We start from the raw sequence: 288358 nt of genomic DNA on the forward strand, positions 1-288358 counted from the left end.
TATTTTCTGTCACTTTTTTTCCAATTTTTCAACAAACTCCCCACTTGCATCAGCAGCAGCAAAAAGTTTTTCACTTGAAATAGCAACTTGCCTAATGCTGTGAGTATTCTCCACTGGTGAAGCCAACCTTCACTTCCTTGGAATCCGTCTTCTTCTCCCTCCCCCCCCCCCCCCCAACCTCAGTTTTTAATGCAACTAAATAGCTTCCTCTTTTACCATAGTGCCTGAACATGGGGCCCTTATGTCTTTTCTGAAAAAGCAAACCCACATAATGTCATCCAAGAACTCAAGCTCTGGTTTTCTTCAATGCTTTTCTTGTTTATAAAGCATTTTTACCATCTACAGTTAACAAAAAGCTTCAAGAGCATTTTTGGTTCTTTTTGCAGTCTTTAATGGTTGTCACTCCAAAATCCGTTTCAGAGCCTAAATTAGTAACTGCCTCACCTCTCTCAAGTCTTCACAGAACACTTAGTTTCTGTTTGACTGTGGACAAAACTTATTTCCTTTACCAATTTGTAGCAATTTTTAGTCTTTCAGAATCCCTTATACTCCTTAATCACAACTTACACTTTAATCTTGAAGCTTAAGAGGAATACAGTAATAAACTTAAAAATGCATAAATATAGCAGAAGATTAAAGAGTACTGTAGTCTTGTCAACTGAGCATGCATGAGCAGCTCGACACAGATGACACCAGTCGTGACAAGTGTAAAACCGATTGATAATGCTGACATGCTGTTTGGTGCAGATTACAGACAGATGGTTGGACACATGGCAGGATAATATTAGAGGTCAGTTAATCAAAAGTCAGCTAATCGAGGTTCTATTTTAGTAAGTATACATGCATAGCCCTGTTCGTATAGGCTGTCATGAAATTCCCCAACCATAGTGCTCACTTATGTTGTTCTCCTTACATCAAGTACATTACGTTAACCTTGGTAGTACCAGTATGTTGGGTTGTTGCTCTTGCACAACAAGTTTGGCTGTTTCTAGGCATTACTGCATGATTAGTTTCCTCGTGGTGTTCGATCACTCATGCTTGCAAACAGGCAGCAGTGACACTGTGGGTGATTCATGTCATGGTATTTACTTTGCTACAAATCAGCCATTACATGCAGTCTCATCACTTTGTAAAAGATTGCTTTCTGTACCAACATACAAGAAGATGTTCCAAAGAGGTAAAAGTTTGTCCGATATTCGGACACAATTGGTAAGTAAAGTTATATAAATGTTTCAAACAATGGAAAATTCATGATGGAATCTAACAATATAATGAAAAGGATAATTGCTGCTCTCACCATGTAACAGAGATGCTGAGACGCAGAAAGGCACAACAAAAAGGCTGCCAGAACATTAGCTTTCAGCCAACGAGATCTTTGTCAAGAATAGACTCCCCCCCCCCCCCCACACACACACAAATGCAACTCATACACACATGACCACAGTCTCTGGCAGCTGGAGCCAGACTGCATGTAGCAGTGCACCATGGGAGAGGCAACTGGGTGGGGGCAAAGAAGGAGGCTGGGGCAGGGAGAGCAAGGGATAGCAGGGTAAGGGTGAGATATGGTAAAGTGCTGCTGGGACCGTGCAGGAGCGAGGTGGAGAGTAGGGCAGTTAGGTGCAGTCGGAAGGTTAGACGGAGGGTCAGGGTTAGCGGAAAAGGAAAGAAGTAAAAAGACTGGGAGCGATGGTGGAATAGAGGGCTGTGTAGTGCTGGAATGGAAATAGGGAAGGGGGTAGGTGGGTAAGGACAATGACTAATGAAAGGTGATTCCAGAAGGGTTATGGAATCGTAGGCTATATTGCAGGGAGAGAGTATAGTTGTGCAATTCAGAGAAGCTGGCGTTGGCGGGAAGGATCCAGAGGGCACAGGCGGTGAAGCAGTCATTGAAATTAGGAATGTCATGCTGGGCGGCATGCTCAGCGACAGGGTGGTCTGCTTGTTTCTTGGCCATTCATGTGGACAGACAGCTTGTCAGTTATCATGCCCACAAAGAATGCAGCACAGTGGTTGCAGCTTAGCTTGTAGATCACAGGTACCCCTGCCTTTGATGGGATAGGTGATGTTTGTGACTGGGCTGGAGTAGGTGGTGGTGGTGGTGGTGGTGGGAGAACGTATGGGACTAGTCTTGCATCTAAGTCTATTACAGGGATGCGAACCATGAGGCAAGGGGTTGGGAGCATGGGTTGTATAGTGATGGAAGCGGATATTGTTCAGGTTCGGTGGGTGGTGGAATACCACTGTTGGAAGGAATGGAAGGATAGTGGGTGGGCATTACTGATTCAGGACATGGCGGGAGGTAGTTGAAACCCTGGCAGAGAATGTAATTCAGTTGCTCCAGTCATGGGTGGTAATGAGGGGAATTCTCCCGTGACCGGACAGTGGGATTTTGGGAGGTGATGCGGGACTGGAAAGATAAGGCACGTGAGATCTGTTTTTGTACAAGGTTGGGAGGGTAATTATGATCTGTAAAGGCCTCAGTGAGACCCTCATTACATTTCGAGAGAGACCACTCATCACTACAGAGCCAATGGCTACAGGCGGCTAAGCTGTGTGGAAGAGACTTCTTGTGTGGCAGCTGTCAAAGTGGAGATCTTGCTGGTGGTCAGTAGGTTTGATATGGACAGAGGTACTGACATAGCCATCTTTGAGATGGAGGTCAACATCGAGGAAGGTGGCTTGATGGGTTGAGTAGGATCAGGTGATGCAAACTGGGGAGACAGTGTTGAGGTTCTGGAGGAATGTGGGTAGGGTGTCCTCACCATCAATCCAGATTATGAAGATGTCATCAATGAATCTGAACCAGATGAGGAGTTTGGGATTCTGGGTGTTTAGGAAGGATTACTCTAGATGGCAAAGATTGGCACAGGATGGTGCCATATGGGTGCCCACAGCCGTACCCCGGATTTGTTTGCAGGTAATGCCTTCAAAGGATAAGTAATTGTGAGTGAGGATATAGTTGGTCATGGTGAGTAGGAAGGAGGTGGGTGGTTTGGAACCTGTTGAGCATTGGGAAAGGTAGTGTTCAATAGTGGTAAGGCCAAGGGCATTAGGGATGTTAGTGTAAAGGGACATGGCATCAATAGTGACAAGAGCAGGGCACCGTATGGTAAAGGGACAGGAACTGTGGAGAGTCAGTGCAGGAAATGGTTGGTATCTTTTATACAGGAGGGTAGGTTCCAGGTAGTTGAAGGTGGTGGTCTACGAGAGAAGAGATTCTCTTTGTGGGGCCACAGTAACCAGCCACAATGGAGTGTCCTGGGTGCTTGGGTTTATGGACTTTAGGAAGCATGTAGAAAGTGGTAGTGCGGGGTGTGGCAGGGGTAAGGAGAGAAGAGTTAAGTTTAACACTGTTAACTTTACCTATTATGTCTCTCACATGCTCCTCATACTTAAGAAAAAGGTTCATATTATATTTCAAGATTTAGGGCCCTCGCTGGTTTTAATTTGTTTGTGGGTTTAATTTATCCTTGTCTTACTTACCTGTCATGGGGTTTCCCAACAGGCTGCAACAAGACATTATAAAAATGGTGCATTTTAAGACCCTTCAAATATATATGCTGTAATGTGTACCGGGAATTGACAAAGTTTGCACTCTTTTGATTTATTAGTAATGTTATGAGATGTCTGTCTCTTATTAAAAAGGACAAATGATGCCCAAAATTGGTCCAGCATAGAAGTTCCAATAAATAACAGAAAACATATGCAAGCAATTTTTATCGACATTTATGTGTGAAAAATGACCTTTGTAGCCGTACGAAATCCAAGCTTCAAAAATGAACAAGATTATATGGTATATATTGAACATTAATTCATAAGGCAGAGACCTAAACTATAACAATAGTGAAAGAACATGATATTAGGATATTGTTCAAGTAAATGTTTGGCCAATCTCCTTCTGTATATCTCAGATATAAAGCACAAGCTACTACATCACAGTGCTATTTTGAAATACCCATGGAGATTCATAACACATACATCAAAAAGAAACACATCAATCAGTTGCTAGAAGTTTCCAACAAATCTTACAAGTTTTCAACATGACTGACCTATGTGATACAATCATCAATGCAGTATTCCTAATCTTGCCACACACACTTTGAAATGTCATGTTGGTGAATAGTAATTGCATTTACAATACTTCCTTGCAGTTAATACACATTTTGTGGTATTTCTTGATGCAATCTTGACAGAGAGAGAAGGGGGGGGGGGGGGGGGGAGAGGGAGAGAGAGAGAGAGAGAGAGAGAGAGAGAGAGAGAGAGAGAGAGAAGAAGAAGGAGGTGGAGAAGTTAGAACAAAAATCAGTGATGAAGATGATGAGAGTCAGGGTGGGAAACATGTTCTATCCAACATCTTGCAGCACATCCTTCATTCCCATAATCCTCCTGCAGTTGAGGTACTGTGTATTCATCTGGCAAAATGTAATTGTACAGTGTGTGTGTGTGTGTGTGTGTGTGTGTGTGTGTGTGTGTGTGTGTGTGTATTCCTTCTAGCTTGAAAAAGTTTCCCAGTTTTCTGTGTTGTTTATTAGCCTGTCGACGACCCAGGGCGTCATTTACATTCTGCCAGAACTTCCAATTATCAAACTTAACTAATTTTGCGCTATGGTGAGCATTACAGGAATCCAAATACAAAGGTGGCAGCAAACCATCATGTCATAAAATGAAATTGTCACATTATTCCAGTTATTGTTGGATCTATTCCAGGTGCATGTTTCTTGCACAGCACAAGAAGGAAATTTCATTGATTCTCTTGTACTACTTATGTTTTGATTCTACATATTTCTGCATGGTATTAGGCACACATTTAACAAATTCAAATACAGACAATGCACACAGTCTTCTCCCATATCCACCATCATCTGAGATGACTGGCTCATTGTGCTGCAGTCTGTAACTATGCCACTGCAACAATTACAATCAAAACTTGGATAACTTCACTTCCTCTTGTGCATATTTTTTCCTGTTCTCTCTCACCCCCCCCCCCTTTTTCCACAGCCTCTGATACCTGGAGGTATTTATGACCCCATACAGAAATTTAAAAAAAATGATTACATGAATCAAGTCAAATGAGGTTACAAATCCCTCCTCATCTAACTATGAGGAGCTGTTATGAAAATTATCCAACTACAGATACAAATCCCAAATACATAATGAGTAAACACTCTTCAAATAATTAATGTGACCACCCCCAGTCCACTATGAGACAGCCACAATTTTTGGATCTCAGTCCTAAATTTTTCAAAGGTAATTCTGGACACCTATTTGTCCTGAGTTTAATTATTACAAAATGCTTTATGCTGAGTTAGATATTAATTTAATCTCTGTTGACATATTTTATTATTAGTTGGTGAAACTGTTTGAGAAAGAGGTTCTACTCTTACCAGAATTCCCATTTGCATTGCAATAGCCAATCTTCTTTGTTTTGGTGTCACCAATACTGTGTATGTTGGTTACAATGCATAAAGCTGGTTTCCACTACTGTGACATCTGTGTGCGCAAAATTATATCAGATTTGTATTATGTGCTACTTAGTGTTACACTGTATTACACTGGTTAATTTTAGTTGTTTTTCTTTAAAATAGCAATACTTCCTGGCAAGAATGACCTCACAGAAGTGCAAGTGTTATTTCAATGAACGATTTCAAAAAGAATCTCCATTCATCAGTGAAATTATTTCTTAGGGCTCAAAAGGAAAAAAATCATATGTGCCTTTCTAGAGGGTGTCCAGGAAGTAGGGACGGATATTAAACGCTGTACAACATACAAAATTTATTGAAAATGTAATTTTTTTTACAAACACATTAAGTAACTACTCTCATTTATGTAAGAAAAATTATATTCTCAATATGACCACCAAGGCTGTGCGGCAATGAGCAATGCATTCATTGAAGTTCTCAATGACGCATTAACAAGCATCTGATGAGATGCCATTAATAACTCTCTTAATTTCATCCTTCAATTGGTGTATTGTTTGCAGTTTGTTCACGTCCACTTTTGATTTCACAAATACCCACAAAAAAAAGTCACAAGGCGTAATATCACATGATCTGTCAGGCCATTCCTGGTTGCCATGCAAAGGGATAGTTTTTTGAGGAAACTTTTCATTAAGCAGAGCAATTGTTTCACAGGATGTGTGACATGTCACACCATATTATTGAAACCAAAAATCTTCATTTTCACCAATAAGAGAGAAAAACCAATCAGAAAGCAAGTTTCGGTAATGGTCACGATTCACAGTGATGGCAACTCCCTCACCATTAAAAAAAAAAAAAAGAAGAAGAAGAAGAAGAAGAAGAAGAAGAAGAAGTATGGGCCGATCACTGCTCCTGTCCAGAACCCACACCACACAGTCATGCATTGTGGATGCATCTCATCTTCCACAGTCACTCGCAGATTTTTGATTCCCCAAATTCTGCACTTCTACTTATTGACGTTACCATTGAGGAGGAAGTGTGCCTCATCTGAGAAAATTTTTTTTTGTGAAGTTCTCATTCTCTGCTTGTCGAGCCAAGGCCCTTGAGCAAATTGATGTTTCTTTCCGTGATCTGCAAGCTTCAACTCTTGTGTAAGTCAAATATTGTAAGCATGCATTTTCAGATCATTTGAAAGGATTTCATATAGTAAACTTAGTGATAAATTCAATTGTTGAGTTTGTCAGCAAACAGATTTTCTGGTGCTTAAGGTCACGTTATCACACACGACAGCAATGTCTTCTGGTGTTCGAACAAAATGCAGTCATCCTGTTTTCTTAACATTTGAAACAGACCCCATGGTCTCAAACTTCCGGATCAACTTCCAAATTGATGATTCGGTTACAGCAGCATTACATCCAAGTGTCACAAGCAATTCACAAACAGCTGCCATGGGACTTTCATTGTTTTTGTAATAACGTTTTTTTCACTTAGATACGTTGGTCAGTTATCATCTGCTCCATGACGAAAATAAACATCAGGCAACAATGGTCACCACACAAAGGCGGCTACTAATTAGAAGGGTGGCAGATAACAAACATGAAAAAAAAAACCATGGCTACCTCATATGACGAAATGGCGCAAAATTCAAATTTGTCCCTACTTCCCAGGCACCCATTAGTTTCTCAATAAGTCACAGTGGACATGGTTATATACGACTCCACTTACAAAATGAAAAACATAAAACAAAATCTTTGCAGCAGTGTCTACTGCAACTTTAAATTCAGAAAAAATGGTCTAGGATAAAAGTTGTTGGACTGTGTGCAGATAATGCTAATTGCAATTTTTGAGGTGCTGTAAGAGAAGCTCAGAACAATGTTTTTTATCATACTACAAGTGCAACTCGGCCATGGACTGATATGGGTTGGGTGTGCTGCTGCTTTATTACATAGTACTGTTCAAGCAGCTACTGATATTTTGCCTGTAGGTGTATAGATGTTATTTTCCAAAATATTTCTGTATTAAAAAACATACACTTTGAGAGATGAAACTCTGAAGGACTTGGGTAGCTATGTGGAAACAGATTTTGCAATAAATTTGGGTTATGCCCAAAAAAGGTGGTTAGCTCTACTGCCTGCTATTGAGTCAGTCATTAAGATGTTTAACCATCATAATCATACTTCCAATTTGAAAAGAAATGCCCACTGTTCATTTGAAGCTTTCAGAGCCTCTTTTCTGAAGGATGGTTATACTTTCTTCACAGCCAGGCTTCACCGATTCATGAAGCAGTGAAAATTGTTGAAGGATAGACAGTCACTCTACTAAAGTGGTTAATTGTGTTAGTAAGTCTGTTTCCAGCAGAGGTAAAAAGATTTCATAGTGCTGTAATATTTTTCTACTAAACTGCTCTAGCCTACTTAAAAAATGTGGACTGAAGAATATTTCCAGAATTTGGAATCCTACAGTTGATTACGGTAAATCAAATACCTTTATGGGATCATCTGAAAGAACTTCTCTAGTGATCAAAACTGTCCCACGTGTTCAGTTTGCAGAAATTGAAATATATGATGTGTATGCCTTTGTCAAACAGTTCGTAACTGATGAGCAAATCAGTGAATGGACTGCTAATAACACTTTGCCAACTCAAAAATGTGCCTCGCTCTCAAATTTACTCAAGTTACTGTAGCTTCTCTTTTGCCTCCCTTGCACTAAAGGTATTTTTCCACGTGAATAATATATAGCTCAGTTAGCAAACACGGCATGCTATAGAAACTATGAAAGCAAAGATAGAATTCATCATCACCACTAACTGTATACAGCACAAGTGACAAATGACTTTGTGCCTTGGTTTTATTCACAAAGTATAACAGAGATGAATAAAAGCTATGGTAAAACTCTGTGTCATAATAAAAAATCTGCAATTTCCTTTCTCATATTTCTGAAACTAAGCTGATTTCGGATCTTAGTTTGGACTTCTTGTGGTAGAACCTCTACAGAGCCCTGTAAAAATAAAAAAATAAAATAAAAGGGAGGGATAAGATTATTAGGCACTCACTTTACAGAAATACTGCATACCAGTACTTCAACTGAAAAAATAATTAAATTGCAGTAGAAATAACTTGAACATAAGAAAAAAGAAAAGAAAGATGTAACAGAGAGGAAAATGCTACTACCAGACATAAAATATGCACACAGATATGTAAAGAGAATATGCCAAAATAATACTTACTAGTTCTTTCAAAATAATTCGACAGCTATAGCAAAAGCATTTTTCAGCATCAGAAATACATATTTTCATGTCAGGACTACACTTATGCTGACAATCACAACCATCTGTGAACGAACTGCAGTCCACTTTATAGGCACTTTCTGACTGACATTCTTCTTTCATTTCACTTGGGAAATTGTTTTTCACTGAATAAGGGTCACTCATAATGCTGTCAGAACTGAATCCAGAAGGTCCTAGATGGGAAGCTAGACGTGAAAATTCAGTAGCTTGAAGAGAAGATGATTTCATATTTCTGTCATCTAGTGGTGCCTGGAAAAAAAAAAAAAAAATTTCTGTTAATCAGAAGTTAGTAACATAACACAATGCATACGACCCACCCATGCTTAAATATGAAGCTGTGACCTCACTGGCCACGCAATGCCAAGCACAAATGTGGCACACAGCTGTGCATAACAGCACAGAAATGCACAGACTGAAGCAGTGTTCATATATGCACAGCAATGTTCCAGTGTGTGCACAGGTGTGCGTTCTATGTTGTTGAAGTGGTGGTGGTGGTCTAGTTTGACAAAAAATTCGAGACGAATCACAAGTGTTGCTTTCAGAGTTGTTCACCATAAGGTGAAAAAGGGGGGGGGGGACTTAGAGAACATCATTGATGGGTGACACCAGAACCAATAAGTCGAAAGCTATGTTGGGAAATTAAGCTTTTAAGTGATTTTTGTATCAGAAGTGATCAATAGGATGCCAATTATAAGATTCGGTGATGACAGGCTAGCCTAAGTGAAAGCAGAGAACACTTACAGGACATACTGAAAGAAATGAATCAGTCCTTGAAAATGGAGTTGTAGCTCCAAATCACATTGTGCAACAATTAGTAAAAAAATTTGTGTATCTTAAAACAGTATATTATTAATTAATACACCTCTAACATAGAAGTTACAGTCTTGGACAGCCCGCAGAATTTACACACTTCCTGTTGATACACTTCAGCTCAGTAGCGAGAAACTCTGTGTAAACAGAGTGTGCATGAACAAACATTCATTTGATGTATCGGCACTGCACAGAACTTGTTCATTGTTGTGCAGTGTGGCACAGTTTGCCATCAAGGCTGGATGCACCATGCTGCACCAAAACCTTTTTCTTCATTGAACTTGGTGCTGTGCATCAGATATGCATGCAGCTTGAGGATCAAACAGTGTGCCCACCAACTCACCAACTGCAGTTACAAAGTGAAACATAGTTCACCGTATAATCTAGTGTGAAATGATCCAAAAATAACTTATACAACATGTTGGGTCTTCATCATTTGCTGCAATTTTCAGAAGTCTTGAGCAAGTTTTTCTCAGTAAGTACCCATCAGTTCACTGAGAACAGGCCGTGGCATGGGTTAAAGGCATAATTAAAGGGTTTCAATAAAGATGCCTCCCATCATTCGTGCAGCATTGTGCTTCAAATGAGAGTTTGATACATCAATATGAGCCTGATACAAGTCAGTCAGCTGTAAGGCTCTTTCCAAATGACTCTCCACTGAGGAAGTGAAATTTTCCAAAATCATTGAGTAAAAAGATGATGGTCATATGGCCATGTTGTTCTTTTGCTGAACAAAAGAAGGGGGGGGGGGGGACCAGGGGGCATTGCTGAGATATTAGTAGTAGAGTGTCTGTGCCTCTGCTTCCACCACCACCTCAAGAATCAATCATTCAACCATTCCTCATAATATATCCAACTGCTTCTATATATAATTTCTGTTCCGAAAACTTGTGTGGGCATTGTCTTTAATGGTCATCCTCCTCTAACATTACTTTTCTTTTTTTTTCTTCTTCTTCTTTTTATAGAAATGACCGATAGCTTGTATACTATCGATTCTTGTGATATGTGATATGTGGTTTATTCATCTCATTACGTACAATTTTCAAATCATTTGATTTTATGTACAGGAGACATGTCAAAGTTTACTAAAGAAACTTTTTTCACTTTTTTAAAGAGAAATACAAAAGTTTACATTATATTTTTCATTTCTAAGTTACAGCTACACATGTACATAAAGTAATACATGTAATACAATCCCTGTGTTCAGACCATGAAGCTGTCCTCAATGAATTCATCGACAGAATAACAACACTTTTCCACCAGAAGAGTAAAGAGCAATCTTTTCACTGAACCAAGCTCCATTTTAAATATATTACTACCTTTTATTTTATTGAAAATTTTTAACCCCATATACTCTGGCATTTGGGCATAAAGTTTTAAACAATGTGTTGGAAGTTTGAAGTTATCTCTGTGGCGAGTGCTGTAGTTGTGATCAAAACGGAAAGTGTCTAGTGTATGTTAATTTTTTTTTTTTTTTTTTTATATAGGAACACCACCATCTCATACATGTAAAGTGAGGGGATAGACACACGTTTCTAATTACTTTCTTTTGTAATACTAGGAGCCTGACATTTGCTGTATTTCCCCAGAAGATTATGCCATAACAAATAACTGACTCAAAGTAGTAGTGATAAACCATTTTTCTGGTATCCATGTTTGTGGCACCTGACAAAATACACATTGCAAATGCTAAGTTGTTCAGTTTATTTGCTAAGTAACCTATGGGTACCTTCCAATTTAAATTTTGTCAAGATTTAGGCCTAAGAACTTCACGTGGTTTGCTTCTGTGATATCCTGATCATTGCAAGTTATCTTTATTTCAGTCCTTTCAACTGATTTAGCTTCAAATTGCATCATTTTGGTTTTAGTTACATTTAGTTTTAGTCCACTTTGATAGAACCAAGATTCAAGTTTTTCTAAAGTATTTTTGGCTTTTTCTGGAATATTTTCAGATACCTCATTTTCAATTAGAACTGATGTATCATCAGCAAATAAGACTGAATGAACATCAATAGCAAGTGGTAGGTCATTTACTTAAAAAAGAAACAGATAGGGACCCAATATCGAACCTTGTGGGGAACTGTTTTCCAGTCTGAGGAATAATTGGTTCCATTTGAAGTTAAAATTACTCTTTGTTTCCTCCCTGACAGGTAAGAGCTAAACAATTTTAAAGCAGTGTCCCTGATTCCATACATCTGTAATTTGTGGAGGAGTAATGCATGGTCCACTGAATCGAAAGCTTTAGTTAGATCACAGAATATTCCTGTGACCTTTCTACCTTTATCTAACGTGGAGCATATTTTTTGGATAAACTCATTTATAGCATTCACAGTGCTTTTACCCTGATGGGATTCGAACTGGTTTTTAAAAATTATACCATTTACAGTAAGAAATTTACTAATTTGTTTTGCTGCAATCTTTTCAAACACTTTAGAGAAGACCAGCAAGAGAGAGATAGGGTGGTAATTCCCCATATCTTCTGTCGATCCTTCTTTGAATAGAGGTCTGATCTCAGCATATTTCAATACATTTGGAAAGCATCCTTGTTCAAAAGATTGATTTATAATAGTTGACAGTGGTTGAGTAATAGTATCGTACACATACTTGATTACAGATGTTGTTACTTCATCCCACTCATGTGAGGTTTTGTTTTTTAGAGACAATATTTCCTTTTCCACATCCCTTTGGGTGATTTTTTCAAATTGTTTAAAAGATGTGTTCTAGCTGTTTTCCACATTTTTGTGATGCCCTGACAGAATGTCATATCCACATCCGATCTTACTACATTTAGGAAGAATTCATTGAAACAACTTGACATCTGAGCAGGGTTTACTATAATTTCATTTTCATGTCTAATTTTCAAAATCTCATGAATTTTTACTTTGGCTCCTAATTCAGACTGAACAACTGACCACACTGCTTTTGTTTTATTTCTGTGTTCTCGTATGAATTTATTATTTGCCATTTTTTTAGCTGCCACTACAACTTTCCTAAATACAGCTTTATACTGTTTGACATAAGTAACAAAATCCGGATTTCTGTTTGATTTTAACTCATTGTAGAGCTCTCTCTTTCTGGCACTAGAAATTTTTATTCCTGTTGTAATCCATTTGAGTTTACCAATTACCTTCTTTTGCTTGTATCTACGAGGAAATGATTCATTAAATACCTCTAAGAAACAATTTAAGAATTTGTCATAGTTTATCGAGCTTGAACTATTGTGGTCTACAGGCCAGCTTATTATACTTAATTTACTGTGGAATAAATCCATTTTACTTTTACTGAGATCCCTTTTTATATACACTTCTGGAGGCTTTAGGTTATTTGCTTTTGGGAGCTCAATAAACAGAGCTGAGTGATCTGAAATACCCAAGTCTAAGCAGTATTTGTGCTTATTTCCACTGTCAAATTTGTAGTTAGTAATAATATTGTCAATGCAGGTCACTGATCTGCTGTTTTCCCTAGCGCCTTCAGAAAAATTTAGCTGGAAACCAGATTTCTGAATTAAGTCACAAAATTCTGTGGAATCATTGCTTTCAACTAAGACATTTAAGTTGAAGTCTGCTGCTATAACAACTTTTTTCTTACTTTCTTTATGGAGTTTTTCTAGGAGGCATGCGAATTTGGCTAAAAACACTTTAGTTACCGCACATCCAGGAATTCTGTAGATTGCTATAACCAGTGTGTTCAGATCACCTAGTTCTACAGAGCAACTTTCAAACACGCTCTCTTCATTTAAATAATTAAAATTATCTCTTACTGTATAACTTACAGAAGAATTGACAAGAATGCAGGAGCCTCCACGAGATCTGCTTATTCTACAAAAGCTAGCAGCTACCTTAAAATTATTAATACTATTTGATAGTTTTATACTATCTCCTGTTAACCAGTGTTCATTTAGGATGATTATTTTAAAATTTATGGATTCTGAAAGCAGAATTTTTAGTTCGTCGATTTTTGAGTATTTACGATTTGGTAGTTCTGCCCCTCAGCCATTTATATTCCAGTGCATCAACAGATCATTTTGGCTTTTAGTTATTTCACGTACACATCCTTTGTTTGGTACCTAAACTTTTTTTTTCAGTTTGAGTTTTTTCTTTGTCACCCCTATCAGAATGAGTTAGATTCCCTTGCTTCTTAGGATTTTACACATATCTATGAATGTTTTACTAAGGCTCACAGAGCCTAATCTATTCAAGTGCAGGCCATCTTTTCCCAGACACTTATAGTTTAAGAACTTGTTTGTGTCAATAATACTGCACCGAGTCTGTTGCACTGTTCCCAATGCCGGTATTTATCCTGTTGATGTAAGTATCACTTACCGATCTTCGGTGAATAATTCCACTAATTACCAGCCTGGATGTTGGGTATACAGTTTTCGCCGATCTAATCAGATAAACCCCCCCCCCCCCATGAACCATGGACCTTGCCGCTGGTGGGGAGGCTTGTGTGCCTCAGCGATACAGATGGCCGTACCGTAGGTGCAACCACAACGGAGGGGTATCTGTTGAGAGGCCAGACAAACATGTGGTTCCTGAAGAGGGGCAGCAGCCTTTTCAGTAGTTGCAGGGGCAACAGTCTGGATGATTGACTGATCTGGCCTTGTAACATTAACCAAAACAGCCCTGCTGTGCTGGTACTGCGAACGGCTAAAAGCAAGGGGAAACTACAGCTGTAATTTTTCCCGAGGACATGCAGCTTTACTGTATGAACGCCATGTATGGAAGTGAAACATGGACGATAACTAGTATGGACAAGAAGAGAATAGAAGCTTTCGAAATGTGGTGCTACTGAAGAATGCTGAAGATAAGGTGGGTAGATCACATAACTAATGAGGAGGTATTGAATAGGATTGGGGAGAAGAGAAGTTTGTGGCACAACTTGACTAGAAGAAGGGGTCGGTTGGTAGGACATGTTTTGAAGCATCAAGGGATCACAAATTTAGCATTGGAGGGCAGCGTGGAGAGTAAAAATCGTAGAGGGAGACCAACAGATGAATACACTAAGCAGATTCAGAAGGATGTAGGTTGCAGTAGGTACTGGGAGATGAAGAAGCTTGCACAGGATAGAGTAGCATGGAGAGCTGCATCAAACCAGTCTCAGGACTGAAGACCACAACAACAACAATCAGATAACGTGTTTCATTCACGATTTCTTCCTCACTGTTACTGTGGATGGAGTTTGTGCCCACGTGGAATAAGACACCTCTGTAATCGTTGGTACTTAAAGTTTTGTTACCAGTTTTGCCTAGGTTTCTTTTCATAGACAATACATTCTTAAAATGTTTGTTGAGTTGATGCGATCGAATTCCAGGTCAAACATTGTATAGGTGAACATAATATCAGCTGTCTAACTGAATGAATTTCATATGATTTTGTATGTGATGTGTTATGCTTTGGTCTAAAATGTATCAAGAGAAATTAATTTGTTACAATCGATATGCACTAATCGTTAAAATTACTCTTCTTTTAAAAATATCTGAAATAACGAAAATATCTGGCATATTATAATTCATATTATTAATTGCCCAATCTAACACTAATTATTACATTTATGTCTGGACTAATTTATAAAATAATTATATAATTTAACGAAGATTCTTCTTGCGCCAAGAAAGTTTGTAAACTCTTTTGCTTTGTAAACTCTTTGGAATATGATGAGTACCGCAGAATATTAGGTAGTGGTGGGCATGCCTCTGATAGAATCAGACACGTTTTTGATTGTGTCACCAATAACGTACTCTTTGGTGTGATAGAAACGAAAATTGTAAAGTGGGTGTGACTTAGAAGAATGGGATAAAATAAAAAGATATTCATAGCAACAGGCAAATCTTCATCAGTTATTTAGTCATCAAGAACCCACAATGTAATTACAGACTCAAGAATGTATCCCTAGACACAACAACAACAACTAGAGAAAATCAAGATAAGCAAAAAGTTCTTCTTTTGTAAATCTTACACATCTCAAAGCTTTCTAAACTTTTCACACAGACACAGAACTTTAATAGTGATGTGTGGGAGGCTAAGATTAGAATATGATACAACAAGTACTTGCCAAAGGTAAAGGGGTACTATGGTAAATGTATAAAAGAGTTACAGTTTCTCTCCCTCTTTCTCTGTTCACTCATATCAGCTTCTATGGCATAAGTATTTACGGACAAATTTCTGTATATTTTCTGTCTTGTACACTTATTAATTAATCTTGTCTCAATGTTATGTTCTGTTGTCACTAAATATTTCAACAGCAGGTCACACAGCCATGAAATATAAGGCAGAAGTGTTACAGACAACTAAAAATTTCACAACACTGCTATAATGTTTGTGATAAATACCCATAGCGGACATCTGTTAATTTTTGTTCCACTTCTCACGGGCTACATTTTCCCTATAGTTCAGGGCACTTACCATACTTATATAACAGTAATAAAGAATTCTGAGTTGCTGAAGGAATTTTTACAATACTGAGAAACAAAAGAAATGAACATGTAATTCTCTGCTGTTGTGTCAATTTTTCTTAATACTAAAACAATAATAACTGGAATATTTGTGGCAGTAACAATGTTTTCCCAGACATGGGAACAAAAGAATGGTACAGCACTTTGACATTGAAGGCTGTGCCACTTATTTGCTTTTTTTATTTACAAATACGGCGTCATTATAATCTTGTCTGTAAAAGTAAGCTAAGGCAACAATCTTGGTGGGCGAAGTAAGCTATCTTATTAGATACACTGATGAGCCAAAACATTATGACCACCTGTTTAATAGTATGTTGATCCATCCCTGGACTAAAATACAGCAGTGATTGTGCACAGCATGGATTTAACAAGCCCTTTGTAGGTTTCCAGAGGTATATAGCACCAGACTCCTACACACACTTCACACAATTCCTGTAAATTACAGGCTGGGGGTTTGTGAGCACGAAGCTGGCACTCAATAGTATCCAATATGTCCTCCATGGGATTCAGAACAAGTGAACTTGGTAGCCAAGACATCAATGTGAGTTCACTATCATGCTCCTCAAATCACAGGGGGAGTCATTCAGTTAGAAGGAGCCGTCATCACTGCAGAAGATGTTAAGTATGAAGGGATGTAGATGGTCCATAATGACGATCATGACATTCACAACTGTCATGGTGTCTTTGACTACTATCACACGTACCACAGGAGCCCAAGCCCATGGGATAACAAAATGCTCGCCAACGGTCTGTGTCCATGGTGCAGTCTCAAGCACCCATACATGACAGTTTATCCAGGCATGGCTATCAACCTGGTTCAACATTAAACATGACACTTATATTAATCCATGGTCTGCTCTCAATGATCCCATGCCCACTGCAGTTGAATGTTGTTGGGCCAACATATGAACACGTATGGTTCATATGTTGTCCAGTCGTATGTTCAGCAACGTGCACCGAGTACTGTGCTCCAAAGTATCTCTGCCTGCAGCAGCAATGTACTCTGTCGACAGATCTGCCACAGATTACCACCTATCCTCTTTACAGAATGGACAAGCCATGAACCTCCACATTCTCCAATGTGATGTGGATGTCCAACACCTTGTCATCTACTCATGGTTTCACTGTTCTTCATGAATTTAGCATGCAAACAGCTCACCATTTTTTTATTTCCGAGCTGCTCTTTCCTAGGTACTGGGCCACAGCAATCTGTACCTTGTCAATGTGTGGATTTCCCACTCATCCTTGGTTCACTTCACATGCTCTCAACACCAACAGGTGGCATTCAATCTCGCAGTGGGCAGTGGTTATAATGTTTTGGCTCATAAGTGTAGAATCAAAGAGAAGTGGTCAGAAAAGGCAGCACTGTGCCTGTAAGCTGACGGACCATAGGAGGTTGTGGTGGACTGTAAACAGGTACGTTCAGAGCAGTGCAGCTACCAGCAACCTTGGAACTAGCATGGGCAGTTGCAAGAAGAGTGTGAAAATTCACAAAGGCTGTAACATAGAAATCAGAAACCACTACAAAATACACATCATCATCATCCAAACTAGAATAGCCAAGGAGCAAGTCAAAAGCAAGACAGTGAGAAGTAGTCAGGTTGGTGGTGAGATACTGAATGGCGTGTGATGTATAGTTTCATACTATACAGTGACTGTCAGGCTGCTGTGCTCATGTACTTAATGGCATTACTCGGAGACGTCATGTGATGACTTCTCCTGGTGCAAGTGTAATTTACTGAGGAAGGAAATATCTGCATTGTGCAATATTAAAGGAAGCTGGTTTCTGCAAGAAAATGCTATAGCTGCCATGCACAAACTTAGTTTTTACTCTGTTTACCAGTGTAGTGCAGTATGTAGAGATTTGTGTCACTTTTTGTTTTTCTTAACTTAGTTTAGATTAGTTATTAGCCCTACAATGTTTCTATTTACATATTCTAAGTTCTTTAATTAGTGAATTATATTCTGATTAAAATTACTTTGTGACTGATGTTTCAGTGAGTCTACTGGAAGAGGCCAGCTGCTATCCAATTGTAGTTCTTTCTTGAGCAACATATGCTAGCTGTGTAGCCTGTTTTGTAAGTGATTGCAGTGCCATGTGTCCTGTGCCTGGCTGCATGTGACTTTGTCAAGGATGGGGAAGGAAATCAGCTATTCCTTTTCAAAGGAACCGTACCGGCATATGCCTGGAGTGACTTACGGAAATCACAGAAAACATAAATTAGCGTGGCTAGACATGGGTTTGAACCATCGTCCTCCCAAATATGAGTGCAGTGTGCTAACCCCGTGTGACCTGTTTGAGAGGAGACTGTGGACTACATGCATTCAGACAGGCAAGCGTTGCGTTATGTTTGCAGGCAACATATTAATTGCTTTTAAAATTTTGTTAGTATTATTATTTTCATACCTGTATTTTAAGACATGTACTACATAATAATGGGATTTGCGATAAGGTGTATACTATAATTTGTTTGCTCTTAATACATTTAGTAAAAATATAAATACTACCCTGGATGCTTTCCTATCTCCAAACTCTGCATGCATTGTGTCACCCAATTTAACAAGTCCACTGTGTAAGAGTGGGACATTTTGTTCATGCTATTGTGATATATCTGGATAAGGAGAGTTGGGGGCTCATATTCTTGTTATTTAGTAATTGTTATAAAACATACATAATGCAGAAACTGCATGTACTGTTACTGCTGACACCTATGCAGAGTCATTATTTATTGTGGTAAAAGGAGGCTTGCAAATATGAAGATTTCATGTCTGCTAGACTAGTGTAACTAAATCAGTGGCATAAACATATAGTCGGAAGACAGCTTGGACAATTTAACAGAGAAATATACAAGAAAACACACTGCTTGACAAAAAAAACACAGTGAGGCACCCACAAGACATGGTTTTTGATGTCAAGGTGACTTTGTACATATACACACCATTGGCGAATTTGTAAAAGTTTAAAGTTCTCTGTGACACATAATGGCCACCAGACTGCATTAGTGCTGTTACCATGACTGTTAGGGTATATAAGGGACAGGAACAGCGAGAGATGTAGAGTGATCACAGTGAAAGACACTGAGATGCAACAGACACATGTGACACAGTGCTATCAGCACCTGATAGAGTTTGGAAGAGACCTCATTGTGGTTCACCATTTGGCCAGCTGGTTGAATCAAACAATATCCAAATTTGTGAAGCATTTGGATGTGACAGCGGCCCAATGTTTTACATGGAAATGTGACAGCAGGTATGCTTGTCGTCAAGGTTCTAGTCGGTCAGATCTGCCAACACAAGAGAGCATCATCATATTGTGCACCCAGCACATTATAACCCCTTCACATTTGTGCCTGGCATCCAGGGACAAGTAGTGGACTCGTTGCAACATTACGTGCCATCCTGCAGCGTTGGTCGGAGATTTGCAGCAGCCAGACTAGGGAATTACTGTCCCCTGCTTAGGCCGCTGTTAGCAACACAAGATAAAAGGCTATGTTTAGATTGGTGCCATGGCTGGGAAGCACAGACGGCTGATGAATGGCATCACAGTGTGTTCAGTGTGAATCACAGTTCTTCATTACACCAGATAATCATCATCGGCAAGGACGGCAGCAATGTGGATAGGGATTCCATTCTTCCAATGTTTCTGAGATGCACATTAGTGTCACTGCTGGTGCCATGGTGTGGGGAGCCATTGGGTATTGCGAGGGTAGTTTGAAAAGTTCTTGGAATCACCATGAGAGATCAGCACTAGTGCAATGAGTTGTTCACGTGATATTCATGGGACTGTTGCCTATAAACACGAGCCACATCAGTACGCAGTGATTAAATACTTCGTAAAGAAAGGTATGAAAGAAAAAGGACATTCACATTGATTTCCAGAATACACAGGGGGACTCTGCTCCTTCATATTCAACTGTTGCAAATCGGACAAATGAATTTAAATTTGGTCGGAAGAGCTTAGATGTTGATCTGCACAGTGGTCGGCCAAGATGTTACTACTCCAGAAATCATTGCAAAAGTGCACAAAATGGTCATGGAGGATCGCTGATTGAAAGTGCGTGAAACTGTTCGTGCTTGCCAGATGTCATCAAAAAGAGTATATCATATTTTAACTGAAGAATTAGAAATGAAAAAATTATCTGCAAGATGGGTGCCGCGACTCTTGACGTTGGATCAAAAACTTGCCATCACCACGGCAAAATTACACAAACTAAGGTATGAATTGTTGCCACACCCACCTTATCCACCTGATATGACTCTGTAAGACTTCCATCTCTTCCCAAAACTGAAAATTTTAGTTGGTAGATGAAGATTCATTTCAAACAAAGAATTGATAGCTGGAGTTGACAACTATTTTGCAGACCTAGAGGAAACTCATTTTTGAGATGGGATCAAGGCACTGGTACATTGTTGGATCAAGTGCATTAATCTACAAGGAGACTACATTGAAAAATAAAAAAAGTTTCAGTGATATAAGTATTTTTTTTCTATTCCGGTCCGAGAACTTTTCAAACCACCCTCGTACTTCAGGTCATAGCTTGTAGTAATTGATGGAACTCCGGTAACGCAATGGCAAGCACTGTACTTTCTGTGTCCTCACGTGTTACCTTTCACATGACAGTATCTTGGTACCAGTTCTCAACAGGACAAGGCTCATCCATGCACAGTACATACCTCTATGAACTGACTGCATGATGCTGAGGTACTCGCATGCACAGTATGATGCCCAGATTTGTTCCCATTAGAACACGTGTAGACCAGCTCGGTTAACTCCACCTCAGTGCCAGTGTATCAAGGACCAGTTACAACAGTTGTGAAGCCAGATTGCCTTAGGAGGGGGCTTTATGACATCCATCTCAATCGAATCAGTGCATGCAGTGCCAGAGGGGATGCAATGTAATACTGATAAGTGGGCTCATACTGCCAAGTTCTTTGTAAAAATGATTTGAATTCGTAATCACTAAAGTAATAGCCCATACCCTTCCAAGCGAAGAAGTTCCATTTCATTTCCTCCTCCCCTTCTACGTGCTTCACTTTTTTTTCTGGCAGTGTATTTTTTCAGAGGGGATGATTCATGACTCCCTGCACATTTATCACAGGTAATTTGCAAAACTGAAAAGTTTAGCACTGTGTTCAGTGTTTGCTGACAATAGAAAAAAAGAAACTATTATAAGAGCTTTAGGAATTGCTCCGGAAGCATTTAACCAAGGTCCACTGAGTCATATCATTAGTATAACATTATGGCCAATGAATTTCCCATAGCTGAATCCAACTGAAAATCAACAGAATTTACTTGAAACCCATATTAAAAATGGCCAGCATCTGCCATGACTGTTACTGTGCAGCAAATTGAACCTTTTGAGGATGAAGAATTTGTCACTCAGAAACTCGCTGATAATCTCGTTAAATCTGTGCTACACAGGTACAATGGACTCTTTGCACCTTGGAGTTACTTCCCACCATACAGCTGTCTGATGTTTTTAGGAGCTTTGTCAATTGTGCAGTAATTGTCCTCTCATTACTTGAGTCACAAACTACTGCTCCTGTAAATGACGCTATAGCTGAAAGTACACCTTCCTATTTGCACAATGTTAAGGCTCTCTCATCCTCCAATTGTTTTACCAGTATGTTCTAGCATTGTGTGAATTTATTTCTTCTCATTTATCCATAGTAAACACATACTTTGAATAATTCCTCCTCTTGTAAAGACGCACATTAAGTGTTTCATTGCCTAATAACAACACACTTAAAGTAAATTCAAACTCTAAGAAAATATAATTTCTATACCTCACAGAGGGAACAAGTCTCATTTGAAAGCTTGATGTCCCTTGGCATACTAAGCTTTTCTCCAGTACGGAACACTACAGATGCAGTAGATGGATAGTCCTGCTGAAGCTCCATTACAAATTTTTCAGTTAGCTTCTGAATGCTCTGGTTGCAGCTAACCTAAAACAGTATGTATAAAAATCATCTGTAAGACAACTGAGAAACCCAAGTGGAGCAATTGCAAACACATATTTCTGCTGTCTTTAAATAAACAATATATAGTGAAATAACACTTCATACACCAGAAAAGTATGATTTTGAAAAATTGCAACCCCAGCACAAAGTTAAATTTGGATAGCTTTCAGGGTGACAGAGTAATAATTGAAACAATGGGAAGATCGTGAAAAATAAACAGTGTGAAGCATCATACTGATTACAGTTCTTTATTTTATGATAGTCCTGTAAAATACGTGAATACCAAGTAAATAGAATACTGAATGCTTAGCAGCTTTCAAATGTAGCACAAATGCTTGGTAGTCACAATCAAATACTGCTGATCTTGCTGACAACAAATATTGTCTGAACAACAAAATGTGACTGAATTTCGAAAAACATGGGAAGCTGAGTAAGGACAATTTTCTTCCCAATTTCAGTTGATGTAAGCTGGCCAGTCTAAAAAAAGCAATTTATTCTACTCTGATACACCCAACAAGGTAGCTTCACATACCAGATAATTCACCGAGAGATATTTTGCCAATAAGTTCTCAACGAAGTTTTCTGTACTCACAGTTTTCTTCACATGGGAAAGTGCCCCCATTGCACCCCACTCAGATTTAGTGCTAAGATGGCCCAGTGGATAGCCTGTCAAAAACTGAATACAGATCAAGCATAAAAACAGGAAGAAGGTGAACTGAACTGCGAAGAAATAAATAAATAAATAAATAAATAATTTAAAAAAAGCGAAGTAGAAACGGTGAATGGTCCAATCTCACAAAGTGCAATAAAGAGCAGCCAGCAAAAACAACAGTGTCGTGAGTTAGCGATCATAGTGTTGGACTGCCAAGCAGGTGAGCTGTGTTCAAAACTCCCTAGTGCCATTCCTTCTTTCTTTTTTTTCACAGCATTATGAACTGTCCATCTGGTCACTGAAAGGTTTGTGCTCTTTCTACAGCCTTGGCAGTTATCATTCTATACATTGGTTATAGAATATGAGTCACATGGTAAGAATACATTACCATCGCAAGTAAATGTGATGAATAGTCTGGTATTGCACGCCATGGAATTTGAATCCCGGCCAGACGTCATGGACGTCGAAGACCCCTAGAGGTCTCTGCACCATGTGGTGGCGCGCAAATTCTGGCCCGCATTTAGTGTGAGGGCGCCACAGTGGAACATGTGGTTCCAGAGGCCAATAGTGGCACCCCCGATAGAGTATTTAAGCGCCTGCCTCTCGCTCAGCCAGCGAGTCTAATCGTTGCGTGAGTCTTGACATCTCGCCTCGACAACAGACAGCATGTTTACCGTTCTTTGTTTTTATTACTAGTGGATGTCTTGGATTCATTTGGTTGTCTCTGTCACTCCGTTGCTTCTTGCGTGTTATCGTCGTACTGTCTCTCTCAATCGTCCGTCGTCGTTTTGTGTCTGTCCTTTCCATTTGTTTGTTCGCGGGCCACTCTCCGTTTGGTCCCACCATGTTTTCTCGGCCACCCTGTGACTGTTCCGGTCGTGGTTACAACAGGTTACAACATCTTTGGCGATGAGGTAAATGGCAGTAGTTGCTTCCATGGAGGCAAAGTTGGTCTGTCTTCTGGGGCAACAGCAGCAGCAGCAGCTCCAGTTAGACATCTTACAACAGTCGCTGCAGTTGCTAATAGACAAAGTCGATGCTCGTGACGCCTTACCACAACAGCTTCCGAGTCCTCGTGTGTCCGATGCTTTCCCACGTCCACCGTCGTTTCCACCCTTTAATGACACTAAAGAGGACTGCAAAACCTACTTACATCAGCTGAAAGAACATTTCACGGCTTTTCAAGTCACGGACGACTCCTTACAGCTGTCCTTGTTTTTGTCTTTGGCCTCCCCGGGCATGTTCTTTCTTCTCCGCAAGTTGGCACCATTGTCCGATCCTGTGGCTCTCTCTTTCCAGGAGATATGCCTTTTGCTGACAAACTATTATCCCCAACGCTACCATGTGGTCACCTCTCTGCTGGAGTTCCACCATAAACAGCCTGATCAATCGTATCATTCCTGGGTCAAAGACTTACAGGGTCTCAGCCATCGATGCGATTTTATGTGCACCAATTAGCAGTGCAAGGCTTCGTATGTGGACTCCCTGATCAGGGATGTGGTGGTTCAGCTGGCTCCCAATCCTGAGGTCCGCACTGCGGCACTGAAACTCGACAACCCCTCCCTGGAAGAGATTCTCCGCATTGCGCACTCCTTTGAAATTGCTCAAGCGGCTAACGAGCATCTTATGGCGTGACCGCAGGTGGTGGCAATCGCGGCATCATTGGGGGGTCCGCCCTCGCGACTTTGATGTGGCCCGGCCAACAGAGGCCGGCGCCGTCGGGACTCCTCGTTGTCCAACGTCTCTATGGCATTGGCGCCTCCGGTCGTGTTGCCCACTTCCATCTTGCCCACAGTGCTTTACTGCGCATTCAAGGGCTGATTGTCCCCACGGCTGGAAAACGTGCACGCTGTGTAACAAGGAGGGCCACATCCGATCAGTTTGTCGTAGTCACTCGACTCGCTCCAGTCCTGCCCCTCCTGGGTCTCAAGAATCAGTCCATGCTCTGCAATCGGTTGTCCCACAGGATGACCCGTCAGCATGGAAGCTTTTCCTCACGCTCTGCCTTTTCACAGAGGATGTCAGTTTTCAGGTTGACACTGGGTCACCGTCTCCCTGACTAATATGGCGACATATACCCAGCTGGGCTCTCCTGAGTTGTCACCTCCCTCTCGCTGTTTGGTCACCTACGGAGACAGTTCCATTCCCCTTCGTGGGCAGTTCGTCGTCCAGGTGACGTACAAGCGTGTTCCCTGGTTCCTTACCCTCTTTGTTGTCGATCATCAGTCAGCTTCGAATAGGCTTTTTAATTTCCGACGAAGTTAAGGTCGTTTCCGCGGCACACCGCCACACACCGTCAGGTGGCTTGCGGAGGGAGTATGGATGTAGATGTAGATGTTTCTTTTCAGGACTTGGACAATCTATGCTCCGCTTTTGTGTCATTTGCAACGGGTCTCAGATGTGCTTCTGGTTTTCAGGCCCACATTACCCTACGGCCGGATGCAGAGCCTCGCTTTTTCTGGGCTGGGCCTCTTTCGGTGGCCTTATGGCTGGCGGTCAAGCAGGAACTTGATCGGCCCCAGGCCGCTGGCATTCTGGAGCCTGTAACTTACAGTGCCTGGGCAACGCCACTGGTGGTCATATGTAACTTACAGTGCCTGGGCAACGCCATTGGTGGTCATATGGAAACCCAATGGGTCCCTTCGGCTGTGTGGGGACTTTGGTGCTACAGTCAATGCTCAGTCCCTTGTTGACACTTACCCCATTCCCCGACAGGAAGACCTTCTCACTAAGCTTGCCAGGGGAGAGTATTTTTCAAGGAACGACCTGGCTGAGGCATACCACCAGTTGTCCTTGGATGCCAAATCTCAGAACATCGTGGTTATCAACATGCCTTTTGGATTGTATAAGAACAAGTGCCTTCCCTTTGGTGTCTCTTCAGCGCCGGCCATTTTCCAGTGATTCCTGGAGCAGCTTACACAGCCTATCCCCACCTGTGTAGGAACATTTCCAAAACCTCAGTGCCTTATTTCACGCTCTGCTATCTGCTGGTTTACATTGTTGGCTGGATAAGTGTTTTTTTTTTTCCTCCAACCGGAAGTGGAATACTTACGCTACTGGCTTAGCAAAGATGGCATTCGCCCTTCAGGTCATAATGTTGCAGCCATTGAGGCCCTTTCTCGTCCCAAGGACTTATCTGAACTCCAGGTGTTTTTGGGCAAGGTTACTTATTACTTAAAGTTCTTGCCCCAGGCTGCCTCTATTGCTCAATCCCTCAATCACTTGCGTTGCAAAGGGGTACCTTTTGATTGGACTCCTGCCTGTAACCAGGCTTTTCTCCATTTAAAGGTGATGCTGAAGTCCGCCCCTTGCCTTACTCCCTTCTCTCCAGACCACTCCATGGTTGTGGTGGCTGATGTGTCGGCATACGGCATTGGGGCCGTCCTCACACACCAGGATGCCGATGGCTCCGAACAGCCGATCGCTTATGCCTCAAAGACGTTGACCCCAGCACAACGGAACTACTCCCAGATTGAAAAGGAGGTCCGGGCGATTATGTTTGCCGTCCAAAAATTTCACACCTATCTCTTTGGGGCAAAGTTCACCCTCCTGACGAACCATAAACCCTTAATTACACTTTCTGGACCCCACTCTCACCTTCCAGAGCAGACGGCTCAACGTCTCCAAAGCTGGGCCTTGTTTTCACATAATTACGCTTACACTATCCGGTATAAGCCCACAGCCCACCATGCTAACGTGGACACTTTGTCACGTCTCCCAGCAGGCCCTGATCCTGCCTTTGACCAACAGGAGGTCCTCTGCTTTCACATTGATTCCGCTCGCCGGGATGCGCTGGACGGTCTGCCTCTTATGGCTGCTCACATTGCTGAGACCACTCCCCGTGACCCTGTCTTGCAGCAGGTTCTCCACTATGTAGTCCACGGGTGGCCCTCCTATGTTATTCGTCGGATGCAGATTTCAGCCCCTGGCACCACCTGTCCCACAGGCTCCCCGTGGTCGATGATGTCCTCCTGTTGGTCACGGAGTCGAATGCCTATCGGGTGGTCATCCCTCCAGCATTGCGGCTTCAGATACTCAGTTTGTGACACTGCGGGTGCTGGGGTATGTCCTGTATGAACGTTTTGGCTCACCGGCACGTGTATTGGTCCGGCATCAACGGCGATGTTGAGCATCTGGTCCGTGGGTGCAATGTCTGTGCGCGTCACCAGGCAAGCCCCCCCTCAGTCGTTTGCACCCTGGCCTATGCCTCGCCGGCCCTCGGATCGCATCCATATCAATTTTGCAGGCCCGTTTTTGGGGTCCATGTGGTTACTCATCATTGATGCCTACTCCAAATACCCATATGTTGTCCGCTTGGCATCCACCACCAGGGAGGCTACACTCACAGCCCTGGCTCAGGTTCTCGCCATTGACGGCCATGGCTCAGGTTCTCGCCATTGAGGGCGATCCGTAGCCCCCCTTTGTCCAATGGCACAGCGGAAGGGCTTGGCCGCACTTTTAAACACCAGTTGACAAAGGCGGTCGACACATCTCCAACCAATCAGCCCTCACCCTGTTTTTGAGCACCTATCACACTATGCCAATTGACGGACGCAGTCCGGCAAAGCTCCTTCATGGGTGATAGCCGCGGACCCTGCTCCATTTGCTGACACCATCCCCCTCCTGCCCCCACGCCTGGCCCTCACAGTGGCATGCCCCTGGCACAGCCGTGTGGGCCCGCGAGTATGGGCGCAAGGCGGGTTGGACACCCGCCATGGTCGCCGCGGCCCATGGGCGGCGTGTGACGTCGGAGCACACCTTGAAAGGGTTGGAGCACTGCCATCAGAATCAGCTCTGCCCGCGTGTCCCCGCAGAACTCGTGCCGCCGCCTCTTCCCCTACCTCCTTCGGGTGCAGACGTGGTCCTCGAGTCACTGTCCCTGCCGCCGGTTGCCATCTCCCTGCGGGCCTGCTGCCGGCCCTCTCTGCCCCCGGGTGAATCGGCAGCTCCCTCACCCGACCTGGACTCTGGATCAGCTGTCATGGATACCTCGTGTGTCCCTTCCTCCCCGCCAATAGCAGTTGATGAGCCCCGCTCCTCTCCCCACTGCCGCCCACCTCGGCACTGTCCGGGGCATTTCCGTCCCTAGTCGCAAGTTTCACGGGGGAGGGATCTGCTACCATGCGCCACAGAATTTGAATCCCCGCAAGACATCATGGAAGTTGAAGACCCCTAGAGGTCTCTGCACCATCACACCATAAGCTGTGGCGGCTCACCCCTCTTGGCCCGTATTTAATGTGAGGGCGCCACAGTGGAACACGTGGTTCCAGTGGCCAATAGCGGCGCCCCCAATAGAGCATTTAAGTGCCTGCCTCTCGCTCATCCAGCGAGTCTAATCATTGTGTGAGTCTTGACATCTCGCCTCGACAACGGACAGTGTGTTTACCGTTCTTTGTTTTTATTACTGGTGGTGGACGTCTTGGATTCATTTGGTTGTCTCTGTCACTCCATTGCTTCTTGCATGTTGTCGTCGTGAGGTCTCTCTATATCGTCCGTCGTTGTTTCGTGTCCATCCCTTCCGTTTGTTTGTTTGTTCGTGGGCCACTCTATGTTTGGTCCTGCTGCACTTTCTCGGCCACCCTGTGACCGTTCCGGTTGCGGTTACAACAAATTGTGGGAGCAGGTAAAATACCACATAGACGTCTCACAGAAATGAAAACAACAAATAAACGGGTGTGAACTACATTACAATAAAGAAACTTTGAGAGTCTAGACTTCTAAAACGGAACGCAACTTCAAAAATGTTAAAAACATGTTTTGACAGAGCACAGAGAAACTGAGTGATTGTGAAACTGATACCTTCATTTGTTGCAGTTTATATGACGAACTATTACATTTTGATCATTTCCCTGGGAGTGATCACATTTACATTCATACAAACACCTATATCGGACAAGGAGGCATATCTCACTCACTCACCAGCCATACAAATTAGGTACATCAATAAGAGATTCCTGTCATATGACACATGTATGTCACTAATGCTGTGTAAGACACAGAGCAGGCGTGCTTTTTGGTGGGGGATTCCATTGACTTGTTGCTTTTTTTTTAATTTTTTTTAACTTGGGGTTTTTTAACATGGCTCATCCGCTTGGTAGTCCAATACTGTAACTGCTTAACCACACCACAATTCCATTTCTCTTCGCGAATACTCTATATTGCACTTCTTTTCTTGACCCCTTCATTGTTACCTCCCCCCCCCCCCCCCCTCCCCACCTTCTTACTGTTTCCATGCTTGATCTGTGTTCTGTTTCTGAAGGGCTGTCTACTGGGTCCTCTTACTACTAAATTTGACGGGGGTGCGAGGGGGAGTTTCCCCTGTTAGTAAGTAGAACTGTCTACAAAATACATACACATCCAACATACATGTCCAAGTTCTGTATAAAATTTTTCACCAATTATACTGTGCTGTTCACTTTCTGTGATGCCTCTGAAGATAAATACTCCCATTAACCACTGCTCATTTTCATGCATGATTCTACATTTGCACACCAAACGGCTGAGCTGTGTATTGCCCCACTAGTAAGTATTCAACATTGTAAAAACCAATATTGTACTTATTTAGATATTTATTATACATGAACTGATGTGTGTGAGATCTGTACTTTCTGAAGACTAGAACAGACAATAACTCTGATAAGCAAACATTCTGATGCTACTTAATTTTAAAAATTCCATATTTTCCGTGGTACTGAAAATGAAAGATTATCAACGATGCAAACAAGATTGTATATTATACAACATGTCTATACTAACATGAGACAAGTTAGTTAATCAAATTTCATATTAAGATGGGACCCAAACAGATCACAAAAAATCAAAATTAATTCCAAATGGCACTTGGAGCAGCAATAACAGCTACTGGAAACAATATCCATTTGACATGTGAACTGAAGCTGAAACACGGATGAAAACAAATAAAAGTGTATCACTGTCTTAATTCCAAAACTGTTCCTCCAGCCCCCCCAATTTCAGTTCTTACCTTTGTAACAATTGATGGTATGTGAACTCCACTGACTTTGTTGAAAACATTGTAAAAGATAATTTCCTTCTTCATGAAATCACGCATGGGGCGAAGTATTAACAGATTGTTATCAGTATCATCGCAAAATCCCTAGATACAAAAAAACAAATTTATAAAAGAAATGTAAAAATTTTTCTTCCACACTAGCCTTTTAAGATATAAATTTATTAAAATAATATAATTAAAATTAATTATTTGAAAATGAGTGATGGTATAGGATGAAACCATATTCAAAAGATGAGAAGATGATTTAATGGCCACAAACATTAGAGTTCAAGTACCCAGAATATTTTCTACAGCTAACAGCACTGGTGTGTGTGTGTGTGTGTGTGTGTGTGTGTGTGTGTGTGTGTGTGTGTGTGTGTGCGGGCATGCCTTGTGCAGATAATTGTCTCAAAAAAATGTGGAGATGCTCATTAAAATAACAGCAACTTCTGAGGATGCAGACAGTATTTGAGACATATTTCTTTATCTTTTTCTTTTGGAAGACAGAGTCAATGCTGATTTCACCTGCCAACCATCACCGGTTGAGTCCAAGTTTGGTCACAGACTTTGAGAGCGTCAGTACTGAGTATTAGGAAGACAGTACTTAGCTTGTGTTCTGTGAGTAGTAATAGTGAACAGTAATTGCTTGTAGAAGGCACAAGCAGCACCTCAAATTAACATGTATTTACTTTGTGATTCTTGAGTTTCTCCCGGCGTATTTGATAATCAAAATATCCACGGGTGTATTGCCGGTCTACAGTGTCCAACGGGCACAATATTTCGGTGATCATACATGTCGCCATCATCAGGTGAACTGACGGACTGAGCTCCTGTGAACGTGCCAGCACGGAGATCCGTATGCTATGGCTGCTCAGAGGGAATTGGATTCGGTCGCGGCGGCGGCCGATTTAAATACCCTCTGCCCGCAGCGCACTCCCTCCGCTGTCCGCACCCCGTGCCACAGTCGAGCGTTGGAACAGATTGCGACAGCGTTTGAGATGACGTCAGTGTGATGGCTCTGTCTGCCGTGGTCACCACAACTATACGTTTGCTCAATTTACTCTTGATTAACCCAATCGCTGGTTCCCAAACCTTGCTAAGATTATAGCCACAGTCATGGTTTATGAGGTCGTCATTGGTGCGGACGGAGGGTATTTAAATCGGCCACCACCGCGACCGAACCCAGTTCCCCCTGAGCAGCCATAGTGTACGGATCTCCGTGCCAGCACGTTCACAGGAGCTCAGTCCGTCAGTTCACCTGGTGATGGCGACATGTACGATCACCGAAATATTGTGCCCGTTGGACACTGTAGACCGGCAGTACACCCGTGGATATTTCGATTATGTATTTACTTTGTTTCTAAACAGAAAGTATTTGAAAGTTTAGTGTACAGATCATTTCGGATTCCTCCTACCGGCCACTGCAACTTCTCTCCTCTCTTGTTTGTGTCGGTGCTGACTCCCACAGTAGCCAACACAACATCTAGTGATGAGAATTACAGAAACAATGCTGCCTTTGCTCTCTGTCACTCCGTCATAGCACACCACTAATATTTCTCCCTTTTCTTTCAGAGGTGCATTGCTACTAATTGTTCTTTCTTTTGCCTTGCATCTGCTTATAATTTGTTGCAGCACTCCTCTCAATAAAATTGCCTCTAAGACGCCTCTCCTACTCCATCTGCGCCTACGGCTCCAGTTGCTGCTGGCTTTGATCTAATGCAGTTAATTCAGTTTCAGAACTAACAAAAAGTCACTTTGATGACAGTCGAACAGCTCATTAACTCACAAACCACTGCTGCATCAACTCTGCCACAACAGGCAGCCCCATCCATGGACCACCTCTGTGCATTCCACCGTTCCGAGCTTCCGATGCATAACAAGAGGAATGGAATGAGTACTATGCTTAGTTCCATGCTCATTGTGCTACACATCAAGTGAAATTTGCTGTGAAACTTTCTTATTTCTTGTCAACGCCCAGCACAGGAGTTTACCACCTTGTTCAGGAGTTATTCCTGACTAGTAGACCAGAGTTGCTAGTTCTCGAAGATTTATTTTGTGCCCTCACTATATATTATGATGATCAAGTAGAGGTTGCTGCAGCTCATTATACATTCTTTTGATTGCGGAAAGAACCAGAGTACACATAATGCCAAAGAGTCCCTGAACCTCAAGGTTTGACACAACTGTGTCATTTTCAATGTAGCTGTTGACAGTACTGTAGTGACACAATGATCCATGATGCAATTACGTACAATATGCCAAACAGTAGTATTCATGAACAAATTCTCAAACATTCTAAACCTACTTTGAAAAAAAGTATTACACATTATTGAACATCAGCACTCGTGTGATAGTGCCTTAGAAAACTTTGAGGACGCTCCCATTTGCAGTGTAATGCAAAGTGACTGCGTGCAAGTAGGCCACAAAGCCACAGTGAGAGTAAACAAGTGTTAATGCACGTATCTGCTGTGAAATCATGTCCCCGTTGCTTTTCCATGCATAAAAGACAAAACTATACTTCGCAGAACGTGACTTGCTTTGCCAAGCCAAGTCATGTACAGTCTACAAGCTTGCAGCAGAAAACCAACTCCATCCACATTTGCTCTCGTAAGTGCAGAGTACCTTCTCACTCAGTGAATGTAGTTTTTTTCTGAACCTTCAACCAGTACTAGTAATTACCAAACTCAAGATGAGCCTTCACTCTGCCCAAGTGCTGTGCAACGACAATCAATCAAACTGTTTGTGAACTTCATCACTGCCAGACGCTTTGTGCGACTTCAGTTAGACACTGGCACTTCCGTTACATCACTTAATCGTGCCACTTATGAACAGTTAGGCTCACAACAGTTGACAAAATCTTGCATGCAACTTACTGCATATAATGGGCAGGACATTCCAGAGCTTCATACATGTAGTCTGCCTGTCACATTCCTGCCTCACACCAGAACAGTGACCTGTACAATTTTGCATTCGCAAGACTGAAAATATTTTTGGGTTACATTTTTTTGTCTTTGTATTCAGGACAATGTACTTTCCGTTTCTACTTGCAACCCAAAAGACAGTGTAACTTGATTGACTGAAGAGTTTCCTGATTTATATTCTGCAGGAATTGGCAGAACAAATAATTTTGTGCCACATGTTACACTAAAGGATAATGGCGCAACCTGTCCCTCAGGGCACTTAGAGATAAAGTTGCAAGTGAACTTAAAGACTGACAAGTCAATGGTGTTATTGCTCCTATCCAGACTGGTCAATGGGCTTCTCCCTTAGTAATCTTACTAAAGCCTTCTGGAAGGCTCTGAATGGCTCTGAGCACTATGGGACTTAACATCTATGGTCATCAGTCCCCTAGAACTTAGAACTACTTAAACTTAACTAACCTAAGGACATCACACAACACCCAGTCATCACGAGGCAGAGAAAATCCCTGACCCCGCTGGGAATCGAACCCGTGCGTGGGAAGCGAGAACGCTACCGCACGACCACGAGATGCGGACTTTCTGGAAGGCTTTGTCTTTGTATTGACTATAAATCCACTGTGAATCCACAAACAATAATTAATACTATCCATTGCCTCACCCTTAGGAATTAAGGAACAGGCTTGGTTCAGGCAGCTATTTTTCAAAAACTGACTTATGCGATGCATGTTTACAAATTCTGCTACATGAGGAGTCTCAGAAAGTGTTTGTGGTCAACACACATTTACTGTTGTTCAAATTTTTGCACTTACTCTTTGGCAGCACTTTCGCACCTGCCATAATCCAATGCTACTTAGAACAGCTTACTGCAAACGTTCCACTCTGTTCAGATTACTTGGATGATGTTGTGGTGTCAGGACATACACCGGAGGAATGTATCGGTAACCTCTGTACGCTGTTTCAAGTGCTACAAGTTGCAGGTTTGAAGTATCGCCTGGACAAATGTGCCTTTTTTCAGTCTGAACTTAGGCCATGTTCTTAATATCAAAGGTGTTCATCCCCTTGAAAAAACACCTGCTGGCTATCCAGGACCTCCCTGCCCCACAGAATGTGATGGAATTGCAGTCAGTTTGTGACTCCGTTACACACTTTGCACTGGAAGAATGTGCGTTTTGCTTGGACCAAAGACTGTCAGTATGCTTTCCAGAAACTTAACTTTGTTGAGTGAAAGATGCCTTGTTCATTTTGATCCCGCTTAAGCCTGTGGCTTTGACAGTGGATGCTTCTTTATACACAATGTGATCAAAAGTATCCGGACACCTGGCTGAAAATGACTTGCAAGTTTGCGGCGCCCTCCATCGGTAATGCTGGAATTCAATATGGTGCTGGCCCACCCTTAGCCTTGATGACAGCTTCCACTCCTGCAGGCATAAGTTCAGTCAGGTGCTGAAAGGTTTCTTGGGGAATGGCAGCCCATTCTTCAAGAAGTGCTGCACTGAGGAGAGGTATCGATGTCGGTCAGTGAGGCCTGGCACGAAGTCGGCGTTCCAAAACATCCCAAAGGTGTTCTATAGGATTCAGGTTAGGCCTCTGTGCAGGCCAATCGATTACAGGGACATTATTGTGTGTGAACACTCCACCACAGGCCGTGCATTATGAACAGGAGCTCGATTGCGTTGAAAGATGCACTCGACTTCCTCGAATTGCTCTTCAAGAGTGGGAAGCAAGAAGGTGCTTAAAACGTCAATGTAGGCGTTTTCTGAGATAGTGCCATGCAAAACAAGGGGTGCAAGCCCCCTACATGAAAAACAAGACCACATCATAACACCAGTCTCCAAATTTTAGTGCTGGCACTTCACACATTGGCAGATGGCATTCACCGGGCATTCGCCATACCAACACCCTGCCATCGGATCGCCACATTGTGTACTGTGATTCGTCACTCCACACAACATTTCCCCACTGTGCAACTGCCCAATGTTTACGCTCCTTACACCAAGTGAGGAGTCGTTTGGCATTTACTGGCGAGATGTGCGGCTTATAAGCAGAAGCTCAACCATGAAATCAAAGTTTTCTCACCTCCCGCCTAACTATCATAGTACTTGCAGTGGATCCTGATGCAGTCTGGAATTCCTGTGTGATGGTCTGGATAGATGTCTGCCTATTACATATTGCAACCCTCTTCAACTGTCAGCAGTCTCGGTCAGTCAACAGACGAGATTGGCCTGTACGCTTTTGTGCTGTATGTGTCCCTTAACGTTTCCACTTCACTTTCACATCGGAAACAGTGGACCTAGGGATTTTTAGGAGTATGGAACTCCCATGTACAGACTATGACAGAAGTGACAGCCAATCACCTGACCACGTTCAAAGTCCGTGAGTTCCGCGGAGCACCCCATTCTGCTCTTCCATTATGTCTAATGACTACTGAGGTTGCTGATATGGAGTACCTGGAAGTAGATGGCAGCACAATGCACCTAATATGAAAAACATATGTTTTGGGGAGTGTCCGGATACTTTTGATCACATAGCGTAAGGAATTAAAGGTGTGCTCTTGCACAGATTTGGTTCACAGGACAGGCCAATTGTTATTATCTATCGTGTGACAAAGTTTCAACATATCTGTTTGGTCCGAAGTTTTACCTAATGATGGACAATAAGCCACTTCAATACTTGTATCATCCATCCTAACATGTTCCGCTACACGTGGCTCAGAGGCTGCAATGTTGGGCTTTGTTACTGTCACAGTATCAGTAGAAAATATCGTACCAGCCCATGCCGAAGCATGCAAATCTTGATGTCCTTTCTTGCCTTACTGTTGGTCCTGGATCTGAGTTCGATGCTACTGCTGTTCTCATTGTCAGATCGATGTGCAGGACACTGAACTTCAGGGATTTCTCCTCTGTGCTATAGGAAAATTGCACAGGCCACAGAAGCAGACCCTGATTTGAACCTTTGTTGCACTACATCCATAATGCTTGGGCCTTGTTTAGTGAAAAACATTCAGAATTTTTATATGTGTTGATATTTTGCTCCTGGCACAGCCTCTTTGTCCAGCACAGTGTGATTTTATTGCAATATGACTATGAACAATAGCATGAGCTTATTTCTAAAGTGTTGCAAAAATGATGTGATTGCTCCACCAAGGGCACTAGGGAATTGTACGCACAAAAGAGTTGCTGTACCTCTTCCTTGCAACCTTCCGTTCCCAACCCCATGACAGTCCGTCACCAGCGGAGCTTCTACATAGTCAGTGCCACCACACGCTGCTCCAGATGCTGCACCCACCAAAGTGCACGGCACCTCACATGCTCTGCAAGTATCGCTTTGTGCCTAATGACTCTATTCTTTTCAGGGTTTTTTATTGCACCAGGCTCTGGAGGAGAGGAACGAGTCTTCAAAATTTGGGTGCTTGCACATACTTAATTTAAGGTCCTGCTGGGTTGCTGCATCACCATCAGAACCAGATTTGCACTTGTTGAGTACAAGATTCTTCTGCAGATTTTCTTTTACCAGATTTGCATCCTACTGGGATCTTGCAGCCGGCACAGCTGCCCCCAGGTGCCTCTTTGGCACCACCTGCAGAACCAATGGAACTGCACCCATCTCCTGCGGAACCAACGGAATTGCAACCATCGCCTTAGCCACTGCAGCATCTCAACTCCCCAGCACTCATCCTGGCACCTGCCATAGTCAACATTGCCATCACCGCCCTTTTTGTTTTTTGTCAGACTGGCTCACGAATACGGTGGGCATCTTTCCAGGGGTTTTCCAACCAACATTCCCCTCGGAGCACAGGACAGAAGTAAGTGCATGGCTGGGGGCTTGGCTTCAGTCCCTGCTGCGACTCCCACCTCCTCACGCCACCCAGCTTCCTGACTCCCCCCCCCCCTCCCAATTGTTGTAAGATGGCTCCCTATAAGACAACAGTGTGGCATTGGGGGGGGGGGGGGGGAGGGGGGCCTGCCTGCAGTCCTAAGGCATCGACTGCACATGGACCGGTGCAGCACTGCAAAATGGCACCAAGGAGGTGCTAACACGTGAGCCAATGGAAAGAGTGGGCAGCACCACACCTCGAGGAAGACAATGTTCAGGACCCTCTGTCTATGCTGCCCACCGCTGGTTGTGCCCCAGTTCAGTTGAACACTTTGAGAGCCTCACTAATGAGTGTTAGGAAGATGATACTTAGCTTGGGTTCTGCGAGCAGTAATAGTAATTGCTTGTAGGAGGCACAAGTAGCAGTTCAAGTTAAGTTCTATTTATTTCCTTTTTAGAAATAAAGTATTGTAATCATTTGAAAGTTTAATGTACAGATCATTTTGGATTCCTGTTACCGGCCATTGCAATTTCTCTCCTTCCATGTTTGTGCAGTGCTGACTCCCACCATAGTCGAAACAACAAAGACAAATTTGCATTAAAAAAGAACAACAGTATGTATTATTTGAAACGGGCAGCATTAATTAGGAAAATATAATAGAGCTGATAAAACCAAGAGAAAGAGGGATAGTTGTTTCTGATAAAAAGCTTACAAAATAAGAGTCTAAAGTTTTAGGAAAAAAAAGACAAAAAAAAACAAAACTAAAAAAGATATCAGTTCCAAGATCAAGTGAACACGAATAAAAGAAATATGTTACAAATTATTGTATTCGAGTAAAATAAAAAAAATTAGATGCTTTAGTGTAGGAAGTCCCAGGAAGAATAAAGAATAACATGAAAGAAAAGCTTGACTTAAAATGAAAGAAAAGAACACGTGTCAAAACTGACATAAAACTCAATAAATACCACATAAATACGACCTACTAAGCAGCATCAGCTGACTCATACAAAATTACAAAAGGTGTCAGAAACATTAGTCTCATTGAGAAAAGAGACGACAAGTTTGAAGGCAAAGGTCCTATTGCTTGTACTGAGCTGAGACTCAAGGAGAGACTGCACAACAGAATGAGATGTAAATCAATTATGTAATAAATTATTTTACTTGAAATACAGTCAATACTACAATTTTTAAATTAATCAAGTCATGCACAGGCATTTGCTTCATCACTTATGTCATTTATTACAAGCAGCATCTATTCTCCAGATGGCAATCACACATGATGTGCTTCCAGCAACTGCTGCAGTAGTATACAAACCCAATAATAATAAGTATCTAGTAGGTGACAACACCGTGGATGGTGGATACATGGAAAACAGATCAGATCAGATATAAACAAAATACATCATTTACGTCTAAAATTATTCAGTTATAATATCAAATAAAACCAGAAATATAATTGGTAGACAGAACAAATGGCAAGTTGAATTTTGGGAGAAAAGTGTGGGGGTGGGAGAAGACATACGGTTCAGGTAAATATGGAAAGCAACAGAGTGCGGTAAAAATGTAAATAGTAGATGAGACAAACAGAAGGTGTAAAGCATAAATGGGATAAATAAGTAACATACCATGAATAATAAGACAATGGCAATAATGATGCAAGGAATGACTACGGCTGCAGTGAAAAAAACAGGGAACAGAATGAAGGATACTAAAAGAAGTGCACAAAACAAATAAACATTAGTGGCGTTCAGTTGCAATCTGGAGAAACTGTGATGAACTGAACGAGAAAATCAAGAAGGCATGCAAAACACACAGACATAGGTTTGCCAAAATACACAACACAGCAGTACAAGTGCCATCAGCATGTCTTTAAACTGTCCATTTCTATAAGTAAGTTTTATCTGAGGAACTGGTAGTTAATGGCATGGAAAGTGGAGGAAGAAGAGGTCAGGAAATAACATGTTGTTGATGGTACACAATTAAAAGCATCCATAGCGAATGTGAACCCAGAAAAAATCATGCCCTAAGTTAAGTTACAAGACGCTTCCACAAAGAAGGCAAAGATAGGAGAAATACACAGTAATGTACAAAAAGAATAACAGAATTAAAAAGAACCACTAACAAGGAAAACTCTCAATTGCAATCCCCCTGAGATTTAGTGGTAAGAGGGCCCAGTGGACAGACTGTAAAAAACTGAACATAGATTAGGCATGAAAATAGGAAGAAGGTGTACTGGACTATGAAAAAAAGAGAAAAATAGAAACAGTGAACGGTCCAAGGAAAATAAGTGCAAAACAGAGCAGCCTTGAATATAAATCGCATTGTGGTTAAGTGGTTATGGTGTTGGACTGCTGTGTAGGTGAGCCATGTTCAAACCTCCCTCGGGCCAATTCTTCCCCCCCCCCCCCCCCCCCCAAATTTGTATCTGTGTTTCGGTATAATGTCTGTCTGCAACAGCAAAATGTAAGGTAGGGACTTTTAATGCCAGATGATTCTACTACTCTATCAGGCAGCTGAAAGCAAGTAACTTTCGAATGGGAACCACAAACTTTTGATGACAAAGCAACAAGTCAGACGAATCCTCCACCAGAAAACACGTCTGGTGTTTCATACATGGAATTAGTGACAGTATGTGTGTCATATGATAGGAATCTCTTATAAATGCACCTAACTTGTACAACTGGTAAGCAAGTGAGACATGCCACCTTACCAGATATAGGTGTTTGTATGAATGTGAATGTGATAACTCCCAAAGAAATGATGAAAACATAATAGTTTGTCACATAAGCTGCAATAAATGAAGGCAACAATTTCTGTGTGTTCTATCAAAACATATGTTTTTAACATTTTGAAGTTGTGCTCCATTTTGAAAGTCTTGAATTTTGAATTCTTTTGTTGTAACATAGTTCCCACACATTTGTTTGTTGTTTTCATTTCTGTGAGACGTGTATGTGGCATCTCGCCTGATCTCACTATTCATAGCATTTTCTTGTGACAGTAACATATTCTCACCAGGTGACTCATATTCTGTAACCAGTGTGAAACTGCCATACAGAAAAAGAACAAATATTTCAATGATTAGACAGACAGTTCACAATGTTGTGTGTGTGATATATTTCCCACAATATTGTGAACTGTCCATTCGGTCACTGAAATGTTTGTTCTCTTTCTGTAGTCTTGGCAGTTGCCATATTATACACTGGTTATAGAATGTGAGTCATGTAGTATACATGGCATGAGGGTGTTTTGCACACGGCTTGCCCATTTGGGAGTCCAACACCATGACCACTTACCCATGATGCCACTGCTCGTTCGGGCTGCTATTTATTACACTTCTTGTTCTTCGACCATTCACTGTTTCTATTTTGCTTGTATTTTTTTGTTTTACAGTTCAGTACATCTTCTCCCTATTTTCATGCCTGATTGGTGTTCAGTTTTTGACAGGCAATCCACTGGGCCCTATTACCACTAAATCTGAGGGGGCTGCATTGGGGAATTTCCCATGTAAGATATATGGAAGCTGATCTGGTGCAAGTATTCTAGGAATATGCAGCAGTGTTTTCATTAAAACTGTGGATTTATGCTGAAAGTAAGAGGCCATGTACCCTCCTTCAGTAAACATTACCCCATTTTCCTTGTGAAGAGAAATGCTGAAAAGTGAAAATATAACAAAGAAGTAATGAGAAGTTTGGAGCATTCAGGTAGCTGCTACAAGAGCCCATTGCATACAGGCAATAAAAAAAGGCAGATGACTACAAATCAAATGATTGACACTCTAGCAACAGAGAAAGAGAATCATATTATTCCAACAAGATCAGCCAGAAAATATGTAAAAGTTGTTCCATAAGTTTTTATGCAATGAACAACTTAACCTGCTGTAATTTCACAGTTACTGGCCAGTATGTTTCACATAGGAAACATTAGCGCATTATTCCATGATGTTTGATGTTAATCAGCTTAAGCATAGTCATTTGATTTTAATGGGTGTATTTTGGCAATCACGTAGCTGGTACAACATGCATTATAACACAAATGACTGAAATAGGTAACAAGCTACACAGATGATATTCTACGGAAGAACACACAAAATATTGCACACGTGTAAAATATGAGCATACAGTTAAAAAAAGGTGGAGGGGAATATTACAAGGACACAGATGTTATTTCTCTGAGTGGCATGACTATTGTGTAATTTGAAGGAAAGACACCACCATAATTGTGAATATAAACATTATTTTCAGATGAAATAACACACACAATGATATTTTCACTCTGCAGTGGAGGGTAAGGTATAATGAAAGTTTCTGACAGATAAAAACTCTGTTGTGGCAGACCAGACCTTAAAACATTTAACTTTTCTCTTTGTGTGCAACCTTAGATATATCCAGAGAGAGAGAGAGAGAGAGAGAGAGAGAGAGAGAGAGAGAGAATGGAATTTCATTTATCATTATTCAAAATCCATAATTAGTAGAATTGAGCACTTACAACATCAAGAGGTAAATGAACACCTCTCCCCAACGACACGTTGGTCAATAAAGTTGTGGCTAATCCTGTTGCAGTATCTGCAACGAATATTTTTGAGCAGTTCAGAGACTTTGCTGCTCTACGGAGTATCTTAAATCTGAAATAAAAGATCAAAATCCCATGATAATTATCAATTACAAACAAAGATATGCGTAATATTTGCAACACTTTAAAGGTGTAAGCATACAATAAGGTACATCTAATACAGCATTGCACAATTACCTTAAAATTTTCAAAAGCTCTTCTTTTGAAGTTAAACTTTTTACTTGATTGAACAACTTATGGAGTCTTTCTTCATTCTCAACAGAAAGTGGCATTTCTGTGCCAAGTTTACAGCAATTCAGTTCTTGAGTATTAAAAAATGCTTCCAAAGAAGTCATATATGTAGGTAACCTATATGTTTCCAAACTTCTGTTGATAGCATCAGATATATTTTTTCGTTCATCCTGTGACAGACCTAATATGCAGCCCTCTGTATGAACATTGAAACACAATTGTCTACATAATGTTCAAAACAATGTAAACTTTTTCACAACTTATTATTAGTCATAAAATTGTTGCTGTTTGTACACTAATATACTAAAAACCAAAACTATGTAATTCTTCCAGTAACAAAGAGAGAATATCCATCTACTATAACATCATGTAGCAGGATTCCTTACACTATGATGCTGAAATCTCCCCTGCTTATCTTTTGCAACAGATAAATGTGATGTGTGCCTTAAATTAATATCGTGTTAAAAGCAAGTGATAATTGGAGTGGCTGTCTGCAGATACAGAGGGCTATTTTTTATTTTATTTTATTTATTTATTTATTCCCAACCTCTGATAGATGCAATTGAAACCACAGTGAACAATCCTTGTAGCTCTGCACAGATGTGTTATATGCCCATCTGTCACAACATGTCACACTTTTCAGTTCTGATCATGCAGTGGGGGAAGTCACCTTCCTCAGAAAAACACAACAACTGCCGTACACATTGACTAAGAATCAGTTTCCTAAGAGTGTAGAACAGTGTACAGAGAGATGTAAGTAGAATCTGTCTATATCTGCTTCTGCATTAGTATTATTAGCAGCTCATATAGCTATTCCACTTAATGTTAATGCACTTTGTGGAAAAGCAACACACTCCAGGCACATATGTGCACGGTGTCACTAATGATTCATATGGCAAACTGCAGAAAGATCAGTATAACTTTGTGAAACACCTTACAGTTGCTTTTTGTGATGTAATGGTGGTAGAGAGAGTGAGGACTTACAAGCTCACTCTTCATTTTGCAGATCTATGAAGGAGAGAAGAGCATGAACACAATCCAGTGACCTACCTCTGCTCACATATGTACCTTCTACCTCATCCTCCACAACCACCACCATTACCACCACCACCACCACCACCACCACCACCACAACTCCTCCACACTCTTACACTGCAAGAACACAATTTATCCCTTAATGCAGCTCTACTGCACTTAGGTGTGTTATACATATGTAGTATTTGTTCTTAAACCACTTCATTTAACAATAAACGTTAATCTTATATCATTAAAAGCTATTTTTAATTATCTGTGATTTTTCCACCCCTTGCAATATGAAAACTGTTTTAACAGGAAATGTAATGTAGTTTGATTTTGTACTGGGAAACATTTTCACTAGAAACCACTGTTTTCGAGTTATCAAAGAAAAACATAAAAAAGTTAACTTTAATGTCCCTCCCCCTCCCTCGGCCACATACTCACTCCCCACCGGTTAAGATTTTTAGCATACTATTCATGGAATTGTTCCTACTGCTGTACAAAATCTTGTGACTTCATGATTTTTCCCCCTATTTGACCTTATTTTTGTATTTGCTGACTGGGCTATCCAGGGCAGGATAGTATAGAATGAAAGTTGCAAAGTATGTTAGTGATCCTGTCTGCAGGTCAGTCTAATGACAGAGATTTCTATGTGAAAAGCAGGCAAAATGGAGTTCTTTGGTTCACTTTCCACATGCTGGTTGGTGTCACTTCAATTTGTTACACATTCAAATGCATAAGAGCTTCACAGATGGTGCCTCATCCAGTGTGGGCCCACTGACACCTACTTAAACTACAAGTTATTTTTATATGTTTGATACTGCATAATATGATATGGGGTTAATCTGTTTACTGTGGGTCAGTTGTAATCCTTTTGCCATTATTCTCCAGTAACTGTCTAGTGTAGATGTGTTGGGGCTCTTTATGAGTATACTTGTGTCTTCAGCAACATCACAGTCTTTTTTTTTTTTTTTAAGAGTCCTCCAACATCCCTCGTAAATCATTTACATACATCAATAATAGGAGTGGGTCCAGTGCAAAACTTTGCAGAATGTCATACTTAATGTTTCCCTATTGAAAATCTAGTTTTACTCCTGTGATATAATTGGTTTTTGCGACACTATGTTTTCTATTGTTAAGATATGACTCCACGCATACACAGATAATGCATTTAATGCCATAATATTTTAGTTTTCTTTGTAAAATTTTATGAAATTTATAAATTTGTGGTAAATTCCTATGGAACCAAACTGCTAAGGTCATCAGTCCCTAGGCTTACACACTACTTAATCTAACTTGAACTAACTTACACTAATGACAACACATACACCCTTGCCCGAGGGAGGACTCAAACCTCCAATGGGGGAGGCGCATGGACCGTGGCAAGACGCCTCAGACTGTGCGGCAAAATTTTATAAACTATGCAATCAGAGGCCTTGGCAAATCACAGAAAATGTCAGCACGATAATTTTCCTTGTTTAGTTCTACCAGAACTGAACTCATTTCATTATACACTCCTGGAAATGGAAAAAAGAACACATTGACACCGGTGTGTCAGACCCACCATACTTGCTCCGGACACTGCGAGAGGGCTGCACAAGCAATGATCACACGCACGGCACAGTGGACACACCAGGAACCGCGGTGTTGGCCGTCGAATGGCGCTAGCTGCGCAGCATTTATGCACCGCCGCCGTCAGTGTCAGCCAGTTTGCCGTGGCATACGGAGCTCCATCGCAGTCTTTAACACTGGTAGCATGCAGCGACAGCGTGGACGTGAACCGTATGTGCAGTTGACGGACTTTGAGCGAGGGCGTATAGTGAGCATGCGGGAGACCGGGTGGACGTACCGCCGAATTGCTCAACACGTGGGGCGTGAGGTCTCCACAGTACATCGATGTTGTCGCCAGTGGTCGGCGGAAGGTGCACGTGCTCGTCGACCTGGGACCGGACCGCAGCAATGCACGGATGCACGCCAAGACCATAGGATCCTACGCAGTGCCGTAGGGGACCGTACCGCCACTTCCCAGCAAATTAGGGACACTGTTGCTCCTGGGGTATCGGCGAGGACCATTCGCAACCGTCTCCATGAAGCTGGGCTACGGTCCCGCACACCGTTAGGCCGTCTTCCGCTCACGCCCCAACATCGTGCAGCCCGCCTCCAGTGGTGTCGCAACAGGCGTGAATGGAGGGACGAATGGAGACGTGTCGTCTTCAGCGATGAGAGTCGCTTCTGCCTTGGTACCAATGATGGTTGTATGCGTGTTTGGCGCCGTGCAGGTGAGCGCCACAATCAGGACTGCATACGACCGAGGCACACAGGGCCAACACCCGGCATCATGGTGTGGGGAGCGATCTCCTACACTGGCCGTACACCACTGGTGATCGTCGAGGGGACACTGAATAGTGCACGGTACATCCAAACTGTCATCGAACCCATCGTTCTACCATTCCTAGACCGGCAAGGGAACTTGCTGTTCCAACAGGACAATGCACGTCCGCATGTATCCCGTGCCACCCAACATGCTCTAGAAGGTGTAAGTCAACTACCCTGGCCAGCAAGATCTCCGGATCTGTCCCCCATTGAGCATGTTTGGGACTGGATGAAGCGTCGTCTCACGCGGTCTGCACGTCCAGCACGAACGCTGCTCCAACTGAGGTGCCAGGTGGAAATGGAATGGCAAGCCGTTCCACAGGACTACATCCAGCATCTCTACGATCGTCTCCATGGGAGAATAGCAGCCTGCATTGCTGCGAAAGGTGGATATACACTGTACTAGTGCCGACATTGTGCATGCTCTGTTGCCTGTGTCTATGTGCCTGTGGTTCTGTCAGTGTGATCATGTGATGTATCTGACCCCAGGAATGTGTCAATAAAGTTTCCCCTTCCTGGGACAATGAATTCACGGTGTTCTTATTTCAATTTCCAGGAGTGTATATTGCTTTCTCCATGTAGAAACTTTTATAGGCTCAAGCCAAACTAAATTACTGTTCATATTTTCAGAAATATTGGTTCATTATCCTTCTGTAAGTTACCCTCTCAAACATTTTTGAGGACATGGAAGAGTGAGAGATGGACTAATGATTAGAGATCACTTGCTAACCTTCACTTTCGTAAATATGTGTTACTATTACATATCTCAGTCTTTCAGCAAATACATGTCCTCTTCCATTTACATAATGTTGCCCTCAAGTACCCTCTTTATACTCCTTCCACCTTTCTGCTTTCCCTTCTTTGCTCAGAACTGGTTTTCCATCCGAGCTCTAGATATTCATACAAGAGATTCTCTTTTCTCCAAAGGTCTCTTTAATTTTTCTGTAAGCAGTATCTATCTTACGCCTAGTGATATATGCCAATACGTCCTTACATTTGTCCTCTAGCCATCCCTGCTTCGCCATTTTGCATTTCCTGTTGATCTCATTTTTGAGATGTTTGTATTCCTTTTTGCCTGCTTCATTTACTGCATTTTTATATTTTCTCCTTTCATCAATTAAATTCAATATCTCTTCTGTTACCCAAGGATTTCTACTAGGACTTGTCTTTTTACCTACTTTATCCTCTGCTGTCTTAAATGTTTCATCTCTCAAAGCTACCCATTCTTCTTCTACTGTATTTCTTTCCCCTGTTTCTGTCATTTGTTCCCTGATGCTCTCTCTGAAACACTCTAGAACCTGTTCCTTCAGTTTATACAAGTCCCATCTCCTTAAATTCCTACCTTTTTGCAGTTTCTTCAGTTTTAATTTACAGTTCATAACCAATAAATTGTGGTCAGAGTCCACATCTGCACCTGGAAATGTCTTACAATTTAAAATATGGTTCCTAAATCTCTGTCTTACCATTATATAATCTATCTGAAACCTTCCAGTGTCTCCAGGACTCTTCCCTGTATAAAACCTTTTTTCATGATTCATAAACCAAGTGTTAGCTATGATTAAGTTACGCTCTGTGCAAAATTCTACCAGGTGGCGTCCTCTTTCATCCTTACCCCCAAACTCCATATTCACCTACTACTTTTCCTTCTCTCTCTTTTCCTACTATCAAGTTCCAGTCCCCCATGACTATTAAATTTTCATCCCCCTTCACTATCTGAATAATTTCTTTAATCTCATCATACATTTCTTCAATCTCTTCGTCACCTGTGGAGCTAGTTGTCATATAAACTTGCACTACTGTGGTAGGCATGGGCTTTGTGTCTATCTTTGCTACAATAATGCATTCACTATGCTGTTCGTAATAGCTGACTCAAGCTCCAATTTTTTTATTCATGATTAAACCTACTCCTGCATTACCCCTATTTGATTTTGTATTTATAACCCTATATTCACCTGACTGGAAGTCTTGTTCCTCCTGCCACTTAATTTCACCAATTCCCACTATATCTAATGTAAAACTATCCATTTCCCTTTTCAAATTTTCTAACCTACCAGCCCCAATTAAGGGCTCTGACATTCCACGCTCTCACCCATAGAATGCCAGTTTTCTTTCTCTTGATAACGACATCCACCTGAGTAGTCCCCGTCCGGAGATACAAATGGGGGACTATTTTACCTCCGGAATACTTTACCCAAGAGGACGCCATCATCATTTAACCATACAGTAAAGCTGCATGCCCTCGGGAAAAAATACGGCTGTAGTTTCCTCTTGCTTTCATCCATTCACAGTACCAGCACAGCAAGACCATTTTCGTTAATGTTACAAGGCCAGATCAATCATGCAGATTGTTGCCCCTGTAACTACTGAAAAGGCTGCTGCCCCTCTTCAAGAACCATATGTTTGTCTGGCCTCTCAACAGATATCCCTCTGTTGTGGTTGCACCTATGGTATGGCTATCTGTATTGCTCGGGCACAGAAGCCTTCCTACCCACCCTACCAACGGCAAGGTCCATGATTCAAGGAGGGGAGGGGGGGGGGGGGGGGGGGGGGAACCCATCCTTACACCAAAGGAAAACTGGATTCAAAGTGTTGTTTAACACAGAAATTCATTTTTATATGTCCATGTTGTTACGATTCTGCAGAAAGTACCAGCAACTGGACAGAATTTTCAGCATCATTACATACTTGCGATTCTCAGAGCAATTTAAGCTGAAGACATAACTACAAATAGCTTTTTGATATCAGTGTAGTTACAAATTGACACAATATGGGCATTTCTTTGAACTGTGGTTTGGACACGCCCGAATTATAGAAAAATGTACAGTTTGTACAGGTACAAAGCGCCAGCAGTAGTAAAACAGCCTTCATATGTAAAACACTAACCATACATATGATTTCTTGAGTCACTATCCTTTTTTCTCAACACATACTAATTGTAGGTTCTTTAACAGGCAGATGCTGCATACAGATTTTGTGCTAAAATTTACTATTTGTGGAAAACTTGTTTTACTTTTTTTAAAGCACTTATTAACTGGACAATTTGTGTACAGCATTGTCAAAGGTAATAACCCTGAACACAGCGGAAGCCCATTAACTCTGCCTGTTGTACAAGCTGACTTTTCTAAATGAATATCCTTTCTGAAACAATGAGCATATTTGTCACTGTCACCTATTGTTACTGCAGCCTATCATGTGTACATAAAGTAAGAAGTTGCAGTTAGAGGTTCTTGTGGCTTTAGTGATATACAACTAATAAGTGAACACTATGTCCTAACCTACACACTTCGCATTTATTTACTTCTTTATATATTCATATTTCTCATAAAACTTCCATTCAAATACGTGTAAATGTAGATATTATGGACAAAAGTTAGAAATTACAAGCAATAATGCATGGAATGTATATACAAGAAGGTATCATAAATTAATGATTACTATTTCATGTTGTTCGGTTCATTTTTAAAGAGTTTTTCTTTTCATTCTCACAACTGCCCTCAACCCAACGACTACACTTATTTCAAATCTACTATTATTTAAAACTATAAAAGTATGAAAGTTCCACACAAGTCCCCTAGCACAGAATAATTTCAGAGATGTGTAAATTCTCAGCACTGTAAATGGTTCAAAACACTTAGATTTATATCTTGAAGATATCACTTGAAAGAAATTTACCTACATTCACATGAAACAGGTATTACTCATGCTTGGATTTGTTATCAACTCACACACACGTAGATATTGGTTGGTGAGAGGGGCGCTCCTTTGAAGTCAACTCTTGGGGGGTTCTGGGAGAGGTAGGGATGTGTGATGATGTGGCAAAGGAACTCTGTTTGCAGACTACGTTTGGGAGGGGTGTCTGTCTGTGAAGGTACTCGTGAGAACCTGCAGCATACTGGACAAGAGACTTCTTGTCATTCCCGATATGCTGTCTCTGGGTGGCAGGCTATACGGGAAGGAGTTTTTGATGTGGAAGGGATGTCAGCCATTGATATGCTGATATTGTTAGTGATTGTGGATTTGATATTGACAGAGGTATGGCTGGAGCCATCTGAGAGGTGAAGGTCAACATTCAGGAAGGTGGCAGGTTGGGTTGAGGAGGACCAGGTGAAGCAGACAGGAGAGAAGGTGTTGAAGTTGTGCAGGAATAAGGATAGGATGTTCATCTTGTGAGTAATCCATGAGGAAATCCTTGTTTTACAATTGCATCTAGAACAACCACCCTTCGAGATGATGAGAGAAGAAGATTGGTACTTCTGCAATAGTACTGAAAAACAGTTTCATTTGTTTATTTTGACTTTTAGCTTGACCAAGAATTAAGTTCAGTTGGTGTGCAGAACAGTGCACATAATATTTGAAATGATACTGTTCTCTTACATTTGTTCAGACCCCTGCATGTTGGCTGTACGTGTTGTAAGCACTATCATAACTTAGTAAAGTTACTTTTTCTTTCTGTTCTTGGACATTAGTTGGGATTTTTTAATACAAACTGCTGAGGAGGAAGCATGATTACCAGATCGATTTAAAAATGTCCAAAATCTTTCAAAAAGCTCTCCAGTAGGTAACAGATACAAAATAATACAACTAACTGAAATTTAGAAAATACACCAGGAGTTTCACCTGCTGTCACAGATGATTTTAGAAATTCTAATGGAATGTTATCTGTCCTTTCTCCTTATTTGATCTTAAGACTCCCATAGCTCTGTTAAATTCTGACTAACAGTGGATCCCTATCTCTTCCTCTATTCCCCATCATGTGATCAGACAAGTTCCCCCCTCCTGCAAAGACCTTCAGTGTACTCTTTCCATCTATCTACTCTCTCCGCTGCATTTCAAAATGGAATCCCAACAGCACTCTTAATGTTACTATCCTTGTTTTTGATTTCACTACATGTTGGTTTGACTTTCCTGTACGCTGAGGCAGCCCTTCCGGTAATCATTTCTGTTTCAATTTCTTCATGTTTTTCTCGCAGCCATTTTGCCTTAGCTTCCCCATACCTCCAGTTTATTTCATCCATAATATTTCCATATTCCTGATTTTCCCTGATTATTTTTGTACTTCTTTTTTTTTCACTGTTCAACTGCAGTATTTCTTCCATCACACATGGTTTCTTCATAATTACCTTCTTTGAACCTATGTTTTTCTTTCCAACTTCTGTGACTCACCATTTGAGAGACGTCCACTCCTCTTCAACAGAAATGCCTACCGGGCTTCTTATTATCACAGTATCTAGAACCTCAGAGAACTTTCAGCATATCTCTTCATTCCTTAATACTTCCGTATCCCACTTCTTTCTGCACTGATTCTTCCTGATTAGTCACTTAAACTTCAGCCCACGCTTCATCATTGGCCTCATAGTAAATGAAAATAAAACAAAATATGTGGTAACATCACACTCTGAGACCAGAAGAACCCTTTAAGAGGCAAATATGGGAAAAGTTTGAAAGAAGTGTCCTCTTTTAGTTACTTGGCAGCATTAATATCAGATGATAATACAATTGGAAAGGCTGTAAGGGAAAGTATACAACTAGGGAACACAGCTTACTTTGCACATTTACAACTCTTCAGAAACAGGCTCGTTACAAGAACAACAAAACTTCTGAAACATAACTCCCTAGTTCACCCTGTTGTCACATATGGGTCAGAGGTAAGGACACTGACAGATGATAACACTTTAAGAATCTTTGATTTTAGAGTAATACATAAAATTTATGGCCCAAAGATGGAGGAAGAAGCCTAGAGGATATGCTACAACACCGAGCTACAAGCATTAATGCAAGGAAGGTATATTGTAAAATTTGTCCAGTCACAACGAATACAATGACTTGGACATATGAAGAGAATGGTGTAGGAAAGAATAAAACAAAACTGGTTAAATATATGATCCATGCTGCTAGATGAAAAGGGAGACCAAGAAGAAAGTCGATTGATGATGTGATAGAAGAGCTAACCCGCATGGGAGTCCGGGAATGGAAAAGAGTTGCAAAATACTGAGAAGCATGGAGGAAAATAGTTGAAGAAGCCAAGGTTCACCAAGGGCTGTAGTGCTACAGAAGAAGAAGAAGAAGAAATGACTGCTTTGGAATGTCAGAAACAACAACATCAATCAATGCACACACGTTGTAAGTTCGGCAAAGGTAATGTACTGTTTCCTCAACAATGAATATTAAGATGGTGTTCAAAATGGCTGTCACCACATTCAATACAGCCATACCAATTCGGGCGCACTTTACCAAGCACATCACACATCCAACGAACCTCATCAGACACGGCAGGTTACCCGATGACAAGTGTTTCATCATCAGGAACTGGTGTTATTTCTACAAGGCTTCTGATATGCTTCAACAGAAATACAAAATGAAGAGGTGTCAAATCAGGGAAGTGAGGTGGCCACACAATTGGATGTCCTTTTCTGGGCCAAGACATGGATATGTGACATTGAGTATGTCACTTACTTGCGTAGAAAAGTGTGCTATATCTAATTGTATACATATAAGATGATGCATGTGATGTAGTAAAGCCTCTAATCGTTTCGGAAGCACCTGTTCAATGAAGATCTCATATCTCACTCCATTCCCACGTCTGATTACGTATGTTAAGTGATAAAGCCTTGGAAGAACTTGTTCAATGAAGACCTTGAATTTGATTCCATTTAAACACAACTGCAGTTCATTTGGTCCATGCTGACTCGGACAGTGAGATGGAGTTATCACAAACATCTGGAATCAATTCATACTTGCGGCCTGCCCTGCCAATGGCAATGCGAGTTGCGAGTGGGTGCCACAAGACAAATGCAGGAAAGAAGATTTGTCCTTGAAGCGATCACCGTGTCACATGGCGGGATCCTGTGGCCGACTTGCCTGATATTATTGGGTGCTCTGCTAGGAATGCCAGCTATTGTTGCTGCTCCATATGATCCGCATATTATGCTGGCTACTATGTGATGACAATTATTGCCTCAGATGCATGCTATTCTTGGACTGTGTGACTTCTTGTTCACTGTATGGGTGTACAGAGAATGTGGAATAAAGAGTGTTAGTTAGTTAAGTGTAAACTCAACAGTCTAATCACATGACTGTTGTTAATACTGGCTCAAAACATTAACGGTATGACAACAAATGGAATGATCTTGAGTGACAGGCAGTTAATGTATGCATAAACAGCAGATTATCTTAGCTGAACTCATGGTACATATGCATTGATTGTCCTTGTTGTTTCTGATATGCAAAAGCTTTCACTAGCTAATGATTACTTCCAAAACAATAAGTTCCTGTCCTAAAGTTGTATTTCAACATCACTATCAGTCCTTCAATCTGTGCATAACCTTTTGAATCACCCAGCATACAACCATCAAAGTGATGAGATACATTACAGAACAATTAGAACCTAATCTCTTCACTGTTTTAGTACATAATTAAGAAACAAATTTGTTGCTGGTGATTAAAATTCTTCTGGGTATTATGTCACATCATTGCTAAAAACTAACAATAATAAACTAAAACTGACGTTTCGGCCAAATTGCAACGGCCTTCCTCAGGGGCACGACTGGTTTTGCATGGGGATAGGTGCTGATATTTATTACAGACTATTGATGTCTGACGTCACTGTTGCAAAACTTTTAATTGGCCCTCTAATATGATTGGCCAGTCATGACGTATGGGAAGATGGAAGGAAAGAGGCTATTCATGGATGTCCATGACGTCAACGATTGGTAGCTGTCCGCGAATCAGCGTTTGGCTTCTGGTCGGCAAGTTTTCCTCCTGGCGTGCGCGGAAGTGGACTGACAGTTGCTCTACAGCTGTTTGTGCAGATACGTTCGTGTCCCGCATAGCTTCTGCCCCGCGAGCGCTCGCAGCTCGTTGAACTGGGATGGCCGGCAGCCAGGACGCCGGGAGTTTGTAGCCATCTTCTCTGATGATGTTGTCAGGCTACTTAATAATTTCGATTGCCTCCCGTATTTTGCATTCTCGCATCCATGATTCTCCACGATTCTTTCGCCAGTACTCGGGCTTCCTGGAACCTGATAGGTTGTCCACAGTCACAGTGGTGTTCCGCTATCGCCAATTTATTATGTTGTTGTAATCGTACATAGCGTTCGTGTTCTGCTACTTGTAAGCTGACAGGTCTCCCTGTTTCTCCTATGTAGGCAGCTCCGCACTCACACTGTAGTTCGTAAACAACTGCAGTGTTAAGATTGTTGACTACTTCCTTGGTGGAACCTATCATTTCGTGGACCATGTGACTGCTTCGAAAAATCGGTTTGAAACCTCGGCGGCGGAGGATGTCGCCTAGCCATTCACTGACACCTTTTACATATGGCAAGTGTACCAGTGGAAGCTTCTCTTCTTTGCCTTCTTCTCATGTTTTGCTCCCTTTGGTTTTAACTACCTTACTTATGATGTTGTCATCATAACCATTGGCACTAAACGTGTGTTGTAACTCCTTTAATTCTTCTTTGATGTTATTTTCATCGCTTATCCGGTAGGCTTGGGCAGTTAACGTATGCAGAACAGAATACTTTTGAGCTGGGTGGTGGTGGCTCTCTGCGTGCAGGTACCGATTAGTGTGCGTTGGTTTCTGGTACATTTTGTGTCCTCGTTTACCTTCGGCCACTCTGTATACTTCCACATCCAGAAATGGCAAGGTACCATTGTTTTCAGTCTCATGTATGAACTTTATATTTTTGTGCAGGCTACTTAAGTGCTGGAGGAAGTTTCCCAATTCCGCTTCACCGTGAGGCCAGATAACGAATGTGTCGTCCACATATCGTAGCCAACAACTGGAACGTAACGAAGCAGAAGCTAGGGCTGTTTGCTCAAAGGCTTCCATGAATATGTCCGCAGCTACAGGGGAGAGGGAGGAACCCATTGCCACTCCATCTAACTGTTCGTAATATTTTCCCCACCAGGTGAAGTACATAGATGACAGGCATAAGCGCACCAAATCGCATATATCTGGTGGGATCCAATCCTGTAGAATGCACATAGTCTCCTCAATAGGTACGTTAGTGAAGAGAGACTTGATGTCAAAACTGACCATAATGTCTGATGGCTTTATTCGCTGTTCCCTAATCAGTTGTATGAAGTGGGAAGAGTCTTTTGTGTAGGAGTCTGTTTGTCCCACAAGATGGCATAACTTAGGTGCCAGATCTTTCGCAACATAATACACAGGTGAATCTATTCCGTTCTCTATGGGCCTCAGCGGATAACCCTCCTTATGAAGCTTAGGTACTCCGTAAATTCTAGGAGGAACAGGCACCTTGGTGATTAGTCTCTTGGCTGTGTAAGGATCAATTCTAGAGTCCTTTACGAGGGCCTTCGTATTTCTGCCTATCCTCGCTGTCGGGTCACTCTTTAGTATTCTGTAAATGAGATCGCTTAGCAGTTCATCAATCTTCTTTTCATATTCAGAAACGTCCATCAGAACCGTAGCGTTTCCCTTTGTCCGCATGTAGGACCACAATATCCTTGTTATTCCTGAACTGCTTTATGGCCTGTCTTTCTTCATGTGTGATATTGGCTCTGGGTGGTTTTGCTGTTTGTAAAATTCTTACAGTTTCCTGTCTTATCTTTTCTGCTTCGACACGTGGTACTTGGTGGAGAATCTTTGTGAGCGTAACTGCGAAATTTAACCCTGTGGACAGGAGTGATGCCGCTGCCTCACTGATGGTCTGTGATGAGATGTTAACCACAGTACGAGCTGTATCCAGACTTAGCTGTGAGTGGTGTTTGTTTCCCGTTAGCTCCTCAAATTTCTTTTTCTGTCGACTGCTGACCAAATCCTCCTCCATGCAGGCCTGGTTGTGGGTTATTCAGTTGATGTTATCCCAGTCCTTTGCTGATAACGCAGTGGGCAGCCATAAATGCATGCTGTACATCCATTAATAGCCTCTTTCCTTCCATCTTCCCTTATGTCATGACTAGCCAATCATATTAGAGGGCCAATTAAAAATTTTACAACAGTGACGTCAGACATCGATAGTCTGTAATAAATAGAAGCACCTATCCCCATGAAAAACAAATCGTGCCCCTTAGGAAGGCCGTTGCAATTCGGCCGAAACATCGGTTTTAGTTTATTATTGTTAGTTTTTATCAATGATGTGGTATAATACGCAGAAGAATTTTAATCATTATGACACCGGCCACGGAAGCCTATGTTCTTATAAATTTGTTGCTGCATTATATTATCTACATTCTGTGTATTGTATACTACTTTAGAATTAACTTGTTCATATCAATGTACGAAATGACTAAAGAATGAACACATTATTATTATTATTATTATTATTATTATTACTTGTGAATAATATTTATCTTCTACACAAATGTCCAGTATGTGCCTCCATAAAATGAACTACTGTTAACAACATGCCTACTTACCATCGACATACAAAATAATGGGATTAAAACAGAGTCGTTTGTGATTTCCTTCATTTAAGCCAACTGATACCAATTGAACAAGTGCAGCTGAAGCTTCACTGCCTGAAAAAGCTATCATTACATTATCACCTGCTCTAATGATCTTTGATTTCCCAAGAGTTGCTCTGAATTTATGAGTTGCTGCTTGCACAAAACAGAGTCTGAAACAGAACAAGACAAATAATTTGTACAATGCATCAAAAACTAATAAATTCAAAGAAACTATAGGATAGATAAATACCTGCAATAGGGATGTTTCTTTCGAAGAACCACCTCTGCACGATTTTCATTACATTTTCTACAGATGTTACTGACACTGTAAATGGGAAAAAGGATTATAAGCAAGCAAAATTTTTAATCAATGAAATAATCACAAACATCAATTGATCTATTTGTACATAAATTTTTCCTGCATATCTTCCTGCCATCAAAATTATGTCAAAATTCATGCAGCTTTTCACTATTACAATACAATTGCACAGAACTTGAGAGTAACATTCTCTTAAATGGAATCATTAGTACGCAGATGCACTGTAATAAATAGATTTGAGATAGGCATGCACAGAATCACAGTTTTGAGGGGCATCTTGATGCGCAGTTCCTCTTTGAACTATGGACGTACAGTAAAAAGTTTTTGGTTTCGCCTGGATCAGTAGTCTTCTGCATAGCCATACGAATATATCATTCTGCATCTATGTTACAGTATATTAAGCAAGATTTGAATAACAAAAAGAGTTGGTACCCAGGCAAGTTGAGCTATTGCAAAAGATGTTAACTGGGCTGAAATTAATGCTAATCTAATAGCACCATTTGTATGCACACCTTTCAGATTTTACATGCAATAAACATGTTTTTCTGGGAGGTTTATGATGCGGGCCATATCTATACTTTGGACTTGTATAGATCGGTTCAAATTTTGCACAATGGTACATAAATGGACCGTATCAAAATGATTTTTTTTTCATCCAATAATTTTTTAGTGTGTTGAGAGACAATAGTTTAAAGTCATGCTAAACGTACCACGTAAAATTAATTCTTAAGTAAATTTAATGTGCAGAAACACTTTGAAGTGATTCAAATAAATAAAAGATTCACTCTTAACATAAAATTGAAAACTCACTTAAAAAATCTAGCTTCATTTGGATTTTACATGCAAAAAACATGTTTGCTCTGAGTTTTTTTAAGCACACCATTTCTATGTCTCAAACTTCTGTGAATCAGTTCAAATTTTGTAAGATGGTAGATAAATACTTATAATTAATGGTCACCCTGTTGTTTTGTGAAAGCTTTATTCATTGTCATGATATAAGCAAAGTAGTTCAAAAGGCAATAAAAATACCTACACCAGATTAGTTGTCACCCTAGTTAACTAAAACGTACAACAGTTGCCAAGCTATGGCAGTCTAATATCAAAATTATGGTAGAGTGAATGTTGGGAATCAGAATGAAAAAAGCTCCTATCATAGAACTCAAAAAGACAAATATGTCATGGGCACAGTTACAGATGTAAAACAAGGAAACTAGCTTTTTGACTTAGCTGTAAGCTTCAAATATATTTAAATGAAAATATCTTGACATATTCATGCTTTTTTACAAGTTAACCCTGCTTGGTTGGTAGGGTGATTAAGGGGACCAAACTATGAGGTCATCAGTCCATTTTTCCTTCAGACAGACAGATCACAGATAGCCTACTGTGCAAAACCCAGGGGTAGAAAACCCCAAGGTCTATGAAAGGTCAAAAAAGGCAAGGTAAGTAACCCTTCTTCCCCAGCTCAGTGAGCTCTCTTAGGTACAAGGTACACCTGCATCTTATAATTTATAGGCTAAAATCTCTGAGCTTGTGCTCAAAATCCAGAACATTCATCAGATATAGTCTATAGAGTCGAAATACATTGGTTCCCCAGTATGACAAAAATTCAAAATGATTCAATCTGCTACGAAAGTGCTTGTGACAATATCCTGGCATATGCATGGTGTGTTATTGGTGGAATTTGCTGAAAACGACCTCTGTGAGTGCTGCAACCTACATTAAAACTTTGGTTAAGTTGAGTCACACCCTTTGTGACAAACACCATAACATTAATGTTCTTTATGACAATGCTCGCCCCCATGTTGCTGCTCTAGTTCATGAGAAAATCCATTATGGGAGAAATGTATTGAGAATGTTGGTGACTATGTAGAAAAGTAGGTAAAAGCTGTAAGTTCATTTGTGTTTTTTTTTCTGTTACCTTCTTAACCTTTTGATAGTAAAATTATTGTGTGTTACTTTCCAGTCTTCCCTTGTACAATTCAGCTGCCTCTTCTGCATATCTCACTTAGAAATCATGAAAACGATACAAGAGGGATTAGCAGACATATTGAGGGGTACAACAGTCATTTTGCCCTCACCCCGTACACAAATGTAATAGCAGATTATGACTAATATTAGCATGTGTACTGTACAGTGGATTGGGTGGCACATATACACATACATTATATGAACATGCCAAATCCATAAGATATTGAGAGAGGGGGTGGGGGACTTGCTTTAGGAATAACACCTTTTTATGTGCATTAAGAGAGAGACTCATCTTGTGCCTGTTAATATTTTGTTTCATAAGTATGTGTACAGGAGAAAGACAACCATCTGCCAATCTTACTTGGCTTCCAACCAACTATAGCATTCTGTCCTCAACTAGTCCTCGAGTGACGGTACAGATCCATCTGTCCCTAAACCAAGATTTTGAGGAGTGAACTATCACATTTGAATGAAATAATTTTACATCACATTTGAATGAAATAATTTTACAAGGATTTCTGTTTCTGTTTCCACATGATCTAAATATGTCTAGTCTACAACATGCTGAATTGAACAGGGGAAGACTCTACCATTAATAGATCACCATCTTCACTACACATACAGGCTTCTAGTTCTAACAAACAACATGGTACAAGCCAAAGACCTTCAATGAATCATGCTCACCACTAGACCAATACACCAATAGACAAATAAGTAGATAGTAGATACACTTTTTTCTGTGGATCCACAGTGAAGACATCTTCAAGGATGTCAAAAAAAGAAAGATTACAAATGGGATTTGCGTAATGTACAGTGCCACACTGCAAAGAATATATTTATGTATTGTGTTGTTCACTAGACCTATTGTTCTGTCCTTTATAAGGGACAGTCCTCATTTAGGGGCACCATAGGAAATAAAATATGCAGATGGTAGGAGATGGAGATTAGTATCTGTCAACTCTCTCCATTTGCACAAAATCACTCAGTACTGGACAAAGTGAATGGCTATGCCTTCATCTTAAATGGTCATTATCTTGTGTTTTACTGTATATGGTGCATTTGTTGGTCATCAACAGACTTCAAAGCTCTCCCACATTCTCCAATATTGAGATAATGCTATCGACCAATCAGAACATCTGAAACAAGGTAATGTCATGGACAGAGGAAGAAGGTTTAATAGCCAGCAATAATAACCCAGAAAGTGCAAAGAATGGTAACGGACCTTAAACAGTTTAGTTATGGAGATCTAAAGGGAGTGGGGAGCAGCTATGTGCAAAAACTAAGAAGAAAAACAAAATACAGAAAATTGTACCAGAAAGAATTATATACCGAAGAGTGTGAGAAACAACTACGAATTTACAGGAACACCAAACAGAAATACGAATAACTACACCTTAACAATAATGTCTGTGGAATACTGTATAAACTACTGATAGAAAATATAATCACACGTGTCCACTATAGGAAGAGGAGATAGTGACATGATAAGAACTTGTAAGAATTCAATAGAACTATTAATGGGGGTCATGGTTCTAGACAACAACTGTAAAGATGACACAGGATAACAAAAACAGCCAATAGGAAAGATAAACTTGTTCTACAATAATGTATATGTACTAATTCATTTTCCTGAAGAAGTCCATTCTAATGTTGAAGAAGACTAAGAGCCTTTTGGAATAAAATCCACAATTCTGCAGGCTATACAACAAATGCATTTTTCAAGAAAAAATACCAAATGTTTGAGAGGCAGGGGAAATCATCTTACTGGAAAGGGGAGGGACAAATACTCAAAAGCAGTGCAGGCATATCGGTCAATATGTCTCATAAATGGAATGGAAAGCAATCAGGAAAAATGTTTCTGTCGCCAATTATAAACACACGGAAGTCTTGCAGGTGTAAACCCTAACCAGTATGGGTTTAAGAGTTGTAAATCAATAGAGGATGCCACAAAAAGCAAGTGATGTCAGTAGCATTGCTACATGGGAAGCTGTCAAATAGCAGAAATTTTTCAGTAAAAGAAGTGAAGAACAGCTAAAAAACTAAAAAACACCAGATATCTGGGGTTGCTGTTAGCCAAGAGATAATACTTGTCCTCCCACACTCAAAATGAACTATGCAAAAATGGACATCACATAATGAACAATTTAGTAAACACACAAAAGAAGATGTTTGGACACCAGTTACAAACTATCAGAATATATCACGAGACCATTTTGGTAGCAATTGTAGGTTACAGAAACAGTGTTTGGGCACAGGCTGCATGTTGTGAAACCAAGAAAACCCCTGTACTATATGCAACAAAGCATGATTCTTTGTTTTACAAAAGCATATAGGATGATACCAACTGGAGCCATCCAAGTTATTCTGGGAATCTGACCAACAGAGCTGCAAGTTGCAAAGAAGGATGCAGAGTACCAGCACTGGCTGAAGAAGGGAACTGTACAAGGAACAAAGGAAAACATGAAACAGTTTGTAACAATTAAACAGGAAATAAAAGTGTGGATCCTACAGTAATGGTCATATTTCCAGGATAAGCAACAGCAGAAAGACATGTTTACAGTTTATTCTGAAATGTAAAGGGGAGGCTTAGTTTAAGATACATGAAATCGTCAGAGGGAATGATGTACTACTTGACACAGAACATATCCCAGCTAACTGTAAAGGATGCAGCAATTCATGTGAGTATAGTGGTAAAGGAGCACCAGGTCATGTGACATGGAAGTGCAACAGGCAGTCAGCAGTGACAGACGATAAAAGGAAATTCTTCTAGAATAAAACAGTGTTTATAACACTTCAAGAAGAAAGGCTGCTGCACATCGGCAAAATCTCATGAAAGTGTTGTTATAGTTGATGCTATTGGTAGGTGGGGATGCACTACACATGGCCTGCACCTAAATAGGAAGAGAAAAGATAATTTAGCTTCTCTATTAGCAGGTGCTGTAAAGCGGGGCACAGTCACACAAGGGATGACCTGTGGTTAATAGGACCAGGTAAAAGTTAAAGTCGAAGTCCAGACAGACAACAACCAAAAAAAGCAGAATAAAAGAAGCTTCATGTATAGTCAATAGGGATACAGCTAAGTGTAGTATCAATTTACTTCATCAAAATATCAGGGGAATAATTAATGAAGTAGATGAGCTGTCAGTGTGTTTCAATGACCCCAAAAATAAGAATGAGATTGATATCCTTTGTCTGTCTGAACACCATGAAACTGTGGGGATGGAAAGTGTCAGTATAAATGGGTATAATTTAGTGTCTTACATTTGCAAATCTAGCATGGATAGAGAAGGAGCTGCCATTTACACAAAAGAAGGGTATAAATATAAAACTGTACAAATAAGCAAGTTTTGTGTCAATCAGCGCTTTGAAGTTTGTGGATGTGAACTACAGCTAGATAATGTAGTGTTGATATTATCAACTGTGTATGGGTCCCCATTAGGATATTGGGAGCTATTCATAAAAAGGTTTGCTCCATATTATGCTGTCTACCAGACAAAAAGAAGAAATTATTAATCTGTGGTGATTTCAATATAAATTTTCTAAGCAACTGTGATAGGAAAAGTGAACTAGAAGTGTTATTAATGACATATAACTTAGAATCAGTGATCAATTTCCCTACATGAATAGCTCAAGACAGTAGCACTATAATAGATAATGTATTTGTACAGGTTCCCTTTGATAAATGGATTATCAGACCATGACATACAATTGATTAACTTACAAAATCTAACTTCAGAGGAAGTTTAAGAAATGTCAATTGGGGAGATGTATAGAATGAGCCAAATGTTAATGATAAATGCAACAATTCTCGATAAATTTATATCTCTTTTTGAACAATATTGCCCAAAAAAATTACTAAATGTAACACCAAACAGTGTAGAAAGAAACTTTGGACTGCTAAGGTATTAAAGTGTCTACAGAAAGAAAAAGAAATAAGCCTAAACACCTCGCCTGGTTCAGATTCACTGATGACATCCTTGCGATTTGGACTGAGGGTGAGCACACCCTATCCACATTCCTCCACAACCTCAACAACTTCCCCATTTGCTTCACCTAGTCCTACGCAATCCAAGAAGCCACCTTCCTAGATGTTGACCTCCACCTCAAAGATGGCTAACATCAGTACCTCTGTCCATATCAAACCTACAAACCACCAGCAATACCACCACTTTGACAGCTGTGACCTGTTCCATACTAAGAAGTCCCTTCCATACAGCCTAGCCAACAGTTGTTGTCGCGTCCGCAGTGACGGGCAGTCCCTCTTGAAATATACCGAGGGTCTCACTGAAGCCTTCACAAACTGTAATTATCCTTCCAACCGTGTGCAAAAACATATTTCCCATGCTTTATCTTTCCTGTCTCCCACCACCTCACGAAGTCCCACTGTTCGGCCACAGAGAAGCATTCCTCTCGTAACTCAGTACCACACAGCACTGGAACAACTGAATTACATTCTCTGCCAGGGTTTCGACTGCCTCTCATCAAGCCCTGAAATGAAGAATGTCCTGCCTACTGTCCTTCCCCCTCCTCCCACAGTGGTATTCCACCGTACACCAAACCTACACAATATACTCGTACATCCCTGCCAACCCCTGCTCCCAACCCCTTACCTCATGACTCATACCCATGTAATAGACCTAGATGCAAGACCTGTCCTCTACATCCTCCCACCACCACCTACTCTAGTCCAGTCACAAACATCACCTATCCCATCAAAGGCAGGGCTACCTGTGAAACCAGTCATGTGATATACAAGCTAAGCTGCAACCACTGTGCTGCATTCTATGTGGGCAGGACAACTAACAAGCTGTCTGTCCGCATGAATGGACACCGACAAATTGTGGCCAAGAAACAAGTGGACCACCCTGTTGCTGAGGACGCTGCCAAACATGACATCCTTCATTTCAACGACTGCTTCACAGCCTGTGCCATATGGATCCTTCCCACCAATATCAGCTTTTCTCAAATGCTGAAGGTGGGAACTTCCCCTGCAATACATCCAACGTTCCCGTAACCCTCCTAGCCATAACCTTCGTTGTCCACCCCCATCCAGCCCCCTATCTGTTCCCATTCCAGCACTACACAGTCCTCATTCCTCCATTGCACCCAATCTTTTTACTTCTCTCCTTTTCTGCTATCCCCCCCTCCTTCCCCACCTCCCTGTCTAACCTCCCAACTGCACATAGCTGCCCTACCCTCTTTCCACCTCGTCCCTGCGCACTCCCCAACAGCATGTCACTGTCCGCCACACCTACCCTATTGTGTCTTCCCCTCCCCAACCCAGCCTACTCCTTACCCCCATCCAGTCCCCATTCCCATCAAGCACTGGTGCTGCTGTTCGCAAAGTGGCCTCAGTTGCCTGAGACTGCAGTCATGAGTGTGTGAGCTGCATTTGCGTGTGTGTGTATGTGTGTTTCTGTCGTCTAATTTTGAGAAATGCCTTACTGGCCGAAAACTATATTTGTGACAGACTTTTTGTTGTGCCTATCTGTGACAGCATCTCTGCTACATGGTGAGTAGCAACTTTTCTTTTCATAATATTTTTACATTCCATCCTAGATTTTCCATTGTTCAAAACAAAAAGAAAACTGTATGAGACAGCAAGAATTAGTAAAGACTCAGAAGTAATTTTACACTACAAAAATTATTGTAATATATTGAGAAAAGTTGTCAGAAAATCAAAAATATCTATGTTAGAGTTGAAATTAAAATTCGCGCAATAAAATCAAATCAATAAAGAATGTTGTTAGAAGGGAGGCAGGAAAAGTTGCCACTGAGGTACATAGTATTACTATTAAAGAGAATGAGACCATCTTACCAACAGTACATAATCAGCTAATGTATTTAACAACCATTTCTTAAGTGTAGGTGTAAAAATTTGATGAGAATAGTTCAAAAGAAAAAGCCAAGCAGTATGTGGAAGACTCAACTTTGAGAGGTCTTAGATTTATTTTCATTAGTTTACTCATGCTGAGTATGAAGTGGCAATCTGTATTTGCTTTCTTAGGAGAAGAAAAACTTCTTAGCCAAGATCGCAATAAAACACTGGTTTCGGTAAACTATGTTACCAACACCAGATCTTTGTACAAGTTATTATAAACATCTTATGCCCGATGCACTACCCCAGGTGGTCTGAGGCACCTTGCCATGGTTCGAGTCCTCCCTCAGGCATGGGTGTAAGTTGGCGTAAGTTGGTTTCAGTTAGATTAAGCCTAGGGACGGATGACCTTAGCAGTCTGGTCCCATAGGAACTAACTCAAGGTATTTTCCCAGGCAGTTTAAAATATGCCATTGTCAAGCCTCTCCACAAAATAGGAGACAGCACTGATGTCAATAATTACTAGCCAGTATCCTTGCTTACACCATTTTCAAAAATTGTTGAGAAAGTAATGTACTCAAGTAGTTAGCCATCTCAACAGTAATGAGATACTTAGTAAATCACAGTTCGGATTTCAAAAATGCTTTTCCACTGAGTCAGCAATATACAATTTCACTGCCCACATAATAGAGTCTTTAAATAGGAAAAGTCACCAATAGGAATTTTCTGAGACTAATCCAAAGCACTTAATTGTGTGAACTATGACTTTATGTTACAGAAATTACATTATATGGTAGAAATGGAACAGCATATGAGCAGTTTAAGCCATATATACAGAACAGGAAGCAAAAAGTTTCTTTATATGGTTTGGGTAATTTAAGGAAATTTGCTACTTCATCTAACTGGGATGAAATTACTTTGTGTGTTCCACAGGGTTTGATCATGGGTCCCCTTCTGTTCTTGATATATGTGAATGACCTCTCTTCTTATCTGAAACAAGAAGCTAAACTGACAGCCTCATAACAAAGTTACTCAGTAATAACATTTGTTCTCAACAATGTGGACCAGTTTAAAAACAACAGTGACATTCTTGATTATAATATCAGAAGAAAGAAATGCTTACACTATCCTCTACTTAACCTATCTTCGGCACAGAAGGGCGTAAAATATGCTGCTGTAAAACTTCCCGATACATTTCCAGATGAAATAAAATGTCCGACAGACAGCAGTAATAGTTCCAAAAATAAATTGAAATCATATCTCCTTGACAACTCCTTCTATATCATAGATGAATTCTTGAGGGGTGTAAGGCTAGTTCGCGTCCCTAGTAGAATACTACACGTGCACCCTGAATAGCATCTAATTATAGATGTGAACAAAAAGAACTAGCACTAACTGGCAGCCAGACAATCATATTGATCTCCTGGCTATTTAATAGCACATCCTAATCACAATGGCACAGAGGAAACCCATCGGTCATTCTCATTGCCCGCTGACATGAAAACTTGGACCTTGCCTCAGGATTTACCAGCTAAATATAGAAGGAATAAGCAGAGCAAAGAGTGATGTCCTGCAAAAGGTTATAAACGATAATGACATTGACATTGCTGCCATTCAGAAAACACACACAGAGAAAGAAGAACAACTAAGAAAAAGGGGTAAAATATAAGACTACGACTTAGTTGGTGCCATATATCACCATGCTTACGGTGTGGCAACTTAAGTGAGATCCAATATCGAAAATGTTCAATTGCATTCAACATCTACCAACAACAACATATATGAAGTGGTTATTCAAATCGGAGGGTACACCATAAGTAACACATACTAACCTCCTGCAGTCCCATGCCCTCCACAAGTCCTACCACTACTGCAACATCCATCTGTCTATGAAGGCGACTACAACAGTCATCACACCCAATGGAAATACAAAGAGAATGATGACAATGGTGAGGCAGTTGCAAACTGGGCAGATGAAAACAATACGTACCTTGTATTTGACGTAAAGGATAGAGATTCCTTCTATTCGGCAGCATGGAGATGAGGATATAACTTGGATCTATGCTTCATGACCACAGACAAGGGAAACATACTGCTGAGAATCTCTCATAATATTCTACCAGACTTCCCATACAGCCAACATCCACCCTCTCTAAAAGAGATTGGAATAACTATTACTCTGGTTACTTCCCTTCCTCGCTCGCGGTGGAGTTTCCAGAAAGCAAACTGGGAAATTTTTTCTAACAACCTGGATAAGTGCCTGAGGAGGATACCTCCTAAACTAAAGAACTACAAGCGGTTTGTTGGAGCAGTCACAAGCTCCGCAAAAATGGAAATACCTAAAGGGTACCAAAAACAATATATCCCAGGATGGAACAAAGAACGTGAAAAACAATACCAGGCATTCCCCAACACCAACGACCAGGAAATTGCTGATGACCTACTACACAATCTTAACGTCACTCGAAAAGAACAATGGATGAAAACCGTTCAAGAACTAGACTTCAAAATGTCTAACAGAAAAGCATGGTCCCTTTTAAGAAAAATAAATGACGGCAATAAAAGCATCCACAAAGAAACACCGATACATCAAGACAATGAAAACTTGTGTTGGAACAGGAATCAAACCAGGATTTCCTGCTTTTCACGAGTGGTTGCTTACCATTTGCCTGTTTATGCACGAATCACAGCCATACTCGAACTTCCATATGTCATCAACCATGCATCTACAACTTGTACTCGTAGATCCATTATATATATATATTCCGGCACACGTGCATGTTCAGAGGAACTATGCATTGTAATCGGAATAACGCTGGCACTGCAATCATGATTCCAAAATACTGATGCAGGTTACTTACAGAGGATTGGAAAAACAAATGTAGTAATATGTGAGGCTGACCCTAAGACAGCTACATTTATGGCATTTGTAGATTTGGAGAAAGTGTTTGACAATGCTGACTAAAATACAGTCTTCAAATCCTCTGAAGCCTAATAGCAGTGAAATTTGGGAAACGAAGTGTTATGTAACAACTTGTACAGAAACAAGACTGCAATTATAAAGGTCAAAGAGTATGAAAGGGAAGTAGCAACTGAGAAGTGAAATATAGTACTTGTCTCTCCCAGTGTTATTCAGTAGGGCCTATACTGAGCAAGTAGTGAAAGATGTTATTCATCCTGCATATTGAGGAAATGGTAAACAAAAACCAAAAGGAATCTGAAAAGAGAATTAAAGGGCAGGGTGAAGAAACAAAACTTAAAGGCTTGCCGATGAAAATGTATTGTGTCAGAGATGGCAAAGGACTTGGAAGAGTGGTTGAATGGAAAAGAGGTTATACAATGGATATCAAGAACAGTGAAACAAAGGTAAAGCAGTGATTCAAATTAAATCGATGGTGATGGAATTTGATTAGGAAATGAAACACTAAAACTAGTTTGTTATGTCATTTGGACAGCAAAATGACTGACAATGGTCAATGCAGGGAGCTTATAAAATGCAGACTGGCAAAAGCAAGAAAAGTGTATCTGTTAAAACTGAATATACATTTAAGCATTAAGAAGGCTTTTCCGAAGGCAATTGTACGGAGAGAAAATTTGTATGTAAGTGAAATGTGGATAATATTCAGTTCAGAGGAGAAGAGATTTGACGCTTTTACAATATGGCATTATAGATGAATACATTGAGTAACTAATGAGGAGGTACCGCACAGAAATGAGAAGAAATGTGCTTTATGCTACAACTTGACAGGACATGACATTGCCTGAGGCATTAAGGAATAGCCGGAATAGTTAATTTGATGATGGAAGTTCTAACCAGTCTTTGGAATGAAGACAACAACAACTGCTAATGATTAATATACCCCAATCCTTTCGCACCTGCCTCCCCTTGACATGGGATACTGCAGGCTTCCCAACACATCAAACCAACAACCAGTATTTTATATCAATACAGTTGTTGAAGGACACTCTCTCTCTCTCTTTCTCTCTCTCTTCTTGTCGAGTTAATAGTAATTTATAAACTCTCACACAGCAAGTCATTTACACACCTTTCTCTGAAAAATTTGAGTCCCCTAATAAACAGTGAAGACGACATTTTGTGGTGAGAAACCATAATCACCATCATTCAGTTTGCTATTATAATCTTTATATACAGGGCTATTACAAATAATTGAAGCGATTTCATAAATTCACTGTAGCTCCATTCATTGACATATGGTCACGACACACTACAGATACGTAGAAAAACTCATAAAGTTTTGTTCGGCTGAAGCCGCACTTCAGGTTTCTGCCGCCAGAGCGCTCGAGAGCGCAGTGAGACAAAATGGCGACAGGAGCCGAGAAAGCGTATGTCGTGCTTGAAATGTACTCACATCAGTCAGTCATAACAGTGCAACGACACTTCAGGACGAAGTTCAACAAAGATCCACCAACTGCTAACTCCATTTGGCGATGGTATGCGCAGTATAAAGCTTCTGGATGCCTCTGTAAGGGGAAATCAACGGGCCAGCCTGCAGTGAGCGAAGAAATGGTTGAACGCGTGCGGGCAAGTCTCACGCGTAGCCCGCGGAAGTCGACGAATAAAGCAAGCAGGGAGCTAAACGTACCACAGCCGACGGTTTGGAAAATCTTACGGAAAAGGCTAAAGCAGAAGCCTTACCGTTTACAATTGCTACAAACCCTGACACCCGATGACAAAGTCAAATGCTTTGAATTTTCGGCACGGTTGCAACAGCTCATGGAAGAGGATGCGTTCATTGCGAAACTTGTTTTCAGTGATGAAGCAACATTTTTTCTTAATGGTGAAATGAACAGACACAATGTGCGAATCTGGGCGGTAGAGAATCCTCACGCATTCGTGCAGCAAATTCGCAATTCACCAAAAGTTAATGTGTTTTGTGCAATCTCACAGTTTAAAGTTTACGGCCCCTTTTTCTTCTGCGAAAAAAACGTTACAGGACAGGTGTTTCTGGACATGCTGGAAATTGGCTCATGCCACAACTGGAGACCGACAGCGCCGACTTCATCTTTCAACAGGATGGTGCTCCACCGCACTTCCATCATGATGTTCGGCATTTCTTAAACAGGAGGTTGCAAAACCGATGGATCGGTTGTGGTGGAGATCAAGATCAGCAACTCATGTCATGGCCTCCACGCTCTCCCGAATTAACCCCATGCGATTTCTTTCTGTGGGGTTATGTGAAAGATTCAGTGTTTAAACCTTCTCTACCAAGAAACGTGCCAGAACTGCGAGCTTGCATCAACGATGCTTTCGAACTCATTGATGGGGACATGCTGCGCAGAGTGTGGGAGGAACTTGATTATCTGCTTGATGTCTGCCGAATCACTAAAGGGGCACATATCAAACATTTGTGAATGCCTAAAAAAACTTTTTGAGTTTTTGTATGTGTGTGCAAAGTATTGTGAAAATATCTCAAATAATAAAGTTATTGTAGAGCTGTGAAATCGCTTCAATCATTTGTAATAACCCTGTATTTCATACTAAATTCTCTATCCATTGGCAGGCTAGAGACAATTTGTCACACCTATAACAGTTTACAGCCTACTGCCATCTAACAGTCACAGAGTAGAATGAAGAAGGATGAGTGGAAAGAACTGCTCATGTCCATTCCAGATGGAATTACTACTCTGTGGTTGTACAAGAATTCCAACTTAACACCTTCAGAGTAAAAGTCCAATGTGCTGCCTTTGCTCGGTTTTTAAAGTTAAAAGAATGAGATTGAATATTGAGCAGATTGCTTTTCACCAGCACTGGAGGACACAACACAGAAAGCAGAGGGCATCTCACTGGCAAAAGAAAACCTCACAAGCAGTGCAGGACAGCTCACCAGCAGGGGTGAAGGAACCTTCAAGGCAGTGGAAGACTTTGCTGGAGCTCAGAGAACAGCAGTAGTAGGAGACCCTTTGCTGGCAGCTGTATAGTCAGCCTCACCAGTAAAATGCAGCCAAAAGGAAGAGCTGCAAGGGACAGAAAACCCGTACCACTTAAGGACTTTTGGTATCTCACCTCTAAACAGCATCTGCTATGACATGGCAAAGTGTGAGTACATCTGTCACCAGACTCTATTCCAGAGGTTTTCATATTTTAAGCTATGATATCCAGAGTCTGAGAAATGGATCTTTTGAACCTGAAGTTGCTGTTAAGGATAACAATATTGACTGTATGTGTATCATGGAGCACTGATGCTGGGATTTAGAATTGCATTTTGTTAATATTAAACATTACAAGTTTGGTAGACAGTTTTGTAGGAAGAATGTCAAAGTGGTGGGGTTTATATTTTCCTATGTTTCTAATGTTGAGTATAAAAGGAGAAGTGAGGCAGCAGCTTTGAGTATCGAGAAACATTTTGAAGCTGCTTTTCAACTGCATAGGGACCTGAGTAACACGATAATTACAGCAGTTTACAGAGCACATAGTGGTGACATAGACACGTTCACTAATTGGAGTCTCCACTGGACATTATGTTTACTGAAAAAGTCACTATAATAACCTGTGCAGACTTCAATATAGACTTTATGCATGGATCTGCATCTATGAAGCTGTTTCTCAGTGTGCTGCATAGCTTTAACATGTTTCCTCTTACAAATAGCCCCACAAAAATAACAAATGGAACGGAAAGCACTATACAGAATATGCTTTCAAATATTGATACCACATAGATAGACACAAATTATTAACACTGATTTACCTAAGGCTATCTGATCATAATGCCCTCATCCTTACAATGCCAGCTTTATCTGTAAAAGAGAGGAATGCATTTTTTTTCTTACAAAAGAAATTTATCTGGAGAAAATTGTGGTAGTTTTGTTGGTAGTCTCAGTAATGAATCCTGGTCAGAAATGCTTTCACAGTCAAGTGCTAACAATGCTTATGTCCAATTCTGAAATGTATTTTCCTGCAAAATTGATAGCTAAATCACACTGGATCACTAAATACAGTTCTTGGAATACATCAGGTTTTAAGATTGCCAGATTTAGATCCACAGATCACTAATTTATAAAATATGCATAGACTTATAGGAAAATATGTCAACAAGTAATTGCCAAGGCAGGAGAGATACATGAAACACAGGAAATTGCTGATGATACAATATTGACAAAAAGACCTGCCTAATTACATAAATGAGTACTTTATACACTCCTGGAAATTGAAATAAGAACACCGTGAATTCATTGTCCCAGGAAGGGGAAACTTTATTGACACATTCCTGGGGTCAGATACATCACATGATCACACTGACAGAACCACAGGCACATAGACACAGGCAACAGAGCATGCACAATGTCGGCACTAGTACAGTGTATATCCACCTTTCGCAGCAATGCAGGCTGCTATTCTCCCATGGAGACGATCGTAGAGATGCTGGATGTAGTCCTGTGGAACGGCTTGCCATGCCATTTCCACCTGGCGCCTCAGTTGGACCAGCGTTCGTGCTGGACGTGCAGACCGCGTGAGACGACGCTTCATCCAGTCCCAAACATGCTCAATGGGGGACAGATTCGGAGATCTTGCTGGCCAGGGTAGTTGACTTACACCTTCTAGAGCACGTTGGGTGGCACGGGATACATGCGGACGTGCATTGTCCTGTTGGAACAGCAAGTTCCCTTGCCGGTCTAGGAATGGTAGAACGATGGGTTCGATGACGGTTTGGATGTACCGTGCACTATTCAGTGTCCCCTCGACGATCGCCAGTGCTGTACGGCCAGTGTAGGAGATCGCTCCCCACATCATGATGCCGGGTGTTGGCCCTGTGTGCCTCGGTCGTATGCAGTCCTGATTGTGGCGCTCACCTGCACGGCGCCAAACACGCATACGACCATCATTGGTACCAAGGCAGAAGCGACTCTCATCGCTGAAGACGACACGTCTCCATTCGTCCCTCCATTCACGCCTGTCGCGACACCACTGGAGGCGGGGTGCACGATGTTGGGGCGTGAGCGGAAGACGGGCTAACGGTGTGCGGGACCGTAGCCCAGCTTCATGGAGACGGTTGCGAATGGTCCTCGCCGATACCCCAGGAGCAACAGTGTCCCTAATTTGCTGGGAAGTGGCGGTGCGGTCCCCTACGGCACTGCGTAGGATCCTACGGTCTTGGCGTGCATCCGTGCGTCGCTGCAGTCCGGTCCCAGGTCTACGGGCACGTGCACCTTCCGCCGACCACTGGCGACAACATCGATGTACTGTGGAGACCTCACGCCCCACGTGTTGAGCAATTCGGCGGTATGTCCACCCGGCCTCCCGCATGCCCACTATTCGCCCTCGCTCAAAGTCCGTCAACTGCACATACGGTTCACGTCCACGCTGTCGCGGCATGCTACCAGTGTTAAAGACTGCGATGGAGCTCCGTATGCCACGGCAAACTGGCTGACACTGACGGCGGCGGTGCACAAATGCTGCGCAGCTAGCGCCATTCGACGGCCAACACCGCGGTTCCTGGTGTGTCCGCTGTGCCGTGCGTGTGATCATTGCTTGTACAGCCCTCTCGCAGTGTCCGGAGCAAGTATGGTGGGTCTGACACACCGGTGTCAATGTGTTCTTTTTTCCATTTCCAGGAGTGTAGATGCTTCCCTCAACACTTAGCTTAAATCACAAATATGAATAAACTTAGGTTTTTCGCAGCTTGAGGTTAGTTCCAACTAATAAGCATGCATTAGTAAATGTGAGAAAAGCCTCAAATGCAAAATGTCAGCTGGTGTAGATGATGTTCCAGTGTGACACATAATCCACATTACTTCACAAATTCTAAAGCCGTCGGCTCACATTATTAATTTATCATTCACTGAGGATGAGTTCCCCGAAAGATCAAATTTATTGATAGTGGTACATCTATTCAATTGTGGAAATAGGCATAAAGTTGAAAATTACTGACCCATTTCACTCATGGATTTTAATAGGGAGAGGCACAAAAACAATGATAAATGATTACACCTATGAAACATTTAGTAATTAGGATATATGTCATGACAATAGTCTTGTAGGAGTTAATTTAGATCTTTTTAAAGTTTTTAACACAGTTTGTCATTAAAGCCTCTTAGCTATATTGAATGAAATGGGAATAAAATGAATAGAAAATATGTGGCTTCAATCAAATTTGCAAAAAAAGATTAGAAGTTGTGGAACTTACATCAGCTCATGTTAATCATGAAATCAGATTAGTATCTGATGCAAAGAAAGTCCAGGATAGTGTGTTAGGCCCCCGCTTGTTCTTTATTACACAAAAGATATGCACCCACCAGACACTGCAGTCGAGATCTTGTTGCTTAGAGATGACACTAGTGTAATAGTAAGTGACATTAAGGAATCTCATCCCACTACAACTGATACAGTCCTTACATTCTTAGTTCGATGCCAGCAGCTGACCCTAAATGTGAAGAGAACAAATTACATACAATTTGAGAAGATGAGACAAAACCAAGATCTCCATCTGGTATTGGTTAGAAATGAGTTAGAAAGAGTACGATGTACAAAACTTTTTGGAATGTATGTTGGCCAAGACCGGAAAGACCATGTAACTACTCTCTCCCAGAAAGTCTGTCCTGTGTGTTTTGCTCTGAGAATTATTCCTTAACTTTGCTCCCCAAATGGAGCTAGAATGGATTATTTTGTTTATTGCTGCAGTCCCTTGCAGCTTATGAAATAGTTTTCTAGAGTAAAATTAACATTCAATTAAATAAAAGTTTTTCATTACAGGAAAGGGCTATTTGAATCTTGATACACAGTTCAGCTAGGGCTCACTGCAAGCATTTATTAGAAAAGTTGGATTGCTTACTGTGCCCCCCCCCCCCCCCCCTGAATCATGGACCTTGCTGTCTGTGGGGTGGCCTGCGTGCCTCAACAACACAGATAGCCATGATGTAAGTACAATCACAATGGAGGGGTATTTGTTGAGAGGCCAAACAAACATGTGGTTTCTCAGCAGCCTTTTCAGTAGTTGCAGAGGCAATAGTCTGGATGATTGTCTGACCTGGCCATGTAACATCAAATATGGTCTTGCTGTGCTGATAGTACAAAGCACTGAAAGCAAGGGGAAACTACATACATAACTTTTCCCAAGGACATGCAGCTGTGCTGTCTGGTTAAATGATGATGGCATCCTCTTGGGTAAAATATTCCGGAGTTAAAACAAATCACCCATTGGAATCTCTGGGCAGAAACTACTCAGGAGGATATCATCATCAGGAGAAACAAAACTGGCATTCTACAGATTGGAACATGGAATGTTAGATTCCTTAACTGCACAGATAGGTTAGAAAATTTAAAATGAGAAATGGATAGGATGAAGTTAAAATTGAAGAAATTGGGAAAATGCAGGAAATTAAAGAGATGGGACCTGGATACGTTGAAAGAACCAGTGGATGCTGAGAGCTTTAGGGGGAGCATCTGGCAATGGTTGAGTAGAAAAGGGGAAAGAAATACAGTAGAAGAATGGGTAGATTTAAGAGGAACAAATAGACCGTAAAAAGACAAGGCATAGTAGGAATTCTTAGATAACACAAGAGATATTGAATTTAATTGATGAAAAGAGAAAATTTAAAAATGAAGCAGGTGAAAGGGAACATGAACTTCTAAAATATGAGATTGACAGGAAGTGCAAAATTGCTAAGCAGGAATGGCTAAAGTACAGATGTATGGATTTAGAAGCATATTTTGCTAGAGGAAAGACAGGTACTGCCTACAGGAAAAATAAAGAGGTTTTGGGGAAAAAGAGAAGGAGCTGTATGAATATCAAAGAGCTGAGATGGTAAACCAGTCCTAAGCAAAGAAGGGAAAGCTGAAAGGTGGAAGGAATATTTTGATTGTCTATACAAGGGAGATGAACTTGGAAGCAATATTATAGAGAGGGAAGCAGAGGTAGATGAAGATGAGATGGGAGATACACTAGAAGAATCTGGCAGAAGTCTGAATGATCTATGTCAAAATAAGGCCCCAGGAGCAGATGACACTCTATCAGAACTACTGATAGGCTAGGGAGAGCCAGCCATGACACAACTCTTCCTTGTGGTGTGAAAGATGTACGAGGCAGGAGAAACACTCTCAGACATTAAGAAGAATGTGATAATTCCTATTCCAAAGAAAGCAGTTGCTGTCACATGTGAAAATTACCGAAGTATCAGTTCGGTAAGTGATTGTTGCAAGTTGTTAACACAAATTCTTTATAGAAGAATGGAAAAAACTTGTAGAAGAAGCCAACCTCGGGAAAGATCTGTTTGATATTCCAGAGACATGTAGGAATGCCCAGGCAATACTGACCCTACTGCTTATCTTAGAGGATAGGTTAAGGAAAGGCAAACCTACATTTGCAGCATTTCTAGACTTAAAGAAAGCTTTTGATAATGTTGATTGGAATACTCTGAAATTCTAAATATAGCAGGGTAAAATACAGGGAGTGAAAGGCTATTTACAACTTGTACAGAAACCGGATGGCAGTAATAAGAGTCCGGCATATGAAAAGGAAGCATTGGTTGGGAAGTGAGTGAGAAAGGGTTGTAGCCTCTCTCTCATGTTATTAAATCTGTACATTGAACAAGCAGTAAGGCAAACCAAAGAAAATTTTGGAGTAGGAATTAAAACTGAGGGAAATGAAATAAAAATTTTGAGGTTTGCCGATGACATTATAATTGTCAGAAACAGTTGCGAATGTGGAAGAGCAGTTGGAAAGTGGCCCTTTGAGAAGAGGATACAACATGAACATCAACAAAAGCAAAACAAAGATAGTAGAATGTAGTCAAATTAAATCAAACGAGTCAGGGAATTAGATTAGAAAAAGGGATACTTGAAGCAACAGATGAGTTTTTCTATTTGGGCAGCAAAATTACTACTGATGGCCGCAGTAGAGATGATATAAAATGTAGTTTGGCAATAGCAAGAAAAGCATTTCTGAAGAGGAGAAATCTGTTAACATCAAATATAGATTTAGATGTTAGGAAGTCTATTCTGAAGGTATGTGTCTGGAATTTAGCCACAGACAGAAGTGAAACATAGACAAAAAACAGTTTGGATAAAAAAAGAGAATAGAGGGTTTTGAAATGTGGTGCTACAAAATAACACTGAAGATTAGATGGGTCAATCGTGTAACTAATGAGGAAGTACTGAATAAAATATGAGAGACAAGAGACTTATGGCACTACTTGACCAAAAGAAGGGACTGGCTGATAGACCATATTCTGAGACATCTAGGGATCACCAGTTTAGTGTGTGTGTGTGTGTGTGTGTGTGTGTGTGTGTGTGTGTGTAAACATGTGAACCACCCAGGTGCCATTCTTTATAATGCACTGCCAACATCTATGAGAAGGACATGGAAACGGTTTTTAGATCAGGGTTAAAATCATTTGCTGTTGAATAAGTTAGCTAATAAGATTACTAGACCCTCATTCATTGTTGGGTTCTTTTGATTCTCTGCTGCTGTGTTTGTCTTTGCAAAGAACGTTTCTGCTGTTGGTTTTCTGTTTCAAATGCAGTGTGATACACCTCTGCTGAGAAGGGATCTGGTGCTAGCATAATTGTGATGGTTAAAGTATCGGCAGGTTTTCTGGGTGTTCATACTTTATGCTTTTTAGCAATGTTACATAATATGCTGGTGTGTTTTATTTTTTGATTGGTATTTTAAATCAAAGTTTCATGTTTCACCTACATCAATAACTGACTTAATGTGCCTTTGTACTTTTCTGCAATGTTATGTAATTTGTGCATGTGTTTTCACTTTTCAGTAGTGTTTTTACTTTCAGAATTTATTTTTCATTTATTTAATTATTGTGCATATCGTGCGCACAGTGCAGGCGATATATTTTGTGACTGCCCTACCAATCACGTACCGACTCCTTGCCCGGCTATCCTGGCTTGGATTTTCCTTCGTTTCCCCTTTGTCGCTAAGATGAATGATGGGATGACTACTTTGAATAGGTCATTTCCTGCGCTATTCTCATCCAATCATATTTTTGTTAATATTTTAGATGTATATATTATTTCTGTCGTTTCCGAGATGTGCGATATTATCGTAGCAAATGATTTGTGGACGAATGAATGAATAAAATAAATAAATAATCTAACAAGTCTTCTGCTCTCATTCTTAATACAAGAAGCTTGAGACATTTTTCTTGATGTCACTAGCTGGATAGCAATTCATCATAGACACTACAGTACGTACGGTGATTTGGTCTTCGGCTGCATGTAAGAATTCTCTCCCACATCTTCATCACCCACAGTGCACATTTTTAAGCTAAACACCTTCGAGGTACACTTAACACGCGGTCAAAAGTAAATGTTAATATACTTGACAACACGTATACAAACTTTTCATTTGCACCACGCAAATCTACACATTCAACATGTAAACACAGCATACATCATAACCTAGCTGCCTCGGATAATCACCGATGAAGATGTTGCACTTTGACCGGTAATTGCAGCTATTCTGAAAGATATCTCAGTTATTCTCACAGTGTCACCAACAACATGATGGCAAAAAGCGGATTGTTTTAAGTGAAAAAGAAAGTCTATTGAAGCAATAACACTGCAAGGCTGCTTCTTGACATATTTCTGTTCACTAGACCGAGCTATGTCTTTTGTAACTGCATTTAAAGGTAAGTGTGATATCTAATTTACGATATATGTTGTTGAAACACACGTTAAGCGCTGCTAATGATGTGTTACCAACGACGCTCAAACATTTAGTCAATTTATTATCTTTGTATGCATGTGTTTGTGAATTTGCGAGCGTTGGTCAGGTTTTTGTGATAATGGTTCGCTAATTTTGTAAAACTACATACTTCTGCCATAATTATTTTGTTGGCTGTCGACGGTGGCGTTATTTATTATGGGTTCGAAGAAACACAAGAAACATAAATCGGAAAAACGGGAGCGTTACGAAGGTAATAGAGTGTACACAAACAAGCCCGCGTATTTTGTTGCTGTCAGATGTTGCATTCTGTGGATTGTTTTCTGTTAGACTACTGGTGCACTATCTTGCCTTTGAGTATTTTGCATGCGTAGTATTGACATTGTTTTCGTGCGTAGCCGATAGTGTGGTATTGATTAAATCCAAAACTGATTGAAGTGGTATGACCCTACCAATGCTGAGACTGTAGACGAATGGCTTCAAACGTCAAAATCTCCATGACATTTTAGTTCAAGCTACGATTATAACCAGGCTGATTTGTAGAACAGCATATTTAATTTTCTTTGTGCTAATAAATGTGGGCAACTTATTGAAGGTCATCGACAGCAAAACTATGGACTGTGTGGTTTTTAATGAAATCAGAGTAAACATGATTGTATTGCATTTTCGACAGGAGTGAGGATAACGAGACTAGTAAAGCAGTGCGTTGTCACGTTAACGGCATTGGTGTGCAAGGGAAAGTGGGTGCATCTTGATACCATCGTTTCATATGTAAAGGTGCTATCTGTTGGTGTAGCAGCTAAGTGTTGCCGCAGATAAATGCTTGCAAAACTGACTTTAATGTAATATCCCGATATTAAGTGTTTGGTTGCCCTAGAGCGATATAATTATTCTGCGTATTGTAATTTGTAATGCGCACTACTGTTATTGTTGTAATCGTGAACTGAAGATAGTAACTTAATGGCCAAAAAAGGTATGTAACCAACAGCAGTATGGCATAAAGTGCATTATTTTCCTAGGGAAATGATTGTGTATTAGTAAATATTTAAAAACAGCAGTGTTTCACTTTTGCATGGCGGGAATCTTTTTGTGTGCGTTTATTCAGCCCCTCGCCTCTTGATTCTAATGTAACAGCATTCGCATTATCTATACTGCGCGTGTATTGCAATATTTAGAAATAATCAAGGACAGTGCAAAAAATATTAGCGACAGAAATATGCTTGATAGCCTACACGCTTTTGAACGGAACTCTAGTCAGGTAACAATGAACCTACAAAAAGTCTTTGATCTTAAACTGTATATAGTCATCTAATAAATAGAATGAAAGGCCAACTTATTTTTAATCCATCAGTCTTTGTACTCTACACTTAATATAGCTTGCATAAAATAACTTTGTGTTTGACATGTTACTTAATCTTTTTTTTGAGGGGGGGGGGGGGCATTGTAGCCAGAGATGCTTGCGAGATCTTACACACAATAGGCCTATGTTTCATATCCAGTTTTGACCAAACACTGGAAGCAAATTGTCAATGGTGTGTAAGGAACCAAGTGTTATTAGTTCGTATTCATACAGGCCCACTGGGTGCAGAGTGCTTGATTATTACAAAATGCACCTGTGTTTTGAATACACATCTGTAATTGAATGGCACATTTCCCTTGTATGTTTAACCAAACATATAGTAACCCATAATAGTTCCGTATCGTACTGTACCAGTTGTACTTCAAGTGATTTATGGTCTGTGATGAGCAGTACCAGCTGTCCTACGGAAGTAGATAAGTTTTTATAAATTTTCTGCAGGTATCCTGTCAATTTGTTACTCATCTGTAACAGTGTTATGTTTTTCTTTTTTAGACATTATTACAAATATATTAATAAGAATTAGATTAACCTAGACAAATTCAGGCCTGATCTTGTGTCCAAGACTGTGGATGTTACCTTCCCAAATCCACACATACTCCACAGGCCACCATATGGTATGTGGCAGAGGGTACCTTGTACCACACTAGCTATTTCCTTTCCTGTTTCACTTGCAAATAGAACAAGGGAAAAACAGTTGGCTATATCCCTGTGTACAAGCTCTAATCTGTCTAATTTTATCTTACGTGGCCCTTATGTGAAACGTATAATGGTGCCAGTAGAATCATTCTGCAGTCAGCTGCAAATGCTGGTTCTCTAAATTTTCTCAGAAGTGTTGCTCAAAAAGAACTTCGCCTTCCCTCCTGCCATTTCCATTGGAGGTCCTGAAGCCTCTCCTTAATGCTTGTATGTTGGTCGAACTTATCGGTAGCAAATGTAGCAGATTTCCTCTGCATTGCTTCATTGTCTTCCTTTAAGCTGACCTAGCGTGGATCCCAAACACACAAACTTCCAAGTGAACCACACTTCCCAAAAATTCTCCCAGTAAACTAAGTCAACCATTCATCTTCACTACTACAATCCTTATGGTCTCAGTGCATTTCATATTGCTTCACAACTTTATGCCTAGATATTTAATTGGCTTAACTGTGTCAAGCACACATTACTAATGCTGTAACCAAATGTTAAGAGTTCATTTTTCCTACTTTCCCACATTAAGTTAAATTTTGCTATATTTAGAGCTAGTTGCCATTCATCACACCAACTAGAAATTTTGTATGCGTCCTCTTGTATCCTCCTACAATTACTCAATGATGACACTTTCCCATCCACCACAGCATCACCAGCAAACAGCTGCAGACTGCTGCTTAGCCCGTCTGTCAGATCATTTACATATATAGAAAATAACAGCAGTCCTATCTCACTTCCCAGGGGCGTGATGATACCCTTGTCTCTGATAAACACTTGCCATCGAGGTCAACATATTCAAGCCACTCACATATCTGGGAAACTGTTCCATATGCTTATATCTTCATTAACATTTGGCAGTTGGGAACTGCCTGTTGCCCATTATCCATTGTTCCCAGGATATCATGAGCGGAGGACAAGCTGAGTTTCGCACAAGTCACACTTTCTAAAACTGCACTGAATTGTGGATGGAAGCTTTTCACTGTCAAGGAAATTTGTTCTATTTGAACTGCGAATATGTAATTTTATAGGTCCATTCTTGTACCCTTCTTATATACAAGAGTCACCTACCCTTTTTTCCGACTGCTTGGGACATTGCGTTGGGTGAGATATTTGCTATAAATGCAAGCCAAGTTAGTGGCCAGTGCTGCAGATTACACTTTATAAAGCGGAATTGTGATTCTTTCAGGACCTGCCAACTTATTTGCTTTCAACTATTTCAGTTGTTTTCTCCAACCACAGATACTTTACTTACTATGTCCTCCATACAGGAGTCGGTAGGATGGTGAAACGACAGTATGTTTGTGCGATTCTCTTGCATGAACAATTTCTTACGTGCAAAATTGTTAGCTTTGGCTTTCCCTGTTCCATCTTCTACTGTCACACAAGACTGGTTATGAGTGACTGGATGGGAGTCTTAGACCCATTTGCAATTTCACCTAGGACCAGAATATTCTTGGTAAAATCTGTTGCTAAGTAATGACGATGGTAATTGTAAGTTTCGTGCATTGATCTTTTTACAGACGCACGAATTTCTATTAACTTTTGCCTATTGGCATTTCACACCCATTTTTGAACCGAGAGTGCAACAACTTTTGCTTCCTCTGCATTTTTCTAATTTCATTGTTAAATCATAGTGGGTCTTCTGCATCCTCAGTCCACTCACTTGATGCATGCTTCTCCAGAGTATTGAGAGTCTTGTAAAGCAATTAAAATACACAGTGAATGCTTCTGTCTGCAGCAAGTGCCTCATAGGCATGTATTTTTACTGCATATTGTGCCCCACCTCCATTTTTCTTCTCACCTCATATTGTGGTTTCCTTGCGAGTTTCATCTGCTGATATTACGTAAATCCTACTTCATGTGCACCATTGTTGTATTTGTCCAAACCATAGTAACTCAACCTAAAGTTAGTTACTTATTTTTTGCTGTTACACTGTGGTGATTTCATTTCAAATCTCTTATTCCACGTAGGAAAAATATATCTAAAAACAAAGATGATGTGACTTAACAAATGAAAGTGCTGGCAGGTCGACAGACACACAAACATACACACAAAATTCCAGCTTTCGCAACAAACTGTTGCCTCATCAGGAAAGAGGGAAGGAGAGGGAAAGACGAAAGGATGTGGGTTTTAAGGGAGAGGGTAAGGAGTCATTCCAATCCCGGGAGTGGAAAGACTTACCTTAGGGGGAAAAAAGGACGGGTATATATATACACACACACACACACACACACACACACACATATATCCATCCACACATATACAGACACAAGCAGACATGTCATCTTTGTTTTTAGATATCATAAGTGTTAAGAAATAAAGTATTTTCATTTTATCTTAATTTTGTAAAGGGTACGGCCCTTTGAAAAATGTGTATTTCGTAAATAACTCTTTGAAACACCAGAGGGGGGGAAAAATATGTATATGTAAAGCTAACTAACCAAAGTACTGGAGACCTGTCATATAAATGCATTAAAGCTCCCTCTTAGAGTATTGAAATTTAGTTGACACCCGCACACATATGGGCTTCCTTTAACTTACATGTTTAAAATGAGAATACAAAATTTAAGTTAATTTTGTCGCTTTTTAAATTTTTTTCGTTATTTGGAAAGTCACGGAATGCCATCTTTTCTGTCATGTTACCAGATACTACTGATGTAATTATAAACATTATCTTATCAGTTGCAGCTATCTGTATTATGTAAATATTTATTACTAAAAATGTAAATTGCATTTTTATGAGATTTTAAAAATTATTTACTCAAAAACTCCCATCCAGAAACTTTAGAGAATTATACAAAATATTGTTTGGATAATATGTTAGTAGTCAATGCAAGCATAATGGGCACTATTTTTCTGTGTAAAATGTTAAAAAAATTTCAAATTCTGCATATTTCCAATCATTGAATTCCTATTGTAAAATATACTTGTTGGCAACACTGTTTCCAGCACTCTGCTGTTTATAATAAACGAGTGAGAACTTGCACATAAAACATTCTGCATTGAGTTGTGTGTTTGGTTTGAACTTTTTGTTAGATACAATGTCAGTGAGGAAATACAATACTGAGAGTGAAGTGTGTGAACTATGAAGAAAAACACAAGAAACTGGTGTTTAAAAAAATGAAAAACACTTCACAGTTGTTAGAAATCTGTCAGAGTATTGCAGAAATATCTTGGTCCTCAATTAACGATATTAGCATCACATCCTTTATGCAGGAATTGTTACTCTCACTATAGAAAGAAATTTAGCGACACTCTACCTGAATGATCCCCATCAGCTGAATGTGAAACTGATGAAGACAGTGCAAATGTTTATATTCCTGATGCATTGAATGTTAGCATTTCTACTATAGCCCCTACTTTAACCCCCTTAAATGCCCAGAAAAGGTAAGAAACACAAGAATACAGTGTGTAAAAAGAAAAGTGGAAGAAATTGAAATTTACACAAGCAACATCTTCAAAGCTTTGTGAAGTGTATAATACAGAAGCGCTTGGTGCAGAACCTGAAGATAGTGATATGTTGTTGTTGTTGTGGTCTTCAGTCCTGAGACTGGTTTGATGCAGCTCTCCATGCTACTCTATCCTGTGCAAGCTTTTTCATCTCCCAGTACCTACTGCAACCTACATCCTTCTGAATCTGCTTAGTGTATTCATCTCTTGGTCTCCCTCTACGATTTTTACCCTCCACGCTGCCCTCCAATACTAAATTGGTGATCCCTTGATGCCTCAGAACATGTCCTACCAACCGATCCCTTCTTCTGGTCAAGTTGTGCCACAAACTTCTCTTCTCCCCAATCCTATTCAATACGTCCTCATTAGTTATGTGATCTACCCATCTAATCTTCAGCGTTCTTCTGTAGCACCACATTTCGAAAGCTTCTATTCTCTTCTTGTCCAAACTATTTATCGTCCATGTTTCACTTCCATACATGGCTACACTCCATACGAATACTTTCAGAAATGACTTCCTGACACTTAAATCTATACTCGATGTTAACAAATTTCTCTTCTTCAGAAACGCTTTCCTTGCCATTGCCAGCCTACATTTTATATCCTCTCTACTTCGACCATCATCAGTTATTTTGCTCCCCAAATAGCAAAACTCCTTTACTACTTTAAGTGCCTCATTTCCTAATCTAATTCCCTCAGCATCACCCGACTTGATTAGACTACATTCCATTATCCTTGTTTTGCTTTTGTTGATGTTCATCTTATATCCTCCTTTCAAGACACTGTCCATTCCATTCAACTGCTCTTCCAAGTCCTTTGCTGTCTCTGACAGAATTACAATGTCATCGGCGAACCTCAAAGTTTTTATTTCTTCTCCATGAATTTTAATACCTACTCCGAATTTTTCTTTTGTTTCCTTTACTGCTTGCTCAATATACAGATTGAACAACATCGGGGAGAGGCTACAACCCTGTCTTACTCCCTTCCCAACCACTGCTTCCCTTTCATGTCCCTCGACTCTTATAACTGCCATCTGGTTTCTGTACAAATTGTAAATAGCCTTTTGCTCCCTGTATTTTACCCCTGCCACCTTTAGAATTTGAAAGAGAGTATTCCAGTCAACATTGTCAAAAGCTTTCTCTAAGTCTACAAATGCTAGAAACGTAGGTTTGCCTTTCCTTAATCTTTCTTCTAAGATAAGTCGTAAGGTCAGTATTGCCTCACGTGTTCCAGTGTTTCTACGGAATCCAAACTGATCTTCCCCGAGGTTGGCTTTTACTGGTTTTTCCATTTGTCTGTAAAGAATTCGTGTTAGTATTTTGCAGCTGTGACTTATTAAGCTGATAGTTCGGTAATTTTCACATCTGTCAACACCTGCTTTCTTTGGGATTGGAATTATTATATTCTTCTTGAAGTCTGAGGGTATTTCGCCTGTTTCATACATCTTGCTCACCAGATGGTAGAGTTTTGTCAGGACTGGCTCTCCCACGGCCGTCAGTAGTTCCAATGGAATATTGTCTACTCCGGGGGCCTTGTTTCGACTCAGGTCTTTCAGTGCTCTGTCAAACTCTTCACGCAGTATCATATCTCCCATTTCATCTTCATCTACATCCTCTTCCATTTCCATAATATTGTCCTCAAGTACATCGCCCTTGTATAGACCCTCTATATACTCCTTCCACCTTTCTGCTTTCCCTTCTTTGCTTAGAACTGGGTTTCCATCTGAGCTCTTGATATTCATACAAGTCGTTCTCTATCTCCAAAGGTCTCTTTAATTTTCCTGTAGGCGGTATCTATCTTACCCCTAGTGAGATAGGCCTCTACATCCTTACATTTGTCCTCTAGCCATCCCTGCTTAGCCATTTTGCACTTCCTGTCGATCTCATTTTTGAGACGTTTGTATTCCTTTTTGCCTGTTTCACTTACTGCATTTTTATATTTTCTCCTTTCATCAATTAAATTCAATATTTCTTCTGTTACCCAAGGATTTCTACTAGCCCTAGTCTTTTTACCTACTTGATCCTCTGCTGCCTTCACTACTTCATCACTCAAAGCTACCCATTCTTCTTCTACTGTATTTATTTCCCCCATTCCTGTCAATTGCTCCCTTATGCTCTCCCTGAATCTCTGTACAACCTCTGGTTCTTTTAGTTTATCCAGGTCCCATCTCCTTAAATTCCCACCTTTTTGCAGTTTCTTCAGTTTTAATCTACAGGTCATAACCAATAGATTGTGGTCATAGTCCACATCTGCCCCTGGAAATGTCTTACAATTTAAAACCTGGTTCCTAAATCTCTGTCTTACCATTATATAATCTATCTGATACCTTTTAGTATCTCCAGGGTTCTTCCATGTATACAACCTTCTTTCATGATTCTTAAACCAAGTGTTAGTTATGATTATGTTGTGCTCTGTGCAAAATTCGACCAGGCGGCCTCCTCTTTCATTTCTGTCCCCCAATCCATATTCGCCTACTACGTTTCCTTCTCTCCCTTTTCCTACACTCAAATTCCAGTCACCCATGACTATTAAATTTTCGTCTCCCTTCACAATCTGAATAATTTCTTTTATTTCATCATACATTTCTTCAATTTCTTCGTCATCTGCAGAGCTAGTTGGCTTATAAACTTGTACTACTGTAGTAGGCGTGGGCTTCGTATCTATCTTGGCCACAATAATGCGTTCACTATGCTGTTTGTAGTAGCTTACCCGCATTCCTATTTTCCTATTCATTATTAAACCTACTCCTGCATTACCCCTATTTGATTTTGTGTTTATAACCCTGTAGTCACCTGACCAGAAGTCTTGTTCCTCCTGCCACCGAACTTCACTAATTCCCACTGTATCTAACTTCAACCTATCCATTTCCCTTTTTAAATTTTCTAACCTACCTGCCCGATTAAGGGATCTGACATTCCACGCTCCGATCTGTAGAACGCCAGTTTTCTAGATCCGAGATCTGTAGAACGCCAGTTTTCTAGATCCGAATGGGGGACTATTTTACCTCCGGAATATTTTACCCAAGAGGACGCCATCATCATGTAATCATACAGTAAAGCTGCATGCCCTCGGGAAAAATTACGGCTGTAGTTTCCCCTTGCTTTCAGCCGTTCGCAGTACCAGCACAGCAAGGCCGTTTTGGTTATTGTTACAAGGCCAGATCAGTCAATCATCCAGACTGTTGCCCTTGCAACTACTGAAAAGGCTGCTGCCCCTGTTCAGGAACCACACGTTTGTCTGGCCTCTCAACAGATACCCCTCCGTTGTGGTTGCACCTACGGTACGGCTATCTGTATCGCTGAGGCACGCAAGCCTCCCCACCAACGGCAAGGTCCATGGTTCATGGGGGGAGATAGTGATAAGTGCACAAAATTTTATGTGTGGCTTCAAGACCTAAATACTGCTATCTCAGCAGCCAGCTATACTGAGAAGGTACAGTTACTGACACTGAAACAAGGTAGCTACTCTAAGCAGCAGATACAGAAATATGTACCCAATTCCTCACATTATTTGATTTCAGAAGCTTGTAAAATAAAGATTGAGAAAGGTATTTGGGCATGCCCTGTTGCTTACTGTAGGCATCTGTTTCAAGATGATACACTTATTATTGCTCTGTAATATTACCTAAGTTATGACAAAGCTTGCAGCGAGCAAAGTCCTAACAAGTCTAATGTTATCTCTGTTAGTGAAAATGGTGGAAAAGGTAAAATGATACATGAAAAGATCAATAAGAGAAGCATATCTCCCAATGAAAAAGGAGAACCCGAATTTAAAAATTGGTCTCACAAAATTCTACTCCTTGTGACCAAAATGGGTAAAATGAACTTGTTTGTTTCACCATAAGCAGTGTCACAGGAAAGAAGGAAACAGAGCTGGACCTTATGTTTTCTTGTATATATTGAGAGCTGCAAGATAAATGTTGGTTGCAGGAGTGTGCACTGTGCCTTGGTGCTGTTGAAGCATTACTCCTACAGGATACTGACTGTGACATACCCTATGCATTTTGGGAGGAAGGAGAGTTGGTGAACAAGACAGTAGAGCCAGACAAGTTTGTTACAGAGGTTAAGCATTGGATCGTGAAAGGAGTAGCTCATATCATATCTAGAGGATTGAGAGAAAGGCCATAGCATAAGTAAAATCAGCCACATCCCAGAATACTGACACACAATAGTTCCTCATTTTAACTTTGCTGAGAACTGGTCAGTTGCTTCACAGAACAAAATTCAAAGTTACCACTGGCATGCATCACAGGTATTAATATTCACTTGCGTTGCTCACTTTCTTAGAACATCACACTATTTTGTTGTTGTCAGTGATTATCTCGTTCATGACAGTGGACTTGCATGCTATGCTGTCAGCATGATAATTGATGACATAGCATCTAGAGACCATGCATTTCCTAAACGTGTGTGTGACTGATGGCGCAGCACCTCATTTTAAACACCGTTTTCAACTGTATGAGCTTGGTCAACATTGTAGCACAGGATATTTTCAGTAACAGGTCAAGGAAAAAGGGCATGTGACGGGGTTGGAGGTCTCTGAAAATGTCTTACAAGATTTAATATCCAGCATTAAGCTGTTGATGCTATAAGAGATGCTACTGGGTTTTGTACGCCAACATTAATAACAAACATGAAACTCTTAATTCTAAATAAAAGTGTGTTAAGGGAATTCTGTTTAAAAAAGAGAGAAGAGTGGTTTGCTATGAAGCCTGTGCTAGGAATTCAATCAAGTCTCTACTGGGTTGCATCCTGGAGTGGCACATACATTTGCAAGAATGGTTCTCCATGAAAGGCAACTTGGTACTGTGTGTGAAATGCAGAGGCTGCAGTATACATTAGAAGACTTTGTAGTGAGCCACTTCATTTCTTCTATGCATAACAATCAGTGGTGGCTGCAAGATATAACCGTCTCCTTTCTGGCACCTCATGGTCCTGCTAATGCTTTCAAATGGCCATCATCAAAAGATCAGTGTGCAGTTCCCATTTCCCAAGTACTGTTCTTGTTGGATCATCGTTGTTTATGTTCAAAAGTAAGCTTAGCTATACAAGTTAAATGAGAAACAGATGGGGAAAAAAACCTCTTTTTAACTGTGCAGTGTTGATTGTCATATTGTAGACAGTTTTAATTCATGGAAAGTCATGAAAAAGTAAAATCATAACAGAAGACAATAATAATTTGTGAATAATATCATAAAAAAAAATGGGTATAAATATTTTATAAATCTCATTTTTGTTGTAAAATTATGAATTGTTTTCCATTCACTTATAATCGTGTAGAGTAGTTATTTTGATTCAGAAATACCAGTTTTGCATGACATTTAATTAAAATCGGGAATCAATTTCATTATTCAAGTGTCCGTGATTTTTTGGACTTGACAGTAGAGTTAGATCAACCTAAAAAATTCCTCACATTTTGTGCAGACAAGTATTGCCCACTCTGATTGTACATTTCCGAAGAACAATATCCATCTGGTTAGCTGGGTGGTAATGTGTTTGCCTACAACACAGTAGGCCCAGGTTCAATTCCCGGCTGGGATGGAGATTTTCTCCGTCCATGGACTGGGTGTTGTGTTGCCCTCATAATCCTTTCATCATCATCATCATCATCATCAACAACAACAACACACAAGTTGCCCAGTGTGGCATCCCCTGAAATAAGATTTGCAACCCCACAGCAGGAATTCCTGCAAGGAGCCTCCTGGCCAACAATGCCACACAGTCATTTTGTACAATAAACAACTAATGTATCATGAAACTTGTAGAACATTTAGGATGAGGGTTTTGGAGAAAAATAATTTCTGAATAACCAAAAAGTTTTAGATTCTTTCTCTTTACATACGAATTTTTTCACAGTTTAAGAATGTCATAGCTGACACTTAACAGTCCTTCCACTTTATTATATGAAATGTAATAGTCAGCAAAGCAGTTGCACATAATTTTTTTAAAAACCACATTAACCAGATTGTGATAGTTCTAAGACTGCCCTCATCAGAATGGTAAAAGTTACATGAAATCACATAACAACTTCAAAATTTCAGCAACAATGTCGTCAAATGACAAGTCCATATTCCACGAACCAAGAGTAAAAATCAATAAAAAAGACAGACAGTTATTACAGAATGATAAAACCATGGTTGCAAGTGGGGGCACAAGTTAACTGCTGTAACTGGCTGAGACTGGCACATACACAGTGTAAGAGGCATCAGAGTATAGCAGTTACCTTGTGTCGCCACTTGCAACCATGGTTTTATCGTTTTGTGATAACTGTCATTTATATCATCATTTCTATTATCATTTTTATTCTTGACTCATAGCACACAAACATGTCATTTATGCTGAAATTTTAAAGTTATGTGATTTCATGTAACTTTTAGCAATCTGATGAAAACAGTCTTGGAACTATTGAAATCTGGTTAATGTGGTTTTTTAATTGTGTGCAACCGGTTGGCTGGCTATTACATTTTATATAATTGAATATATGGTTGCTGAACTCACAGCCACAAAATGTTTAAAAACTTACTCTTTATCTGTTCTCAAGACAGTTAACGTCCTGTGACTATTCATATTTTCAAAACATAATTTTGAATTTTACAAATTTTTATAGTTTATTTTTCCAAAAAAGGGGAAAAATAGAAAAAGAAAAAAAGCCCAGAAGTGTGTGTGTGTGTGTGTGTGTGTGTGTGTGTGTGTGCATTAATCATGTCTCATACTACTGGGAACAAAAATTTATTGAAAATAAATTGAGATCTCTATCACTCACTTGATGTTTCTTTATTACAATTTTTTGATTTTCTCTTTTGTTATGGCGTTTTCACAAGTACTCTCATTTAGAGACGTCCGTAGTGTTTTAAGTATTCATCACAAAATCAAAATATTGTAGTTTTGGAGAGGTTTCATGTGTAACTTAGCATACATTTTTTTCAGTAAACTTCAAAATAGTGATGTCACACATTCACTCTTGACCTGTATGCAGAAATACTGTTTACATTTGTAATCAGTTATCAATTGAGATGGAATATTGGTTATCACAGTACACTCACATTTGGAAGGAGCAAGGTTCAAATCACCATCTAGTGATCCAGATTTAGGTCTTCCGTGCTTTCACTAAGTAGTTCAAGGCAAATTCGACAATGATTCAAAAGTATATGTCACACTCCCTTCCCTATTTTCACCCTATCTAAGTCTGTTGACCATCTTTAAGGACTATGTTGGTGTTGGAACATTGAACCTAATTTTTCTTCCTCCTGTTTGTATTTAATTATATAGAGCAAACATTGTTTATGTAGTATTGTCCTTTACCACTGTTCCTTGTTTCATTTGTGCAGAGCACCAGTGGCACACTATTGATAATATGTTGGTGAAAATGTTTACATTACTCCTAAGAAAAACTTTAAACATACAAGACTTAAATGTCAACCAGGCCAATTCATCAGTAGCCTCCAATATTTTAGTAGTGAACTGAGTGACTTCTGGCTGCTCAAATGTGGCTGCCACAGTTAGTTGATGACAGTGCTTTCTTCCTGCAATAAAATTCTAGAAAAAAACATTAGGTTTTGTGTATGCTTTTCTTTTCCCATAGGTTCCAATTGACAAAATTGAAGGTTGCAGCTCCACCAGCTTAACTTGATCCATGAAATCATGTGAACAAACAGATATAATATGAAAATTTATTTAATTGCTGTAATAATGTAATACTAACAGGGCAACTGTGGAAATTTGTGGTTTTTGGGTGTTGTTGTTGTTGTGGTCTTCAGTCCTGAGACTGGTTTGATGCAGCTCTCCATGCTACTCTATCCTGTGCAAGCTTCTTCATCTCCCAGTACCTACTGCAACCTACATCCTTCTGAATCTGCTTAGTGTATTCATCTCTTGGTCTCCCTCTACGATTTTTACCCTCCACGCTGCCCTCCAATGCTAAATTTGTGATCCCTTGATGCCTCAAAACATGTCCTACCAACCGATCCCTTCTTCTAGTCAAGTTGTGCCACAAACTTCTCTTCTCCCCAATCCTATTCAATACCTCCTCATTAGTTACGTGATCTACCCACCTTATCTTCAGCATTCTTCTGTAGCACCACATTTCGAAAGCTTCTATTCTCTTCTTGTCCAAACTGGTTATCGTCCATGTTTCACTTCCATGCATGGCTACACTCCATACAAATACTTTCAGAAACGACTTCCTGACACTTAAATCTATACTCGATGTTAACAAATTTCTCTTCTTCAGAAACGATTTCCTTGCCATTGCCAGTCTACATTTTATATCCTCTCTACTTCGACCATCTTCAGTTATTTTACTCCCTAAATAGCAAAACTCCTTTACTACTTTAAGTGTCTCATTTCCTAATCTAATCCCCTCAGCATCACCCGATTTAATTTGACTACATTCCATTAACCTCGTTTTGCTTTTGTTGATGTTCATCTTATATCCTCCTTTCAGGACACTGTCCATTCCGTTCAACTGCTCTTCCAAGTCCTTTGCTGTCTCGGACAGAATTACAATGTCATCGGCGAACCTCAAAGTTTTTACTTCTTCACCATGAATTTTAATACCTACCCCGAATTTTTCTTTTGTTTCCTTTACTGCTTGCTCAATATACAGATTGAATAACATCGGGGAGAGGCTACAACCCTGTCTCACTCCTTTCCCAACCACTGCTTCCCTTTCATGCCCCTCGACTCTTATAACTGCCATCTGGTTTCTGTACAAATTGTAAATAGCCTTTCGCTCCCTGTATTTTACCCCTGCCACCTTCAGAATTTGAAAGAGAGTATTCCAGTTAACGTTGTCAAAAGCTTTCTCTAAGTCTACAAATGCTAGAAACGTAGGTTTGCCTTTTCTTAATCTTTTTTCTAAGATAAGTCTTAAGGTTAGTATTGCCTCACGTGTTCCAACATTTCTACGGAATCCAAACTGATCTTCCCCGAGGTCCGCTTCTACCAGTTTTTCCATTCGTCTATAAAGAATTCACGTTAGTATTTTGCAGCTGTGACTTATTATACTGATAGTTCGGTAATTTTCACATCTGTCAACACCTGCTTTCTTTGGGATTGGAATTATTATATTCTTCTTGAAGTTTGAGGGTATTTCGCCTGTCTCATACATCTTGCTCACCAGATGGTAGAGTTTTGTCATGACTGGCTCTCCCAAGGCCATTAGTAGTTCTAATGGAATGTTGTCTACTCCCGGGGCCTTGTTTCGACTCAGGTCTTTCAGTGCTCTGTCAAACTCTTCACGCAGTATCTTATCTCCCATTTCATCTTCATCTACATCCTCTTCCATTTCCATAATATTGTCCTCAAGTACATCGCCCTTGTATAAACCCTCTATATACTCCTTCCACCTTTCTGCTTTCCCTTCTTTGCTTAGAACTGGGTTGCCATCTGAGCTCTTGATATTCATGCAAGTGGTTCTCTTCTCTCCAAAGGTCTCTTTAATTTTCCTGTAGGCAGTATCTATCTTACCCCTAGTGAGACAAGCCTCTACATCCTTACATTTGTCCTCTAGCCATCCCTGCTTAGCCATTTTGCACTTCCTGTCGATCTCATTTTTGAGACGTTTGTATCCCCTTTTGCCTGCTTCATTTACTGCATTTTTATATTTTCTCCTTTCATCAATTAAATTCAATATTTCTTCTGTTACCCAAGGATTTCTATTAGCCCTCGTCTTTTTACGTACTTGATCCTCTGCTGCCTTCACTACTTCATCCCTCAGAGCTACCCATTCTTCTTCTACTGTATTTCTTTCCCCCATTCCTGTCAATTGTTCCCTTATGCTCTCCCTGAATCTCTGTACAACCTCTGGTTCTTTCAGTTTATCCAGGTCCCATCTCCTTAAATTCCCACCTTTTTGCAGTTTCTTCAGTTTCAATCTGCAGTTCATAACCAATAGATTGTGGTCAGAATCCACATCTGCCCCTGGAAATGACCTACAATGTAAAACCTGGTTCCTAAATCTCTGTCTTACCATTATATAATCTATCTATCTATCTTTTTGGGTGGGGACAAACTTAAGTTTACTACTATGATCCTAATAATGAAAACAACCAAAACAAATATTAACCCAAAGATCAAGCAAACTAAATCCTCAACAATCAACAAAACAACAATAAGGGGGAAAAACTGGTATTCAAATTCCACTTTACCTATCCAGCTCAAATGAAGTCCATTGGACCACAAATCTACTCATAGCTTCATAACCTGATACACAATACCATGGACCCATACATACATCCAAACCCAGTGGTGAAAATGTCACGAGGCCACATAGCTCAAACGAAATCCATGATACCACAACTTAACAAGTCCCATTTCTTACACATTATTTGACCCATATAGCTAAAATGAAGTAAACACTAGCACAAAACCAAAACTGTTATACAGTGTGCAATGGATGTATGTTCAGATACTTTTATATGTGGTACTGTAATATCCACACATTATGTTGGTTCTTTTTTTCCTCTGCTTCGAACAGTATTCTCACAAACTTTACAACCTGATGTTTTCGGCATGAACGTAACTGCACCACTAAGTGGGCTATGCCGGTCGCTATAGACTAACCAGTTTACAACCGCACTTCAGCAACTGACCTACTGTTCAGGGGGAAATAATCATTAATAGCTTGCTCTTGTCAGATGTACTTGGAGGTAACACCCAACCTAAAAACATACAACTTGTAATCCCTACAATTATTAGTCTGCATATGCCATAAATACTGATGAAATTTAGTTCAATATGCCGTTCTCAGTCACCAGGAGAAATATCTGTACTTATACCTGTCACACCCTGCATAACTAATATGGAAAACCTTACCTGACCAATGTGGATAAATCACATTCCAAAATACCTGCTAATCACAGTACAACATAATTACCGACAACTAACAACACAAGCCAAAAATTAATAAAAAATTGCATTAACATCAATTTTGATTTACAAGAACCATACAATTATGCGTAAAAACTCTCATAGCCCACATACTTAAAAAAATAGCAAAAATCATATGTCATCAGCACAGTCTCTCAAATGTCTGCCATGGGCTACTCAAGCCAAGACCACCCTGTGCTTAGAATGCCATGTTTTGTCCTGCTGGCAAAATGCACATTGTCCAAGATGCAGTAACTTTGGTCACTCTCATATGTTCTCTACAAATGTAACATTTAAAATATTCGAAAATTAAACAGAATTACTGTATGAATTTAGTTAAGGTCAACCTGTTGTCACTCATTGTGGCATGCAGAGACCTACTCGTGAACTTTGTTGTCATCCATAACCAACAAAAAATTAAAATTTACAAATGTAAACAACACCACATCCACAATTTCAAATGTGAAAACCAATCTTAGTATCCATTTCTGCCAAAACCAAAATAATGTGCTAACAGACTGCCATTAACTCTTTCAGTATTATTCTTACAAACAGCACTCAGGAAGTTCAATGACTCACCAACATTAGACACAAACAATTTAAAAACATAAAAATCCGACACTAGAGAGTGGCATCATATACTGCAATATGCCATCCACAAACACTATCAATTTCAAATACACAGCACCACCATGATGTAACACAACACTGTTACCTTTTGGGTCAAAGCAGATGGGTTACCAAAACTTAAGTTGACCCATTCTAATCGTACAAGCTCATTGGAAAGCCTTTGCTGAATTATGAACTGTATGATAAAACCAAAATTCCTCCCTCTTTGTTCAGATGCACCATCACCTTGTCTATGTGACTACCTTTTCAATCTTACGTTGAACTGCAACCTTATTTCTCTTTTACTCGTGTAATTTGTATTTTATCTTTTTTCGCTGGAACAGTTTGAAAATAGCAGAATCATGAGCCATCATTTCAGTTTTCACAGAAGATAACAGCTGCTCATATATCATAATTTCAAAGAAAATGAAATGGGACTTTTACTGCAGGCAGGTGAAATTGTCCATGGTCCTTCAGTGACAGCACACATTGGGACCTGTGGAAGTGTGGATGAAATGTCCTAGAAAATAATTACACCACCTCCTCCGTGCGAAGCACTACTAGGAACGATCTGTGATCATTGTCAGTTTGGCCAAAACTGAAAGATTATCAGGGTATGTCCATTGGCTTTGCTGGTTGACAACAAAATACTACAGTATATTCCAACCTAAGCCAGAGCCCGGTCTGTAACACATATCTGGGTGACACCACAACAACAATAAATAAAATGTTGTCACCACTGGTCAAAACAGTATGACAGTATTACAGTGTTCAATACACTACCCTCATTTACAATAAATTATTGTGCCTCTGAATGCTGGTAGCTAATCTCCACACTTTTTTCCTCACTTGAAGGTTTTTTGACATGCTGGTAACATTCTGTTATCTCTTATTCAGAATACCAAAGCTACCTTTGCTGTGTTGTCATTATGATTGGAAGCGCATGTAATATAACAACTTATTAACACGTGTTCAAATATTTTGCAGAATAATTTTGAGGGGTTTGGCAATGACAGATGTTACCTTGATTGAGAAGTCAATGTAAATGAGGTCGTACATTGAAATTGACACATGACATTACAAAGTACCCACGTTGGCAGTAGGGAAGTGGTATTTTACTGCAGCTGCTTGAAAAGCAACAGCATGCAGCATTAGTATTATGCTCATCTAATAAGTGTTTGATTGTGTTGGGATATTGAAATGTACAATTCAGAGTAATTGATTTCTCACACTCTTAACTGTGCCCTGTATAGTTTTCTGGGTACGTCTTCAAGTTGTGTTGCACACAGGTTTCAGTAATTGTTTATTTTACTCCAACTATTTCACAAAAATATTCTTACTTTATAATGACAATATTGCAAAAGAAAAGTTATGTATAGTTACAATAAATGGAAGCATAAAATAGTAGTGATGCCTCTTACACATTACTACTCTTTTTGTTATTATTATTAGTGACTATTTTGTATAACTGAGCAAAGACTTCAGATTAAAAATCAGATTTTAAGACCTTTCAAACATTTGTTGATAGTTAATTTCTTTGTTTGTACATTGGTTTCCGTAAATCAAGGAAAAAATCACAAAAATGATATCAACGAAAAAGTTTCATGATGAAACTTGGCTAAAGCGTAACAAACTTAAAACTTCATAAGTAAAGAAGACAATTTGTGTTTTGAAATCCATGTAAAATGAACAGAGTGAAGGTGTCAATTTGGTACCACACCATTGGGTGTCAACACAGAATATGATTATCATGAATATCAATGTAACATATCCAATTTAACACTCAACACCATTCTTCTTACAAAACTGCTCTCCGTGCAGCATAGGTTCGGAGGTGAATATTTTAGTCAACAAAATCCCATACAAATGCATCTCATAGAGGTCCTGTCTGTATATTCAATCCAGAACAAGTTGGCCGAAAAATGTGCTGATAGCTCATGGATTCCCCTCCTTCCCCACCTCCAGTTAAAGATATATGTCCTTGGAGTAAGCATTGTTTGATCCATCATTATCTGTCTCTTTTAGAATGAAACCATAATCTTATTGCATCAAGATGAGAACATCCATTAGCAATAAGGGTGCCATTTCTATAAGCCTGTGCAAGTACAGTTCTATGTGGAAAGACATGGAGCCCCAACAAATTCAGCTATAAAGATGCGTTAATTTTCTCTTCACAGATATCTGGTTCTGAAAGCAAACTTCTACTCCATATATATATGGTTATAATAGAGGGAAACATTCCACATAGGAAATATATATCTAAAAACAAAGATGATGTGACTTACCAAATGAAAGTGCTGGCAGGTTGACAGACACACAAACAACCACAAACATATACACGAAATTCAAGCTTTCGCAACAAACTGTTGCCTCATCAGGAAAGAGGGAAGGAGAGGGAAAGACGAAAGGATGTGGGTTTTAAGGGAGAGGGTAAGGAGTCATTCCAATCCCAGGAGCGGAAAGACTTACCTTAGGGGGAAAAAAGGACGGGTATACACTCGTGCACACACACACATATCCATCCACACATATACAGACACAAGCAGACATATTTTAGTCACTCACCTTTCACAACCTTTCCAGCAAACCTCAACCACCTCTCATTGCACACAAACCCAGTCTCTCCCATCTACTCAATCTCCCACTTCCAGCTCCACTCCCTCCAAAACCTCAAAATTCCAATCAACACAATCTGGTACCACAACACCCTAATTCAGTAGTTAAACTTTCCTCCAAACCTCTCTCCCAATCCGAAACCTCTGTCGTATCCAAAGGCCTCACCTTCAGCCCCACTCCCAGATTCAACCAAACAGCCCTCATCAAAGATTTACTGTCCTACACTCGTACTCTCTGCTGGAAGTATCACTTTGCCACGAAGAAAAATGATCCTATTCCTACCCCTAATGATCCAACTCCCCAAGACACTATCCAAATTGAACCCTGCCTGGAACAGTTCCGTCCTCCGTCACAGCGGGACCCACCTCCTCTTCCTCAAAATCACCCTCTCCAAACCTTCCAGGAATTTCTGACTTCCAGCCTTGCCTCTCAATCCTTCTTAAAAAACCTTAATCCTACTCCCAACATCACCACTGCTGAAGCCCAGGCTATCCGTGATCTGAAGGCTGACCGGTCCATCGTCATTCTTCCGGCGGACAAGGGTTCCACGACCGTGGTACTTGATCGTCGGGAGTATGTGGCTGAGGGACTGCATCAGCTTTCAGACAACACCACATACAACGTTTGCCAAGGTAATCCCATTCCTGATGTCCAGGCGGAGCTTCAAGGAGTCCTCAGAACCTTAGGCCCCCTACAAAACCTTTCACCTGACTCCATCAACCTCCTGACCCCACCAACACCCCGCACCCCTACCTTCTACCTTCTTCCTAAAATTCACAAACCCAATCATCCTGGTCGCCCCATTGTAGCTGGTTACCAAGCCCCCACAGAACGTATCTCTGCCTACGTAGATCAACACCTTCAACTCATTACGTGCAGTCTCCCATCCTTCATCAAAGACACCAACCACTTTCTCGAACGCCTGGAATCCTTACCCAATCCGTTACCCCCAGAAACCATCCTTGTAACCATTGATGCCACTTCCTTATACACAAATATCCCGCACGTTCAGGGCCTCACTGCGATGGAGCACTTCCTTTCACGCCGATCACCTGCCACCCTACCTAAAACCTCTTTCCTCATTACCTTAGCCAGCTTCATCCTGACCCACAACTTCTTCACTTTTGAAGGCCAGACATACCAACAATTAAAGGAAACAGCCATGGGTACCAGGATGGCCCCCTCGTACGCCAACCTATTCATGGGTCGCTTAGAGGAAGCCTTCTTGGTTACCCAGGCCTGCCAACCCAAAGTTTGGTACAGATTTATTGATGACATCTTCATGATCTGGACTCACACTGAAGAAGAACCCCAGAATTTCCTCTCCAACCTCAACTCCTTTGGTTCCATCAGATTCACCTGGTCCTACTCCAAATCCCATGCCACTTTCCTTGATGTTAACCTCCACCTGTCCAATGGCCAGCTTCACACGTCCGTCCACATCAAACCCACCAACAAGCAACAGTACCTCCATTACGACAGCTGCCACCCATTCCACATCAAACGGTCCCTTCCCTACAGCCTAGGTCTTCGTGGCAAACGAATCTGCTCCAGTCCGGAATCCCTGAAGCATTACACCAACAACCTGACAACAGCTTTCGCATCCCGCAACTACCCTCCCGACCTAGTACAGAAGCAAATAACCAGAGCCACTTCCTCATCCTCTCAAACCCAGAACCTCCCACAGAAGAACCACAAAAGTGCCCCACTTGTGACAGGATACTTTCCGGGACTCGATCAGATTCTGAATGTGGTTCTCCAGCAGGGATACGACTTCCTCAAATCATGCCCTGAAATGAGATCCATCCTTCACGAAATCCTCCTCACTCCACCAAGAGTGTCTTTCCGCCGTCCACCTAACCTTCGTAACCTCTTAGTTCATCCCTATGAAATCCCCAAACCACCTTCCCTACCCTCTGGCTCCTACCCTTGTAACCGCCCCCGGTGTAAAACCTGTCCCATGCACCCTCCCACCACCACCTACTCCAGTCCTGTAACCCGGAAGGTGTACACGATCAAAGGCAGAGCCACGTGTGAAAGCAGCCACGTGATTTACCAACTGACCTGCCTACACTATGTGGGAATGACCAGCAACAAACTGTCCATTCGCATGAATGGACACAGGCAGTCAGTGTTTGTTGGTAATGAGGATCACCCTGTGGCTAAAGATGCCTTGGTGCATGGCCAGCACATCTTGGCGCAGTGTTACACCGTCTGGGTTATCTGGATACTTCCCACTAACATCAACCTATCTGAACTCCGGAGATGGGAACTTGCTCTTCAATATATCCTCTCTTCCCATTATCCACCAGGCCTCAATCTCCGCTAATTTCAAGTTGCCGCCACTCATACCTCACCTGTCATTCAACAACATCTTTGCCTCTGCACTTCTGCCTCAACTGACATCTCTGCCCAAACTCTTTGTCTTTAAATATGTCTGCTTGTGTCTGTATATGTGTGGATGGATATGTGTGTGTGTGCGAGTGTATACCCGTCCTTTTTTCCCCCTAAGGTAAGTCTTTCTGCTCCCGGGATTGGAATGACTCCTTACCCTCTCCCTTAAAACCCACATCCTTCCGTCTTTCCCTCTCCTTCCCTCTTTCCTGATGAGGCAACAGTTTGTTACGAAAGCTTGAATTTTGTGTGTATGTTTGTGTTTGTGTGTGTGTGTCTGTCGACCTGCCAGCACTTTCATTTGATAAGTCACATCATCTTTATTTTTATGCAAAGATGTTGTTGAATGACAGGTGAGGTATGAGTGGCGGTAACTTGAAATTAGCGGAGATTGAGGCCTGGTGGGTAACGGGAAGAGAGGATATATTGAAGAGCAAGTTCCCATCTCCGGAGTTCGGATAGGTTGGTGTTAGTGGGAAGTATCCAGATAACCCGGACGGTGTAGCACTGTGCCAAGATGTGCTGGCCGTGCACCAAGGCATGTTTAGCCACAGGGTGATCTTCATTACCAACAAACACTGTCTGCCTGTGTCCATTCATGTGAATGGACAGTTTGTTGCTGGTCATTCCCACATAGAATGCGTCACAGTGTAGGCAGGTCAGTTGGTAAATCACGTGGGTGCTTTCACACGTGGCTCTGCCTTTGATCGTGTACACCTTCCGGGTTACAGGACTGGAGTAGGTGGTGGTGGGAGGGTGCATGGGACAGGTTTTACACCGGGGGCGGTTACAAGGGTAACAGTGTTACCCGTCCGGGTTATCTGGATACTTCCCACTAACACCAACCTATCCGAACTCCGGAGATGGGAACTTGCTCTTCAATATACCCTCTCTTCCCGTTACCCACCAGGCCTCAATCTCCGCTAATTTCAAGTTGCCGCCACTCATACCTCACCTGTCATTCAACAACATCTTTGCCTCTGCACTTCTGCCTCGGCTGACATCTCTGCCCAAACTCAGTGTCTTTGAATATGTCTGCTTGTGTCTGTATATGTGTGGATGGATATGTGTGTGTGTGCGAGTGTGTACCCGTCCTTTTTCCCCCCTAAGGTAAGTCTTTCCGCTCCCGGGATTGGGATGACTCCTTACCCTCTCCCTTAAAACCCACATCCTTTCCTTCCCTCTTTCCTGACGAAGCAACCATTGGTTGCGAAAGCTAGAATTTTGTGTGTATGTTTGTGTTTGTTTGTGTGTCTATCAACCTGCCATCACTTTCGTTTGGTAAGTCACATCATCTTTGTTTTTAGATATATTTTTCCCACGTGGAATGTTTATCTAAACCAGAATTCATCCAAGAAGTGATTAATCCTTACTTATTCTGCAGTCCAATAAATATACAAATATGCTGCCATGCCCTGTGTAAATGCCCTTTATCGTAACAAATGTTACACACTTGCCAAGTTGTCATTTAGGATTATTCTACAAACAGTACTAAATGATATGATCTTCCAATGTCTAAAAAATGGACAACTGCACTTAGAATGGAGTGTTGGTCCTGTTTCTTCCAATGTGTAACAGTAAATATTTGTAAGTTGCATATGTTTAAGCTCTTGACCTTCTTGAGTGAACGTTGTGGCTACCTAACTTGTAATTAGAAATTATTGAGATAACTATGATCAGCAGAAAAATCAACATTTAATCCCCTGGCCATATCTATTTGAGTTCGACCTACCTCAAATCTGACAGTTTCCCATCACTTGAATTCTTTCAATAAATGATGCAACAATGTTATTAGACCATTGGCTACCTACCTGTCTGTTCTTACCCTCAAAACAGAGACTCCTTACTCCCAGATACACTGCTGTGTGCTGTGTCCATATGACACAGCCAATTTGTAGCACTTGGTGGTTATGTCCAACATCATAGCTTCTTAAAAACATACAGTTAGAACAACTTTACCTCACAAACATAAGACATATCATTACAACATGTGAATAGTAATTCACACATTTAACAGTAATATTTATTGTCAAAATATTGAATATGTTAATTCCAAATTATTATAATTAACATGGATTGCAACATCTGATAGCCATGACCTACTGCAAGAAAGTTTCCAGTTCAAAAGAAACAGTTTCCAGTTCATGTAGAATGATAATGAAAATTGCCAACCTGAAATGATTGCAGATGTCTTTTTCTGATTTTCGCTTATTTGTGAAAACTAATGTATGTTGCATCAAAATCAAAATTATATATTCAGTCAAAGTGAGAAATATAGTATAATTTCGTTGCCAGCAAACCTTTATAGTAATAGTGAATTTAGTAATTGTTGTCATATTATATTCAGGGATATGTTGTTCTTGCAGTGTACACATTTTATTATGAGTGTGTAGTTGCGTGAAGAATGCATCGGAAAATTTTTTGCGGCATTTTGTGTGGAACCAACATATGTTGTTTGACATAAATGCAGATACTGAATTGGAAGTATCTTCTGAGAACTATGCTGTTCATGAACATGATGTGCTGTTCATGCAGAGTGTTTAGTACCATTTATAAAGTATAAGTTGAAGAGCAGTCTAAATTTAAATTCTCCTGGCATCTATCAAAACATGACAACAGCATCAGAGAAAAGAGGTACATATAACAACAAAAAACTATAGTTTGATAAAAATAACTTGTGAATTTTGACAGTTTAGTGTCCGACTGGAGAGTTGCAGTTTTTCCAGCATATGTCAAATGTGCTACTCACAAGCCACTGATTCTCAGCACGGTACACTACTGTTAACTGATGCGGTAACAGGGAGCATTGTAGCAACTAAACTGTTGGTGGTGTAGCAGAGGAAGCTGACATTTCATTGGTGTTGGTGGAGCAGTGGTGTCACTTCTTTTTCTGTGAGCTAAACTTCAAAAGTCACAAGCTGTTTTAGTCACATTACAAATATTAAATCCAGTCTTGCTCTTATGACTTCAGTCATATAAAACTGTGGATATTAATTTAAAAATATAGTAGAAGTTAAGTCAGTGGCAGGTCAATATAGTGGTTTATTAGGAATTTTTCTTTAGTTCTTCAGTATGACTACATGAAAACATTCATTGAATGGATACAGTGGCCTTATGATAATTTTTATTAGTACATGTTTTAAGTTGTCATTTGTTTGAAATGTTATATTGATTTTTAAAAAGCTTCTGCACGTTTCCTAATGAATGCTTGGCTTGGTGATGTTTTCTTACCCATGAATTTACCAGTTAAAATATCATTAATGTCTTTAAAACTTGTATTTAGATGATAAAAGTTTCCTTTTTTTCTTTCATTGTAATGAAGATTGATTTTAAAATGATCCAAGTTATTAATTACCATTAAAGTTGGCTAAATCTTCAAGATAAGGTATTTTATTAGTTCCCATGCCTATAGTTATTATTTAAAATCAAGAGATTGAACTACCTATAAACATTTAGAAATAAATATTTAGAGTGAACCTGATTTGAAGCAGTAAGATTGTTCATAAATGACACATTTGATCAGCTCTATGTTTGGAAAAACTAAATTTATAATTGAATAGTGTTAGATCTTAATTACAGTTAAAGGTCACTTTCAGTAATCATTTTTCTGGCAACTTGCGTTTTTCTTGAGTTCACTTAGTTTATCCAGCCCCTAAGAGCTGTTTAGTATATGCGAACTACTCTCTACTATTCATGGAAAATTAGAAATATTTATATTGTTTTGGATTTAAATTCATTTTTATTCTGTACTTTTAAGTATTATTTGCAGCTGTCCATCTGTTTCATTGAGGGAAAATTTTCCACGATACTCAGTTCTAACTGATGTCAAGTTCTTGTTACTCATATCTTTTTTAAAGATGAGAAATGGCCTACTTCACATTATTTTCCTAAATCACTTGTGACAGAGGTACAATGGCCAGTAATAATTTCTTTCCTCGTGGTTTTTATCTAATTTGCAATCGAGACTAATTTCAACCCTTCTGGAACCATTTCATATTTCTCTGCTGTTGCCTCGTACTATGCAAGCACAGTTGTATAACTGATTACAAGTTCTCAAACTGTTGTGGAGGCAGCAGAACATTAGGGACAACAGTTAAAATGGGAGCAAAGTGAACTTTTTTCCCTAATCACAAGTGTGTAAAATAACACGCCTCAGGCAAAACATGATGCTGTTAAGTATATCTCAAGAAGGACAAAATGCTATTTCATTCAGCCATGGACTAGATATGACATATGAAACAATACACTGTCATGATACAGATCCAAATACCTAGCGAGCTGAGATGAGATTTATATTATTTGGATTTTGCTTCAGTTTTATTATGAGAGTTTTAGGTGTAAGGAAATTAAATGATTATCTTGTGGCAATAGAACTTCAGGTCCTCTCTTCCACCCCACTCCTTTCTTCTCCACACAATCTCACAATATTAATAAAGTTTTCATCACCCAGGAACTCAATTTTTTTGGTGTTTCTTTCCCCATTCCGTCTCCAGTCTCTAACTGGTTGATGCAGCTTATCATATGTATTTGGTGTTACATTTTGGCTTGCATTCACCTTGTGATCTCAATTTTCATTGATACCAATATCATGACCAACTTTCTGAAGAATAGTGTGATTGTTTTTCGTTACATTTGTGTAAGATTTCCAACCATTTCTATGATGTATCTTGTTAATTATCTTCTGAAACACAGTGCACTTTGTGCTGCTGGTGTGACTGTGTTAGATCATTTGTACCACAGCTTGTAGCAATATCTATGCTTCATACAATTTACGAGGGTGGTTCATTAAGTAATGCCCCACATTTTTTTCTCAGGACATATTTATTGTTAAGAGTCAGAATTTGGTGACAGTATACATCAACATGTCTTGTCCATGTCCTTGTTGGTGCTTGTTGGCATGTTCTATGGCCATACGCCAACGTTGTGGAAGAACGTGTATTCCCTGCTGGTAAAAGCTCTTGTCCTGTAGGCATAGCCATGTTTTCACTGCGTGACTGACACTCTCATCATTTTTCAAGTGTGTCCCCCATAGAGAATCTTTAAGCAGCCCAAAGATATGGAAGTCTGAGGGTGCCAGGTCGGGACTGTAGGGTGAATGAGTCCATGACGTCCAACCCAAATTAGTGGCTCTGCAATCTGCCAGAACAGTTTGGAACTTCACCAGCGCACAGAACAAATATCAGATGTGAAGCATCAACAAGGAAGTTTGTGTATGTACATTAATGGCTCTTAAAAAAATAAAAATGTGGGGCATTACTTATTGAACGACCCTCACAGTAATTTGGCCGTTATTTACCTCTAGAAGACGAAATTCCAAATACTGTTGACATCCTAGTATTAAGAACTTTAACTTGAGGTGGGGGGGAATCTGGTGCTAAAGGTTGGAAAGACATTGTAGATCATTCAGGTCCAGATTGAGGGTAGGCCCACCTGTTTTGTGGACAAAGGGAGACAGATTATTTTGCTTGTAAGGGCTTAAGAATTCTTCTTCTTCTCCTCCTCCTCCTCCTCCTCCTCCTCCTTCTTGTACCTATCAATGAATGGATGCTAACAATCACATGATGCATCTGTTTTCTATGAACAGCAGTATGTAGTTGTTAATCTGCTCTTGGTGATTAGCTTCATGTTATGTAACCAATATATTGCTCTTTTACCTTGATCTTCCCTTCTGTTGTCAGCCGTAGAACTTTATGTATGGTGTTGTGTAAGATGTATCTTAGGTACGCAATTTTTCTTCTTTTAAAGATTGTAAAGCTATCTAGCTGTTCGTGTATTTGTTGCAATACATTGGTATTTGTTATTCTCGCTGTCAACATTCTATTGTAAGTTTGTTTAAAACCATAGTAAGTTAAGTACATTATTCTGTAAATATCAATAATTCATTTCTGAATGTAACCCTAATTGATTGCACTGTATTTGGTTTAGTAAAACTCCATTTTTTGTCCCCGTGATCCATTAGAAACTGTTGCATCATGGTGATACTGCATGGATCAGCTTCCGTGGCGTAACTCTGAAATGTATGACATATGTAGCTTATCTGTAAAACAGTTGTTTAGTGTGCCTGTTGCAATCCGTGTGGGCAGAGGTTTTGGCTAGTGTGTGTGTGTGTGTGTGTGTGTGTGTGTGTGTGTGTGTGTGTGTGTGTGTGTTGTATACCTTTGGTCACACAGAATTAGTCATGGAGAAGCTGTGTCCACAGCAAACTCTTTTATATCATTATCACATGCTGCCAGGTCATTTGCTGATCTGTCGTCAACCACAGTATGAGACGTGCTGTGAGTTGTAAGCATAACATAGGACCATTTCACAGTTGTAGAGAAAACTGGAGGAAAAACGAAATATTCTGTGGCATTATGATTGAGGTTGCTGATGTGTTACAACCCAGCAACAGCATTGTTCTCTTGCCGAAGATGTCCAACCAACACAGTGTATATACATGTCATTGATAGAGATGTCTTGGCAGCCTCTGGGTAGTTGCTGCATGTAGCCTGTTTCAGGGGGTTGCTTCTTGAGCTTGGTGACCTACCTGGTAAACTCCTGCAACGCAAAGATACTATGTGGCTCAACAAATGTAGTGTCACCAGGAACACTGTGGTAATGTTCCGTTCATGGAATGTAAGATTCTTGTCTTTGTGGCATTTTATAAAGGGGCTGATTAAGTGATGCTTGTGACATGGCAATGGTGGCACCATGTTAATAGCACATATACCACCGCATTTTTCTTACCAAGAGTTACTGTGATGGAAGCAGTCTATAAGTGTGTTGTCATGCATCAGTATGCATTCTTCTGTCCCGTAATTTTAGTGTCACAAGAAGTCTTGGTGAATGGCTTATCCCATGACCAATATTCTGGTATAAGTGAATCTTTTAGTTTTATGGATATGAGTGTGGCAGACATACACCCTTGGCCCCCCTCCTCCTGTTTATCCTCTTCCACATCCTCATCGTATCTCATCTTGCCTCTTCGCTTTCTTTTTGTGTGAGCTCTGGTTAGGTACAATTTGCAAGATTTTGTGACTCTTTCTGAAATGCAGACATCCAGTTTTCTGAATGTTTGAAGTAATGTTAACTTTAATCGTAATTAACTTTTGACTTTTATTTTGATTATATTTATGTTGTTCTTAATGTCACATATGATTTTGATCATGTTATGCTGTTTTGATCATCCTGTATTATTTTTATAAGACACTAGTTATATTAAACAATATCATACCAAACACATGTATTTTGGTGTTATCCTTTTGTATTTGCAGTACAGGTGACCCTTCTTCAGTTTACAAATATATTTCAAATGAGCATGTATAAAACAGCTATATTTCCATGTTTGTTTGTAAACTTGTTTGCTATTCATTACTGTTTGGCTGTTGTAGAGAAGCAGTTTGGAGTTGACAAGCCCGCACTGAAATTGATCCTAAAGGTTAATAACGCATCAACACCTGAACATAGCAATGATGCTTCTGGCCCGGCTCTTGCTGTACCACAAACTTTAGGACATGCTGGCCCTGGTATTGGATCTGTACCTGCAGATGAAGAATCTCGACATTCAGCAGCATCTGTACAAATAAAGGAAGAGTCCTACATTGAAAAACAACATAAGAAAGCAAAAAAGAAAAAGAAGAAGAAGGAAAAGGACAAAGACAGGGAGAAGCATGAGAAAAAACATAAACATCACCATAAGGTAAAGAACAACAGCTCATAATAGATGGACATTGCAATTCTTCCTGTAGTACAAAATACACCATAAATGTTTTTAGGATACTCATATAGACAAGTAAAAATAACTTGTTGGAGATACATTTACTGCAAAGCTGTTATGTTCAGTGATAGATGTTCATGTGTACTTGAAAACCATCTTAAGCATGTGGCACTGAATGGGATGATGCAGTGGTTAGCACATTGGACTCACACTCAGGAGGACAACAGCTCAAACCTGCTTCTGGCCATCATGTTTTGGGGTTTTTGTGATTTGCCTAAATTGCTCCAGACAAATGCCGGGATGGTTGCTTTGAAAGGGTATGGACAATGGTCTTCCCTGTCATTAAAACGTTCCATGCTTGTGCTCCATCTTTAATGATCTCAATGTTGACAGGATATTAAACCCTAATCTTCCTTAAAAGTGATTTAGGGCACTCCTAATACCACTATTATTTCCCCCCTTACCCTATTCGATTTACAAGTGATGCATGAAAGGAATACGTTTCGATAGCCTCTGTTTGAACATTAACTCTTTCATGGCTGCGAAGGCCGAGCTCCCTGCCTGCCAAGCCCGTTAACGGGGGCCAATGTATTGTGCACGTGACTGCGGGGCAGCTGACTCAGCAAGACGACCACTGCAGGTAATGGTCACTGTAGGCTAATCGCATGTTCCAGCATTCATCGAACTGCTCTTCATAAAATCAGTACACTACATTGATTGCAGTTTCTGATAACCATGGAAGAGAGCTTCAGAGCTAATCCAAGATTTCTGTTATAAGTTTATCTTGGACCGAGAAAAAAAAGGGATAAATTTTTATTTGTTATTGGAAAACTTTGTAACTTTTGATTTAAACTCCAAAAATGTTTACCCATACGTCATTAAAATTTCATTAACATTGAATTAACACATTTCAAGATACAGTATATAGTTTTAAAATAAGCACTTCCTACCGAAGACACCTGAAACGCGTACTGTCTTCTGCTCTGCACATCAGCTGAGAAACCACATTTATTTATTTATTTGTTTACTTATTTATTTATTTTACAGTGTTTGCCTTTTGCTTCATGTGATACATAAATTCTGTAGAATAACACACGACCGCAGTCTCAGGCAACTGATGCCACACGCAGTTGCCTTAGACTGCATTTGTGTGTGTGAATTGCTTTTGCGTGTGTGTGCATGCGCGTGTGTGTGTATGTGAGTGTGTGTGTGTCATCTATTTTTGATGAAGATCTTACTGGTGGAAAGCTTTATTTGTGATAGTCTTTATGTTGTGCCTATCTGCGAATCAGCATCTTCACTATATGTGATTGGCAACTTTCCTTTTCATAATATTGTTACATTCCATCCTGGATTTCCATTGTTTGACTTAAGTGTTAATTTTACAGTTATCCTGAAGATGATATATACAATATAAAATCCCATCTGAGGCCTGTGATCATTTTTTATGTTAATAATTTGCAACCAGTGCTGTACAATCACAATAAAGACATGAGATTCTCAATTGACTCTTTTTATTAGAACATGTTACGCGTTTCAGGATTACACTCATCTTCAGACAACACAAACTTCAACTCCTTCCTAACTTTTTCTTTGAGTTGTCAAGGCTGTATGCCTGGTTGGTTAGGAAGGAGTTGAAGTTTGTGATGTCTGAAGGTGGGTGTAATCCTGAAATGCGGAACTTGTTCTAATAAAAGAGTCAATTGAACATCTCATGACTTTATTCGCGATTGTACAGCATTGGTTGCCAATTATTATCCTGAAGATATAGAAGAAGAACCTGTGGCTTTTCCCAGTTGTTTGGAATCCTTCAATTCTGCACCAACATATGAGAAACTGGTGGTAGAAGGAGTCAGTTTCTTTTGTGTAAGAAGTATAAAATTGTACAGGCTTCTGTTAAATACAGTTTGCTTTGCCATGTTGAGCAGTTTTAATTGACTTTCTGCTCTGCAGTCAATTATCTTGATATCCATCATTTTGATATGCATACATTGATCTTCCACACTGTAACAATTTCAGATCCTTCTCTGTGTCAATTTCACTTATGATCAATGTGGTACCATGTAGATGACTTTGACCTTCCTTTCTTTCTTTCCAGATCAGTAGACAAAATTTAACTTCAAATTCATGAATGCCTGTCACATTATTCTAACATTCCTTCTGGCTTTGGCTATTGTTAATATTATACTATTCTAGAAATTGTGTACCATCAGGTGATAGATACTAGTATTCTAGTACTTAACAGCAGGTACAGATAAAGAAAGGAAAACCTGCAGTCAAGTTTTTAAATTTGACAACTTGACATGACATCTCATACGTGACCATCAATTGATTCTCACATACAAATTTTGTTGAGAATATTATTGTTATTGTCTCTGTTTTCAGTGATTTATCATTATTGTAAGCTATCAGTTATGATGGTATATGTTGGCCATCAAATTTCTCATTTCATTGTGTTTAATTGTAAATGAATTAATTTATTTCCATAGGAGAAACGTAAAAGACCCCGTGATGAGTCTAGTCAAGAGGATGTCAGTATGGGTGAGGAGTCTCTTTCAGAACCTCCATCAAATAAGAGGACGTTATTGGAAGGCAATGTACCTATTCCAAAATCCATTGGTGAAGTTCAACATTCAGGTCAGGGGTTGGGAAGTGAGCAATCTGGACAAGGTACTAATGAAAAAAATGTAATATTATTCTATTATTCAGCACTACTTACAGTTTTCCATTATGGTATTGAGAAATGCAAAAATTCAAATGTGTTTTCTAGTTTTTTTTAATTGTGGGTGAAAGTATTTTTCAAATTTTTGGAAAGGCATTGCTTGAAATTCGGTTGTTAGACCTTCATATTGTGCTTTATGATGCTCACCGAGCTGTTATTTCTGAGATTACCTTTGACATTCACTGGCGTAGGACTGACACACTGGGTTAGCAACTTTAAATTTTAAGTCGAAGATAAATTCTGAGTAATTTTTTTACAGTATTTTAATTTGTACACTTTACCTTCAGCTTGATACAGAGTAACTAGAGGATTTTCAAAGGTTCGGGATTCTATATTTTCACAAGACTCATTCCACATCATTTTGATAAAAGAGTCATTCAAAAGATCTAAGGAACATATAACTAAGAAACTAACTAAGGAGTAAACAGTGTTTAATGTACTGTGGGTATTTTATTTACTAGAACTTCTTTTTTTTCAGGTAGTCTTTTATTTTCCTTATGGAAGTTGCCTTTAAAAAAGCCTTTGCAAGTAGTTGGCTGTCAAAGCTAAAAATTGGTTATGTCATTTTTCTATTTCCAGTTAGGATACAGACACCCGCTGTGTCCCGGGAACCCCGATCTTGCGTTCTGCGACAGAGGCAGGAGAGAAGTGCATTACAGAAGTTACTCGATTATCTGCTTAAAGGCCTTGAGAAGAGAGATCCTCAACAGTTTTTTGCATGGCCTGTCACAGATCATATTGCTCCTGGTTATTCCCAGATAATTCAGAATCCAATGGATTTCAGTACAATGAAACAGAAAATAGATGACAATCTATACTCTACACTTCATGAGTTCATCGTAAGTATTCTTTTTTAAATGCAGCAGTTATTCATATAAAAACATTATGTGCTAATTACTAATTGTGTAAATTTTCTTTGGTCCGGGATCCACGGTTGTTACTTTTTTTTTTGAATGGTCTGTTGATGTGCTAAGCTGCTCTGAATTAAAGAAACATTATAATTATGTGGTAGTTTAAAAAAATAATAGATTTAAAAATCAGCAGAGATTTTACAGAACTTAATTCATATAGCGGAAGATGCATCAGATTTGTTGCTACAGTAAAATCTGACTTAACAAACCCACTTTTAGCGAAATCTGTTTAACAAATATTGCTATTGGTCCTGGCAAAACTTCCATAAGAGCAGTGCTGTTCCTCCTTGCTTTTAACGAACCCCACTTCGAGAAAAAGTCTACATTTAAGGAATAAACAAGAAACATTGTGTAGATTAAAATCCAGTTTTACGCAGTTCCCGACATAACGGAGGTTTCTTTCAGTTTCACACAGACTGTATACTTTGTTGTGTTTTGTTGTGCAGTAAATAGTAATTGATTCAGTCAGTCAAAATGTACTGAGATTATAGTCAGTAACTCTACTTCCCTTGCAGCAGTGCCGGCAGGTGCATTGAACGAATCAGAAATAGATTGCTGCTCAGTCTAGTATGGAACCTGTGGTATGTGATCTGATGTCACTGTAACTACTGTATTTACTCGAATCTAAGCCGCACTTTTTTTCCGATTTTTGTAATCCAAAAAACCGCCTGCGGCTTAGAATCGAGTGCAAAGCAAGCGGAAGTTCTTAAAAATGTCGGTGGGTGCCGCCACAACTTAGTTCTGCCGTCGAATATATGTAGCGCTACACAAGCATGCTTTGTAGGCACAAAGATAAATACTGGCGTCAAAACCTCTGCGTCAGTAAATAAATTAAAAAAAAAAAAAAAAGTGGAAGACAAGCTTTTTTTCTCCGCGCTGAGTTTTGACCACTGCATTTTCATACATTATCCAACGAAGTAAATACTAATTCCGTATTGTTCATCTTCGAATGTAGCAGCATTTCAATGTACTACGAAAACCCGACTGGCAAGAATGTTTAGGATGTTTGTCAATATGGCCAACTCTACGTTCTGAATTTTTTCCTATCTGTGAGAAGAGATGGTTGCTAATACGAACTTTTATAAATTGTGAATCACATGCAGTATTCTCGTCACCATAAGAATGATACGAATGTAAGCATTTTGCCATGTATTGTTTCGTGTTTGCTACTATCTCATTTAAATCCTGTCTGCGTAATAAACCACAAAACTAGAGTGAGACAACAGCAAACGCGGAAGAATGTACATATCATGTCATGTTTATATTCGTATTATTATTATGCTAAACAGTGATACAGTCAGAAATGAAGCGAGGCAATTGGCAAGATTTTTAAATCTAAGATGACTCTAATTTCTGTGCAGAATGCAATGTACTAAAGAGGCGCCTGCAAAGATTTTCAAACGGAGAAAAATTTTCGCTAAACTCTCGTTCAGAACATCTTCTATCATACACAGTCTATTATTTGGTTCTTGTTAATCATTATCAAAGAAAGCAGCAGTGTGAGTAACAACAAGTAGCAGTCTCTTGCCATTGTTTCGCTAATGAGACGATTCCTCTCTCTCTCTCTCTCTCTCTCTCTCTCTCTCTCTTTTTCTTTTTTTTATTTGTAAGCGGCGGTAGCGTGCTCAAAAGCAAGCCATGCCGCGATCGGCGACAGGCCGTAAATACGCAGTATCAGAGTACGACAAACAATGCATGACACAGTAGAGTAATGAATTTTCAGCGTAGAGTGATGTTAACACCTATAACAAAGAAAACTGCGCTTATCAGATCAAAGAAAAATAAGCAATCAATTCAAACCAGACGAAGCACGTGAAAAAGGAAGGGTACCCGTATAAATACGGACGGAGCGCCTGATGCATAGCAATGGCTACCTGGTAAAGCTTAACTGCTAAGCTTAAGACTCGAACCAAACTACTGTAGCTGTATCGTCATTCATTCGACCTAAATTGTCTCATATTACAGTGGACCAACTTTGTTTCGATTTGGAGATGCTGCCTAAAGCTTTTCTCTCCCCTTGAATTTCGAGTGTTCAGGTGTGGCTTAGATTCGGGAAATTTTTTTTTCCTTGATTTCGAGTCTCATTTTTCAGGTGCGGCTTAGATTCGAGTGCGGCTTAGACTCGAGTAAATACGGTAAGCATATGAACTGCAAAAACTTTTTTATTGAAACATCAAAGTTATTAATTGTACTTTTATGGAGTTATGGCCTGCGAACATAGAAAGCTTACAATTCTGCAAAAGCTGACAATTGCTTGCACTCTCAATGGTAGTCGTAACCCAAAACTTTTTGACATGCAAAAGTAAAAAAAATTTGCGCCGCCTATGTGTGCAGCTTACTCAAAAACAAAGAAGCATTCTTAACTGTTGAAACAAAGTATTCCTGTATATCCGTCAAAAAGAACATTCATATGTACGCATTTGATGATATTGAAAATATTCTGTTAAAGTGATTTCAAGGAATGAGACATGGCAGCATTCCTAGAAGCATAAACACACTGCAAGAGAAAACTAATGAAATTGCCCTTAACATCGGTGTTGAAAATTTCAGTACATTGAACGGCTGGTTGTATCGTTTTACGAAACATCATTGTAGTAACTCACATGTTATTACACCACCTCCACTACAGCCATGGTACTCATCTCGTTCAAGTAGTGCACCATTCAGCTGCTCCAGATATTTGCACCAGATGCCGCTGACCATGGACAGTACCTCAGTCACCCGCAGCAGGAAGCTGGTGGTCCCTGGCAGGCAAATACTCTATATATCGTCTTGCACCAGTCTTGGCCGGTCTCCTTTGTACAAGTCACTAAAGAATTATGTACTGTCTTTGTTATGCTGTCACACTGTGACTCAAATAAAGATCGTTGGTTTCTTATTGTCTTCTGAATTAGACCACAAGTGTCGACAAGTAGAATTGTGTGTGCTCAACTTCAGTGACAGTTTTTTCTTGTAACTTCTGTATGGAACTTGTCCGTCAATATGTTCACAACTAGCAACAACTTATTATGACAACTTTGGAAAAAAATGGGCTACGTTGTCTGTTCAGGATCCACTGTCTCCGGTGAGTCCACTGCCATTTCTGCCGTACGACAACTGCTAAAGATTGGGAAGCCTATGGAATACAGCTCCACCAGCATTGAATTCCTTCTCGCATGTATCAGTTATTGTGACATTTGGGACCCTTGCAGGAATGGCCACAATTTTCTGTGATGAAATGTGTAGTTTGTTGTCTTCATATCTTCGTAAATGCATCCGTGTTATTGCCATTCACGTAGAGCCTTCCCAGTACCACTAGCAACATCAGTCATATTGACCTTGGGTGGAGGAGCTGCGGGGTCTAAGCTGTTAAGTGTCGCTTTATTGCTAAAAACTATAGAATCTTATGCTGACTGACTCCATGGTTCACAACACAATCACCCATCTCATACCTGACAAGGAAGTTCATCAGAGGTCCCTTCAATGCAAAGATATGTCCTTGGATGAATTGTTAAACATTACTCAAAAACTTGAGGTCACCCACACAGATGTTCACCAAATTGAGGTCACCTGCACAGCGGGTCACCAAATTGAAGCATGGAGGAATGTCGCCATCATTATAGTGAACCACCGTGGCAAATAGCAACAGGCTTACCAAATGAAGAGGAAGTAAATGCCATGCAAACCAGGAAACTTGATCGCGGTGGACAAACCTGGTGGCAGACACAACGACAAGGACAACATGCAGCACTTCCATTCTGCCCCTCTTGCTTTGTGCAGCATGAGAGATCAGCATGCCCAGGCAGTGGGCAACATGTCACAGGTATCACAAAAAAGGCCACATTGAGTCAGTTTGTCATTCTCAGCTTTCCTCTAAACAAATGGACATGGACATTCATTCTGTTTCAGTTTCGTCCATAGGTCAGAATAAGCCTTTTATTGAAGTGTGTGTACTACACAAAATATTATCATTGCAAGTGGTCATCAAACCAGCTGTTTAACTCCTCAGCTCTCAAACATGCACGTGACTGGGCTCCCCATCGTTGGCTCCTGTCAACTGCTGTCTGGTAAACTACAGTAAACAGCATGTTCCTGTCCTTGGTTGATTTACGGATGCAACAGCTTACAAATCTGTTGTCCGTCCTATCACATATTTGGATGTTAATCACCTGCATATTGAGAATTTGTTTGTAATAGATGCTTTTGTTGATTTGGAATTTTCTATTACTAATTCTAACCTATTGTGTTGATTCAAATTCCTTATCAAGCCGTGGATTCATTGTGTTCTGAATTTTCGGATTTGTTTCCTGAGGGTTTAGGGCTTGCGACCAATTTCACGGCACATATCACACTTAAACCTTCAGCTCGGCTGCATTTTTTCAATGCGCAGGTCAGATCCGACTTTGTGGCAACTTTATAAAGTTACCATAAATGTTCAGTTTGTTGTTGACACATACACTCTGCGTCAACTTGGTGAGTTACTTGTGAAATTGGCCAGGTGCTAATTCTTTTCCGAGGTTGACTTGTCTTACCTGATTGTTCCCTTAGGATGACGCCTCAGAACAAATGCTTGCTGTGATCGTGCCTTTTGGTCCTTATCAGTATTAATGTTTAATGTTTGGGGTGACTAGTGCCCGGCTATATTACATAGCTTTTTAGAACAATTTGTGGCTGATGTTCTGTGCTGCATTAACTGTCATGATGATGTTGTTGTCATTGGTACTGTAAGAGTATCTCGATTATGAACTTTCCCAGCAGGGTGTTCAATCCCTGGAACAGTTTTGCCTCGTCCATTCAATTTGTGGGAATGGCAGGCATTTCTTGGTAAGGCAGTTTACTGTCACTGGTTTCTCATGGGTGCAGCCAATGTGGTTCATTCTCTGCACCAGTTGCTTCGTACAAATGTTCCTGTCAGGTGATTGTCAACTTGTGAGAACTCAGAAATAATTTACACTTCGTGCCTTGCCTTGCATTGTTCCCAACTGGTAACGACCGCTCCGGTCGCAGGTTTGAATCCTGCCTTGGGCATGGATGTGTGTGATGTCCTTAGGTTAGTTAGGTTTAAGTAGTTCTAAGTTCTATGGGACTGATGACCTCAGAAGTTAAGTCCCATAGTGCTCAGAGCCATTTGAATCATTTTTTTAAAGTCAGTACCGCCATTAGACTTGTTTATATACAGTGTTACATTTACACTTACACAATCATGATTTCGGCTTCAAAGTGCCATTATCAAATGTTTTCTGAAAGCAAGTTAGACATTACAAGTGATATAAGCATGTAACAATCCATATTTCTAATGCTTACAAGCGTTGTAAGTTGCCTAGGAAGGCATACTGTCATATTAAAATACACTATTACACACAATGTCTAAGAGTTGATATTTCTGGCAGAGCTTACTGCTTTGTTTCATTACAGAGTACACCATCTTGACTGAATGACAGTTGGCTAAGTGTCAAATTGTCTTGGTCGAAGAAATTCCTGTTACAAGCAGGTGACCTTTTTTAGTCTCTGGACTCTTGCAGTACCTGTTTATCTTAGTATACAATGAAGTTGTCTGCTCATAAACATAAACAGTAACAAACCTCTCGATAATATTCACTGCATCCATAAATATAAAAGCCCAGCTAGTCATTGACGTTGTTTCAAGTACATTTTAGTAGGTAAATATACAGCTTTGTATGTGAAATTAACACATGGCCAACTCTAAGTTGTGTATTTTGTCTCATTTCAGAATTAATAAATACAGTGCAATTACTTATTCTACTAACTCATTAATTAACCAGTGAGGGTTGAAGTGATATTTATGATGTATGTATCATCAGGTATGTAAATCCTGTTACATGTGTTGGAATATTACTTAGGATTAAGTGCAAGTAACAGAGGTGTGTGAAATATGTATGTACATATAAGCATTTAACCACATAAAAGAATCAACAGATTTTATATTGAACAGTACATTTAAATTTAATTTAATGTAAAGAGTAGGGATACCCTAGTATTTGTTAATGGTTGATGAGATACAATTACAAACATGAGTGCATTGTGGTATTGATACATATTTCTGTAATCTTAGTGCTATAAATTTTATTAACATGTTACAGTAGTGACATGTTATTTATATGACGTAAAGATGACATAGTAATGTTAACAACTCAATCAGCTACCACATATGAAAGCCCCAAGCATGTTAATTCCTATTTCTTAGCAACTAAGATAAATGCAACATTATTGATCATAGTTACTTCTTAGAGAGGTAATAAACAAATGAGAAGATACACAAGGTCTAAAATACTATAAATCATTCATTGTCGACTGTAGGCATGTGGAATGTTAAGTGTAAAGGGGGGGGGGGGGGGCAGAAGGATGGAGGAGGGGTTATAAGATGACTTTTATAGTGGGATGTGGGCATGGCAATACAGGGAGCGAAAGGCTATTTACAATTTGTACAGAAACCAGATGGCAGTTATAAGAGTCGCGGGACATGAAAGGGAAGTAGTGGTTGGGAAGGGAGTGAGACAGGGTTGTAGCCTCTCCCCAATGCTATTCAATCTGTATATTGAGCAAGCAGTAAAGGAAACAAAAGAGAAGTTCGGAGTAGGTATTAAAATCCATGGAGAAGAAATAAAATCTTTGAGGTTTGCCGATGACATTGTAATTCTGTCAGAGACAGCAAAGGACTTGGAAGAGCAGTTGAACGGAATGGACAGTGTCTTGAAAGGAGGGTATAAGATGAACATTAACAAAAACATAATGAGGATAATGGAATGTAGTCGAGTTAACTCGGGTGATGCTGAGGGAATTAGATTAGGAAATGAGACACTTAAAGTAGTAAAGGAGTTTTGCTATTTGGGGAGCAAAATAACTGATGATGGTCGAAGTAGAGACGATATAAAATGTAGACTGGCAATGGCAAGGAAAGCGTTTCTGAAGAAGAGAAATTTTTTAACATCGAGTACTGATTTAAGTGTTAGGAAGTCGTTTCTGAAAGTATTTGTCTGGAGTGTAGCCATGTATGGAAGTGAAACATGGACGATAAATAGTTTAGACAAGAAGAGAATAGAAGCTTTCGAAATGTGGTGCTACAGAAGAATGCTGAAGATTAGATGAGTAGATCACATAACTAATGAGGAGGTGTTGAATAGGATTGGGGAGAAGAGGAGTTTGTGGCACAACTTGACCAGAAGAAGGGATCGGTTGGTAGGACATGTTCTGAGGCATCAAGGGATCACCAATTTGGTACTGCAGGGCAGCGTGGAGGTTAAAAATCGTAGAGGGAGACCAAGAGATGAATACACTAAGCAGATTCAGAAGGATGTAGGCTGCAGTACGTACTGGGAGATGAAGAAGCTTGCACAGGATAGAGTAGCATGGAGAGCTGCATCAAACCAGTCTCAGGACTGTAGACCACAACAACAACGTGTGCATGGTGGGGGACAAAACGGTAACTGGGCACTTTTAAATTTTAAATCTATTACCAAATATAGCATATGTTAGGACATTGTGTGGGAATGATGTGTCCAAAGTGAAGGTATGGCTTAAGTGTGTATCAGTATATTCTCTGTCTGGATTCCATATATCCTAGTATTTTATGTATTAAGTAGTTGTGATACTGAAATTTACTCCATAAATTTAATAAAATAAAACGTTTTATTGAGACTTACTCAGTTTGTCCTTTGGTTAGTGATAGAAGGTCGGGGTGAGGTATGAAGAGGGATATTAATTCCTCATAAAAGTTGTATGTCTCAGAGGGAGGAAGGGGTTAGTGAATCAGAGGTTGGCAATAATCCCTGATGGGGGTTATGGGCATGTTAACAATACATCCAGGGAAGGGGGGGGGGGATGCTGAAGTAGAGGAATCATGCATAACAATGTTTGTAATTGTATCTCATCAACCATTAACAAATACTAGGATATCCCTACTCTTTATATTATGTTAAATTTAAATGTGCTGTTCAACATAGCCTATGCTATGATTCTTTTATGTGGTTAAATGCTTTTATGTACATGACATGTTTCACATACCTCTGGTATTTGCACTTATTCCTAAGTAATGTTCCAACACATGTAACAGGATTTACATACCTGATGATACATACATCATAAATATCACTTCAACCCTCACTGGTTAATTAATGAGTTAGTAGAATAAGTAATTGCACTGTATTTATTAATTCTGAAATGAGACAAAATACACAACTTAGAGTTGGCCATGTGTTAATTTCACATACAAAGCTGTATATTTACCTACTAAAATGTACTTCAAACAACGTCAATGACTAACTGGGCTTTTATATTTATGGCTGCAGCAAATATTATTGAGAGGTTTGTTACTGTTTATGTTTATGAGCAGGCAACTTCATTGTATACTAAGATAAACAGGTACTGCAAAGATGTACCAACTACCAAAGAAAATAAATTGCTCCGAACTTTTCCTAACCTACCAGACACTGAGTCCAAAGACTAAAAAAAAAGGCCACCTGCTTGTAATACGAATTTCTTTGACCAAGACAATTTGACACTTAGCCAACTGTCATTCAGTCAAGATGGTGCACTCTGTAATGAAACAAAGCAGTAGGCTCTGGCAGAAATTTCGACTCTTAGACATTGTGTCTAATAGTGTATTTTAATACGACAATATGTCACCTTAGGCAATTTATAACACTTGTAAGTAAGCATTACAAATATGGATTGTTACACGCTTATATCACTTGTTACGTATTTCACTGATACTGTCTAACTTGCTTTTAGAAAACACTTGATAATGGCATTTTGAAGCCGAAATCATGATTGTGTAAGTGTAAATGTAACACTGTAAATAAACAACTGTGTAATGGCGGTACTGAATTAAAAGAAATATATTTTGACTGTTGCCCCACATTATGAAAAAATTATTTTATGAATCAGAATACTTCATGTATTCGTATGTAGAAGAAGGTGTAATTAGATGAATGACAAACACTAACTTCACTTAACGAAGATATATTCAGCACTTGCACATACAAGAGCGCGGAGCGAACTGCCTCCGGCTAGAACACATACAGTGTATATACAGCTACAGAACATTCCAGTTCAATGATTCTTGACATTTGTGGGTACTTCTAGAATATACTTGAACTGAATATAGAACTTAAAATTGTACAGTCCAGGTGAGTTTTGAACTCACGAACCTCCATACAACAGTTTAGTATCATAACCGCTACACCATGGTGCTACTCGGCTTCTAATGCGACATTGCTCCCTCCTTAAAGAGAACAGCGTCTTGGTGTTACATCCTCCTAGTCCGGGAACAAGTCATCGATCCTGCATACTCCGACTCCTGATGACTGATTCTCGCCCCGGTGGTGATCTTCTGAGAACTTCTTTTGCCACTATGCTCTTCGTCACCTTTTCGCTTGTTGCCTGTCGCTGGAGCTTCGAATTTACCCTGGGTGGCAGGATCCTTGGAGGGCTTCATTCGAAGGACGTGGACCGTATCTCTGAACTTTCATCGTCTTGCGTCAGGGTCGAAATCTTCAACCTCATAAGTAACATCAGACAACTGTCTTACAACCTTATATGGTCCAAAGTACCGCCTGAGGAGCTTCTCAAAGAGACCAACCTTCCGAACAGGAGTGAAGATCCAGACAAGGTCAGCGGGCTGGTAGACAACACGGCAGTGGCTCGCATCATACCTTCGGCAATCGTTTTCTTGAGTCTGTAGCATGCGGAGTTGAGCTAACTGCCGAGCTTCCTCAGCGCTGGTTAACACCTAGCCGATGTAGTCATCATCCACGTCATCAGGATGTAGCGGAAACACAGTGTCCATGGTCATAGTCGCCACATGCCCATGCACCAGGAAAAATGGCGTAAATCCTGTGTTGTCTTGTTTGGCAATGTTGTAGGCAAATGCCACGAAATGTAGCACCTCATCCCAGTTCCTGTGCTCAACATTGACGAACATTGATAGCCTGTCGGCCAAGAAGGCGTTCAGCAAGCCCGTTAGTTTGCAGATGGTACGTATTCATCATGTGATGAGTAATGTTGCACTGACGTTTTAGCTATGTCAAAAGATTAGATTGAAAAACTTCCCTTGATCTGTAATTAACGGCTTTGGGGCACCGTGTTTTTATACAGTGTCTTCCACGATGAGTTTGGCTACTTCAGATGCTTTGGCTGTTTTCATGGCTTTTGTAATGACATAGCATGTCAATTAATAAGTGCAAACAATAATCCATCTATTGCCAATAGCAGTAGTTGGAAATCATCCGAGGAGGTCAATCCCAACACGATGGAAAGGCTTTTCGGCTGGTGGAATTGATATGAGTCGGCCAGGTAGTTTCTGAGGAACTGTCTTTCTCCTCTGGCACTCTACAGTGCGGCACATAGCGACAGACACTCCTAAACAAAACCTGGCCAGTAAAATCTCTTGCGGATTCTATCATAGGTCTTAATAAATCCTAAATGTCCGACCTCAGGTGTGTCATGGAATTTTTGTAGAACATCTAAGCACACATGTTTAGGAATCACTGGTAGCCACCTCTTTCCAAACAGATCAAAGATTTTCTTGCAAAGTAATCCATTAACTACCTTAAATTGTCCTTTCACATCCTCTGACCAATTTAAGGCAAGCATAATTTGAGATAACCTGGAGTCCTTCTGCTTAGCAGAGAGATCCTGGAGTGCAGCGAGACACTGTTTTCATCAAAGTCTTGATGGTCTTGCGCTGGGATTCTTGAGAGAGAGAGAGTCGGCATCTTCGTGTTTTCTTCCACTTTTGTGCACTATGGTAATGTCATACTCTTGAAGACGTAGTGTCCACCTGCGAGTCGTCCTGTTGAATGCTTAAGACCCATCAGCCAACAAAGTGAATGATGGTCTGTAACAACTGTGAATGGCCTTCCATAGAGATACTGTTGAAATTTGCACATGGCGCAGATCACAGCAAGACATTCTCTTTGTGTAGTTGAGTAGTTTCTCTTGGCTTTTGTAAGTGTCCTAGAAGCATAGGCCATAACCTTCTCCTTTCCATCCAATATTTGCACCAGAACAACACCGATCCCATACCCATGGGCATCTGTGTGTAGTTCTGTAGGTGCTCACACCTCATACACACGAAGTACGGGGTCAGTCGTCAGAGTTTTTTGCAGCACATCGAAAGAATCTCGTTGAGCACCACCCCAGATAAATTTAGTATCAGCTTTTAACCACTCTTGGAGTGCCCTGACTTTGATACAAAAGGACGGTAATAAGAACATAATCTGAGGTAGCTTCTCACATCCCTAGTACTTTTAGGAATAAGGAATTCCGTTATAGATCTTACCTTTTCTGGGTCTGGCCTCACACCTTCGTTTGACACAAGGTGTCCGAGTATTTTGATTTCTTTTGCTCCATAGAGACACTTTCTTGGATTAAGTTTCAGTCCGCCTTGTTGGAGACACTTAAGAGCGGCCCTCAGTCTTTTTATATGTTCATCAGATGTCTCTGAGAACACTATAATGTTATCTAAATAATAAAGTCACATTCTCTACTTCAGGTGCCTTAGAAGATCATCCATCATCCGTTCAAAAGTTGCTGGTGCATTACACAAACCAAATGGCATTACCTTAAACTCATACAGGCCCTCAGGGGTGATGAATGCAGTTTTCTCAAGATCAGCCTCATCTTCTTCGATTTGCTAGTATCCCAAGTACATGTACATGATGAGAAAAACTTTGTCTGAAGGGGCCTATCTAGTGTATCGTCAATTCGTGGGAGAGGGTAAATGTTCTTTATAGTTGCCTTGTTAAGTTTCCTGTAATCAACACAAAAGCACCAACTGTCATCCTTCTTCCTGACAAGGACCACTGGTGAGGACCATGGGCTCTGCATAGGGTGAATGATGTCATTCTTCATCATTTTCTCTACTTCGTCATGAATTATTCAACGCTCCGTTGCTGACACCCAAAAAACTCTCTGGCTTATTGGTTGATGGTCTCCAGTGCTAATCCGGTGCTTCACCATCAGTTTGTCTAATTTGCTCTTCACCTATGGATTGAAGCATTTGGAGAACTCTTGAAGAATGGCAAGTAGCTTCTTCTGTTGTTCCTTAGTGAGATCTGGTGATAGTCGAGCTAGAAGATCTTGTCTCATAGTGGTAATGTTAATTGAATCCACAGACTCGGCATGGGAGGTTTCTATGATGCTCAGCTGTTCTTCAATTAACGGCTCAATGTTTGCTACGCACGTGCGTCTTGGAAGGATCTGCGGTTCTCAGCGACAGTTAACTATCCACAATTCAGCGAATCTGTTCTTAAATGAGACAAAAGAGGCTGGGATGACCAAGTTATTCTTCAGTGGTATGCTTCTCTTACATTCCACTACAAGATCCATGGGTTGATGCATAGTATGGCACGTGACAGTTACCTTTGTAGCGCTGATTGCAGGAATGATCACTTCATCCAGCACACATAGCCTCCACACACTCGGATGGGCATCTTCCTGTCTACAGTATCTCATCTCATCTGACAGAATCTTCGAGTGACCACAAACCTGAGAAGCTTTCAAAAAGTCCCATCCGAGAATGATGTCATGACTACGCTCTTGTAAGATGATGAATTGTAAGGGCTGTGTATGGCCACTTATACCCACACGAATGACACATCTTCCTGTAGGTTTTACATATTTCCCATTAGCCACCTTCAGCAGAGATGTTTTGTTGTTGACGAATACGGTTTTCTGCAGCTGGCGACGGTACTTCTCCAAAATGACTGAATATGATGCTCCAGAGTCCACAAGAGCTTGGGCTGGTCAGCCATCCATGAGATCGACGTAGCTTCCTATCATTTTTGTAGTGATAGACGGCAGAGGATTTTTCTCTTCGGCTGCCTCACCTCCAAGGAAGGTCGCACCCTTTAGTTTTCCAGGTTGTGTCAGCTAGTTGATCGGCTGGAGCGTCTAAACGGCGCTGGAGACCTTGATCGGCGTGTTGGGGAGCGTCTTCTCCTGTGGCTAGCTTGCGGCGATGTTGACCTACGTTGCCCTCCACCCACCATACCAGTGCCTCTTCTGTTGGCATAGCCGTTCACTGTGGGCAGCATACTGCCCACACCATGCCCACCCACCTTCCTGATTTGATCTCCTGCTGGCTGTCTAGACACTTATGGGCACCTTCTACACCAATAAGGGCACCTTCTCCACTGACTCGGCACTGGCTTTCCTGCTTACCCCTGCCGACCCCTTCGACATTGTCTCTGGGCATCGCAGCTCCTAGCCTCCGCCACCATATCTGACGCCACCACGTCCACCGCCTATAAGGAGGGAGAGTCCTCTGCCTGCTCTCCAGGAGGGAAAGGAAGACATGCATGCCCACACACACTAATGCTGCTCCTAAAGCACATTCACGTGGTGGGGAGCTGTTCATGTCCAGGACAATAGCATACAACACCGTGGACATATCAACCATCAGAGCATTGCAGAAGAGCCAGCATGTGGGCACTCTTCACCTCAAGGAGGGAGGAGTGTAGTCTCATACATTACTACACCTCTGCCACTACGGGTGTGGCGCACGCCTCATTCAAGTAGCTCAATGTTCAGCAGCTTCAGGCATTCCATCGGAGGTTGCCGACCATGGACAGCGCCTCATTCACCTGCAGCTGGAAGACAGTGGTCCCTCGCAGGGGGATACCATTTACATTGTCTTGTACCAGATCTGGCCTGTCTCCATTGTACAAGTTACTAAAGGATTAGGTTCTGTCTTTGTTATGCTGTCACACCATGACTCAAAGGTTGTTAGTTTCTTATAGCCATGTTTCTTATTGTGTATGGAGTTAGAATAGTCATAATATGTCATTTCAAACTGTAAGAGGAAACGTAAGGCTGTGCTCATAGAAAGTGTAAATTACTGGAAGAACATTGCATCACCATAACTGATACAGGATTACTAGCCCAGAGACATTTTCAATTTTGGTTAAACTGATGTCTTTTTATAATTTACTTCCTGCAATATCATATTCCATGAAGAGAGAAAAATGCCACAGAGATTAAAAAAAAAAAAAGTAAAGAAAATAAGATGACACTGTTGTGTGTTAATAATGATAGAAGTGAAAGTTTCCCTCAACTAATAATAGGAAATTTTAAAATTCCCACGTGTTTGAAAAACATAAAAACCTAGTTTGCACTTACGACAGCAGTGCCTGGATGATGTCATAAACCTTTACGATATTTTTCAGGCATTTAAATGCCAAAATGGGTGTAGCAGGCATGAAACTTCTTTCTTATTGCCTGATGCTTTGTACATCCCAAGGAAACCTATCTGAATGTAAATGTTGAGTTCCTTCCTCCGAACTGCACAAATTATGTGCAGTAATTGGAATTGGGCATAAAATACTGTATTGAAGCCAAATACATAGTAGCAGTGCAGTTAGGCAGATTTCAATTTTATACACTGTGTGATCAAAAGTATTCGGACACCTGGCTGAAAAGGACTTAAAATTTCGTGGCACCCTCCATCGGTAATGCTGGAATTCAGTATGGCCCACCCATAGCCTTGATGACAGCTTCCACTCTCAATCAGGTGCTGGAAGGTTTCTTAGGGAATGGCAGCCCATTCTTAACTGTGTCCTGCACTGAGGAGAAGTATCGATGTCGGTCGGTGAGGCCTGGCTCGAAGTCGGCGTTCCGAAACATCCCAAAGATGTTCTATAGGATTCAGGTCAGGACTGTGTGCAGGTCAGTCCATTACAGGGATGTTATTGTCGTGTAACCGCTCCACCACAGGCTGTGCATTATGAACAATTGCTCGATCGTGTTGAAAGATGCAGTCGCCATCCCCGAATTGCTTTTCAATGGTGGGAAGCAAGAAGATCCTTAATACCTCAATGTAGACCTGTACTGTGATTAGTGCCACACAAAACAACATGGGGAGCAAGCCCCTTCCATGAAAAACACGACCACATCATAAGACAACTGCCTCCGAATTTTACTGTTGGCACTATACACACTAGCAGATGACGTTTACCGGGCATTTGCCATACCCATACCCTGCCATCGGATCACCACATTGCGTACTGTGATTCGTCACTCCACACTACGTTTTTCCACTGTTAAGTTGTCCAATATTTACGCTCCTTACATCAAAAGAGGTGTCATTTGGCATTTATTAGCATGATGTGTGGCTTATGAGCAAAAGCTTGACCTTCAGTCCAAGTTTTCTCAGCTTCCGCTTAACTGTCATAGTACTTGCAGTGGATCCTGATGCAGTTTGGAATTCTTGTGTGATGGTCTGGATAGAAGTCTTGCATATTACACATTACGACCCTCTTCAACTGTCAGCGGTCTCTATCAGTCACCAGATGAGGTCGGCCTGTACGCTTCTGTGCTGCTCATGTCCCTTCACGTTTCCACTTCACTATCACATGGGACACAGTGGACCGAGGGATGTTCAGGAGTGTGTAAATCTTGGATACAGACTTATGACACAAGTGACACCCAATCACCTGACCACGTTTGAAGTCTGTGAGTTCCACGGAGTGCCCCATTCTGCTCCCTCACGATATCTAATGACCACTGAGGTCACTGATGTGGGGTACCTAGCAGTAGGTGGCAGCACAATGCACCTGATATGAAAAATGGTTTTGGGGGTGTCCAGATACTTTTGATCACATAGTGTAGCTTGAGAAGAATGAAATGATGAGACTTAGCTATCTACAGGCTATGTATGTATTTGTTGCTGCCTGGAATTCTGTGACACAACAGACTGTATTACACACACTGTTTCACGAAGACTGGCTGTGGTGCATCAGTTGGTGTTGGAGATGCCACTGTTTCAGAAGATGAGTGAAGGAGGCTCTCTATTATTTCTAAAAATACGACATTCCAGAACTTCATTGTGATGATAACACTGTGAATTCGTACACAAGGTTATACGAAATCGTTGTGAAGAACATTGAAGTTCTAATTTATATCAACCAACTTCTTTCACTAAAGTATGCTCGAAGAACGAAACAAATGATCCTTCTTGAATTTTTTTAAATAGCTGAGGGATCTGTTCTAATGTGAAGATTATGTGTTTATGTATTTAAATTTGTAGCACAGCATATTGATAATTTTGTAATGACATCACCTAAATGTACTTGAATTATGGTTCTGGTCACTTCTTCCATGTACTCTGTCAAAGCCCCCAATTCAATTTCCCCCTGTTCAGATCCAATCTTATGATTTTTTCCCCCTTCACAGAAGTATGTGACATCAATATGTTTTTGTGACATTGTGAAATACAGTGGAATCATTGTCAAAAGAAATAAACAATTCAAATATTGTTTTGATAGGTTTTATCTTTTATCATTACAAATTTTATATAATTCACAATAACTGAAAATGAAAAACGTAAATTTTACCATTTCAAGTTTTGCTTTGGTTTTTGGTTTTATATGTGGAGAGAACCAGTTTATACTGCAAGATGATATTTGTCAGAAAAACATTGAAAGCATAAAAATTTGGAGCACAAGTAACGTGCAAAATGCCGTAGTTACATCTTTAGTGTGAATATCTTTAGGAAAAGCAATCTTGTTAAGTTACTAATTACAGTGTGATCTGGTGTTAATTTTGTGGCGAAACACACATATCAAAGTAGATCCTTGAAATCTGAAACCAGCAGCTGATTATGGATCAAGGCCCGTATTTTAATTATATTCCTCAACTTGTGGTTTCCTGTTTCTGTGCCTGGAGAATCCGGTACTTCTGCAGTCAGGATTTGTAGTTCTTTGCCTGTCTGTAAAAGTATATGTTGCAGAGTTGACAGGACGGCATACGCTTTGGTGAAGTTACTTTTAATGAACAATATATTTCTTTCAGTTTCAACTGCTGTTAGATTTGTATTGTTTTGAAGTGTGTTTTTTCTGTCAGTAATGCCATTGTGTTTAAAATATTGATGTCATGTATTTGCACAAAAACAAAGTAAAAAACATGAGATAGGATTTGAACACAGGGCGCAAAAATTCAGTACTGCAATCTTAGTCACTGCACTATAAGCTCGCTCCTTTCTTTTTCCTGCACGCTTAGATTATCATTTACTTGGAACTATTGTGTGTTGGCACCTAAGGCAAAATGGGTACCCCATTATTTTCTACATCCTTTTATTCTGCAAATTTTCAACTTTATCAGAGAGCTACCTTCCTCATGTAAGTATTCATTGTCCTCTACTGAAATAGAAAATAGTGGCCCAACGAAAAAAGTCAGGTGCAGTCATGATGATGAAAGTATGTTTTGGTTTTAATGGGTGCAGCCTTGCTTTCTTCCACTCCTCATTGAAGAATTCAAGTAAATTAAACCAGGAAGTAACCTGTGCACCCCATGCTAACTGTGTAGATCAATAAATTGTCTTTCCAGTGTATTTTAGTTGCATCAAAAATTGAACTGGCTGTTAAAAGAAACTTTATGTGAAGAAAACAATTATCATTACTTCAGATATGTACGTACAGACTTCAGAAAGTAAGTTACAGTTCACCCCACACTAAGACCATTGTGCAAGAATGGTAATGTATTGTTAGAAGAGAGTACTTTTTCAGGCTTCCTGCAGAGACAGTTGCCCTGTGATATTGATGACAACTGGAAACATATTCCAAAATTTAAGTACACGGGATAATAAGATTTCAAATTTCTAAATTGCACATAGAGTCACTGTTAAATTCTGGTGGTATATGGATCAAATGCAGTGTGTGTTCAGCCGTAGCGGAATGGTGCCTACGGTTTGAACAAGGACGCACAGATGTGGGACATGCTGGTTGGAAACTCAAGATCGTGCACCATGTGATTTCCAACCTTTCAGCAAGTTGAAAGAACATATGAGAGGGAAAGTGCTTTTCCAACAATGGGGACGTTCACACAGCAGTTCTCGAATTGCTTTGTGACCAAGGAGCAGATTTCTATCGTCGAGGTATTGAAGAGTTGTAGAATGCTCTGATCATTGTTTACAGAGACTTCATGACTTTATTGAAAAATAGTGATATGTATGTGTGTCACTTTGACATATAGTGCAGTATTCAACAAAAGTTATTTGACTCACCATAACAATGTGTAACTTAATCTTTGAAATCCCCACGTAGTGTACTTTTAATCAACTAAAAATTCTCAATTACAGTATAAATCAACTTTTTCAGTCCCGGAACTAATGTTTTCCTACCGTTCACAACATTTTTTTATCAGTCCCGTCAAATTTCCTATGCCCACAGTGTTAATTTGCACCTGATTTTTTGTTGACACACTTATAATTTTTCTGCAGTTTATGCATTACGAAAAAATGTTTGCGGAGAAGAAAATTAAGCTGGCATGATGTTCGCTGTCCAGTAGCATTTATTTACAAATATTACATGGTTAAGTTTCTTGACACCAGGGCACTCTACTCAGTGGATTTGAACCGGTAAAGGTGTAAAAGTTGGAACAATTCATGCCGCATCTCCCATCGTTTCCAAGCTCTACTTTGTGTGGTGGCTGATATGAGTAGCTAGGTTCGTTTGAATGAAGATATCATGAAAAATCACAACCATTTCCAAACTATCTCTACTGCGCAAATGCAGTTTCGTGATTGTTGTGATCATCATGACACCTTTGTCGAACCATATTTAGCGTGTTTCGGCGTATGGCCACTTGGAGCACTAATTGACAGCGTCATTCAATTTTCTTTGATCAAATGCTTTTAGTTCAAACACAGTGCCAGTTACATATTTTATTCATGCCGAGCAAAACGTATTTCGAGAATTTATTCTCGTTGTCAAGTGCAATATTTACATATGTTTTTTTTTGTGATGTTACACAAACAAACAATGTGAGTGCTAATTTGCGTGTATGTGTAGTTTTGTACATAATAGATGAGGCACAGTACGTGATAACCTCAAAAAGATGACTGCAGTGCAAGAGACGCAGAATAACACATATTCAACCACCATACAAAATACTTATTTTACACATTTTCCCATGTTTTACACAATTTTTTTTTGAAGTCCCTTGAAAAGTGTAAAAGTGAGGTTTCACTGTATATATACGGACGAGCCAAAACAATATTATCTCAGCCCAACATGAGATTGAATGCACCTGGTGGCATTGTGGGAACGTGGATAGTAAGGGAAGTATGTGTAAGGAGAGCAGATATTAATGGGCAATCATTCTAGCGACAATACAGGCCGCTGACATACGCGCCTTGAGCAGCAGGTGGTTTGTTTTCAGTTGTTTCTGTTAGTTTCAAAGTGTTTGTGACCTGCCCTTCAACCTGAGGAGGAGTGCGCTGCCAACTCATTTGGGCTAAATTGTATCATCCCTCAGTCCGTATCCCAATTCCATTCATAAACTGTGTCAGGAATCAACTCATAGACTGCATATGTAGCCTGATATTTTCAATTATGAATTGTACTGTAATAGAACAGACTTAAGAGGTTACATGTGCAAGAAACAAATTCATAGACATTATTGCCTATAGCAGTGGTCTTCTTGATTCTTCAACAGTGTACTTGGTCATCTATGTATCACTGCTTTTTGTATTTTTGAAGATTGATAGATATCAACTTAGTGGATTTTCAGTCATCAGATTCAAAGGAAAAGCAGCTGCCACCATCTTATTATGGAAAGATGTTCCTCTTTGAAACTGCAAGTTACACTGCTCACCACATGCTCACAAATAGTAGTAATGCAAGTTATATTATGAACAGTGCCATTCCCTCTAGTATTGGCATATTGTCCATCTAAAAATGCAATAACTGGTAGCAGTTACTTCTGTAAAATATCTGGGAGTATGCGTGCGGAACAATTTGAAGTGGAATGATCACATAAAATTAATTGTTGGTAAGGCGGGTACCAGGTTGAGATTCATTGGGGGAGTCCTTAGAAAATGTAGTCCATCAACAAAGGAGGTGGCTTACAAAACACTCATTCGACCTATACTTGGGTATTGCTCATCAGTGTGGGATCCGTACCAGATCAGGTTGACGGAGGAGATAGAGAAGATCCAAAGAAGAGCGGCGTGTTTCGTCACAGGGTTATTTGGTAACCGTGATAGCGTTACGGAGATGTTTAGCAAACTCAAGTGGCAGACTCTGCAAGAGAGGCGCTCTGCATCGCGGTGTAGCTTGGTCGCCAGGTTTCTAGAGGGTGCGTTTCTGGATGAGGTATTGAATATATTGCTTCCCCCTACTTTATACCTCCTGAGGAGATCACAAATGTAAAATTAGAGAGATTTGATTGCGCACGGAGGCTTTCAGACAGTCGTTCTTCGCGCGAACCATACGCGACTGGAACAGAAAAGGGAGGTAATGACAGTGGCACGTAAAGTGCCCTCCGCCACACACTGTTGGGTGGCTTGCGGAGTATAAATGTAGATGTAGATGAAGTAGCATGGAAAGCTCTGTTGTCACAGCTGGTAATGTATGATGGTTTCAGCAAAACAGGGGAGAACAGAGGGAGACAGTTTGGGACAAAGTGTATCTAATGTAATAGAGAGTGTTCAATTATGTGAGAGCATTCTGAAAAATAATGCCTCCAAATGTTTTTATTTGAAATCTGTTAAAGCTTTTGAAGTAAAATAGATATTATTAACAGTCTACATATGTTTATTTACTCTTCATGTCTACTTATTTATTTCTCAACATAATCACTCTGGCGATAAACAGATTCCTCCCACTGAGAGACCAGTTCGTTGATACTGTCACTATAGAATCATTGACATTGTTGACGGATTCACAACCTTGCCCCTGCTTGCATCACCTTATCAAAATCAAAGTGAAGTCTTTGAAGGTATTCTTTAAGTTTTGGAAACAAGAAAATTGGATGACAAACTCTCTAGAACTCTAAACTCAATTGTAGCATGTCGTTTCCCACAAGCCGACATAGCTATGTTACACACAGCCATATTACGCACTACAATTCAGAGCCCTCTAGTGACAGAGGATGCAAATATATACACGGTGGTCCATTGATCGTGACCAGTCCAAATATCACTCGAAATAAGCGTCAAACGAAAAAACTACAAAGAATGAAACTTGTCTAACATGAAGGGGGAAACCAGGTGGCGCTATGGTTGACCCGCTAGGTGGTGTTGCCATAGGTCAAATGGATAACAACTGCATTTTTAAAAATAGGAACCTCCTTTTTTTTTATTACATATTCGTGTAGTACATAAGGAAATATGAATGTTTTAGTTGGACCACTTTTTTCGCTTTGTTATAGATGGCTCTGTAATAGTCACAAACATATGACTCACAATTTTAGACGAACAGTTGTTAACAGGTAGGTTTTTTAAATTAAAATACAGAACGTAGGCACGTTTGAACATTTTATTTCGGTTGTTCCAATGTGATACATGTACCTTTGTGAGCTTATCATTACTAAGAACGCATGCTGTTACAGCGTGATTACCTGTAAATACCACATTAATGCATTAAATGCTCAAAATGATGCCCATCAACCTCAGTGCATTTGGCAGTATGTGTAACGACATTCGTCTCAACAGCAAGTAGTTCACCTTCATGTTCGCACATGCATTGACAATGCGCTTTCACATGTTGTCCCAGGCGTTGTCGGTGGATCACGATAGCAAATGTCCTTCAACTTTCCCCACAGAAAGAAATCCGGGGACGTCAGATCCAGTGAACGTGCGGGCCATGGTATGGTGCTTCGACGATCAATCCACCTGTCATGAAATATGCTATTCAATACTGCTTCAACCGCACGCGAGCTATGTGCAGGACATCCATCATGTTGGAAGTACATCGCCATTCTGTCATGCAGTTAAACATCTTGTGGTAACATCGGTAGAACATTACGTAGGAAATCAGCATACATTGCACCACTTTGATTGCCATCGATAAAATGGAGGCCAATTATCCTTCCTCCCATAATGCTGCACCATACATTAACCTGCCAAGGTCGCTGATGTTCCACTTTGGTTTACATTACCGCTGTTGGTGAATAACACTTGGTCGCTAAATAGAATGCGTAAATAAAATCTGTCTTCGTCCCATAATTTCTCTTGTGCCCAGTGGCAGAACTGTACACGACATTCAAAGTCGTCACCATGCAATTTCTGGTGCATAGAAATATGGTACTGGTGCAATCGATGTTGATGTAGCATTCTCAACACCACAGTTTTTGAGATTCCCGATTCTTGTTCAATTTGTCCGCTACTGATGTGCGGGTGAGCCGCAACAGCAGCTAAAACACCTACTTGGTCATGGATGATGTCGTCCAGAATACCAAGCAGCATACATAGCACATGCCCGTTGGGCATATTGATCACAATAGCCATACATCATCGTCATATTGACCTTTTTCGCAATTGGTAAATGGTCCATTTTAACATGGGTAATGTATCACGAAGCAAATACCATCCGCACTGGCGGAATGTTACGTGATACCACGTACTTTTGTGACTATTACAGCGCCATCTGTCACAAAGTGAAAAAAGTGGTCCAACTAAAACATTCATATTTCCTTACGTACTACACGAATATGTAATAAAAAATGGGGGTCCTTATTTAAAAAAAAACACAGTTGATATCCTTTTGACCTATGGCAGCACCATCTAGCGGGCCAACCATAGTGCCATCTGGTTTCCCCCTTCAAGCTAGGTGATTTTCGTTCTTTGTAGGTTTTTCGTTTGATGCTTATTTTGTGAGATATTTGGCCCGGTCACTATCAATGGACCACCCTGTAGACATGTAGAATAAAGATGTAGAACATTAATTTTTTTTGTTTTATGTATAAAGCCCCAACAATTTTCACGTAAAAAATTTGGATGCATTACTTTTTAGCATGCACTCGTAGTTTAAAAATGTAATTAAGAATGCTATACAAAGTCAGATTGTTAATGTCTTTAACATAGTTTATTGTTTTGCTTCTTGAGTGTGCTGCTGTTCTCAAGACGCAGGACTGAATTCTCACATAAAGGAGTGAGCTGCAAAATTTTATTCTATTCTGATTTTATATTAAGCAAAATGACTTCATGATCTCGATGTACCATACACAGAGGACTGCACCTCCTCATGTGCATCCCTCCACTCGTTTAAGAATCCTGCCATTATATTCCATGTACATTATTGATTTTTGTATGCTGTACACAGCACATAAAACTGACGGCTGTTTTGTGAACATGATGAATCTGAAGATTTAGATAAGAATGAATGTGGAGATCAATGTAAAAATAAGTGTGACGGTGGACTGCGTTAAAAGATATTAGAAAGATGATATATTTATCAACTGAAATTGTCAAAACTCAATGTGACCTAGTGTAGCTTGTAATGAAGTAGGTCATGTAATAACCATAACTTTTTAATTTTACTAGGCATTTTTTAAAATGTTTCTTTCCTTGTTTGGTTGATCTGTGTTTTGTTTTATTAAATAGGTAGGGTAGAACAGTCACAGTAATTCAAAGTAGTAATTTTTTGTGTGTGTGTGTGTGTGTATTGAAATTCTGATATGTGATACTAATTGCTGTAACATATTTTACGTATTTTAAGTACTTTTTTTAAAGGAATCTCAGAAATTAAAGTAATGTTGGTATTATAAAACAGGTAGATTGCTACTCACCGTATAGTGGAGATGCTAAATCACAGACAGGCACAACAGAGAATGCTAACAAATTACGCTTTTGGCCAGAAAGCCTTTTTCTACATTAGACAAATAAGACACACGTTCTCACAAATGCAACTCACACTCATAATGACCACTGTTAGTGACAGCTCAGGCCAGACTGTGAACCGCAGTGCGTGATCGGAGAACCCTTGTGGAGGATGGGAATAAGGAGGAGGCTGGGACAGGGAAGGAAAGGGATAGCAGGGTATGGGTGGGGGAGGGTAAGTGCTGTTTGTTGGAGTATACAAGGACGAGGTGGGGAGAGGTAGGGCAGCTAGATGCAGTCAGGAGGTTAGACCGAGGGAGGGCGAAGATGGTGAGGAAAAGGCCTTGTCTTCTTTACTGCGCCCCCCCCCCCCCTCCTCTGCCCTCTGTGTAACCTTCAGACTGCACCTAACGGCCCTACCCTCTCCCCACCTTGACCCTGTACGCTCCCACAATCTGCACTTTACCATCCCCCACCCCTACTCTGCTATCCCTCCCCCTCCCCACCACAGCCTCCTTGTTAGCCCCACCACCCAGATTGTTTCTCTCATTGAATGTGTGTGTTATTTGTCTAAAGCAGAAAAAGGTGTTTTAGCCAAAAGGATAACTTGATAGCAATCTTTTTCTTGTGCCTGCCTGCGACTCAGCACCTCCACTATACAGTGAGTAGTAGTCATATATTTTTCATAATATTGTCATTATTCCATCCTGGATTTTCCATTGTTTGAAATTATAGTAATAATCTCCTTTATTTGCAGGAGGACTTCAAACTAATGTGCAATAATGCTATGATTTACAACCACCCAGATACTATATATTATAAAGCTGCAAAAAAATTATTGCATGTTGGTGTAAAAATGATGAGCCCTGATAAGTTAAAGCCTCTTAGAAGTGTCCTGGTTTATATGTCGGAGCTGTCTCGAGAAGAACTTGGTTTTGATCTGGGCTTTGATGAATCTTCTATGTCTGCATGTGCACAAAATACAACATTAGAAAGCAGTGAAAATGGAATTTGTGTGAATGATGATGACTCAGATGCCAGTAAAGAAAATAAACGTAAAATGAAGGAAAATAACAGGCCATTGTGAGTATTCCTTTGGATCATTTTTTTCTATAAAGGTGTAACAACCTGGATATAAGTTTTTTTGTGTCTCCTTATGTTGTGACATGTCTGAGGTTAGGCTTAATGCAGAATATCCATTCAGCGTAATGTAATCACAATGGTCATTATATATTTGTAGCATAAAATTAATTATGTAGTTCAAACTGACCTACCATTTGACATAACAAGCTCTGATATTGTAAAGTTAATGGTAAAATATCATTAAACTGCAACTACACTGAAGAGCCAAAGAAACTGCTACACCTGCCTAATATCGTGTAGGGCCACTGCAAGCACGCAGAAGTACTGCAACATGACGTGGCATAGACTCGACTAATGTCTGAAGTAGTGCTGGAGGGAATTCACACAATGGATCCTGCAGGGCTGGCCATAAATCTGTTAGAGTACAAGGGAGTGAAGATTTCTTCTGAACAGCATGTTGCAAGCCATCTCTGATATGCTCAATAATGTTCATGTCTGGGGAGTTGGGTGGCCAGCGAAAATGTTTAAACTCAGAAGAGTGTTCCTGGAGCCACTCTGTATCAATTCTGGATGTGTGGGGTGTCGCATTGTCCTGCTGGAATTCCCCAAGTCCGTCGGAATGCACAATGGACATGAATGGATGCAGGTGATCAGACAGGACTCTTATGTAGGTCAGACAGGACTCTTATGTAGGTGTCGCCTGTCGGAGTAATTTCTAGATGTATCAGGGGTTCCATATCATTCCACTGCACACGCTCCACACCATTAAAGTGCCTCCACTAGCTTGAACAGTCCCCTGCTATCTCTACACCCATGCACATCCATATCCATACATGTCCGTCCGCTTGACACAGCTTGAAATGAGACTCGTCTGACCAGGCAACATATTTCCAGTCATAAACAATCCAATGTTGGGTTGACGAGCCCAGGTGAGGCGTAAAGATTTGTGTAGTGCAGTCATCAATGGCACACAAGTTGGCTTTCAGCTGATATCAATGATGTTTTCTCGAATGGTTCGCAAACTGAGACTTGTTGATGGCCCGGCATTGAAAACTGCAGCAATTTGCAGAAGTGTTGCACTTGCATCACGTTGAATGATTCTCTTAAGTCATTGTTGGTCCCGTTATTGCAGGATCTTTTTCTGGCCGTTGTGATGTCAGAGATTTGATGTTTTACTGGATTCCGGATATTCACAGTACGCTCCCCATTTCATCGCTACCTCAGAGATGATGTGTCACATCGCTCGTGTGCTGACTATAACGCCACGTTCAAACTCACTTTAATCTTGATAAACTGCCATTGTAGCAGCAGTAATCGAACCAACAACTGCACCAGACACTTGTTGCCTTACATAGGCATTGCCGACCACAGTGCCGTATTCTGCCTGTTTACTTATCTGTGTATTTGGATACGCATGCCTATACCAGTTTCTTTGGCGCTTCAGCATGTATTAAGATACACAGCCATCGAACACGAAACTGAACTTCAGTGTAGTTACTTCCAGAATGAAATTTGAAAGTGACAAGTTCTAAATTAACTAACTATGGGAAGCAGTAGTCCCTACCTTTATATCAATACCAGATCTCTTTCATTGGCTAAGCATCAACATACCAATAAAATGACAGAATTAGTTCAAAATTTCTATCTAAATCAGTCGTGAAGTAGTAACAAATAGGAACATTTCTTTTACTAAGGCAGTCAAGATAATACTACTGTTGTTTGTGGCTCTCATTATTTAATTTTAATTCAGGGTGTATACGACCTGGGACAACCGGGAGATCCGGGAAAAACCCGGGAACATTTTCATCCGGGAGAAAACCGGGAAAAACCCGGGATATTTTTAGAATTCCGGGAATTTTTCATTGTTTTAGTTTTCAGTTAAATTTTTGTAATTTTGACTTGTAAGAACCGATACTCTAACAAAGGATATTACTGTATCCCGCTAGTGCAGAATAATACTTCAACAATATAACATAAACGAGAGAAAAAAACGAAAATAACTTAAATTGCAAAGGAAATGTGCCATATATGACAACGACACACAGTGCTCATGCAAGTGTCTGCCAACACCAAAATGTGTCAAAGGCTTTAGGAAGATTATGCAGTGCTTCGTAACAACAAATTGCCTCCAATGAGCGTGAAGTCGCAATTGTTTACATACCATTTGTTTTAGCAGTTACGCGCGGGCTCATGCGCATGCACAGTTGTCACGTTTGAGTAGTAGATTCTCCCGCTTCTGGCTACAGGCATGTGGCTGTTGGCTGTGCAGGCAGTCGCAGCAAGCAGCTAGATGCTACCGGGGAAAGGGGGCGCCAAATTCATATTCTGAGGGAAAAAACTTGTTTCACAAAGCACCTAGCATCCAGGGCATGTTTGTCTATCGATTATTCATGTGATTTTGAAACGCTTCCCTGTTGATTTATGAACATTTTTGAACACATTTTAAGTTGATTTCTGAATGAATCATAAGTTGACTTTTGAATGAATGCATGCATAGTGTACGTGATCTCTCTGTCAGGAGAATCCTCGTCGCATCTAGAAATAAACTTTCCGCAGACAAAAGGGGACGGGGCTATACGAGCTTGAGGGAGTAAAACCAAACGGATGAATACCAATCGCTGTCTGATTATGTAGTTGATTGGGTTCGCGAATGATCAGCATTGTTATAATTACTAGCGAAATCCATAGATGCAGACTACCAGAATGGAACTAAATGACTGACAGAAATAACAAGTGAGCAAGATTACTTATTATCTTCTCGGTGTATCCGAGAAAATGAGATTTTGACAAAATTTTTGGCCAGATCGCTACACTTGTGAGGACCAGTAGTACAGTCCCCGACCAGCAGCCGCGTAAGTTCTATTCTGGAAGTAACATGGAAAACGTGTTGTTCGAACACATAATAACACCTAACCAGAAAATAATCTTGGGATAACTAAACTTGTGATTCTGGCAGGGTTAGTGAAGTTAATCGGTGAACAAATTTTGACAGTGGCAGCAATAGCTACAGAATTGGTGATGACAATATTGTTTGTTTGACAAAATTGTTTGTTAGAACGAGGAAGGAGAAGAAATGGGGACATCACACAAATTATGGAAGAATAAGACGATTCCAAATTTATATAAAAAATTTGTAATACTACTTTTCGATCTCATGCTTGAGAAGCTGGCGCATATGAATGAAATGTAAAACTATTTCCTAACACAAAGCTTTTTGCTTGTAGTAGGCCTAAAACGCATTTGATATTGGTACTTTGTGGATTATATTCTGTCGTGTTATAAAAATGGCCATTTGTGCCAAAACAGTCTCTCTTATTTGGTGTGTTACAAAATTGCTGCGGTATTAGAAAGGCCTATTTTGTTTTATCCAGCAGACTGTGATAAAATAGACGTTATCAGATCGAGAAACCACACCAGTATTATTTGTATTAACAGCTTTTTCAGTATTAGATAGCGACATTTCGATTTTTCATGTGGCAAAACGTTTGACGAACTTTGATGAGGTAATAGATTCTTTCGCAGAAATGAAAGCACGCCTTTTAAAGCTTTAGCAAGATTAGAGAGAAAAAAATGCTAGGAGTGAATGTTTGACGAAATGTGTAATTTCTTGATTATCTCTTGTCAGTATTGGTTTTATACATCCTTTATTTAATTTTATGTCACACAAAACAGCAAGTTATTAACTAATAGGCAATAAAGAGTTCAGATTTTCTAAAGAGTTCTTGTTCTCTCGATTACAAATAATCCCATCCACTATTAATTGCGAGATTTTTTTAAAAGGGGGGCAGGTTGTCAAAGCGGCCAACTGGCAGCAGGAGAAGCACCATAGGACATTTCAGTTTCCATTCTCCTGAATATAGTTTGGACGTGCGGCAGAAAAATGCTTTATGAAGAGGTGTGGCACTGCACTTTGTCATACTTAAGGCCAAATAATATGTCTTACATTTCCTCGAATACAAATGTTTTATGTTCCAGACTTTCAGAAAGATGTGCGCTACAAGATGAACATATTTTGAAAATTCGATTTTTTTTTTTTTTTTTTTTTTTTTTTTTTTTTTTTACCCGGTTCGCAAATGTCATAGATCCGGGGCTGATGTGCAGAGCAGTCTTGAGCTATAGTGCATAGTCTCCATGTGACCTATGTTTACATTTAGTGATTTTGCTGTTTCCCCTTCGTTTACTCTCATGTCAAATGAAAATAATACTGATATCTGTGGCCAGGAGCTATCAAGTAAATTAAAACACATTCACATAATTACGGAAGGCTAAAATATGTCATTAGTTCAGATTTTATTTTATTTCCACCTTTCTGACAGTCAAGCATTAATCGCCTTGCGGAACAATGAAGCTATTTTTGTCTGTTTGCTATAGAAATTTGACTTTTGTTAACCTTTTCCGCAGAGGTAGTCAATGTATTTGAAACAAAATGTTTAATTCCACAGTACTGGCTAGTTTCAACTGTTCGCTGCATTTCAAGTGCACGTTTTCATTTTCTAGCACGTATGGCATTATGCCATAATAAAGAACCAAACATGATATAATACATTACTGGTGCTCCAAGAAAATTTACATCCCGAAAACCACACTGAAAAGCTTAACAACAGGTCGGGGTCTACTTCATTTGAAATCTGGACTTACGAATGTGCCCTTTAAGTATGCACTTTAAATGTGCACATATATGATTCATGAAATTCGGATGCTCTTGCAGTATCCTGTGATGTCTTGTTTCTTTTGTGACATAATGTATGATCATTCAATCTTTTACACGTACGTACATACAGGCTTCCTACGTCATGATTGCTACCAAAGCGCGGTGTCGCCTGTTATCTGAGCTCTCTGGCAACTGCTGAAACAAACCTATTTCTAACAGGTCACAGGAAAATATTGCGAGTAGTGGTTTGAAAAGCGTTACTTTCAAAGTAAATATCCTTTTACGTAAGTTGAACTATGTGCAAGAATGTAACATGAATTTATTAAATCACAGAGCGTTTGACTCTCATTTAAAAATCAACTCTTTGGTGACGAGCCATTTAGAAGAATTTTGAACCCTGAAGATCAGACATTTATGTCATTATTAAAAATTTTACTGGCAAATTTGTGGATATTTCTTAAAGTGTAACACACGCAAGAAAGATCAACAGTACATGCTGAAGCTTAGCTTCTCTTGCAGCTTGAGACCAATATTATATGTGAAAGCTTTGCTTTTCTTGTAGCAATACTATGTATATTAATTTAAACTATTAACTTTCCCTGTTTGTGTGTTCGTGATGTGATGTTGCTGTTGTCTGACTACATCACATGTCCTTTGCTCTGAATATCCGCTGTCATTGGCTGGCGAGATCACGTGACATGAGCTCCGAACAGCTTACAAAAGCGCATTGAAATCTCGATTTCAATAATTCGGAAAGTAACATGTGGTGTTTGGTGGAATTCCAATGTATACTTTCGTAATGCAAAAATACACAGCATACATGTTGCTTCACATCAAAGATATTTCCAAAACTTGTCTTTTTCCTTGAGTTTTGTTTTCTTTTTCCTTGAGTTTCGTTTTCTAAAGTGCCGGGAAATTGTACGCCCGTGTATAAAACCTTAACTGTTCAAAGGATTGATATGGGTAAATATAGTGTCACCCGGTAGAAAGTGTATTTTTAACCGGGAAAAATCTGGGCAATTTTTTCCCTTGTCCACGTATACACCCTGTAATTGCATACTAACTAGCAAAGCTAATTTTTACACTAGTTGTAACATAGAAATTGCATATTGTATCACTTTAGACAAAAAGTTTCAAAGGAAACCTGTGACCATATTGGCACTAAATGGAAAAACACTAGCCTGGATCACAAAATAATTGTATTTATTATCGTATGACATGTTTTCGGACTCTTTCATCAGATCTGTGGCACGAAATGTAAGATATAAGACAAAACATTAAAAAATAATTTGCAGCAACATAGCAACAGTGAAAACATACCTGCTGAAATCAAAAATGTTCAAATGTGTGTGAAATCTTATGGGACTTAACTGCTAAGGTCATCAGTCCCAAAGCTTACACACTACTTAACCTATATTATCCTAAGGACAAATACACACACCCATGCCCAAGGGAAGACTCGAACCCCCGCCGCGACCAGCCGTTTGTTTAAAGATTTTTCTGACATTTCCCCAGCACGAGTGGCTAGCATTGTCAAAGGTTCACCTTCTATTGCTGTCAGGACATCGTTAAAAATGCGTTGGCCAAAGAACCCAAATAGAAGCCATTAGAGATTACGTGATTACAATAATTACATAGTTTTTTGCGTGTTGACCAACTTTTGTTCTTGTATTTCTTTCTTTGTTTGCTAATTTTTTTCTTTCTTTAATGATCATTTGTTTCCAGCAAGCAAACCCCGCCCTCCCTCCTCCCCTCCAGTGTTAAGTTGATTTATATTTTGTTTGATTATATCTTTTCGTTGTTTCACAGTCTGGTTTCAATTTTGGCTAGTCGTTTCCAGACCATGTAGTTTTTCACAGCAACATTCTTGATGAATTCCTCACTGAGTTGGTGCCTTGTCATATTTGTCAGTCTTGAGCTTGAGACTGACAAATCTGACACAGTAAGAATTTCGTGATGGATTTATTCATTCACTTCCGTTGTTGAAAGGGCTTCTCTCTCTGTTCTGCAATAATTTTTTACTTCTTGATGACCAGTTTGTCTTATTTGACGATCTTTTTTACATCGTCATTGATTTTTGTCATGTTTTCTGTACTGAAAAATCTTTTTGTTTTACCCATTTGGTGATCCCTCTCTTTGTTTGCCAACGTTTTTCTTCATTTGGCTATCTTTTTTCTGTATTGTATGACCTTTTTGCTTTATCTTGTTACTGTTTTCCTTCATTTGATGATCTTTTTTCTGTGGTGATCTTTTTATTGTTTAGTTAGCTCTTATTATTGTGTAGCAATCCACTTTGTTGTTGCACTGTCTTCTCTCTATGTTAGGCACTCATTTTCCACATGCTTTGTGTAACAATAACTGTTCCTTTTTGGCTATTGCTTTCTATATCTGTCTCAGCAATAAATGGACGTTAGATATGCAGAGACACAAAAACATCGATAGAACTTGAGACTGGTAATGGGTCATTCCATGCCAAGTGGTCTAGAGGCTCCCACATGACCCTCATGGATTTTGATAAAATTTTGTATGAACATTCACACATGTTCTCAACGAACACTGGTAAAGTTTCAGTTTCAGAAATTCAATACTTTCGGAGATACAGTCACTTGTTTAAGACCATAGCACAGCTTTCTATAGTGCGTCCTTGAATTTTCAGCAACTTTGAGATGGGATATCTCTGTAAGTATTTGCATGCAAGAAACAAAACTCGGCCATCTTAAACACCTTTTAGAGGTCTTTAAAGTAAAATATTAAGAAAACGATTTCTGAGCAATTTTCATATAGATAATTTGAGGCAAAGTTGGGCGAAAAAATAGCTGTTTAAAAAAAATGCGAACTTTTGTTTTTTATATCTCCAAAAGAAATTGTGGGATGTACATGAAACTTTGCACACCATAACTCACCAACACAAGATCTTAGAATATAAAATTTCATTCTCCTATTGCTTTCCATTATTTCACAAATCTAGGGTAAAGTTGACGATTTTTCAAAAAGTGCTAAAAATGGGTATTTTTAGTCAAATTTTTCAAAAAAGTGTTTTCTCCAAACTCTTCTAAACTATGGTCATTAGAAAGAGCATATTCTAAACTATCTAGAAAAGTGGATTTGGTTTTGCAATGCAAGCATATAAGGCCCTAAAAAGTAGCATCATCAAAGAGGCGCACTGGAAGTTTGAACACATTTTTCTGGCACTCAAGTTGTACTTGAATTCTTTTATTTTGCCTTATACATGTTTGTTAGTGTCTGGGATAAGTGAAATAAGAAATCCTGATGAATAGGACCTAGCTTAAGTCCGAATAGCAAAAGGATAAAAGTAGAAACAATGTTATTTCTTAATTGTCACCTCCTCCCCCCCCCCCCTCTCTCTCTCTCTCTCTCTCTCTCTCTCTCTCTCTCTCTCTCTCTCTCTCTCCCCCCCCCCCCCCTCCACACACACACACACACACACACAATTATTATTAAGAATGAATGTAAATTGTAAAATTTATTTGCATAATCATCTAATTATTAGTTGCCTGTTTAATGAACAACACCAGCTTACTGATGGAAAAGAAGTGTATAAATGAGTTGCTGTGGTCCATGGTGGGTTAACCACTGCTAGTTTCATTTCACCTGAGAAAATCAGCATTCCCATTGCCATAGGGGCCACGCCCAATAGCTTAGCAACAACAGCCATGGGTAGGTTTCTTTACCACAGGATCCCAAGCCTGATAAGGGTTTCTTTACACAGGTTTCCAAGCCTGATAGTAAAATTATTTAAGTGCCCTGTGGAAAATTAGAAGGCACTCTTGGGTTCCTTAGATTGTTTCCTCTAACGTATTTCAATTTTTTTATGCTACATTAATTTTCCTGATGAATATCAAGAGGAATGGTGTATTGCTGGCCAGGCGAATTTACTGATGGAGCTGGAATAACTGCAATAATGTGGTGTTCCGGAACCCAGAACTTGTCACTTCTTGGTGGCCAATAAAATGAATTTGCTGGACCATGTGGGTGCATAAAGTTTATTAATGCATCTCTTTGCTCTGTGGAGGTCTCACACATATTCCCAATCCATCACACGTTTTCGTAGGTGCGTGCAACATATTGTCCTGGTTGGAGACCAGACATTAATATGCCTCCTTCATTACTGTGACCCATTTTAGCTAGAAAAGATGAACAATCATTTGAAACTCTGCTGACCTGAATTGTTGTTTCATCAGTAGGTAAAAAGTGATGATTTTCTCTAGTGCCTGCTACAGTTTGTCCAAGTTTAAACCTCTCTTCTTGTGACACAATATTTTTTTCAATTTCATCTTTACTGACAAAAACAAATTTAATTCCATTAATGTTTTCAGAGCAGAAGTGAAACAGATCTAGGGGAGTAAGAATTTGTCCATTAAGTGACCGTTGCAAGCTTGCTCTTGCTGCTAACCACTTTGTTGTCCCTCCAATCCCATCACAAGGTGATTTCCCGTGACTTGTAGCAAAAAAATTCCATTCAGCTGTCATTCCAAAATCACTCTTATGATAGCACAAATTTAGGAAATTCTTGAAATTTTTATATTTAGCAGTGGAGCCATCACTGAAATAATGAATGTGGGATATCTGTGCAAACCGTGCTTTCATATATTTGATGAGCTCCTTGATAAAAACGTGAACTGTAATAGTGTCATGCCGCATACAATCACCGATAATGCAAAAACTTAAAAGATTCTACTTTCTCATTTTGACGAAAGTAGATAATAAATGGATGAATTGTTGCTTGACTATTGTCCCAGTGGAAGCCTTGCACAGCATCCTGAATGATAAAAGAATAATTTTCTGCAAAATCCATTAGGACAACAAGCTCTTCGTCTTTCTGATGACAATTTTTAAGGCTTTTAAGATGCATAGCTTTGATGCTTGGCAATGTAATGATGGCATGACAGACTCCATATTTTATTTTTTACATCTTCAATAAATTCATCCACTACCATTTGCTTCGTGTCCAGTGTGGCCCGATCGGTATGTATCCATTGCTTAAACCCAGTAACTTCCTGTGGCTCATGATCTAGGAAATAGCTGGCAATTTCAGATGCTATAGCTTCGGGCCCAGGACACCTTTCACAGCGATGAAGCATGCACTGTTTAAGAGTTCAAACTGCAAATTGCCTTGCTGAGAATCTCCTTATAATTTTCACGTATACCACCTCCGCTAAGCATAAGCTTAACATTTTGGTGAATTGCACAGACGCAAACTGCATACATTCCAGCTGATCCTACTGTTACACACCATTTGGGTCTAAGTTCACAAAACTTTGAGAACCCTATTTCTGGACCATTTATATTCTTATAGATAACATACATTTCCCGTAAATTGCAAAGTAACAATCTTTTCTGCATGTATGTCTTTCTATCTAAAAGTCTAACTGAAATACTATCTTTTTTTTCCGGGGCACACCCTACTATACTTATCATCTTCAAAAAAATTTCGCACTCTACTAGCAACTTCTGCTGGTTATTTCCTGCTTTGCCTATTTTCGGGAAGTGCCAGAATGCCCTTCTCTGCCTTAAGCTTCCGAGCATTCTTCACCATTCTTTCGGACACGCCAAACTGAGCTGCTGTTTGTCTGACTGTCCAACTTACAGGTGCCAAGGTTAAAATTTGCATCTGATCTTTATGAATTGCATTCTGCATCTTGGTTTTCAGTTCAGTCAGCAAATGTGCATAGTTGGCAGTTTCTACATTCCTTAATTTCACTAGCATCTTCAATTTGTCGGTTTACTCCCATTGCATTTACAATTCTGTTTTTAATCACATTTTGAGCCTTTTGAATTTTATTCTTCACATATTGGGGCTTATCTCTGTAGCTTACTGTTCTCTTCAGGGGTGAAATACCGATAGACAATAAGCTACTATTTAATTCTTCTTTTGGTATAAAGTCCTCATCAGAATGGTATGATGAGGCTGATAAGGCTTCGTCCAAGTGTTTATTTAAGGTAGTCCCGCAAGCCAGACAAATTTTCTGACCTGGCTTTATGTTATTAACAAGCTGCTTCTTCAACATATCAGAAGCCTTATAGCTGTTTCAGTATCAAGAGTGTGAATTCCTGCCTTAACATTATGATTCACCTTTCCAAAGGGATTGAAGCATTTTTTTGTAACCTCTCATATTGTGTCAATAACAGGGCTTCATGGTGTAGGCAAACTTGAGGGGTATTGTCCATCTTTGCTTCAAAACGTCGGACCAACAACTCTTTTTCCTCTTCACTAAAATCCGCAAACCATTTTAAAGCAGCTTTTTTGGCAAAGAAAGTGACATGACACTTTGTTCCACTATCTCCTTGTCCAATTGAGCAGGAAGGTATGCTGTTCCTTTCTGCATCCATCTCTAATCAGTAACTAAATAATGTATTTGGCCTCTAAGGGCAAATTATAATCTGCTTAAATTTCAGACAATGAAATGAAATTATACACAATGTATAATACCAATGAAAAAATTTAATAAGAGATATATGCTATAAAATACACAATCAAAACAATTTTTTGTAAATTAGATTACAATCTTTGATGGTCTTATGAATCACTTAACAAGCCACACTCAGTCAAGAAAACCCACTCACTATGATGCAAACACACCACTGACATACTGATTGTTCAAACAAGGCTCACAATAATGAAACAATCTGATTGTTAAAGTAATTGTTGCCATTATATTTTCTATAAACAGTGAATCTTGTGAATTTTCTCTGTGAAACTAGTGGTTACGTATTTACCAAGGTAGTAGGCTACATTTAAGTGTGATTAAATACAAAATTAAAACTCTTAGATGTTTAACCAACCAATTTCACATGTTTCCCTAATAACTTTAAGACAAAAATTCACAGGTTACAACACCTAGGTATTAAAATCTCTGCAATATTGATTGGAAAATTTACATCACTTGATGCATGATTCAAGCAAACCGATTCTTTTTTGTAAAAATGTTTTATACAATTGAATCCAAAAATTAGGTCTTCATTTTCCACTTGTAAATATTTACAATTTTGAGAAGTACAAAAAATATGAAGCTATTATTCATTGAATTCTTTATGATATCTCTGATATTTTACAAATGAGAAGAGTTTTATGCTGATGAACACTTACGATAAAAGCAGAAGGGCTACTTCTCATAGTTTTCAAGTTTTTCTGACAGTCTCATTGCCTATTAACCAGATCTTTTTAATTCAATTACTTAAGGCACTAATAAACAGTTATTAGGCATAATAAAAGGTTCCAGGTATAATTTGAGTGCCAGAAAAATGTGTTCAAACTTCCAGTGCGCCTCTTTGATGATGCTATTTTTTAGGGCCTAATATGCCTGCATTGCAAAACCAAATCCACTTTTCTATATAGTTTAGAATATGCTCTTTCTAATGACCATAGTTTAGAAGAGTTTGGAGAAAACACTTTTTTGAAAAATTTGACTAAAAATACCCATTTTTAGCACTTTTTGAAAAATCGTCAACTTTACCCTAGATTTGTGAAATAATGGAAAGCAATAGGAGAATGAAATTTTATATTCTAAGATCTTGTGTTGGTGAGTTATGGTGTGCAAAGTTTCATGTACATCCAACAATTACTTTTGGAGATATAAAAAACTGAAGTTCGCATTTTTTTTAAACAGCTATTTCTTCGCTCAACTTTGCCTCAAATTATCTATATGAAAATAGCTCAGAAATCCTTTCCTTAATATTTTACTTTAAAGTCCTCTAAAAGTTGTACAAGATGGCCAAGTTTTGTTTCTTTCATGCAAATACATACAGAGATATCTCACCTCAAAGTTGCTGAAAATTCAAGGATGCACTATTGGAAGCTGTGCTATGGTTTCAAACAAGTGACTATATCTCTGCAAGTATTGAATTTCTGAAACTGAAGCTTTACCAGTGTTCGTTGAGAACATGTGTGAATGTTCATACAAAATTTCATCAAAATCCATGGTGGTCATGTGAGAACATTTCTCGATATTAGACCACTTGGCACGGAATGGCCCTAATTGCTGATTCAAGTCCCGTTTCAGTCCCCTTTCCCCACGCCCAAAACGCTCTACCGGCCACCCTATGTTCAGTTTAATACCTGTGTCATGTTAAGTCATCAGATGTATGCTTGTTAACACATATATAATTGTCATTTTTATGAAACATGCAAGTTGTCTTATTTGCAATTGCATATCACAAACAAAAATCCAGTTTTCATTGCAAATATAAATTTTTTATCTTTTATAACAATTTTTTTTTAAATTAAAAAGAAAACATTAGCTAATAATTGTTTTCATTTTCATGTATTTTACACTTTATGGAAATGCTCATAGAACATGCTCCACTGCTTAAAAATTAGTGTCACCTGGGAATCAACGTAGGCCCCCCACATGGCAGAGGAGTATTTTACCACAAAGCTGTGGTACCTGTCATAAAGTCGGACTAATTTTTGTTTATTAAAAAACACTCGGCAAACATTGTCAATTTTGTTAAAGTTTTTGATAGAGTTGGCAGAGTTCTGAACTTCTTATACCAGAAGTATAAAAAATACAAAGAGCGGATTGCCATGTGGTCTCCTTGTCCGTGCAGTTCCCTTTGAAGACAGTCATAAACTTGAATGTACACCACGTAAAGAAGCTGTCCAGCCTGTTACTCAGATATCTCAAAAGTGGTGTCCCTCTCCCAAAAATACCTTCCATAACACCACTACTAAACCCCCCGCCCCCCAACACCCCCTCCTAGCCATCAAACCAAGCTTTGCCTTCTTATGTAAGCTCCCCCTCCTAGTAGATCTCCTATCCAAGCACAAGCCTAAGCCTTATCAAACACCTCACAACCTTGGTCCCCTTTCAGTCCTCAACCTCTAATCCAGATCCCTCTCCGATACTGAGTCATGTGTTCTTTTCAAAGGCCTGCCTTCAACACCACACCCAAATTCGAACACACGATTCCAGTGAAATATCTTCTCTCATTCACACATAACATCAACTGGAAATACCACTTCACCACTCATCCCCACCCGCAATCAACAGAGCACTATCTAGAGCATTTCCAGCCCAAATCCCAGAGGGAACCTTCTCCTCTTTCCCCAGCCAGACGTTCCAGGAATTTCTCACTTCGAGCATAGTCTCTCAGTCTTTCCTGAAGAACATCACAAAACCACAAATCTTATTTGCATTGAATCCTTAGCTATCCATGATCTGAAGCCAGACCACTCTATCATCATCCTCTGTGTGCACAAGATGCTGATTACTGTAGTACTTCACTGTGAGGAGAATGTGGCATGGGCAGGGTGTATACGCCCTGAGAAATACAGGAAAAATGTGTGAATTTTTTCATCTGAGTAAAATTCAGAAATTTTATAGAATTCCAGGAATTTTTCATTGTTTTATTTTTGAGTTAAATTTTTGTAATCTAGACTGGTAGGGACTGATACTCTAACAAAGAATTTTACTTTAGCCTGCTACTGCAGTGATAAAACTTAAACAAGAGAATAACATCAAAATAAAACTTCAGTTGCAAAGAAAATGTGCCATTTGCAACAACAAAACACAGTGCACACACAAGCATCTGCTGACAGCAGAATGTATCAAAGCTTCAGGACAAAGACTATGCAATACTTCGTAACAACTAACTGCTCTGGATGAGCATGATGTCACAACTGTTTATGATTTCTAACAGGCTGCCAGAAGATATTGTGAATAGTAGTTTGAGAAATGTTACTTTCAAAGCAAATTTCCTGTTATGCAAGATACAATGTTGTGTATGAGAATGTACAATGAATTTTTTAAATCACAGTGTTTGACTCTTATTCAGCACACAACAATTTGAGGACCAACCACTTAGAAAAATTTTGGGCCCAGAAGACCAGCCATTTATGCTGCTATTTAAAATTTTACTGGCATATTTGTGTTTGATATATCTTTAAAGATAACACACACTAAGAAGGACCCAGCTTCAGGGTTAGTTTTCATATTTATTTTAATTCTTTTATAGATTAGAAATTATGCAATAACATTGGCAAAAAGTATAATTATTCTTGAAAAAAGTGTGAGGTGAATTCTTGAGCAATATCACTCTGTAATTGGCTTTTCTACAGAAAAGTCAAAGCTCAATGAAACGTGTATCCAGCCATGTAACCCACGAAATGTTCGGTTCGCAACAGTAAAATCTGCTTGCCAGAAATATTGAGCTGCTGCAATTTTAAGCTGTGCTCTTTATTAGGATCCTGCCTAACCACACCCTCAGAAAAAAAGTCAGAAAAAATTTTGACAACCAGTATTATATGTGAAGGCTTTGCTTTTCTTGTAGCGATACTTATTAATTTGAACCATTAACTTTTCCTATTGAGTGTTTGTGTTACTTAACAATGATACTGCTATTGGCTCACTGCATCGTGTGTCCTATGCTCTGAATATCTGCTGTCATTGGCTGGTAAGATGACGACATGAGCTGTTATTGGCTGACAAAAGCGCATTACACAGCACTGTTGTAATTTCAGTGCTTTCAAAACTACCATGCTGTATTTGGTGGAATTTATACTTCCGTAATACTTGTTGCCACGCTTCATGTATCTTTCTGAAACATGTTGTTTTTTGCTGTGTTTCATTTCCTAAAGTGTTGGGAAGTTCTTCACTGTTGTATAAAACTTTTATCATTCATAGGATTGATAAGTTTTACAGCTCTGAGAGAGAAAGTACATTGTCACTTAACACGGAAAAAATGTTCTTTCACCCAGGGTGTAGTGTGTTTTCACCGGCGAAATTGGAAAAAAACTGGTATCCCCCCCCCACGTATGCACCCTGGACAAGATCATCATCAGGTCTTGCACTGCTTAGCATAAAAGAATTGTTCCTTCCATCCAGACTGAGTGACGGAAAATCCTGATAACCAGATGTCCCTCACAAGGAGTCACAACTGTTTCAATAGAACTCCACACCCGTCCTGATCCACAGTTCCTAACTCCTTCACAAAATACACAAATACAAATAGTAGTTGGCTTTGAAGCCCCCGCCAAACACATTTCAGCCCAAATTAATCAGCACTTCCAACCCATCACGCAAAGCCTGTCATCCTACATAAGACATTAATCATTCCTGGAACATCTCAGATCCATTCTCACCCTTCTCCTACTTGGAACCCTTCTTGTCATCCTTGATGTGATCTCGCTTTACACAACCATCCCTCATACACATGACCTCCAGCCCTAGAACAATACCTCAATAAATGGCCACCTAAAGGGCTTCGAGAAATCTCATTTATCACCACCCTACCTACTTCATCCTGACTGTTAATATTTCATATTTGAGGGCCAGATTGCAAGCAAATCATGGGACTGCTACTCTTTTATGCCAACCTTTTCATGGGCTACATGGAGGGGACATTCTTCAAGACCAATAATATGGATTCTACGACTAGATTTATTGATGACATCTTTTTCGTCTAGACTTGTTATGAAGAAGAACTCCTCTAATTCCTGCAGCAACTTAACAGTTTTTGTCAACTCAAATTTACCAGGTCTTTTCCACATCCAAAGTCTCCCTTCCCTACTGTCCAGTCACCCATGCCAAACGTATCTGCCCAACCACCAAATCCTTCATCTACGCCAACTTCTCCATGCTTTCCACCTGCCCTCCCACTACTACCTACTCCAGCCACACCACTGGTAAATCCTGCCTTATCGAAGACATTAGCAACTTGTAAAATCACTCGTGTTATTTATCAACTGACTTGTGTTCACTGCAAAGTGTTTTATGTAGCCACAGCATAACCAGCACAAAATGGTTGAGCACATTAGTTGGCATTGAAGAACTGTCTGCCTAGGGGAGACCTAGTACCCATTTGCTATGTGTGCACGTGTGCTTTTGTGTGTGTGTGTGTGTGTGTGTGTGTGTGTGTGTGTGTGAGAGAGAGAGAGAGAGAGAGAGAGAGAGAGAGAGAGAGAGAGAGAGAGAGAAATGGCTTTCTCTTTTCTATCCTAATTCTTAAATGTGCTATTCACTTTCCTTTACCCTAATCGATTATTATTTCTTAATGTTCCCTTAGTATCTCTTCACTGTGCTTGTTCAAATGTCACCTCTGACCTACTCCTTTGATACCTCCCTCTTCATGTTTATCTGGCTAGCCTTGCCCTCACTAGAGGTGCATCCCTTTCATCCACAGATCTGAGTGACCTTTTCTTCCTTTTTAACCGTCCCCAAACTACCCCTCTCTCCTCCCTGAGGAAGGAATTATTAGTTCCGAAAGCTAGATAGTGTGTCACTTTTACTTTTAAATGCGTCTTATTGGCTGTACTACCCATTTTGCCTCCTGGAGTTAAATATTAGCCTGTTACTCTTCCTCATAATTTACATAGTTAAGATACAATTTCATGACCAGTTAAGTTTTGTTACACAACTGTAAGAGTATTTCTTCTACAGTATAGAAACAGTCCCTTCAGATGTAATTAATACCAGCAGTACCAAACATAATGTGATGTGTACGGTCACCAAAAAAAGTTTACATATGTTATCATTAAACAAGAATAGATACTGTCACATATACAGGGTGGTCCATTGATCGTGACCGGGCCAAATATCTCACAAAATAAGCATCAAACGAAAAAACTACAAAGAACGAAAATCGTCTAGCTTTAAGGGGGGAACCAGATGGCGCTATGATTGGCCCGCTAGATGGCGCTGCCATAGGTCAAACGGATATCAACTGTGTTTTTTTTTTTAAATAGGAACCCCCATTTTTTATTACATATTCGTGTAGTACGTAAAGAAATATGAATGTTTTAGTTGGACCACTTTTTTCGCTTTGTGGTAGATGGTGCTGTAATAGTCACAAAAGTACGTCGTATCATGTAACATTCCACCAGTGCAGACAGTATTTGCTTCGTGATACATTACCCGTGTTAAAATGGATCGTTTACCAATTGCGGAAAAGGTCGATATCGTGTTGATGTATGGCTATTGTAATCAACATGCCCAACAGGCGTGTGCCATGTATGCTGCTCGGTATCCTGAACGACATCATCCAAGTGTCCGGACCGTTCGCCGGATAGTTACATTATTTAAGGAAACAGGAAGTGTTCAGCCACATGTGAAATGTCAACCATGACCTGCAACAAATGATGATGCTCAAGTAGGTGTTTTAGCTGCTGTCGTGGATAATCCGCACATCAGTAGCAGACAAATTGCGCGAGAATCAGGAATCTCAAAAACGTTGGTGTTGAGAACGCTACATCGACATCGGTTGCACCCGTACCATATTTCTATGCACCAGGAATTGCATGGCGACAACTTTGAACGTCGTGCACAGTACTGCCACTGGGCACAAGAGAAATTACGGGATGAAGACAGATTTTTTACATGCATTCTACTTAGTGACGAAGCGTCATTCACCAACAGCGGTAACGTAAACTGGCATAATATGCATTATTGGACAACGGAAAATCCATTATGGCTGCGACAAGTGGAAATCAGCGACCGTGGTGGGTTAATGTATGGTGCGGCATTATGGGAGGAAGGATAATTGGCCCTCATTTTATCGATGGCAATCTAAATTGTGCGATGTATGCTGATTTCCTACGTAATGTTCTACCGATGTTACTACAAGATGTTTCACTACATGACAGAATGGCGATGTACTTCCAACATGATGGATGTCCTGCACGTAGCTCGCGTGCGGTTGAAGCGATATTGAATAGCATATTTCATGACAGGTGGATTGATCGTCGAAGCACCATATCATAGCCCACACGTTCACCGGATCTTATGTTCCCGGATTTCTTTCCATGGGGAAATTTGAAGGATATTTGCTATCATGATCCACCGACAACGCCTGTCAACAAGCGTCAGTGCATTGTCAATTCATGTGCGAACATCACGGAAGGCGAACTACTCGCTGTTGAGAGGTATGTTGTTACACGTATTGCCAAATGCATTGAGGTTGACGGACATCATTTTGAGCAGTTATTGCATTAATGTGGTGTTTACAGGTAATCACGTGGTAACAGCATGTGTTCTCAGAAATGATAAGCTCACAAAGGTGCATGTATCACATTGGAACAACCGAAATAAAATGTTCAAACGTATCTACATTCTGTATTTTAATTTAGAAAACCTACCTGTTAACAACTGTTCATCTACAGTTGTGAGCCATATGTTTGTGACTATTACAGCGCCATCTATCACTAAGCGAAAAATGTGGTCCAACTAAAAACATTCATATTTCTTTATGTACTACAGGAATATGAAATAAAAGTGGGGGTTCCTCTTTAAAAAAAACGCAGTTGATATCCGTTTGACCAATGGCAGCGCCATCTAGCAGGCCAACCATAGCGCCATCAGGTTTCCCCCGTCAAGCTAGACAAGTTTCATTCTTTGTAGTTTTTCGTTTGACGCATATTTCGTGAGATATTTGGCCCGGTCGCAATCAATGGACCACCGTGTATATATAGATCTTTATTTAAATTTAAGAAAAAAAAAGAAAATCTCCCAGATGTGTGCATGTGCCACAAATAACAAACTGTTTACAGCAATAAGCTTATTTGAAACTTATAACATACATCTGAATGTTAGCTTACTAAATGTTTTTTTAACAACAGTCAATTACCCAGTTAAGAGTGTACAGATAAACTGGTGAGATTTATTAGAATACAATTATTTAAATACATTTATGCTTCCATTTTATACATCTACATGGTCCAACTACTTTGCAAAATTGGTTTGTGTGCCGTTGCTCTTTGTGGGTTTATTGAATCAGGCTGTTAACCCTTTCGCTGCTACAGATGTGTTGTCTACATTCTGTGCTGAGTGCAAATTACTTATGACTGTACTGTTCACCAGATACTGCTACCTGTGCTAAGAGCCAGCCCTCAGGCCACTATAAAATACTTAGAGTCCAATTTCAAGAAAACTATTAAATATAAAAAATTGATTTGTGGACCTCATACAGTCTAATATCTTTGTTCAATAAAGGACTGAATTTCTTCTCATAATTCAGCATCAATTTCAGTAAAACATTGCATAAAATTTTAAAAAGATTGCAGAGGTATAAACACATTGTGTTAACTTTGCGTGTGATTTCTCTTAGCTCTTACACTGCTGTGTATGAAATGTACATAAGGTATATGTTGTAGCCACCAGAAAGATCGCGGGAGGTGCACATTGGCACGGCGCGTCATGGACAGTAGTTGCCGCAAGTAGAGTCCCGTCCACCAGAGGGCACACGAGAATTCGGACGCGACCTCTGCCGGCATGACAACAACAACAACAACAACAACTCCGGCAGCACGGGCCGTGCCCAGTCAGTTAACATCGGGCATGCCTAGGACACAGTCCCGGTCTACGCTAAGTGAAGTGCGACGTAAACGTGAACTATGTTACTACACAATTGGCGACGAGTAGGGTCCTTCTTTCGCGTGTTGCGTCGTTGTTCCGGTTTCGCAGCTTCTCCACGGCATGGAGGATTTGGTGCGAGTTTTGGTTGCGCAGCAGACGTAACTCATGGCCACCATGAAACAAGTGCTTCCGGCGTTGCTCTCCACGCCGTCTGCTCCGGCGCCGTTCCCTCCTCCCTTTCCCCCATATGACGAGACGGCGGAGGATTGGGACGCATATGAACATCGCCTTCGGCAGCATTTCCAGGCGTTTCATGTTGCCGATGCGGAGGTATGTCGTGCTCTCTTCGTGTCTTGGATATCTCCCTCGCTGTATCAAGTTTTGCGGCAGCTAGCACCGTTGCAGGAACCCTCGTCCTTGTCTTTTGACGCATTGTGTTCATTGCTGTCTTCATATTATCGCCGCCGCACGCATGTTGTGGCGGCTAAGGTCGAGTTCTATTAATGCAAGAAACAGCCCCATCAGTCTTACCGGGCGTGGGCCGCTACCCTGCACGGTCTTAGTCGCAAGTGTCACTTTGTCATGGAGCAGTCGCGAGAGTCGTACGCCCACGTTATGATACGCGACGTCATTGTTCATTCGGCCCCTGATAGGGAGGTCCGGCAACGGGCCCTGCAGTTAGTAAACCCTTCCCTCAAGGAAGTCCTGTCCATTGCTCAATCGTATGAAGTCTCTCACGCAGCAGGTCAACAGCTGGAAGCGTGGTGCGACGTCGCGGAGGTTCAGGGCGGCGCGGCCGCGTCCACTGTGTCAGGGGTGGACGACGTGCGAGCGGTACAATCCAGCCGTTACGGCCGCTCCCACACGGCGCGTAAACAGAATTCCGGCCGCTGGCCCCTGTTGCCGTCCTGTGCGTCGTGCTATATACATCATGATCGGTCAGAGTGCCCCCAGTGTTGGGCCGTTTGTCGCAAATGTAATAGAAAAGGACACATTGCTATAGTTTGCCGCTCAGCCTCAAAAGAATCGAAGGAAGCAGGTACAGAGGACATGGACGTTGACATTCAGCCAGTTTCATCGGGCCAGGCTCCTGACGCATCGGCACGCAAACTCTCTATTGAGGTGTCGGTTCGGTCGTGCCGGTTACAACTGCAAGTCGATACGGGCGCGGCAGTTTCGTTGTTGAATGCACAAACTTATTCCGACCTTGGATCGCCCCCGTTTGCGCCAGTTTACCGGCGTCTACGCGATTATGGTAAACAGTTCATTCCCCTACTGGGTCAATTCACTACCGACGTGACTTACAAATCAGTCACTCGGCCTATTACTTTTATTGTTGTCAGTGATGCGAGCTCAGCTAACCTTTTTGGCCTGGATGCCTTTCAAGCTTTCGGTTTTTCTATCGCTGACACCATACAGTTGGTCTCCGAAGACGTTCCCTATCAATCATTGGAATCTTTGATCTCCGACTTTCCAGATATTTTTGAGGAGGGCCTGGGGCGTGTTTCAGATCTTGAAGCTCACTTAACGTTGAAGGCGTCGGCTCGCCCGCGTTTTCTACGCGCGAGGCAGATCCCCTTGGCTCTCCGCCCTCGGGTAAAGGAAGAGCTAGACCGGCTGACAGCCCTAGGGGTCGTTCTTCCCATTTCTTCCAGTGAGTGGGCTTCGCCCCTCGTTATTGTAAGGAAGCCCTCGGGAAAATTACATCTTTGTGGCGATTTCAAGGCCACCATTAATTCCCAATTGGTGGTGGACACCTATCCTTTGCCTTGTGCTGATGAATTGTTCTCCTCCGTGGCGGGAGGCCAATATTTTTCGAAAATCGATCTGTCGGAGGCTTATCATCAGATACCACTTGATGAGGACTCCAAACGGTTGGCGGTCGTCAACACCCCGTTTGGCCTTTACCAATACCAGTGGTTGGCCTTTAGAATATCCAGTGCCCCGGTGATATTCCAGCGTTATCTTGAGCATGTCACGTCGACAATTCCTCATTGTATTAATTACCTGGATGACGTAATTGTCACAGGCCGCAGCACGAAGGAACACTTGCACAACCTTTGCACCCTCTTTCTCAAATTCAGGTCTGTGGGCTTGCGTTGCAACCTGCATAAGTCAACCTTCTTTCAACCATCCATTGAGTATGTGGGCTACACAATCTCTCGGCACGGTATCCAGCCACTAGGAAGTTTGGTCCAAGGTATCGTCAACCTTCCTCGGCCCGCTTCGCTGAAAGAGTTACAAGCTTTTTTAGGCAAGATAGCCTATTACCACCGGTTCATTCCCAGGACTTCCACTATAGCCCACCCCCTGTACTGCCTTCTGCACAAGGGTGTTCCTTTTGACTGGTCGCCTTCATGCGAGCGAGCGTTCACCTCGTTGAAGGGCCTTCTCACATCAGCCCCTTGTTTGGCTACTTTTGATCCCCATAAGCCGTTGGTCCTGGCTACAGATGCTTCGCAGTATGGGGTGGGGGCGGTCCTGGCCCATCGCAACGCAGATGGTTCCGAGCAACCACTGGCATTTGCGTCTAAAACGCTTAGTCCCACGCAGGCCCATTACTCCCAGGGCAGCGTTCTCTTCATGGCCGCCGGCAACCCAAGCATGGGAACGTGTTCACATCAATTTTGCGGGCCCATTTTTCAACGGTTTTTGGCTCATTGTCATTGATGCTTATTCCTGATTCCCATATGTGGTTCGCTGCTCCTCAACCACTTCAGAAGTTGCAATCCAGGCACTAGCAAAAATCTTTTCTGTGGAAGGTCTGCCAATCACCCTGGTCTCAGACAATGGACCGCAGTTTATTTCGCAGACCTTCCAGGACTTTTGTAGTCACTTCGGTATTCGGCACGTTTGTTCTCCCCCCTTCCATCCACAATCGAATGGGGAAGCCGAGCGCATGGTGCGCACATTTAAGACGCAGATGAAAAAGTATGTGCACGAATTTCCTGCGGAGGAAGCATTGACGTTTTTCTGGCGGCATACCGGACCACACCAATGGGAGAACGCAGCCCCGCAGAGCTCCTCCATGGGCGTCAACCTAGGACTCTGCTGCACCTCCTCCGGCCTGGTCCTCGCCAGTCTTCACAAAACGGAGTACCTGGCTTTCCACTGGGTATGTCGGTCTGGGCCCGTGGGTTTGGTCGCAATCCACGTTGGATACCAGCTGTGGTCCTGTGCCGAAATGGCCGCCGGCTCTATACCTTGCAGGCGGGGGACCGGGTGGTACGTCGTCACCAAAATCAGCTATGTCCACGTTCGGGCACCCACCCTCCGCCCTCTCGGACACAGGCTTCCCCATTGCCGGCACCTGTGTTGGTTTCACAGGGGACGTTGCCTCCTCTCCCCGCTGTGCCTCTGCCGCACTGCGATGGTTCTCAGCCTTGGCAGCCTCCAGTAGCTCCAGCACCGGCATCGCCATCATTCGAGATGCTCCAGCGAGAGCCGGCCCCCCTAGCAGGCCCGGTTTCTCAGGAGGTTGGTTCACCTGTGGTCGTCCCTTCCCCTTCGTCCCCGCCACTGGGTCTTGCCCCTTCCGGGGTGGAACAGGATCCGGAGTTCGACAGCTTGTCGCCCGTTCTGCTCCGGGCTCCGGTTGTGGGACGACGGGGGCCTCTTCGTGTGGGTCACTTCCAGCCGTATTCGAAGGTTCCGGCTCGAGGGTTGGCAGATCCCCCTCGACTCCGGCCATCCAATGGATGTGGAGGTCATCGCTCCTGCCCGACGCTCCACCTTCCGATGCAGTGGATCACAGTCGCTTCACCCCCCGAAGGAGGAGGAGTGTAGTAGCCACCAGAAAGATCGCGGGAGGCGCACATTGGCACGGCGCGTCACGGACGGTAGTTGCCGCAAGTAGAGTCCCGTCCACCAGAGGGCACGCGAGAATTCGGACGCGACCTCTGCCGGCATGACAACAACAACAACAACAACTCCGGCAGCACGGGCCGTGCCCAGTCAGTTAACATCGGGTGTGCCTAGGACACAGTCCCGGTCTACGCTAAGTGAAGTGCGACGTAAACGTGAACAGTGTTACTACAGTATAAAAATTTTATTCAAAGTTGGAAGCAGTACAATATCTCATTTCGTTCCAGAGTTATTGATTTTTATAGCTGATAGACAGTCGCAAGATGTGCGCATTTTTGTCACTGCATATCATGAATTGTGGTCGTAACAATCGTCATAGTTCATAAACAGTTCAAAATATCAAAATAAGGTTTTTTTTCCAAATAATAGCATGCAAAGAGGCACAGATCCTGTTTGATAAGTACTTGAAACTTTTTTATTGACCAGGATACGGAAAGTAACTTACCCGCAGCAGTGAGAGATCAGCGGTATGGGATGCATAAACATATTCTCAACACGGGCAGTGTCAGAGCATGAAGAGTTAACTCATCCACAGCAGTTAAAGGGTTAATAGCCACCTCCTCCCTCCCCACAGAGAGATAAAGGCTCATTCCCCACAAGACAAAATTGCTGCTGTCTTACAGATGCACAGATTTTACTTACTTAGCTGCACAAATGTGTGATTTTATAGGATCCTACTACATACAGTTGTGTTATGTAAAGTACTGTTCAGTTTGGATTGCCCCTCATGCAACCCGATAATTTTCCATGGAAACACCTCACTATGACATTGTTCATTGTGTTCACTAGTCTTAAAAGGAGAGATCCCCTATACATTGTTGCAGTTTAGGATTCCAGGTATCGCACACTACAGCTATTCATCCTGGTGGCCCCTAATATGCACATAATTGATGAAATAAAATTTCAGTATTTCTTGTGATTGGTTAGAGCCTTGAAATCCATATCCATACAAATTATAAAAGTGTGTGTGTGTGTGTGTGTGTGTGTGTGTGTGTGTGTGTGTGTGTGTTCAGTCCATATCTCCTAAAACCACTGGACCATTTTCAACCATACTTGGCATAAACATCCCTTACTGTCAGAAAACAATTGCTGTGGTGGTAAGAACCACCCATCTGTCATAGTTCGGGATGTGACATCATAAACACTGAGATACTTGGATAAAATGCAATGTCATCTATGAAATTTTAATACATTTATTTTTTGCTGCTAACACACTTCTACAGTCGAGTCAACTTAAGGAAAACCCTGACACGTCGCAGCACTTTTGATAGCTCAGCATTTTTGACAGTTTTCAGCTGCAAAACTTAAAGTGCTGTAAGCAAAAACAGTTGCCGTCTATAGAACTATGAAAAGATGTAGCCCACACACAATTGCAAAATCACGTTGTAGATACGCAAAGCAGCTCCATACCGAGTATTCTGCAGGCGTACATAATAAGCTTTTGTTTCTAATAGGAAAGTGGCAAAATGAATATCCAGGTAATAATGTGTTTGTCAGCTGGTTATGAATAATTTCAAAGCGGTCACATAGCATAGCGTTTATTTGGCTGATCTGCTGAAGGTTCTGGTTTTGACAAAGACGAAAAAAAGTAAATTTCACTTGATGGGAATCAGAACAACCACCTTCAGCACATAAGCCAAATAACTTAATCTCTGCATTATGGTGCCACTTTCAAGTTATTAATAATTTAAAGGCTCTAATCAATCACAAGAAATTGAAAAATTTTGTTTTCTTGATTACTCATAAATGAGGGACCACCAAGGTGAATGGCTACAGTCCAATGCCTTGGACTCAAATCCTGCAGCTATCTCCTTGTTAGAATGTAAACTTTCAATGTTGCAGTGTTCAGAATTCATGTGCATGATAGGTGTAATCAGCTTTTGCATGGAAGTTGATTCACAGAGCTTTATGATATGCAGTTTGTGAAGTAATGCAGTACCAGCAACTGGAATTATTTCTTTAAAGAAAGTAATTTTTATATAACATTACGAGCTGTTAATGAATAAAATGTTCAAATGTGTGTGAATTCCTAAGGGACCAAACTGCTGAGGTCATAGGTTCCTAAACTTGCACACTACTTAAACAAACTTATACTAAGAACAACACATGCACCCATGCCCAAGGGAGGACTTGAACCTCTGGCGGGAGGGGCCGCGCAGTCCGTGACATCACGCCTCAAACCTCACAGCCACTCTGCACGGCTGATAATGAATAAACTGAACTTTTATTTACTACTAGTTTCTATTGCATCTTCCAGTTCATACCACCATCCAACCCTGAACCCCCCCCCCCCCCCCCCCCCCCAGTTCTCACACCATACCCAAGGACAAGCCACAAAGAGTGTCCCCTTCATCACACAGTACCTCCATGGACTTAAACAACTGAACCACATCGTTCGTCAGGCCTTTGATTACCTGTCATCACGTCCCGAAGTGAGGGACATACTACCCAAGATACTTCTCACCTCTCTTAAAGTGATGTTCCGTCACCCGCCCGACCTCCACAACATCCTAGTCCATCCCTATGCCACTCCCAATCCCAATTCCTTGCCAAATGGATCATATAGCTGTGGAAGACCCAGATACAAAACCTGCACAATCCACCCACCCAGCACCTCCTATTCCAGTCCTGTTCAAATGGTTCATATGGCTCTGAGCATTATGGGACTTAACTTCTGAGGTCATCAGTCCCCTAGAACTTAAACCTAACTAACCTAAGGACATCACACACACCCATGCCCGAGGCAAGACTCGAACCTGCGACCGTAGTGGTCACGCGGCTCCAGACTGTAGCGCCTAGAACTGCTGGGCCACTCCGGCCGGCTTCCAGTCCTGTCACTGGTTTATTCTACCCCATCAGGGGCCTGGCCACCTATAAAAGCAGCCATGTCATTTACCACCTGTACTCTAATCATTTCACAGTTTTTATATTGGTATCAATGCACGTGAGCAACATAATAAAACCTGAAATCAGGTTAATAAACTAGAGGAACCAACTTGGAGTACTGAGGTAGGGAGAAGCTCGTACAGAAGAAACCAGAGTAAAAATAAAACCATAATGGGTACAAAAAAGATGAAGAAATGCAAACAGCAGAAACAACAGCATGGCTATATATCGGTAACTTAAAGAGAACCACCACAACTGATACAGTAGTGAAATACCTCAACAAGAATGGAATACTGGGACAACTAGAATGCGAAGAACTGCACACACTGGACAACAAAAAAGCTTTCAAAGTAGGCATTTTGTTTGAAAATCTACAAATCACACGAGAACCAGAATTCTGGCCTGAAAACATAAAAGTACATCCCAAAACGGTCAATGGAAGAGAGAGCAGAGCTCAACTAAACTAAGAAGAAAACTACAAGAACAAGAAATAAAAGCAGTCTTGTGGAATACAGAGGGAATAAAAAGTGCTCTTAACCTGACACCAACAGACGTACTGCAAAACTCGAATCTTGCAATTCTATCAGAAACCTTCCTGATAGACAACTGGCAATATAAAGATTTCTACAATTTTCACCTAATGGCAAAGAAGGGAGAAAGAGGACGACCCATGGGAGGAATATCTATCCTACTGAAACCCTGGATGACCCCCACCAAAAACATGATAAAACAAGAAAATAGTATGCTAGTAAAAACAGCAAACATAAATATAATTGCAGCCTATTTTAAACCACACACATATGCTGTAGAAATAATTGATGAAATAGTTACTCATCAAACAATGTGACAGCAAACCCACCACTGTTTAGGCGATCTCAACTGCAGAATAGACACAGAGAACTATAAAACAAGACTAGTCATTGAAACCCTAGAAGAAGATGGTTTCACCCTACTGAATGATAGACAGATACCTACATATATATGCCACAGTTGGAAAAGCACCATTGACATCACATTAAAAAGAAAGGAAGTATTCAACCAATATGGCATGACTCCATCACTCCTATGTGAAAGCACATTCCAATGAAGATAAAAATAAATAATGTCACGTCACGTCACGTCACCGCCAGCAAGAACGACCCACCAAATCATACAAAGAAAAATAGACAGAGAAAAATTAAACCAGCAAGAACAAATAACACAAATAGAAACTTTAATATAGGAAGGAGACCTTGAAAAAGCAACAGACAGAATAGAAGACCACCTAAAAAATTCAGTGATACAAACAAACCCAAAAAGATGGTTCAATGCTGAATGCTACAGCAAAAGGAACACTGTTCTAAGAACGCTCCACAGATTAAGAAACCAGCACGACAAGGAAACATGCAAACTATACGCAGAAGAGAGGAGAATCTACAAAAAACTAATAGAAGAGAAGAAAAAAGAATACATAGAAAGAGAGGCAAAAAGAGAAGCGGATGAAACAGAGAAAGACCCATACATAGCAGCAAGACCAAGAAGACTGGCTCATACACCAAATATAGACATGAAGGAATGGGAAGACAACTTCAGTAAGATACTGAACAAACGAGGAATCAAAGCACCCCAAAAGAAGGAGAAACAACATCAACAAAGGAAAAAGACATTGTACGGGAACCTCTAAATGAAGAAGGAGACACTCGATAATAAAAGTTCTCTACAAAGGTATAGGAGACCCAATGAACACAAACAAGTACAAAGGCATAGCCCTGGAAAGTGCTCAGTTCAATATGTTTTCAAAGATATATAAATACAAAGATGAGGTGACTTACCGAACAAAAACGCTGGCAGGTCGATAGACACACAAACAAACACAAACATACACACAAAATTCAAGCTTTCGCAACAAATTGTTGCCTCATCAGGAAAGAGGGAAGGAGAGGGGAAGACGAAAGGAAGTGGGTTTTAAAGGAGAGGGTAAGGAGTCATTCCAATCCCGGGAGCGGAAAGACTTACCTTAGGGGGAAAAAAGGACAGGTATACACTCGCACACACGCACATATCCATCCACACATACAGACACAAGCAGACATATTTAAAGACAAAGAGTTTGGGCAGAGATGTCAGTCGAGGCAAAAGTGTAGAGGCAAAGAAGTTGTTGAAAGACAGGTGAGGTATGAGTGGCGGCAACTTGAAATTAGCGGAGATTGAGGCCTGGCGGATGACGAGAAGAGAGGATATACTGAAGGGCAAGTTCCCATCTCCGGAGTTCGGATAGGTTGGTGTTGGTGGGAAGTATCCAGATAACCCGGACGGTGTAACACTGTGCCAAGATGTGCTGGCCGTGCACCAAGGCATGTTTAGCCACAGGGTGATCCTCATTACCAACAAACACTGTCTGCCTGTGTCCATTCATGCGAATGGACAGTTTGTTGCTAGTCATTCCCACATAGAATGCGTCACAGTGTAGACAGGTCAGTTGGTAAATCACGTGGGTGCTTTCACACGTGGCTCTGCCTTTGATCGTGTACACCTTCCGGGTTACAGGACTGGAGTAGGTAGTGGTGGGAGGGTGCATGGGACAGGTTTTGCATCGGGGGCGGTTACAAGGATAGGAGCCAGAGGGTAAGGAAGGTGGTTTGGGGATTTCATAGGGATGAACTAACAGGTTACGAAGGTTAGGTGGACGGCGGAAAGACACTCTTGGCGGAGTGGGGAGGATTTCATGAAGGATGGATCTCATTTCAGGGCAGGATTTGAGGAAGTCGTATCCCTGCTGGAGAGCCACATTCAGAGTCTGGTCCAGTCCCGGAAAGTATCCTGTCACAAGTGGGGCACTTTTGTGGTTCTTCTGTGGGGGATTCTGGGTTTGAGGGGACGAGGAAGTGGCTCTGGTTATTTGCTTCTGTACCAGGTCGGGAGGGTAGTTGCGGGATGCGAAAGCTGTTTTCAGGTTGTTGGTGTAATGATTCAGGGATTCCGGACTGGAGCAGATTCGTTTGCCACGAAGACCTAGGCTGTAGGGAAGGGACCGTTTGATGTGGAATGGGTGGCAGCTGTCATAATGGAGGTACTGTTGCTTGTTGGTGGGTTTGATGTGGACAGACGTGTGAAGTTGGCCATTGGACAGGTGGAGGTCAACGTCAAGGAAAGTGGCATGGGATTTGGAGTAGGACCAGGTGAAACTGATGGAACCAAAGGAGTTGAGGTTGGAGAGGAAATTCTGGAGTTCTTCTTCACTGTGAGTCCAGATCATGAAGATGTCATCAATAAATCTGTACCAAACTTTGGGTTGGCAGGCCTGGGTAACCAAGAAGGCTTCCTCTAAGCGACCCATGAATAGGTTGGCGTACGAGGGGGCCATCCAGGATGGCCCCCTCGTACGCCAACCTATTCATGGGTCGCTTAGAGGAAGCCTTCTTGGTTACCCAAGTCTGCCAACCCAAAGTTTGGTACAGATTTATTGATGACATCTTCATGATCTGGACTCACAGTGAAGAAGAACTCCAGAATTTCCTCTCCAACCTCAACTCCTTTGGTTCCATCAGTTTCACCTGGTCCTACTCCAAATCCCATGCCACTTTCCTTGACGTTGACCTCCACCTGTCCAATGGCCAACTTCACACGTCTGTCCACATCAAACCCACCAACAAGCAACAGTACCTCCATTATGACAGCTGCCACCCATTCCACATCAAACGGTCCCTTCCCTACAGCCTAGGTCTTCGTGGCAAACGAATCTGCTCCAGTCCGGAATCCCTGAATCATTACACCAACAACCTGAAAACAGCTTTCGCATCCCGCAACTACCCTCCCGACCTGGTACAGAAGCAAATAACCAGAGCCACTTCCTCGTCCCCTCAAACCCAGAATCCCCCACAGAAGAACCACAAAAGTGCCCCACTTGTGACAGGATACTTTCCGGGACTGGACCAGACTCTGAATGTGGCTCTCCAGCAGGGATACGACTTCCTCAAATCCTGCCCTGAAATGAGATCCATCCTTCATGAAATCCTCCCCACTCCGCCAAGAGTGTCTTTCCGCCGTCCACCTAACCTTCGTAACCTGTTAGTTCATCCCTATGAAATCCCCAAACCACCTTCCCTACCCTCTGGCTCCTATCCTTGTAACCGCCCCCGATGCAAAACCTGTCCCATGCACCCTCCCACCACTACCTACTCCAGTCCTGTAACCCGGAAGGTGTACACGATCAAAGGCAGAGCCACGTGTGAAAGCACCCACGTGATTTACCAACTGACCTGTCTACACTGTGACGCATTCTATGTGGGAATGACTAGCAACAAACTGTCCATTCGCATGAATGGACACAGGCAGACAGTGTTTGTTGGTAATGAGGATCACCCTGTGGCTAAACATGCCTTGGTGCACGGCCAGCACATCTTGGCACAGTGTTACACCGTCCGGGTTATCTGGATACTTCCCACCAACACCAACCTATCCGAACTCCGGAGATGGGAACTTGCCCTTCAGTATATCCTCTCTTCTCGTCATCCGCCAGGCCTCAATCTCCGCTAATTTCAAGTTGCCGCCACTCATACCTCACCTGTCTTTCAACAACTTCTTTGCCTCTACACTTCTGCCTCGACTGACATCTCTGCCCAAACTCTTTGTCTTTAAATATGTCTGCTTGTGTCTGTATGTGTGGATGGATATGTGCGTGTGTGCGAGTGTATACCTGTCCTTTTTTCCCCCTAAGGTAAGTCTTTCCGCTCCCGGGATTGGAATGACTCCTTACCCTCTCCTTTAAAACCCACTTCCTTTCGTCTTCCCCTCTCCTTCCCTCTTTCCTGATGAGGCAACAATTTGTTGCGAAAGCTTGAATTTTGTGTGTATGTTTGTGTTTGTTTGTGTGTCTATCGACCTGCCAGCGTTTTTGTTCGGTAAGTCACCTCATCTTTGTATTTATATATAATTTTTCCCACATGGAATGTTTCCTTCCATTATATTGTTTTCAAAGATAATTACACAAAAAATCAAAGCCTGTGTGGAGAGTCACCTCCCAGAACGACAAATGGGATTCAGATCCGGAAGATCAACACTTACAGCAGTCAGGCTTCTTCTAAACAACACCGATGAAGCGCTACAAAAGACACAAATGTTCTACACAGTGTTCATAGACTTTACCAAAGGCTTTGACCAACTAGAAAGATATCTCATAGTCTGAAAACTGGAAAACACAATGGGAGAAGATAGCGTATGGGCAAGAATAATCAAGTCAATCCTTGAATACAACTTGATCACAATATCAGGCACCCTCTCTTTTTCGAACCTCATTCAGCAATCGAACGGAGTCTTACAGGGTGACCCAATGAGCCCTTTGCTGTACATTCTCGCCACTGCGAATTGGAGAAAATGAAGATGATGTATACATACGAGGTGCTACAATAAAGTAATGAGACTGATTTTCTTTGCAAGATGTGGCAACCCTGCAGGCTTGCATAGGCGCAATATCTTTGACCTTGATCTATAAGCTGCTGCTAGTCCAAGCAGCACATCAATGCAACTGCTCAGTCATGAGTTGTGCTGTAATAAGTTAACACGTGTTTGTGTCTCTCGTCACGGAAATGGAATCGCATAATATTGCGCAACGGTATGCCATTTCTTTTTGCGTTAAATTGAGTGAAAACGCGATGACAACTTACGGTAAGCTTCAGAAGGCTTTTGGAGAGGAGGTTATGTCAAGAGCTGAAGTTTTTCATTGGCATAAAATGTTTAGTGAAGGCAGAACGAATGTTGAAGATGAAGACCACAGTGGACGACCATCAACCTCACGGGCAGATGTTAACTTGGCCAGGGAGCGTGAACTCGTACGATCTGATCGAAGATTAGCTATGAAAATGATCACAGAAGAACTGAACATCAGTCGACAAACAGTTCGTCTTATAATAACTGAAGATCTAGGTATGAGAAAGATTTGTGCAAAAATGTTCCCCAAAATTTTCACACCACAACAGCAAGAAACATGGAAAAATGTGACAGCCAATCTGTTGGAGTGAATGGAAATCAATCCAGAATTGTTGAGCTGTGTTGTCGCTGATGATGAAAGTTGGTTTTTTCAGTACAATCCAGAGACAAAATGCCAAAGTTCGCAATGTTGCTCAAAGGGATCACCCAGATAAAAAAAAAAGCTTGCGTGTCAAAGTCAAAAGTGAAATGTATGCTTAGGTGCTTCTTTTGATTCCAAGGGAATTGTTCATAAAGAGTGGGTGCCTCCTGGACAAACAGTTAACCAATATTACTACAAAGAAATTTTAGAAAGACTTGGTAAAAAGAGTTCTTCAAGTCCGTGCCATTATTGCTGATAATTGAATTCTGCATTACGATAATGCACCATCCCATACTGCTCTGTCAGTGCAGCAATTTTTAACCTCAAAACAAATTTCAGTACTACCACAGCCACCCTATTCACCAACTATCGCTCCGTGCGACTTTTTTTCTATTTCCAAGAGTCAAAACAGCGGTCAAAGAACACCATTTTCAAACAACACAAGATGTCCAAAAAGCTGTGACAAGGGTCTTGGAGGATATTACAGAAGATGAGTTCCAGAAATGTTACCATCAATGGCAGAAGCGCTGGAAAAGTGTGTGCAATCGGAAGGGAACTATTTTGAAGGAGACAACACTAAACTTGACTAAAACGGTAAGCAACTTTTTTTTTTTTTTTTCCACATCAATCTCATTACTTTATTGTCTCACCTCGTATATGCATATGCTGACAACATAGCCGAAGTTTCAATAGATATACAGAAGCTGCAGAAAATCATTGAGAAAAATAGACAAGAGCTCAAACTACACATAAACATAACAAAGGCAGAAATGGTGATTTTCAGAAAAGGAGGCGGAAATCAACATCAGAGGACAAAAAATAAAAATCTCATCAGACTCTAAAACTCTCATCAGACTCTTAAGTACCTAGGGGTGACATTGCAACCAACAGCCAAATGCTTCACAAAACATGGAACAGAACATGCAGCCCAAGCAATAATAGCAATACAGGACATCAAAAACATCCACCTACTCAGTCTAGAAACAGCCATGAAAGTATTCAACGCAATAATCCTGACAATCCTGGCCTATGGGATAGAAGTTATATGGGACCACCTGACAGAAAAAAATCTAGAAACACTAGAAAACGTAAAATCGACTTATCTAAAAAGAGCACTAGGTCTCTCAAAGACAACAAGATCTAGACTAGTTTACCTGCTAGCGAGAGAGACATTCCTAATCGAAGACATCAAACTTCGATATATGATGCCACACACTAGAGCTTCCAGAAATCAACTGAAGGTAATGGAGGATAAACGAGAAAAAGTATGGCCGGAGTTCTATGGCACCGAAGCAATGATGAACCGCTCATGGACAGCACCAAACTTCGAACTGCCACATGTTGTAACTAGATTTTCTATTCTCGGCTTTCATCATCTAATTTGCAAAAACAAAACTTATCACGACCCAACCACAATGTGTGTGTGAACTGTGTAACGAAGCCTGTGAACGATATCACATAGAATTGTGCAGTAAAAGAGTGAAATCTATAATTGGATATGCAAAAATGTAAAATGTTAAGCAAAGTAACTGTATGTGGCTATTTGCCAGCAATTGTATTAAATAAAAGTAAAAAAATATTGGTAAGACTACCAACCAGCTGTCCACAGGATAAAACTAAACTGTGGCCAAGAGCAAATTGACTATCCTTTGGCATAACATGCGACTGAACGTAACACACTTGATTTCAGTGGCTGCTTCACTAACTGAGCCATCTGGAGCCTTCCCACCAACACGAGCTTTTCTGAACTGCACAGATGGGAGTTATCCTTATAACACATTGTCCTCTCCCATAATTGTCTCGGTCTTAACCTACAGTAACATACTGTCCCCACACCGTCCATCCAACAGTTTACATCGCTTCTATACTATCATCTTCTCCTCATTCTCAACTGCCACCCTGATTATTGGCCGCCCTCTGCAGATGTATCCGCCCATCTTTCCCAGCTCCTCGCCTTCTTTGCTTCTTTTTTCCCTACCTCCCTGCCCCACAACCTCCAGACATTGCACCTGTCTGCATGCTAGCGCCTACACATTCCACCAATAGTGTTCGTCTCTCTCCCCGACCATTCGCTACTATCCCTCCCCCATCCCTGCCTCGTCCAGATTACTGCTTGCATCCCACGTGATAATTGCATTCCGGCCTGAGATGCTGGAGCTGGTGGTCATGTGTGTGTGTGTGTGTGTGTGTGTGTGTGTGTGTGTGTGTTTTTACTGATCAAGGCTGTGGCCAAAAGCTTTATGTAAGTGTCTGTTAATTGTGCCTGTCTGATTCCGTATGGTAAGTAGCAATCTGTGCTTTCCTACAGTGTGTACACTTGATTAACATATTTGCTAGTATTCTGTATTTTGTAGAAAACCACAGGCAGATATGATATTTTTCGACACTTCGAAAGTTTTTTTGCTGCAATGAACATTTTTGGCAAGATAAAATTGTGTGCCAAATCAAGAGTTGAACCTAGGTCCCTGCCTTGTGTGAGCAGTTGTGCTACCTATGCAAGTCTCGTGGTCTGGCTCAAAGTTTCAACTTGTCATTTAGTCCTCTCCATACATTCCAGACTCCACAGAGGCTCTGCTGCAAGTGACACGTTACAATTTTGAATCAGCCTGTGTGCATTAACAGGTGGCACTAGGAGTTGTGCGTTCACAGTGAAATGTAGGGACAAAGAGGCAAGTCACCAGTCTGGTACACAGTTTTAACTTGTCCCAAAAATTCAAACTTCAGACTAACTGTATTACACCCATTCGTGATCTGTGTACGTAGGTCTTGGTAGTGCTTGTATTGTAATGTTAATGTTCATGTATGTAAATGAAGCACAATAATAACAAAGGATATATTGAATCAGAATAGCTACTGAGATGAATCTCTTTATTTTCCAAGCAGTTTTCAGTGCTAATGAGCCTTCATGAGGGTGAGTAACAAAAAAAAAAAAAAAAAAAAAAAGTGATCAGTCAATGCAGCTTTTGGTAGTGCACTATGACTTAAATGCTGTGAAATACCACCTACTGAAAATACAGTGATAATGTTTTCAATAATTCCTGTACATTAATTGTTTTTAAAGAGATAGAGTGTACAAATATTCATGAATAGTGCTAATGAATAATTTTTTTTAAGATTGTAGCTTCGTGTTTCTTATACACAAAAACTAAAATGAAAGGAGTAGCCTCTCCTGGGGAAAGAATATTTTTGTGAAACTAAGGCATAAGACCTGTTTTATAGAAAAATATGTTTTAATATATCGAGAAACACGCCAATTTGTGAGATTAATACGTGACACACAATAATTTGCTATAGAATAGACACAGATTATCCTTCCAGACTAAATAATGTATTACAGCACTAATTCTATCTAAGAAAAGGGTTTATTATTCATGAGAAAGTAAACTGCTGACGAACTAAAATTGGGGAAGGCATCTACTAACCTGTAGCTGATAACTGTTTAACTTTTTTTATTAATGAAAAACATCCTCCAATCCATGACATTACAGACAGACATATGAAAACAGCTTTTAAAGCTCAAAATAATAAGTTACAAAATTTTGAAGATCTGCAATAATAAAATCCCGAGTATACTCTGGCATTAGGCTTTGGCTAAAATATCCTGAAACTTGAAGTCATTCTTTAGTTTCTGTGTAGCTGTGAAGTCAACCATGTACTTAACAATTGTTTACTGTGAACATAAATCTTGGAGGAGCTGGTTGGAGCACAGCATACATATTTCACTAATACCACTGGCGAGCACTTTCCACTCAACTGACGAATTGCCGCCACGTTCAGTCTTTAATGAAGTAACATCACATTTTTCTGAGTTACTACATTCAGTTTCAAACTCAGCTGTCTTTTTTGAAAGCATTGCCTAAACAGCAATACAGGAGAGAGAGTAAAAGCATGCTTGTGGTCGTTGAGTAGCCAAAGCTGCCCACAGTAAAAATGATATCTAGTGGCAACCACCTCAACCAAAACACAACAGCCAGGCTACAAATGTAGTACCAGATGCTCCCTAGTGGACGAACACTTAACTATGAGTGCTGAAACTGATAAAAGCAGGTTTTTATTTTTTCGAAGCTCTGTTCGTTTGTTGCCCGACTATTATCAGGATTTTACGTTCCTGTCAAAATAATAAAAATCAGACAGCTTGGGGTTTTATGTGAAGGGTTTTAATGTGAGACACATACATACACATGTATAACTCCAAAGAGAAATAACTAAAGCTACAGCTCTGTTTCTAGTATAAGCAGCTCAGTAGCTAATTACATCTCTGTGCTGTTACATATATCTATGTACCACACACAAATCAGCTACATACAGATTGCTTTTTGTTTATTGTTTCTATCATGGAGTTTCCATCATTGTTGAAGTTAAAATATTTTGTTGAACTTAGGGTAAACTAGGATCATCCCTTTTGTTAGTGAACTATATTGTTCCATTTGAATCATCTGAATGTTGCTCTAGGGTATCAAGATGCCAATTCCACCTTCTCTTCCTTCAGTCTGTGTGTACAAGTAATTGCAATTTTGTGATCCCGTAGATTATCCCGGCGTCTTATATGGTTATGCTCTTCACAGGTATGCTGTCGGATGTGATCGTCTTCACTACACGATATTTCAGCGATCCATCTGGCCGCCATCTTCAGGTGCGAACACTGAGTACACAGTCACGCTGAAACTGAATGACAGCACTCAGTTCTGGCGTGATTGTGTACTCCAATTGCACCTGAAGATGGCAGCCAGATGGATCTCCAAAATATTGTGTAGTGAAGACAATCATATCCGGCAGCATACCCTTGAAGAGCATAATCAGTTGCAATTTTGCTAGTTTTTAAAGTAATGTGCAGAAGCACTTACAACAAATTAAACTCCATACATTGCTTCCACCCGCATGCCACCTCAGTTCGTCTTTGTTCCAGTTCAGAACACACACATCAGGTCATGCTCCAACATGGAAAATGTAAGGAGGTAAATATCATGTGATCAGCAGTCTGGCCTTTTATTAACTGTAATCATGTATGAGCAGTACGTGGTTCAGAATTCGCGTGAATAGTACAGTGTTCAGAATTCAGGCCACTTGTTACTTAGGCTTTCATAGATCCTATACAGCATTAGATTGCCATTGGCTTTTTTCCTTTCCCACTAGTTTGCATTCTGACTAATGTTTCATATTGTCATTGACCTATTGTTTAAATAACAACTCACATGTTCTTTTTGCAGACAATTTTGACCATGTTATGCTGTGTACTTCCAAATTGTTGGACATAGAATTTGCATCAATATTTAGATCAAAATTCAATCATTTGAGTATTATGCTGTAAATTGTAAATCTCTGGCACTTGCAGTTATCCATCATTAAATCCACTAAAGATCTAATTTTGAAGTTGCTTGTAGAAAGCTACCATAAAGTTGAAATTCATAACAGCACTTCTGTTAGTAAATTAATTTACTACAAATAAAATACTAAGGGACTGGTTGACAACCAAACTTGATCTCTCTTTTTTTTTCCAGGCATAAGTAATACAGGGTTATTACAAATGATTGAAGCGATTTCACAGCTCTACAATAACTTTATTATTTGAGATATTTTCACAATGCTTTGCACACACATACAAAAACTCAAAAAGTTTTTTTAGGCATTCACAAATGTTCGATATGTGCCCCTTTAATGATTCGGCAGACATCAAGCCGGTAATCAAGTTCCTCCCACACTCGGCGCAGCATGTCCCCATCAATGAGTTCGAAAGCATCGTTGATGCGAGCTCGCAGTTCTGGCACGTTTCTTGGTAGAGAAGGTTTAAACACTGAATCTTTCACATAACCCCACAGAAAGAAATCGCATGGGGTTAAGTCGGGAGAGCGTGGGGGCCATGACATGAATTGCTGATCATGATCTCCACCACGACAGATCCATCGGTTTTCCAATCTCCTGTTTAAGAAATGCTGAACATCATGATGGAAGTGCGGTGGAGCACCATCCTGTTGAAAGATGAAGTCGGCGCTGTCGGTCTCCAGTTGTGGCATGAGCCAATTTTCCAGCATGTCCAGATACACGTGTCTTGTAACGTTTTTTTCGCAGAAGAAAAAGGGGCCGTAAACTTTAAACCGTGAGATTGCACAAAACACATTAACTTTTGGTGAATTGCGAATTTGCTGCACGAATGCGTGAGGATTCTCTGCCGCCCAGATTCGCACATTGTGTCTGTTCACTTCACCATTAAGAAAAAAATGTTGCTTCATCACTGAAAACAAGTTTCGCACTGAACGCATCCTCTTCCATGAGCTGTTGCAACCGCGCCGAAAATTCAAAGCGTTTGACTTTGTCATCGGGTGTCAGGGCTTGTAGCAATTGTAAACGGTAAGGCTTCTGCTTTAACCTTTTTCGCAAGATTTTCCAAACCGTCGGCTGTGGTACGTTTAGCTCCCTGCTTGCTTTATTCGTCGACTTCCGCGGGCTATGCGTGAAACTCGCCCGCACCCGTTCAACCGTTTCTTCGCTCACTGCTGGCCGACCCCTTGATTTCCCCTTACAGAGGCATCCAGAAGCTTTAAACTGTGCATACCATCGCCGAATGGAGTTAGCAGTTGGTAGATCTTTGTTGAACTTCGTCCTGAAGTGTAGTTGCACTGTTAATGACTGACTGATGTGAGTGCATTTCAAGCACGACATACGCTTTCTCGGCTTCTGTCGCCATTTTGTCTCACTGCGCTCTCGAGCGCTCTGGCGGCAGAAACCTGAAGTGCGGCTTCAGCCGAACAAAACTTTGAGTTTTTCTACGTATCCGTAGTGTGTCGTGACCATATGTCAATGAATGGAGCTACAGTGAATTTATGAAATCGCTTCAATCATTTGTAATAGCCCTCTATATGGAAATCTTGACAAAGCTCTCATATTCTTTACTCTGAGCATCAGTTAATCAAAATGTGCACCAAAGAATAAAAGTTTGGTTCCTTTCACAGCTCATCACAATGTCATTTCTGAAATTATCTTTATTCCGTTGTAGTTATTTAATTTACTTCATGCAATTTTTCTGTGAAAAATCATTTCCTGTAACGTAATTATGAAATGCCTTATTTTCTTGGAATAGGCAAACCACCTTCCATATTGTCACCACTATAGCAGATATTGTTGAAGGCATTTTCTCAATAATTAATGCTCCAACCTTTCTTCTTTAACTGCTACACCACAAACAAGGAAATAATCATGTCGTGTCACAATTTACTCATTCCAGGAACAAATTTGAAGCAATTCCAGATGATATGACACCTGAAGAAATTCTGGAACAAGCGCAGAAGGCAGCCCAGGCCGCTGCTGATAGGCTGTCAATGAAACGAGTAAATACAAAAGTAAGAGAAAATTTTCAATCTTCATCATTTCGTTTTTATACTGTGTTAGGGTAATCAACAAATGCCCAAGATAGTAATGTGTACAGTTTTGACTCTTGTAATATATTTTCCCCAATATTGTATCAGGTTGCCTCTTGTGTCTGTCTAAGGTAATTCTGCAGTGAAACACAACCACAGATTGGTTTTCCTTAATAATAATAATAATAATAATTAAAAAAAAACAGTGTAGGATTATTTGATCTCTTATAGAAGTATCAGTATACCTGACTATAAGACAGCCCTCTCTTCATATATGTATTTTTAAGATGCTCCTAGAGAAATTTTAATTTTTAACATATTGTGACAAAGTTTTTTATCAAAAGTATCTTAAGATCTGCCTAAAATTGTAGTACAGGTAGTGTTTTCTTGGAGAGATTTTTCATTATATGCATTGGGAAATTGCTGAGCTAGTGTTGTTCAGCATCGTAACATTAGCTCCACCCACTTCATCATCACTATCATGTGCCAGCTTGTACTTGCTTTGAATTCCGTAATGCACTCAGTTGGAAGACTGCTCTTAATCTCCAGCACCTTCATTCATATAATTTCTTGTTTAGTTGGGGAATTAAGTGTCATTCTTTTGGAAGTACTGAACAACCTGTTGCTCCAGTTTATGAAGCTTTCTGTGGTTAGGGAAGCATCTTTGCATTCTTCCAGTGCCTTTCCACATTTGGGATCCCACAAGTGTTGTCTGGAGTTCTTTCCCGATGGAATTAATTCTTTGGCCTATGTGGGATTTTGATGTGGAATTTTTTTCCAGTTGTTTGTATGTTCATTTGCCTATTCTTCTTTCATGTTGGTCTCTCTGATTTTACTTGTGTCGATTTTTTATACATAAGCTTTTTCTGATATGTCATCTTCGGTCCAAAGTTCACTTTGAGTTTTGTTAAATAGTGGTCCAAGCCAATGTTTGCTCCCCTGCAGATTTGAACTTCATGGATTTCTCACTGCAGAGGGTAGGAAATGGCTATGTGCTCAATCTGATATTCATTTATTTCCTTTATGGAGGATGTCAAGTCTTTTCGGAAGTTTTCTCAAACGTTTGACTTGATTTTTAAATTGTTTTGTTGTTATGGTTCAATGAGTCTTGCACCATTTTTGTTCATGGATCTGTGTGCTGGTATCCTGATGTTTCTTTCATTGCCAGTTTCTGCATGGAAGTCACATGGCAGAATTTTGCGTCTTGGGACTTTTACCATCACTTTCTCGAGATTGACCCAGAACTTTTTGATGTTCACTAGGTCTCTTCTGTATGTTTGTGAGTGCAAGTACATAAATCAAACATGTACTTCTTGTTGGCACATTGTAAGCACATAGCCATGAGGCACTTGTTTATGGAGAGACTTCTCCGATTGGGCTGACTATATTTTTGTGTACCACCTTCAAGATCCAATAGGTACCGTAGTCCATTGGGCCGCCATCAGTGAATAGTATTCTTGGAGGCTTAATATCAGGATTTTTTGTTGCTCTAACACTGACACTACAGTACATAATTTTACAGATTGAATTATATTGTTGGTGATGAAGCTGCCAGTGTATGTGTGAATTCTAGATGGAAGTTTGCAGAGAAGTGTGCTTTGATGACTGTCCAGGCCCTCCAAAAGCCAAGTGCTCAGTTGCTGTCCGTCAACAGGTGGATAAGTTACCACCTGGGGTGATGCTATCTTTTTGTGATTGTCCAATACCTTAGAGCCAAGCATTGTTGGTTCCTGGAGCTAAGAGGTATCCTTACCCACTGGGTGAACAGTTGCTGACTGGGATGTTGGTGGTTTCCTCTGCAGATACAAAAGGTTTGTGGTCATGCCCAGATATCGTATTTATCTTAGTATAGGACGACCCCGAATATAAGACGACATCAAATTCCCCCCTCTCCTCCCAACGCACGCACACATTCTGCTGCTCGACTCGCTGTGGCTCATTTTTTTACTGTCGCTCACCTACGCCACTAGCCGGCAGTTAAGGATTGACACAAGAGAAGCAAGTTGGCAGCTGTGTTGGACCTCCTCATCGACGCAATGTGGAGCAACTGTGGCTGCAAACAACAGCCGAAGTGTACTCAGAAGAATATGCTGTGCTACAAGTGCCAGTAAATGGGGCACACTGCGAGTGTTTGCAAGAATTCCGTCGCGTGCTTGAAGTGCGCAGTAGTGCACGACACTCACAATTGCCACAACCACGAGGGGTGGCTTGCAGATGCGCAAACTGCGGCTGCTCACACAACACAGACTCGCATAGCTGAGGCTACCTCAAGGAGTTCTGCTGCCAGCACATCGCGACACGCCTTGTGGCAGTGTCTGGTGCCACCCCCACTCTGGCGAAGGGTGCGAGCTGCGCCATCTCGAAGCTCTCACTGATGATCCAATGGCTGGCTTCCAAGCCACCTTTGCAGAAAAGGACTGCACTCAAGGATGAGCTCGCAGCTGTCCATCGCCGGCTCCAGCAGCTGCGCAAGGAGCTACGGGTTCTCAAGAAGAAGGTGCCTGTCCCCGCCTCCCCTGTGAGGAGCCCAGTGGGGGTGGACGCCGCCACGCAGATGGCCATTGCCTCGCTCCCTGCAGAAATGCAGGCGGTGGTGCCCCCGGAGATGGATGTCGAGACGCCCGCTCTGCCTCCTGCTGTGCCGGGGAAACGATGCCGTCTGCTTCCTCTCATGACGAGGTAGAGGCATCAGAGGAGGAAGAGCTGCCCGTGTCTGCCAATCCCAGGTGAGCGCATTGTGCAGCCCTTCCTCAAGAAGATTGTGGTGTCCATAAAAGATGGATTGTACCCACATTAGGACAATCCTTATCCTTTCATGCTGCCGGACAAGCACAAGCCTCTCCTTCCCATCATTGGTAGGACCTTCACCACACTCGTGGCCTGTAGCACGAGGTGGTGTCTCGGAAGGAGCTGCACCTGATTAACACCCACCCTGTCTTCACCCTCGTGACTGGTAGCGTGTCTACCAAGTTGTGGAGAAGTTGGTGAAGGAGGAGTGATGCTCTGGCAGAAGACAGCCTGCCACTGAAGATCTCACAGCAGTAGCACGATGACAGTTCCCACGAGAGGCTATTACTACCACCAGAGAGGGCAACGGAGGAACAGCAGCTACGCTGCTTAGCCTCCTCTGACACCAGACTCGATTGACAGACCGTGACCTAGTGAGACCCCCCTCCCCCTCTGCCTGCCCACCCCTTTGTTTTTAAGAGGCTCCTTTAGGAAAAAATTTTTAACATGTGTTTTACTAACACAAAACATCTGCCAAAACGTTAACATTATACCTATTCCAAACTTATGCGAGCCACCTCTGCAGCAAAAGGGCTGCACTCAAGGACAAGCTTGCAGCTCGTGTACATTTTGATAATACTAGGAGAAATAAAATAAACAAAAAGAAATGGTTTACATTAATTTTTGGACTGTTTTCCTTTCTACCTATTTTGCTTACTAACCTCATAGTTTGTGGTATCACAATTTTTAATCATCATCAGCAGCAACAGCATCGTCGTCATAACAGCACAGCTGCGAAATTTGTATCTTTGTTGTCACAAATATTTGGCTGTTTCTTCCAACTATGTTGCTATTTCTCTGGAATGCATATTGGATTTCGATCCTGACTGCAAATGGATTCAAGCAAACTGCACTTTAAATGTGGTAAATGTTCATAAAGAGCCAAAGTATGTGGTATAGATTCCCATGGTTGCCAACATGAAATTTGCAGCTCACTCACCACTCTTCTTCTCGCAATCATCCTGGCTGTCAGCCAAGCAAGTGTCACTGTTCCTTTCCAACCCTTCCGTAGTGCTGAGCGTGAGCAACTGTGAAAAATAGACTGCAATATCTGCTAGTGTGTTAATCATGTGTAACAACACCAACTAATAAATAAATAAAAATGTGCAATTATGATTCAGTCCTATTATTGAAATTTTGCTCTTCCCAAGATATAGTGACATCTGTCACTGCTATCTTTAATATGAGTCTTGCCACTGTAATTTATTCTCATGATGACAAGTAGTGAGTCATTTTAATGTGATGTATTTCCTAGCTTAGACATTTATTTCTGTATTAATTTTCCTTGTTGTTTCAACTGAATGTCACCATCATGTTCTAAAGCTGATAACGCTATTACCCAGTATTCTAATACGTGAGCAGCGATCAAATTTTTTCCACTTAGTAAATCATTACAGTCTCTCATAACCAGATAAAATACTGGTGTGGGTTCTGATTCAGATAATGTTTTTTGAAGGACAACATTTCCATCTTTGAATGTCACCTTCACTTAAAAAGCGGCATTAAAGTTTGTATATGGTATCCATACATGTAAGAGAACACTTACTGCAAACCAGTTCAAATAAATCAAAAGTTTGTAAGGTGATAGAATTTAATGCTAATTCCCCCAGTGGTCCACAAAATTGTCAAATTTTAATCAGAGCAATAGACTGTTCTAGTGGCTAGTTCAGAGTTTCTTGTGTATCCCTTTGCACTAGTGCCACCCGAATCAGTGTCATGTGATTGTTCGTGCAACATGGATACTGTATCAAGTGCTTCGCTGTATCGGGAAATATTGAGTCTGTTGGAATGCAAGTATCATTTGCTGAGCACTGCCCTTACAGTTTTTTCAAAATAAATCTGCATGTGATCTCAGTAGCAAAAGCTTCATTTTTAAATGAGAAATTTCGTGTGGTGCAGTCCTCCAACAATCGGTCTTTCCCTCTCATCCTGTCTGGTAAGTCACCGCTGACTTTTCTGAACTCTACCCATTTTCCTAAACGTCGCCGGTCTTTTTCCTTCACCCATCTTCTTTCTCCTTCAACCCTTCTGTCAGGAGAAGGAGCCACTGGTCCCAAATGGGTGCAAACTGTAATAGATTTTGTATGAGGTGGAATCTAAAATTTTCGGGAGTGCTGCTGCCATCTGAAATGTGTTTGAGTGGCATGCTCGGTTGAGGGCCAGCTTTACAGACGTCAGAGATGATGCTCACACTGGAAGGCCCATTAGCCGCACTTCGCCAGACATTGTTGCCAAACTTCAACAATTGGTTCGTGCTGATCGACGTCGAACTATTCAAGACCTTGCGGATGAAGTGGGATTGGTTATGGGACATGTCAACAAATGTTGACTGCTGAATTGGGCGTGCATCGTGTCACCGCAAAATTTGTGCCAAAGCACTTGACGGCTGATCAGAAGGCACAGCGTGTTGAAGTGTGCACGGACCCTCGTCAGACTGCGTCTGATAATTCAACTTTCATGTCACGGGTTATTGCCAGCGACGAGAGCTGGATTTACGGTTATGACCCAGAGACAAGGCAACAACCATCCCAGTGGAAGAGCCCAGGCTCTCCAAGACCCAAAAAAGCAAGACAGGTGAAGAGCATGATCATAGTTTTCTTTGATACCAAGGGAATTGTGCACAAAGAATTCATCCCACCCAAGCAAACAGTGAATTCCGTGCACTACTGTGACATTTTGTGATGGCTCTGTGAAAACATGCGGCGGCGACGGCCTGAACTTTGCCGTCAAGGGAACTGGCTGCTGCATCAAAACAATGCACCCTGTCACACGTCCTTGCTCATCAGGACCTTTTTGGCAAAAAACAACATGACGGTTGTACTCCACCTACCGTACTCACCAGACTTTGCACCTTGCGTCTTCACACTATTTCCAAAACTGAAACATAAGTTGAAAGACCGTCGGTTCGACACTCTAGAGAGGATTCAAGAAGCACCGCTGGCAGTGATAAACACCCTCTAAGAACAGGACTTCCAGAAAATGTTTGACCAGTGGCAGAAGCACTGGGACCGGTGTGTACATGCGGATGGGTGATGGTGATCATTAGTCTAAAGGTAAGGTTTTCAACAGATGGCAGCACTAGGCCCAAAAATTTTGGATAGCACCTTATATGTGTGTTCTCCTGCTGCCACTTAGTGAGTAGTTTTTTAATCCATCCAATTACTTCTTTATTTTGATATCTTCTGCAATCATAATTTATATGACATCTGTTTTAGAACTATTATTGCAACCTAACTGTACAGTGATGTGCAATCTAACTGGGTCCTTGTTGTCGTGCACCAAAAATGATCTGCAGTTTACAGTAACAGTTACTAAACATACCACTCCATAAGTGAAAGTTTATGATGTCCAAATGGGCAACAAATGAATACATTGCTAAACTAAAGAAAACAAGTAATTTTGGCAGTCTCTGAATTTAGAATATAGTACCTTACTTTTATATGCACCATTTGCACAAACGCATTGGATAAACATACTATGAAAGTGTCTTCAAACACCTCAGAGATCTGAACACACTTACAGGAGTGCACTGGCAGGGAGTAACCCACAGTCGTGACATGTAGGTGGAATTCCTAAAAAATTCAAAAATGAAAATGTACCTCATAAGTCATAACATCCTTCAGTTATCTTTATTTTGAGGTTACAAATTATTTTTAGCATGCAAATTAAGTTACTGGTAAAACATGTCTCTTGTCATATTGGATATCATCATCATCATCATCATCAGTAAGTACCACTGTACTTGCCTATATATGAGCAGCATAGATAGGTAAAGAGCAGCTGAATAATATATCTAGCTAAGCAGTATAGCCCCTCCCTCTCTCCCTCCCTTCCTCCACCCCCTGTCAAAAAGAAAGGTTGTAATTTTAAGGGGGGGGGGGGGGGGGGAGGCACAGTTACAATGTTATCAAGGAAAAGTTAAGTTGACAACTTTTTTTTAGAAGCCAAAACTTCAGTTCTACACTTTGTTTACACATTTGTGGCCTTATTAAAGTGAAAATTTTACTTTTAGATGGGCTTCTTAAGACAGAACAAGGATGGTAGTACTTCTCTCGCCATCCTGGTTCCAAATGATGGCATAGCTCCAGGCACAAATGAACGCCCAATTTCATTGGGCATGCTATCAGGGAAATTATCACATGGCACAGGACAGCTTCAAGGATTTAGAGAAGATCGACGTAACATAGCTAAAGGAGGTAACTATGTGTGATGTATTTATTTTGATTGTAGACTGTACAAATTAATTGTCATTGTTTATGTCTCAAATTGCACATTTTTCTGTCCTGCTTAAAGTTGCAGCTACGTGTTTATTACAGTAGTTTACTGTTATTTTATATGAACGCCTGTAACTGAATGTGAGCATTAAATAGTTTTATGTTTTTGAGGTTTATGTTGAACAGAGAGCAGTAAAGAGAGACATATTCTTAAACAGTGATGACAGCAGATTGGCAACATGAGAAAGTAGGAAAGAGCTAATGGTACAATTAATTTATTGTTGCTCTTCTCTCTAAAAAATACATAGTTTGTTGTAGTTTTCATGTTTTATTAAAGACAGGAATTGGTGTTATACTGATAAGCATATACTGGCTTGTGAAAACAAACTGACTTTATGGTTTGATTTTGCAAAGCTTTTATCTTCAGTACCTGACTAGATAATAAGGTAAGTTATGAAGTAAAGAAACTCTCAAATATTAACAATAGCAATTGTGCTGTAATTATAGGAAGTTGGAGAAATGGGTTTAAAGTATGAGCCAGGTCCCTTGCAGAATTATGGAAGAAAAGATGTGAGATTACATAGCAAGCAAAGTAGCCTATGAGGAGAGTGATGAATTGAGAGAAAGAGATGAAACACAGGAAAGTGACATAACCTGTTGCAGGAAGCTTTGACAAAATTTGTGTCAGTAGCAGGAAATTAAAAAAAAAAAGCACTCCGTCATCAGGCCACGAGTGGCCTACCAGGACCATCCGATCGCCGTGTCATCCTCATTGGAGGATGCGGATAGGAGGGGCGTGGGATCAGCACACCGCTCTCCCGGTCGTTATGATGGTATTCTACTGTTCGGTCGAGTAGCTCCTCAATTGGCATCGCGAGGCTGCGTGCACCCCGAAAAATGGCAACAGTGCATGGCGGCTTGGATGGTCACCCATCCAAGTGCTGACCACACCCAACAGCGCTTAACTTCGGTGATCTCACGGGAACCAGTGTATCCACTGCGGCAAGGCCATGTCGGTAGCAGGAAATGGAAAAATAAATTAATTGAACAAAGATAACATTAATTCAAAACAATTTTATTTGTAGGGAAATAAAGGGAATTCAATCATGAAGTGAAGTGTCACATGTTGGTAAGGTCTTTCACTGCAATCATGAAGTTATTTTGTTGTGTTTTACAGTAGTGTGTGACGGGTGTTTTAGTTCTCTTTTTATTCGAATAAATGTGTGTCTCTAGCAAATCAGCGTCTGTGCAGACTGCCCATAATTTGCTAACTTCAGTAGAATTCTCTATTTCTGATTACTTGTATATAAGAAAACCACCCGTTTGTAGTATACCAGTCAACAGAAAGAAAATTTTAAATAATAGTTAGAGTAGTGAGTTTCTGCTTAACAGACCAAATGGTCAAAGTACAAAAATTTCTAGGTGCTTGCATGTCTTTACATTACAATGAAGTCACTAAAATGATACAGCAACTGGCATGAGGAAACATCATATTTGAGATTTTATAATGCACTCAAGAATATGCAATGCAGAGATTAAATAAAATAATTAACTGACAAAATTACCAGCTCTGGAATTTTTAAATTAAACCAGTGGCTGAAGATTTGAAATGATCTTGCTTACCTCACAGTCATAGTTTTCATTTCATGAAAGATTTCTGGCAATCTTATGTCGTGTTTTTGTTGGTTGTTGTTGTTGTTGTGGTGGTGGTGGTGGTGGTGGTGGTGGTCATTCAAAGACTAGTTTAATGCAGCTCGCCATGCTCGTCTATCCTGTTTTAAGTTTCTTCACCTCTGAATAACTACTGCATCCTATTTTGATGTGAACTTGCTTGCTGCAGTGTATACAGGGTGATACGATCCATGACAACTGGGAGATCCAGGAAAAGATCAGGAATTTTCTCATCCGAGGGAAAAACGAGAAAAGCCTGGAAATTTTTCAATGTTTTAGTTTTCAGTTAAATTTTTTTAATGTTGACTGCTAGGAACCAATACTCTAACAAAGGATATTACTGTATCATGCTACTGCAGAATAATACTGCAGCAATAAAACATGAATGAGAGAAAAAAAAAATCGAAAGTAAAACTTAAGTTGCAAAGAAAATTTGCCATATATAACAACAAAACACAGTGCTTATAGAAGCATATGCCAACAGCAAACTGTGTCAAAGGCTTTAGGAAGACTATGCAATGCTTTTATAACAACAAATTGCCACCAATGACCGTGACGTCACAACTGTTTACATTAGATTTGTTTGAGCAGTTGTGAGCAAGCACATGCACAGTTTCGTTGCATATGAGTAGTACCTTCTCTGACTTCTGGCTACAGAAATGTGGCTATTAGCTGTATAAGCAGTAGCAGCAAACAGCCTGATGCTACCCGGTAAAATTTGACTGGTGCGCCCAAGCTGCCAGATTCACACATGCGCAGGGGGCAAACTGGGGTATCTGCCCCGGCTGCATTTTCAGGGGGAGTGGGGGGGGGGGGGGGGGGGTGCCAAATTCATATTCTTGAGTGAAAAAACCTTGTTTCACAAAGAGCATAGCATCCAGCGCACGTTGGTCTATTGATTATTCATATGACTTTGAAACGTGCCCCTGTTGGTTTTTGAACACATTCTAAGTTGATTTCTGAATGAATCATAAGTTGACTTTTGAATGCGACGTAGTGTACTTGATGTCTCTGCCAGGGGAATCCCCGTCGCATCTAGAAAAACTTTTCTGCAGACAAAAGGGAACTGGGCTATATGAGCTGAGTGGAATAAAGCCAAATGGGTGAAGGTCAATTGCTGTTATGTGGATGATTGGGTTTTCGAATGATCAGCATTGTTATAACTACTAGTGAAATCTATTGATTCACACTACCAGAGTGGAAATAAATGACTAACAGGAATAACAGGGAAGAAAGATTACGTACTGTCTTCTTGGTGTATCCAATGAAATGAAATTTTGACACAAGATTTTTGGCTAGATTGCTACATTAGTAAGGGCCAGTTGTACAGTCCCATGCTAGCAGCCACTTAAGTTCTATTGTGGGAGTAGCAAGGAAAATGCATTGTACAAACAATTAATAATGCCTAACAGGAGAATAATCGTGGGATAACTAAACTGGTGATTGTGGCAGGGTGAGTGTAGTTAATGAGAATAAGTTCTGACAGTGGCAGGAATAGTTACAGAATTAGTAATGACAAGCTTGTTTGTGCGAATGAGGAAGGAGAAGAAATTGGGACATCACACAAATTAGGGAAGAATATAACGATTCCAAATTTGTATAAAAATTTCGTACTACTACTTTTCGTTCTCATGCTTGAGAAGCTGAAGCATGTGAATCAAATGTGAAACTATTTCCTAACGTAAAGCTTTTTGCTTGTAGTAGGCCTAATAGGCATTTGATATTGGTAATTCATGAATTATATTCTTTTGTGTTATAAAAATGACCATTTGTGCTAAACCAATCTCGTTTATTCGATATGTGTTAAAATTACTGCAATATTAGGCAAGCCTATTTCGTTTCATCTAGCAGACAGTGACAAAATAGACATAATCAGATTGAGAAACCACACAGTCTTGGATACTATTTGTATTAACAGCTTACCCAGTATTAGACAACGACATTTCGATTTTTTATGTAGCAAAACGTTTGACGAACTTTGATGAGGTAATAGATTCTGTCGCAGAAAGGAAAGCAAGGCATGTAAATCTGTAGCAAAATTAGAGATAAAAAATGCTAGGATGTAAGGATTGAAAAAATGTGTACTGTCTTGCTTGTCTTTACTGGTTTTATGTATCCTATATTTAACTTTATGTCGCACATTATTAGCTAATAGGCAAAAAAAGCACAAATTTTCTGAAAAGTGCTTGTTCTCCCGGTTACAAATAATCCCACTCAGTATTAACTGTGAGGTTTTTTTAAAAAAGAAATGGGGGGGGGGGGGGGGGGGGCTGGATGTCAAACCGACAAGGAGCAAGAGAGGCACCATGGGTCATTTTAATTTCCACTGTCCTGAATGCGATAGAAGAATGGTGTGTGAAGAGGTGTGGTGCTGAACTTTGGCACACTTAAGGCCAAATAACATGCCTTACATTTCCTCGAACATGTATGTTTTATGTATCAGACTCTTCAGAAAGATGTGCACTACAAAATGAACATATTTCTTAAAAGTCGATATTTTAAAAACTTTTGACATCCTACCTCAATGCTTTGGACTTGGGGTGGGGATTGGAGATATCGTAGATCCGGGGCTGATGCACAGAGCAGTCTGAGTTTTAGTGGGGAGTGGGTAGTCTCCATGTGACCCGTGTTGACATTTAGTGATTTTGCTGTTTCCTCTTTGTTTATTGCTCTCATATCAAATAAAAACAAAACGGATTTCCGTGGCCGGGAGCTATTAAGTGAATTAAAATACGTTCACATAATTACAGAAGGCTGAAACATGTTATTAGTTGCAGATTGTTTTTTATTTCCACCTTTCTGACAGTTGAGCATTAATCACCTTGTGGAACACTAAAGTTATTTTATCGGTTTGCTAAATAAACGTGGCTTTTATTAATCTTTTTTGCTGAGGCAGTGTTTAATTCCACACTATTGGCTAGTTTCAACTGTTTGCTGCTCTTCAAGTGCACATTTTCATCTTCCAGCGTGTATGCCATAATAAAGAACCAAACACGTGATAATACGGTACTGGTATTCCAAGAAAATATAAACTCGAATCTGGACATACGAATGTACACTTTAAGCCAAATTATGTATTTTATTATAGTTCACGAAATTCAGGTGTTCTTTTGTGACATTAAGAAAGATCTTTTAACGGTTTACACATATGAACATACGAGCTTCCTGCATCATCGTAGCTGCACAAGCACGGTGATGCCTGTTGCTGACACTGTCTGGCGGCTGCTGAAACAAACCTGTTTCTAACAGGTCGCAGGAAAGTATATTTCCTTTCACGCAAGATGAACCATGTGCGAGAATGTACGATGAATTTCTTAAATCACAGAATGTATGTCTGTCATTTAAAAATCAACTCTTTGAGGATGACTGTTTAGAAGAATTGCAAGCCCAGAAGACCAGACATTTAAAAATTTAGTGGCACATTTGTGTGATGGATCTTAAAAAAGTGTAACGCGCAAAAAAGATCAGCATTATATGTGAAAGCTTAGCTTCTCTTGCAGCTTATTAATCTTTGAGACCAATATTACATGTGAAAGCTTTTTTTTTCCTTGTAGCAGCACTATGCATATTAATTTAAACCATAAACTTCTCCAATTTGTGTGTTCGCACTACTTAACAGTGATGTTGCTATTGGCTGACTACATCACATATCCTGTGCTCCGATTATTCATTATCATTGGCTGGTGAGATCACGTGACATAAGCTATGACTAGCTTACAAAACGCTTCGCAATCTCGATTTCAATGCTTCGGAAAGCAACATGTGGTGTTTGGTGGAATTCAAATTTATACTTTCGTAATGTGAAAACATGCAGTGTGCATGTTGCTGCACATCAAAGATCTTTCCAAAATGTGTTTTTTCCTTGAGTTTCATTTTCTAAAGTGCCGGGAAATTCTACGCCAGTGTATAAGACCATAACCATTCAAAGGATTGATATTTTCTGAGGAAAAGTATACTGTCACTTAACATGGAAAAAGTGTAGTTGCACCGGAGAGAAAGTGTGTTTTTAACCGGGAAATGCGGAAAAAATTGGGGTTTTTTCCTTTTTTCTTTCTTTTATATATATAATCTTTGAGACCAATATTACATGTGAAAGCTTTTTTTTTTCCTTGTAGCAGCACTATGCATATTAATTTAAACCATAAACTTCTCCAATTTGTGTGTTCGCACTACTTAACAGTGATGTTACTTACCATACGAAAGCGCTGGCAGGTCGATAGAAACACACACACACACATACATACACACAAAATTCTAGCTTTCGCAACCAATGGTTGCTTCGTCAGGAAAGAGGGAAGGAGAGGGAAAGACGAAAGGATGTGGGTTTTAAGGGAGAGGGTAAGGAGTCATTCCAATCCCAGGAGCGGAAAGACTTATCTTAGGGGGAAAAAGGGACAGGTATACACTCGCACACACCTACACACACACACACACACACACACACACACACATATCCATCCGCACATACACAGACACAAGCAGACATTTGTAAAGGCAAAGAGTTTGGGCAGAGATGTCAGTCGAGGCGGAAGTACAGAGGCAAAGATGTTGTTGAAAGACAGGTGAGGTATGAGCGGCGGCAACTTGAAATTAGCGGAGGTTGAGGCCTGGCAGATAACGAGAAGAGAGGATATACTGAAGGGCAAGTTCCCATCTCTGGAGTTCTGACAGGTTGGTGTTAGTGGGAAGTATCCAGATAACCCGGACGGTGAACACTGTGCCAAGATGTGCTGGCCCTGCACGAAGGCATGTTTAGCCACAGGGTGATCCTCATTACCAACAAACACTGTCTGCCTGTGTCCATTCATGCGAATGGGCAGTTTGTTGCTGGTCATTACATTACATTACATTTACTGTCCTACACTCATACTCTCTGCTGGAAATACCACTTTGCCACGAAGAAAAATGATCCTAATCCTACTCCTAATGATCCAACTCCCCAAGACACTATCCAAATTGAACCCTGCCTGGAACAGTTCCGTCCTTCGTCACAGCGGGACCCACCTCTTCTTCCTCAAAATCACCCTCTCCAAACCTTCCAGGAATTTCTGACTTCCAGCCTTGCTTCTCAGTCCTTCTTGGAAAAACCTTAATCCTACTCCCAACATCACCACTGCTGAAGACCAAGCTATCCGTGATCTGAAGGCTGACCGATCTATCGTCATTCTTCCGGCGGACAAGGGTTCCACGACCGTGGTACTTGATCGTCGGGAGTATGTGGCTGAGGGACTGCGTCAGCTTTCAGGCAACACCACATACAAAGTTTTCCAAGGTAATCCCATTCCTGATGTCCAGGCGGAGCTTCAAGGAATCCTCAGAAACTTAGGCCCGTTACAAAACCTTTCACCTGACCCCATCAACCTCCTGACCCCACCGACACCCCGCACCCCTACCTTCTACCTTCTTCCTAAAATTCACAAATTCAATCATCCCGGCCGCCCCATTGTAGCTGGTTACCAAGCCCCCACAGAACATATATCTGCCTACGTAGATCAACACCTTCAACCCATTACATGCAGTCTCCCATCCTTCATCAAAGACACCAACCACTTTCTCGAACGCCTGGAATCCTTACCCAATCTATTACCCCTGGAAACCATCCTTGTAACCATTGATACCACTTCCTTATACACAAATATTCCGCACGTCCAGGGCCTCGCTGCGATGGAGCACTTCCTTTCACGCCGATCACCTGCCACCCTACCTAAAACCTCTTTCCTCATTACCTTAGCCAGCTTCATCCTGACCCACAACTTCTTCACTTTTGAAGGCCAGACATACCAACAATTAAAGGGAACAGCCATGGGTACCAGGATGGCCCCCTCGTACGCCAACCTATTCATGGGTCGCTTAGAGGAAGCCTTCTTGGTTACCCAGGCCTGCCAACCCAAAGTTTGGTACAGATTTATTGATGACATCTTCATGATCTGGACTCACACTGAAGAAGAACTCCAGAATTTCCTCTCCAACCTCAACTCCTTTGGTTCCATCAGATTCACCTGGTCCTACTCCAAATCCCATGCCACTTTCCTTGACGTTGACCTCCATCTGTCCAATGGCCAGCTTCACACGTCCGTCCACACCAAACCCACCAACAAGCAACAGTACCTCCATTATGACAGCTGCCACCCATTCCACATCAAACGGTCCCTTCCCTACAGCCTAGGTCTTCGTGGCAAACGAATCTGCTCCAGTCTGGAATCCCTGAAGCATTACACCAACAACCTGACAACAGCTTTCGCATCCCGCAACTACCCTCCCGACCTAGTACAGAAGCAAATAACCAGAGCCACTTCCTCATCCCCTCAAACCCAGAACCTCCCACAGAAGAACCACAGAAGTGCCCCACTTGTGACAGGATACTTTCCGGGACTCGATCAGATTCTGAATGTGGTTCTCCAGCAGGGATACGACTTCCTCAAATCATGCCCTGAAATGAGATCCATCCTTCACGAAATCCTCCTCACTCCACCAAGAGTGTCTTTCCGCCGTCCACCTAACCTTCGTAACCTGTTAGTTCATCCCTATGAAATCCCCAAACCACCTTCCTTACCCTCTGGCTCCTACCCTTGTAACCGCCCCTCGGTGTAAAACCTGTCCAATGCACCCTCCCACCACCACCTACTCCAGTCCTGTAACTCGGAAGGTGTACACGATCAAAGGCAGAGCCACGTGTGGAAGCACCCACGTGATTTACCAACTGACTTGCCTACACTGTGAAGCTTTCTATGTGGGAATGACCAGCAACGAACTGTCCATTCGCATGAGTGGACACAGGCAGACAGTGTTTGTTGGTAATGACGATCACCCTGTGGCTAAACATGCCTTGGTGCACGGCCAGCACATCTGGGCACAGTGTTACACCGTCCGGGTTATCTGGATACTTCCCACTAACACCAACCTGTCAGAACTCCGGAGATGGGAACTTGCCCTTCAGTATATCCTCTCTTCTCGTTATCCGCCAGGCCTCAACCTCTGCTAATTTCAAGTTGCCGCCGCTCATACCTCACCTGTCTTTCAACAACATCGTTGCCTCTGTACTTCCGCCTCAACTGACATCTCTGCCCAAACTCCTTGCCTTTACAAATGTCTGCTTGTGTCTGTGTATGTGTGGATGGATGTGTGTGTGTGTGTGTGTGTGTTTGCGCGCGCGCGCGCGAGTGTATACCTGTCCTTTTTTCCCCCTAAGGTAAGTCTTTCCACTCCCGGGATTGGAATGACTCCTTACCCTCTCCCTTAAAACCCACATCCTTTCGTCTTTCCCTCTCCTTCCCTCTTTCCTGACGAAGCAACCATTGGTTGCAAAAGCTAGAATTTTGTGTGTATGTATGTGTTTGTTTGTGTTTCTATCGACCTGCCAGCGCTTTCGTGTGGTAAGTCACATCATCTTTGTTTTTAAATATATTTTCTCCCGCGTGGAATATTTCCCTCTATATAGATATAAAAAACAAAGATGATGTGACTTACCAAACAAAAGTGCTGGCAGTTCGATAGGCACACAGACACACACACAAAATTCTAGCTTTCGCAACCAACGGTTGCTTCATCAGCAAAGAGGAAAGGAGAGGGAAAGACGAAAGGATGTGGGTTTTCAGGGAGAGGGTAAGGAGTCATTCCAGTCCCGGGAGCGGAAAGACTTACCTTAAGGGGAAAAAAGGACGGGTATAAGTCCCTCCATTACCAAACTGACAATTCCTTCACATCTCTGCATTTTGTGTTCTATACTTTGGCCAGTGTCAGTTATTTAACTGTTATTTAACAGTTATTTAACTGTTATTTAACAGTTATTTAACTGCCCTAACAGCAATACTCCTCCTCCTTTTAGAGTCTTGTTTCCTGATATGATTTCCTCAACATCAGCTGATTTTATTTGACTGTCTTTCATTACCTTCGTTTGACCCTTTTTTTTTAAAAAAAATATATCCATCTGGTAACTTCTTTTCGATATACTTTACATTCCATTCAACTTACCATTTAAGACCTTTCTCATCTCTGACAGAACCATAGTGTTACCGGTACACAAATTTTTGTTTTTTCTCCTTGAACTTTAGTTGCCATTCCAAATTTATATTTGGTTTCCTTTCCTGCTTGCTCAGTGTACAGATTGAATAACATTGATGATAGGCCAAGTCCTTATCACACTCCCTTCCAGAAGTGGCACATGGTTTCGGTGAAAGTCTGGTTTCAGTGAAAGTCCGTGAATGTGTTGTCAGTGTGGTCAAAGTCTCAAGTGCCAGAAGTCCTTCTATCCTCCTCCTCTCCTTTCAGTTATGTCACAGAATACTCTCCCAGATAGCTGAATGCGTTGAAGTGCTCAGTTCTGGGGCATGGGGAGGTGCACGGGACCCAGACTGAATCCAATCAGCAGACTAATGATGACAGCTGGAGAGCCTGGAGATGGTTTTTGGTGTTCCCCACATCCAACTGGGTTAATACCAGGGTGATACCTAGGTCCTGCCTCAATTCACAAACATTTAGACAACTTTTTGACATCTGCATGTATGTATGCAATTGTATGTATGCAGAAACTACCAAGTTTCATCTCAGATAAGAAAAACAAACTTAGAAATAATGCTTTATCAGGCAGACACCATTAACAAGCAAAGAACTTGCTAGCAGCTGAAAGTAGTTGCACATGTTTTGCAACATTATTTCATTTACTCGTTTTTGAAACTCTTGCTAGGTATAGGCTCTTAAGTTACCAATTTCTGTTGCACTCTAATGTGATATTTACAAACATAGCATGACTTCATTCCAATGTATGGAATTACCAGTGTCACAGAAAAAGTCTTTAACATTATAGAAACATTAATATTAAACATCAGTCAGTGATGCATGATAGGTAACTACAGTGACAGGAATTCAAGAGCGAAGTTTCAGCCCCTCTGTTGGTTTTCTCAGTAGATTCCCCTTTATTGCAAGCAGTGGAATGTGAAGTCATATATATCTGATAAACTTCCTTTAGACTCTGCTTTTTGAGGCTTATGGAAGACCATAAGGAGTCATACTCCATAGAAGCCGAGCTGCTACATGGAGCTAATAGGCATTCCAAGACACACTGCACTCAATGTTTTAAAAATTCAATACCAGTGGTTCTAAAAATATTGACTCATTATTTAAATGTGAGTGGAAAATATTCTAAATGCATTTTAATAATTTAAATTCTACAATACCTTATTGAAAAATATGTTTAATGTATCTATCAGAGAGGCTCTGCTTCAGAGCCTTTAATTCTGATGACTGTTGCCGACCCATGTGCCTTGTTTTGACATAGGTCTTTCAGTACTCTGTCAAATTATTCTCTCAGTATTACATTTCTGTGAGTAGAATATTTGCTGTCACCCTGGGGATGCCCACCTGATGACTTCCACATTTCCTTCATCTTCATTTTATTATTGGCGGTACAAAAGCTGTCCATTATGTTTTTAGCCTTCTTGCCTTTTCCCTTATGAATTTCCCAGCTAGATCAGAAAACATTCTTGGCAGATACCTCTACTTGGTAGATGCATCACTCTGGGATCGAGGGACTGATGGCCTAGTTGTCTGATCCCCAATGCTGCAGAATAATATTGCAGCAATAAAACAAATGAGAGAAAAACACCAATATAAAACTTAAGAAAATGCATCATTTACAACAACTAAACACAGTACGCACACAAGCATTCGCCAACAGCAAAATGTGTCGAAGGCTGTAGGACAAAGACTACGAAATACTTCATAACGACAAACTGCTTTGGTTGAGCATGGTATCACACCTGTGACACCAATAGGTTCATCTGAGTAGTTGCCAGTGGGCTCATGCACATGCACAGAGCTGGAGTCACATATGAGCAGCGCCTTCTTCTACTTCTTGCTGCTTAAAGTGTGGCTATTAGATGTTTAAGCAGTAGCTGCTAGCAGCCAGATGCCATCCAGAAAAAAATTTCTGGCACATCCAAGCTGCCAGATTTGTGCATGCGCAGAGCAGTGACAGCTGTTGTGGGGAGTAGTATCCACATGACCCATATTTACATTTGATGACTTTGCTATTTTCTCTTGATTTACAGCTCTCATGTCAAACGAAATAAAATAGATTTGTGTGGCTGAGAGCTATCGAATGAATTTCAAGACATTCAAATAATTGTGGACAACTAAAGTGTGTTAGTAATTTCAGTTTTTGATTTTATTATATTTCCACATTATTGGCCATCAAGCATTAATTGCATAGCAGAAGAATGAAGTTATTTTTGTTGATTTGCTAGAGAAATTTGGCTTTTATTAATCATTTCCACAGAGGCAGTCAATTTATTTGAAATGAAATGTTTCATTCCACACTATTAGCAGGTTTGAACTGTTCTCTGAATTTCAAGTGCACTTTTTCATCACATGGCCTGTATGGCATTGTTGTTGTTGTTGTTGTTGTTGTTGTGGCCTTCAGTCCAGAGACTGGTTTGATGCAGCTCTCCATGCTACTCTATCCTGTGCAAGCTGCTTCATCTCCCAGTACCTACTGCAACCTACATCTTTCTGAATCTGTTTAGTGTATTCATCTCTTGGTCTCCCTCTACGATTTTTACCCTCCACGCTGCCCTCCAATACTAAATTGGTGATCCCTTGATGCCTCAGAATATGCCCTACCAACCGATCCCTTCTTCTAGTCAAGTTGTGCCACAAATTGCTTTTGTCTCCAATTCTGTTCAATGCCTCCTCATTAGTTATGTGATCTAGCCATCTAATCTTCAGTATTCTTCTGTAGCACCACATTTCGAAAGCTTCTATTCTCTTCTTGTCTAAACTATTTATTGTCCACATTTCAGTTCCATTCATGCTTACACTCTGTACAAATACTTTCAGAAATGACTTCCTGACACTTCAATCTATACTCAAGGTTAACAAATTTTTCTTCTTCAGAAACGCTTTCCTTGCCATTGCCAGCCTACATTTTATATCCTCTCTACTTCGACCATCATCAGTTATTTTGCTCCCCAAATAGCAAAACTCATTTACTACTTTATCGTCTCATTTCCTAATCTCATTCCCGCAGCATCACCCGATTTAATTCGACTACATTCCATCATCCTCGTTTTGCTTTTGTTGATGTTCATCCTTTCAAGACACTGTCCATTCCGTTCAGCTGCTCTTCCAGGTCCTATGCTGTGTCTGACAGAATTACAATGTCATTGGCAAACCTCAATAGTTTTTATTTCTTCTCCATGGATTTTAATTCCTACTCCAAATTTTGCTTTTGCTTTTGTTTCCTTTACTGCTTGCGGGATATACAGGTTGAATAATATCGGGGATAGGCTACAACTCCCTTCCCAACCACTGCTTCCCTTTCATGTCCCTCAACTCTTATAACTGCCATCTGGTTTCTGTACTAACTGTAAATAGCCTTTTGCTCCTTGTATTTATCCGTGCCACCTACAGAATTTGAAAGAGAGTATTCCAGTCAACATTGTCAAAAGCTTTCTCTGAGTCTACAAATGCTAGAGACGTAGGTTTGCCTTTCCTTAATCTATTTCCTAAGATAAGTCTTAGGGTCAGTATTGCCTCACATGTTCCAGCATTTCTACTGAATCCAAACTGATCTTCCCTGAGGTCGGCTTCTACCAGTTTTTCCATTCGTCTGTAAAGAATTCGTGTTATTATTTTGCAGCCATGGCTTATTAAACTGATATTTCAGTAACTTTCACATCTGTGGACACCTGCTTTCTTTGGGATTGGAATTATTATATTCTTCTTGTAGTCTGAGGGTGTTTCGCCTGTATCATCCATCTTGCTCACTAGATGGTAGAGTTTTGTTAGGCCTGGCTCTCCCAAGGCTGTCAGTAGTTCTAATGGAATGTTGTCTACTCCCAGGGCCTTGTTTCGACTTAGGTCTTTCAGTGCTCTGTCAAACTCTTCACGCAGTATCATATCTCCTATTTCATCTTCATCTACATTCTCTTCCATTTCTATAATATTGTCCTCAAAATCATCGCCCTTGTATAGACCCTCTGTATACTCCTTCCACCTTTCTGCTTTCCCTTCTTTGCTTAGAACTGGGTTTCCATCTGAGCTCTTGATATTCGTGTAAGTTGTTCTCTTTTCTCCAAAGGTCTCTTTAATTTTCCTGTAGGGAGTATCTATCTTGCCCCTAGTGGTATGCACCTCTACATTCTTCCTTACATTTGTCCTCTAGCCATCCCTATGGCATTACGCCACAATAAAGAACCAAACATGAGATAATACAGTTTGATGCTCCAAGAAGGCTGACTTCCCAGAAACCACACTGAAAAGCTTAAGCAGACACTTACATATCTGCCTTCCATGAAAATTAACATTTTTAACATTTATCTGGTACCTCCTCTAGGCTGCTAACTGGTTGCTGAAAAATATTCCAAATGGTGGTTTGAGAACTTTAAAGTAAATTTCCTTTTACACAAAATGAATTATGTTACACGTGAGAATGTGCAATGCATTTCTTAAATCACTGAGCATTTGACGCTCATTCAAAACTTCACACCTTAAGCACCAGCCACTTAGAAAAATTTAGAGCCCAGGAAACTATACATTTATGCCATCATTTAAAATTTTACTAGCACATTTGTGTTTGATGTATCTTAAAGGGCAACACACATGCAAAAAGACCAATAGTGTATGTGAAAGCTTAGCTTTCCTTGTGGCTATACAGTATGCATATTAATTTAAACCATGAACTCTTCCTATTTATGTGTTTGTGCTACTTAATATTGATATTGCTATTTTCTAAGTACATCATGTGTCCTCTGCTTGAATATCTGCCGCCATTTGCTGATGAAATAACATGACATGAGCTATGATTGACTGACAAAAATGCATCATAATCTCAATTTCAGGATTTAGGAAACTAATTTTATCTGTTTCATGGAATTCATATTTAACGAAAATAAGCGGTGTTCATGTTGCTGTGCATCAAAGATCTTTCCAAAAAGCATTTTTTCCTTTTTTTCTCCTGGGTTTCATTTACAAAAGTGCCTGGAAGCTCTATGCTGATATGTAAAACCTTTACCATTCAAAGGATTGACAAGTTTTGCAGTTCCAAGGGAAATTATATTGTTACTTAACACAGACAAAATGTATTTCTCACCCAGGAAAAGTGTATTTCTAACTGGGAAATCAAAACTCTGGATTGTTGATAATGTGCACCACCCCTCTGTTCTCCCCCCGTCTACTTGAATTAAAGTGTTACCAGTTGAAATTCATGTGTGAGGATCGCTGATGGCTGTATTTACCTCTACAAGTTGCGGTTTACTCTGAGCCTCAAACAGTTTCTTTTAGAACAAATCTTCATGTATTATGAGGCTCGACCTCTTCTTGCCCTCAGCGTCAGGTTTTGGAAGCCTCATAACATCTCACAAGCTGTGCATCATGAACACAGGCACTACCTCATTTCTGTGCTGCAACTGGGTCATCCTCAGCCATCAACCTCTCTTTCTGTTCTCCTGCCCTCATGGACACTGTTCAGTGGGAAGTCACTGATGACCCCCATTACAGTGACCACATCCCACTCCGGATTCACCTACTGAACAGACCTGTCCCTGAAGGGACCAGCCATGTTGGATGATCAACAGAGCTGACTAGACATTATTGAGACAGCTGGCTGTGTTTGAATGCTGCGACCATTACGCATGTGATCCACCATGCCACTGACTTTTCCATCCCGACATCCTCTAGTCATCTCTTAAGACAACCTGTCACTTATTGGACTGATGAGTACCATTCAGTAATCTGAGTCCTGGCTTTGCGATGGTTCAAGTGCCGCCCAGTGGCAAAAAACCTCACAACCTTTCGAGTGGTGAGGACCAAGGCTCGGCACATCATTAAGGAGAGCAAGAAAAGGTCATAGCAAATGTTACTGGCCTATACCAACTCTTCCACTGTTTTACAAAAGTACAGAAAGCCATCAGGAGGATTTCCAGTAAACACAGTCGTTTACCAACAGCAGCAGTTGGTTGGTTGTTTGGGGGAAGAGACCAAACTGTGAGGTTATTGGTCTCATAGCATTAGGCAAAGATGGGGAAGGAAGTTGGCTGTGCCCTTTCAAAGGAACCATCCTGGCATTTGCCTGGAGCGATTTAGGGAAATCACGGAAAACCTAAATCAGGATGGCCGGACGCAGCAGTGCTAAAACAAGATGGGGAAGGAAGTTGGCTGTGCCCTTTCAAAGGAACCATCCTGGCATTTGCCTGGAGCGATTTAGGGAAATCACGGAAAACCTAAATCAGGATGGCCGGACGCAGCAGTGCTAAAACAAGGGTGTCTCCAAACCACACTCTGATACATCAGCCAGCCAGTGGCAGAGCATTTTGCAATGGCTACTGCCAAAATTCCAGCCAGGATCCAGCAATATGCTGTTAATGTGTGACTGTGGAGAGGGTCCAGTTGGACTTCAGATCTAATAATTCAAAGTCTTACAGTTTCCCTTTGTCCAAATAGGAGCTGCAATGTTTGATGCTAATGATACTGCACATGGTCACAATCAGATCCGTTACAATGTGCTCCGACATTTGCAAGTTGTGTCAAAGAAAATCTTCCTTGAATGTTTTAATTTCGTATGGCAGACAGGCCCCTTTCCCAGCTTGTTGAGAGAGGCTATTTTGATACCTCTCCTCAAACCAGAAAAGGCCTGAACATATCTCAATAATTACTGAAGTGTCACCTTAATGAGCTGTGTAGGAAGGACCCAGGAATGAATGGTTAACCGTCATCTAGTCTGGATGTTAGCTGGCAACTCCTTAACTGCTCTTAGTGTGGATTCAGGAGATTTCGATCTGCTGTTGACAACCTGACACTTTTAGAGGTGTGTATCCAGCAGGGTTTCCTATGTCACTGTCTCAGTATCTTTCATATCAGTAAGGCATTCGACACTACTTGGAGACACATTATTCTAAGGCAGCTCCACCAGTGAGGCTTTCATGGCCATCTCCCCTTCTTCGTATGATCCTTCCATCGAAGCATTTTGTAGGTCCCAAGTTGCTGACATACTGGCGGATCATTTTGAACAGGAGAATGGTGTTCCTCAAAGCAGTGTTTTAAGTGTTACCCTCTTTGCCATATCAATAAGCAGCATCACATTTATGGTAAGAAGTCCTGTACAATACACCTTATTTGTAGATGATTTTGCAGTTTTCTGTTTCTCCTTCAGTATTGCAACAGTGACTCATGAGTAACAACTTACAGTGCTGAGGTTAATGGAGTGGGCTGAAAAGACAAGTGTTCATTTTTCTGCAGATAAGTGTGTGCGTGTGGGGTGGGATGGAGGGGGTTCTCATATTTTTAATTTACCTGTCTTGCATATGAGGGACACTATTCTACATTTTAAAGACTCTTTGGGGTTTGTGGGCCTCATTTTTTACTCCAAACTGTCTTGGTTACCACACCTTAAGGCCCAGAAGGTACTGAGTTTCTTATAGTGCCTTAGCCCCAGGTCTTGGGAAGCTGACAGGGTGTGTGCGCACCAGTTTTATAGGGCCTTCATGCAGTCGCAGCTAGATGATGGGTGCACAGTGTATGGATCAGTGAGGTCTGAAGATCATTGATACTGTCCACCATGAGGGGATTAGGCTGACCACGGGTGCTTACAGGAACCCCCCCCCATGCCCAGTCTGTGTTGAGCCTGAGGTACCGCTACTCACTATCTAGGATATGTCAGGTATGTAAGATCTTCACTCCTCCAAATTCACCAGCCTACCAAAATGTTGTTCATCCATCTCTGGAAAGCCTTTTCTTCCATCATCCACAAGCAACAAGGCTGTTTGGGATCCACATGCAGTTTCTTGGTATAGAGGAAGTACAACCCGAAATCAAGGGTTTTAACCACGGGCCACCATAGTTACTGCAAGGACCTGGAGTCATTTAGATTTACTGCAGTTGAGGAGAGGTTTCACTCCTGCATATATCTTTAACACATTTATTTTATGAAATCTTAACTGAGCACCACCACTCTGCAGCTGTGTTTATGGATGGGTCTAAATGGGGGGGGGACTCTGTTGGTTGCACTGTCATTTTCCTTGATTGTGCCCAATCGCCTCAAGGCTTTACTGTCTTCAATGTGGAAGTATACATGATCTTGTGGGCACTAGAGGAGATGCAATGTGTTTGGAGTGCTACATTCCTTGTCTGTTATGACTCCCTGAGTGTATCTCTCTCTACAGTGCTTGTACCGACCAGATAAAGTAGTCCAGAATATCCAGGACCCTCATCAGTCTACAAAGTCCATGATACAGCTGGGGATACTTCCTTCCATCTCTGCAGACAGAATGAGGTCCTTCTTACTTGTCTTCCCATAGGTTACAGCCCTATGACACATGGCTCTTGCTCTGGTGAGAAGCAGCCTCCAATGCGTGGCACTTGTGGTGTGCAGATCACATTGTGCCATGTTTACTAGACAGTGCTTTATATTCGGACCAAAAGGCAGCAGCTAATTTGCTGATAGACTTGCCCACTTTTTAAATTGGGAATCGAATGAATGTGGTACGACTTTTAAGATTTTGTGAATTGTCCGACTTGTTCCCTAAAATTTTATGGCAGTGTTTTTAATGTGTTATCAGGCTGGCTGGCTCATCCATATTTTTTAAGTGATTTGTACAGCCGCATATTCCTGTGAATCTATTTTAGTTTTCCTCTTGTCTTGCTGAGATTTTTTTAAGGACATCAGGACAATTTTAACCCTTTTTTCCGTGATGGGAGCTAATATGATTGTGCGGGTGATTATAGTGGAGATTGAGTGGGATTTTATTTCAGATTGATTTTAATCTTTTCTTGCTTTTTAACCACATTCAGTTCAACTTATTTCATGTGGGTGCTGATAACCTCATCATTGAGTACCCCTAATCCACAATCACACATACAATAAGAATTTATGAGTTACTTCGGTCACTATATAAACCACCTTAGCCATCTGTAACATATTTCACCATCACTCTGAAGAAGCTGAATTAAACAGTATCCTTTGCAAAAACAAGTATGGTGAGGTGGTATCAGAGCAAACAAAGTTGTGATAAGACAAAGTGTTTTGACACAAAGAAGAGAAAAAAATAATAATAAACAGAAAGAGTTGTGAATAATATGTCCATATACTTTTCTTGCTAACATCATTGTAAGTAATTGAATATAACAACAGACGGAAGTTCTGACTTTAAATTCAGAACTGAGACAAGCAGTTTCAATTGATGTTGTAGATATGTACTATGATAAATCATTGTTGTGCCAAGTGCAGTCAGTGTCACAGTAGATTCTTGTTGTGTTACAGATAATTTGTTTTCAGTCATTGAGTTTCCTAATCAACTTCGAATCTCAGAGGACCGTGTTCAGTATTTGTACAGTGTGTTTTGTCATTTGTAAAATTCTTGCATTAACAGCAAAGCTAAATCTTATTTGCCTATGGCAAACAAATGTGTGTTAGTTCTAGTGTAACATAATCAAAGATCATCAGTTAGTGACATGGTTTAGTGTGTCATTGTGATGATTCAAAAGATAATACAGTGTAGTGGTCCTGTGAACCTTACAGCAGGAAGGGCAAACTCTATAATTGGTTCTTGGGGATAGATCTGTCTAGCCGTCACATTGTTACAAAGAAAGTGGATTTTGAAATGTTGTGTTACTCATGCTGAAGTACTGCCTGCTGCCTGACATACAGTCATTGTAAGATTACCGAGCAAGGTGGTGCAGGAGTTAAAACACTGGAATAGCATTCAGTAGGAATGAAGGCCATATCTCCATCGGGCCACTCAGATTCAGATTTATGTAAGTTTCTTAAAATGCCTAAGGAAAATATCATGATGGTTTCCAAGGACATGACTTTTTCTTCTTCTTCAGTAGCTCTACAGCCCTTGGTGAGCCTTGGCTTCTTCAACAATCTTCCTCCACACTTCTCGGTTATTTGCTGCTCTTTTCCACCCCCCGACTCCCATATTGCTGATATCCATTATTACCTCATCGATCCATCTTCTTCTAGGTCTCCCTTTTCGCCTAACTGAATGGATCATACCTTTCATCATTTTCTTTGGAATTCTATCCTCTGCCATTCTCTCCAAGTGTCCTAGCCATCATATTCGCTGTGATTTCACAAATTTTACTATGTCCCTGCCTTTTATTAACTCTTGTTATTCGGCATTGTAGTGTATTCTCCAGCCTTCTTCCTCCCTTATTGGCTCATAGATTTTGCATAGTATTTTCCGCTCAATGCTTCTTAGAGCATTTTTATCGTGTTCTGTCAATGTCCATACCTCTGAGCCGTATGTGATAACTGGGTGGACTAGGGAATTATATATTAGCAGTTTAGTTTTTCTTGTAACAAGGCTATTTTTGAAAAGCTGCATATTTGCAAAGTAAGCGCTGTTTCCTGCTTGTATTCTTTCCCTTATAGCCTTTCCAATACTGTTATCATTTGTTATTAGGGCTCCCAAATAGTTAAAAGGGGACACTCATTGAAGCATTTCCCATTGATGTTTAGGTTTTTAGGGGTTTTTCTGGTAAGGACATGACTACCCTTATCCAATACCTGTTAGTGCATCTCCAGTAACCTCATCCCAGTAGGACATTAATCATCCTTCCTTCCTCTCATTGTTACCTGTACAGAGAAATAATAAAACGTCAAATAAGAGTGGGGGATGTGTGCGACAAGTCTCGGTCTTAAGAATTTTACAAAGATAAACTTCACTGGGCTATAGGAAAAGAAAAGTGGTAACCAGTACTAAAAGGTAAACTATCACAGATTCAAGACTGTCACTCCACAGATGATTCTGTTCTTGTGTTCTTTCTCTCACATTATAAGCACAGAGTTGAAAGGAATAAATTAGAGAGGCAATGCAATGTGTACAGAAACCTACAAGGTCTTATTCTTACTGTCCAGCATCCATGAATAGAACAAGAAGTGGTGCAAATAATGGTTGCATTAGCTGCTTCCAACACATCGTATTTTGATTATTTATGGAATATGAATATAGAAGGATCACTGTTTTACTCTTACATTAAGACTGCATTTCATGGCATTTTAGTGAGGACTGCAGACAGTTTTATAGGTACAATGAAGTCATTAGTATTCACTACTAATAATATTTTTTTCTTCTTTGCAGTTAAACCTTTGTATTATGGAGCTTTCGGATCATATGCACCATCTTACGATTCTACTTTTGCTAATTTGACAAAAGAAGAGACAGAACTTATTTACCAAACGTATGGAGATGAAACTGCAGTGCAGTATGCAGAGAGGTATGTTCGATGCCCAATTTTCACACTCTTCAAAAAAGTAATACCCCAGTAACTTTAAGGACACTGCAGTCAGTTTCATATATTAATACAGGATACTAATTATTGTTTAAATACTAAAAGAGATATTGTGTAAGTACTTGTTCATTTGGAAAATTGTTGGTTGTGGTTACCCGATTTCTTATAACTACCCGTCACGGGACCGACAAGAAAACGAATGATGTCCATTACTCATCTGATAGTAGAGCTGTCATAAGTTGGCTAAACTCAGGGAGTGGTGATCACAATAGATAGCAGGGAGATCGCTGAGAAGGCATATATGTGGTTTAGCGAGGCCTGTCCAGGAGGCAGCCAGACAATCAGGAGTGATCATGGTTACCTGCTGTTTGAGCAGTGAGTGCTCATGGTAAAATGTGGCTGTCAGACATCATTATAAATAAATAATAATAATAACAATAATAATATTAGATAAATCAATAAATAATAATAACAATAATAATATTAGTGGATAGTGCAAACTGTGCATTGTTTTCAGAAGAATGACAATATGTTAAGTTTGCCATAGTTTTAAATGCAAGCATATACCTGTATATTTAACTGCACAATGCATAAAGTGCAGAGTAGCTCTTTGAAAATTGACAAAAGATAATATTATGGCTGGATTAAGAACTTCAAAGTGAAGGTCAAACACACCAGTATCAATTTCTAACACGTCTAGCTACAGTTGGGCCTTATAGATTCCAGTGTGACAATCATTTGTGTGGTAAGTTTCGTGGTAAAATACGCCTTGTAGACTCATATAAAAATTTTCTTTAATGTAAATTTCCAAAACTTCACAGGTTTCCATCTACGATTTTTTTTATGTTTGGACATACATATTTGTGGAGCAACTTTTCTCTACAGTAATGAGAATTAAATTTACCTGCAAAATCTGTGAATAAAATAGTTACAAAATACAATTTAATGTCAATTTATACTTTATCCGAAAACGACATTCATTATAAGGTTGCACCAGTCATAACAAATATGTTTTGTACCTAGTTGCCCTTTCTTCTTTGTCTCGGCAATTAAAACAAGTATGTTTCATTTCATTGTCATTCTTCATCAGTGCAACAGTTTTAGAAAATAAATTTCCATGAAAGGCATTAACCAGCTACAGTGAAGCGATACATCACCATAGAACTATTCACGGCTGTGGAATAGTCTCATTGAAAACAGTTTCTTGTGCTGAGCTGCTGTATTCTGATTCCTCTTCCATTTCTCGCCATGAGCTGGCCATGTTACAATTGCCAGAGATAACTCTTACTTTCTCTGTCTATCACAGTCAGTGTGTAATACTTTTTCAAAATAGTCCTCCAGTATTCTACAGCACATATATATAACTGAATGATATTGTTAGTGTAGCTGTATCAATATATTCTGTGTTGGGTTAAAATGATATTTAGTGTTAATGCTGTGTGGTTCATTCACTTTTGAGGTGCAGTCAAGTTACGACACCTCCGATATTATTACATTTATTTACTTATTTATTTGTTTGCTTATTCCTGCCCCCCTCCTCAGAACTGGAAACAAATAGAAATATGCAGTTTGTTTTAAAATATGCATACACTTTTTGTGAATTACCTGAATGTGTGGTGTCTGTTCTTTCTGACATGTCTGAAAGAATAGACAAATTGAAGGTGGAAGGGGGGGGGGGGGGGCGAGAAAGAAAAGGAAAGGGGAGGAACTAATAGTATCAAGTGTATCAGGACTTTATGCTGAATCAGTGGCGATGAGTGAAAATGTATGCCAGATTGTACTTAAAACCTGGTATCTCCTGCTTACGAGGCAGTTGTATTAACCACTGCACCATCCAGACACAGTTTTTATCGCAAATACACGACTATTTTGGAACACTCCCCAAACGAATCACCTTCCCACCTATCCAGACCTGTCCAAAAGAATAGACACCCTGCAGTCGTATAATTGATTTTCCTTGTGGAACAATAAATCCACAACCTTCAGTCTGGGCGCACAGTTCGTTTGACCTTCAGTGGGGATGTAAAATTATCGAGCATGGAGGTCATGAATGGAGGCTACGGATTGTTGCACTAGGTGGGAGTGTGAGTCAGCTGGGGAGTGTGCCGAGATGGCCCATGCATTTTTGATATACAGTATGTCCAGATGATGTAGTGGTTAATGTAACTGCTTTGTAAGCAGGAGTTCCCAGGTTCAAATCTCGATCTTGCAAGCATTTTCACTCGTCAATTCTGATTCCTCACAAAGTCCTGATGCAGCTGATACCATTAGTGCTTCCCTCCCCCTCCCCCTCCCCTAAACATTTAGTTACATAACTTGTTGTGAATGTGTGAAAGAAATGGCAGTGCTGTACAGCACACAAACCTTAGTAGCTGTGGCAAGAGTGAGGACTGTTTTTGATACTTAAAATGGCGATATTTTCATTATAAAAACGTTGTGTAGTCATTTGTTTCCTCTATTTACGTGGTGTGAAAATCATCATCAGTTGAGTGAGGTGTGTGGTGGGGATGTCTTGAATGTGTGTAATGTGCATTCATGGGTGCAACTGTTCAAAGAAGGCAACAAACCAAGACAATCTCACCCTGGAGCCAGCCCACAAGACTTGTTACACAACCTCGGTTGGCTGCCAGGTCACTTGTAACTCTGCAACTTTATCAATCCATCATCTCAGTCGCTTATTGTCTTCCACTTTTGTTTCGGTTTCATTCAGTACAGAAAATATTTCATAACATATGTGAATACATTGCTCAGATTCTGCTTGTGTTTTGCTTGCAGCTGCAGTATTGGGTGGAGTAGCTGATTCCATATTTGTTTTTGATCCACACAAAATGGAAACTTGTTTCATTATGTAGTGTTCTGCGAACGTATGTTCCTGCCTAGGAATCCTTGTGTGAACTTGGCTTGTAAATGTATTGTTCGTACTCTATTGTCATTGCATCTGTTTTACGTTATTTCTCGCATTTAATGTAGAATTCCATGTTAGCAACGTTTGACGGAACTGGTATTCAGCTTTACTTCATCTTGTCACAGAATGAGTATGTATTTCTGGTTTGAAAGGTGTTGCTTCTTCCCACTTTTAAGCTTCGTAGTATTAGCGACAAAGTATATAGTTATTGTGCAAGGTACTATTATGCAGCAAAAATGTTCTACGTCAACGGGTATCTTTGTAAGTGGGATTGTGTGGTATAGTTTGAACCTACTTCCACCATACTGAATGCTACTGGATTTAGTGAACTTTCGTTACACAGCATTAACTAGTAGATCCAGTGATGAAAGTGAGAGGATGTGTGGTGTTTGCTTTTAAATTTTTGTCGTTATGAAAGGATGATTGTAGAACATTGATTTCTGCTAATTTGTGTTGTTTCAGTACTTGTTAATATGTGTTAACACATTTACGTAACTACTGTTGCATCTTTAGCATTTGCAAGGAAGAATGCCTTGTCTTTAAGAATACAAAGCATACTCAGTGACAAGAAGTAGCACCATTCAAAGCAGAAATATGTAATCATTCTGTCAGAAATTGCTCACATGGATTTCTCCATTAAATGTAGGAAAGTAAGAAAAACAGTTATAAACTAAAAGGAAATAGAATAGGAACAGTATACTTGCAAGGGAGTTCTAAAATGTAATGCCTCCAATTTTTTATGTCAAAATTCTTAAAGCTTTTTAAATAAAACAAACATTATTAACATTCTACATCTTTATTCTTCATGTTTACACATTAATTTTTCAACTTAGTCACCCTGCCGACAAACACATTCCTCCCAACAAGAAATAGGGTTCTTGATACCGTCAGTGTTGAATGTTTGACTTATTTGATGGAACCTCAACCTCACCACTGCTTACATGACTTCATCACTATCAGGGTGAGATTCTCAAAGTTGTGCTTTAAGTTTTGGAAACAAACGAAAATTGGACGGGGCCAAGTAGAAACTGTATGTTGTCTTGCATTGTCATGCTGAAGGGAAATGCGCTCCATGTCTGGATGAACTCTTCAGATTTATACTTCTAATTTTCTGAGAGTTTTTTCACATGCCAACATAGTTAAAAAGTAATTGGATAGATAAAATCTACTCACCGAGAAGCGGCAGGAGAAAAAACATATGAAAAATGGTTTCAGGCATGCAAGCTTTTGAAGCCAGTGGCTGTTTCTTCTGGCAGAAGGGTAAGAAAGAGGGGTGGAGGAAAAGGACTGGAGGAGCTAGGAAAAGGGGCAGAGTTCGGAAAGATCACCGAGAACCACAGATTGGGGCAGACTTATTGGACTTTTGTGGCAGACTTATTGGACTGGACTGAAGGAAAAACTGATTGTAGAGACTACATCGGACAAGATTTGAAAACCTGAGTGCTTAAGGTGGATGACAGAGGAATATGTAAGAAAGAAATTACTGCTATAAAATCATAAACGAGTTAATGCGAGTGAAAACTAAGAGAATTGTATGTAATAGAGGTAGGTGGGGGGGGGGGGGGGGTGAAATGAAAGGTGTTGAAACTAATACAGAGTGAAGAAAGGAGTAGTTACTGAGAAGAAATGCTGAGGTGGAAGAAATTGATGTAAATCTAAGCCAGGTGGGTGGCAAGAACCAAGAACACCTAATAGCGCTTGTTCCCACCTGAAAAGTTCTGGGAGACTAGTGTCTGGCGTAAGAATCCATGTGGTGTGTGTGGTGAAACAGGCACCGAGGTCACAACTGTCATGTTGTAGAACATGCTCCACAACAGGATATTGTGTGTTGCTAATATACACCTTCTGCCTATGCCCACTTGTCCTAACTGACAACTCGGTAGTAGTCATGCTGATGTAAAAGGCTGAACAGTGTTTGCAGAATAGCTAGTGTATAAAGTGTTGTTTCTCAGGTGGCTCTCTGTGTGGTAGTATATGTTTTGCCAGATACAGGGCTGGTATAGGTGATTGTAGGAGGGTGCATAGGGCAAGTTTTGCAGCAGGGATTGTCACTGGGGTAGGTGTCATAGGTTAGGGAGACGGCGGCAGTGGGAGCATAAGGTCTAACAATTACATTGCAGAGATTGGCAGAAAGATAGTTATTTGAGATGTGGTGGGCAAATTCTGAGACAGAATACCAGGATTGGATGTGATGGCCTGGAAATCTGCTTTTGAACTAGGCTGGTGGGTAATTGAGTGCTACCCACTCTGTCCGCCAAATCACTTCTGTATATAAAGAACAACAGCGGCCCTATCACACTTCCCTCGTAAACTCCTGATAATACTCTTGCCTCTGATGAACACTCGCCGTACAGGACAGCATTCTGGGTTCTATTATTTAAGAAGACTTTAAGCCACTCACGTATCGGAACTTATTCTATATGCTCTTCAGTGGGACACCGTATCAAATCTTTCCGGAAATCTAGAAATATGGAGTCCACCTATTGCCCTTCATCCTTATTTCTCAGTATAACGTGAGGAAAGGACAAGCTGAGTTTTGCACGAGTGATGCTTTCTAAAACCATGTTGATTCGTGGACATAAGCTTCTCAGTCTCAAGAAAGTTTATTATATTCGAACTGAGAATATGTTCATGGATTCTGCAGCAGACAGAAATTAGGGATATTGGTCTGTAATTTTGTGGGTCTGTTCTTTTACCCTTCTTATATGGTGGCATCACCTGTGCTTTTATTCTAGTTGCTTGGGCGAGAGATTCACGATAAAAGCAAACTAATTAAGGAGCCAATGCTGTAGAGTACTCTTTGTAAAATCGAATTGGGATTCCCTCCGGACCTGGAGTTTCATTTGCTTTCAAATCATTCAGTGGTTTCTCTACGCCGGGTATGCTTATTACTATGTTGTCCTTATGGGAGTCTGTCTGATGGTCAGATAGTGGTATGTTTGTATGATTCTCCTGTGTGAACGATTTCTTGAACATGAAATTTAAAACTTCGGCTTTCGTTTTGCTATGTTCAACTGCCTCACCAGGCTGGTCAACAAGGGACTGGACGGAAGCCTTAGGCCCACTTGTCGATTTTAATCCAACCAGAATTTTCTCAGGTTCTCTGCCAGATCTTTTGCTAAAGTGTGACAGTGGTAATTGTTGGATGCTTTGTGCACAGCTGTTTTCACAGACCACAAATCTCTACTAACCTTCGCTTTTCGTTATTTATGCTTTCTGTTTGAACTAAGAGTGCAACAGCCTCTACTTCCTCAGCATCTACCGAATTTTGTTATTAAACCATAGTAGGTCTTTTCCATTGTTTATCCACTTACTAGACACATAACTCTCCAGACCACAATTTACAACTTAAACTTTGCCAATAATTCCTCTACATCCATCTTAACAGTAACTAAATGATGCCAGTTCACTGTCTAAGTGAGATGTTAATAACTGCTCTATCTTGCAGAGACAGTCTCCTAGTCTTCGTGACTGACTTATTAACTTTTGTTGTCGTAGATGCTTTAATGACTTCATGCTCGCTAATCCCCGTTTCTTTGCTGACATTATCGATAAGGTCCAGTGTATTTGTAGCTACAAGTTCTAAGATATTTCCATAGTGTGTGAGCTGCTGAAGTAGCCATTCAAGACAATTTTCAGAAAATGTATTCAAAAGTATTTTGCATGACTGTTATCTGTACCGCAGCAATGAATCCATAGACATCCCAATGAGCACTCGGCAGTTTAAAGTCACCGCCAACATGACTGCTTATATAAGTGCTATTGACTGTAGACTTTCTTTGAATTACTCTAGAACTGTCACAGCACAATCGGGTGGCTGGTAAATGCATTCAGCAATTAACTTGGTTTCATCTACACTTGTTATATGCGACCAAATGACCTCACTGTCACGCTCAACTACGACCTCAATAGAGATCATATTTTTGTCAACCACTATGAACACCCCCTGTCCTATGGCCTCTAATCTGTCTTTCTGATATACTTCCCATTACTTGTTAAATATGTCTGCACTTTCCACGTTCTCTTTCCAGCTATCAGTCCCAAGAATAATATGAGCACGAGAACTTTCTTGGAGGGCAGTAAATTCAGGAACTTCATTATGAATACTTCGAAAGTTTATTGATAAAATTGTGACAGTAGAAGTTCTGTATTCTGAACTCTGTTTGACTTCCCTTGCTGCATATTGACTGGCGAGTGTTCACCAGAGCACCTCAAATTACTGCCTAGCCTTAAAAAACCCGCATGTGCACTCCACTCTGCTACCCTAGTAGCTGCTTCCTTTATGTAGTGCACCCCTGACCTATCAAGGGAGTCCTACAAATCTGCAACCAAGACCATCAGAGTCGAAAAAGCCTTTGGTTGACACCCTCCACTCGGCTCCAAACCAAAGGACCCTGATCAACTCTGGGGATGATGAAAATTGCGAGCTCTGCTTGCACCCAGCCCGCGAGACCAGCAGTCTTTACCGCCAGGGCCTGTATGAACTGAGGATCACCTCAGAAACCACGTGACAGGCATGTTTGATACCGACATGAGCAACAAGCTGCAGACGACTGCACCCTGCATGCTTGATAGCCCCAGGCAAGACTGCTTCCACATCTCGGATGAGGCCCTTCGGCAGACGTACCAAGTGCATATTGGCTTTCTTTCCTGCCCTGAATGCTGTCTGCTTAAGGGGTTCCACAATGTGCCTGACATTGGAGCTCCCGATAACTAGTAAACCCCTCTTGCCGTGTGCCTGCTCAGAGCATGCTGAAAACCACCTGTCCACTTACAGGGTGTGTGGGCGAGGCCAAGCAACCAGCGTCCACGATGGCCATCCGTCTTGTGCGACGTGAACGCATTACCACCCACGGCTCACCCTGCTGTGAGGGCTGATCCACAACATTGGGTGCACTAGGATGTGCCTTGGAGGCAGAGCACTTGGAAAAACAAACGATACACGTGAGGAGTCCCCTGTGATGCATGAGATTCTCCACCATGCTACATCCCGAGGTAGCAGCCTGAAGATGACTGACCTTAGCCAAAAGTACATTCAACTATTCACAAACTGCGATCGGCTCCTCCTGTGTCCACACACAGTGTGCACACATCCTAGCCATCCTATGAAGACCAACTGAAGAAGTGAACTATAAAAGCAGATAATCCTAGATATGTAACTTGCTACCCTCCTGATGTGTCACCAATGGATGTGGATGCACAGGGTGTATACGACCCGGGAGATCCGGGAAAAACCCGGGAATTTTTTAGAATTCCGGCAATTTTTCATTTTTTAGTTTTTAGTTAAATTTTTGTAACTTTGACTGATAAGAACCAATACTCTAACAAAGAATATTACTGTATCTTGCTGCTGCAGAATAATACTGCATCAACAAAACACGAACAAGAGAAGAAAAAAAACTAAAATAAAAATTAAGTTGCAAACGAAATGCACCATATACAAGAACATAACACAGTGCTCATACAAGCGTCTGCCAACAGCAAAATGTTTCAAAGGCTTTAGGAAGACTATGCAATGTTTCATAACAACAAATTGCCTCCGATGAGCGTGACGTCACAACTGTTTATATTACATTCGTTGTAGCGGTTGTGAGTGAGCTTATGAGCATGTGCAGATGAGTCGCGTATGAGTAGTACCTTCTCCCGCATCTGGCTACAGAAGTGTGGCAGTTAGCTGTAGAAGCAATAGCAGCAAACAGCCAGATGCTATCCGGAAAAATTTTAGTGGTGCGCCTAAGCTGGCAGATTCACGTATGCACAACAGGCCCGGAACCAGGGGGCAGGGGCAAACAGGGATATCTGCTCCGGGTGGCAGTTTCAGGAGGGGAGGGGGGGGGGGGGGAGTGCCAAATTCCTATTATTGGAGGGGGGGGGGAAAGAGAGAGAGAGAGAGACCTTGTTTCACAAAGCACCAAGCATCCAGCGCACGTTGGTGTATAGATTACATATATGATTTTGAACACATCCCTGTTGGCTTTTGAACATTTTTGATCAAATTCTAAGTTGATTTCTCAGTGAACCATAAGTTGATTTTTAAATGCGTGCGTAGTGTACGTGATGTCTCTGCCAGGGGAATCCCCATCGCATGTAGTAATAAACTTTCCTGCAAACAAAAGGGGACGGGTCAATACGAGCTGAACGAATAAAACCGAAAGGGTGAATGACAATAGCTGTTTATGTGGTTGACCGGGTTTGCAAGTAATAAGTACTGTTATAATTGCTAGCGAATTCCATAGATTCAGACTACCGGAGTGGAAATAAACAACTAACAGGAATAACAGGCATCAAAGATTACATATTGTCTTCTCCGTGTATACAAGAAAATGAAATTTTGACAGAAAATTTTTGGCCAGACCGCTACACTACTAAGGGACAGTTATACAATCCCCGGCTAGCAGCTGTTAAAGTTATATTCTGGGAGTAGCGTGGAAAACGTGTTGTACGTACACGTAATAACGCCTAACCGGAGAATAAATGCGGGATAACTAAACCGTCGATTGTGGCAGGGTTAGTGAGTTAACCAGAGAATAAATGTTGACACTGGCAGCAATAGTTACAGAATTAGTGATGACAAGATTGTTTGTTAGAACAAGGAAGGAGAAGAAATGCGGAGTCACACAAATTACGGAAGAATATGACAATTCCAAATTTATATAAAAATTTCGTGCTACTACTTTTCGATCTCATGCTTCAGAAGCAAGAGAGTATGAATGAAATGTGAAACATTTCCTAACATAAAACGTTTTGCTTTAGTGGGCCTAATAGGCATCTGTATTGGTACTTTATGAATAATATTCTGTCATGTTATAAAAATGACCATTTGTGCCAAAACAGTCTCGTTTATTTGGTGTATGTAACAATTGCTGTAATATTAGGCAGGCCTATTTCATTTTTATCTAGCAGACAGTGACAAAATACACGTAATCGGATCGAGAAACCACACCAGTCTTGGGTGCTATTTGTATTAACAGCTTTTCTAATATTAGACAACGACATTTCGTTTTTTCATATAGCAAAACGTTGACAAACTTTGATGAGGTAATAGATTCTTTCCCAGAAAGAAAAGTACGCCATATAAAGCTGTGGCAAGATTAGAGAGGCAAAAAAAGCTAGGACTTAAGGACTGAAGAAATGTGTACTGTCTTGCTTACCTCTTAACTTTACTCGTTTTATGTATCATATATTTAATTTTATGCCACACAAAACAGCAAGTTATTAGCTAATAGACAGTAAAGACTGCAAATTTTCTGAAGAGTTCTTGTTCTGACGGTTACAGATAATCCCATCCAGAATTAAATGCGAGATTTTTTTTAAGAGAGGCAGGATGTCAGACCGACCGACTGGGAGCAGGAGAGGCACCACAGGACATTTTAATTTCCACTGTCCTGAATATTGTTTGATAGCACGCATTACAAAATGTTACATGTTTGAATTCCACAGAGCGTAATACAGAGACGTGCGATGGAAGAATGCTGTGTGAAGAGGCTTGGCACTGCACTTCTACAAACTTTAAGACCAAATAACATGTCTTACTTTCCCTCGAACATATATGTTGTATGTATGAGACTCTTCAGAAAGATGTGCGCTACAAAATAAAGATATTTTTTAATAGTCGATTTTTTAAATTTTTGGCGTCCTACCTCGAATGCTCGAGGGAGGGCGAGTGCAACTATCTAATATTGTCCCGGTTCGGAAATATCGTAGATCAGGACCTGATGCACAGAGCAGTCTGAGTTGTAGTGGGGAGGTGGTAGCCTCCACGTGACCCTTGTTTACGTTAAGTGATTTTGTTGTTTCCTCTTCGTTTGTTGCTCTCATGTCAGATGAAAACAAAACAGATTTCTGTGGCCGGGAGCTATCAAGTGAATTAAAATACATTCACATAATTACGGAAGGCTAAAATATATTATTAGTTTCAGATTTTATTTTGTTTCCACCTTTCTGACAGTCAAGCGTTAATCGCCTTGCAGAACAATGAAGTTATTTTTGTCGGTTTGTTAAAGAAATTGGACTTTTATTAATATTTTCAGCTGAGGCCAATTTATTTGAAACGAAGTGTTTAGTTCCACACTATTGGCTAGTTTCGACTGTTCACTGCATTTCAAGTTCACGTTTTCATCTTCTAGCACGTATGGTATTATGCCATAATCAAGAACCAAACTGAGATAATACGGTACTGGTACTCCAAGAAAATTTACATCTGAATCTGGACAAACGAATGTGCACTTTAAACTGAATTATGCATTTTAGTATGGTTCATAAAATTCCCAAGCTCCTGGAGTATCCTCTAATGTCTTGTTTCTTTTATGACATAATGTAAGATCTTTTAATGTTTTACACGTACGAATGTACGGGCTTCCTGTGTCATTGTAGCTGCGCAAGTGCGGCGATGCTTGTCATCTGGTGCAAGTGTTGGAACGAATCTATTTCTACCAGGTCGTGGGAAAATATTCCAAATGGTCGTTTGAAAAGCATTATTTTCAAGTAAAGTAAATGTCCTTTTACACAAGATGAATTCTGCACGTGACTGTCCAGTGAATTTTGTAAATCACAGAGCGTTTGACTCTCATTCAAAAATCAAATCTTTGAGGAGGACCATTTAGAATATTTTCGAGCCCAGAAGATCAAGACATTTATGTCGTTTTTAAACATTTTAATGGCAGATTTGTGTGATTTATCTTAAATGTAACATGCGCAAAAAAGATCAACATTGTGTGTGAAAGCTTATCTTCTCTTGCAGCTTGTTAATCTTAGATACCAACGTTATATGTGAAAGCTTTTCGTTTCTTGTAGCAACACTATGTATAGTAATTTAAAGCATTACCTTTTCCTATTTGTGTGTTCGCGCTACTTAAGTGTTGTTGCTATTGGCTGACTGCATCGCGTGTCCTATGCTCTGAATATTCGCAGTCATCGGTTGGCAAGATCACTTGACATGAGGTACGACTGGCTTACAAAAGCGAATTGCAATCTCGATTTCAATCCTTCGGAAAGTAACATGCAGTGTTTGGTGGAATTAGAATTTATACTTTCGTTATACGAAAATATGCAGTATACATGTTGCTGCACATCAGACATAGTTCCAAAACGTGTTTTATCCCGAGTTTCGTTTTCCCGAGGAACTGTTACTTAACACGGAAAAAGTGTATTTTCATCCGGGAGAAAGTGTATTTTCAACCGGGTAATCCGGGAATTTTTTTTCCTCGTTCACGTATGCACCCTGATGCATTAATAAGCTACATAGCTGGCTTTTCAGTGAGCAACTATTGCACTACAGACTGAATGAATTTACACTTACAAAAATGCAAGATTAAACCTCGTAAACAGAGACACACACACAAAATTGAATAAAAATACTACATGGAAACGCAGAAAAACATAAACACTTAACTTAGCGATCTGTAAACATATATCAGCCGAGAGTGGGAGCCTGAATACAATTCAGAGCCCTCTTGTGGCAAAGGGTTTTAACTTCTGTCAGCAAAGCAGGAAAGTCGACTGATTAATGTGCATGGTATACCTAAACTGATAATCAGAACAGAATAAAAAAAAATCGGAGGCATCACTTTCCAGCATACCCTCATACAACAAAATCATTTGAGCTGTTCACACATAGATTTGTAAGCAGGAACATACATACACAAGCCCATAGAACACTAAACATTATGTGATTGAAATCAGCTTCTGTTTTATATGAAACAAATACAAATGTATTACAGATACATGCCAAATGTATTACAGATACATGCCAAATGTATTACAGATACATGCCAAATGTATTACAGATACATGCCAAAATAAAGCAGCGTACAAGCAACTTACTCACAATGCAGTTCAAAGAGCACAATACACACAAGAAGTTGTGATAATGAACACAGGGCAATGAAGCCAGCTTCTATACCATGTCAATTCAGATGATTCCGAGGTTCTGGCGTATGCTAGAGCACAGTTATTTCTACTTGATAATGATCACGTACTTAGTATTGCAGTATTATAGTCAGAAGGCAACCACCATGTCATCTACAGAATTTTACATGGTGACATGCAGCTTACAGAAGTTAATATTAGCTTTTATTGAGATATCTTGACTATATTACTTTGCAAGGTCTCTAAAACTTTTCAGTTTCCAGGCGCACACTTTACTACTAGACTACTAGGTGCACCCATAAACTTAAGCTGAAAATATTGTCTTGTGAATCACACTTTCAAATTAAAAATGTGGGGTTTTACACCATATTTTCTCATGTTGAAATTCACTGCCAGGCCACTTAGAGTGCTACTGCTGTTCACTTTTTCTGTATTGTGACATGGGCCTTGCACTTCTTATGCTTTGGTGTTCTATGCTCCAGTCAGGCTGACGACATGGTCGAGCAAAGTTGAGAAAGTTGTTTTGGAGGATTACTGAATGGGTGTGGGACACATCAGCCTCAAAGTTGGCATTTCTGTGGGATGTGTCCACACAGTCCTGCATGGAAGGTGTGAAAATAAGAAAGTGTCCTGTAGGTCATTGCTACGAATGCTGACAGGTGATCACAAGGCTTTCATGTGGCATGTTGCCAGGCAATGTTGAGGTGTGATGATGGCATAAGTAGTACTTCCTTCCCATCAATTGTGACAATGGATGAGACATGCATGCCATTTTTCAATCCTGAAACGAAGCACCAGGTAACTCAGTGGAAGCACACACACTCACTGCCACCAAAACAATTTTGGGTAAGCGCCAGTGCTTGGAAAAATGATAGTGGTCATGTTCTGGGACAGTGGTGGCATAATCCTTAATCTTTGCATTTCGAAGGCCACTATGGTAATAGGCGCATCCTACCAAGATATTTTGGAAGGTCAGGCTCCTTACAGCTTTGCATGAAAAATGCTTGGAAAAGACACTACGTGTGCTCTTTCACCAAGGCAGCACATTCTGCAAGTGCGACACTGCTGTTTCTCTTTGTGATGACAACTTTGAAGTGATCTCTCATGCCCCCTACTCACCTGACCAGTTTCCTTGTGCCTTTTATCAGTTTCCAACAATGAAAGACACTCACTGTGGTCACACGTTCACTAACCGTGCCACTATTGCAGCAGCAATATTTCCAGTGTTCAAACCAGACTCCCAAAGAAGCATTTAAAACAACCATGGAATCATTACATCAAAATTGTGAAAAATGCGTATGGCTGCTGGAAAATTATACCTAGAAGTGACACTATATCCACAGTTTTGGTGTGACTTTTTTGTGAAAGAAAAAAATCTGAAATATTATAATTGGAATGCAACTTGTACTGTTTAACTTATTTGTTCTCAACAACACTATCAAATATGCTATTTCTCTGTTTTTGCTTCGGCACTCTGTGTGTAGTATATTTTTTTTAAAGTTATATACGAGTCTTGTATTGCTTTTTATGATTTTTTTGTTTGAAGATGGGCTTGTAAGCTGAAAACTGTTCCACTGAATAACTTAATACTGTAGAATGTACACAGTTTGTGTTTTACATCTATAAATGTGACGTTGTTCTACGAAGTATTGAAGGGAGAAGCTGAAACTACATCTATGTACGTACCCTACAAAGTGCTGTGAAACACATGGTACAGGGTACTTAAGACAGTATCACATCTTGGGGGTTTTTTCCCATTCCAATCATAGTTGGAGCACAGAAAGTATTGACAGCTTAAAGCCTCTGTACGTGCTATAATTTGTCTAATCTTGTCTTCGCAAATCTTATGGGATTAAAAATGTACAGGAATTGCTGGTAATTGGTGTATGATATCTGATTTCACAGATAGTTCTGCCTCGGGATCTTTACTCATTCTATTGCTTGTATTCCACCCACAATTTTTCTTGATTGTAATAATAATAAGAATAATAAGCAAGCACCTGTCGACCCCCACACCTATGGCAGTGCTCCATGCCTAATTTGACACTGCTTTACTGTATATCCTAGCAGCCTGAGCTGTGCAGTATCTGAGCTGTGAAGTGGAAATATTGCATGACACACAGTCAATACTGCAAACGATCATGTGTGGAGGTTCTCCCGCTGTATGCATTTCCACAATAAATGTCAATTAAGTACAAGAACAGAAACAGGGCCTACAGTGTATTTATCTTATCTCATTTATACTTGGCAGTTCGTTATCTGCCATTTCAGTCATGACTCATGATGACGATTATTCACTCATATTCATGATGAATAATATTATTACGTTTACAGTTTTCTCGTTCATCAAAGCATCTCTTGTCAAATATTTTTTTCATGTGACCTACCACTTTCCTCCTCTATTCTATTAATAATAATAATAATAATAATAATAATAATAATAATTTTTAAAAAATAATAAAAAATCACACATTTTCTTCAGTCTTTTCTTTCTTTACAAGATACCAAATCAATTCTGTGGTGTTTAATTCTGGATGGTGTGGTGGCAATCAAAATTAAGTAAATCTAGTTTCTTCCAAAATTTCGGCAGTGAAATAAACAGAGTAGGTCGGTGCTAAATAACTAATGTTAAAAACTCAGTTTTCATTAGATCTTGCTCATAATGTATGCGATTACTGACCAGCCGTGGCATTATTCCTCTTTTCTAGCAAACTATCTGAATGTGGTTTATTTTCATAGTTCTTGTGTGACTAGGAGCATTATCAGAAATGACTGTTCTTCTAGGCTGTAATCCAGAAATAAACTGCATCTTTATGTGTGTTCTGAAATTTTTAAAATCCTTGTTTGGATGATAGTCCGAATTTTTGCTGTTTGAGAAGAGCTCAAGGGACAAAACTATATGTTGGCCATCACTTCTGTTTGTCAATTCTCTTCACACATTGTAATTTTACCAATATTTGTTCACTCTGTAATTTGTATGAAAACACATTGTTATAAACTACTGGCTGCTTTAATTGTGATGCTTCCTTAATGTTATGAGCACTTTCTGCTACTATGTCCTCTTTGTTCACACTTGATTTCTTGTCTGTTCTGCCACCTTGGAAAACAAAATCTCATAGACAAGAACTGTTTTTCTCAGATTATCTTTTCTATCCTTGAAGTTTTGCGAGTAGGACTGTGAAATTTTCATGAAGTTTGTATTTCCTGGTGTTCATCTTACTACTGCAGAAATTGCTACCTAATAATACATATTCCCATCATAAGTGGAATATTTAGTGTGTGCACTTTGCTTCTTCTTTTATGGGGTAAATACTTGAATCCCACCCTGCCCCGCATTGTGTCCCTTCTATAATTAACATGCAATCGACTTCTTCCAGTTTAACATTTTCTTGCGCATATCATCAGCACTGTCACTCATTTCACCTTCATGCCATCAATAACAGCAGGCTTTCATACTTGTCCAAGAAGACATTTTCCATAATCACTTCCCATGCTTGAACTATGAGATGACAAAGCACACTACTTTGAACTGGAACGTGGTTGTGCCTAGTCATGTAATCAGCTTAGTTAACACTTTGACAGGATGAATAGTTCACTTTATCGAGTAATAGTAGCACTTGATGTTGTCGTATTCGTTAGTAAAGCTCATTACGTGTGTTGCTGTTTTTTTCACAGCTTTCACTCTCTGCCTGCCTGTTATTTTACTACCGAGCGAGGTAGCCCAGTGGTAAGACACGGCTCATATTCAGGATGACAGTGGTTCAAATGCCCTTTGGGCTATCTAGATTTAGGTTTTCCATGGTTTCCTCAAATAACTTAAAGCAAATGCCTGGGTGGTTCCTTTGAAAAGGATGTGGTCAAATTCCACTCCCAACTTAAGCTTGAGTTTTGTCTCTAATGGCCTTGTTGTTGACAGGACATTAAACTCCGTTTTTCCTTCCCTGTTCTTTTCCTTTGTTTCCTTGTTTGATTTTTTTTTTTTTTTTTTTTTTTTTTTTTTTTTTTTTTTTTTTTTTTTACTTACTTTATTTGTTTGTTGCATAGGATCACAGTGACCTGTGCTGTATGATTAAGCATTCACAAATGGATATTAAATGATGATATCTTCATTTATTTTTCAGCATTTTGGATTTTGCTAAGGATAACGATTATACCCTCACAATGGTAGACAATCTTCTGGACCTTTTGACTAGTGGGGAACATAGCAAAACAAAAAAGATTTTGGAGGAAAGGCGAAAGTTACGTGAAGAGGAGGAGAAAATAAAACAGATGTTAGAAGGCAAAGGAAATTATTCCAACGTAGTAAATAATGAAAATGTGCCGCCTTTAAAGGAGAAAAAAGTGGATATGAACCAGCTTAAGACAATAAAGGATTTTGGTTTAGATACTTGTTTTCTTGACGTATTAGGTGAGTATACTGTGTTTGTATTACGTTGTTGTTGTTGTTGTTGTCTTCAGTCCTGAGACTGGTTTGATGCAGCTCTCCATGCTACTCTATCCTGTGCAAGCTTCTTCATCTCCCAGTAGCTACTGCAACCTACATCCTTCTGAATCTGCTTAGTGTATTCATCTCTTGGTCTCCCTCTATGATTTTTACCCTCCACGCTGCCCTCCAATACTAAATTGGTGATCCCGCAATGTCTCAGAACATGTCCTACCAACCGATCCCTTCTTCTAGTCAAGTTGTGCCACAAGCTCCTCTTCTCCCCAATTCTATTCAATACCTCTTCATTAGTTATGTGATCAACCCATCTAATCTTCAGCATTCTTCTGTAGCACCACATTTCGAAAGCTTCTATTCTCTTCTTGTCCAAACTATTTATCATCCACGTTTCACTTCCATACATGGCTACACTCCATACAAATACTTTCAGAAACGACTTCCTGACACTTAAATCAATACTCGATGTTAAAAAATTTCTCTTCTTCAGAAACGCTTTCCTTGCCATTGCCAGTCTGCATTTTATATCCTCTCTACTTCGACCGTCATCAGTTATTTTGCTCCCCAAATAGCAAAACTCCTTTACTACTTTAAGTTTCTCATTTCCTAATCTAATTCCCTCAGCATCACCCGAGTTAATTCGACTACATTCCATTATCCTCGTTTTGCTTTTGTTGATGTTCATCTTATACTCTCCTTTCAAGACACTGTCCATTCCAAGTCCTTTGCTGTCTCTGACAGAATTACAGTGTCATCGGCGAACCTCAAAGTTTTTATTTCTTCTCCATGGATTTTAATACCTACTCCGAACTTTTCTTTTGTTTCTTTTACTGCTTGCTCAATATACAGATTGAATAATTGATTCTATTACGTAGTTTATATTAAATAATGAAAAATTTCATTTCTACATTACCTTTCCATGAAATTTCCTTTCAGAGAAGTCATTTTATCCCAGTGAGCAAAAAGCCGGTGATGAAGCAATGCAGTCCCAGTTAGAACAAACTTCATCTCTCATTCAGAAGCTGCAACAAGTTCAGAATGACAGGTTGAGTCTTCCTCCACCTATGCATTTATCACAAGTACCACATGCTTCAGATGGAGAAGTTCATCTAGGTATGTATTTTTACACTATATCTCTCTCTCTCTCTCTCTCTCTCTCTCTCTCACACACACACACACACACACACACACACACACACACACACACGTGCGCGCGCACACGCAGTGAAACCAGGAGTCTCGTCTCCAGACAACCTCTTGGTTTTACTTTTTCTGGTTGTAGATTATTCATTCAAAGCTATGTAAGTGCAGGCTCAATGCATTGGCATCACTGGTGTGTTTTTTTTATCAGAATAAGACATCAAATACAATTCAGTTAGTTGAACCTGGCATAATTTTAAAACTCCACAAATTCAGGTGTTCTGTGGACCCAGGTCCACTGTTACTGATATTATGAAGTGAACTATTCTAAAAGCACTAAACCTATTATCTGCAAAGCAGTCATCAGATCATTTGTCATTTGGTGCAGTGGACTTTCACTGCAGGTCAGGTACAGAGGACAATGACTGAACAATCCGCTGAGAGCCAATAGGACTCAGCTGCCCTAAAGCTACTGAACACACCATCATCATCATCATGAGGTTAAACTTGGTGAGGATAATCCTGACATTCTCGGTGATCTGTGGGGTAGTGGAAGATCTTTTAAAATGGTGTGGAGGCAATATCTAGATGTGTGTGTGTGTGTGTGTTTTTTTTTTTTTTTTTTTTTTTTTTGGGGGGGGGGGGGGGGGGATGGCAATCTTGGTTGGGCTCAAGAGTTTTGCATTTGGTCCAAAAAAAGAAAAAGATGAACACAGATGTCCATGTGAAAGCTTTAAGCAGTTGTCAATGGGTTGAAATATATTTACTTTTCACTTGATGGTGATCCTGTCTGCGAAGCAAGGATCTGTTATCTGGGATCATTATACTGTTCTTAGTAGAAAAAGAGCAGTTGTATTTAATGGGCTAGATTGTTCACTTCCAACCATCTTTTTGATGAATTAGACCAGTGTTCATCGAACTTTTTTGCTCAAGAGCCAATGCTGACATTGTTGGCTGGCATCTCGGGATACATATTTGTCAGTGTTATTATTGATTGGTAACTTACATAAATTTGTATGTTATGAGCCTCCAATACTCCAGCTACAGTGAGGGTGTGATAAGTTGACTCCCAGCCCCACAGCACTGATTGTTAAAAGTCAGCACTATTCAAAACACTTCTTGTCAACCATTGTCTGGTTCAAATCTCTGTCACGTTCAGCAACCCCAACATTCTGACACCGTAATTGCCTGATGGAGTATTATTGTGTCCTGGGAGCAGATGATTAATTGATCAATTATAGTAATTGTACTTATATTTAAATGCATTATGCAATATGCGACATGATCACAAAAGTTTACTATGTACTTTGAATTTCATTTTTCTTGCACACACTTGCTGTGTTGTGTTACAACAGCCTTAATTTGATTTCATGTTCCTTTCTACACATATGTACTGCATTTGAACATGATCGTCTCTATAATGCCCATTCGCGATTCCATGTTACTTGCGCTTGAAATGTGTACCATATCAGCTGATCGATACGAAGCACACACGGCCAGGAGTTGTTAGAAATGGAGGGGAAAAAAAAATCAAACAGCCCCTTTCTCATATCCTCTAATTCCGCAGTAGCTATTGTACTTATCCTTCTGCTCCTGAGGCAAGGAAAATAATTAATGTGTGTGTAAATATTTTTATTTGTTACTATTTGTGAGCGGGAAAACTACACTCCTTCTAAGCTCTTATCTTTAGATGAAATTTTTTAGATTCAGCTGCTGTTACTTACTAGATGCATCCATATATGTTATAAAAGTGGATGTATGTGTATATGTTCGTATGTATGTATGTACGTTCCGCATCTACACCTATGCCAGTGGGTCGATTTCATCCAAACTTGGTGCATGTATCGCATGCTGTCTTGAAAGAACCACTGGATAAAAACCACCATCTGCCTGATATGAGCTCACATATATTGAGCTGCATGGAAACAAAACTGCAAGGTGAACTTATGGAGGAGTACAGGTGTTATACAAGGTGGGGCAAATAAAAGTGGGCTGGAGAACAGAGTTCCAAGGTACAAAGAAACACAACAGAGGAAAGAAAATACTATACTAACCAGACTGTAGCAGATGTTTAAAGTGACCACAATTCATCTCTTGGCACTTCTGGGCCCTGATCAGCAAGGTGATGATGGCTGCCAGCTGCAGTGGCCAAGCGGTTCTAGGCACTTCAGTCTGGAACTGCGCGACCGCTATGGTCGCAGGTTCGAATCCTGCCTCAGGCATGGATGTGTGTGATGTCCTTAGGTTAGTTAGGTTAAATTAGTTCTAAGTTCTAGGGGACTGGTGACCTCAGATGTTAACTCCCATAGTGCTTAGAGCCATTTGAAGCATTTTTTTTGATGATGGCTGATCGAAGCTTGACGGCTGGAATTGCGGCAGTCTCGTCCTAAATGTTCTGCTGTAGTTCCTGAAGACTATGAGGGTTTTTGCGATACACCTTAGATTTGAGGGCTCCCCACACAAAGCAATCACACACTGACAGGTGGCCAGCTAGGGCAGTGATCAGACTGACCTCTACCAACAACTCTGTCAGGCATGAAGATGTGTAAATGTGCTCCAAGATTCAGTCGGCTGTAGGGGCAGTTGCTCCATCCTGTTGGAAATAACCATAGGCCTTTTCTTCCTCCATTAATGCTGCTGCAAGTAGTTTCAAAATGTTGGCTATATGGTGCGGGCCACTTTCATTTGCCCCACCTTTTATGTGTTCAAATATGTTTGAAATACATTAGATTGCAGTGAAATATATGTGACATGTGAGTATGTGAGCAAGGCCATGGGCAAAGAGCTGCTCCTAAATCCCTGGATCGATTTCAACCAAATTTTGTGCGCTTGTTACTTACTATCTGGAAAAACATACTTTGGAGTTAAAAACCAGCAACCTTCTATTGGGGTGGGAGTGATAACATGGAGAGACAAGGGGCCAGGAGGAGATGGACAAAGAGTGGGAAGGAGGAGATGGGTATAGATAGGCGGGAGGAGGAGGTGGACTGAGGGGGGATGAGGGGGAATTGAACAGAGAGGAGATGAAGGGGAACTGGACAGAAAGACTGGGACACTCAGATGTTTAGGACGGGTGGTATGGACAGAGCATCGAGTGACATTATACTGAGTGCACTATCCGAAAATTACCTCGAGCAATTAAACAGAGAACTGACTCGTGGAGATAACATCTTGGACCTACTGATAACAAACAGACCAGAACTTTTCGACTCTGTAAGTGCAGAACAAGGGAATCAGTGATCATAAGGCCGTTGCAGCATCCCTGAATATGGGAGTAAATAGGAATGTAAAAAAGGGGAAGAAGGTTTATCTGTTTAGCAAGAGTAATAGAAGGCAGATTTCAGACTACCTAACAGATGAATACAAAAATTTGTTCCGACACTGACAATGTTTAGTGTTTATGGAAAAAGTTCAAGGCAATCGTAAAAGATGCAGTCAATACCTTCGCTGCGCAGTGCCGATGGTACTGTTACCGATGACTGTGACGCTAAAGCGGAGTTATTGAATGCAGTTTTCCGAAATTCCTTCACCAGGGAAGACGAATGGAATATTCCAGAGTTTGAAACACGAACAGCTGCCAGCATGAGTTTCTTAGAAGTAGATACCTTAGGGGTTGCGAAGCAACTCAAATCGCTTGATACGGGCAAGTCTTCAGATCCAGATTGTATACCGATTAGGTTCCTTTCAGATTACGCTGATACAATAGCTCCCTACTTAGCAATCATATACAACCGCTCGCTCACCGATAGATCTGTACCTACAGATTGGAAAATTGCACAGGTCGCACCAGTGTTTAAGAAGGGTAGTAGGAGTAATCCATCGGACTACAGACCTATATCATTGACGTCGGTTTGCAGTAGGGTTTTGGAGCATATACTGCATTCAAACATTATGAATCACCTTGAAGGGAACGATCTATTGATACATAATCAGCATGGTTTCAGAAAGCATCGTTATTGTGCAACGCAGCTAGCTCTTTATTCGCACGAAGTAATTGCCGCTATCGACAGGGGATCTCAAGTTGATTCCTTATTTCTAGATTTCCGGAAAGCTTTTGACACCGTTCCTCACAAGCGACTTCTAATCAAGCTGCGGGCTTATGGGGTATTATCTCAGTTGTGCGACTGGATTCGTGATTTCCTGTCGGGAAGGTCGCAGTTCGTAGTAATAGACGGCAAATCATCGAGTAAAACTGAAGTGATATCAGGTGTTCCCCAGGGAAGCGTCCTGGGCCCTCTGCTGTTCCTGATCTATATAAATGACCTGAGTGTCAATCTGAGCAGTTCTCTTAGGTTGTTCGCAGATGATGCTGTAATTTACTGTCTAGTACGGTCATCCGAAGACCAGTATCAGTTGCAAAGTGATTTAGAAAAGATTGCTGTATGGTGTGGCAGGTGGCAGTTGACGCTAAATAACGAAAAGTGTGAGGTGATCCACATGAGTTTCAAAAGAAATCCTTTGGAATTCGATTACTCGATAAATAGTACAATTCTCGAGGCTGTCAATTCAACTAAGTACCTGGGTGTTAAAATTACGAACAACTTCAGTTGGAAAGACCACATAGATAATATTGTGGGGAAGGTGAACCAAAGGTTGCATTTCATTGGCAGGACACTTAGAAGATGCAGCAAGTCCACTAAAGAGACAGCTTACACTACACTCGTTCGTCCTCTGTTAGAATATTGCTGCGCGGTGTGGGATCCTTACCAGGTGGGATTGACGGAGGACATTGAAAGGGTGCAAAAAAGGGCAGCTCGTTTTGTATTATCACGTAATAGGGGAGAGAGTGTGGCAGATATGATACGCGAGTTGGGATGGAAGTCATTAAAGCAAAGACGTTTTTCGTCGCGGCGAGATCTATTTACGAAATTTCAGTCACCTACTTTCTCTTCCGAATGCGAAAATACTTTGTTGAGCCCAACCTACATAGGTAGGAATGATCATCAAAATAAAATAAGGGAAATCAGAGCTCGAACAGAAAGGGTGAGGTGTTTATTTTTCCCGCGTGCTGTTCGGGAGTGGAATGGTAGAGAAATATCGTGGTTTGATGAACCCTCTGCCAAGCACTTAAATGTGAATTGCAGAGTAATAATGTAGATGTAGAAATGTGTTTCAGACAAGTACGTGCTGAGTAAAACTGTGAGGGACGGGAAAAACCCACCGTGGTTCAACAACAAAGTTAGGAAACTACTGTGAAAGCAAAGAGAGCTTCACTGCAAGTTTAAATGCAGCCAAAACCTCTCAGACAAACAGAAGCTAAACGATGTCAAAGTTAGCGTAAGGAGGGCTATGTGTGAAGCGTTCAGTGAGTTCAAAAGTAAAATTCTATGTACCGACTTGACAGAAAATCCTAGGAAGTTCTGGTCTTACGTTAAATCAGTAAGTGGCTCGAAACAGCATATCCAGACACTCAGGAATGATGATGGCATTGAAACTGAGGATGACATGCGTAAAGCTGAAATACTAAACACCTTTTTCCAAAGCTGTTTCACAGAGGAAGACCGCACTGCAGTTCCTTCTCTAAATCCTTGCACAAACGAAAAAATGGCTGACATCAAAATAAGTGTCCAAGGAATAGAAAAGCAACTGAAATCACTCAACAGAGGAAAGTCCACTGGACCTGACGGGATACAAATTCGATTCTACACAGAGTACGCGTAAGAACTTGGCCCCCTTCTAACAGCCGTGTACCGCAAGTCTCTAGAGGAACAGAAGGTTCCAAATGATTGGAAAAGAGCACAGGTAGTCCCAGTCTTCAAGAAGGGTCATCGAGCAGATGTGCAAAACTATAGACCTATATCTCTGACGTCGATCTGTTGTAGAATTTTAGAACATGTTTTTTGCTCGCGTATCATGTCGTTTTTGGAAATCCAGAATCTACTCTGTAGGAATCAACATGGATTCCGGAAACAGCAATCGTGTGAGACCCAACTCGCTTTATTTGTTCATGAGACGCAGAAAATATTAGATACAGGCTCCCAGGTAGATGCTATTTTCCTTGACTTCCGGAAGGCGTTCGCACAGTTCCGCACTGTCGCCTGATAAACAGAGTAAGAGCCTACGGAATATCAGACCAGCTGTGTGGCTGGATTGAAGAGTTTTTAGCAAACAGAACACAGCATGTTGTTATCAATGGAGAGACGTCTACAGACATTAAAGTAACCTCTGGCGTGCCACAGGGGAGTGTTATGGGACCATTGCTTTTCTCAATATATATAAATGACCTAATAGATAGTGTTGGAAGTTCCATGCGGCTTTTCGCGGATGATGCTGTAGTATACAGAGAAGTTGCAGCATTAGAAACTTGCAGCGAAATGCAGGAAGATCTGCAGCGGATAGGCACTTAGTGCAGGGAGTGGCAACTGACCCTTAAGATAGACAAATGTAATGTATCGCGAATACATAGAAAGAAGGATCCTTTATTGTATGATTATATGATAGCGGAACAAACACTGGTAGCAGTTACTTCTGTAAAATATCTTGGAGTAGGCTTGCGGAACCATTTGAAGTGGAATGATCATATAAAATTAATTGTTGGTAAGGTGGATAAAATTAATTGATGGTAAGGCGGGTGCCAGGTTGAGATTCATTGGGAGAGTCCTTAGAAAATGTAGTCCATCAACAAAGGAGGTGGCTTACAAAACACTCGTTGGACCTATACTTGAGTATTGCTCATCAGTGTGGGATCGGTACCAGGTTGGGTTGACAGAGGAGATAGAGAAGATCCAAAGAAGAGCAGTGCGTTTCGTCACAGGGTTATTTGGTAAGCGTGATAGCGTTACGGCGATGTTTAGCAAACTCAAGTGGCAGACTCTGCAAGAGAGGCGCTCTGCATCGCGGTGTAGCTTGCTGTCCAGGTTTCGAGAGGGTGCGTTTCTGGATGAGGTATCGAATATATTGCTTCCCACTACTTATACCTCCCGAGGAGATCACGAATGTAAAATTAGAGAGATTTGAGTGCCCACGGAGGCTTTCCGGCAGTCGTTCTTCCTGCCAACCATACGCGACTGGAACAGGAAAGGGAGGTAATGACAGTGGCACGTAAAGTGCCCTCCGCCACACACCGTTGGGTGGCTTGTGGAGTATAAATGTAGATGTAGATAGGGAAGAGGGAGTGATGAGCAGAGAGGGGGAGAAGGTGGTGAACAACGAGAGAGAGGAGAATGAGATGGACAGGGAGAGAGGTAAAAGGAGACGGACAGAGAGAGGAGGGAGTAGGAGATAGAGTGTATGAGAGGTGTAAGAGAGGAACTCATAGAAATTTGGAGTAAGTACATACTCTGGCAATGCTGAGTACTCAGTTAATAGTGTTACACTGAGAACCGTGGGCTGTGCGAATATTTGATTTGGGCTGCAGTTTGACACCATTGAATTAGAGCATTGATTGGGAATGAGCCCTATATGCTATTAATTACACTGCATGTTTGGAATGAACAAAAATGGGGCTGCAGAGCCGTTCGGTTGTGTGTTTGTGTGTGTGTGTGTGTGAAGTAATAATTACAAATACTAGAAAAGCAAATCATCATAGCTGTATCTCTGTAGTACTATATGCTTCGACTCCTACAGCCTCAATGAGTATTCAACTCATGATGGGATCTTTGAAAAACTGTGTGTGAATGAATAATGGAACAAAGATCTCCATAACAGTAGCTGAAAGGGACAGTAAATTAAAAGTAATTTGCTTTTACATGAATGCTTTATCTATGCAGAGATTGGTTGTCCTTGACAAAATGTTCAAGTTCAGGTCACATTGAATAGATGCTCTTAACTATTTCTCATAACATTTTGATTATTTTCATCCCAGCTTTAAGTGTACAATAGAGGTAGAGAGTAATGGAAGCCCTCATGTATTGATAAAACTCCAGGACATTGTGCTTACAGTAAACTCAGAAATAAGAACCAGTACCTCCATGCTCTGTTTGAATATGCCAACTGAGCAAAATTAGAGCTCTCCTTGGCTGTCTTAATAATGATTTGAGCTCGAGGAATCCTGATGTATATAAGATACTGTATCAGTATGGGAAAGCTTATATTGGTTAGACAGAACATTGCTGCTACAACCTGGTAAATCCACCATAGTGGAGATAGTTAATATGTCCCTTTATTAGGTTGGTGGATAGTAATAATCAGTTTAATATAGATGAGAGCATTACGTAAAACATTTAATCTGCATTAACCTGCATCAAAACAAAATGCAACCTGGCTTGGCTGAATGAAGTTTTTATGGCAATTTAAAATAATGGTAAGTCATTCTAGCCAGTGGTTACCACATGATAGTGCTGTATGTATACATTACATTAGAGCCAAACATAAAGCTTTTGGTTCTTAGAAGATTGCTCTCTAATATTATAATCACTCCAATAAGATTAAGTAATAGCACATCATATGAAGATGATGGTCATTGTACATTAACAGACACTTCTGCTCCTGTTTGTTAGGTTGTAGGTTACAGTCATTAACAAGTAGTGTCCAATATTTCAAGCGCCTGCTCCAGTTTGTTGCCAACGAAAACTACCAATTTTAATGGAGAGTAGTTTCCCAGGAAATCCACAATCATGTTCCCTTTAAAATGATTCAGTGAGGTAACGAACTGAAAGACTGATTTTTTAATCATACCACACCATAAATATATAGAGAGGAAATGTCAAATATATTAATACACTTGTTTTAAGAACGAAATGTTTGCTTTGCCTTAGTGAGTAATGATGGGTGTTGTTCATGTTCTAACGGATGAAAATAACTTCCTTGGTTAGTATAACTATGTGAATCAAATGGAAGTCAGTGATTTCTCTGCAATAGATTTACAGTCACCGAACAGCTTTCAGCTTCACACACACACACACACACACACACACACACACACACACACACACACACTGTTCATATTAAAATACCACATATCTTACTATTATACATTGTGGCAGTCTATAAATTAACCTCACAACAATCATATTTTATATTTCGTAATAAATGTGCAATTTAGATACACACAACAATTTTATTTTAGTTATTCCATGTTCTTAGTTACTTTTCCAACAAATTATTTTCTAATAATACACTATGGCTATATTAACCACATTTATTTTGATTGTATTTCAGCGGATAGAATAACAGAAAGTCTTAAGGATATGGCTAAAAAGTTGCCACCTGCTTCAGTTGCTCCCGTTCCATCTATAAGGAAGGCAATGGGAATTTTGCCAAGTGAAATTGTTCCTCCAAACATAAACTTTGAAAAGTTACCTATGGCTGTCAGAAGTCAGCAGGCAGTGAATCAGACCAGTGCAGTTATGATGGACGTTGATAATGTTGTACAGAGTGCATTAACCCAAACAAGTGGCAGTGAGATGCCAGTAATACTTAGTGAACCCTTAGCAAGTGGACATGTAATAGACGTTGGTGTGGAAGGCACTTCTTCACATGCAGAGCATAATGAAGCATCTGTCAGCCTTGTGCCAGATTTAGAATCAGAACTGAGGGAATTTTTAGAAAGTGAACCTGCCCTTAGTAACTCTCCCCTTCATGACGACAAAACAATAGAAGAGATTCTTTCAGAATCATGATATAATGCTCTCCCGTGGGATATTTTTGATGACAGCTTACAATTTGATGATAAGAATGTCATTTGAATTCCATATATTTTATAAATTACACTTTATTTAAAATATGACAGAGATTTGTTGTTTATAGTATATGAAATACATACATCAAGTTTTATGATTTTAGATAATTTATTTTAACTGTAAAACTCAATTCTAAGTTGAGTTTGTTGTAAAATATTAAAACACTTAACAGACTGTTTATATATATAAAAATCCTTATTTTTTACATTGTAATGGAAAGTCTTAACATAAAAGCCAAATGTCAGTACTTACTCAGTGTTTGTTACAAACTGTGTCAGGCATTGCAAAAAACTGTGATATCCAATAGAATGAAGTGTCAGTGCTGTTAAATCTTTTTGGGATAATTATTGGAGGAGAATGATGGCCCACTGTAAGTATGGTACACTTGAAAGAATCAAATGTTAAGTTCCTGTAAGAGGACAGGAATATGGTGCTTGATGTTATCCTTAACTTCATGTAAAAAAAATCATTATTGAGTTAGACCCAATCCTAATGCTCCAACCAAATGCACTGTTGTACATGTTGTTAATGTGTAAATACATTTAAGGTATCATAGTAATGGGGAAAGTTGAATTGTACTACAATAATGGCTGTCGCCTGAAATGTCCTATTCTCCAGTCTACAAACCCCATATGTCGGCAACTACAGACATTAACTTCCATCTGCTGTGATGAAGAGCTTCCCCATTATAAAATATTTTATTGTTATTCAACAATATTTTTGTATAACCACAGCTTCTCATAGTGAAGGCAGTATGCCAGTCAGTCACATATATAACCCATCACCACCACCCCTCCCCCCCCCCCCCCCCCCCCCCCCCAAAAAAAAAAAAAAAAGAAAAAGAAAACATCTTGTTTCAAATAGTGTACAGTTACTTCGGTGTAATTCTCTCATCTCTCCCTCCCCTCTCTGTAGTTTCCCCTGTATAGTTTAGAAATATTGTGAGATAAATTATTACTGCTGATATTAAACGTCCTTAATTTTCAGTAAGAATGAATTCCACATAAACTATAAAATTCTTTCTTAAAAATGTGGATTCATTGGATGTTGAGTGATCATTTCACCTGTTTGCAGGTGTGTACATTACACCAAATTTAAATTTGAACATTATTATATTAAAAAACTGTCAGCTTGTGATAAAACAAGCTTGCAAATTTTTATAGACACTGGATCTATCATTTTTGCATCATAGCTGTTTCATGTGTAAAGTGTGTTCACATTAGTTCTAGTTCATGTCTGTTCAAAATGTCACTTGAAATATCGTTAAATAAGATGTTTTGACTGTGTGACATGTAGGAGATTGTGCCAAATGTTTTTCTGGCTTATTCTGATTTAGTTCTCTTGTACTAAAAATTAAAAATGTATTTTGCTCAATGTCACTTTTCTTAATACAACTTCTCAAGTATATAGCAAAAATCATATTGTAGCATACAAAATGAGTGTCAGTAGAAAAAAACTCTCATTGAACTGTAAGTTTCTGTAACAATGTTATAAGTGTCACCTTAAGAATAACAATAGCACTTCCAGAATTTTGAGAGCAATTTTAAGAAATATAGTGTATGAATGTATTAAGTTGTTCTTTAACTTCTTATTCTATAAATGATGTATGTGATGTATCAAAATGGTGTGGAACACATCAATTTTACAAAATCTGCTTGTACATAACTTGAATGTAAGTGTGGCTGTATGTTAGTTGTACACAGATACCTACATAAATACTTTGAGAAATTTTTGAAGTTTAATAATAGTCAAAAACTAAACTATCCTTTCACTTCCATTATATGTACAGTTGAATTGAAATTGGAATTGCATATATAGAGTAGGAGGAGTTGTTAAGTAGAATTTTTTTATGAAACATCAAATTTTTTTGTACATCACATTTTGTGTCTCATTGATTTGATGGAGATAATTAAGACAAATTTTGTTAGGTGAATATTTAGAATGTGTAACTGTTAACAATCTCTCAAACAATGAAGTAGATGTTTATGAAAAGATTAAACCCAGACTTGTGTGTGTCATATGGAATAATTATGCCAAATGTTGCACCACAATGCACTAACCCATAAAATTAGGCAAGATAAGTTATTGATTGCCATGTTACACAGTAAGCACTGAAGTTGGACTGTTTGATGGGAGTGACACAGCGCTTTTATTTTTTTTTTTGTCAGTGCCACGTATAACAATATCGAACTTTTCGATTTAATTACTAAATTCTGTTTATAGGCTATGTGGCCTCAAAGTCTATGAATACCCCACTTGAACATACTTTATGTGACATCAGGTTATACATCCAAGAGCATAAAAATGTAGGTTCAGTGTGTCAGTATCAGAGAAAGGTTTTCTGCCAGAAAAAAAAAAAATCGTTAGCAAGAATTAAGTTGAAACACTGACAAATTTTGGAAGACTTGAATATGGCCTGATCCACTGTTAACAATCTTGCTCGAAACTGGAAAACTCAGGGAACCACTAAATATAATTATCATTCACACATAATTGACTTTTATGAGGAGGAGTATGAAGTATTCTGGCGCCGTCTCCGGCAGCTCAACCAGTGGTCCATTCTGGTCCAAGCTACCGGAGATGGCAGTGTGTGTGAGGTGTGCTTGCTTCATTGAATGAATGTGTGTGTGTTTCCATTTGTGACGAAGACTTGTGGCCAAAAGACAATGTGTAAGTATCTTTCAGGTGTGACCGTCTGCAACGTGTCGTCTATATAGTAAGTGGCAATGTACCTCTTCCTTACATTGTTGTATTCCAGCCTCAAGTTTCCATTTTTTAGAATGAGTATATTTTATCCTGACAGATGCCTAATGAATAATAATTAACTGAGTAGGTTTAAGAAACTAAAATTTTATCGGGTATAGGATGATGAATAGAGAATTTTTCCAGGTCTGAATTGATGGCAGGGCAGTTGTAAGTGCAATGAAAACACATTAGATACCAAGCCTTTTTTTTTAATGTTTAAGTTTATTCATTTTTGTTGCACATAGAACCGCTTGTAACAGCAGTTTGTACAGTGCTTCCTGCATGGTATGGCAAATAAGCAGTTGCAACTGTGATGGGAGTCTTAACGCTACATCCAAAGTGCGCAACTCGTGTCTTAAGCACTGAAACTATGCCACAAATGTCTCTAATCATTCATTTTTTGAATAACTTGCAGTTCACATCGACAGATAAACTGTTGCAGATATAATTGTTACGCGAGTGACTAGTAGAGGAAAGAAAATTGAGACAGTGTATGCTATACATTTAGAAAACATCCATCAAGTGGGACTTGAATTGGTTGACATAAAATATTTCATAACTGTCCCTGTTGCACAGTTCTTACGATAATTTTTGAATAATTTATGTTGTACTAACAATAAAACAGTTCCTTATTTGTGATTTTTGAGTTTCTCCCGGCGTATTTAATAATCAAAATATCCACGGGTGTGCTGCCGGTCTATAGTGTCCAACGGGCACAATATTTCGGCGATCATACATGTCACCATCATCAGGTGAACTGACGGACTGAGCTCCTGTGAACGTGCCGGCACGGAGATCCGTACGCTACGGCTGCTCAGAGGGAACTGGGTTCGGTCGCAGCAGCGGCCAATTTAAATACTCTCCGCCCGCGGCGCGCTCCCTCCGCCGTCCGCACCACGGTCGCGCGGTGGAACAGATTGCGACGGCGTATGAGATGACGTCGGTGTGATGGCTCTGTCCGCCGTCGTCGTCACAACTATACGTTTGCTCGATTTACTCTTGATTAACCCAATCGCTGGTTCCCAAGCCTTGCTAAGATTATAGCCACAGTCATGGTTTATGAGGTCGTCATTGGTGCGAATTTCGATGGCCTCTCTAACAACGCTGTCCCAGTATCTCGACGTCTGTACCAGAATCCTCGTGCGGTCATACTCCATGGCGTGATTTTCCGAGAAACAATGTTCAGCGACCGCCGACTTGCTCGGATACATCAGTCAAGTGTGCCTCTGGTGTTCACGGCATCGATCCTCGACGGTACGCATCGTCTGACCAATATACGACTTGCCACATTGACACGGAATCTGGTACACGCCGGCCTTCCTCAAACCGAAGTCATCTTTGGCGCTCCCCACCAGTGCACGAGTTTTATTTGGAGGACAAAACACAGTTCCGACCCGGTGTTTCTTCAGAATGCGGGCGATTTTCCCCGAGAGTGCGCCTGTGTATGGAATAAATGCAGTGCATACCTCCTCTCTGGTGACTTCATCCATCTCAACAGGTTGTGCTGCAGTGGTTGGGCGGAGAGCACGTGTACCAGATTCCGTGTCAATGTGGCAAGTCGTATATTGGTCAGACGATGCGTACCGTCGAGGATCGGTGCCGTGAACACCAGAGGCACACTTGACTGATGTATCCGAGCAAGTCGGCGGTCGCTGAACATTGTTTCTCGGAAAATCACGCCATGGAGTGTGACCGCACGAGGATTCTGGTACAGACGTCATGATACTGGGACAGCGTTGTTAGAGAGGCCATCGAAATTCGCACCAATGACGACCTCATAAACCATGACTGTGGCTATAATCTTAGCAAGGCTTGGGAACCAGCGATTGGGTTAATCAAGAGTAAATCGAGCAAACGTATAGTTGTGACGACGACGGCGGACAGAGCCATCACACCGACGTCATCTCAGACGCCGTCGCAATCTGTTTACGACGCGCGACCGGGGGCGCGGACGGCGGAGGGAGCGCGCCGCGGGCGGAGGGTATTTAAATCGGCCACCGCCGCGACCGAACCCAGTTCCCCCTGAGCAGCCATAGCGTACGGATCTCCGTGCCGGCACGTTCACAGGAGCTCAGTCCGTCAGTTCACCTGATGATGGCGACATGTATGATCGCCGAAATATTGTGCCCGTTGGACACTATAGACCGGCAGCACACCTGTGGATATTTTGGAGTTCCTTATTTATTTGTTGTAGCCATCACAAAGTTGGAAGTGTCTACTGGATGACAAAAACGAATATTTTCCTTAAGAAACATTATTGCATGCAGACACTGCACAATCTTTACTAGTTTCATTTAGACGGAATTGGAATGAGTAAAAAGTGGTTGTGGCTGTTGTTCTACATATTTTGTTGTCAGCCAGACATACTTGGATCAGATTTGTAAAATATGTTGATGCAAATTGACAGTGCAAATGTGACTGAAGTCAAATAACACTGTTCTGCTGATAAACCTGAAATGACAAAGAACTATCAGAAATCATACTGTGCAACAAAAATATTTTCCAGGTGGAATCCGAATTATATTAAAAGTCTTTTTGTCATCCTAAAGATGGAGATGTCAGTATGCCCAAGCCAAGAGTCCAACAGAATCAATTAATTATTTTCTGCAAATAGTAAGACGTTTTTGGATGTAACATTGAAAATTAAGACATATAATACTGCAGAAACAGTAATCCACTGATACTTAACCACTGGCAATGTTTTACACAAATGTGTCATAGAACTCATGAACTGGACAAGTGATTCTGTCCTTTTTCATTTGACATGATTAAGCGTGATTTGCATGAAATCTGGGATGACAAGAAGCTTCATCTTCACATCACCTATAAAGTTCACTACAATATTACCTATTAGTAACATCTCCTCTACACTTTTATTTGAGATAAACTTGATAATAGTGCAGTTTCCTTTCCATGTAATTTCCTGAATCTGTTTAACCAGGTTGTAGAAGTCTGGAAATCAGTTATATTCATCTCACTTGCAATTCAGAGCCCCCAGACTCGTATATCTTCCATGGTAACGGTGCATTGACTCCCATGAGTAGTTCTTAATCTTTTGAATAGTTTTTTTTTTCACACATTTGCAAGTTTCGTTTTGTACTTCATGTAAACCTTTCTTCCATTTATCAAACAGTGAAAAATCCAGGATGGAATGTAAGAATATTATGAAAAAGAAAGTTGCTACTCACATTGTAGCGGAGATGCTGAGTCGCAGGTTGGCACAAATAAAAGATTGCCACAGTATAAGCTTTCGGCCAACAAGGCCTTTGTCGAAAATACATCACACGCAAACCCAAACGCAACTCTCTCACACACACACACACACACACGACTGCAGCCTCTGGCAGCTGAAGCCACACTGCGAGTAGCAGCAGCAGTGCATGATGGGAATGGCAACTGAATGAGGGTAAGGAGGTGGCTGGGATGGGGAGGCAGGGGTATAGCAGGGTAGGGACAGTGGTGAAATGCTGCGTGCAGCACGAAGTGGTGGGGGGGTAGGGCAGATTGTTGCAGTTGGGAGGTTAGACAGAGGGCTGGGAAGAGGTGGAGGGGGGGAGGGGAAGGAGAGCGGAAAAGGAAAGAAGTAAAAGGACTGCTTGCATTGGTGGATGAGGGCTGTGTAGTGCTGGAATGGAAACAGGGAAGGGGCTGGATGGGTGAAAAAAATGATTAACGAAGGTTGAGGCCAGGAGGGTTAAGGAAATGTAGGATATATTGCAGGGAGTGTTCCCAACTGCACAATTCTGAAAAGCTGGTGTTGGTGGTAAGGATCCATATGACACAGGCCGTAAAGCAGTCATTGAAATGAAGGATGTCATGTTGGCCAGTGTTCTCAACAATAGGGTGGTCCACTTGTTTTTTTGGGCACAGTTTGTCGGTGGCCATTCATGCGGATAGAAAGCTTGTTGGTTGTCATACCCACATAGAATGCAGCACAGTGGTTGCAGTTCAGCTTGTAGATTACATGGCCTTGCCGCTGTTGAACACTACCTTTCTCAATACCCGACATATTCCAAGCCAATAACCTCCTTAACTAGCTGCCATGGCCAACTATATCCTCACCCACAATTACCCACCACGTCACAAAGTCCCACTGTTCGGCCACAGAGGAGCATTACCCTCGTAACTCAGTACCACCCAGGACTGGAGCAACTGAATTACATTCTCAGCCAGTACGTGAACCACCTCTTGCTGTGCTCTGAAATGAGAAATGTCCTGCACACTATCTTTCCAACACCTCCCACATTGGTATTCCGCCGCCGTCCACCGAACCTGCTCCACCTCTACACGACCCCTTACCTCATGGATTATATCCCTGTAGTAGACGTAGATGCAAGATGTGTCCCATACATCCTCCCACCACCACCTACTCCAGTCCAGTTATAAACATCATCTATCCCATCAAAGGCAGGGTTGTCTGTGAAACCAGTCGTGTCATCTATAAGCTAACCATTGCGCTGCATTCTGTGTAGGCATGACAGCCAATGAGCTGTCTGTCCGCATAATGGCCACCACAAACTGTGGCCAAGAAACAAGTGGACGACCCTGTTGCAGAGCACACTGCCCAACACGAAATTCTTTATTTCAGTGACTGCTTCACAGCCTGAGCCATGTGGATCCTTACAAACAACACCAGCGTTTTTTAATTGCGCAGTTGGGAACTCTCCCTGCACTGCCCCATTGCTCACTGCTTAAGTTTAAGGATTTTCTCCTTCCTTTGTTTAAACAAAAAATTTACAGCCCTCTCATTGTCAGTGAAAGCTATTTCTGTATACATTTTATTTTGGCTTGGAAGGTTCTCCATTTTTGTTCTTGCCTTTAATTAGCACAATCATCATCCAAACCATTCCCGTTTCTTCCAATGTTTCCACAATTTCAAATGTTGACGTCATTCGAATGAATGTCCATGAAATTAACATATAAGTAATACACAAGCAGGTCTTAGGGGAGAAGTAGGTGGTTTCAGTTGGATACCACATTCTTCATATTTCATCTTTGCAATGTTGAAAACATTAATTGGATTCTACATTACTGTGAAACTCTGGAACCTGCACAGAGACAGATGACACTATTAGCAAGCATATATGAAGAAATCACAAAACAATTAATTTAGTTTTATATTTGTTGTCAACATTTAGTGATACCACAAAGGCATTCTTGAAGATAATAAATAAATTGTAAATTTGGGAAAATAATAACTGTAAACAATTCATATGCTGGCAAGAATAGTGACACAACTCAAAAAGTGCAATATTTGATAAAGCCTGACTTAAAAAAGTAATTCAATAAAACTTATAGTGAAATAAAATAGCTTCCTTTAAAATTCAAGTAAGTAGTGTTGGCAGTAAATTCCATTATATTTTTCGAGCAATTAGGGGCTCTTCACAAGTACCTTTCACTGAAGTGCTAGAAAGGTCCAGTTTTTCAACTTCTAACTTTTCTTACCGGGATCCGAACTGTATCAGATAATATATAAACAGACACTGAAATTTGGTTTACAAATTATGATCATATTGTGCCGTGTTATCTGTTTACCATCTACCAAGCATATGTGCCCAACATGTTGCCCATGTGCTGTCTGCTACAGTTACAGCAAGGATGTACATTTCTCCAGCTGCTTGGTGGGCTATGAATTTGTCAACTCTCAACACTTTTTAAATACTTGCAGTTTGTCTTAGCAGTTAAAATTTTGACATTGTGTTTGTTCCAGTGTATTCTTCCTGCATAAAAACTTTCAGGGGATTGTTTTGGCATGTCAGATTGGACCATTCCCTTGTGAGTTTGAAATCATCTACTGATATGTTTGCTGCTGTAAATACTGTGTTGTGTTTGCAAATTGCAGTTGGTAACAACCAGAATGCATTCAGTACCAGTCAAAATATTCTGCTTTCTGTTAATTCAATTTTTCCTATTAGCTTCTGCTTACCACCACCAACCCCCCCCCCCCCCCCTCTCCCACTGACAGTTTCCTTACAATGCATGTTGGCAGCTTACAGACTAGCAACACACAGCAACATCGTCCCAGTGCTGTGGGTTGAGTAATTGTCTTGGATGGACTAGATGAATTGCAGATGCCAATAAAATGTAGAGGGAAGAGCTTGGTGAAGTAGGAGCTGCAGAGTAAACTCATCCTGGTAGAAGCAGTGGTGGTAGCATACAGCTCAAAGGAGTGGGAGGATGGAATAGGGACAGTCACTGAGAAAAATTTGAATGATGTTCCATAATGCTATAAACCTAAATAAAACGAAGGACGAGGGGCAGAGAGAGATGGGTGTGGGGGGCAGCAGGAAATGGTAATGGTGTAAGATAGATGTCAGTTTGAGACTGTCGGGGACAGAGGCCAGGAGTACTGCAGGAACATAGGATTAACTGAAGGCACAGTTTGCCTGCAGAACAATTAACAGAATTTTGTTGACAGAAGCATCAGGATAGTGTGGATCATGAAGTGATTGTGCAGCAGCCTAAGAAATGTTGAACTGTTCTGTTATAGATGATTAGATAGTAAATTTGAGTTGCCTGTATGGTGTGAATCACCAAGTGGTCAAATATCTGAAGCTAATAATAATCAGTAATAAATGCACTATACGAAATAAAATAATTTGTGTATGGCTTGATTGACAAGTGAATTTGTTGAGCAAAATGGAAGAATGTAAGAGCCTCCTACAGCAAACACCGAAAGGTCATAAATGGAGGCACAGGTTGAGCCAAGAAGTATCAGAATTGCCCACTGGCAGGTTATATGTAGTTTCTTCCTGATACATGTCATACATCATCAAATGTTGAAAAATCAGAGGCACTATTTCCTGACGTTGAGGATCAAAAGAAGCAGCATAATTTGAATTCGTAATATCAATTCATCTGGCGAACAAGCTAAAACAAAAGTAAATAAATTGAGATGTAGCTGCAGCCACAAATCACCAACACACCATAGACAGTCACAGGAGAGAGAAGCACGAGCTCAACCACATGCCAACTTATTTTTGAGTGATGCACTCATTCAATACACTCCCAGCTCAAAGACAAACTCACTTAATGATGCAGCTGGCACATTATTTGGAGGGTTTGTGCTTACGTATTTACTTACACCTTGGTGCTACAGCCCACTCATGGCCTTGGCCTCCTGGACAATCTTCGCCCACTCTTCTGTGTTGGCTACTTGGCTCTCCATCTTCTAATTCCCATTCTTCTCAAGTCATCCTCCACATTGTCTAGCCATCTAGTCCTTGGTCTGTCCCTTCCCCAGTGTCCACTTGGTTTTCCTTTGAAAACTTTCTTGACAGTGGTGCTCTCCACCATTCTTTCTACATGTACCAACCAGTGTAGTCTATTACTCTTTACTTCTACCACAATATCTGGGTTGCTATACAACTCTCTACTCTCCTTATTATTTCTAAACTGCCAAAACCCCCTATCATTCACTGGCGCAAAGATTTTCCGAAGTATTTTCCTTTCCCATCTCTGCAACAACTCATCATTTTGTGTCATGTCCAAGTCTCCGAACCATACATCACCACAGCTATAATCCTGGCCATATTTCTTTCATATTGTTATTCTCAGTTACCAGTGACCCAAGATATTTAAAGCTCCCAAAATGTTCGTGTTCTTTCCCATTCAAAGTCATGCTTCTTTCTCCTTTGTTATATCTTTTCCTGTATGTGAACATATACTTGGTCTTTGACTGATTGTCAGCCCCATCTCCACTCCATATCTTTCTAATTTTTCAAGCTTTTCTTCCAGATTATGTTTCCTCCTGGATAATAAATCAATATCATCTGCATATGCATGATCCTGCATCACTCTATTAAACAGTGTTCTGCCAGGGTTGCTGATTTGTATCTTTCGCTTTACTCTTCCGAGGCGACATTAAACAGAATAGTGGAGAGCACCCTGTCACAATCCTTTGTTGACTTCAAATGCCTTTGATAAAGTGCCCACAACCTTTTCTTTGTGTACTGTTCTCCTCAAAGCATTTGAACCAGTCATATCAGTTTATTGGGTACTCTTGCGTTCCAGTGTTGATTCTTGTTGATACTATCATAAGCTTGCTATATTAAACAATGAAACCACACGTATCCCCCACAGACCTTGCTTCACCCAGCTCAGTGGTGTCACAGTATAGTGCTAGTACTAAATCGTATAATGAATTGCAGTTTCGAAAACGGGAATCTTCCAGACTCTTTTGTAGCGCTAGAGAAATGTATGCGAAGGCAAAAGTTTGCTTTAGAGCACGCAACTGACTATTGACCTGTAACTGAGCAATATTTTTCAGTTTATATTTTATTTATATAGTTGCATGTTTCGTCATTATTACTATTTTTGAAAATGTGTAGTTACAGTAAATAATAAAGTAAATGGTTCCTACCATAAATAATTGTGTATCATAATGTTCTACAAAGCAATGTGAAGAGAATCAATTAACATGATAAATAAAAATGAGCTTGCCTCAGACAAATTGACAAGTATTTGCTCTGAACCTGTGGACTTTCTTTAGTTCGTTTCAGCTTTTGAGATTTTCGGTTAAATGAGTTTGTATAACGTTTTCAGTTGTTCATGAGACATTCAAAAGTAACTGTAGAAACGGTCTTCGCAACACCACAGTTCCTTGTAAAGTCAGTGGACTTCCCTGTCATCTTGCCATTTGATGTTAATTTAATATTTCTACTTTCTTTGTTCCCTCAAAGTTAGTGCGAATAAAGTTGGTCATCTTGAGAACTGCCACTCCTGTTTACTGGACAGCAGCTGTCTCGCTCGTAACGAACGCCATTCAAAAACTGGATCAGCACTTCCTGCCTGCCCTCTAGTTGACCACAGCTTACCACCGTGGATGACTGTGTTCTGAGTGCTTGGCAGCCCATTCCCTATTTGACAGCCTTACTCTCCACTTGATCGCGTTGCCTGAGAGTATTTGCCTGTGACATGTTGTGCAATTCTTCATCCCTACATGGTTATGGTATTTTAACTTGGGGTGAAGTGGTACAGAAAGTGAAATTTTTACTGAAAATTAATATCAAAATACAGGGTGATTCAAAAAGAATACCACAACTTTAGGAATTTAAAACTCTGCAACGACAAAAGGCAGAGCTAAGCACTATCTGTCGGCGAAATAAGGGAGCTATAAAGTTTCATTTAGTTGTACATTTGTTCGCTTGAGGCGCTGTTGACTAGGCGTCAGCGTCAGTTGATGCTAAAATGGCGACCGCTCAACAGAAAGCTTTTTGTGTTATTGAGTACGGCAGAAGTGAATCGACGACAGTTGTTCAGCGTGCATTTCGAACGAAGTATGGTGTTAAACCTCCTGATAGGTGGTGTATTAAACGTTGGTATAAACAATTTACAGAGAATGGGTGTTTGTGCAAAGGGAGAAGTTCTGGACACCCGAGAATGAGTGATGAAAATGTAGCACGCATCCAGCAAGCATTTGTTCGCAGCCCAGGAAAATCGACTCGCGGAGCTAGCAGAGAGCTGCAAATTCCACAGTCAACTAACTGTATGGAGAGTCCTACGAAAAAGGTTAGTTATGAAACCTGATCGTCTGAAATTGGTTCAAGCACTGTCTGCAGTCCGTGACAGAGCACTTCATCACTGGCCTTCAAGAAGCCCTGATCTTACCCCCTGTGATTTTTTCTTATGGGGGTATGTTAAGGATATGGTGTTTTGGCCACCTCTCCCAGCCACCATTGATGATTTGAAACGAGAAATAACAGCAGCTATCCAAACTGTTACGCCCGATATGCTACAGAGAGGGCCATATTGAACATCTCTGAACTTGTTTTTGAGTGAAAAAAAACCTTTTTAAATACTCTTTGTAATGATGTATAACAGAAGGTTGTACTATGTTTCTTTCATTAAATACACATTTTTAAAGTTGTGGTATTCTTTTTGAATCACCCTGTATTATACTATAATTTTGAAATTTTAAATACAGCATCTCTAGTCCTTCCTACAGCAATGTGTTACATGAATGAAAATGCTGTACCATAACCCTGCTTCAAATTTTGATCTGAATTGAATTTGATCTGCATATTTTGAACAGTAGTTGCATTTGAAACATGAGGTGAGGTGAATTGGAACATGTGAACACATCTAACAAGCATTTTACTAAGAAAAATGCATTTATGCTACCTCAACTTTGTATTAATTATTGCCAATTAATATTTTTTATATTAGCGACCAGCTTTATTAACCATTAAATCTCTGAGCTTACAAATGCTTTTCTAAGACAATGAAGTTACAAAAAACAAACCATATCATTCATTACTTAATACAACACTTTACATTACATGATGTCAATGCCTTCAAGAGTTTTAAATTTCATTCTACCTCGCAAATCAGTTCCTTGCACCTTCATCGCAACTTGTGCTTTTGACACTGCACACGTCTAAAACATCAGGAAAAAAAAAGTATTCTTGTTTCTCACTAATTTTCTTCCTCATGAAATTAACTTGAATGTCGTCCTGTAGCTCCATAGCCTCAATCCTTCCTACATATAATTTTGAATGGTTAGTATCAGTAACAGGAAACTTAACCAAGACAAAATCATTTTTGGCCAGTGTCATTGGAGGTGCCTCAGAAGGTCCAGGTCCATATTCCTCTTCAGTTGTTGTCTCAGATATAGTGTCTTGCTCAAAAACTTTGGGATCATCAGTTTCCTTCTTCTTGCTGTCCTTTCCAATATCATCTGAAATTTCTGTCTGTGACATGATACTTTTCCCAGGGAGAACTTCCAGTTTTCTACCACGAGCTTTTTTTGGGTTGGGAATTAACAAATCCATAACGAACATCTTTCAAGTGTTCCACAAAGACATTGGGTCACCTGTTTCATTTTCCAAACTACTAACAGGTAAGAGAGAGAGAACTTTTCCTGGACCAGAAGCACAAAATCCTGCAATAACATTGTCTCGAATTTTCTCATCCATGTAGTGAAATGTCGCCTTCAATGTCTTAGGGAAGTCGCTTTTTGGAAGAACACCCCTATTGCCTTTCTTCCAATCAGTCAAAGCTTTTCTCCAAGCTATCTTCATTGGGTGAAAGAATGCCATGTCTAGAGGCTGGCAGATGTGTGTTGCATTTGGCGGGAGCAACACAAACTTAATATTCTCCTTCTCACATTGGGAGACTACAAACAAGGAAATATGGCTTGAGAGATTGTCTCCTATCAGAACTTTGAACCCCTCAAGCCTTCTAAGATACGGCAAAGCTATTGTCTGAAACCAATCTTCAAATATACTGAGGTCAAACCATCCACTTTGGTTTCTGTTGTAGGCTGTACCATTCACTCCACCTTCAGTCCAGGTTGGATACAGGTGAGTGGCCTTGTAAACTACATAAGGTGGCAGAAGATGTCCATCTCCTGCAGCAGCTATCATTACAGTTGTGCTTGTTTTGGATGAGTCTATGATTCTATGAGGATGCTTACATCCCCTCTTGACCAACACTCTGATAGCACCAGGATCTTTGGAGAAGTTGGTCTCATCGTAGTTGACTATGTGGCTAGGTGGAACACCTCTCACAGTCTCCTCCAATTTTTCGAAATAGCTTGCTATGACATCTCTGTTCACTTGAGCTTGTTACATTTTCACTCAAACGGACAGTAAGATTGTGGTGACGTGAAAGCAGATTTTTCACCCACTATTGTCTTCAAACCTCTTTTCCACTCTTCCCCTTCGGTCCAAGTAGCTCTTTACAATATCCCTTATCTCACTTTTCGTTAATGGCTGACCCCATTCTGCACATTTAAATAATCCACTAACCAATGTCTTCTCTTCTTCTAAACTCAAAACAGTTTGTCCACCTATTTTCAAAGGATTTTTGTTATTTAATTTCCTTGAAAGTGTGCTATGTGGTATACCATATTTTTTGGATGCATTCCCGAGTGATAATTTACATGCCTTGACATCACTGACAGCTTTCTGCAGGCTTGTCTCGCTGTATTTTTGATAGCCAGCTGGCCCAATCTTCTTTTTCTATACCCATGGCATGTTCCAATTCACCCTGAAAAAATATGATTTTCTACATTTATGCCTGCAGCTAATGAATAACATAACCAAACCAAACCTAACCTAACTTTTCAAACATTATCACTGATAGTTGTTCTCCACGTTCCAATCTCAGAGAACTGTATTACTATTACCAGAGTAGCTGTGCAACAGTTTGTTTCCAGAGTTTTAGAAAAAAGGTAAAGTTTACGCTTAAATACATTTTTTTTTTTTTAATCATATACCTCTTTGACACATACAATTTTTATATCACTGGTACAACTAATATCTGTGGTGACTCTAGAGGGTGGCGTCAATTAGTTACACCAAAGTATCACTCCACAGCAAAGATGATTTGTTGAAATGGATACCATGTTCCATTTCACCCCAGTAGTTCCAAATGACCCCAAGTGACGGTACCATCATACACAACAAAACATTTGACGTGGTTGTCAACAAGGTATGTAATTCGAGTCCTAATTAGCCATAATGAAGTTGGTGCTGTTGTATTGGTGATAACCAAAGTACAGTGAACTCTCAACTAACCGGCTCATGACTCTCCAGCCTATTTAATTAATATCATAATAATACTTCTCCGTAACAAAGCGAGGATTAATTTATTGTGTCTACTGTACTTTTTCAAAGCTTTAGGAAGCAGGTGCTGGCTACAATGCTGCATTGCCTTTCAAAATGATTTAACATCTTTTGTGCTTCTAACATATTTTGTACTTCTAACATATCTGGAGTCACAATTATAATATAGGATAAATCACGGGAACCACTCTTCAAAAAGCAATACTTAGAAGCCCACACAAACGTAGAGAGCAGCTCTCTTAGCAATCCTGTGTTTATTGTTTCTTCTGTTGCGCATCAGATTTTCATAGTGCTTTCATTGTTAAATTGTTATTTCGTGTGGTCCTTTGTTTCTTAATTGACGAGTCCGAAGTGGGTGACAAATGCAAAAATTTTTGTGAGTATGGAAGTCGGAAAATGTTAATAAAATAGGGTTTTAGAATAAAAAAGGGTGCATGTAATGGTGCTGGTGCAGTCGGAAGAGAAAATTATGAAACTCCAACCTATTCAGTTTTTTTGTTGTTCGCCTTGACCTTTCACCACATTCGGCCGGATAGTCTGAAGTTTACTACCGTATATGTTCAGTTTCCAACACTTTACATTGCAGATATTTTTCGCCTTAAGTTCAAGGTAGTGGTATGTATTGACAATCAAGCTGCATATCAAAAGCAAGCTGAAGAAAAAAAGACAGAGGTATAGTAAACTTTTACAGAAAATACTGCGACTGGACTCACATTTTAGTGGTAAATGTGAAAGGATCCATGTGGCTCTGAACATCAGGTGAACCTGCAGCTCAGAACATTAACAGTGAACAGTGTAGCCCAGTAAGAGCAGACGAGATTTGAGCTATAAATGGCAAACAGAATGCAGGATTTCTAACTTTCGTAGTTCCGGAAGGATGTCAAGAATCTACATGCTCTAAAGCAGAGGATTTTCCTGTTCCCAGTAATGACCTATTATATTGGGGAAACAATGACCAGACACTGTATACTTGGTTAAAAAAGGCATTGAGCAAAACAAAAATGTTGATCTTTTTCTATCGCGTCACGCCGATGTGCCGACGGATCTCAGTGATTTTGCAGAAATTTTTTTTTTTCAGAAGGTTTTGGTGAACGGGGAAATTATCAACGTGAATATCTTGTATATTCTCCTAGGCAAGGACCATGGTTCTGTGCATGTTGTAAATTATTTGATGGTGCTCTCAGTTTGCAACACCTGGTGTTAGTGGTTGGATAGCTGAATATGAAAATCACAGAGATTGCATTTTAAAATTGAAAAACAGAGCAAGAGAGATGAATGGAACTGACAGATGGTTGCTCACCAAGCGTGAACATGAAGTTACATAATGGAGAAGTGTGATAAGGAGAGTTGTTTCTGTTGTTAAGAAGCTGATTTCTAAGTGTCTAGTAGTTTTGTGGAGACAAGGAGGTGTCTGGCTCTGTGACAAGTGGAAATTTTATGATTTGTCTGAAATTAACTGCGGAGTATGATTCATTTTTGGCTGATCATAGATAAGTTCGTTAACCCTGGAAAAGGATTTCCTTCAGACTTGTCATCAGGTACTTATGAAGATTTAATACGTGTTATGGAGAGGTCACTGACCCAAAAAATATGTAACGGAAGTGATTTCTTCTAAATATTTTTCAGTCATAGTAGGTTCTACACCAGATATATCCCATAAGGACAATAATTGGATACATAAATGAAGATGGGCTCTCAGTTGAAAGATTCCTGTGTTTTGTAAAATGGGCAGGCTGCAATGAATGAGAAGCTTTCTCAAACAGTTTTTAATTTTTTAGAACTACATGGACCAAAATTTGACAGCTGTAGAGGTCAGTCGTACGATTATGCTGCGCAGCTGCGATACAGTTTTTCGAGTTAATTCAAGGTTTAAACAACTTCTTTTCGGATTCTGCAGGCAGATGAACACCCTGAAAACATTTTTTTATCCTGCAAGTATTACATTGAAGTCACTGTCACTGTCCACAGTGACGTGCATGTGATAATGCTTGTAAGAGTTTGAATGCATATTGGAAAGCTGTGTTTTCTGCTTTAAGGACAATAGCAGAAAATGAGTGCGATACAGTTAGATGTGAAGCGAAGGTTTTCTTGGAAAATTAAGTAGTATTGAGGTAGCTTTCACGACATCAGTGTGGGGTTGTATTCTGCATTAGTTTGACAAAGCAATGAAAAAACTGCAAGCTAGGGATGTGGACATTTTTACTCCTGTTAAAATGTATGACACGCTTGCAATGTTTTTATCTAAAACTCAGGCATATTTTTCAGTTCACAAGGATTCACCTGAAAAGAAACTTAAAGAGATCAGGAATTCAGAATCAGTTCCACCTCCTTTAGCTGATGAGAATCAAAGAAGTAAATGTGACATTAAATGCAAGAGATTCTTTGATGAATCACCTGACTCAGAAGACAAAGACAAATGTCCAGAAGAAGAAACAAGATCAGAGTGTGTTGGGATCTGGAGAAGAATGCAAATGCCATATCCTGATATTACATCAACTTTTCAAAATGAGTTACAGAAGAGAGTTAATGTCTACAGAGATTATAACTCTTGAATATCACCAAACAAGAAGCTGTTCAGTTTTATGACGCTGCAGAGAAACTTAGATCCATCTATAATTTTGACATCCAGCACCACTTTGGTGAAGAATGCATAATTTTAAAAGCTATCAGTTGTCTGTGAAGAAAGAAGATGGTGATGGGTTGGCCTCTCTTCCATTTTTCTATAGAATGTTGGTTAAAAAATAAAAAAGGCCCTTTTTGCTTGGCTGTAAATTTTGTTTAGATTCCCTGTTTTCATATTGTGTGTAGCAAGGGAACATTCAGTGTGGCCACCAAGTTTGTTTTAGCTAACAGGCACATCCTTGTTTTGGAGAGACTTCTTGTGCACTTCTTTTGCAACATACTCAGTAAATGATTACCTGATTCCTCATAGGGTCATTCCATGTCAGGTCAACCAGGGGCTCCAGCTCATAGTCTCAGATTTGACTGAAATTCAGTACACTAATTCTACCGTGTGTGGAACACTCTTGTACAAAGTATTAGTTTCCCCTGCCAATTAGTTCCACAATTATGACTTGTGAAAGAAGGTGGCGTGACCCAGAAATTGCAACCAGCATCTGGCACCCTATCTTCAGACCCAAATTCAGATCTTAATAACTTTGGAACTATTCCACACAGTCCAGTGAAATTTTTACAACCCAGTAACATCCATTTATAGAACACATTCCATGAATCAAAACACCAACAACATATTTCTGAGAGAAAATAAAAAATTCCAAAATGTAATTTAAAAAATGTAATATGTTAAAAGTTACATATTGTAGGTGCCCTCTATGCCAAATATAATTCACTCAAAAAGGGTATAGGGCCCAATTTTTTTTGTGGTAAGCTTAATGTGGCCTAAACACACACAGAACTTCTCATGCCCATATCAGTCACAAAAACTGAGTTACATGCACACAAAAATACAAAAATTAGAAAAATTACCTGAAAAACATGGATTTTCTAAGTGTGGTAGCACAAAAGGAACAAGTGGTATCCAAGCCAAATTTCACACACTGCATAAGTAGACTATAATGATATATATCTCAAAATTTCAGCATGTTATTGCATGACATTTGTGTACAATGGAAGTTGACAGATGTATTTGGTGATGTGGCCATTGTTCCACAACACAATTTTGTAAAAACATATCGTAAACTGTTCTGCCTCTTCTTATCCTCTCTCACAACTGTTTAATCACTAAGCAACAACATATAGACAGATTAACTCAACCTATCATTAATGTTTACTGCACCTTAACTGCTAAAAACCAGTCAATTGTGCTTCAAACAGAAGTTCTCCCACACTTTAGTTACTGTACTCTGTAAATTGAGTGGCAAATTGTACTGTCTTCCTGACACTGTGGTAGGAACTGGAACTGTCATAAGAATATGTTCAAAAGGAATCCAACATCTGACTGCCAAACATGGCCAATGAAATGATCTTGCTGGTGCCATGAAGTTCACAAATACATCACCTTCTGCATCACAGCACTCTGCAACACATCCTAAGTACCATTTGTCATCATAAACAGCAATAACATAGCAACCTGGTTGTATGTTGCTGCTTTTGCTTCTGAATCCTGAGTCAGACACACTGTGAAGACACATGTTGTCCATGAATCTATAGTTATAACCGGACAGTCTGCTCATCTGCAAATTGTCAGAGTCCACTGGTGAGAAGTGATGATGGCTCCTTGTGCCTGCAACAGTTTTAATGTGTTCTAGTCTGCTTTTTAGCAACTCTTCGACTGATTTCACCTCATCTTTCGAAACCTATAATGATTGTATGCCAGAGATATTTTTCTGTACCCAGTTAAATAATTGAAGAGGTGTTAGAATGTGACCTTCTGTAGGGTGCTACAGACTAGCTCGTGATGCCATGCGCTTAATGGTAGCACCAATACCGTCACACACATTTTTACCATGACTTGTTGCGAAAAAATTCCATTCTGCATGAATCTGAAAATCATGGTAACACATGCATAAATTTTTGAGATTTTTACAGTTTTTGTACTGACTACCTGCCCATCACTGAAGTATTTCGCAAAATGCATGTGAGGCAGCTTGTTTTTTACATATGCCATGACAGTGCGAATGTGGGCATGAACTGCAATGGCACAGTCACTAAAAACGCACAGGTTCATGACAGACACATCACCTGATTCACCTCTATAGCAAATCGCAAATGGCTGGAGAGTTGCTTGACTGTTGTCCCAATGATATCCTTGGATGGCATCTTGAACTATAAATGCATACTTTTCAGAAAAGTCTAGTGTTACTATAATTTCATCTTGTTTCAAATTATCCTTACAAAACTGGAGATAAGCCGATTGTGCTGTTGCTGTGAAGCTGTGTGTGGTCAGTTTGTCCGTTTTTTGACAACACATTTCAACAAAATCTTCCACTGTACTTTGCTTTGTTTCAAGACATGTGATCCATGTGTGTCCATTGTTTATAAGAAACAAGTTCATTGTCATCCATAAGGAGTTCACCATACAGTTTGTTATTCATGTGTTCTGCAAGACTTGCCTTACCAGGACACTTTTCACACCTGTGTATCATGCACTGGTAGGAACTGATGTCACACACTAGCAACTTCATTGCACCTTTTTAATCCAGACCAGAATCCTTTATAGCAGCAAACATCAGCTTAGCATTTTGATGGGTCTCACATACACAAACATTGTGTGCCCCCCTTGCTCTTACAGGCACAACCCATTTTGGCTGGAGATTGAAAAAAGATGATAAACCTACTTTGGTATTGGGATACTTTTCCTTGAATTCTACAAATAGTTCTGATATGTTGCATAGCAACAGTATTTGGAAGCACTCCTTGGGTTGCTTTTATTTTCTTAGCTTGCTTTACCGTATATGTAGAAACATTGAATTCCTTTGCAGTGTAGTCAGTAGATCAGCTGGAAGGTGCAAGGGTAAGAACAGCTACTTTTTTCTGGCATGTGGATATGGTACATTTTTCTTTCAAATCATGCACAATTTTGTCCAAATCAGAGCATTCCTGGCATGATTTCTGTTCCTTTGGAGCAGATAGTTCTTCCTCTTCCACCATTAGTGTGTCAGCTATTTTGTGTTTTAATTCCATTTGAGCTTCTTGTAGTTTTCTTCTACCATAGCTGGGCCTGTCTCTTTTTCCCAACTTTGTGTGTCTTGATGGGAGACAAACCAAGAGCAGTCACTGAAGTATTTAATTGCTCATCCGCTGTGGTTGTAGGTGGCTGATACTCTTCGTCACTGTCATGTAAATTATCAGAATATTTTTCATTTTTTAGCAGTGTAACACACCTGGAACATAACTTTTGTCCTGGTTTCGTGTTAAGTCCCATGCACTGATTCACTTTCAATATTGATTTTATATCAATTTCTCTGAGGCTACACTTCACTGTCTTCTTATAAATCCGAAATGGATCAAAACTACTTCTTTGTAGGAAAGAATACTTATCCAGAAACACTTTCATATGATGATAACAATCACTAAAGTTTCCTGGAACTGTACTTCTTGTGCTCACAGGGTGTATCCCGGATCTCCATAGCAACAAATCTTGGTCCAATTCATTCAGATCATACAGTACAAAGCGAATGCCAAATTTTGTTCCATACGTTGTTTTATGACATTCAGATGCTTGTGCTCTACCAATACTGTAACTTGTTTGAACAAAAGCACCACTAGTACACTCTTTTGCCTCCATACTGATTTTCCACAACATTACTGACCAGTCTGAACTAGAAGCTTAAAAACATGAATAACCTGTAATTGTTGCTTGTTTGCTTTGTTGTTCCTGCCTAACAATGACTCACTCTGTCCCTGAAAACTACTATTGTTTTACTTTCTGTTGCTTAATGGTTCCCAACAATTGCTGCAGCTTTATCTGAAACAAGCTGTCTGCATCATCACTGTTACTTGCTAAATCGTGTTAAAAGAAATGTAACCAAATACATCTCTGTCAACTTTTATTGTACACAAATGCCTTGCAATAACAAGTTGGAATTTTGCCACATATTATATTATGGTCTACTTATGCAGTATTTGAAATTTGGCTTGGCTATCACTTGTCCCTTTTGTGCTACCAACCTTAGAAAATCCATGTTTTTCAGGTAATTTTTCAAATTTTTGTATTTTCGTGTGCATGTAACTCAGTTTTTGTGACTGATATGGTCAAGATGAGTTTTGTGTGTGTTTAGGCCACATTAAGATTACCACAAAAAATTTATACCCTTTTTGAGTGAATTATATTTGGCATAGAGGGCACCTACAATATGTAGTTTTTAACATATTACATTTTTTAATCACATTTTGGAATTTTTTACTCTCCCTCAGAAATATGTTGTTGGTGTTTTGATTCATAGTGTGTTCCCTAAGTGGATGTTACTGGGTTGTAAAAATTTCACTGGACTATGCAGAATAGTTCCAAAGTTACTAAGACCTGAAGTTGGATCTGAAGATAGATTGCCAAATGCAGGTTGCAATTTCCTGTTCACACCACCTTCTTTCACAAGCCATAATTCTGGAACTAATTGGCAGGGGAACTTATAATTTTGTACATGAGTGTTCCACACTTGATAGCATTGGTGTGCTAAATTTCAGCCAAATCTGAGACTATCAGCTGAAACATTTTCTCAAATTGGTTAATTGACATGGAATGATCCCATAGTGATCAATTATATTTCATCATCATAATTATATTAATCTGGGGTCTCCCACCCCCTTTCCTTCCCAACATACTTTTGCATATACCTAACAGAAAGAACAGATCATTCATATCATATTGAGTGTACACATAATTTGACTATATTTTCATTTAAAGTTTCTGTTTTCATAAATATTATAAAGAAGCATATTCTAAATATCGAAGGAACTGCAATATTTGTTACAATCCTCATTGTCTCTGATGCCACATAATTTTTTTGTTTATGAAGAGTTCAGGTATATTGTATTGTGAGGAAACATAAAAAATCTGCAGTTCCGTTTATTTCTCTGTTTTATTTTTGTGTTGTTTAATTATGATACACTGATTTTAAATTCTAAAATGTTCAAGAAAAGTTTTGCAGGACCTACATATCTTCAAATGTCTGCATGTTTAGAGGTGAGGAAGATAGCAAATGAAAGAAGACCATGAACAAAATATAAATTCCACACTGGGTCAGGATCCACCACCCAGTCAACACTTTGACAATACAATGGATCTCCTGTGGTACCAGTGTGGCTCTCGTATTGGAACACATCTAAACCGCTCATCAAGAACTGGACAAAACTGCTAAGATGCTGCTGTCCAGCCACTTATTTCCATCCAGGTATCTGACACTGGGAGTATACCAAGAGTTCACTGCCTCCAGGTATGTTGTGAATTTGACTGGGACAAAAATAGATATAGCAACAACTTCAATTATTGCTAAAGGTATGAACTTTATTCTATGACGTAGGATGCTGCAAAAATGTGACTGTCAGGGGAATGGGACAGCCCATCAGGGGACATTCATCTGAAGCATGTGAAGAAATCTGTTGAACAATCATTCGGCCTGCCAATTTGTCATCTCAGCTTCTGAGAGGGTATCCCTGAGGAAATTAGTTCAGATGAGGGCATAGTTATTCTTCCTGTTGACAAGAGGAATGTGCTTCTCCATAAACTGTGCAAAGATGATGGTGGCAGCTCTAAGTGATCCATTCTACAAGAAATTTACAGGGATTTGGCATCATGAGTAAAATGCTCCAAGACTCCTTTGGGATACTGTGAGAGATTATGTAGTGTTTCAGATCACAAGCACCAATGCCAGTTCCTCTCTGTGGTCTACCAAATGTACAAAAGGAGGATGTACCATTAAGGCTCGAAGATGTATGCACTGTCAAAATGCTAGGCAACATACTAGACGTCCACATGAGTTGCGGCAATCACCATATCAGAAATTCGGCACTGTTTTTGGGTATTTTAAAAATAATACAACTCAGTCCACGTGAGATATTGAGAACCTTGATGTTGATTTACTGATCACCAGAGTTCTCTCCAAGAAACATTGTATCCATTGGAACAAAGTTTTAAACATCACATGTTAAGCATGTTCTGTTACTGCATATCGATTAGATTAGATTAGATTAGATTGATGATATATTTCTTTCTACCACTACAAGCGACATCCAAGAGGGACAATCCTATTCTTAGCAAAGAACTATGCTATATTCAACAAAGATGGCCAACTGTGCTTTAGACAGCAGAATGACAGTTTCAATAATATATTGCAAAACAACATCAATTGGAACCTTTTGGAAGTGTCCACCACTTGAACTCTGAAAATTAAATATGCAAGGTGGTATTCCATTCTCCCTGTGATACTATAAGTAAGGAATTTCAACAGATCATCCTCACCATGAGTCATATGGTAAAGATATCATCAATGTATCTAAACCAAAGCAGGGGCTGAAGGCTTATGAATCCCAGGAAAGCCTCCACCATGTGACCCATGAAAAGTTTTGCATGGGAAGGAGCCATCCTGGTTCCCATGAGTGTACCCCCGATCTGTTAATGTGTCTGCCCCTGAAAGGTGTAGTAGTTGGTAAGGCTGACCTGTTAAAATTCCTGGAATCTCTGAATACTTCCCCCAATTAAATTTCACATAATCCTATTCTGAATCCCATGTCACTTTCCATGACGTTGATCTCATCCACAGTGAAAGTCAGCTAAACACTTCAGTCCACATTAAACATACTAACAAACAACAGTGCTTACAATTTGACAGTTGCTGCCAGACATTCCCTTACATATAGCCTTGGCATTTGAGGCAACTGTGGTGTCACCACCAGACACCACACTTGCTAGGTGGTAGCCTTTAAATCGGTCACGGTCCGTTAGTATACGTCGGACCCGCGTGTCGCCACTATCAGTGATTGCAGACCGAGCGCCGCCACACGGCAGGTCTAGAGAGATTTCCTAGCACTCGCCCCAGTTGTACAACTGACTTTGCTAGCGATGGTTCACTGACAAAATACGCTCTCATTTGCCGAGTTGATAGTTAGCATAGCCTTCAGCTACGACATTTGCTATGACCTAGCAAGGCGCCATGTTCAGTTACTATTGATATTATGAGTCATGTACAGTCAAGAGCGACACTCATCATTAATGGATTAAAGTTAAGTATTCCACCAGCTATGTCCGTTTTTCTAAAGTCTAAATTCCTTGTCCTGTTCCAGACCTCACGCCAGCCTGCGTGAGCTAAAATGCGTGCCTTTCGGCTTCCTCTAGTACCCGGTGTTGGCTCTCCTGCCAACCCACAACAGCAACCCTATTGGCTCAGATGCAGACTCTTTACAATAATACACCACCATTTTCACTTCAGCCTTCACTGGATGTAATTACCACACCAACCTAATTCAAAGCAGATATCCTGAGGTATCACACCCAATCCTGGTACTTCTGATCCCTCCAAAAACACCTTCAGAGTACACCACATCTCACTCAGTATTATGCTGGTCTTGAACATATCAATCAGCTACTTCAACAAAGCTATGACTTTCTAAAATCATGTCCTTTAATGAAATGACAACCATTCTGTCTGAGATTTTGCCCACCTCAGCAAGAATAACTTTTTGTCACCCTCACAATCGTTTGTCAGGCCCTATGCTCCTACTCCCTATCCTATGGCTCCTACCCCTGTGACCATCCTCACTGCAAGACTTGCCCTATGCACCCTCCTACTATAACTCATACCAGCCCTGTAACTGGCTAAACATATGCCATCAAAGAGAGAGCCACCTGTGAAACTAAACATCGTATACAAACTGTCATGTGAACATTCTTTGACCTATTACATCGACTTGACTACCACGAAGTTATTAGTTAGGATGAATGGGAATAATCAGAGGGTGTATACTGGCAACAGAAAAGACTCTTTTTTTAGGGTAGGGAGGACAGAAAGAAACTAAGTTTTAAGAGAGGTTAGGATTGAGACAAACCTTCAGTTTGAGAAAGAAACCAGAAAACATAATTCTAGCTTATTACATCAGCATAAACAGCTGTTGCTTAAGAATTTTCAAAAATCAGAAGAAATTTCAACTTTACTCAATTTTAACGCACAAGGGGAAGTGCCTCAGTCACGGCCAACCGATTCGGCTCAAATTTGGCAGGTCGCTTGTGTACAACCTAAAACGAAGGAATCTAAGATATTTTGGGTCAACACCCCCATGTTTTTGAGAAAATCACCCCTAAAGGTTATGACGAGCAATCGACTCAAAATTGGCGGGATCTATAGATAATTGTAAATAGAGCATTTTTCATCATCAGGTATGGGGTCCTAAAATGCATACTTTTCCAGAAATCGAGGTAAGAAACTTTTACAGCTGCTGCTTCTGTACCCTCATGGTAAACATTTCTCGCCCGCAGCACCGATAACACCGGCACGTAACTCAGTGTGTTCGGTCAGGGGGTTAGCTGCCCCCTGTCCCTCTGTAATAAAAAAAAAAACTGAGTTAATGGATCAACGACGAACTGAAATGGGTGTCTTGCGACGTCCGCCCTGAGCAGATACAACGAACGAAAACAACAAAATGAGATTTAAAAAAAAATAACACAACGGTCTAGGTATCTGGCTGGGAATCGGAGAACCCGGGTTCGAATCTCGAAGAAACCTAGCAGATGTTCTTCTTTTCGTTTGTATTTTTCCATATCTCAATTGATAGGGATAGGAGGGTTAATAAGGTAAGTAAATCAATAAGGAATGATAATAATAAGGTAGACAAATAAATTCCTCAAACCTTTTGGGATAGTAAACAACTAAAATGTTACTCCTGGTCACTTGACAATGGCTCTTCCAGTCACTGTCCTCACTTCTCTTCGAACAACTAGATGGATTGTACTTGTCATATAAACATTCGAAACAAATATACTCACGGCACCAAGAACATCTAATGAATGCAATCTTTCGACAGCTACACTGTTCCTTCTGAAGAGTCGGTGGAAAAAAACTTGGTTTACATTTAAAAATATGTCTTTCGGGAATTAATTTTGATGCTTACCATGCATACGATATCATTGCCTGAAAAATCAGTGCTGAAAGTTGGTTATGAATTATGCTGTAAATAATTATTGCATCCGTGCGGTTGTGCAATTCCCGCTGGGTTTCCAGAAGCACACTGCAATTCTGAAGCCTGGAAATAAAGTTCTTAACCTGGCGATAGAAATACACATCACACGGCTGGCAAACAGATGTGTAGTTGGGCGGTATGCACGTCAGCTGACCCTCGCCATCTATAAACATTGTGTCATATGTTGTAGTATTAATTTGTCCACTCCAGGACTCCAATATTAGTCAAAACTTGTTATCAGAAACGTATGGTTTTAAAACATTCTAGCCAGCCAGGGTGGCCGTGTGGTTCTAGGCGCTTCAGTCTGGAACCACATGACCGCTACGGTCGCAGGTTCGAATCCTGCCTCGGGCATGGATGTGTGTGATGTCCTTAGGTAAGTTAGGTTTAAGTAGTTCTAAGTTCTAGGGGACTGATGACCTCAGAAGTTAAGTCTCATAGTGCTCAGAGCCATTTGAGAGCCAAAACATTCTCAAGAAATGTTCTGTATATCGCTTTCATCGGTTTTCTGGGTTTGGAGCAGGTAATGTAAACATTTTTCAACGAGTCGGTTAAACGATTGACCTCTTCTATAACCCAAGACCAAATGTAACATTTGTTTCTTGTAAACACAGGAAAACCTTAGGCAACACTTTTCCAGAGGCTGTGATGGCATATTGCGCCGTGTACAAATGTGTTAGTTTGTTTTTACTACCAACTACGACAAGGGTTCGTTTTTCTCCCTTATGCAATAACGTGCGTCGAATGTTTACCAAATACTCGCATCCTGTTTGATCGGTGTTGATCATGTAATCACGATTAAAACTGGTCATAAGTGACGCCGTTTGCGTGCTGAAAAGAGCCACCACTTTCTGTATATCTTCTATATTTTGTACCTCCTTATGAGAGACGTATTTAGTGATGTGACGTTGACGAATTTTATACTCCGATTTGAAATTTTTTGCCCAAGATAATGATGCAGCAAACGTAAAATCCTTGTTGGCCGTATATTGAAGCGCTGCACCTACAACCCACTCCTGAAGTATTCTTGTTATTACATTCTCGTTACAACAACGAGATTCGACAAATCGGTCATATGTCCACTTATTTATCACCTGGTATTTGTCGTATCTTGTCTATCCTTTAACGATATCACTTTCCCACAATTTCAAGTCCTTCTTCCTTTTCAGGGCTGTTGTTGCTCCATTCTTTTGCAAATTGGTTCAAATGGCTCTGAGCACTATGCAACTTAACTTCTGAGGTCATCAGCCGCCTAGAACGTAGAACTAATTAAACCTAACTAACCTAAGGACATCACACACATCCATGCCCAAGGCAGGATTCGAACCTGCAACGGTAGCGATCGCTCGGCTCCAGGTTGTAGCGCCCAGAACCGCACGGCCACTCCTGCCAGCTTCTTTTGCAGTGTTTGTAAGTTCCAATTTGGATGACTCTGGCTAGCGCTATCGCCTTTACTTTTACTTCAAGGGGTATAGTGCCGTAGTTCAATCATTAAGTAACCGGTTCGTAATATTCATTGGGAACAGATGAAGCACATATTCACAGTGACGTGGAGATTTCCAAAGTGTTATGACCATTTTGCGATTCACTAGTCGGGATATCTTCCACTGAATAACCTTCTGCTTCGTCTTCATGGTATAGTACTTCAGTATCAACAAAAGTCATTTCGTTCTTCAGCTCCAAAAATCGCTTGACGATAGCCTCTCCTATCAATCTGGAATGCCGAGAAACAGAACTGCCCGCTGATAATACATCTGTCTTGCAAGACTTTTACAAACCAAAACACAGCGTCGGTAACTTCCTGCTTGCCATTGTCTATGACAGGCTCACAACTATATATTACAGCGCTAGTCGATGGGTGTACATCCTCCATTATTCAGATTATGCACCTGAAAGATATGACACAACAAACAATAACTAGTTACTGCGGCATAAACAGACAAGCTAATTACTGTAAACTACATACAGTACTTGTCATATGTTACTTATGGAAGAACACTGTATCCATTCACAAAACATATTTCATTCGGCGCATTAATGATGGAAAAATCACTACGTATATCCGCGAGGTTCACAGCAGCCTAATGACGGAAAACAGCTCTTTCTGACTGACTTCTATAAGGCTAGTGCTGGACACCTTCACTTTTCCAGGTTTACAACTATGATATGACGAAGAGGCAACGGGGACAACATAACTCTCCCCACGTGCATTCTTTCCCGTGCCTCGCCGTAAACAAGCGTCGTGCGTTTGGCTATCTGTGATCCCTCATGAGGAATTCGCAGCACTCTTACTCGGAGTTGTTTTCATGTGACAAGGCTTAAAAGTTAAATACTTTACTAACTCAGGGCATTTGGGAAATTAGTTTGCCTACCATATTATTATCATTCCTTATTGATTTATTTCCCTTATTAACCCTCGTATCCTTATCAATTGAGATATGGAAAAATACAAACGAAAAGAATAACATCCGCCAGGTTTCTTCGAGATTCGAACACAGGTTTTCCGATTCCCAGCCAGTTGCCTCGGCCGTTGTGCTATTTTTCTCATTTTGTTCATTTTCGTTCTTTGCATCTGCTCGGGGCGGCAAACTCTTTGCCGTTACAAATGTCTGTTTGTGTCTGTGTATGTGCTGATGAATATGTGTGTGTGTGTGTGTGTGTGTGTGTGTGTGTGTGTGTGCGCGAGTGTATACCTGTCCTTTTTTCCCTCTAAGGTAAGTCTTTCCGCTCCCGGGATTGGAATGACTCCTTACCCTCTCCCTTAAAACCCACATCCTTTTGTCTTTCCCTCTCCTTCCCTCTTTCCTGATGAAGCAACCATTGGTTGTGGAAGCTTGAATTTTGTGTGTATGTTTGTGTGTCTATCGACCTGCCAGCGCTTTCGTTTGGTAAGTCACATCATCTTTGTTTTTAGATATATTTTTCCCACGTGGAATGTTTCCCTCTATTATATTCATATAATTAATTAATTATGTGCACAGATGAATTAGAGTCCTATAACCCAGATGACGTAATCTGCCTCTCTGAACATCATGTGACCATTGGTATAAAACTTTTAAGTGTTACAGGATTTAGGTTAGCTTCTCAGTTTTGTAGAGCAGAAATGGAGAAAGGAGGAGTTGCCACTTTCATCAGGAACTGTCATAAATTTAAGAGCATAGACATTCATAAAGTTTGCCCAGAACAGCATATGGAAGCATGTGCAACATAAGTAGAATTTCACAAAAAATCCATCATTATATTAAGTGTATATTGAGTACCTGCAGGCAACTTTAATCTATTCATAAACCACCTTGAAGCTGTACTGGCCCATTTAACAACCAAAAACAAAGAAATAGTGGTTGCTGGTGACTTCAATGTAGATTTCCTAAAACACTCTCCAAATAAGAACTTATTTGAGTTAGTTCAAATTAATTCCCACTGTAAAGTTCCCCTCTAGGGTAGCCAATTGCTCACAAACAGCCATTGATAACATCTTTATAGAAAAGTCCAATGAATAAAATTATATTACAAACCAATAGTCAATGGCCTCTCAGACCATGACATGCAGTTCCTTCTGTTAAATGTTAATACTGAATAGGATATAAAATCTGCTAAATCTCAACTCAAGAGGGTAATTAATAAGCCAAAAATTGATTATTTTAGGACACTCCTGAGAGACATTCACTGGAATGATGTTTACAGTGCTCATGGCATGAATGAAAAATATAACACTTTTGCTAATAAAGTGCTTACCTCATTTGAACACTGTTTCCCCCCAAAACTAACCAAGGTTAGAGCAGAGTCTACAAAGAAGCCATGAATTACTCAAGGAATAGAGCTATCGTGTGAAACAAAAAGAAAACTGTATCTGTCAGTCCGAAACAGTTCTTATGTTGATGCTATAGCACATTACAAGAAACACTGCATAATATTGAAGATTGTAATAGGGACATCAAAGCAAATATATTACAAGGAAAAGATAATCATATCAGATAAATATGGGATATAGTGAAGGAGGAGACTGGTAGAACCAGACATGACGAGGGACAAATAGCATTAAGAGTAAATGATACATTGGTGACAGCTGTGTATAGTGTTGCAGAACTTTTTAACAAACATCTTATAACTGTTACTGAAAAGATGGGGCTGTCAGGTTCTGTAGATGCTGCTATGGACTACCTCAGACCAGACATTTCAAGTAACTTCCATAATATGAATTTGACCCTCACTATCCCAGCAGAAGTAATGTCCATCATAAAATCTTTAAAATCAAAAACATCTAGTGGGTATGATGAAATATCAACAAAGACAGTTAAAGAATGTGATTCTGAGTTAAGTAACATATTAAGCTCTGTGTTACCAGTCGTTTATCAGTGGAATATTTCCTGAATGGTTGAAATATGCTGAAGTTAAGCCACTCTTTAAGAAGAGAGATAAAGAAATGGCATCAAATTTTCGTCCAATTTCACTTTTGCCAGCATTCTCAAAAATTTTAGAAAAGGTAATGTACAATCGGCTTTATAACCATCTTATCACAAATAACATATGATTAAAGTCGCAGTTCAGATTTCTAAAGGGTTCTGGTATTGAGAAGGCTATTTACACTTACAGTGAAAATGTACTTAATTCACTAGACAAAAAACTGCAGGCAACTGGTATATTTTGTGATCTGTCAAAGGCATTTGACTGTGTAAATCACAATATCCTTTTAAGTAAATTAGAATATTATGGTGTAACAGGAAATGCTGAAAATGGTTCAAATCTTATATCTCTGGCAGGAAACAAAGGGTGTTATTAGGAAAGAGACATGTACTAAACTATCAGGCATAATCCAGCTGGGAACTAATGACATGTGGGGTTCCACAAGGCTCCATCTTAGGCCCCTTACTTTTCTTGTGTGTATCAATGACCTTTTATCAGTAACATTCCCAGAGGCCAAGTTTGTTTTGTTTGCAATAAAAATCAAATCAAGTGTAGTCTTAGGAAGATCAGCTAATAAAATATTTTTGGACATTAATCACTGGTTCCTATCCAATTCTTTGTCAGTAAACTTTGAAAAAACACACTACATGCAGTTCAGAACTTGTAAGGGGTGTCCCACGAGTATATGCCTAACACACAATGACAAGCAAACAGAAGAAGTGGGCAGTGTTAAATTCTTGGGATTACAGCTTGATAATAAATTCAACTGGGAGGAGCACACCACAGAACTGCTGAAGTGTCTTAACGAATCTCTATTTGCAATGCAAATTGTGTTAAACATAGGAAATATAAAAATGAAAACACTGGCATACTATCCTTACTTTCATTCCATAATGTCATATGGGATTATTTTTTGGGGTAATTCATCGAGCCAAGCTAAAGATTTCTGGGCACAAAAATGTGCAATAAGAGTTATATGTGGTGTGAACTCAAGAACATCCCGCAGAAGCCTGTTTAGGGAACTAGGGATACTAACTGCTGCTTCCCAATATATTTATTCCTTTGTCATTAAACATACATCACTTTTTCAAACCAACAGTTCAATTCATGGAATCAATACTAGAAATAAGAATAATCTTCACAAGGATTTAAAGTCACTTATTCTTGTACAAAAAGGTGTGCATTATTCAGGAACACACATTTTTAATAACTTGCCAGCAGCCATAAAAAGCTTAACAACCAATGAAATTCAGTTTAAGAGAAGCCTAAAGGATTTATTAGTGGCCAACTGGCCAACTCCTTCTACTCCATTGATGAATTTCTCTGTGGGACCAAGAGATTTTTGTGTGTGTGTGATTTTTTTATATAGTACAATCTAACTTCTGCACCATTTCAGTGCAGTAATGTGTTCATTGTAAGTAAGTATTGTAGTAGTTCTATTATATGTTTATTACCTTATAAATAAAAAAAACATTTTAAATTCAATGCTTTAATGCGATCTTAGTAAATGAGTGTTTGTAAAATGATTCTTTCATATAGCGTTCATTAAAAAAAAAATGACGATCATTCCACTTGGGACCTGTGGAAAGTACAGTAGCTTATTTGTTTCAGTTGTAAATATCTGTCATGTGTTATTGTTTTTCTGACATGTTCCACATCCTGGAGCACCTCCTCATTACAGATCAAATGGAATGAAAGTAAATCTAATCTAGAGCATGTTCTCTACAGCATGACAGTTGTAAACTCGGTCCCTGTTTCACTGCATGTGCCATCCATTATTATTATTATTATTATTATTATTATTATTGGTATTTTGCCCTTAAAGAGCACAGTTGGACTAAACTACATGGCCAGTTTCTTTTGCTGCCTTCCTTGCTGCCCAAACTTCCCTCATTTGCTCACTGTGTTTCTGTTTCTGGTCCTCTGTCCATGCTTGTTGTCGGCTTTGTGTCTTTGGCTTCATCTTGATTGCCTTTTTGGTTGCCCATATTTCTTTTATCTTCCAGCTGTGATCTTGCTTGCATGCTTTGGTCCATTTTACGCCTGTTTGTTTGTCACAGTGTATCTCATGTAGTTTACTTTTCTTAATGATGTTTCTGAATTTTATTCTGTTGTTTATTGTGTCTGCTGTTATGTTGAGTTGGTTCAGGTCATTTTTTACCTCTGCCACCCATTTGTTGTTTCTAGTGGTTACCCAGTCAAAGATCTGTTTGGTCAGTCTGTGTGATGGCAGTCTGTATAGGAGTCCATAGAATTGTAGTCTGCGTTTTCTAATCTTTTCTGTGATTGTCTCCATATGTTTGTATAGTTGCTCTGTAGGTTTCTTAATCCATAGTCCATTGTTGTTAGTCACGCCAAATATTTTCCTAAGTATTTTCCGTTCTACTTTTTCTAGTTGCCTGATACGTGTATGCCCTAGGATTAGTATGGTCTCTGCTGCATATAGTGCCTCGGCGAGCACCACCGTGTCATAGTGGCGTAATTTGGCTTTTTGTGAGATAGACTTCTTGTTGTAATGATTCCACACTACTTTGTATGCCTTGTCCAGTTTAGTTTTTCTTTCTTCGTTTGAGTCTCTGTTATGTCCACTCATTTGTAGTGTTTCACCGAGGTATTTGAAGTTTGCCGTTTTTAAATCATGCCGTATTTTGTGTTCAGAGATGAGAGTTTCTTTGTTCTCCTAAACTGCGTGTTTTTGTAAGAGATCTGTAGTCCAGTTTTGGAAGCGATTTCGTGTATTTTTTCAATAGCATCTTTTGTTTCCTTTATACCTTTCGTGACACTCACCAAATCATCTGCAAAAGCCAGGCACTTAATCTGTAGGTTTCCTAAGGTTATCCCCTGTTGTGATGTTTCCTATTCTTTTGTTACCTTATCTAACACTAGATTGAAAAGGAGAGGTGAGAGGCTATCGCCTTGTCAGACACCTGTGCGAATTTCAAAGGGCTCTGATAGTTCCCCACAGAACTTTACTTTGGAGGTCATGTTGGTCAAAGTTTGCTCTAAGATAGCCCGTGTTTTGTTGGCTACTTTGTATTCTGCTAGAAGTTTGAAGAGAGTTTTCCGGTCGATAGAGTCGTACACCTTTTTGAAGTCGACAAAGGTAATGATCAGGTTCGGTTTGTGTTGTAAAATCATTTTTAGGTTCCAAATTTGTTCCACACGAGACCGACCTTTACAGAAGCCTGCTTGGTATTCCCCAATCAAGTGGTCGGTCTGGCATTCTAGTCTGCTTAGTAAAGCTTTAGAGAGGATCTTGTATGTGACTGGTAGTAGGGATATTCCTCTGTAGTTGTTCGGGTCAGTCTTGTCACCTTTTTTGTGTAGTGGGTGTATCAGGACAGTTTTCCAGTCGTCAGGAATTTTCATGTTCTTCCAGATATCTTCCAAGATCCTGTGGATGTCTTTGGTGACTTCTGGGTCTTGTAACTTCCAGATTTTCGCGACGACGCCATCTTCTCCTGGTGCTCTACGATTCTTGAGTGACTCGATTATTTCTTTGACTTCTTCTAGAGTTGGAGGTTCACTATCTGGCTTGTACGTGCCTGTTTCTATCATCATTTCTTCCATAGGGTGGTCCGTGTTGAGGAGTTTTTCAAAGTACTTTGCCAGAATGTCACAATTGTTGTTGGTATTGGTTTCTAGGGTTCCATCCGGTCTTCTGAAGCACAAGTTGGGTGGTTGATATCCAGTCATATTTTCTCTGCTCGTTCTGTATAAGTTTCTTGTATTGTTCTTCGTGAAGTCCAATTCAATCTCCATCAGTCGCCGTTTATCATACTGTCGATTTTCACTGCGAATGGTTTTGCTTGATTGTTTTTGTGTTTTCAGGAAGTTCATCCAATTCTCTTGGGATTTATGGCTACTAAATTTTTTCTATGCACTGATTCTTTGGTCAATAGTTTGATCATATGTGTGGTTCCACCAACGATGTTTCCTTGTGCATGGCGCTTGTGCTAGTTTCATGGCCTCTCGGACTCTTCCTGAAAGTTGTGACCAGTCTGTCGTTTTCTCCATTTTAATTTTGTCTTATATTTGTGTCTGGTTTAAAGTAAGGTATTCTAGATCTGGTCTAACAATTTTCTTCTGGAGCTTTTTCTTGGGCAAAGGACGAATCCTGATCTGTATTATGTGGTGGTCTGAGTCGAAGTAGCCTTTATGTGTGTCTGTGTTCAAAATTTCTTTTTGTGAGTCTTTCTGGACTATTACATGGTCGATTTGTAGTTCTTGCTTCCATGTGCTAAGTTTCCGTGTTGGTTTCTTGAATTTTGCTGACATAATGGCGAGGTCGTGGCTTTTCCAAAAGTCTATCAGGTGTTTTCCGTTTTTGTTTGTGTCCTTGTGTGGAGTATGTTTTCCTGTGGTATGTCTGTATATCTTTTCTTTTCCGAGTTTAACGTTGAAGTCTCCCAGTATTATTTTGACTCTATGTGCAGGAATTTTCCTGATAGTTTCTTCCATTGTCGTCCAGAATACTTTTTTATACATATAGTTTTTATCTACCACATTACTTATATTTTCAAAAATTGATTATTTTCATTGATATATTAGTACCTGTGATATTGTAATTAGAACTCATTTCCCCAATCATGCTTGAAAATAGCATAGGTGAAAAATCATGCTATGAATTATCTTTATTGAGAGAATTGGATGAATACATTACACACTTCATAAAAAAGGAACTGTCAGGCATGGAGAGTGCATCTGTTACCATCTCCCCTAATATTTTACTCACAGACAGAGCCCATACAATCATGGAGATGTTTTCACACTGATGATGAACCTCTTCTGGGATCCATGTGGATGACAGCAATGGATTCATACTCTCTTTTGCCCATATATGGCCACAGTACAGTGTGTCACTATCATAGCTACAACTACAGCTTCATTGAAGATCCTCTCCATTGAAGTTATACCTTGCACCCTTGTTACTGATAACAGTTTACAATTTATGGCAGATGACTGTAAACACTTTTGCACTTGCTTACAGCATCAAACTTCTAAATGGGATGACTCTCTAAGTAAATGAGAAATTTAATCCTCTTTTTAAAAAAATTGTTACAGAGAAAAGGTGGATAACATCCAGGATCAAAGTATATTGTAATGTTGTGCCAGCTAGAAGGAACTTTACTTAATGTTGATGACTATTTCTAATCAATGCTTAAAGAGGTTCTACAATTAGTACTGAAAAATTATTCACATCATCAAGACAAAACCAATGTACTATATATGAGAATTCAAAATTCACTTTTGTCAGTTTTATGTTCCAAAAATGTGAGAAACTCAGTTTGATTTGATTTCATTGTTAAACTATAGGTGCAGATGCCTACTTAGATACATAATGTGATGTTTCATTGTTCATATAAACAGAGAATAAAAATATCCAATACTTATTCAGTGATATACTAGTATTTCCTTTACATAAACTGCCTGAAAAAAATTACCCAGAAGACATGGTCAGTTTCAATGTAACTTTGTGCACATACACACTGTCAAGGGTATGTAAATGATTAGAACTGCTATTCTCTGTGATGTATAGAATGGTCACCAGAGGATATTATTGTTGTTTGTGTTTAGTGTTGTTACCATTCCTGGTATGATATATAAGAGGTATGAACTACTTGAGATATTGAATAATTACTGTACAGGACAAGCAGATGCCAAATATTCATGTGAGAAAGCATTATCTGCCCCTGACAAGAGTTTGAAGGGGTTCTCATTATCGGTCTGCATCTGGCAGGCTGTTCAAATAATGGGGCATTCAGATGTGACAGCGACCCAATGTTAAACTACATGGGTACCTAACGGGAGAAGACATACTCATCATCAAGGTCCTGGTTGACCACATCTGACCAACACAATGGAGGATTGCCATATAGCGTACCATGTCTATTGTAACTCCTTCACATCTGCACCTGGCACCTGAGAACAAGTAATGGATTCCCTGCTGTATTCTGCATCATCCCAAATCATTGGTCGTAAACTAGCAGTAGTTTGACTGTGGACTTACTGTCCCACACCTAGGCTCCTGTTAGCATCACAACACAAACAGCTGTGTTTTGAATGGTGCCTTGGTCAGGAAACATGGACTGCTGATTAAAAATGTTCAGCCATGAACTGCAGTTCTGCACTATCCCAGATGACCATAGTTTGCAAGTATTGTGGTGACCTGAGGAGACACCACATTCCTCTGATGTTTTGGAGAGCTACAGCAGTGTTCTTCCTGTCATCATGGAGTGGGAGCCTTAGAGTGTGACTTCAGGTCATGGCTGGCTGTGATTGATGGCACTACAGTACATCACAGATATCCTTTGTTCTTGTTTGTTACTTTTCTTGTGACAGTATCGTGGTGCCATTTTTCAGCAGGACAATGCTTGCCTACATATGGCCCTTATCTTTATGAATCATCTGGATGTTGTTGAGGTATTCCCAAGTCCAGCAAGATTCCCAGATTTGTCTCTGGTAGAATATGTGTGGGACCAACCTGGATGTCAGTTCTGTCCTGTTGCCAATATTCAAAATTTCAAGTACCAGTTACAACAGTTGTGGGCCAGCTTGCTTCAGGAGTGGATACAATCGTTTTAAGACACCCTTCATAACTGAATCAGTGCATGCCCCCAAGCCCAAGGGCATCAACATCGTACTGATAAGTTGGCTCATACTGATAAGTGGGTTCATACTAATGAGTTCTTTGTAAATTTGGCTGTATTTTGTAATCCCTGTAACCATGGGCATAATCAGAGGAGGGATTTTTGGGGTTCAAACCTTCCCTGAAATGTTGGGAAAAAAAAGAAGGGGGGGGGGGGGGGGGGGGGGGGAGAAATGAGCTTAAAATCAATTGCAATGTAATCTTTATTTCAAAATTACTCCATTTCCAAACCATGCCCATTGCCATTGTGGTGTGGAGTGCAAGGGGAATATGTCACTGATGAGACAGTGTGGGTGACAATATTGGCACATTGCGTAGATTAAGCCTCAAAGGCAGTGGTGTCCCTATGTGAGGACTAATTGTCACCATTGCTGAGGCTAGGAGTGGTGAGAACACATTCATTCACATGGCAGCAGCTTACAACTACCATTGGTGTAGCCCTCCTGGAATCTGCTGAAATTGTTATTGTGATCACGAAGATTTTTTTTTTTTTAATCTTGATTTTAAGCAGTATTATGTGGGAGACAGGAATGTTTAGTGTGTACGATGTGATAATCTCTCTGTTTGTTTGTTTACTTTTCTGCATTTACATTTGCATACAGAGTGTATCAAATTGAATCATCTGATTTGGCATGTCTATATTTCTGAAACTAATAAACATATACAATGAATTTTTAAAGTAGATTTTCTCGAGATATGTGGCATCTTTTTTGAGTTTTGCTAGTTCAGCATTTTCAGCATATTCACTACAATCTCTCCCCAGTCAAAGAAATCTGTGACCATTCATGCGGCCTTTCTTTGTACATGCTCAGTGTCCCCAATCAGTTGAGTCTGATATGGATCTCACACACTGGCAGATTATTCAAGTACAGGCCACACAAGCATCCAGTCAGCAGTTCTTTTTGCAGTCAAGCCACAGTTTCCAAGTATGCTACTAATGAATAGAAGCCTGCCATTTACTGTTCTCATAATGCTCCCAAGTGATTGTTCCAATCCATATCTCTACACACTGTTGCTCCCAAGTATTTGTATGAAATTACTGATTCCAGTTGTGAATCTCTTTATCTTGTAATCAGAGGCTACTACACTTTTACGTTTGTCTACACTATGCAGATATTTTGCCAAGATTTAACTAGATGCTGGTACGATTCCTTTCAGATGCAATTGCCTTGTATACTTTTGAATGGGGAAACTCAAAAAGTTTTTTATTTTCATACCTTTTCATAGGTGATCAATAGGCCCCCTTGAGATGCACGGCATATGTCAATGCGGTATTCAGATTGCTCCCACACTACAGCCAACATGTCTTGTGTTACAGCTTCCACAGCTGCTGTTATGCAATGTCTCAGTTCATTCATTGTTTTTGGTAATGGAGGCACATAAACAGAGTCTTTTATAAACCCCTGCAAGAAATAATCACATACAGTCAGGTCCAGTGACCTGGGAGGTCAGTAATGTAAGGCTCCATAATTTGGTCTGGTGCAACCAATCCATTGTTCAATAACCCTTTGATTTAAAAATTCCTGCACTTACAGATGCCAATGTGGTGGTGCTACCTCCTGTTGGTAAATGAAGTCATTCTAATCAATCTCCAACTGTGGGAAAAGAAAGTTCTCAAGCATATCGAGATCTGTGCTTCCTATAACAGTGTTCTCGGCAAAGAAAAATGGACCATACACATTTTCCGGTGAAACTGCATGAAACACATTAAATTTTGGAGAGTCTCTCTCATGTTGTACAACTTCATGTGGTTGTTCCCTACCCCATATTCTCACTTTATGATGTTGTTGTTTGTCACCTTTACAAAGAGCTTGTAGTAGCTGAATTTTGTATGTTTCATGTGTAAACGTTGGTGCAACCCACACCAGATGGGCATCAGGGACATGTTGAGCTGTCGAGCTGCATGGCGAATGGATTTCTGCTGACTCCTTGTGTAATTAAGGTGGATGCATTCGATGTTTGTGTCAGAGTGGATGCTTTCGATGTTTGTGTCAGGCACTCGGGGATGGCCTGGTGATTTGCCTTTACATAAGCAACATGTTTCTCGACATTGTTCATGCCATCATCTAATGCTCTGTGCTGTAGGAGGATCCACACCGTACCTAGTACAAAATTCACACTGAACAGTTATTACTTACCCGCACTTCACGAAATGCTTTCTGTTGTCCCAACACCATTTTTACTAGAATTGAAATGGGCACATACTCCTGCTACCTAGCAGGAACCATGTAAAACTTGAGAGTATGCTCTTTCCAACAGTACATTGTTCATGCGCATATCTCAAATAACATAACAAGCCGGTCCCAAGCCCGGGCCCATCTAAAAACAAGAGGATGGGGAAGTGTGGAGGGGGAGGAGTAACAACCTCGTAAAAAAACCAGGGTCCGTCCGGCTCCAGATGGTAGCACCCTGTCATAGGGCCCCTGCCTAGGGTTACTAGGTGAAACCCAGCCAACGGTCTCAATGGCGGAAGAGGAACAATTTCCCAACGGCAGAGAGAGCGGAAGAGCTAACTCCAGGGCTTACTACCTTGGTTTTAATTTCGGATTCGGGGCAACCCGATCCCCCAATTTATTATCCAACAATTTCTGCAAAGCATGATGGGAACGTCGTCAAAGATAGACACTACTCCAAGAGGTAGACCGAATGGCAAATCCTCCGTTGTTCGTAGAAACAATGCAAAGGGGTCAAAGGATTTTGGAGGACCCCAACCAACATGTATGCAGCCCTCAACACTGAAATTTAAGAAAGCAACTATGTTTGCAACCCTAAATGTAAACTCTCTAATTAAAGTAGGAAAATTGAAATTATTGATTGAAAAGCTGAACCAGAAAGAAATTTTAATATGTGCATTACAAGGAACAAGGTTTTTAGATGAAACTGCTTTAGATTTTGAAAACTATCGTTTATTTAAAGGAAAACCAGGTAAAATCTTAATGAAACAAATGCCATACCTGGGAACAGCATTTCTGGTACATCACTCAATTTTAGATTCAGTTACTAACTTCTACTCGAGTTCTGAGAGACTATCCATTCTTGAGATTAAATGTAAAAACAAAGGATACTCTATAATCAACTGTCATGCACCCATAAACCAGGACAACAAAAATAACCCAGAGAAAGTTGAAGAATTTTGGGAGATACTTGAAATGGAACTGGATAGATGCTCAAAGAAGAACATAAAAATGTTAGTAGGCGATTTTAACGCACAAATAGGAAGGGAGAAAAAATACCATGGAACAGTAGGCCTCTTCCCAGGTCACAAAAGAACTTCAAAAAATGGAGAAAGGCTTATAGAGGTATGTAGGCATTTCAACTTGAAAATAATGACAACACATTTCAAAAAGCTGAGCCGAAAAACTAAAACATGGAGATCACCAAATCCACTTCTCGGAGAATTCCAAATTGACCATGTGGCTATCTCACTTCATTGTCAAGAAGAAATTCAAAACACTAAAGTGCTGAAAAGCCTTGATGTTGATTCAGACCACTATTTGACTACGATTAAATTCAGACCACTCCCATTTCGAAAAGAGAAGAAAACCTTTTACAAAATTCCAAAATATAACACAGAAACTTTAAAAAATGAAGAAATTAAACAACGGTTTCAAAGAGCATTGCACAAAGATAGCGATGGCATATCCACAATAAATAAGGAAGCGGGATGGGAGGAGATCAAAAACGAAATAGTTGAAATAGCAAAAGAAAATTGTCTCGTGAAAAGAGTAAGAAGACATCCATGGTGGGACAATGAATGTGATGAGAACCTGGAGAAGAGACAGAAATTGTGGCAGAAATGGAACTCCACAAAAGATCCTCAAGATCTTGACAATTTTAAAATCCAGAGAAGAGAAACAGCTAAGCTTTTCCGTAATAAAAAAAGAAGACAATTTCAGGATAACCTAGAACAGATTGAGGAAGACTTTAAAAGAAATAATTCTAGAGATTTCTACAAAACTTTTAGAAAACAGCTAACCAAATACCAATCCCCAAATTTATGTTTTAAAGATGAAGAGAACAAGCTAGGTTTGACAAACAAGAATAATTGTGAAATATTAGCAAAATATTTCGAGAATCTACTAAATTGTGAACCACCCAAAGATAAAATGAGTTTTGAAAACCACCGAAATACTAATACCGAGTCAAAACCTCCAGACGCTGAAGAAATAAAACACATAATACACAGTCTAAAAAACAGTAAAGCCCCAGGTGAAGACTCCATAGTACCAGAAATCCTAAAAATAATGGATACCAACCTCCCACAAGTTTTGGAACATATGTTTAAGAAGATCTGGGACGAAGAAAGAATTCCTGAAGACTGGCAGTGTGCCCTGATACACCCACTACACAAAAAGGGGGATAAGATGAATGTTAATAATTATAGAGGGATCTCGCTACTACCAGTAGGATACAAAATTTTGTCAAGGAAACTACTTCAAATCGTGGAGCCAGTTCTGGATAAAAAAATAGGTGAATATCAAGCAGGTTTTAGACAAGGTAGATCCTGTGTTGAACAAATATTTAACCTGAAAACACTAATTCGTTACAGAATCTCAAGAGGCCAGAGATTTGCAATAGTATTTGTAGATTTCAAAAAAGCATACGACTCGGTAGATAGAGAAACATTACTGAAAGTATTGGAAGAATTTGGGGTCGATAAGAAAACAATTCAAATTATCAAACAGACGCTAACAAACAGTAAGGCCAAAGTTAAATTTATGGGTGAAATTTCAAGGAAGTTCGAAATTAAAACAGGTGTTAGACAAGGTGATGGTTTATCCCCAATCCTCTTCAACTGCGTACTGGAAAAGATATTGAGAATATGGAAAGAAGAACTCAAAGGCACCAAGAATGACATCAGAATTGGAACAAAAAAAGAAAAAATAGAAGTGGACTGTTTAGCTTTTGCAGACGATCTGGCAATAGTTACAGAAAACGAAGAAATAGCTCAGAACTACCTGGAGAAACTACAAGAAGTTTCGGCCAGAGCTGGACTGCAGATTTCATTTGAAAAAACCGTGTATATGTCTAATCATAGAAATAACAAGAAAAATCTTATTACTAAATACGGCAATATTAAGAGAGTAGAAAAATTTAAGTATTTAGGTGAAATAATTCAAGTGAATGGTTTAGACAAGAGTGCAAACCAGGCGAGAGCAAGGAAAATGGAATTTGCTTTTCAAAAAACCAAAGACATATATAACAAAAAAAACATTTCGATTCAAGCTAAATTAAGACATTATAAAACTGTCATTAGACCAGAATGCCTGTATGCATCGGAGTGCCTAACTCTTAACAAAAAGGGGGAAATAGAAAACATGGAAAAGAAAGAAAGGAAAATTTTGAGAAAAATATTAGGACCGAGAAAGATTGGAGAAGAGTACAAGCTAAAGAGTAATAAGGAAATATACAAAACTATTGAGAAAGTGAGTGAGGCAATGCGTAAACGCAGACTAACGTTTTATGGTCACCTGTCGAGGATGGATGGAAACAGACTAACAAGAAAAGTGTTTGAACATAGTAACAGGAACGAAAAAACCAACAATAAATGGATACAGATGGTGAAAAAGGATTTGGCCTATTTTAATGTCACCCGTGAGTCAATCAGGGACAGGGAAAAGTTTAGACAAATAGTGAACGAAATTAAGTGTTTTCCAGAAGAAACGAAACTAAAGAATAATAACAGGAAATGGTCGGAAGAGCGGAGGAGGAACCACTCGAAAATGATGAGGAAATATTGGGAAGAGAGAAAAAAAGATCAAAAAGCCGGGCAAGTGAATTGTTGAACGTGGTCCAAAGATGGCCGAAATCGAAAGAAGAAGATAATAGTTAAGATTTTTTAAAAAATCAGATGATTCTTTTTGATACACCTCGTGTTTGTACTCTGCTAGCAACAACACAGGATGTGAGACAGACTACTTTAGAATCATTATCATTCTGGCCTGATATGGATCCCATACACTTGCAGATTATTCAAGTATGGGCCGCACAAGCACCCTGTAAGCAATGCTTTTTGTAGACAAGCCACAGTTTCCAAGTAACCTACCAATCAATAGAAGTCTGCCATTTACTGTTCTCACAATGTTCCCAAGTGATTGTTCCACTCCATGCCTCTACACATTATTTCTCGTAAGTATTTGTATGACAATACTGATTCCAGTTGTGGACATCTTATCTTGTAATCACAGACTACTACACTTTTACGTTTGTCTACATTTAGAGTTGGTCTCTGCACCATGCAGATATTTTGCCAAGATTTAACTAGATGCTGGTACAATTCTTTTCAGATACAACTGCCTTTTGTATAACTGTGTGTCATTGAAAAGTCTAAGGTTGCTTCCAACCTCACCCCTTAAGTCATTAATGTATGACAGTGACAGTACTATTACACTCCCCTGGGGCATTCTAGATAGTACTTCTTCATCTGAGCAAGACTCACCGTCCAAAATAACATGCTGTATTCTGCCTGCTGAAATTCTCAATCCAGTCACAAGTCTGACTACATATACCATACGAGTGTATTTTTTCTCACAGGTGTTTATCTACAGCAACATCAAGGTGTCACAATGCAGAACTTGTTAGGTTCGACACTGACAAGCTAAATGATGAAAACTTTAGAAGAAGGTACATGATAGAAATTTCAAATAGGTTTGATGCTCTCAGGATCACGAAGATCAAGACGAGGATGTAAATAAACAGTAGATCACTGTGAGGAATAATATCAAAGAGGCAGCAAAGGTCACAATAGGTACAATTAAGAAGAACAGGAGGAAACCGTGGTTTGATGAGTAATACAAGAAATTGGTAGAGGAAAGGAGAAAAGCGTGATTAGATTGGGATAGAATGGGAGACAGAAAACGTGAGGAGTTCTTGAACTTGAGAAGGGAAGTTGGTCGTAGGCTACGAGCAAAGAAGAGGGATTATTTGAGCAATCAAATTACAAAAATGGAGACAAACAGTAAAACAAAAAGCATTAGGGAACATTACCTAGATATAAATGGGTAGAGGAAGGGCTTCAGGGCAAGGACAAATGCACTTCGAGGGGATGCCGGGGGGAATACTGACAGGGCAAGCACAGGGAATTCTTCATTGAGCTGAATTGGTACTGCGGACCGTTAACATTGCACAGTTCTTTGAATGACCTGGTTCGATATGTGAGGATTGGCATCCAGAGGCTCAAAGAGATCTCATCTGCACAGCCGACATGACAGCCTTTCGTGAGAGTGGACTTCTAATCCATACAGGTTTTTTGTAACTGTTTGGGTGCCATTTCTTGGTAGATGTGGTACATTGTTGTTCCAGTTGCTCTGCATAGAAGATATGCAGACATGGAGTTCTCATATGAGGAAGGCTTCATACAAAAGCAGTGTTGTATATTTTTATACATATTATAGAGTTGAGGTACTAACATTGTTACTAGAAATTATTTAAAATTGTGTAAAATAAAGAGTGTGTTAATTGACAAATGGTTGTCATGAGAGGCTGTGTGTTGGAGTTTTGGGTGTTTCACCAAAAGAAGCTATAGAGAGAATATTTCTTTCTTCACTGATTGAACATTCTTGTTTATACATATGTACATATTTCTTCTGCTGGCCTTCATTTCCCTTATCTTCTTGTAGTTATTACTCATACAATACTTTCTTCTTGATTTGTGACTGGATAAATGCGCACATTTTTTTCCTGTGCATCCAATTCTCTCTGTCGTTACCTTTCAGTTTTTCTGTTCTTGTTGGACGTACCATTTATGTTAAGAAATGAAAGGCATCCATGACAAGTGTGAAGTGCATGTGAACTGTTTAATATTAAAATATTTATAATTGCAAATTTTGTACAGTTTTCAAACAAAGAAATGTCATAAAATATCCACATGTAAAGTAATAAGATACCTTCAGTTATGTCCCATGTATTTTCGGATATAAATTAGTATCTGATGTGCAGTATTTTTTTGTGAGTAAAGATGTTGTAGAAACAAGTTTATATTGTTGTCTTACATTAGTAGCAGCATAGTGCAATCAGAATATTAAGTCCACATATTTCTTTATGAATATGAGATATATTATATACATAAACTTAACATATATGAAAGGTTTGTGACTAAACTTGTTACCTAATTTGTTGCTGTAACAGTGTTGTAGTTATGGTTGAATGCTCCCCCTCCCTCCTTTCTCATGGCTGCATATTTCTCTTGCATTTTAACTGTGTTGGATGCCTTTTGATTTTGCCATGATCTGCAGTGTCTGAGGTAGTTCTTGAAATTATCTGAGATAATGTGTCAGCAAGAAAAGAAATCCAAAACATATGAGAATAAGATTTTATGGAGGTTTAGTTACAGCAACACTGTTTTCAACCAAGTTGCTTACTGAAAGGCTTTGTCTCAGATGAAGAAGTACCTTTGTCATATTGAACTTGCACCGATATTTGTTACACATGTAATTAATGGCTTCTCTTTTTGGCTTTTTAATTGTCTAAATTTGAGTACTTATTATGATCTCTGTAATTGTGTTTTCATATAATGTCCTGATATTTGAATGCTGGAATATAGGTCTGGTTTCTTGTTGAGTTGGAAGATGTCAGCCTACCCTAATAATTTAGGGTTGTGGTTCAAATAAGACCTCAGTGCTATATTAAGTAAATGGAGGGCACATTTTGAGCATCTATTAAATGTACACCAGGAAGCAGGAAATGAGCAAGCGTACGAAATACATACAGCAGAACCCCAGATACCTGAGCCAAAGTTAAAGGAAGTAAGAGATACAATCAACAAATTGAAAAACCATAAAGCACCGGGATCAGATTGCATAACTGCAGAATTAGTTAAAAATTGGGGGACAGAAATTGGTGGAAGTAGTTCACAAAGTGATAACTAAAGTATGGAACTCAGAGATGATACCTAAAGAGTGGCAGGAGTCGATTCTGATCCCAATTTTTAAGAAGGGCGACAAAATGGATTGTAGTAATTATGGAGGGATATCGCTATTACCAGTATGTTCCAAAATTTTCTCGAATATTCTGCTAAGCAGGCTTACACCATATGCAGATGAAATTGTGGGGGATTACCAAGCCAGCTTTCAGAGGAACAGATCAACTATAGACCAAATATTCACCCTGCGTCAAATTTTGGAAAAGAAATGGGAATACAATAAACCAGTTCATAATCTTTTCATAGATTTTAAAAAAAGCATATGATTCAGTATTACAATCAAAACTGTACAGAATTCTTTTGGAACTTGGAATACCAAAGAAGTATGTTAGACTTATAGAAGCGAGTTTGAAAAACACAAAAGTTAGAGTACGCGTGGGGAAATTGGAGTCAGAAGAATTGGTAATAAATAACGGACTTACGCAGGGAGATGCCCTGTCTCCGCTACTTTTTACTTTAGTCCTAGAATATATTGTACGAATGGCAGCAGATAATTCAGAGGGTGTGGAGTTAAATGGAAATATTAAGATATTAGGGTATGCAGATGATCTAAACATCATTAGTGATAGGAAAGAATGTGTAACAGCAAATGCAAATGTGTTAATCAAGGCTAGTGAAGATGTAGGTCTAAGGATAAGTGAAGACAAAACTAAATACCTGGTTACTACTAGAATGCCAACAGCAGTAGATCAGGAAATGTTAAGAGTTGAAGACATGCAGTTTGAAAAAGTGAACACATTTAAGTATCTAGGCATGGACATCACTTTGAGAAATGAGATTGAATCCGAACTGAAGAAGAGATCATGGGTGGGAAATGCGTGCTACTTCTCTCTGAATAGATTACTTTCATCACGGATATTGTCTAGGAATTTACAGATTAGAATATACAAAACTATTATTCTGACAGTTATGCTGTATGGGTGTGAGACTTGGTCTCTCACTGAGCAAAATGAAAAGCCATTTCGAGTACTTGAAAACAAAATTTTGAGGAAAATTTTCGGAGCAAAAAGGGATGACATTAGTGGAGAGTGGCGAAAACTGCATAACGAAGAGGTTCACGAATTCTATTCAAGCCCTGACATAATCAGTATTATTAAATCACATAGGCTGCGATGGGCAGATCACTTAGCTCGAATGGATGAGGGCAGAGCAGCGTGCAGAGTACTGGTAGGGCACCTAGAGGGAAAACGTCCTGTGGGGAGACCGAGGCATAGATGGGAGGAGAATGTGAAGGCTGATTTCAGGAGCCTAGGTATTGAAGGTGGATGGAAGGAAATAGCCCAAGACAGGGACAGATGGCAAAAATATGTTGCTGCGGTAATGGACTATCGAGTCTGGTATGACCAGTGAGTGAGTAAGTAATTCCTGTTTCATCAATGAGAGTCTGTACATTTATTTCTGGCCACTGACAGCCTTAACACATGACTAAAATTTCTTATGGTTTTGTGAGAGCTCCTGTGATAATGTTTTGCTTCAGTAGCTATTAACTGCTTTATGTGTTATGTATCTGATTACCACACGTGTTTCAATGATCATTTTCCTATCTTCAGGCTATGCTTGGTCTTGTACCTACTTTGGACAATATGTTGAATGAAATATTTAGAGTACATTCTTTCATGGCTAACACTTCTGTCCTTGAATCAAATACTAATTTGCTTTCAAACATGAAATCTTTTGTGAAACAACAAAAAATACCCATAATTTTATTGCTAGAATAAATGCCTTTATTTATTTTCACTAAACGGCTGTCACAGTGATTGACACATGAACTCACAGCGAACACACAATTAAATATTGTCTCATAGAGTAAATATAAAGCACAAACTTACTAAACATGATTCTGTCCAAATTAATGCACCTAAATATTTGGTTCAATACAAACTTCTAAACAATGAGAATGATGGGAGGTGCAAAATGGCTGAGCAGGAATGGCTAGAGGACAAATGTAAGCATTTAGAAGAATATATTACTGGGGAAAGATGGATACAACGTGTTGGAAAATTAGTGAGGCCTTTGGAGAAAAGAGAAGCAGCTGTATGAATATCATGACCTCAGGCGAAAAACCAGTCCAAAGCAAAGAAGGGAAAGCTGAAAGGTGGAAGGTGTATATAGAGGGTCTATACAAGGGTGATGAACTGGAAGACAATATTATAGAATTGGCAGAGGATGTAGATGAAGATGAGATGGGAGATATGATACTGCAAGAAGAATTTGATAGAGCAGTGAAGACCTGGGTCGATGACATTCTATCAGAGCTGCTAAATTACAATGGGACAATATTTCGACACTCAGACGTATTCCCATTGTCAGGTGCACTGACAACTGAGCTCCTGGGGCTGCATAACTGACTTAATACCCCTCACCTGCCCCTCCCCCCTTTTCATGAGCCATTCTCTCCATGGTCCACCCTCAGTTCTCAAGCCTTGCTCAGATTATAGCCACAGTGTCCGTCCCAGTAGCTGTGTGGTCAATGCGGCAGAATGTCATTCAAAAGGGCCCAGGTTCGATTCCTGGCTGGGTCGGAGATTTTCTCCGCTCAGGGACTGGGTGTTGTGTTGTCCTAATCATCATCATTTCATCCGCATTGACGCGCAAGTCACCGAAGTGGTGTCAAATCGAAAGACTTGCACCCGGCGAACGGTCTACCCAACGGGAGGCCCTAGTCACACGACATCACGCAAATAGCCACAGTCCCGGTTCATAATACTACCACTGGAGCGAATTTCAGAGGCTTCTTTAATGACAATGTCCTGATATTTCAAAGTCTGTGCAAATTTTGATGGTTTCTCTAATAATACTGTCCCAGTATTTCAAAGTTTGTGCTAAGATACTTGTACAATCATATCCCATCACATGATTCTCTGATAAATTATCTGATAAATTATATGTCTTGCCCACTGGCACAGAATCTGGTACACCCCCGCCTTCCAAAAACTGAAGTTGTCTTTGAGCTCTCCAATAATGCACATGTATTATTGGTAGGCAAAAGACTGTTTTTACTTGATGATTTTTCAGTATGCTCCCAACTTTTCCTGATACCACACTGGTGTGTGGTATAAAGGCTTTGGATACCTTTTCCTCTGTGACTTCTTCCTCCAATGGTTGTAGTGTTGTGAAGAGTGTGCTTAATTTGCCATTCTGAGTAACAGTTGTTTCAGAACACAGTTCTAGGGTGTTCCAGTTTCAGGGCAAGACTCACAGCATCTGAGATGGCATGCACCATATATACTAATATTTTTAGTACCCCTTTCCTCTGTGCAGTTTGGTGGCACCTGTCTGCATGCAAATACAGGTCAGAGTATATTTTCTTCTGATACACACCATGACCCAGGATGTCGTCAATTCTTCTCCTGATGATGATGCCCAGGAATGGTAGTCTTCCTTTTTCTTTTATCTCTGTAGTGCATTTGATGTTGGGATGTAGAGAGCTCAGATGAGCAGGGGGGTCAAGGAGTTTGTTACTTCCATGGGACTGGATGACAAATTGGTTTCCACTTGGATGACATCAGATCTTCCGTGAAGGGCTCCACATGCAAATTCAAACCCACTGGTGAGAATGGGCTGCCCATTGTGACTCCATCCATTTGTTCATAGTATCCTTCATTAACCAGAACATTCATGGAGGTAAGGACATGCCTGGAAAGGTCAGTAGACTTCCATGAAATTTCTGACCAATGAGTTCTAGTGATTCTCATAGAGGCACCCTAGGGAATAAGAAAATTATGTCAAAGCGTACCATGATCTCTGAGTCCTTTAGTGTGAACCAGAGGAGACAAAACCCACAGAACTGTGGATATGAATCTGGTATTGAGTCTCATAAGGGCTCAGTGTTACTTTCAAGTGTTTTGACAGAAAATATGTTGGACCTGATGTTGCTGACAATGCAGCATAACACCACTCCATCTTTGTGGACTTTGGGGAGATCATAAAGTCTTGCAGTGCAGGTTTTCGTGGTAACAATTTCTTCACGACACCCTGTGGTAACTCAGAGTCCTTGAGGAGCGCCCTAGTCTTTTTCTCCACCTTCTTGGTGGCGTCAGCATTGGTTTTCCAGTAGGAGTCATCATTTAGCAGGCTCTGCATCTTCTCACTGTAGTCCTTGTGAGAGAGAACGAAAGTAGCATTGTCTTTGTCAGCAGGTAAGATAACAGTCTCAGGCCACTCTTTCAGGTCCTGAATAGCCACTCTCTCTCTGCTGGTAATTTTGACTTTGTAGTCTTAACTAATTAATTTAAAGAGATCCATTTCAGTTGCACTAATAATTTATTCAGACTATGACCCGTTTTGTAATCCTACCTTCAGGTGTATAAAACCGTAGCATGCAAAGGAGAGGAGGGGAGAAATATACAACATTTTGTAGGGAGCACATAGTGCTCATGTGGGAGTGATCTAGATGCTTGTAAAACAATGAACTGGTAGTCAAGATTGCAGGAATTCTTTTTACTCCATGATTACCAGTTTTGGTGAAACTAAAGCCCCCATCATCGGATCTAGGGAGAACAGAAAACACTATAAAAGTGGGTTTGGATTCCACTTATATAACATGTATACATACAAATTTAGTTACATACCTTGGGATACATACAGGTTACAACATCAGGGCAAACAATGTTGAGATTAATAGTTGCCTATAACACGCAGGCCTTTCAAAATTGTTGTAAGTAGTACATAGGCGTCCAAGAGAGATGACATTATAAATGTTAAGTGTCTCCATCACATACAAGCACAAGCTAGGTAGTACTGCAACTCCGGCTCTGTTCTTACACTACAGGCTGCATCACGAAATGGCACTAGCAGAAAAGGTGCCAATGAATGTCACAGCTTGTTTCATAACAGGCTCTGCGTGTGCGGTAACACTACATCATTAGGGCTTGTACATAATTCTAGAGATTACTGTATCATGTAAACATTTACAAAACTTACGAAAGCTGCAGACCTACACAATTGCACATCTGACTGGTATCATATATTGACATATTGAAAAGCAAATGCAAATTTCATTATAACTGCAGAATTACAAAAATGTACATCATATCTATGTATGATCGTATCTTATTACGTATAGGACCAGACAGATGAATGTACCAGGATATTTTTTTAAATATTGGGATAGTGTCATTATAGAAACCATCGAAATCTGCACCAGGGAGAATCTTGTCAGGTGGGACTATGACAATAATCTGACAAGGGAACCTCCCCATCACACCCCCCTCAGATTTAGTTATAAGTTGGCACAGTGGATAGCCCTTGAAAAACTGAACACAGATCAATCGAGAAAACAGGAAGAAGTTGTGTGGAACTATGAAAAAATAAGCAAAATATACAAACTGAGTAGTACAGGCGCAAGATAGGCAACATCATGGCTGATGTGAACTCAGGAGCGCCGTGGTCCCATGGTTAGCGTGAGCAGCTGCGGAACAAGGGGTCCTTGGTTCAAGTCTTCCCTCGAGTGAAAAGTTTACAATTTTTTTTTTTTTTTAAGTTATGATCTATTCATTGACGTCTCTGTTCACTGTAATAAGTTTAGTGTCTGTGTTTTGCGACCGCACCGCAAAACCGTGCGATTAGTAGACGAAAGGACGTGCCTCTCCAAATAGAACCAAACACATTTGATCGCAAGGTCATAGGTCAACCGATTCCTTCACAGGAAAACATGTCTGATATATTCTATACAACAATGGTGCCGGCATGTGCGTCACATGACAGCAATATGTTGTCGATCCACCTAACTTGTACACTTGGCGAATGGGTAAAAAGATTCTTCTACCTTGCCCGATTTAGGTTTTCTTGTGGATGTGATAATCACTCCCGAAAAAGTGATGAAAATGTAGTGTTGGCAGAAGAGCCAAAACTGTTTTTCTAGAGGAAGCTGAAATGCACGTGTTTAATTACACGCTGACTGGCGTGAGGTCTGGAACAGGACAATATCTTGAGAATTGCAAATAAAGTACGTAGATGATGTAATACTTAACTTTAATCCACAATTGTAGAACATCTCTCGTTACGGTACATGCTTCATAATATTAATTATCAATTGAATACAGCGCCTTGCTAGGTCATAGCAAATGACGTAGCTGAAGGCTATGCTAACTATTGTCGCGGCAAATGAGAGCATATCGGTCAGTGTAGCTTCGCTAGCAAAGTCGGCTGTACAACTGGGGCGAATGCTAGTACGTCTCTCTAGACCTGCCGTGTGGTGGCGCTCGGTCTGCTATCACTGACAGTGGCGACACGCGGGTCCGACGTATACTAATGGACCGCGGCCGATTTAAAGGCTACCACCTAGCAAGTGTGGTGTCTGGCGGTGACACCACAGAAAACATAAGAGTTTTTCACATAAACTGCAACAAATGAATGCAACAGTTTCATAGTCACACAGTTTTCCCTGTGCTCTGTCAGAACAATGTTTTTAATGTTTTCAAATTTTTCCGTGTGTAGACTATCAAATCCTGCGTATGTCCAAGGAAATCTGAACATGTCCTGGAATATTGGAGAGCAAATTTGATTATGTGTGATAATTGTCTGAAAATAAAAAATTAAACTTTTCACACGAGGGAAGACTTGAACCAAGGACCTCTCATTCTGCAGCTGCTCGCGCTAACCATGGGACCACGGCGCTCCTGTGTACACACTAGCCATGATGTTGCCTATCTTGCACATGGACTACTCAGTTTGTATATTTTGCTTATTTTTTCAAAGTTCCACATAACTTCTTCCTGTTTTCTCGATTGATCTGTGTTCAGTTTTTCATGGCCTATCCCTGTGCCAACTTATAACTAAATCTGAGGGGGATGCGATGGGGAGGTTCCCTTGTGAGCAGTCTTGGGAACCATTGCTGCATCTAATTAAGAAGACACTCAGCAAACATGATCTGGCAGCCAGAGTGGACAGAGCAACTACAATGATGCTACCACAGGTGCTGATGCAATCACTTCTGCAGTTGCCAATGTGTGTGCTTGGGCACAGACCACAGAGTGAATGGCTTGCAGAGGGCGAGGGTGTAAGCTGACTGCACTCCAGCAGGAGCTCAGTCTGTCAACACACCTGATACAACATGCATGACAACATGCCTGATTACGGAAATATTGTGGCAATGGACTGTTTGATCAGAAATAGAAGGGTTACAAGAGTTTATGAAGTCTGTTAATATCAAATCTGAATAGCCAGAAATAGCAGCATTGACTGTCGTAGCCACTTGTAACAGCAGTTTGTACAGCCCTCCCTGCATGGCTTGCAAATTGGTGAATAAGCAAATGCAGCCATGGCAAGAGAATGTAGTGCTACATAGCTTGAAGTCCAAACAGTATGCATGCAGATTTTAAGCACTTTGTGGGGCGGCGGGTGGAATAATTGTTAATGTTCCTATTATTTATTTAATGCTGTTGTTTGCTGTTCTCAACACTGGCTCTCTAACTACAATATTGGCAACCAGAAAGTGATTAGCAAAACGTGAAGCCTGTAATTAGAATTCCTAGTGCCCACTTCATCTGAGAAATACATTTATAGCTACAGCTTATAGCTCTGAGGAATTAGGAGATAGTCTGGGATTCATAATCAAAAACCATTCTCTCTAAAATGTTCACTATATTCTGAAAGTCACAGACCAAAAAGAATCCACACAATCCAACTACCAGAGCAGTTCAAAGTCTAATGTGCTGATGCAACTATAACTGTTCAAATTAAATGTTTAAGTGAATGCTCACCATAATTTGATGATAATGTTCATCAAACGTCACGCTAATAATGGTAGAATGTCTGTCCTGCGGCGGCACGTGAAAATACGACATACGCAAACTAAAAATAGATCATTAATGTCATCCCAAAATTAACACTTCACTCAAAAACGATTTCATGGTTACGCGTATCCCGAGTAACTTATTACTGCATCAGAGGCTGTTTATATCAACGATACCGACACAACGCGACTCCCGGCACAGGTGGTGCGCTAATCAGTGTCTGGAGAGAACTGGGCCTTCCTTTTTCTCGCCCAGCATTCTTACATATAAAGCCGTGGTGTGGACGGCTAAGGGAACGCCTGATCAAATCTGCTCTCCCGACTAGCTGCTGGGCTAGTAATGCACCACTTTAAGTTATAGAATAAATCATTGCTTCCTTTGCTGATGGCCGATGAAGCTTTCAATTTAATTGTGCAATCAGCACACAAGTAAGTAATCATAATAAAAGTCTGACGTGGCTAAGTCAAATATTTTGGGCGAGAGAATTAATTTAATTACACTACACGCAGTAGACGAGCTCCGTACTTGCTCTTTGGAGATACGCTATAGCTATTCTGCTGAAAGTTCTCACATTTTCATGATTATAGGGGATCTCCCTTCTACTTAAATTTAAACATCCCAGTTTTATTTATTCACCTACTTAATCTATCTTGCTTCCTTAATTTCTAAGACAAAAACCAGAAAATCATGAATTTCAAGTAAAATTTTAATTTGTGAGATCCAGGATACTGTTTCTACTAAATTATTATGCAAAAGGAATCTAAATATAATTTTTTAAGTTTCTAGCTCTTTTCTGTTGCGCCAATGATTTTTACAGAAAAACATCCAAATTTCGAAAATGGTTAAAGCTATTGAACTGATATCCAACACATATTGATTTTGTATTACTCCTGACATGCTAGAAATGTTTCAGGTTATTTACTTCATTGTAAAGTATTGCGCAATATTTATGGCGTCAGAGCTAGTTACAGCGGACTAGGCTGGCACACAATGGAAAGACTGATGTGAATTTTTTAAGGCGTAAGTATGCTGCTTCCCTACAACTTAAACCATACAAAACATCTCAAATCATTAATTTTTGAATAGCTTGCAGTTCATGTTGTCAGATAAACTGTTAAAGTTGTAATTGTTACACAAATGAACAGCAGAGGAAAGAAAACATTTCATGTCAACATATTAAAGTTTGTGTAGGACAGCTCTCATAATAATTTTTGAATAATGTTTATTTTACTGACAATGAAACAGTTCCATGATTACTTCCAGTTGCTGTTGAAAAAATGATGAACAGTCTTTCTCTTTTAATTTTTGGTCCTAATTTGTCTTGCGATTCTCGAAGGCAGGTATAAAGCTGCAGAAGCCATGATACACTGATACTTATCACCAGCATAGTTGTATTTGAATGTCTTAATATTCTTTGACTGCACATCCAACTTTGTCATCCTTTCACTCAAAATGATAAAGTGCAGTTTACATGCAATTCTTGCATGAAACCTGACTGATTGGGTTTATACATAGCATTTCAGTGGATCGTAAGAAGCTTCATCCTTACCTCAGCTACAAATTTCTCTGTTGTATTACCTGTTAATCACATTTCCTCTATATGTTTAATTGAAGTAAACTTTGTAATTTTGCTACTTCCTTTTCCGTATAATTTCCTGAATCTGCTTAACTAGGTTGAAGAAACCTGGAAATCAGTAACTTTAATCTCACTTGCAATTCAGAGGGCCCAGTCAGATATATCTCCCTTGGTAATGATGCACCAACTCTCATGAGCAACTCTAAATCTTTCGAATAGCTTTCCTTTCACAATTTGCAAGCTTCATTTTGGAGTTGGTATTTTGTGTAAATCTTTGTTCCATCCTCCTTTGTTTAAACAAACAATTTACAACATTCTCTTTGGAACCTAAAGCTATTAATGTACATGTTTTCTTTGGGCTAGGAAGGTACTGTGTTTCTTTTCTGGACTTTAATTAGCACAACAATCATCACTGGAATCACAATTTGTGGAATTGTTAGTTATTTTCTGTTTCTTCTAATGTTTTCATAATTTCTTATAAAATGCCAACATAATTTGAATGAATGGCCAGGATTTTAACTGATAAATAATAGGGGCCGCGCAATCCCTGACATGGCGCCTCTAACCGCGTGGCCACTCCGCGCGGTTTCATTTTTGAAGGGTTGAAAACATTAACTGGATTCCATATTACTGTGAAACTCTGGAACCTACAGAAAGACAAATTCCATTAGCTAGCATAAATATGAAGAACAACCAAAGAAAATTAGTTCAGTTTTGTCTTTATTGTTAACACTTAGTGATACTGCAAAGCCAACTCCTAATTATTATGGCTGTTAAAAGAGTTGCAAATTCAAATGAATAGTAACTGCAAACACTAATATCAGTGAAGCTATCAATGGAAACTAAAATTCACTTTACAAATTATGATCACATTCTGATGTGTTATCTGTTTACCCCCGTGCCATCAACCAAGGCAATGCACCAGTTATGTAGCACATGCTCTGTCTCCCGCAGCTACAGCAGGGATATACATTCCTCCAGCCACTTGACAAGCTATATATTTGTCAATTTTCAACTTAAATAAACAAAAATACTTGCTTTACAGGTTAGCAACTAACATTTTTAAATTGTGTTTCTTTCAGTGTATTCTTTCTGTATAACAAGTTTCGGGATCGCTTTTGGTTTGTTGGATGGACAGTTCCCTTGTCAGGCCAAGTGTGAAAGAGTATTAGGCTACAGAAAAGAAATTTATATTTTAGCAATCATCATAACATCACAAGTGAATAAGGGGAGCTTTGAGTCACCAGTCGCCTTGACCAGCCACAACTCATAGTTAAGGATATATCCACAGTTATAACTGAGTTCATCCAGAAAGGTCAGTTCAGTCCCATTGACAGAGAATCATGTTACACAATCATTACTGACAACCCACTGTAGAACATACTCCTATCTAGCCACCAACAGGTCACAGCTTGACCAAGGAACAATATCAGGAAGTGCTGGTCATTATGTAGATAATTCAGAAAGATGAAGATAGTAACTGTTCCCGATAGAACAGATACCATTGATGACCATGCAGCTCCTCTAGAATAAAGGATAATTAATGGAAACCATTGGGA

General features: G+C 40.2%; 2 protein-coding genes across 5 annotated transcripts; one reads left to right on the forward strand and one right to left on the reverse strand.

The window, feature by feature from the left end:
- Positions 1 to 5757: 5757 nt before the first annotated feature.
- Positions 5758 to 76433, reverse strand: LOC124798650 (cytoplasmic tRNA 2-thiolation protein 2-A). Its single transcript, XM_047262149.1, has 9 exons — positions 76190 to 76433; positions 55172 to 55246; positions 54892 to 55091; positions 41071 to 41320; positions 40810 to 40945; positions 29563 to 29694; positions 21755 to 21913; positions 8644 to 8952; positions 5758 to 8414 (listed from the first exon to the last, which is right to left on the reverse strand). The coding sequence occupies exons 1-9, from the start codon at positions 76252 to 76254 to the stop codon at positions 8316 to 8318; spliced, it is 1425 nt and encodes a 474-aa protein (XP_047118105.1). The 5' UTR covers positions 76255 to 76433; the 3' UTR covers positions 5758 to 8315.
- A 76-nt stretch (positions 76434 to 76509) lies between these two features.
- On the forward strand, positions 76510 to 232308 carry LOC124798648 (bromodomain-containing protein 7). 4 transcript variants are annotated; one of them, XM_047262147.1, is made up of 11 exons: positions 76510 to 76625; positions 106016 to 106323; positions 108831 to 109011; positions 109643 to 109902; positions 134268 to 134593; positions 174568 to 174682; positions 181500 to 181683; positions 202449 to 202584; positions 219493 to 219779; positions 220749 to 220925; positions 230052 to 232308. In XM_047262147.1, the coding sequence occupies exons 1-11, from the start codon at positions 76601 to 76603 to the stop codon at positions 230510 to 230512; spliced, it is 2460 nt and encodes an 819-aa protein (XP_047118103.1). In that variant the 5' UTR covers positions 76510 to 76600; the 3' UTR covers positions 230513 to 232308. The 4 variants fall into 4 exon arrangements, with proteins under 4 accessions (XP_047118103.1, XP_047118101.1, XP_047118104.1 ...); XM_047262145.1 differs by lacking the exon at positions 76510 to 76625 and adding an exon at positions 76735 to 76913; XM_047262148.1 differs by lacking the exon at positions 76510 to 76625 and adding an exon at positions 77077 to 77633.
- The last annotated feature ends 56050 nt before the right edge of the window (positions 232309 to 288358 follow it).

This window comes from Schistocerca piceifrons, chromosome 5 (genome assembly GCF_021461385.2).
Source record: "Schistocerca piceifrons isolate TAMUIC-IGC-003096 chromosome 5, iqSchPice1.1, whole genome shotgun sequence".
Classification (NCBI taxonomy): domain Eukaryota; kingdom Metazoa; phylum Arthropoda; class Insecta; order Orthoptera; family Acrididae; genus Schistocerca; species Schistocerca piceifrons.

Bases quoted from the DNA above. Each gene is read 5' to 3' on its own strand.
- LOC124798650 (XM_047262149.1), bottom strand. From the start codon at position 76,254: ATGTGCACTGTGGGTGATGAAGATGTGGGAGAGAATTCTTACATGCAG. The intron at 55,247-76,189 runs GTACGTACTGTA...TCCCATTTACAG, and splicing joins CAGCCGAAGACCAAATCACC to TGTCAGTAACATCTGTAGAA. The intron at 21,914-29,562 runs GTAAGAACTGAA...ATACTGTTTTAG, and splicing joins TACCATCAATTGTTACAAAG to GTTAGCTGCAACCAGAGCAT.
- LOC124798648 (XM_047262145.1), top strand. From the start codon at position 76,859: ATGGGTTCGAAGAAACACAAGAAACATAAATCGGAAAAACGGGAGCGT. The intron at 174,683-181,499 runs GTAAGAGAAAAT...TTTTACTTTTAG, and splicing joins TGAAACGAGTAAATACAAAA to ATGGGCTTCTTAAGACAGAA. The intron at 202,585-219,492 runs GTATGTTCGATG...TTTATTTTTCAG, and splicing joins GCAGTGCAGTATGCAGAGAG to CATTTTGGATTTTGCTAAGG.